The 253,727-nt window shown below is 39.1% G+C and overlaps 1 protein-coding gene across 1 annotated transcript; it reads left to right on the forward strand.

Moving 5' to 3' along the window:
* The first annotated feature begins 39,132 nt into the window (after positions 1-39,132).
* ATP11A (ATPase phospholipid transporting 11A) lies at positions 39,133-174,211 on the forward strand. Its single transcript, XM_059835712.1, has 29 exons — positions 39,133-39,171; positions 103,107-103,229; positions 114,996-115,085; positions 116,214-116,294; positions 119,854-119,961; positions 123,820-123,948; positions 124,436-124,539; positions 127,375-127,425; positions 131,470-131,534; positions 133,114-133,195; positions 135,350-135,500; positions 136,711-136,908; positions 139,751-139,924; positions 141,359-141,522; positions 141,685-141,756; positions 144,434-144,507; positions 144,760-144,863; positions 147,385-147,566; positions 148,273-148,524; positions 151,086-151,260; positions 152,451-152,553; positions 152,806-152,951; positions 153,925-153,984; positions 155,560-155,687; positions 157,482-157,617; positions 163,242-163,307; positions 163,630-163,733; positions 165,589-165,754; positions 173,017-174,211. Exons 1-29 carry the CDS (start codon positions 39,133-39,135, stop codon positions 173,272-173,274), a joined length of 3,585 nt encoding a protein of 1,194 aa, XP_059691695.1. The 3' UTR covers positions 173,275-174,211.
* The last annotated feature ends 79,516 nt before the right edge of the window (positions 174,212-253,727 follow it).

The raw sequence follows: 253,727 nt of genomic DNA on the forward strand, positions 1-253,727 counted from the left end.
GTGTGTGTGCCGTCTATGGACACATACACGCAGGCCTTTCATTATGGGAACGTTATAGATGCAAAAGATGGCTCATCACTAGCATTACTGGTAGAAACTAATCATGATGGCAAGTCAAGAACTGAAATTCATTGAGGACGTATGGGGTTTTGTTACTCGGAATATTGTAGTAGGACCATCATAGTCTTACCGCTTCCATTATAACTCTTCAAATCCTAGTGGTGCTTTCTTTAGACTCTTGAGAAGTAAAGTGCCACCCCAAATTAATAAAGCTATCAGAACTTTATCCCATGTGAATAATGGGGGTTTGTAATATGCATCCCTAATAATTCTGAAGGAAAGACTTCAGAGATGGTATGACTTTTTTTTTTTGTACTGAGCAGCAGAAGAATCTCTGTTCCATTCTCCATCTGAAGCAAACGCAGTCGTTGTCGTACAAAGAGCCAGTGACTCACTGCTGCTGACCGTCACTTGAGATTTAGATTCCATCACGGAAGGTGTTAATCCATCAAGCAGCAAATATGGTTGCTCGCGTGGGAGAAAAACACTTCGGTGATACTGTCACAAAGTGGTGTTACTTTATAGAGTCTTTAAAGTCCAAGGGACTCCAATCAATCACAAATATCCTGTTACTGCTTGTAAGTGTATATTACTAATTCTTTCTGGTCATGCTTGTTGTTTTACCTATGGCAATTGTGTCGCAGTTCTGAAATCAGAACACACGACAGAGCAGCACAATAAGAACATGCCATTAAAATGGGCTCTCTCATGTGTGCCTGCAAGCAAAAGTACAATTACTAATCTAAGCTTTTCAACTTCAGCAAAACTACATCCTACATTATGCTTCTGAAGTACTGTAATAGTCGACCATTCTGTTACATTACTGGGAATGTATTCTTTCATTTCTAGCCTCTTTTTCCTAAGAAAATAAGGCTTATGCAGTTATCCTGTGTGTCAGTGCCCCCTCATAACTGTTGGATCTCTTAAATTTTAAACAAATTTAATAGAGGGGTAGAGTTCTCAAGGATATTAACTTAATAAAAATTTTATGGAATTCAGTGGCTGAGACTACTAAGGTCCAAGTTAGTGCCCCCTTGAAAAGAAAGGTAAGGAGAACTTAGTTCTCCCTATTGCGTTTGCTGTTAGCAAACCAGCTGATTGGTACGCACACTCTGGACAGCTAGGTATATACCCCTAGCTCTGAACCAGTACCAGCTACTTCTTGCCAAGCCTGATAGATGGATGATGCGGGAACTGAAGGCGTTAGGGACAGAGAGCTCTGTAAATAATGTGGAAAGTAATCACAAGGAGGCAGGAGGGATGCAAATTGCTGGGAAATAGAGGAAACTAAGCTTCATTAGTTCTACTGCTCACGGATCTCCTTGCTTTTTTCTTAATGAAAAGAATTAATCCTGCAATCCCGTTTAGAAATGCTAATTCTGATAAGTCAGGTTGCTAGTATATGCAGGTGATTGTGGTATTACCAACTCCAGTACAGCTATGATCGTTTAAATCAGCTTAAGATGTCCCTCAGCATTTTTATGGACATAAAGAATCATATCTTAATTTATTTCATTTTTGAAAAGTGAGAAAGAAAAAATATCAACTATTTTTTCTTACTCTATAGCTATAGGCTTAGTTCACCTTGCTGTTTGGCCTTTGAGCATTGGACAATAAAAAAAAGTAATTGCCGTTCAGATTTTTCATAGTACAGAAGATCCATCAGTTAGGATAGCTAAATGCATGCTTTCAAAAATATGGCAGGGACTTACAAGGAATTCAGTTTATCCATAGAAGCTTAAAGAGACTTGCTTTCAGAGCTGCTACATAAAGAGCATAGTTCTGATAGTAAATAGCTTTATAACAGAAGAATGTACAATGAGATCCAGCAGGAGATGGAAGCAGAAACTTGCCAAAATAAGGCTAGAAAAATTTATGGTTTTAATTCAATAAGGATATTCAATCACTAGAGAGATATATTTAAGAGCATGGCACTTTCTCCATATCACAAACATTTTAAATCAGCCTTCTGTTACAGGCCTGGTGACCAGGTACAAACTGACATGGAAGCTACTGAGTTGCATGTATGTTGTGCACAAGACCAAACTGGAGGGCATCGTAGCCTCTTTTGGTCTTAAGCTTTCTAAATCTAAGCAATAATGCTAAGAAAAGATTCTTACCCTTATAATAAACCAAGGGTTAATTGCTCTGGTATTTTTTAACTCCTTTATGGTTATGTCTACAGGGCACAATACCTTAGATAGCTCTAGCTGTTGGTGGGACACACGAAAATCAGTAAAGCATCATGACACCTCCAGCATTTCACTGTGCCAGATAGACATTTTTTTGTGTCATATAACCAATGTCAAGAATTATAGTGGCTGGAGACAGTGGAGGATACTTTCTGTGCCTTACTTAGCATATGGCAGCCCTCGAGGAGCAGCAGCTGGGTTTCTTCTGGCTCCAGCACCATTTGGCTTCTGTACCTAAGCATTTATTTTCCACATAGCCAATCCTATAATGGCCTAGAGCCCTGCTATGCTGAGTATGCAGTATTAAAAGGTTATTAAAGGTGCCCACAGATCTAACTTTTGAAAGGCCATATGTTTTAGGATGAGGTGTTGTGACTTGATTTCAGACAGCTGTTTTCCCTGTGCACAAGTAGGGCTCCAATGAAGAGAGAGTTTGATCCAAACAGTTTAACCCTCCTGAGTGTGTTAGTTCTGCATTGCAGCCTACTTGTTGTAACTTTTACGATATTACTACCACCCCTCCGTTTTCAAAACTCTTCGCTTAAGCTGTTCTTCTGTTGATTGAGGAGCCTGAAGTGTGTTCCATAATGCAATATACCTACAGAAAGTCTATTGAATTGACATGTATATCAAAAAAGAAACCTGTGTTTTGAAATACAAGATGCCAGAAACTATGATTTAACCTATGTAAGAGCAAAATTAAGCACATTTTCATTTTTTATTTTGGATTTTTTTTCAGTATTTGCAGTAAAATAACAATTTTAGATTAATAATACTAGCTATTGTATTAACTGGAAGTAGTACTGATGTTTTGCTTCTCAGAACAGTTGTCTTTCTTCTGTTGGTGCCTCTGCTATCTGGTAATTTTCATTCTTATCAGTCCAGTACTTCTTAGCCATAAACAGAATTCCTTTCCAAAATGAAGATATACAGACACACACACACACATTGAAGCCCACTCAATATTAAATGTTATTGATTAGACAGCAGTGGACAGCATTATATACCTTTCTAATGAATAGTATAACTGCAGCCAGCAAACAGGCATTCCAAGCAGCTCTGAAAAACTACCTGACATTTTCTAAGTTCCTGTGCTGCCCGTAGGATCACAGTCATGTTACATATATGGAGCTAGAGTAAAAAATCACATCAAATCATCTTCTACCAGAACGTGATTTGGTGAAAATGTTTTGCAAGAACACTTCTGTTTTGTCAAAACCCCCCAAAATGCTGTCAAAGTATTTTTGAAAGTTAAAGCCACTTTGTGACAACTTTTTCATTTTAAAAAGCAGAGCAATAATTTTCGAAGGGAGCCTGGAGAATGAAGCTCTCTAATAAAACTGAGTTAATATTTCCAAATATACATTTCATTTTGTATACATCAGCTTTTCAATAGATGTTTTGACCATGACTGGCTTCAGTATTTTAGAGCAAAGGCTTTTGATCTTTCTCAGCCCTAGACAAAGGAGGCGGAGGAAACTATCAAAATAAGCCACTGAATACAAAAATGATAGGTAGCAGTTCAATCAAAAAAGATGTACTAATGTGTTTGTAAGGAGATTATTTCTATAAATGTGATAATATCACTAGGCAAAAGTAACATTAAATATAGCATAGGTCAATATCAAAGCTCTACAAAGCATTGCAATACTGTGCAAGCAGGAATGACAAGGTAATTTTTAGCTAATTTCACTATAAAGCAATAAGGTCAGAGGGGTTTTTTGTGTTTTATCAACCTTACTTTGTTTACTCATTCCCCAGGTGCATATTTCTCAGGCCAATAGCAACTCTCACATCTGTGTGCGCTGAAAGCCTCAAGGTCAGGGTTTGGGTTTTTCCTTATATCACAGTGGAGAAGAGACAGCAACCAGTTGGCAAAGAAGGAACCAGTTCTTCCCATGCTTTTGTTTTAAATGTTGAAAATATTCATAAACTGGTTAAGCAAATGTCATCTTTTGATTGTATTTGAACTAGCTGTATTTAGGCAGTTTTCTGACAGTGTGCTTTTTAAGGGGTCAGTCTGAAGATTTCGCTCTGTAATGCTTTTTAAAGTGTTTATTGATTTTTCTGCTCTCTTCTCAGTGTTTGGAGATACTAATTTTTTACCTTCCAATGAACTAGTCAAGAAAATGATGAAACTAGCTATATCTCTAGCTGTGTTAAATGTATAGGGTAAACAATTTTAAAAATAGAGGAAAACATTTTCATTTTCTTTCCTGCAGGTTTATTTGGAGTATAGCAATTAGTCACTTTGTAACAGTATGTACCATACTTTCAGACAAAAATGACTGTCAAGGTGACAATATCCCCTGCAGAATACATCTTGAGCTTCATCTTCCTACAAATATTGGAAGAAAAATTGCTATTCACTTTAGTGAAACATCATATTCATGAAGCTGATTATCCATCTCCTAAAGTCCATTTCATACCAGTCTGAGCTTTTTTCCATTACAATACTTGTTACTGACTTCATTCACAGTATTAGAAGGAGTCTGTGTATATTACTATATCTTTGTAAGGAAACACATAAACAAACTTCAATCCTTAGCCTTCGTAACAGAGTAAGTACAATTCCTAGTGTTCCTGCCTGACACATTCTAGCCTGATGATTAATATCTTGTGTATCTAAATTAGTGAATACGGTATTTTTCTCTGCTTCCTGCGTTAAACTATTGAATCATTTTGCTATGCCTGGTTAAAAACCTACCATATTCTATTAAGTTAAGGGGTACAATAAACAGGTCTAACAAATTTACTTTTAAGGCCTGAATTTACAAAGGGATGTAGGAATACGTGTCCCCATGGCTGTTAGAACACTGATGGGTTTTAGGCTTGTAAATGTCTTTGTGAACCCAAGCCATGCTCCCAGATGCTCAGATTAGAGGATGCTATAGAATTTCAAAGTAGAGCTTCTTATTACCACTGTTGAACTGGTAGCAATAGAGGGGCTATAGACAAAAAGAGCAGCACTGGAGATACAAAGATTTGCCAGTTCTTGGGTGTGTGATTTAGCAGGGGAACTGTTTGGTTCCTAACGGCAGGAGCCTTGTCCTGTGGCAGGATAGTTTTTCTGCAGGTAACTTCTTTTGTGTTATACTGTTCAAAGATTTCTTATATATCATAGCTGGTGGATTAGAAACTAATCTCAACACTTCCTCCCTCCTGAAAATCTGAGGCAGTTAAAAGCATATTCTAGGAGAGTCAGGCTCCCAGAGACAGACATAAATACACATGAGAGATACAATCAGATGGTAACTGGAGCCTTTGAGAATGAGGTTTATCAACTCTATTTCTTCAGCTTCCTCTGTGTAATTAGATCAGCTCTTAACTGAGAGCCTACGTAGACATATCCTGTGTTTCCATTTATAATAAGTCAGATAACACCTTCCACCTCAAGATTTTCAGCCCTGCATAAACAGTTCTAGTATTCTCTGAGTCAGAAGAGGGTTAGAATCCCCATTTTACACAGAATAAAATATGGAAATTTGGACAGGCATAGATGAAGCATTTTGCCCAAGATTATAAAGGAAATACCTGCCCAGCCCAGGAATATAACCCAGATCTTCTCTTTTTCTTATACTTTAACCACAAAACCATCTTTCCTTCCTACTTAGAATGCTTTCAGTGTTTTTAAATGCTGCAATTATCCTTTGACTGCTTTCTATTTAAAGATGGGGATATGTACTCAGCACGTCTCTAGAAGGCACACCGGCAGCATACATTTGTTATGAACAGATTGTTCAGGTTTCCTAAACCTGAAGAAAGAAGTCATTATTATCTTTCTAATGCCAAAAGCATTTTTAAAGTCAGAAAACTCTCTTCTCCTCAGTATAAGAAAAAATAGTGAACACTATATTCCAAACAATTTAGAAAGAATAGTTTTTCTTATGAAGATTGGAATTCACTGCATTATGATTACAGTTATCATTATTGCTTTATGAGGGAGAGAGTATAATAACAGTGGCATAATCTTTGTGTAAAAGTCTTCTGATAGTCTTGTTCAGGAATATCTTTTCTCCAAAATGTGTTGCTGGTGATTTGAAGAAATGAGATTTGCCTTCAGTTGTTTCTGATTTCTTACAGAACTGAATAGCAAGGATTATTGTCCTGCCTTATACAGACACTATGAGATAACTAAATATATGATCAAATGATCAGACAAAGCAGAGTCCAGTCCAGGATACTGTGCAGGTTGGTTTCATTTCCCAGTCGCTTCCTCTGCTGGACAGAAACACAACAGAAACCAGACAGAACTGTTTATCAAACAGTTAAGACTGAAAACATTACAATGAGTAATTCCAACACAGTCTACTTTGCTGAATGAAGAAAGAATTTCAACAACAGGCTTTAGATGAGTGAATGCTTGAAAAATCAGTATTATCTGAAAATCAGAAATTTTTCTGAATTGTCTAATATAATGTGAGGCATCTGCATTCAGTTACGGGCACCTTAGGATTCCAGGTGCCTAGTTATGTTTGCCTAAGAGAAAGGTAGTCATGTTTATTGTGGGAGGACTTCACAGCATCTGAAGCTGCTGGGGAAAAAAGAAAGTCTGCAGCTGTGTAATTATAGACTACCCTGTGTATGTGAGGCAGGAGTACTGCCACGCATTCAACCTTGGCTCAGCGTTCTCAATTTCCTTTTGCTGTTACTGTGTTAAGGCCCTATGTTATAGGGAGCTATAGCAATTCTTTAACAAAGACAATACAACACCACCACTGCATTTATCTAGCCCATACCTATTACCTGTATTCCACTGGTGTTGACTCTTTGAAAAGTTGGGTAAGAATGAGAAAATACGTGTTTCCTCATGATGATGTGTTACAGCCTTACCTGTGCTTATCCATTGACATTTGCTGCAGCACATCTATAGAGCTTACTGCCAGTGGACCAGGCAGTGCTGGTTACCTGGGAGTGCAGCATTGCCCACATCTGGGCCCCGTACATTGCCTACACTTACATGGAAAGCAGGGCTTAGGGAGGAGGCTGCTGGGTGCCAAAGGCTTGTTCCAGCATGAAGTTGGGACCTTGGAGGCTTATGCTTGTCAGAAGTGACTTTGGGTCTTATATGTCAATGTAGCTATAATTTCAGATGACAGACTCCACATGTCTTCATGCAGAGACTTATGGAAAGATGTTCTGAGAGGGCTGTTTGAAAAGATTAATGTGATGAGGGAACTATCTATGTTAATAAGTACTGGCTCAGCTAATATATTGTGTGCATCTGCTAATCATAAATTTTCTCTCATTTTAACCACCTATTACATTTTAAGGATAAATTAATGATTGTTTGGAAATGGGCAAAGTTGTCCAGAGAAAGCTAACATTTTTAGAACTAAAACTCTCATCTGGAAATGATGGAAAGAGCAAATAATCAGCAAACTCTGCATTTCTGATGTCTAAAACTGAGTTGGTCTTCTATAATGTAATGTAATAAAAACATGAGGCCATTTGACTGCATGATAAGAACAAGTTATAGACTGTTGGGAGAGATCTCTCCTGGTGAGCTCTGCAGATTATATTTCTATCTAGGCTAGCCTCAGAAGATGCAGCTGAACAACTGCAACCTGAGAACACAAGAGTACCAGAGCAGAGAGAGAAATGGGACAAATAAAACACAAACACAGAGACATGACATTTGGTAAAACAAGCACCAGGATCTGAATCTAATATCCTCCTGCTGTAGAAAACAGAACAACACTAAAATAGATCAGAGCTCATGTCTCACCGCACAGAGACCTTTTCTCTGTTTGACATGGCAACTTACTGGTAAGCTGTGTTATAAACCTGCTGCTGCTTATCAGCATGAAACAGGGAAATTGGTAATGTTAATATTAGTATTGTTATAAGGAGCATGGCATAAGAACATAAAAGCAGGTTTATTTGGAATATCCAGCTGAAGTTATCTGGCTAGCAGAAAGGAGAGCTTCAGTTAGCAGGACCATGTGCTTTTCCCCCAAACACTGGAGATCACTAGTTCTGTGTCTGCAGTAACAGAGGGAAATGATGCTTGCATCCTTGCAAAAGGTCAGGCAGGGCCAACCTTTTGGGCCTTCAAAAGATCTACATGCAAAAGATCAGAGGCCCCTGTAAAAAAGTGTTTGAAATTCATTCCCATTCAAGGAACCGACGGCAGGTGGCACTACAGAAGGCAAAGAATATTTAGTGAGTTACTAAAAAACAAATTGTGCTCTACTCAGGCAACCTGCGCCTGCACCACCGGGATCCTCTGCCAAATGCAGGGGCACTGTCTTAGTGGTACTGCCCTGCTGGTGGCCATCATCAGCTACGTTATCATTTATCTGAAGTAGCTGTTGCAGAGCAGCAGAGATGAAAAAAAAGAGCACGTACCGTCTAGTTAGGAAAGGGCCTGTATGATTTTTTTTTAAATGTACTTGGAAGAAGAGGGCTGCTCAGTTTTGCTTTGCTGTTACAGGATGCACTAACTGTTCACAGCATGTTCTTGGTTTCTGCACACTGTCTGAGACTGCTGCTGTTTGTGCATACTCTAGAGACAGTTCAGTCTTGTCCAGACACCATACTAACCTCCCTACACACACCCCAGGGCACTGGCTCTTCCCAGAACTTTTCCGCTTCTGCTCAGGCAAACACTGCAGCAGCATCTTAGCTCTGCAGGTTCGCACTTAATCATCTCAGCTGTTAAAAAAAAAAGTGTGGTGCAGCAAACGGATGCCTTTCTTTCCTTTCTACTGTTGTTCATCTAAGGGAGGAATATGTGTCATCCCCTTATGACTGGCCCGGAAGCCAAATCTCTTTCTTTTCTTCTAGCAAGTGAAGCTAGCCAGACAAAGCAGACTGAAGACCAGGACAAGTTCTGCTTACAGTGAGACTGCCTTGACGGTTGGAGAAGGGTATATTTGGCGGGGGGGGAGGGGGGGGAGGCGGGGAGGAAAGATCTTCCATCTCTACAGCTTGCTCAGGGTTCTGCATTACCCTGTCTCACCAGCCAAATTACTGCTTTTAAGGCAGAAGACTGATTTTGTGCTGATCACTAAAGAACGCAACAACACCCGGGGACAAGGGATTTATCAACATCATAGAGCAGGTCATTATACAAAATGTGTTACTCTCCACATCTCTGTAAATGAGTGCACAGATCACACTGAAGTACGTCTTCAAAGATTCAATATAGCTGTGATCTAGTCTATGTATTGTTAGTGCCCATCCACTGTATCACCACCAACAGCATGGGAGAAACAGGGAGTTGATGGTATCCCTCTTCACATGCCTTCTCTTCCAAATCTTCCCCAGCCTTCTTAGCTAAATCTCTGATTTACAAAATATCAGATTGAATGCTTCATAAATTGGTAAGAGAATAGTGAGTTTTCTTGCACCAGAAGTGTGGCTCTTTGAGATGTTTTTTCTATGTGACCCTCATTCTTGGGGTACTGACCTCCCATGTTTCTGCAGGTTTGACTTGACAGGCTGCTGCTGGACCACACATGTGCTCTGCATGCCCCTGCGTTCTCCTTCTCCCCGAAGGCATTAAATATGGAGTAGTTCCATCTGCCATTCCGTTCTTTTGCCATGTATAATTCAGAATAACAGGACTCTGTAGCAGTGGGGAAGGAGAACAGGTTGTGAAAAGAGAATGAGCACAAAAATAAAATTTGAAGGATTAAGATTTGTTCAGAATCCAATGAATTGTCAGTGCTGTTTCAGCAGGTATCTGAGATTTCAGCTCGTGGTATCAGTGCTGGTCAGGAGAGACAATAACATTAAAATTTAAATATCAAGAGGATGTTCAGTTTCAGACACTAGTAAAGAGTTTGCAGAAGACAGATCTAACTATAGAAAGTATAAAAGTGTACACCTCCTACATCTGTTTCCTTAGATGCCTGATAAAATGACATGCTGCTTAGACTGGGTTGAGTCCTTGAGTCTGTCAGTGCATCATGTCCCAGCCCTTTGGGGATCTGCAGGGGAGCTGCAGATAACCAATAATTTTTTTTTCTCCTAGATCGACAAATTCCCCAAGTACATCAGAGGACATGACACTGTCCGTCATGCCAAAGGAAATACGTCAAATCAAAAAGGCACAACGTGACATTAGGGTGAATACAACAAGGTATGCAGGACACCTGCTTCCACTGCTCTGGTGCAAGAGAGCCTGAGGTTGAGATGATGACCTTCAGGACACTACAAGATTCAACTGCTTACCCAACTCTTTTCTGCAGGTGTGAGGAAGGGTCGTTAAGATTCATTGAATATGTTTTGTTGAAGTTGGTAATTTTTTGGTGTGTGTAGCTCACCCACAGGATTAAATGGGTCTGTGAAAAGTCAAAATGTGTCATTGCTTTCAGATGATGGGTTCCATCTTGTAATTTACAGCAATTTGTTTTCACTAAAGGTAAAGATATAAATCAGAAGTGCATTTTATAATTTTTGGGCTATTATTCAAAGATTTCTTTTTGTCTTATGTCTTTTTGTACACATTTCTTAGAAACATGAATAAAATTGTGGAAAAGTCTTGATAATATATTGGAATAGAATTTGTAGGATCATACTTGAATTACTATATTTATATTTTCACTAATAATAGATGTGAGTTTGAATAAAAGCAGAGAATTCAGTTGGCTGCTGTTACTAGCACTAATCTACAAGTATTCAAAAGGAAACACAAATACCAGAAAAATCATAAAGCTTAATACAAATAAGGAAATTAATACACGAATGAAAATGCATTATTTATGATACACTATATTTTTCCTATTTTGAAAGTGTATCATCCAGTCAAGAGGCAGAGTAGGTAGCTTAGATGATTAATTGCATATACCAAAGAATGGACATCAAAATATAGAATATAAGAATAATCATATACTAAAGACTGTTTGGTAGGGAAAACCAGGCACAAATACTGAAGAAAGTCTTTGTTATTACAGCAAGATCATCAGGAGCTTCCAGAGCTCGTTGCAGGGAAGCACTAAGAAACAGTTAGCTTCATTAGCTCTACAATATAGAAAATTAACATTAATTTTGCATAGATATTTTTCACCATTATTCACTCAACCACATCATGCATTTTTGAAGGCACAAGCATATTTAACTAGGACATTTCACACAGAATTAAATGCACATGTCAATTAAACAGTCCTTAAAACATCTTACGTCTGTATAACTGAGATCAATTTTAGGTACAGCTGTCAGCTAAATAAAGGAATCAAAATTATTGACAGGGTTTACTTTGTAGTTCATGCAAGTTCATTTTCCATTGACATTGCTGTCATCTGTGCATCGTTACTGCTTCTCTTTTCCAGAATAGGCCTGTTCTGTTCCAGCATCTTTAGTTTTGTAAGATGCCATCTTAGTAGATGAGTAGTACTGAGGCTTGTAGAGCCTCAGTATTCTTTCCAGTAAACAGATTCCTCCAGCTCAATAACACTTTTCTCTTGGTTTGTTTGATGAGGCCAAGGTCAGGAAACAAAAGGATTTTGTTCTCCCGATACTGGATATTGCATTGCTAGAGTTGCTTTCAGCAGTCTATCCTGTTCTCCTATTTCAAACTTAGATGAAATAAAACCACTCCCACTGTCATTCACAGTCACATTCTCCTCACTGGTATCCTACAGTGCTTTTCCACGAAAAACGTGTTCTTCCCTGATATCAATTCCAGAGGTTCAGCAGGAGTTTTAATAATAAGTGAAGTAGAATCTATCTGGCCTGTACCAGAGGGGAAGCAAAGGCTGTGCAAAACTTCAGACCTCGTTTGGTTTTCAGTTGCTTTCTCCCTTTGTGTAGTGACACACATTTCACAAAGCAATATAGACACCTCAGCCATCTTCTCCACCTTCAGCCCATGCAATTTTAAAGGCACTTTTAGGCTCTTTACCTCCCCTTATCATGGAAATACAAGCTTTCAGGAAAGAAGTAGAACAGACACATAGGGGCGGAAACTATTTAGCTATCTTACCATAATCTGCCCACATTTAATGGTATCTGAACTCAGAGCTCCAAAGTGTGGGCACATGCTTCCGATACAGCCCAGACTATACCACAGAGAGGCCCCAGTATACACTTGCAGTATACACTTGTTATCTAACTTTCTGTGATATCTGGTTTGCCAAGTACTTTTTAAAAAAGATGCATCCGGAAACAATTATTTCCATACTATGAGTCTTACAAAGAAATTGCCTATTAGGAGAAATAGAATCAGACTTTCATCACGGTGATGCACAAAATAAAATCAATAATAGTTTTAAATAACATTTTAACTATATTTCCAATACATTTCTTAAAAGATATAGCTTAATGCCAACTGAAAAAGCAGTCAAGGGCAACAGCGCCAACTACAGCATTTGCTTAAATTTTGTAAAAATTTGTGAATAAAGAACAATCACAATACTTAGTTTCTCTTCATAAATACCATCTTCTTTTCCCATTACAGTTGGACAATGGATTACTGTGCTCTCTGCTGCAAGTAATAATTGATTATATCCTTCTATCAGCTAATTGCAAGCAAAGCCTTCCTTAAAATTCTTGCCAGGAATTCTTGCTGGGGAAGCTTCTGTAGCAGTCATGCCAGGCTTAGCTCCGTGCTAACAGAATTGTGCAAGGCAGAGTACACACTGCATGTGTTGTATGCATTGTATGCATTGAGAAACAGCTACATGCATCTCAGTAGAGATCACAGAAATGTGTAGTTGGTCTGTATCTAGACAGCACGGGCATTATCACAGTGAGCTTCAGCAGCAACACTCAATGCTTCCTGCAGGCTAAGCGGTGGTCACATCCCAAGCTGTTGATACAGCCGAGGACTCTGACAGCAAACTTCCTTTACATTCAGCGAGCCTGCTATGTATCTGGACAATCTGCCATGTATGTTTCTGCTGCAACATTCTGTTGTTCATGACGTGATCAGGACAAAACAAATTTAAATGAACAGTTACGATAATCTATTACCATTTTCAGAACTTTTAGCGAATACATGTTTTCCCATAGGCTTTTCATGACAAAAGAGATTCATAATCTTAGGTTCCCTTGCAGACAAAGACTTCCTGGCTGAAAAACCTCCCTGGCTTCCAACTGGAGAAGCCAGCAAGGAGAGGAACATTTTAGTTGCATTTTGTAACATGATGTGTCCTTGTGTTAGTCTTGAGATCTGCAAAGTAGTTGTGGAATATGTCCTTTTAGACCATCATCAGCTGCTCCATCACAAGATTTATGGTCTTTCTCCTTAATCTCTACAGTTGAAGTAGTGTTAACCTTTTATATACATCAGTATATAAAAATGGGGGATAGGTTAAAATAGTTTAATTTCTCAGAAACCTAAAGGCACAACAGCAGCCTTTTGTCTTACCCAAACCTTTCTTGCATGCATGCTATCCCATAGCATAAACATCCCAGCATTCAACATCACTAGAAATGTACTTCTTCCCATGTGAATTTTCAGACTGCTGTGCTGAATAATGTAGGTGAAATGTTATTTTAAGATCTGAAATGATCATGTTCTGAATAGCAGTTGTGTGCACGCATGAGAAAAAGCAAAAAAGCTGACTGATAACAATACCATTGCAGATAAAAGCTCAGGAATGAATTATTTTGTCAGATCATTCCTGTAAAAATAGCAATACATTTTTCTGGATATGTATTATTTTATTATTTTAATTATTTACATGTACTTGTAGGCAAGAATAAGGATAAAGAATTAAAAGACCTTTAATTAGAGGTCACTGAGAGATGAGTTTTGATGACTCAGGCACAGGATGAGCAAGTTCAATGCTAGGAAGAGGTTCTCATCTCTTTTGCATAGTTGAGAACCATCCTTATAAAGTCCTTGGCCATTTTCCGGGGAATGTACAGCTGCTGCTATAAAGACTCTAGATACACATCACACAAATCTATTTTAACTTTTTGTGGCACTAGGACTCTACTTCATTTTGTTTCACAGTCTGCATTTGATCCTGAATCAACTCCATGGACTTTAGCATAGTTTTTCCCACTTATGCAAAGGAAGGATGTGAGGCATTCTGTTTGATTAAAATTATGCTGTGACTTAGTCCTCCTGTAAGGAACACCTCTGAAGATATACATGTGTCCTGGAGTCTCCACTTCCATTCTGGCCCCATAGAAGAATTTAGGTTGCAAAAGACCTTTAAGATCATCAAGCCCAACCGTAAACCTAACACTGCCAAGTCCACCACTATAAGTGCCACATCTCCATGTCTTTTAAATACCTCCAGGCATGGTGACTCAACCACCTCCCTGGGCAGCCTGTTCCAATGTCTGACAACCCTTTCAGTGAAGAAGTTTTTCCCAATATCCAGCCTGAACCTCCCCTGGCACAACTTGAGGACATTTCCTCTTGTCCTCTTGCTTGTTACTTGGGAAAGAAGACTGAGAGTTGTAGAGAATGATAAGGTTTTCCCTGAGCCTCCTCTTCTCCAGGCTAAGCAACCCCAGCTCTCTCAGCCGCTCCTCATAAGACTTATGGTCCAGACCAGCCCTCACCAGCTTCATCGCCCTTCTCTGGACAAGCTCCAGCACCTCAATGTCCTTCTTGTAGTGAAGGGCCCAAAACTGAACACAGGATTCGAGGTGTGGCCTCAGCAGTGCCCAGTACAGGGGCATGATCACTTCCCCAGTCCTGCTGGCCACACTATTTGATATAGGCCAGGATGCCGTTGGCCTTCTTGGCCACCTGGGCACACTGCTGGCTCATATTCAGCTGGCCGTCGATCAACACCCCCAGGTCCTTTTCCTCTGGGCAGCTTTCCAGCCACTCATCCCCAAGCCTGTGGTGTTGCCTGGGGTTGTTGTGACCCAAGTGCAGGACCCGGCACTTGGCCTTGTTGAACCTCATACAATTGGCCTTGGCCCATCGATCCAGCCTGTCCAGATCCCTCTGCAGGGCCTTCTAACCCTCCAGCAGATCAACACTCCCTCCCAACTTGGTGTCATCTGCAATATTTCTCTTCTGCAGCTTGGCCCTTGCTGCTCCCTGAAGATACTGACTAGGGACCAGTCACTGGTAGAACACCACCATGGTTACTCCAAGGACAGTGAAAATGCTTGCAAAACTGATTGTGAATTATATGCATGCTTGTATACAACCTCAGAGTGGTCAGAAAGACACCCCCTTCCCCCCCAGCATTATGAAAGCACCATCACACGCTGTCAACCAGATATAACACATTGTATTTCTGGTATTCCTACAAACCGCTTAGCTGAAAAACTATAGTCATGCTTTGTGTCTTGTCAGAGCTAAGAAAAGACTGGGAGAAGTATCATTAGGCTTTAACAGTAAATGAAAAGTGTTTTGAGTAAATCAAAGCATTGTTATGGATAGACTTTAACTGTCATGATGTCGCTATGGGAGAAACATTGTTGTACAGATATTTTTTTTCACCATCATGATGAAGGCTCACAGTGCTAATGGGGTAGGCTATGACGAGAGAAGAAAGCACTTACAAGTCCTTTAGCCCATCCCAATAAATCTGCCTCTGACAGATGATGAACAGACAATCTCTAACTTAAAGAATTAATAAAATATACTGTAAAAATGCTTGTGTGTTTACAACATGCCCTGCTTGCATCTGTAAACTAACTAATGTGAAATAATGATTTAAACTGCCAACAGAAGAACCTTTCCTTAAGTCTTATTTTGAAACATATCTGAAAACACTCAGTACCAGCTAGGATATCTTAACTCCCAAGGGTGACAGGTATCTATTATGGATGGAAAAGATGAGCTGTGGCAGAACGATCTCTTAATATGGAAACTCTGATCCTCATTCCATTCATTTAGAATGAGAATTGCTCATATAAAATGAAAATGTCCTGCTCCAGCTGCTACAAGTCTGAAACTAATAGGAAAGATTTTGCATGAAATTAATTCTGAACGTCTTCCCATGACTATGATGACAGGATTTTGAAAGAACATATATCTATTTTATACATTTTGGAAGAAGACATGTTAAATCCTCTTCTGAAATATGTATTCCTTCCTGCCCTGGTCACACACAAGCCCCCCCCCCCCCCCCCCCGCCCCCATCTAGGCTGGTTAAATTACACAGAAATACTTACCTTGTTCTGAAAATACACAGAACAAAGTCTATCAGTGAGAATAACTGTATTTTATTATTAAAATCTAGAAGAAAAATGTAATGTGTCTTACACATTGCTGGATGATGATCTACCAGACATTTTAGTTTTCTGTCCTTAAATGTAAAGATATAAGTAACAATTCTTAAATTTGGAATATTTTAATATTGTAATGCATTAGGGTTAACTTACCTTAACACCAGTATAGTTACATTTTCTGAATGACCTACTTTAAAGTCACTGTAAATGTGGTGAAACAAGTTGTCAACCCAGTACAGATGACTTGTAAGACAAGGTGGAAATTCCCCAAAAGACCATGTTGTTCTTTTCCACTAAAGGAAAACTTCTGTCATGGGAACCAGTACCTACAGGAAATTTCCCCAGGTTAAATACTTTACACCCTTTTCTGAAGGAATAGCAGTACTGCAGGTAAGAACACAAGGTTCCACATGAGTCTGTGGAACCCCACAGAGATCCTGCACTTTTGTAAGAGCTATAAGCCTCCCTGTTGCTCTTCTACCGAGAAACACAGTTCAAAACTACCAGCTACCCACTATAGATACCTGCATGACTTACATACCTTTAAAAAGTTCCCAGTGTGGAAAAGGTATCAAAGGAAAAAAAATGCAGCATATGGTAATTTTCTGGACCATTCTCCACTGTGTACCAGGAACAAGGTGAAACACATTCTTTTTCTGCACTAAAACCATACTCCCATAATAAAAATTTTTTGCCAAATACCGATCAATTCAAAGATTTAATTTAGACCTTGAAAAACTAGATTTAGTCAATTATGCAATTTTTGTCCAGTTAGTCCTTCACAGTATCTTGAGATTCAAGTCTTTATATTGGATCTAATTGCCAATAGACCAGTAGCAAAGTATCCATATTTCAAAGAAGAAAATCCACAGATTCATTACACAGGATTATTTCATAGGCCTAATAGTACAACAGTTCAATATCAGCAAATTGAATACACGTCACTGAATTTATTGAAGACAAATGAAGGTGATCATAATTGTTACTATCCTAACTGTTGTGCCTAAAGGTTCTAGCAAGGAGGGGAAACCCCTTGTTGGTTCTGTTGCCATAGAAAGTCAACATTTCTTGCAAAGGGCTTCTGATCCAGCAAAGTGCTATCTGAATGTTCAATTTATATTAATTGGATTTATTCATGTACTGAACAGGGAAAATGTGTAAGAGGGGAAAAGAGAACCATATCACGTTAACAGTAAAGTAATACCAAGATTCACCTGTAATGTTAGTGGCGGCTATCACTAGTAGTATGTGTTAAATAATTCTAAGCAGATCTATGTCTTGAACGCTTAATTTAATTCCTCCTCTATTTATGATTTCCTAATAACCTTCACACAAAGGTATTGCAAGGGTCAGTTGAGATGCTTCTTTGGCATGATGTGTATAAAACACGTATGCTATTGTAACTCTAGCATTATTTGTATTCCACTTTTAATCAAGATCTCAATAACTTGTATTTAAAAGACATGTAGACGTGGCACTTAGGGACATGTTTTAGTGGTGGACTTGTTAGTGTTAACGTTTGGACTCAATGATCTTAAGGATCTTTTCCAACCTAAATGATTCTATGATTCTATGATTCTATGATTCGATGACTTGATTACAGCTTGTAGCATTCCAAGGTGGCTCAGCCTTACCTCTAGGAGTTACAAAGATTTACAGTCATTTTCTTGGATTGTGTTAGTGTTTAAGCTAACCAAGATTTGAAGAGTTTCTCAGTCCAAAGAAATAAAAGTTGCCCTGGGATGTCAGGAAGAAGCACTAACTCAGGCACAATTGTATAAGTAGAATGCCTTAAATCAGGGCAATAACTTGAAACTGTTTGATCTGTAAAACAACTTTTATGTATGTGACATACAAGTATCTAGATTGTAAGTCTGTATGACTATATGCAGCTCAGTGATATAGAACATGTATCTTTATGATTCACAGGAAAACAAGATGTATATTAGGGAAAAGGCTAAAGTGGCAAATATCAGCTAAAACATCATGTTATAGACTACATATAGCATGAATTAAAATGCAAGATAAAAAATTCTCCTTAAAATATAGTTACAGCAGAGCAAATATTTTAAAGGCTGCTCGATATAGTACTATCCTTGAATGGATATTCATATGAAATTACAAGTAAAAATGAGTATTCCATTAAAATGCATGGTCAAATAGTCACTTGTCATTGCCTTATTGTATAAAATGAATTAGCAGGCTCCATTAGTTTCACCATTTTGGCATAGCTTTCATAATTCCTAGATTTTTTTAACTGCCACAGATGTCTCTATAGAATATTATTCATGCTAGGCAGCTGCATATCAGGACAAAAACTTAAATAATTTTACTGTATTAAAGTAAAATTGTTAACATTGATTAATTTTGTTGCATTTGCCATTGTGTTGGATTTCAAGTCTTTTTAATAGATATGACCAGTTTTAAAAAATATATCCAATAAAAGAAAAATAATACTAGTTTTCTCTCATGGATGAGGAATTCAGTCTTTGTATCTTGTTAAAAACATTATTCCAAATAACCATGTTTATTTGTCCCTAAAAAAACTCACTACTCTCTGAAATGTCAATTTGTATTTGATAGTACAGGACTGACCTGACTTTAATGAAAAATTATATTTGATATTAGGTACAAAAGTAATTGCACAGTACATAATAATAGATGTGATTATTACCTACTCTATCACATATCATAGCTTTTCTAATACAATTCTTTTCAAATACAAGGAAAATAAGCTTATCCATCTGAAACATGGCTGGTTTCAGCCTGTACAATGGCCCAACTTACACATTCCTGTAGCAACAATAGAAATGCTCTCTATAAAAAAAGTTTCATGATTAATATAAGAGATAAAATGAAGATGCCTTGGTCCAGGACTCTATAGCAATACCCTGTTATGCATATTATAGAGCTCCTATCATGTGAAACTGATTTGAAATCCAATCTCCAGTGATCTAAATATCTGTTGACTTCCAAAGTAAATAGAAAAATCAGTGCTGACAGCATGAAGTTGCTTTGAAAAAATATTTAACCTGTACTTACCCTGTAGGTTTATAGCTCTTTGGGATTTAGCTTCTTCCAAGGTAATGCCAGGGCAAATATGATAGACTTGGTCTTCTAATCCCAGCCAGGCAAACAACCTAGGAAATAATAGTTTTTACATCTCCTTTTTTTGTAACTGAAGACAGGGAACTCCATGTTCCTAGTGCTAAGTGAAGACAATATTCCCTCCTGTACAAAAATCAGAAGTCAGTTAGACTTGATTGTGAGAGTAGGGATGCATTTATGTAAAGGTGCAGGAGAAAAAAAAAATAGATATGATGGGAGGTTTAAAAGCAATACTTTTCCCTCTCAATAATTAGGGCATCAATGTATCCCTAAATGTATTTACCAAAGACAAAGACTGTAAGAATGTTGACATAAAATGACCTTTAACTGACAAAGGTTAAGTTTGTTGCACAGAGGATGCTGAGACAGGTTCACATGCACAGAGAGTTATTAGCAGGGGCAATTATTTGCAGCTGATGGCACACATTAGCTTTCATGTTGAATGTCACTTTTGGGGAAGGGGAGAGTGGAGGAGAGGGAGAAAAATAGTTACCAGTGGCCAGCTGAGAATAGAAGGGATGGCAGATCCTTGGATGAGCATCCTCCCCTGGACAGCTGGTACCACTCACCATCCTGCTTTCCCTGCAGTAATGCTCCAGCTGACCTCAGGACCTGCCCCAGGCCCTGTCGGTTGTTTCTGCGTAGGATGTTGTCAGCGCTGATTAGGGCATGCATTGAGTACTGTGTGCTGATCGGTTGGTAAGCTTTGTGCCGTCAATCATGGATCCCCTCCGGTCAGCCAGCCGCTACAACCAAGGGGTGGGAGATGGGAGAGTGAAGGGGTCAGTCTTGGCCAGTGCCAATTGCTCCCCAGGAGAACCTGCCACCACCACAGCAGCGGGTTTGCTGGGGTGAGGCCGTGGAAATAACAACATGAAAACAACAGTGTGGGGGCACCAAGGGAAAAGGACAGAGGCTGTGGGGCAGCTTGGGGGCAGGAGCACACAGCTGGGAGGGAAAGGCAGGGTCCAGAAGGGCCAACAGGAGACACTTAGGAATAGAAAGGGGAAGGCACCTAAGGCACTGTGCAACACTAGGGAACACAGATCACGTAAAATAACACAAGTCACTTACAAAATCTCTCTCCACATTGCTGCACATTCTAAGGCTATGAGCATGAAACTTTTTTACACCTGCCTTACACAATATATATGAACTAAACTTCACAAACCACCTGTGTCATCCTCTACTGCACTGAATTCACACGTTCCATTCACATTCATCTTTCCACACCCCTCCCAACCTAAGCCAGAGGCGTACCCTCTTTCTGTCTACCTATGCTACAACCAGGATACAATATATTGCCTTTTTTTCCTAGATTGAGCAAACTTAGCACCTTTACTCAGAGGCATAAAGAACATCTAACACCCATCTGTCTCTTCTAATTATATTGTCCTGGAAGCATAAAAAATACAATGCAATATTGTACCCAATTTAAACTCAAGCAATATCCTTGATGCAAACACCATCCATGGTGTACACAGCAAACATATGGCAAGAGTCCTACCCTATACTCCCTCTACTCTGAGTCTTAGGTTCCTCTTAAATCAGAGACTGCATCTTTTTGTTTATGAGGTCTTAATGGATTTTTCTTCCATTATTTTTATACACTTTTTTAGTCCTTCTTGAATAATTTTTTGAATCTAAACTTTTGGTCTCTGCATCAGCCTGTGATGATGACTTTGATGGTTAAATTATACACTTTGTGAAAAGATGTTCTTTGAATGTTGTTTCAAACTTGCTGTTGGGTAATATCATCTGCTGTCACCTAGTTCTTGTGTCATGAGAAGATAAGTAAGAGATTATTGTTGTCACGCATGATTTTTTTAAATTTTTACTACCCAGTCATCTGTCATGCAAGCTGAAGTGTCCTAATCTGTTTTCACAACCTCTTCCACACCTTGGATCAACCTTGCCATCCTTCTCTCTATCTTTTCTAACACCCTTTTTGAGGTGAAGGAACCAGAAATGCATAATGTATTCAAGCCCATTTAAAATACACTTCCAGACTTGATCAGATAAGTAGGAAAAGGCAGAAACATCACTGAGAACAAATCAGTAATTCCACCTTTCTTAATCTCTTCTAAAGTTTCAGGTATATTCTAATAGTCTCCTGTTTAGACACAATATTTTTCCAGTAGAAATTAAACTGAAACTGGCAATTATTTTGTCTCTCTTCCATCTCCCTCAACCAGTATTTTCTTTTTGTGACAGATGATTGGGTCTCCTTAATAAAATGGCAGAATTCAAAATGATTCCTGGGTCAGTGAAAACAGAGGTAAAGATTTAACAGCCAGTTCAAGTTTTGTTTCTTAATCTCATGTTAGTATATTAAATTAATGTACTTCAGAAAAATAAAAAATATTCATGAGACACTTCAACATGGATGATCTAGGTGTCAAAACATTAGCCTAAGATTTGAGATGCCAGAGTTTGTTTATATTCTGCCTCAAAGACTTTCGACATAACCTTTAATAATTCATGTGGAGTCAAAATCCCAAAGGAGTTCAGGGGCTGCCTTCCATGGGATCTGGTCTGAATCACTCTGTTTATATCTATATTATCCCATAGGGCAGACCATGGGGTAATGGCCAGAATACTTCCTGACAGAGTTTCATTCCTTTATCTGCCCAGCTCAGTACTTGGCCTGTGACCACCTTGTTCAAATGATAAGGCAGCCTGAGCTCCGGCTACCTACAAACCCCACGTGTCTTTCCCACATCTGTTGTAGGGCCACTGCAACTTCCACACTAGCCACAGATTTGATGGCTGACATTTCTGTTCTCGATCAGCCACACGATGCACTGAAAAGGGCGGCTGCCGAATATTGTGATGGACTCGGCCAGGACGCAGTGATGCCAGCATATCCAACTGCACTTGGGGTTGCATTAAGGCTTGGCCTAGTTCTACTTTTTCCCCCCAGACTGCCCTACAGCTTACCTGGGGCAGGGTTCAGCTTGATCGAACATTAGGTGTCTACAGTAGAAATGTTTGCATATAAACAGGTGTCTATAGTTCAGTTAAATCAACAAGCCAATATGGTCAAGCACATGCAGAGGAGAATTTATCTTATCCTAAAGGAAAACCATTTGGTCAACTGAAAGCCTCCCTGAGTTCCTTGCCTGCACTGACTAGTGCTCCATTGACTGTAGTAGGAGTTCAGACACTTTGTTTGGGTGGAGATTCTTACAGTGCAGACACTTAAACTTAGAGCAAGTCAAATTGCACTCATAGATTTCATGCTGTGGTGTACACTTGCATTTAAATAATATGGAAAGTCTGAGCTAAAATCAAGACATAGCACAACACGTGAAATGCACCATAGATGTTTCTTCTCAGTTGCCTTTGGCAAGTGAGGAGAAAAGTACTTTCTCTGCCTCGCAGTGCTGTTCTAAGACAAAATACATGCCAGGCAATGATACAAAAAGATGAAAATATTGTGGACCATTAAAGTACCTCTTTATACATAAAAGGGACAAATATTTTAATAAGTTATAGAAATGTCTAGCTTATTTCTCAATCTTTGCATGTTAAATAAAAACTCATATAATGCAGGTTTGGGTGAACACTATTGGTTACCATTTATCGATTTTTCCATTAAAAGCCTATTCTTAGGCAGCTACCATAGAACCTAATATTACGGTGTTCTTTCTTGTCACTGCTAGGAGAGACAAAGCTAGCAGTCTAGCAAATTTCGATGCATTCTTGAAAGTATTTTTACTATAATATCCTGTGTTAGTGCTGGTTAAACACTTACTTATGTCCTTTAGCCCATGGTCTTGTAACAAGATACTGAAGAGAGCGCACTTTTTTGTCTATTGCTTTCTTGTCCAATGCCAAGTGGGAGACACCAAGGGTAAGCATCTATGGTTTTTAGATTTAATGTTTTAAGGTCTAACCCTGTTAGAAATTGAGTGCTGTTTCACTCCTGAAGCTGTTCTGCTTGGAAATCCAAAATACTAGCGTATGATTCAAAATGGTTTGCTCAAGAGAATGCTTATTAAAAGACTGAAAATCTTGTTAGTTTAGAAGAAAAAGTAAGCAAAATTCTGAGCTCCATAACAATTGAGTAGGTGGTTAAAAATTTGGATGATTTATAACACAAAAACATTTATCTTGCTTCCCTGTGTTTTTCTCTTGGTGGTCTATCAATTAAAAAAACCAGTCTTTTAGGCAACTTTCAGACTTAGTATTCTGATTCCCTAGGACATCTAGTATCAACCAAAAGAAAGAGCCTATGACCTACGATATCTGAAGACCCTCATATCCCAGTCCTTTATACTCTGGGAAGAATTTTGAAGTTGTGAGAGACCTCATCACCACATCAAAAATGTCAATCAAAGATTCTTCAGAATTTCAGTAATGCAATGTTGAATCAGAGATATCATTTGGGTGAGGAAAAAGGTGTTTAGATTTTTTTAATCACTGTGCTTTTTGCATGTTAAAACATTCTTGCCCATCTCTCTACTCAGGGTCCTCTCTGCCCTTCAATAAGCTCTGGACAAATTTCCCCTCAATAAAATCAAAGGTTTTAGGAGCCTCTTTGATCTTGCCTGCACATGGCTGAGCATAAAAGAGCAAATGTTTTGGATCCTGATTTGCATGTCAGCTATTCCGGCATGACATATCAGACAGTATCAAGCTCACTCTGCCTTTGAAGCAACAGGATTTGAATTTTTTTCATAGTTGAACTAGATATGAACTGACAGACTAAAATCTATCTGTCACAGCAGGGCAATAGTTAGGGTATAAACATACTAGACCTCCTCTTCTTCTTTGTGCTTGGAGTGTCTGGCCTGATTGGCTTTAAGAGTTCCTTCCTGCGGGGCCTTACCTGAATTAGCATGCAGCCGTGTGCCTGACTTCCTTCTGTGTTAAGCTGGAGCTTTGCTGGGAATAGCAGTTCCTAGTCCTGCTTTTTCAGGCAATCATCTACAGAATTACTCTTTCCCAAATTGTCTGTAGGAGAGGACAGAGCTCAAGAAAATGAGAGACTGGCTCTCACAAATACTAGGCTAATTACAACTCTGACCTCTCCTGATTTCCTATGGCCTTCACTGGCTACAGTCCCTGATTTTCCCTCTCTCTGGGTTCAGGCTGCTGTGTCCCATGCTCAACCCCAGCGACTTCAGCCTTTCCAACACATGTTTGGTTCCTCATGTTTGCTTTTCTCTGGAAGATAAGACAGCAGCACACATCATCTTTAGCATTTATAAGTAATGGAACATGGTAGGAAACGAAGTAGGTGAGAGAAAAGTAAATTTTAAACTAATGAAGATTTTGCACAGGTCATAGGTATCTTCCCACATGGGGATCCTTCTGGTCTACATCTTTTCTACATCTTTCAGACCCTCCCCTTGGTCAGACCCCTAAGGGTCTGGGCAACATAATCAGCTTTCTTAGCACATAAACCAATTACCTCCCTATCAATGTAGACCAACAGGGCACTGAAAGAGCATTAACCCACAACGAAGTTAGTAATTGCATTAGCAGCTCTTTTGTTTTTCTTTATTAAAACTAGGTATATTTAGTTATGGTAAAGAATACTTTTTAAAGTGTTACTTGTTTAAGCCGAAGTGCAAACAGACATACAAATCTGATGAAATTCCAGGCAAGGATTGTTATCCTGAGTTTCGTGAAGTGTTTCTGTCCTGTATGACATCAGTTGAAACCTGGTAAACATACAAAATCATGCCCAACTGAAAGAGGAATGATGTGGAAAGGTCACAAAAGTTTAAATTACAGCCAAAAAAAAAAAATTAAAGGAAAAGCCTGAATAATATGCAGAGCAGTGCAGATGCACTCATTTTGCTGGCAGTACCAGCATATTTTAAAATCAGTTTCACTAAGCTGTAGTTTGGCTGAACAAGTAAAAATTTCTGAACTGAATTCAGTGATATAGTTTTAGTCAAACATGGTTGCAGTCAAGCCATATACATGAAACACAGCCAAAATTTGTGGGTTGGGTACATCTGGACTCATGGATTCAACAAGAGACACTACAAAATAAGTTACCTTGAGGGAAATGGTCCCCTGATAATCCTTCCCTGAACCTTAGCATCTAACGTATTAGAGAATACAGAATAAGTGAAAGTTGCAGCTATATACTTAGTCTGAAATCTGTAGAAACAGTAGAAGCAAAACTGGATGCAAATATTCCCAGAACAATGGAATCACTGACAGACCAACTAAGATAAGCAGAAATAGACATGTTTTCTGAAGTTGCACAGAAAGGAAAAGGACTAACTGTCCTTTACACTTCTACATTCGCTATGTTCTTATGTAGAACAATTATTTTTTTTATTTATTTATTCTGGAAAATAATTGCTTTTATGATTGCCTTCTCAAATCTCTGAAATCTTCCCTGATCCAGAGATTTTCATAAGGGACCTCAAATAAGATGGCAGACAAAACCTCACCATAATAAAAGTGAGTTCCGAGGCTGAAAAAACATGTATACTCTTGACCCTTCTGTCTTCTTCAGCAAGACTGATCACCTCCACTATTCAGACAACAAGTTACTTTCAGCTCTTTGTATGTCTAGCTCCAATTGCTGCCAAAATCTCGTTAGCATCACATATGGAAACAAGGTAAAAGCAAGGAAATTTTATTTGTCTCTTAACTATATGCTATAACATTCGTATCCGACAGCCAATATGCTGTTTAACTGCTTATCATTACACCTGTCTCTTCTAAACAGGACTAGCATATTCATTCTGGACAAAGCATGGTAGCTTTTTCCAGTGATCTTTCTGCACCAGCAACATCATGCAGGATTAATAAAATTCTGTTTCTATTCCTAGAATATTATTAGAGAACTGACTCTCTTTTTATTGGATCTAATATACAGATGCATTTTTAATCTGCATTTGGCCTCCGCTTGTCACATAAGAATCATCACAACTTTAGCATCAGATTTTCTAGCATACAGTATCAATTTTGATGGCATCCTATAAATCACATTAGCACAAAGAACATTTTTTCCAGGGACTGTAGTGCCTACTAGGTGCTAGAGAACTGTTTTACCTTTTTAGTGTTTCCTTCCATCAGAGATTTACTTTCAGTACGTGATTCTGTAAATCTGGCCAAGTCCTTTAAAGTTCCATTGAAATTGTATTCCTGGCTCTGTAATGCTTCTCAGGGCTGTGATCTCAAACTAAGAGCATCCTAGAAAGTCAGTCCATTCCTTTTTCTTCTGCGGAGATAGATTTTTGTTTATAAACCTTTTTCACAAATAGGACGAAAATGTTCTTTGAAGCATTTCTGGAGTCTCCTTTCTTGTAACGTAACAATTCAGATGATTTTGCTAATACAAAAGATGACTTTTGTTGGACAGATTTAGGGAAGTCCCGCAGAAAAGGATCTGGGGGTGTTGATTGACAGATGGCTGAATATGAGCCAGCTGTGTGCCCAGGTGGCCAAGAAGGCTGATGGCATCCTGGCCTGTATCAGAAACAGTGTGGCCAGCAGGAGTAGGGAGGTGATCGTGCCCCTGTACTCGGCGCTGGTGAGGCCGCACCTCGAATCCTGTGTTCAGTTTTGGGCCCCTCACTACAAGAAGGACATTGAGGTGCTGGAGCGTGTCCAGAGAAGGGCGACGAAGCTTGTGAGGGCTGGTCTGGACCATAAGTCTTATGAGGAGTGGTTGAAGGAACTGGGGTTGTTTAGCCTGGAGAAGAGGAGGCTGAGGGGAGACCTCATCGCTCTCTGCATCTACCTGAAAGGGGGTTGCAGAGAGGTGGGTGTTGGTCTCTTCTCCCAAGTGACAAGTGATATAACTAGAGGAAATGGCCTCAAGTTGCGCCAGGGGAGGTTTATGCTGGATATTAGGAAAAATGTCTTTACAGAGAGAGTGGTGAAACACTGGAATAAGCTGCCCAGGGAAGTGGTGGAGTCACCATCACTGGAGGTGTTCAAGGAACGTGTGGATGAGGCATTGTGGGACATGGCTTAATGGGCATGGTGGTAGGTTTTTTTTGGTTGATGGTTGGACTTGATGATCTTATAGGTCTTTTCCAACCTTAGTGATTCTGTGATTCTGTGATACCTGCCTATCAGAAACAACACATTTCCAGAGTTCTAAATGCCATATATAAGTGAGAAGAATGCTATTATGCTGCTTTACAGCTATTTGCGCCTTACCATTAAACCCATGCTAAGTAACTGAAGTCCGTGGGGACACACTTCCCTGTTTGCAATGAAGTGCTGTGCAATTCCAGGCTGTTTTGATTTTAAGATGTAAATGTCAAGGACGCAAAAACTCAAGCATGATAAATCAGTTGCCTCATATGTGCCTGCATCAGATGTATGAACAATCCACTGAGATCTGAGAAGAAGCCTTGCCAAATTTTCTAGCTTTTAATAAAAAAGCCTTGGCAGCCTATCAGTATAGGAAGAATAACATGCAAGCTTATTGAAAAAGGAAAGGCTATTTCCTCAGAAAGCACTTTTTTTCCCTTAGTCATGGAGAAAAGTTCATTGTCTTCACCTTTTCCTGGCAAACTTAGCAGGCTACATAAAAAAGAGACGACATGTTAGGTTTTGTCAGTAGTGGCTTGAGCACCTGTAAACCATATATAGTGCAGGTTGTTATGCAGGACCATACCACCGTATCACAAAAGGAGGAAAACTGCTGGGCAAAAAGGAAACACAGTTATGCTTTTCTCAGTGAAAAAAATACTTCAGTAAAAGCAGCAATGCGTAGTATCTATTTCAAGTAATAATGATTGTGTATTTGGAATAAGAGCATCTTTAGAAGTGTAATAAAGTAGGGTGGTCTCATGCTATCTGCTCTTTGCTATTCTTTGCCCACTAATGAATATACAATAAAAATCCAGGCTTCTAAACTAGGCTTTCTAATGCATTTGTATAACATTATTGGCATATACAGCACCAAAATACCTCTTTAGGCCTTTAAACATGACTGTAGTTTTATTACTAAGTGCTATTTTCTTGCATTATTCAGTAAAGTTATTTTTACAATATTTTGTTTATGTGATGAACATAAGAATAAACCAACTCAATACTCATATTTCTAGCAGTTTCCAATTTCAGGCAGTAAAAATGCCCAACCATGCTTTCACTGTAAAATAAAATGTTTCTTAAAAAAAATCCCATCAAAGTACTTCACTGACTCTTGCTGAAGTCCAATTACCTGTTTACTTTCTGTATAAACACAGCTAAATATGCCCTGCTGATACCAGCAAATGCACAGCCGTGAGATAAAATTTTGTTTGTTTGCTTTTTAAAATTTTCTGAGTGTAACATAGTATTCCCACAGCCTTCTTTTGCTCACCAAGGATGAGACTGAATAGAAAGTACTATGACGTAACAAGTGCTTTTATTATCCAGGGTTTCGGTGCCATTAAGGGCTTGTCAACAAACTACAGAGCTGTAATGGGGCCATTGAAATTCTCCTTACGCTCTCTTAGCTTGGGCACTGGCAGCGCTCTAGTCATGAGACAACATATGTTGCTTCTTGACTAAAATTAGCTTATATGCTCCGTAACTGTAACACTTAAGGGATATGTAGTATAATGTAGTAATACAGTTTCAGCTGCCACTGTATGCCAATTCTTTTTTAGCATCAAGTTCTTCTTTATGAATAGTGTAATGCATATATATGGGCATTGCATTATTCTGTATATATGCTATATATACATATATGTAATGCATCATCCACTGGGTTATGCATTAGAAAGGTGCCATGATTTTGTATCACCATGTGTGTGTATATACAGTGACTAGTACTAAAGGGCCTCACTGTAATCAAAATGTTAAACAGCAAAAAGGAGTTTGTATGCATGTGGCTGAGTACACATTTACAAATAATTAGGTCAGGAATTAATTGATAAAATAAAGAGGTATCAAGTGCCCATCCCTCCTTTGTCCCATCTCCTCTCTTCCCCTCATCCCTCTTCTCTCTGGCTAGCACTTACCCAAGCCTTGGTCAATTTTTTTTTTTTGTAAGGCTTTGTTTCTGTCTCTACCATGACCCCCCCTTACCCTCGAAGCAGCTCCTCAGAAATCCAAGAAGCTATTCAGATTGATAATGTGTGCTGAACGTTAGGAGCAAATTTGTTTCGGTTACACCCATGCCAGCCTACTGACGTCAGTGGGGCTACGCAGTAGCAGGCAAAGATGGGAAGGGAGCCTAAGTCAAGGAAGGAATTCCTGACTCATGACCTTAAACCATGGAAGCCTTCATAAATCACTTCTGCTACTGGATTCTTCCCTTAATATCTTGCCTTTGATGAGTAGCCTGAGCAACCTCCCCTTTCCATAGCGGGGGAGGGCACAGCAGGGAAGAGTGGAACAAACTGACATTTCCCTTACTCCCTTCTGTAAGCAATATGGAAAATTAAGGCAGAAATTTAAAATTCTGCCGCATATATGATTGTTCTTTGCTCACGTACTTCTCAAGATAGAGGAGGCAAAGTGGTCACTAATTGATAGAATTAAATTTCAATAGCAGTATGAAAACATGAACAAATCTTCCCACATCCAGTTATAAATCAATACCCATTTTACGACTCGTTCTGCCAGAATGATTGGTTCTAGAAACGTCACACATGCACATACACTTCCCAGCTTAGATGCGTTGGGGCAGGCCTGTGCGATTCAGGACAGCACTCATACTTCACGTGGCTTCGAATCACAGCTGTATCTCCGTGTATAGGAAAATTCAGCTACCTTAATTTCTCTGTGGTAACACTGAAGATCATTTGTAATGATGGCCTAATTTGAGGCAGTAAACTGCCAGTAAACAATTACTTTGGGAAACGAAAGAGGCATACTCAAGAAGTAAGATAGTTTGTATTCTGTCCTTTCACCTGAGGTTGTTAAAGCATTAGTCGTGGAGGATACAAATAATCAACCTGTCACACTTCTGCCCTTCCCTTCCAGCACCAGCCAGCTTTGCAGAGGCAGTAGGTGAAGCAACAGTAGCCTTGACTGTCTTAAAATCACTCAACACTGAGACACTGCTGCAGGACTGCCCTAGTACATGTGTCTGTTTATAGAGCATCAAATACTGTTGGTGACACTTAATCATAGTATTTAGCTTACTACCAGATACATCCCTCTTAAATGGTTTCTGTTAGTATTATCCACCTCTGCTATTAGTTCACTACTATTAAGCATCAGTGCCCCTGGAATAATTCCCAGCTAAAGTTATTTTATTCTGTCCCACATTTCTGGACACTAGAAGGTCAAATCCCCTCTTTCAGCAGCCTCTGCCTGGCACCAGCAGAGACCTTTACCCACTGACGAGGTGGTAACTATCTGATGTCCCTTGCCCGGACAGCCTATTCCAGCAAACAGACGCCCCAGGCTAGAATCAATGTAAACACAAAGTCAGGAAAAGCTTTGGTTTGCCTAACCAGACCAGTTACACGGAAACATCAGCTTCCTCAGAACAAGTCACCTTAGTCTGCACAGACTTAACACCTCAGAAGAAACTGGCACTTTGCAAACTGCAGCCGCTTGATAAAATCTGTCCCTTGACAGACTTTTTGCACTGTGTAGACATTGTTGACTGGCTCTCCTTCCTGCTCGGCAGTACATCAGATGGGTTTCCTGCTTTCAGAACTGACAGCTTTAGGAAGTATCATGACAAGGCATGGATGTTGTCACCACGGCTTATTAATCCTTTTCTAATTAGCATGAAATACATACGCCCATTACATGAAATAAAGAAAGACACAGAAAAAAACAAACTTCCAATACAACAAAAGCACACATACTGTGTGGGAGCAAGCTACTTTCATAGTCATATAAATCTACCTCTGCATTCTCAGCAAGCTCCACAAATTTCCTCTCGCTTATAAAATTTGTGAAGAGACCTGAAGATCTCTGTCGCTTCCTAGATTTGCCCTTTAATACTTCTGTCCATAGAGAATACCAGTCTCTATACCAGCCTGGCTCCCCTTCCTGCTCCCCTGCACAGGATTTAAATGAGTGGAATGTTATTGGAGAACATGGAATTCAAATGTCTGTAATGATATATAATATATTTTACAACTCAACAGGCTGTACCCTGGAAAGGAAAGATAAGACAATGAAAATGCTAATATAATTTTTATTTTTGGCTTTTTATGCAACTTTTTTTTATTTTTATAAGACCTTTTGTAAAGGATGTAAAGTTTTGTGTTAGTGCCTCTCTGCCAGGAGGAAACCTTCTCCTGAGAATTATTGCCTGCTTAACTAAATAAATTTCTAGTAATATACAAATGACAAGTTTGAGCAAAGTTGCAACAACTTTGCTGCAATTACAGGCAAACTCCCACAGGAAAAAATAAAACAACAATGGCTGTCTCCAGCACACATTTCACAACAAGTGACATGATGGACTTCAATGTTGTCATGGTTGAAAGCTTCAGGGATCTCATACATTTCATTGAACCTGTCTACACGATGCTAAGTCTCACCATGTTCCCTCACAGCAAGATTCCTAGTCCACACAATGCTCACCATGCCAAGCCTCTGCAGGGCTCAAGAAGATGAGCCAGACATAGCTGCAGTGAAGGAAAACATAGTAGCATCTTAGAGAACCACTTCTCAATGAATAAGCTGTGGCCGTAGCAGCAGGTTTTAATACTTGCTACACAGATATGAAAAAGCTGTGTATAAAGCATTAATACTGAAAACATTGCCAAAAATTATTTTGACAACATTTAGTGGAATACTGGTATCTTTGCTAATCTGTGAGAAAATGCTGATGCCTTTTGGACAAGGGAAATGAAAGAGGTGCAATCTGTGTCACTGTCATCTAGGATTTACCTACAGGAAAGACAAGAATATGGACTGTGTCCACCCTACTTCCATCCCTGCTGCCTGTGGGGGGTCATCAGGAGGCCTGGAGGGGTGAAGAAACGACCTCCTCCCGGACACCCTCCTCCCAACACCACTCCACCTCTGCTGTGTCCGCTCCCAGCGCATGAGAATGCAGCATCTAAGAATAACCAGGAGGGAGGGGAATTGCAGAACAATGCAAAGGTACGCGGGCTGTTCTCTGTGTCAAGTCAGATTGCCTTAGACTGCAGTGCTGTGTCCCTTTCTTAGGAATTTGTCCTCCAGCTGGTTCTAACTTTCAAACTGGAAAATCTGATGACTGTAATCACTGCATCATTTTTATCTAAGCAAAAGGTTCATTTTTGTAGTGTTTAATATTTCTGGTACTTTATGTATTGATTTGTAACTACTCATACTTCCTAAATAAACAGTTATAAAACAAATTGAACACAGTCAGGAGAAAAAGCAGATATTCTTGAGAAACCTGAACCACAGCTTTTTTGAAGCCCAGAATGCTGATTCTGCTATATTTAGTGCCTTATTTGGTGGGAAAGAACAAACCACTAAAAGATTTCTTCCAGCGTCGATTGAATGCTACATCAGAACAAAAGTAATTTTACAGATGACATTAAAGTAGCCAGAAAGTGATATCCTTTTTATTTATTATCCTTTTGGAGGATCAGCTGCTTGCTTTTATTTATGGAAAATATTGTCAGAAAGTATTTACTAACCTGGAAGTATGTTATGATGAATACCAGTTGTACTAACGACAATCTGGTTATTGTCGTGGAATATGATAGGAATTTTCATGTGCTTTTTTAAAAAGTAACCTTCTTTTTCTTGATATTTGGGGGGAAAAAAAAGCAATTTATTGGAATTTATTTGGAATTTGACAGTTTCACAGTGTAGAACTATTACACAGTTAGACATGCTGATCAGAACAATGAAAAAGGTGAAAAAAATATATGTACAGGTGGGAACCAGACCTGTGAAGTGCTACCAAAAATAAAATGAAATAGCAAAATAATGTTCTGTTCTTTAAGATACCAAAAATAAACCACAATACTTTCCTCATCTAGATCCTGATACTGCACTCAGCTCTACAGTCACAGGAGTCTGACTGTGGGGAGTTCATTGCCGGATTGAGGCACTGAAGTGTAAAATAGAGACATACGGCAAGACTAACATTAGTGTAAAGCCAAAGCGAAGAGAACACAAAGTTCACAGAGCAGCAAGGACAGAGTATTATTCACAATACCTATAGATTCCAGCATTTTCCTTTCTTCTGTTTATTCGCTGCTCATTTGTATCTTTTTTTTTTTCTCTTTGGTTACGCATGGCTGCCACTAATGAGGTTTGTCACTATTCCAACAACAAATATCTCTGAAGGTACTTGTGTGTGGTGTTTGAATAGGAAAGGAGGTGAGCGAACAGGGAAGTAAATGGAAGATCACATTAGTAACCATAGCAGCCAACAGCATTTCATCCCAGGAGAAGCTTCCTCTGGTGAAGGCTGCGTTTCCTTTTAATGAGTTTAATACACTGTTTCACAGTGATGGGGCAAGTCTTCTAAAAGTGGTCCGTGTGAGGGGACCTTCTACTGTTTTGTGTCACCAGTAAGAGTTTCCTGAATGGTGTGCCCTTCCTGATGAAAAGGATGACTTTGCAGCAGCCAGGGACTGGATCTCTTGCAAAGATGTATTTGCTAATGACCAAGATTTCCCTGTGATTCATTAAGTTGCACATACACAGGTAATACAGATGAACAAATCTTCGTTGTAATTGCAGAGAGCTGCCTGAGCTGGCAGAAGATTGCAGCCGAATTATTTTAAATGACGTGCATTTATTTGATTGTGTTGGATACTTAGAAGCCAAACTCTGTTGGCTTCTCTGTTGTGAAGAAATGATATAACAAAGGTCACCTTTGTTAGCAAGGATGTGGGAATTATGTTTTGTCGTAATGACAGTGCATTGAGCTTTTGATTGTAACAGAATTTATGCACTATTGTCAGAGGTTAGAAACAGAGAGGTCAAAGAGTCAGAAATATGTCTCGTTTTCACATGTACTTTCTGGAAAAAACAGACCTAGACAAAGAATGTCAAGCAAGAATGAAGTGATCTTCCATCTCCAGCGCTTAATCCTCTCCTTTGGGCCACTCTACTTATGCATAAAATCATCATCACAGGGGTTTGATGGTGGCCATTGTACTTGCTTTGGCTTCACACTTCGGCTTCACCTTCAGTTTGTTAACTGTCCTGGGCAGGTAAGTCCTCAGAGTACCACAATAACCATTAATTACATTCTTCTTCAAATGACAAACACCAGGCAGTGAAATGTTTTTAACATAAACCAAAGACTTCAAAATTAGTGTTGGTATCTCCTTTCACAAACAATATTCAGAAGGATCTGAGAAAATACTATTTGCAATAGACCAAAGCACAAACATCTGTTCCACTGAGAGAATAATTTCCCTTGTTAATATAAATTAACTAGTTGAAATACATGGTGTAGAGGCAAGAAAGGGAAGAAGTTGTTCTTTTAACTAGCTTTTCAGAAATATAATAGAGGGAGAGATACAATTAAGAAGTGATATATTTGTAGAGGAAAAGCCAGGAACAGTGCAGGATAAGTGGTTTCACTCAAAGCATACACCAGTTTCTCAAGCAGATGAGCTGCATACAATTAATGGCTTTTCGATCTCCATCGTTTCCCTCTCCTCATGCTGTTTGCACATATGCTCAAGTCAACTCTTATCACTTACAGTTTTCTCAAAAAGTTTTTAGTCACTTTGGCCAGAACTACTAGAGGTACGTAGTCACTAACGCAATAGGAAGTAGGAATCTAAACAGATGTCAAACATCATAAAATCTAGAACTCTAGTGCCTCTGATGTCTACCATATTATTAAAGTATACTATCACCATTGTGCCCGTGATAACTGTGGAACTTTATTAGGGCCCGGCTCCTACACAATATGTTAAAATCCTGCCTTCCCACCTTCTGAAGCTGAGGTGGACTAAGCCACATCACTGCCTCAGGAAGATAATTCAGCATGAAGTGAGCTGCTGCCCTTGGACCAGTCTCTCAACATTTTCCGTGCAATTATGAAACAAGGGTAACTCAATGAGGGCTGCAAAGTAGCAGAAAATACAGCTGTACAGAAGAAGAGCATTCACCTTGATGTCTAAGGCTATTTAAGCAATGAGTGGGATGTTTCAAGCAGAGCTGTACTGATACGGTAAGTAAATCAGAAGGAATGGGAGATTCTGTGGTAAATAGCAAGATCTAACGCAGGCTGGGATTTCACAGAATCACAGAATCACTAAGGTTGGAAAAGACCTGTAAGATCATCAAGTCCAACCTAAAAAAAACCCAAACAAACAAACAAACAAAAAAAAAACCCCACAAAAAAACCACACACCAAAAACCAACCCACCCAACACCACACAGCACCATGCCCATCAAGCCACATCCCACAGTGCCACATCCACACGCTCCTTGAATACCTCCAGGGAGGGTGACTCTACCACCTCCCTGGGCAGCCTATTCCAATGTTTCACCTCAGTATATGCCCCGGATCCAGCTGTGCTCCTTTTCTTTCTTGTTCTCGGCAGCACAGTGGCACAGGTTCAACAGGAAGGGTGGAAAGACGCTGTTCGGCTTAGCTTGAGCAGTAGCCTGGAAATGGCAAATGCGAATTTGAGCGTGTGTGTCCCTTTCCCCTGCCCTTGACTGAAGGAGTCAGTGAGAACAGGAGTCGTGGTCCCCTTTCCACCTTAGAAGAATATAGCCAACCTTCGCATCCACCTGGGACCTACACCCACCAGTGGGCTCCGGGCTCCGGATCCGAGGAAACTGTTTCTCGCAGCCCTGTCTTGGTTACCCAAGCTGAGGAGACAGCAAGGAGCTCAGAGAGATCCCCGTGATGATCAAGCTCAGCACCGAGCTGCTGCTAATGGCTACCGGCTCCTCATGTGAACTTCCTTCCCTTCAGAAATGCTCTATGCAGTGCACTAAGCAGTGTGGGCACCTCACACAGCTTCTCTAATGGAAAAGGTGTATAGATATTGCAGGTTTTAACCTGTAGGAGTAATTATCTGCTTCTATCAAGAAATGACACTTAATTACATGGAAAATATATTGCAGTAGTTGGATGAAAGAAACTACTGAAAGTATTAAAAGAAACAAAACTTTAATAAGCCATTTTCTGCATAATTTGAAAACTTGCTTTCATTCAAAATCTGGGTAAGAAGCAATGTCATTAAAAACATCGGATTGATTAAATGGCACAGTTGGACTAAAAGTGGAATAAGTCATAAAAATAGTACAAAATGTGAATATTCCACAGATTCTTTGAAAATGGAACGGCTAAACAGAGAAGCACCCTAAAGACCAACTAAAACAATTTCCTGTTTCAGCTTTGCAATGCGTATTTTGACATTATCACTTTATGTTCATGAATTAGGTTCCTCTATGTTTTTGTAATAAACTAGTTCCCTAGAGTGATATGTACACAGAATATTATTTTAATATGTAATTGTTCATGTAAATAAACAGGTAAGAAAGTAGTTTTGTGTAAACTCATGCAGAATTGCTGATTTTGAGAAAAATTCATGTCGTTTCATATCTCTTAATTCTTTTTCCCTTTCAGTTTCAGTGATAATTTCTTGAAAGTGAAATGTAAGTACAAAATCCTGTGTTACAGAAGTGTTACGTCTGTAAATAGGAGCATGAAAATGGGAGGTGCTGCAAAATAAATTATTAGTAGTAACTGAGATGAAGAAAATTGGGTTTTAGAGCAACATCACTTTAGAGTTTGAATAGCAACATTAGCTCGACCACACTGCACTTACTGCACATTAAATTATACATCTTGCAATCTAACCAGTAATAAAAAATGCTGAACATACACAATGCATCTAAATTAAAGGTGACCTGTAAAGAATCAGTCATGTCCTTTCTCTTAGTATTTATGTGATGATCTCAAGTAGTGTAATCTCTATTTTTCCGCATATGTTAGTTGTATTAGAAATTCACTTACTCTTTAGGTTAGATGTTATGGTGTCCAGAGAACTACTGAATTGTGACAACACAAAAATCAAAGGAGCAAAAATTGCCTAGTTGTGGCCATGAGCTAGGCAATAAAGGACAGCATATGTGGTTGCTGCTAAAGGAGGGAATGGATTTTCATATGTATAAAATGCTTTTGTTTGCTTTTGTTAAAATTAACTTTTTTAGTAAAACATTGAATTTTATGAAATTAATAAGTTCCAATTAATTTTGGAGGAAGTATTTAGCTTAAAGTCTTGGTTTTATATTCAGTTTTACAGAGTAATACACAAATTATCTCAGACTACCTATGAGGTTCTTGCAAACCTGAGTGAGTCCTTTGGTATGGATGGCATGAAAACACAACAGTTGAGGAAAAGAAAGGCCTTTAAAGGTGTTCTTCCAGGTATCTTTAAAAAATTGAATAGATACCCTCCTACTTCCCTGTGTACACATTTTTGCTGACTTCTGCTTATCCCTTCACCTACGACAAGTCATTTCTACTGTTCGCAGCCTTATTAGGGCTGTAACGTTTGGGCTTCAGTCACTGAAAAGAGGTTTCTTCAACCATTTCTGCTGCGCTTTACAAGCGGGGGAAGCTGCCACCTGTTCCGCGCCCCGACACAGCGCTGCGCCTCAGCGCTGCGGCGTTGCTTAAACACCGCCCTTCCTCGGACGCCGGGACGTAAAGGAAGACGCGCAGGGCTGTACGAAGGAGATTTTGCCTTTAATACGATTTTGATCTGCCGCGTGGTACCGGTAACAGTTATTGAAACCTATTTGCGGTCTAACAAGAGGCACGTCGTACGCCGGTGAACGGCAGGCCGCCAAAGCAGAGCGAGCGTCCCCTCACCCGGGGCACCGCCGGGGCCCGCGTCCCCCGGCGGGCTCGGCGCCGGCGGGCCGCCAACACCTCCGCCCCGGAGCTCCCCTGAAGGGCGCGGCGGCCGCTCCCTCTTGCTCTCTGCCTCCCCACGTTTCCCCTTACCCTCGCGTGGGGCGCCCGCTTGGCTTGTCCCGCTCCGCCGCGACTCGCGGCAGACAGCGGGGCCGGAAACGGGAGCACCGGGGGCAGGTGGAGGCGGGGAAAAGCGGTTTTTAAATGCTTATCTCCTCTCGACAGGCTTTATGCCCCCTCCGCTTGCGCCCAGGCCAGCTACCGGCGCGGGCGACCCCCAGCCAGGGAGCCGTTAACCGCCGTTAGCGGCGGCCAGTACCAGAACACACCGCGCCCGCAGCCGCGCGCGACGGCTGTGTGTGGACAAGGAGGGGGAGGCGGTGCCGGCGCGCGCATGCCCGCCCGCCCCGGCTGACGTGCGCTGCCGGGGCCGCCCGACGAGATCAAAGCGGGAGCCGCGCGCGCCAGGCTGGGGCCGGCCCGATCCGATACCAGGCGGGTCCGTGCGCGTGAGGGGGAGCGGCGTGGGGGCGGCCCCCACCGCCCGCCAGATAAAGTCCTGGGCGGCGCGGGCGGGGCGGGCAGAGCAGTGCGGGGGGCGGGAGTCTAGGCGAGCACTTCCCGGGAGCCGACCGACTGGCAGCGTTTGGCGGCGGCTTTCCTCTCTGCCTGCCCTCCGCGAAAGTGTTGCGGCGGCGGCGGCGACGCCGGGAGACATGAGGGGCCGCGGGGCCCCCCACCGCAGCGGCGGCGGCGAGCACATAGCATAGCCGGGGACGGCGACGAGCGCCGGGCGGGGGTAACAGCGGTGTGGTGGGGCGAGCGCGGCTCCCTGCATGTGGAAAGTGAGGCGAGCCAGGGAGCCCGGCGGCACCGGCGAGCACGCGGCGGCGCGGTCCTGAGTGCCCGGGCAGCGGTGGCCGCCCGCCCGCCATGGATTGCAGCCTCCTCCGGACCCTCGTGAGCCGATACGTGAGTACTGCCGGCTGGGCCCGTCCCGGCGGGGCCCCGCCAGCCCCGGAGCCGCCTCTGAGGGGAAGCCCTCTCTGGGCCGCCCGTCAAAGTGCAGCTCGTACCCCAACGGGTGGGAGAGCCCCCGCCGCCCGGTGAGGCGGGGGGAAGCTGCGAGGCTGCAAAGACGGGGTGTTGTGCCAGTCTGTGCGGGGTAGCTGCATCGCCCTGCGGCCCCAGGCTTGCAGAAAGGGCTCGGTCAGGAGTTTGGCGGTCGCATGACTCTCACAGCGGCCAGGGGGGCCTTGGGGGCCGCTGCACGTGATTTCCTCTGTAAGCGGAGGATGCAGCGGTTGTTAACGGGTTCATTGCAGCCCTCTTCCCCCGGTAGCTGGCTGCGGGGCTGTCCTTCGCCAAACCAGAACGGGTTGACCTAAGTTCAAAGCACTGTAATTTACAGTGTGCCGAGATACGTAGTTATCGGGGCAGATAAAACCTCTAGTGGGTTTCTGTTCCTTTCTCTTCGTTATATTGTTTCAGTCAAGCTGTGTTTGGAATTGTCCGATTTAAATACACTGACGAATGGTCAGAATAGTCCTATGGTTTTCAGTGCGTGGTAAGATTCAAACGCACTAAACGTGGTGAGCTCTGGGGAAAGAGAGTTGATCTTGCTTGTTGGTCAGCATGTTTTCCCCCACCCATACCGTCTGAAAGAGCAAATGAGTAGTGCATTAGAGTCGATTCAAGTGTAGGCTGAGGTGTGTCAGTGAGTGCGAATCCGGTTTCACTAAACCCCTAACAAATTTCAGGAGAGTGGTTTTAGTAAACCTGTGGAATGCTACTAAGTGCAGGGTTGTACAGTACAAGGGTCGGGGACCACCAATACCAGGAAACTACAAATTTCTGCTTTTGGGTGTAGAAGAAATTTTAAAAAGATGGGGACTGATAATTGGGATTTCCAATACATACAGCTTTTCCTCTCACGCAGAAAGTGCTGTAAGTGAGGAAACTTTCATGCTCTGATCAAGCAAAAGTAAAAACACTTAATTTCGTGCATGTCGAGAACTATTTCCACATACTACAGGCTGAAGTCTTTCTTCAAGTACGAACGCAGAAAAAACAGCAGAGTTGAAAAACGACTGTGGATTCTTATTTTTTTTTTCCTGTTTACAATAGGGTGTTATGTGGGATGAGGAGAGAATGGAGAGGTGAGTGCTGAAAGCAGCTATGTGTATACGGATCCTTAGATAGTGGCCTCGAGGGAAGGAGGAGAATACTCAAAATAAGTTATAAGAGAAGCAGTAGTCTCTGTGGATATGCAAAGCTCAGGTGAACTGTGCTGAGCTCTGTTTGAAAGCAGGCAGGATCAGATTGGGTGTAGTGATCTGCCAGTGCTGATCTAACTGTTGGTGTCGGATTCAGTTCCAAGCTTTTTTTGTGTGTATGTTTGTGTGCTCACATCTGGAGCCTGTATAAATAGTGCATTCATGGTGCACAGAGCATACTGTGGTCTCTAAACCTCTTCTGCATAACATTGTTGCTAACCTCTCTTTCAAAGTAGGCTCAAGTATCAAATATGAAAGAAACAGGCTTGAGAGTAACTACAGTAGTTATTTTAAAAGATGAAGATGTACGTGAGAAGACAGTATGTTGAAAATAAGGCACTTGAGCTTTTAAGTTGCGGACTGTCGTCACCCTCCTGCACTGCTGATGAGAGTGGAGTCTAAAAGCTAAATGAAACATTATTATATCCCCTGTGAGGAAGTGTTCCTATTTTCTAGATCGCACTACATTCTGTATTGTATATATGCCAATAGCCTATGTCTAGATAATTGCCTAGCTGTTCTAGGCTGCCTTGTATATTTGCACCTGTTGCTGCTTGTTCTTTTGCATTCCTTCAGTTTCTTAAATTTGAATCCTTTCTTCCAAGGAAAGAGCATTTTGAAAAAAGCTGCTGTAAGTAAATGTGTTCAGCATTTCAGTAAGGCCATTAAGATCTGGCAAGCTGATGCCTGTGTGTGTTGTGTGTTTTCTTTTTGTTTTTGATCTCCATGGTTCAACTATTTTTTTTACAGCTACAGCAGTGAGAATGAAAGTTAATAGTTTGAATGCTAGGCCTGAAACTGGCCACTGTATATGAGTAGCAGATGCACATCAGCAGTATCGCTTTGTAGTTGTTCACCCAAGCTCTATACACACCAGCTATGCCTCACAAGTGTAGATGTGCTTGCCTCTTTCCAACCTGCTTTTTAATAAGGGAGACAGGGCAGTGACACTTCTGCCAGAGAGTCAGAGAGCATAGGTACATCTTGTGCTTATACCAAAGTAAGCTCAGGCTTGGGTTTAGTTAAAATCTATACAGAAACCATTCAATGATTGAGGTCCTAGAACTATGAATTTTTGTTCTGCAAGTTGTGTCCTGGACTTGTTCAGCTGCAGATCCTTCCCAGAGCAGGCTAGTCTCTGGATTATCCTGAGAACTCTGGCTCATGCAGGCTGGAGATGTTGCTGAAGTAGCTGGAAGCTCTTACCAGTGGTATGGTATGATCTTGAGATAACAGAGCTGCTATGCGTTGTACTAATGTAGACTTCCAATAGGATGGTTTCTAAGAGTTCTGCATCATTTCATTTCTTTCCCCTACTGTGTGTTGTAGGACATAAAGGCATAAATTAAATGCCAGGATTCTTGTCCTGATTCTGAAGGTCCCCCCATTCCCCTTTCCCTTACTTTGCTTCAGGACAGCAACTGCAAGAAATGCAAAATAGCATGTATCTCCAAGGCCCTATGGAAGCATAATGATGACTGGGTGCTGCCAGTTCAAGCTGAAGTCAGTTTTCTGGTTAGCATTTTCAAATATGTCTGCTGTTTTACCTGCATTGAGTGTCATCTTTATATCTTCCAAGCACTGGAACAGTTCAGTGATGTGGGATGAATAAGATATATGTTCAGCATGCTAGTCATACTGTAGTTCATACGTCTTCACCAAGAGATGATGTAGCCTCTTAGAGGGACAGAGGCAGTGATGTCTTTCTCTTAAATTTCTAATTTGACATTCTGTTGTTCTGCTTCTTTGTATCCATCCTGCAAATTTATTTTTTTTTTGTTTTCACTTAAGCTCTTATTTCCCCTTATCATTACTGCAGCCATACACAATTTATAGGACTGTTGGTAAAGAATAACTTCCTATATAAAAGGTGTTTGTTTCACTGCAGTGCAGCGGACATGAAGTTCAATGTAGTATTCTAAACACTTCATGATCCTTCAAGCTGAAATATAGCAATGTAACTTCTCTTAATTGCATCTAATGAGATTATTCTGTATATTTTACTGTTTCAAACTGTATGAGCTATAGTAGAGGCATCTTTAAGTAATGAAATAGAAACATCTTTATCTACAGCTTTTCCACTACAGGAACCACAGAATCTGAATAAGCCTTCTACTGTAAGATAAATTTTGACAACTGTATTGTTTAATAATAGCTATGTGGGGGTAGTATGAAAATTGCCTTTGGGGGTGTATGCAGTTTATCATATACTCTATTAAAATATAGCCTATTTTTCTGGATGTTGGTTTTGCTTCAGACTACATGCTTCCCTGTCTTCTCCTTGGATTGTTTGTGCATTCCCCAGAGGATGCATACTACCCTCAGGAGGGCAGCCTCACAGCCTCAGAGTACGGAATTAGTGTGTACTGTCCTGTGTCAGGCAGAGCCTGCTGTGTGCTCAGTAATGAGAGGAACTTGTTAGCTTAATATTAAGCAGTACACTATTTAGGGAAAAAACAAACACGCAATGATGATTAAAACTGTGTCAATACAAGATCAGCTTCTGTTTTGTAGCTAGATTATTTGGGACACTGTGTGGGTATCATTAAGCAATGTGTTTTGCCCATATAACTGCAGTTGCATTAGTTTTCTCTGGTAACTTATTTCTTGCTGGTCTTGGGATTTCTGAAGTTCTTCCTCTTTATAGTCAAGAGATGGCTAATAATCTTAAAACAAGTCTTGATGACATTTTACCTTTCATAAAAAGAACACTTACTTTCCTTAATAAAACATGTGCATATGTCTTTAGTATATTGGTGATGGCTGTTTATGGCTGAATGTGGATTTGGATATTCCTGAATGTTGTGCATTTGAATATATCTGGGCAATCTGGAAAAATGTTGCTTTTCGGCATACGTTTGTTTGGACACTAAATGGTTGCTAAACATCTTGTAGCCTATGGTGACAGTCTGTTCTGTATTTGTAAGACAGCTGGCCCTCATCAGTAGATGCTCCTGCCCAGGTTGATGGCTTTGACTTGTAAGTAAATGCTGATGGGTCAGAGGTCTGTATTACTGAACAGTTTTGCCTGTATTGTGTAGTATATTTAGAGATACTGCCACTTTATTGCTTCTCCTCTTTCATGTTCTCCTGTTACTTCAGGATTACAAATCTGGATGTTAAGTATTTGTTGCCTGTGTGAGTATCTCTAAATGTGTATAGCAGCAGATAAGATTTGCTTCCAGAAGGAACAGTGATTTATTACAGCTCTGGCCTCTGGGAAGCTTCTGGCCTATTAGTTCTGCAGATATTTCTGGAAAAATCCTTTTTTTTTGGAGGTTGGAATAAATGAGTTTACAGATGGATGCTTTACTTCTCACTTTTATAGAAGTGGGTCAGCTTTTAATCATAGTTTGAGAAGGTGGTTGACTAGCCTAACCAGAAAGTTATGTTAGGGGTTTTTAGCAAGTTCTCTACTAAATTTCCTGGCAGCCTGTGGCTTTTGGTCATTGTTTTACACAATTTTGTTGTTTCTATTGGCAGTATAATTCTAAAACTGTTTTCTAATTAGATTTCTTAAGTATTTTACTTGTGTATGTAGTCTCAGTAGACATAAATGAATATTGAGCTTCAGTTTTTTTCCATTTATCTAGGTTTGATATAGCAACTGTATCAACTTCGACCTCAAAGTTGGAGAAATTGTAAGCCTTGGTGCTCTGGAATTGTTTGTGTCTAAAAGGACAGTCCATTTATCAAGCATTTCAGATGACCTACTGTTTTTAATCTAAGCTCAGTTAATACGTATGAGGCTACCCTTGCATTCTGGTTCTTGCTTTTGCTTGTAGTCATTCAGCCTTCTCTGCACCCTTGCAGACTGGTACCAAACTTGTACTGTCTAGATGTTTCTTAATCTGGGTGCCTGTTAAAATAAACACTGTTTTCTTCCTAGCTGTCACTTACAATAAGTCAAAAGGCTTGTGGTTTGGTGTTTTTTTCCTTTTTAATTCCAGGGATATAATTTGACAAAATCTTAAGCTGTTTTACATGTCATGTAAATGTATTTATATACTGACTCTTTGTTGCAAACTGTCCTGATTGTACAAAAGATGTTCTCAGTAGGGGCTCTGCCTGTATTCACAGGTCAGCAATTGGTAAATTGTGTTTCTAAAGTGTTTGTGTCTATGCCTGGTATGTAATGAATTTTTGTTATCTCTTGTGGAAGTCAGTGTGTCACAATGTTTTCTTGAAACCTGAGATGCTTCTCATCTCTCATCTCTGCTTTGCTCTGGGTACCAGTTCTTTCTGGTGTGGAAGGTGTGACAGTGCATCCAACAGCATGGGAAGCTTCTGAATTCCTGTTTTTCCCAAGCATCATTGCTTTGTTATTCTCCTAACTGCCTTTTTTTTGGGTGGGGGGTGGTGTTGTGGGAAAGGAGTCTGTATGGTGTGCTGCCTGCATACTTTTCAGCCTGTCATTTAAAAAAAAGCAAATTTTGAAAACTTTACTTGCCTCAGAAGTTAATTCTGCTGAACATTGAGTGTGGCTGACAGGATTTGGCACTTCTGCAAATCTAACTAGCTCTTGCGTACTAGGAGTGACTCTTGTTGTGTTCATTCTGGTTTTGTAATGTACTATTAAGATGTTTCGGTATAATCTGAGGCTCAAATAAAACCCCAGATGCTCTCCCTTCCCCCATCAATTATTTATTGCTGAGGGGCAATAAATACGGAGAATTGCATGGGCTTTGTTTTTCCCCTCCCCCTTCCCCATCAATTAGCTAATTTACACAAGAAAAACACGATTTCCTTTTTCTTTTGAGAATAAACAAATGAAAATAGGACATTGTGTATGTAAAACAGCTCACTTACAGGAAGCCAGAGTACATGTTACAAGCTGGTTGCTATTGACTACAAAATATTGCTCATCTGCACTCATCAGATGCTCCCGGATAGTAGGAAACATTGCTTTTGGAGCATCTAAATTGTAGAAGAATTGCAGTGACTTAAAATAGATCAAGAACTTTTAACCCTGCCATTTTTAGCTTTAAAAATACTTGTCTCTTCTGAGATGAGAACTGCATAGTTGCTTTTGTCTCTTGCTAGCACGTTTTTTGATTTTTTTTTTTTTTAAATTAATATCATTCTGCTTTTATGCCTTTCCTAAAGCACCACAGAGTATCAGTACTGAAAACAGGAAGTCTTTTCAAAATAATTTTTGGGAATGGAAGAGGACAAGGTACAATGTAGCACATGTATAGCGTAACATCTCTGATCACCGTTTCTCATTCATTCTCTGCTCCTGTCACACAATAGTAATAGAAGCAAGAAAAGTGGCAAGGTGGAATGGGGTTTTCTAATGAGTTTGCTATTTAAACCTGAAACACTTAGAAAACAGTAACTGGGCTGACAAGTAAAATGTTCCACAAATATCATAGCTGACTACTGCTTGTGCTGTTGAGATGGGGGTAATAAACTTGTTTAATTTAACTAGGTTTAAGTGTGACTAGAAAACAGTTGTGTTTTTTGAGGAGCTGCAACCTGATTGACAGTGAGATGCCTCCTCCATGTCATGTGCAGGTGTGGCAGGGAGAGGCAACAATGAGAAAACTGTGCCACAGAAGAGACATGGCAGATGTTTTAGCACCTGTTATGCAACTGGATTCAACTTTACTGTTTGGTTTTTTTGAGCAAAATAGCCTGCCTCTCTTCATACAAGTCTTTTAGTCAGATTATATTTTTCCAGAATAATGCTTCTTATTCTACTGGTTCACTATTACACAGGATAATGTAGTATTTCTATTTGTATAATTGTCAAGGGACTCTTCAGTTGAAGTCCATCCTGAGCTATGAGGCAGAATGACACTGGAATGCTATTATTTTCTCTCCTATAATTGCCATGGCAACAGCTGCAGGTAGACAAGGCAAACCAAGGATTCATTTTTGGTATCATACAGACATCAGTTGTTTTTTTCTCTCCTCTCAGTAATGACTCTGAGAAGCCTGTGGCACGAACATGCTCTAAGTCATCATGAAATGTGTTTTGTTTTTTTAAATTTAATTTTGATTTTAATTTTAAGTGTTGAGTATTGTGATGCTATATTAAAAATGCATTCTTTCTAGGAAGAAACTGGCAGCCTAGCCCGGATTATTCTGGGAGACTGATGAGATGAGCCAGTGGCTGGGGAATTTGTTTGGAACATCACAGAAGACCACAGGCTGATAAAGCACCTAAATATCTTTGTGGATCTGGATATTAATTTCTCTGTGCATTCATCTTTTCTTAGGACAGGAATGAGAGTATTACCCAGCTCTTCCATAGAGCAAAGTGGTAAGGGTAGTTTAATGCTTTCAGGTAATAAAATGACTATGTCACAGGAAGAAGACTGGGTGTGGACATAAGCCTATAATGACTGTGTCTTAGGGTTGTTTTTTTGTTACTTGTATTCTACACTGCTTCTCCTTCTGCTACCCCTGATTTCCTGCTTTATTCCTCCATCTGCATACATGCATGTGCATTCACATGCAGATGTGTGCACATGTACTTCCTGAAATTGTATGCACTTCATTTGGCATTGTGAAGAATTATGCCAATATTTGCCAGGGATCCAGATGTGTATTGGTATTTAAAAAAAAAAAGCTTCATACTGGCTCTTCTGCCTGGTTACTGAGGTATACTGTGAAACTGTGTTCTGAGATGCTTGTTCTTATTTATGTTATCATGGTAGTTACTACAAGCATGAAAGCTTAAGAATTTGGAGATTTCATAGGGACGCTTTTCCATTTATTTTGCTCTTCCCTGTAGACTAATTTCCCGTGTTGAAAAAGGAGACTGGTTAATTTGTTTCCTTCATTAATCATTAAACTCATCTAGATACAGGGCAGGGTGAGGGGGGAATAGTGTTTCTTTTTCCTGGTGGCACTGACTAATCTCTTTGCTTCAGTCAAAAGAGGATTTCATCTAACCTATTTTAAATAGAGGATTAAGGACAATTAGGCTCTTCCTGTACTTTGCCACCAAGATAGAATGTTGTGAAATCCTTTGAAAAGCACATCTGCTGGTGTGCCAGTAAAGTTTTGCAAAATTAATGTTAATAATCAAAATAGTTATATGCAGAAGAAGAAACTTCATGTGTGAAGTACTTGTCTGGAAAGAATTGTGTGGATGAACTGGGGAGAGGGAAGGAATTAAACTGTTTACCCAGTAGTTTTTTGTCTCTAATGCTTCTAATTTACATTGTGAAGCAGACATGTAGATGAACTGAAATGGATTTCTTGTTATCTGAATTGCATTAGCAACTTGCAGTTCTTGCTTAGCATTTTACATAGCCCTTCACATCTTTTCAAAGTAGTATTAATGAGTTGTTTGCACAAATGATCATAATGAAATACAAACACTAGTATCCATCATCTGTGCTTGTATGACTATTTTATATGCATTGAGTGGCCTCTCTTGAGGTGTATCTCAATCATTGGTAGCATTTCATAGCTAACTTTAAACTGCTATACTTGTCAGGAGGTCATTACAAAATAAAGCCATGAAAAATACTACTGTTATTGGAACATATATAATGTGTGTAAGACAGTATCATGATTAATATGAGGGGAAAAAATGGCTGTGTGGAGAAGTTTGACTACCAAATCCATCCTGTAAATGATGGAACTGACTGACTTCTATGAAGTGTGGATAGTACACTGTGAAGCTACAACAAAGATGGCTGAATGACGTTTGCCTCTGAGAAACTGCTCCTGCGATTGTAAGTTTATTACTAGCAGTTGTAGGTAATCATAACTGATAATCATATTTTCCTTAGTTTTGTTTCCTGCAGAACGCTAGTCTAGGGAGTTCAATCTAATTTTATTTTTGGATGATAATACACATGAAGAAAAAGCTGAAGTCTATTTATTTCATCTAACTCATAAGGTGACTTAGAGTCACTACTACTGAGTAATTTCTCAGACTGGCTTAAACAGCGTTTCCTGAATGAGTGGAGTGTTTGACTCTGGGGGTCCTGAAACTGACTTCGAGGAGAATTGTGGTCTTCTGTTAAAATACATCTGGTGTCTTTGCCTATGGCTTTGGCTTGATGCTACGCCTTTGCATGCCTTCTATCTTCAGATGTTTTAATCCTGCTACATCTTAGGCTATCATTATGACTTTAGCTGTATAGATTGGCCTAGTATCAAATTTTACTGGTGGGTAACAGAAATGGCATATCAATCACTGGGTGCATTTTGGGTAGACTACAACAAATGTTGAGTAAATGTTGGGAAAGTTGATGTCCTGCTTATTCTGTGTTTTGGTTTGTTTTTTTTTTTTTGAGGGAGAAGACATCATTTAAAATTTAACTGCCATAAAAGCTCTTAAAAACCAAGCTGCCATTTAATCTTACTATAAAATGTGCCTATGTAGAAACAAGACTCTTTCATTATATGAAATATGATATGTATGAGAGAGGATACTGCAAAGGTAGGCTCAAAACAGTTTATTGACCAAGTCATAACTAAAAATAATTAACTTTTATGCTGATGTTAGCAGAAATATAATGTAAATAAGTTCAGGCTGGACATTTTGCTTTGGTCAAAAATACTCCTTACACTATAAGCAGATTTTGATTGATTGTTAGTGCTTTTCTTCAGTTTAATGCCCAGCATTTTTTCTGTAAACATGGAATGTACTGAAATGCTGTTGCTATTCATTGGTGTTTTGTGTGTGTTACAGAACAGTTGCAACTCCTTTCTAGTAAACTGTGTAGTTTCCTTTTCTTTGATTTATCAGTGGAATTACATTAACAGTAAGTGTGACCTTAAGAGTTATCTTAAATCTTTCACATTCTAGCCTCCTGACTACCAGTATGAACTTTGGAAAGCTTAACTCTAATAAAAACCTTCTGTTCATCTAGGCTTAAAAAAAACCCCAAAGTTTTCTCAAGTATTCAGACATTGTCAAGTTCGAAACCAATATATAGATATTAAAATGTCTTCTACCATCTCATTTTTATCCTTTTGTACCAGATTTTCAACCAATTCCTGACTACCTTAAACTAAAGCAGTTCTAGGGGTTTTAAACAAATCCACTCTTTCTTGTTGACTTTAAGCTCTTTGCAGGAATGTATATCCTCTGTACAACAGATATATAGCCACTTAAATATATGGCTGGTCTTTAATATCATAGTGGGGAGGATGGGGGCAGGTCGGTTAAAGCTGGGATAAGAATTTTGTTTAATGACAGTCATTGAGCACAACTACAAAATTCTTTCGCTTTCTAGTATTAGAAAAAGCCCACAAAACTAACCCACAAGTTTATCATAACTTCACCTGTGAATGCTGGAGTATTGTTAATCTCTTAAACGGTGTTAACTGACTGTTTACTATTTACAGTTGTCAGGTGACCAGATGGCCTAATTCGGTAAGAGGTGCCTGTGTATTGGCACTGGCAGGGGAGAAATGAAGGGAAAATGAAAAAAGCTCTGTCCTCAGCCCTGAACTGCGTGATCACTTTAACACAGTGCATGAATGTGTTGACTTCTTGATGTTGTAAGTTTTTGTCTGACATAAGGAGGTTAAACTTCCATACTTAATGGCTGTAATGACATGGAAGCAATAGGAAAGCTTCACATGCTTTTGTGAAGCAGTGCACAGTGAACATGGACAGGTATAAACACAGGTTTATAAAGGGCAATCTGGTTGTGGTTTTGCATCTCCTGTCTCTTTCAGCTCAGGAGGTCTCAAATTTGAAAGGCTTATGTTTTTTTTTTCTTAAAGGAAGTTTCTTAAGCCACTGACTTCCTTCCTAAGAAGTGAAAAGGTTACCTTGAGCATTTTTATTCTGTTAATGGTATCTGCTGTAACTTGTTCAAAGAGCTTTTATGTCAGCATATATATAAAATAAGTTTTTAAAAAGATATATTAAAAAAAATACCTGAGGCTAGATTTCTGCTGGGCATGTAGAACTAAAATATCAGTGTTCCTTTGCTATTTTCCTGCATATAAGAAATTATAAGGTATTTTAAACTGAAAATTATAAAGCTTTTACACATGCATTTGCTTTTCTGTATGTTAAAAATGATGATAAAAGCCAAACAAAGTTTGATTGAGTCATGGTTGTAGTTGAGTCATTAAGTGAAACAACTGCAAATACTTCCAAACCTTTAAGACTGGTAAGACTGTGGCATTGGCTTTTTTTCTTGCCTTCTCGCTCTGCCCCCAGTCAGACCACCTAATTCCACTTATAATGACTTCTTTTTGCTGTAGAATAGCAGCTTCTTGGTTATGTGGCTCTTAGCTGATCTTTGAAGAGTATTATGATGAGGGGTAAAAGTGCCACTGCACTGTTCACTGTCAAATTCATCTGTGTCTTGGAGATGCACAACGGAAAAGCAGAAGTGTGGTCTTCACAGCCCCCAGACTTGAGCATAGGGAGCTTCCCGCCTGGTGCTGCGTGGCTAGATCAGCACAGGAGTGGAAAAGCATGTTTATGGTGTTGCTGCTGGCTGCAGGCAGCTGCATCATGCGACCTTTTCCTTAAACTGATTAAAGGTGTGATATGGACTTCTCTTCAGTTTCTCTTGGTATGTAGAAAAGACCAAAGCAGAAATCTTAAGCAGACTGATGCAGCAGCATATAGCTCTTGAAATCTTGTAAGAGCTGTCGGAAGGGACTCTGGCAGTGGAGACGGGTTGGATCTTTCTTTTCCCTTCTGTTTTGGACATCCTGTTGCCTTGTTGCTAGAGATATCTGTTGTACTTCCCTCTGAGTGACAAATCATTGGGCAATGAGTATATGTGGGTGCATTCCTAAAAAGGTAACTGTTGCTCCAGGTTTGAAGCTGAAATAGGTGAAGTAGTAGCAAGTTTCACTGAGGGAACGAGTGCTGCCAAGTTCCGGGGTTCTAGATAGTGCTTCTGACTGGGATGCAGTGACATCCCAGAGTGATGACTGATGAATGAGGTCTGATTTGACAAGCTGCTGACATTCATGGAACACTGACTTGTTTTGTGGGTAGCATCTGGCATCGGAGAAAGAGTAACTGGGAGAGGGGTGGGAGTTAACACTTTTATATACATGTCAGGAAGCCTTACGATTTATGGAATGAGGAGAAGCATTTGGGGGACTACATACTGGAGGGAATGTTACTTAAAAAACAACCCAACCAACCAGGAAATAACTTCAGCCTTTCCTCCCCAAGCTAACCCTGTCATGTGCACTCTCTTGTAGCACTTGTGTGTCATGTGGCTCGACCTTCCCGAAGTTCCAAGTGCAATCAAAGGATAATGACTTGAGGGAAAATGGAACAGCCATTATGCTTGGCATTTCCTCCCATGTGTATATTAGAACATGCTTTATTGAAATAAGGATGCTAGCCAGCACAGGAATCCTTTGTTAAGATTGTGAAAGCCTATAGCACCTTTAACCCTTTCACAAACAACTGTGGGAGACTGGTAAAGGAAGGTTGCTTTGCGTTAGTGTGAAGGTCAGTGTTAAATGCTTGAAAAACAGGGTTTTCTCTGCATGAAGACAAGGTGTACATGATATGTTTCACTAAGGATATTTAGAATTAATTAATTCTGAAAATAATTACTTAAACTTGATATTTCTAAAAGAGGCAAGAAAACGTGTGTTAATGTCAGACTAGTTTGAAAATGCTTCATGCTTTTTAACTCTTTCCATAAAAAGTGACCAGATGATCTGGAGAGATCCTTTCTAACCTGCATTATTCTGATTCTAAAATAAGAACCACTGATTTCTGCTCAATGTTGATTTAAAGGAGAAAATACTCTCTTGCCTCTTTTGCAGCCATCTTGGTTTTCATCTCTGAGCAGATGGTAATAATAAGACATCCTAGTTTAAAACAGGCTCTGTGGATAAAGCTGCATAATGTCTTAAAGTGATAATCTACAGACTCCACAGGTTGTTATTCTGAGCAGTAATTATACTGCTTGGTGCATTTTTCATTCATGCTTTAAGACTGCCATAATAGATGTTCACAGCAGCTTCCCTATGTACATCTGCTCAGTAAAAACTACTGTAGGCAGAGCTGAGGCTTCAATAGCTGTGGACTTGACTAGGTTGAAGTATTTCTCCTGGGTCCTGTTGTTCCAGTTAAAGAAAAGTTATTGCAGTCCGCCTATACCTAGTTATTGTCATCGCTCCCTACTGGCTTTAATTGCTCATGTGGCTATTCTGAAACCTTTTTCCACTTAAAAAAAAAGGATTTTTCTCAAACTACTGAGTCATTTGTTATGCTTGACTGATTCATGTTCCTTAATTCAGATATGCATAATATCTGAGGAAGCCCTAACCTTTTTGAAAGAGGATGGTAGTGAGTAGCTAGGTGGGTAGGCAGCTGTGGATGGTGAACTCTTCGCCTGGAGCCTAAAGAGGCTACATGCCTCTAACTTAATTTTGGAAGCTGCTGATGTCTAAGGGACCTGAGAGACTGGAAGAGAAAAGCTACTAGACTTTAATTACTAACAAAAAGTGTGAAAATACTTGTGCCCTTGAGACTTAAGCTGGCTGGTCTCAGCTTTCATGAAAGAACATTGTGTCACCATGGAGCACTGACTGTGGGTGCATATGCTCTGAGAAGTTATTCTGGAGCTGTATTTAGGTGTTGAAACTACATGTGTGTTCAGTTTGGGGAGTGTGGGAGTGAGAGGAAGAAGACAGAAAATGGCATCAATTCTGGATGTCTGTATTAAGAGACTTATTTATTCAATGCCATTACCATAAAAAAATACTGGATCACAATAATGGGCTGTAAGCTGCTCTTGAAGGACTTCTTGCTGGGTTAAGAGCTGACAAGTGTTCTGGAAATGTTCTGAGGCCTTAAGTTGGGTAAAAGGTGCTGAAGATTATTTGACTGGAAGGAAAGTATGGAAGTAAAACCCCCTTGTACCTGACTTAGGTTTTCTTAAAATAGTTTGGGGCATGTTAATGCAATGGGTTTCTGTCTCTGTTTTAAAACAGCAAAGAGAGAAGGAAGGTGAAAGAATATTCCATAGAAGAGAGGGAGTCCTTGGCTGAAAGAAAAGCTTGAGTGCATGATATCACGTGCTTGAAGTCATGTGTTGTAATGTGTCCTGTGGTTTCTGAGCTGGTGGCTGAGGGAGAGCAAGCTATAAATACTTCTTTGTTCTCCATTTATGTGGTCAATTGAAGCTTGCTGGAACTTTTGTTTAGAACTTGACCACTAAATTGGCAAATTAGGCCAGTTTTCCTGCTTCTGATTGGAGTTAGCTCTTAAAAAAAAAAAAAGAGGCAAAGTGAGTCTATCAGCTTAAGTGGTTTAAATTGTGGGATGCACTTTTAAAAGATGCATGTTCTAAAAGAGGATCTGGAAGCTTTGACGGACTACTCCAGGAGGAAGATTTTTCTTCATCTCTTTGAAGAAGATTTCTGATGGCTTAATGATACTCCTTCCATACTGGGCTCAGCTTTTCCATCCATTTACATAAAACAGCTGAGCTGTTGCTCTTTGCTAAAATGTTTGTTTTCATTAGCAAATGTGTTAAAACATCTGATCTCACCTTCACAGTTCAGGGGTGTGCAATTTGTTTGCAGCAGCCCTTTAAAACACTGGAGACATTCCTGAAAAGAAAAGGCTTGAATTCTGAGCCTGGGCTCTAGCTATAATCAATACCAGAAAGTCTACAACCCTTGCTCTGGATGGGATCTAACAGCCTTGCATGGCTTGCTAAACCATTGTTTGTTCAGCTTTGCTTCCTGTGCAGGTGATTCAAGATGCTCTGTTCTTCTGTGCGCTATCTCAGAATAATATACTGGTCTTTAAGCCCAGACGGATCCTATTCTAGTGCCTCAGTTTCCCTTTAGTGCCACCTCTGCTAATCTTACTGTGGTTCCTGTCTCTTCTGAAAAGCCTTTCTGATAGGTCTCTTTCTGCTCAGATATTCTGGTTCATTGTTGCACAGTTATCCTTCTTGAGCCTGTATTCCTATGCCAGTAGAGTTTCTCTGCAGTTCTTTGCCCTAGCTTGTCTATCTTCTCCTATGCATCCCTTTTGAGAAGTTACAAGAAATGGCATAGTGAACTCCAAATGAGTTCTAGCTTAACATGGAAATTGCCTCCCTCCTTTCCAACAGTCTGATCTGGGTCATCTGATCCCCAGCTGAGCCAAATCAGCTGTTGCTGTGTGGTGGGCCTTACACAGGAGGCATAAATTGACCCTCACTTCCTTTGAAGATCCAACTGCCTTTGATGCTTGGAAAACTACAGCCAACAAAATGTGCTTTTGTTATCTCCCTCAAACTGAGCTGAAACATGTGATTGAAAGGATTATGACATACTAGGTTACTAAATATATTTTTGCATGACTCCCTTATACTAAAAAGAAAAACACAATGCTAGCCATCTCCAGTAATGATGGGAGTACCTTCTCTTGGTGGACATCAGTGCCAAAACTTTATTTTAGTACCTTCTCAAGTCATTAGTACAGAAAACTGCAGCTGTCTTGGCAGGCTGTGCTAGGAAGAAGTGCAGTTCCTAATTTAGTGGGTGTCTGTCTGATTGATGCATTTGAAAGTGGCAATTCAGACTGGCAGCAAAAGAGGGTTGAAAGCTGGTGCTGAGCACAGTAGTGATCAGCTTATGGTAGCTCAGCACTACTTCATTCTTTACAATGGGGAAATGCTACTGTCTTCACCCTCTGCTCTCAGGGAAATGGATTGCAGAATGGTCAGTGTTGCAGCCTGGTTGCTTATTGCTAGGAAAGGGGTTAGAAAATAAAGGCATCTTTTGAAATAGGTGCCTTGCTGTCCTGAGACTGAAGGCCTTGAAACTTTGGTCTGGCCTACTAGCTGGAAAGCAAGCTTTGTACCTGGGAGAATCACCTGAAAACATTCCCAGCCAGCATTATTTTTTGGTCTTGTCCAGGTCTGTTTTGGAAGATCTTTGTTTATCTAAATAATGATCTGATGCTTAGGCTTGGAAGTTTTTGTGAGGGTGCTGGTTGCTACTGATTCACTTCAAACAAAACAATCTGGAAGCTTGTTATCACAGGCATATGGTTTGCAGGAGATTGCGAAACTTAATATTGTCTTCTAACAGTTTTGTAAAGAGAAGTGGCTGAGGGAAGCATGTTCCTTTGGACTCTTACTGGAGACTCACTTGGAAAAATTGTTGCATTACAGTGTGTGCCGAGTCCTGCCAGAAACCAGCAATTGCGGTGGTTACTGCTGCAGTGCAAGCTGTGGCTCTGTTGATTGGGATAGGCAGTTGTGCTTTTAAATCTGGAAGTTACAATGGTATTGCTAAGTGTCATTATTGTGCTGTGTGCCTGTTGCTTTGAGATATGGTTATATGACTACTGCCAGGACAGATATGTAAAAAGCTCGGTGAAACAGTCTAAAACAATAGATTTAACATAATGTTGAAGCTTTTCTTCGCTGACAGGGGATGGGGTACTGAAGATAGTGTGTTACTTTAAGGCCTCCGTATTCTGCATTGTCCTATGGGTTGTCTTGTGGATGTTACACTCCTAATTAGATTCATTAGGTTTGCTTTTCTGAAGGTAGTAATGTTGATGGGGGATAGATATGCTTTTATTACATACATGAAGTTGACAAACACTTGTGACTGTTGTGACTATTCTAAGTTTATAACATACACTGATGGAAAGCTGTATGGGGAAACAAGTTGGTTGTCTTTTTGCTTCACTAAAAATGTTTTTACTTAATTCTTTTCAGGTAGTGACAAATGTCCATTTTATGGAAAACTACTTGATGCATGTTAACCTTAAATCATGTTGACCTTAAAGCAAAGGGTTAAGCTATCTTGTGTGGCTGCTTTTTGTCCTGGAAAGAATTAGCAGTGAAAGTTAGGCTGTCAGCTTTATTTGTGTTCCCAGCTATTGTCTGCTTGCCAGCATCTTTTAAATGTTGTAAATGTAGCTTTTGTATTTTTCTAATGCATAACATTTGTATGCAGTGTTTCTTGTGATGATGCCAGAACAGCCATATAGTAAATATTTAATATGAGTAGTAAGGATTTCTTGTTCTCAACGGGCTGAAGTCCTGATCTAAAGGAAATGAAATTGCCATTCTAAATTATTTAAGAAATGCTGCACATAACGAGATGAGTTTGTTTGGTTTATAATACACAATGGCAGGATTAATGGTCTCAGTTTAGTTAAGACATAAATGGTGTAGGTGGGTTTTAAGCATGTTAAAAATCTAAGTAATCCCACTCTTATGACTGAGGATGATAAATCTTCATCCAAGATGGTAGCTGTAGTACAAGTCGGATGTTGGAAATTCTCCTGTTCCTCCATACTTCAGCTAACTCTGTTTTAGGAGAGCTTGCTTTGTAATCTTTTTTCTGAAAAGCATAATTGTTCGCTTAAGTCTTGACCAGAACTGTCTCTTTTAATTTATTTTTTAAGATGGTAGACATGGCTATCAATGCTCATGGAAACATGAATTTCCCTTGTGATTTACTAGTATTTAAAGATGACAGTGATTCTTGGTTTAGCTACAACTTCAGCAGAAGGGGAAAGTGCGTGAAGCGATATGGCTGATGCTTTGAGTGTGCAACTGAACATGCAAAAAGTACTCTTTCCTCTTTGTTCAAATGCAAAAGGAAAGTATGCAGACTGGTTAAGACTAGGGAAGGAGCAAATAGAAATAGTGAGGTATATAAGGTAAAGGAGACCAAAGTTCTTGCAGAAGAAAGAAAAAAATGTGTGGGTACTCCTCTGTCCTGAGACATAAAGCTTGACCTGCAAGCTCTTGGATATTTAATTGGTTGAGATGCCCTGTACCTGACTCCTCTCCCTTTCTTCACTATTACTGTTCCATTTCTCTTGCTTGGAATGAAGAGTGATAAAACTGAGGAGAAATATGAAGCCTTCTGAAGAAGGTAGGAGCTTACCTACTTCTCACAGCAAGGGCCAGCCATTTGAGGAGGTAGCTGTCTGCTGAGAACGTGCTTCCTTTCAGCATTACCATTTTCACAGGTGTTTGCTGGTGTGTGTGTGTTTTTTGTTTGTTTTTTTTTCCCCTGGGGATCACAGCTCTCTTCAGGGGTAATGAATCTTTATTTCAAAACTGAGTCTGTGCTAGTGATGGGAAATATGTACTGAGAAGGCCTTTACCCAGCTCACTATAGGCTTTTAAATGTAATTCTGGTCTGGTGAGAAGCCACTGTAGTTCTTAGAGCATTAAAAAAGAGAATGAGCAAGATTGCCTGGCAAACAAATAAGGACTGTGCCTGAAAGGAATAATCCTTTTTAAGTGAAAAGCTCAAACACGCTTTCTTTCATGCCTCCACTCTGCAGTTTACTTTTGATGTTGCTATTTACTTCTATGTACTAGTATTAATTTCCTTTCTTGCTTATGCTCCAAACAAGAATATAAGTTGCATTTTGTAAGTTTGAGGGTATCTGGAGTGAAAGCACATTATTCTCTTTAAAAAGGCAGGAATGGGTTTAGCAACTTTTAACATAAATTATCCAAATTCATTTTTTTGCAAATGGGGAAAGATAAATCCAAAGTACACCCATGGAAGTTAAGCACCATAAAAATGAAGTTCCTGCTTTATATTGCATCTCAGTGGGATTGCAGTATTGTCTTCCTTTTGTTTTCCGTTAAAATAAACCCATTCTAAAGCCATTAGAATGTGTGTATATATCTGCCTGTCTGTTTTCCATTTCTGTAGAAGGGAGCTTTCAAAACAGTATTTCAAGGCACAGACATTATATTGCTCTTCAAGTAATACCACCTCTGAAAATACTGTTAGTTACTCAGTTTTATGAGCCTGTTATATTTCTATTTTGCATAAGACAAGGAGATAAAATCCTTTTAGGTTTTTTACTTTTTTAAATTTTAGAGTATAACCTGGTCTTAATAAATACACATGAATACTATGAAAAATGTTACAACAACATTAAAAAGGTTTTAATGATTTTTTTGATTGGTCATTAGGTTTGGATTAAATCTACTGTGGGTTGCTTCAGAATGTGGTGGTGGGGTGTATTTAAGTGGTGGACATTATTAGATGCAAGAAATATGATTAAATTGAACTCACCTTTTTCATGGTGATAATTCTTCAATAGAAGAGGCATAAAAGCAACTTTTGCCAGTGGTATGCAATCTTCCTGCCAACTCTTGATGTCTCTTGGGGGACTAAAATAGAGCCTGCTAGTTAACTTTCTAACAGTTGTTGTGCATGCCGTATCCTTAATGAAAGACATGATAGCAGGTGCGTGCATGTTAATATTGCTGGACCTGGAAAAAGTTACAAGACTTTCTTTTTTGTGTTTTGAAACATCCCATGGAATAGACTTGACTATTTTAAGCTGTCTCCTTTTGGCGGAATAAAGATATAACTGTCTACTGTGTGTATGTATATGTACACACAAAACTATTTTTGTGGAGACAAATTGAGTGCTGTAGATGCTGAGGAGGAAATGAAATGTGACTAAAAGAGATACATCACTGTTCTAAGTCTCCATATTTCTCCTCTGAGTAGCCCTTCCCATCTCCCTTATTTGAATGCACCAATTCTTGTGCTTCTGAAATAATTTCTCCTTCTGCCAAATAACAAAATGTGTTTGGTTGTGTGGGTTTTTTAATGCTACCCCCCATGTCTACTGCAGAAAAAGCAAATGGCTTAAGAAAATGAACAGCCAATTTCTGGCTCATGTCTGGTTGAATCCACACTTGGGTTTTTCTGCCTCTGTGTCTGAGCTTCTGAGAAACCTGTTTCTTTCCTGAGTTTCAAGCTCAATAGCCTTTATAAGCAAATGTTTGCAGTTCTCTGCTGTCCTTTCCTGTCTGCATTTTGAGACCTCCTACTAGAAGTCCTTTCAGCACGTTCTGCTATTACCTTGCTTTTTTGTAGGAAGGCTCATTATTGCATCCAGGTTGGAGGAAAATCCTGTATCTTATGTAGGAGCCTTCCTGTCCAGGGCTGTCTTCAAAGCCCATTTACCACTTGGTAAGTGAAGAGCAGAATTGATCTGACTTCAGCGTTTAAGTGGTCTGCACTCTTTGTCAAGTTTTGAGTTTTAACCTTGAGTATACTTTTGATTCTTGAAGTGCTACAATGGGGTTTCTTGTAGGGAACGGAATGTTGAAACTCACTCATAACATCGAGCCAAACATAAATTCCAGCAGTTTTATTATGTTTATAAGCAGAGTAACTTCAGAATATGCTCTTTTTTAGTGGAGCCTTTCCTTTTTTTTTGTAATGAGACTGATGTAAGAAAGGAACACTGAAATAAAGTACTGTTCTTGCTGTGTTTAACTCCTTGAAATAAGGAGAGAGGGGAAAAAAAGGGGGAAATCTACTAGCTTAGGTAGTGCTCTTGTTAAAATAACATCCTAGAGAGAGAGTGATGAAGCAGATTGTTCCAAAATGGTTAATGATCAGCAAGCTATGCTTTCAGTAGAAAGACAAGCCAGAAACAGGTTGTCCATTGAGCAAATACTTTTCTTGTAGAAGGTCTTAATATTCTTGAAATGTTTTTGGCTGATTAGTTGGAGATGTGTGCAGACTTCTGTGTTGTCCTTGGACTTTCTCTATGTTTTCAGTGGTCTAATGTGGCTATGGGTCATGCACTTTTTCAGATTCTGGTATAATAAAAACAGTTCTCATGGAAGAGTGGTAGGTAAGTGAAGAGCTGCAATTTGGTGTGGAGGAGAAGCAGGGAGAGAGTGAAACTTTAAAAGCAATATAAACCACTCGATTGTTTATCAGAGCATATCATGTTGTGGACTGGGACTTTAATTTCATGCTTCAACTATTTAAAATGTTTGAAGAATTAAACACTTGTCAGTCTTAATCAGCTTAAGCGAAAACTTTAAGCATTCTCTTGGGTTTAATTTTTGACTCAGTTCCACAGGTTGTTTGTTAGGATGCTTATTGAAAGATGCTGTTCCCTGCATGAAGAGAACTCTTCTTGATATATAGGAATCTGGAAGGTATCAGGAGTCAAGAAGTGTGAGGAACTAAGAGAAGTATGTATTGTTTTCCTGGGTTTTTTTCTGCAGAAGTCCCTGAAGGCTTCTATTGCATACAGTTTGTTTGAAAGATGCCTCCCTGATGAATACACTGTAAAGTAGGTTCTGTTCTCTTGATTAGCAATATTACTGTGTACTGCAGTGCTAACATTAGACTCATCTGCTACTACGGAGATACTGATAAAAGCCTAATCAGTAGTGGCAACTGTTCAGATAGTAATGACTCTTTCCTACAGTGCCATATTTATAACATTGATGACCTAGAGTAATGTGACTCTTGGTCTGATATTGCTGCAGTAGAGGTGGAAATAAATGGAGAAGGAAGAAGGTGTTGCCTGTGTAAAGAATTATAAAATATTTTCTAAAATAAATTTAAGGTTTCTTCCTCTCTGTATTTTCTAAATCTGGTGGTATTGCATACTACCATACCATTTATTAAAAGGTAAATTCACTCAAGTATGATTAAGTAAATTGTTTGAACTTAGAATGAAGCTTTATTCATTTTCTTGGCAGTTACTGCCCTTTATTCAGTATTGGACTCTACAAAAAGTTGTGTTTTATCTTAGAGAATAAATCCCTCACAATGTATTGTGGTGGTACATAGAGATGTTGCCCTACTTCTATGTATTAAAAAAGAAAAACCCCCTTTTTACTGCAGAGATATTTCAGGATGTGCCTCTAATGTAATCGCTACTCCTTGTGTGTTCATGTTGGAAAATGTTATGTTGTAATGCATCCTGTATGCTGCTGTTAGGCGTTGTGGATAAGTAACTTCATTCTCTCCATTACTGGCACAGCTTTCTAATGTCTTAGGGAATGGCCTTCCCTGTTCCCCAGCAGCGATACTGTCTGTGAAGCATCCTTCCTTGTAACTAGTATTATACACTATCTGAGTCTGCTTCAAGGGAAAACTGTTGCTTTCATTTCTCCAGTCATCAGGCCTGTTACTGAGAAAGTGGAGCTTGACAAGTATCTCACAGTGGCAAGTAAATATTTGTTCATTGAAATAATTGTTTTCATCTCTGAATTGATCTTGAATATTTTTTTAGCTAAGACAAGTCTAAGACACCAAAAATGAACAAAGCACACTCAGTGGGGTCTGGCATGCTGTTTAGACTTCTCAAGAACAAGTTTGTACTGGTTTAAGCCCTTGAGAGTAAAAGGCAAAAGCAAGACTGAGGTATCACATCAGGTTGTCTAAGCATCTTAAAGCTGAAAATGGCATGCAGCTGATAGTTTTACATTCCCAAGAAAACCTGGTGAACAGGATGACTAAAAGAACAAACCGTTAGACGTTTAGTTAGCAGTTACGAAGCAAGTAGTTTTGATATAAAACAAGATTATTAAATCTTCTTCAGTTTGGTGTTCTGGTTGTGTCACAGTTTGTGGACTGAATTGTAAGAAGGTAGCTATCTATATGCCTTGTTCGCAGGAGGATAAGCCATCATGTATACAGTTACTATCAGATGAATTAAAGCTTTTTAGAAACAAACAGACACCCCCACCCCAAATACAGACCAATATGTAACTCATTTAATACATTAAAGAATTCTTGTAATTTTGACCTTGGGAGATTAGTTAGGCCAGTACTGGGCATGCTTGAAGACTTACCAAGGAATTAAGTGCTAGTGAATTGCTGTCTCTGTTTCTAGACCCAGGTGAGCTGGGCAAGCTTATTTCATATACAATGTGAAAGCTGAGTTCTAGACAGGATAAGCAACTTGGCCAGTGTCCCTCAAACCTGGTGGCAATGGTGAAAACTAGAATTTGCCTAGTAAATGCTCTCAATAGACTGGGCTTTCTGATAAAACTGGTCAGCTAAAATGAAGGTTTTAATCTTTCGGCACCATCTGTTCTGCAGGGCACCAGCAGGTGATCTGTCCATTGACAGGACTGGCAGAAGTGTCCTGGTGTGCTGCAGGTCCGGTGAAGCAGTGATGGCGGTGAAAGCACTGTGGAGTTATTTGCCTTCTATCATTTTTCCTTGCCTGATTTCCGTTTAACCATTAGCCAGGCATTAGCACTGAGAAGTTTGTAGTTTGAAGACAAGTTAAGAGAAAACGTACGTCTGCCTAATGTTTTAAAATGACTCTTAACCTGTGTTCAAGCTGAGATTTCAGATCAGCTGCAAGAAACTTAGTTTTTCCTGTTTACCACTGTTGTTTACTTTAAAAGGGGCAGATGAATTACACAGCTCAAGGTTAGGACGCCTAGTTTTGAACCGCAAGGTTTGGAAAGATAAATGAGGTGATATTCAAGTTGCTTATTGCATTTGCATCAATGTATCAAAACTACTACACCATTCTAATCTCACATATTCCCGGAGCTTTCAAGTTCAAGTGTTCAAAGGTGAACAAAGTGCTAGCTTATGCAGTAAATGCTTGTCTGCTCACCCACAGAGGCGTGTGGAGAGACAATGGCAGTTTGGGGTGCCTGACTAGTACCTTGCCTGTATCTTTTGGACTGAGGGGGAAAAGAGCATTTCGGGATAGCACAGGACTTGCTATGGGATATTTAGGGGATGAACCAAAGGCAGAGAAGGGAGAGATCTAGGTCATTTGGGTAGGAACAAGTGTGGGTAGAATAGTGGGACAAGGGGATAAAAGGCTGGCTGCGTGTAAATAGAGTGCTTGTTCGTATGGTTATCTGTCCATGCCCTTCACCTGATCAGTGCAGCCTGTCCTGTCTCTTTGTTAAATTACTTTCTCTTTTCCTGGGTGTGCATGATGGGAGTCGGAGTGCAGTGACTGGAGTGGGATCACAGGTGGAAGGGCCCATGTGCCTGTGGTGCCAGCAACTGCAGACACCGCAGTGAGAGGATGTAAGTGCCAGCAACTGGAGTGTGAACTTGGGTCACAGGGGCCCCTGTGTCTGTGGTGCTGGTAGCTGCAGAGCGTGTGGCTGTGCCAGTGAGTGTGTGAGCGCTAGCAAAGATCAATCCTGGAAGACAGATGTGTCTTTGTGTCTCTAAGGGTGAGACCATGGGAGGACCTTGCTATTGGTGGGACCAGGGGAGTCCTACCAGCTGCCAGAGAGTCGGTGGGGTCTGAGGGTCTCTAGGAGCGAGACCTATGTGTGTGTTTGTCTCTAAGGGGGAGACCATGGGAGTATAGCTGCTGGGGGACCAGGGGGGTTCCAGCCAGCTCTGTGTGTGGGCACATGAGAGACAGTCTGTAACAGCAACTGGAGTGGGACTATGATCTTGGGGGCTCTTATATCCAGGTGGCAGCAGCAGGAGAGACTGTGATCCCTGGGGCTGGCTGCTGGGCTGGTTGCTGGGCAGACTGCTGGAGGGAATCCATGTTGTACATATGTATAGGTATATCCTCACTAGTGGACCTCCATCTTGCTCAGACTGGAGAGGGGAGCAGGATGAGGCTGTGGTGCTCCCTGTGTGTGTGTTCGAGCGTTCAATGTGTTGATCTCTCTGGCTGACTACGGTATACAAGTATGTATGTGTATTGTGTGTGTGCCAACAGGGACTGCAAGCTGAGCCTTGCTCCTGGTTGAACCTGGGGACTTGGAGCTGTAGCAGCCTCCCCTCTACTGAGCTGCTGGATTCAAACTCCCTGCACTAATGCAAAGAAGGGAAGTATAATGCTATACAACATCTGTTTGTTTTAAATTGTGAGGCTATTGTTGTAAACTAGGAAGTAGTGAAAAACATCACACCCAGAATTTTGCATCTTCATGGCTTTTATCATGGCTCACTAAAACTCAGCTTCCATTATGACTTGTTTTAAAGCTATGTCCAGACAAGTGTATGAATGCAGTCCTGTGAACTAAAATTGTTTTTAAATTTAACTGCAATCCTTCTGAAAGGAACACTGCATCCGCACTGAGAATTTATGTACTGAGTTTAAGTAACATCTCACTTAAAGAGATAAATTAGCATCAGCCAAATTGGCCTTTATTCTGAGGGTGCCTTTGTCCGAAAAGCCTTGTAGAAAAGTCCCTTCCAAATGTCTTTTGTAATCTTGTTTTTTTATCTCACTGTTGCAGAGAGGGGTGCCGATAACAATGACTTTGCCAAAAACCCTATAGTATTGTTATAAAAATTTGTATAGCAAGAGATAGCAAATCATATTTGCTCTTTCAAGAAACTGACTTTCATAGTGTAGCTGACTAACACTGGGCAAGGAGTGAAACCCAAAGTGCCACCATGCAAGATTATATACCTCAAATAACTGAAATTAGAGATTATTCAGATTGGTCTCATACCTAATGAATGTGTTGCTCTAAGTGCATGCTTTTCCTACATATACTTTTAACACTTGCCTGGCACTTTGTTGTCTTTGTATTTTTGTTCATATTCATGACAATGACTAGCATGTTATTAGAACAACAAAACAACAGCAGCTTATCAGAGAGCAAGAAGAGAAGATGTGCTCACAAGATGTACACCTAGGACCTTAGACATCTTCCTGATTTGTCTGTTTCCTTAAACTGTACTCAGTTCTCTGTAGTGTAATACCTATTATGCTTTGCAGTATGGTAATGCACAGAGTACAGTATTTCATTTTAACAAGTGTTGAACACTTAGTCTTAGCAGCTCAACTGTAGCTTTAGGCAGAAAAAGAAACTGCAAAATACAGTGAATGCTTATATGGAAAATAACCAAGTTTTCCCCTCTCCGAAATCAAATAGTTGATTTAAATAAGCAAATTAAAGTGATTTCAAGCTGGTTTTTTAGCTGTGTTTTTATTTGAGGGAGTGGGCATATCTTTGGGTTTATGGATTTCCTTAAGAGACCTTCCTGCTGGGTGAGCACCTGAGGTTCATTTAATTTTTTTGTTTGATTTTAATATCTACAGTAGAGGAGCCTGTGATTGATGGGGGAGCAGTCCTCCACTTCCTCTCTGTTACAGTCACCGTGCAGAGTTAGTGAGCAGTCTCTGACTTTTCTCACCTGCTAGGTAGTGATGATGTTCGGACTTCACTTTTTGCTTGTGACTGACTGTTCATGATTTCATAGGCTCAGGTGCAGGTTTTATATGTTGGGGTGTGCCGAGGTGTGTATGGCACCACCTATCCTTGCAAAGGTATTTTTTCTAAAGGAGGGGGGAGGAAAGACATTACTCTGAGGAAAGCAGAAACTGGCAGGATTGAGCAGTGTCACAAGAACAGTGAAGCTTTTCTAATTTTGAAGTTGAAGGCTCTGTCTGATGGCTTCCTAAACCTTTTAATAATCAAATATCTCTCCTAGTCACAACAGGAAGTTGAAGTAGAACAAGAATGAAAAATTATGATTAAGCAATTCAATTCTGTTTAGCAGTGTATTTATTTGTGGTGGTTTGCTACTCATGATAGTTCTTAAAACAACAATATCAAGAAGCCTCCAAACTCTTCGAAAAATTATCACGCTTAAAAAGCTAGACAAAGATTCTAATTCTCTGTTCTTTTACAAGCAGTGATATATAATGTGACAAAAAATGAGCATACTGTAATCTCATATGTCATTATTAGTGTAATAAGAAAGCTTTTCCATGCTCGACTTGCTCTCATGCTATTAATAAAAGGCTGCCACATTATATTACTTAGTTTGAGCTGTGACTTAAATTTTTCACCCTCAAGCAGGCCAAATTCAGTGATCTGATGCCCACTACATTATTTCATATACAAAGTCAGATGAAGTGACAGAGTAGCTGCAGGTTATAAGACTTTGACATTTCAAGAGGATGCAACAAAAGGCATCAAGAGACTTTGACAGCTAGTGAACTACATCAAAAATGCCTAACAGAATTGAAAGGTTGCACTGTAGTTCAATTTGTTGTGATAATAAATGGAATGTCAGTATTTCACTGTATGCTAGCATTTTTTATTGGAAGCATACCTCTAAATATGTAGAAACCATATCCCACCCACCAAGCATCTGAGTTGAAAATAGTTTGAGACTGTAAGTGAGGATGATTGTTTGCCATGTTCTTGTTCACCCTTAGGCATTTGCTAACACCTGCTGTTAGTGTAGCTAGTTATTTGTCTGCTGTTTTGTTTTAACCAAGTCTAGTTTTCTCTAGAGTGTTATGTTAAGACAAAGTAGGAATGTTTGTATTAATGCCATGCTGTTAGTAATTTCAAGACCCAGAGAAGTTCAACCAACCTTAAATAAGACAGACCAGTGTGCAAACAGGTGTCTCAGCTTGCCATTGAGAAGGGTTAAGCAATGGTGACAGAAAAGGGGAATTAAAAGAAAAATCTTGAACAGGTGCCAAAACTGAGCAAAAGGCATGCCTCAGGTAAGAAACAAGCTTTTCGGGCATCCTCAGGAACAGTCTAGTAGTATTGGAGAAGATGACTGTAGCATGCTGGTGGAGACACTAAAGTAGTTAATGAAAAACATTTGGGTGAGAAGGAGCTGTTGTAAGGCACTACTTGAGAGGCAGTATTGCTAAATGAAGGTGTGCTGAGCTGGTAGACCTCCCAGGAACTTGCAAAGGGGCTGAATGGTTTTTCAGTGAAGAACTACTGGGAAGTGTAGGAGGGGGCAGTGAATGGGCAGGTGAATGAAAAATGCAAGGATTCCTTTTTAATCCTGGGGATTGGAGAGGCACTGTATCTGTTGTCAACATCTGCTGTAATAAAATGTAAAAACAATACTAGTTTTGTTGTAATAAATTTTTATTATACCTTAAACTGACAACAGAGAACTGAAAGCTGTAGAAGAAAAGTTTTCTTTGGATAATATTTCACTGGGTGATAAAAGCCCAAGGAAAAAACTTTGTCCCTTTTTTCTTGTTGCCTCTTTCCTGAATTTTAATGTATCAGCAAATTAAGTCCTCTTAAATGGTGCACATAAAAATAGACAAGCTGATGAAGCGCAGTCTTGTGTGCTTTTATCAAAATGCTGCGTGCCTTTTAAAAAAGGTAGTAGACTGAGATACCTGTTTTAAAATGAGCATACTGATGCTGTAAGCATTTTGAGAAACTTGATGTAAGAAAGATAATGAGACTGCAGTATCTGGGTGCAAATATGTAGGAATTGCATTACGGATGAGTTCCTTTCATAGAAAGGTGCTGTATGATTAAGGAGAATGCGATAAAGTAAGATGTGTTAATTGATGTGGATTGAAATAAGCCTTAAGTAGATGAAGGGGTTTAATAGTGTAGCTATGCTGTTGACCACATAATCAGAATACTGACCATCTTGTAAAATGCCAGAAGACATGAAAGAATGTAAGAAAAAAGTTATGGTAATAGCAGGAAACTTCACAGAATCACTAAGGTTGGAAAAGACCTGTGAGATCATCAAGTCCAACCATCAACTAACACCACCGTGACCATTAAACCATGTCCTGCAATGCCTCGTCCACATGTTCCTTGAACACCTCCGGTGATGGTGACTCTACCACTTCCCTGGGCAGCCTGGTCCAGTGTCTCGCCACTCTCTCAGTAAAGAAGTTTTTCCTAATATCCAGCCTTCATTTGCTCTCAAGAGGGAGGGGTAGGAGGAGGAACAAATCTCACAACTGAATGTGATGAAGAGAAAACATTTTTTTTCAACTGTTAAGGATGTTCTTTGATCATCTGCCTCAATGTGCAAAGAGGAAATGTTAATCTTAAGCAGTGCAGGAGGTCTGGTTCAAGATGTTACTCGGCAATCATCTTGTAAACATTACCTGTTTTCTATTGTTAGTTGGCATTCTTGTATGAACAAAAACACCTCCAAATTTTTTTAATAAGACTTATCCTCACCCTTTCGCAAAAAGCTTAATCAAGCCTCATAGGCTTAGTGAGGCCAAATAACAAGCAGTGAAGAGGTGTAGCTGTGAAGGTCAGTCTTGCATATGTCATGAAGGCCAGATAAAGACAGCAAATTGGAGACTTGGAAGTAACATGTATCAAAAAAGGGTTTTAAAAGAATCTACTGGTTAAATAGAATAAAGAAAGCTGATGATAGTAATCCTTCAAAGAGCAGAACTCGTATCTAAGAAAATAGGAGGAAGAGAGTGGCAAATTTAAAATTAAAACCCTAAGATAATATCCCTGTCATTGACAGTGGGATGCTTACGAGGAAAGCTGTAGTCTGTTAAGTGACTGGCATGTCAGGGAATTTTCAAGAAAGGTGCTGCTACAGCAGACAAGCCACAGGAGTTCTTTGCAGTAGTGTTCACTGCAGAGGACTGTAGAGAAATTCCCAGAGTGAAGAGTTTCTTAAAGGCGTGGACAAGAGGAACTGTCTTATAATTACTGTGTCGAGAGTGAATCAGTAAAATGAATAGGAGGACATCATGCAGACCAAATGATACTCACTCAGACTGTAAAATACCTCAGATACGATAAAAAAATTGACACTTCCATAAGTATGCAATCCATCTCTTCCATCAGGCTGTGTTTGCTGAGTGGAAGATACAAGTGTGATACCGTAGAGGCCTAGGGGGGAAATAGAACTGGCAGTTTCAAGGAAGTAAAGTACCATAAAAATCCTGTAAACACATAAATACAGTAAAGAGATTATGGCTTTTTTAGTTAGAAGTTGTGCTTCACAAAGCAGTTAAATCCTTTGAGCGGGGAACAAGTATATGGCTGGTATAATGCACTTCGATTTGTAAAAAGCATTTGACAAGACCTCCTGCCAAAGGCTTTTAAAGCAAGTCAGCTGTTTTGGATTAAGAAGAAACACCTCTTGTTGTATTAATAACTGGACAGAAGATGAAAAAAGGGTAAGACTAAATGATCAGTTTCCACAGAGGTCTTTCCAGTGGAACCTTCAAGGATATGTGCCCTCAGCAAATTCATACGTGTTCTAGATAAAAGAACAAAGTATGCTGACATTTGGCTAGGAATACAAAATCATACAATCCAAAACTAATTGTGAGACGTTCAAGAAGAATTTAAAAATACAGAGAAACTGGACAAAAGTAGCTGCTGGGATTCAGCATTGCTAAATGCAAAATAATGAGTTGAGAGGAAAGTTTGTGGGTAAAACTTAAGCAGGAGGTCCTTCTGGAAAAGGAACCCAAAGGGTGTGCTTCCCTGCTTTTTTCCTAGCAAGTCCCACCATTTTATTGCAACGGAATTTCCATTATATGGACTACTGTATGACTATGGAAGGATACTTTGCAGAGTGGATTTTATGGAGAGGGTTACAGAAGATCTTAAGAGTCCTGATCAGTTTAAGAATTGATGCTAAATATAAGAAAATAAAGCACTGTAAAACCACTAGCTTTTCAAGGCTGTCATATAAAGCATCATTAATTCTGTTGTCTGTGAATGATTGTCTCCTGTGTAAAACTTCGAAAATTTTGGTTTCCATTACCTACATATAGGAATACGAATGTGGGCTAACCTGGGCATGTGAGCTTTGAAACCTGAAAAACAGCATTCTTAATTGATGTCTTAATTACCTACAGCCCTGATTATCTGCAGCAGGAGAAGCAGTAGTGAAAACTCTTTAAAACCAGAACACCTTTAATTTAGTCACCTTCCTTCAGGCCTGAAGTGACAACTTTGGCCACAACTTTCACCTTCACAAAGGGGAGGATTTTGTTTCCTGTTCAGAGACCTTTCTGGATCAGGTTTATGGCTAAGCACTGTTGCTTTTGTTAAGAGGAATAAAGGTGTTACAACTTCAGTTATGGAAAATTTTTCTGTGTGTCACCTTGAGTGACTCATCAAATGGACGAGCTGAGTAGTCTCCTCCCTGTTGGTTGTGGTGGTTGATGAGCACCTACCATAAATTGCTGTCAGGTATTATGGGTAACAGAAGAGAAAGCTGATCACTTAAAGTAAGCTGCCAGAAACAAATTTTCATTTTAAATTTAATGTAAGAAAGTGAGGATATAAACCCTTCCTTTCATTTCCCCAAAATGCTAGCAGAAATCCACCACAATTTTCTGGATAATTTTTTTCCCCACCTCTGCAAGCTGAGTAAAAAAAATTAGGGAACTCTTCTTGCATGGACTGGATAGATCTAGAAAACAGTTCTGTTTAAAGTTCTGGATTTTCTGTTTAATGCTGTCTGTACTTACATTTAAGTGCCATGCAACATAGAATAAATTGTAGCTTATGCATTACAAAAAGGGGACAAATAGATCACACACTTTTTTTGTATTATTCTGAACAAAAAAGGTGTAATAAATTATCTTGTCATATAAGGAATTGAGCAAATGTTACAAGGTACTAACAAAGTTCTCAAAACTCTTTTTCCATCCCAAGATGGTTCACTTCAAAGAAATATACTTTTTTTTAATACACATCAGTATCATGCAAATTCAAAGTGATGGAAAAGGGTTTTTTGTTCTGTATTGAGTTGTGTAAGTTTGTGCATTAAGCTTTTTCTTTACTCATGTATTCAGTCTTTCCTGAACAGAATGGGAAGCCCACTAACAGTACATAATTCTGTAATCTAACAAAGATACTGTGAGTTTTGAAAAGGGGTAGGTTAGTTCTCTCAAATTTCAAAACCAGCTCTGAAATTATAAATTTTTTTCTGTTTACGTTTTTTATCAACTAATCTCTATTTTGCACTTCCCCCTCTGATGTAACTTACTCCATTTCAGATGTCATTTAACTGAGCCCTTCCTCTTCCTTTGTCTGACCTGTTCTTCCTTGTCACATACATGAGTGGTTCTCTTTGTTGCCTTCTTTCCCAACCTCAGCTGGGGTCTGAAGTGGAGGTGCAAGTTTTATAATAACTTGCAATGTAGGTACTAACTGTGGGAAGGAGGATGCTTGATTTTTTGCAGATACTATGAAAAGTAGTGTGTATGCACGCTGTTGTTAGTATAAGAATAGAACTTTCTATTGATGGGCTCTTTATTTGGCTATGTTGCTTGCTGATTGCAAGTAACTGCTTCTGGTAAATAAGATGACCTGAGAACAGTAAGTATATAAACCGGTATTTCCACTGCATCTCTCTCACTGCCTTTTAACTGATTTAGGATTGAAAGAACAACATTTTGGAAACTGGCAAGCACAAGGGGAATACCTTGTAAAGCACAAGCCCAGAGTTAGTGAGTAATACAAACAAAAGAGAAGTTATCCAGTAGCTGAGGTACATAAGCGTCAAAACAATATGGACAGCGAGTGAAAACTGATAAATGCCACACTGTAAGTCACTGTGGAGAGACAGCTGGAGACAACTGCCATTAGATCCTATGGCTTGGGGTTATTTCTGCTCTTTGTTTTCACCTTTATATCTTTTTTGAGGGAGCTGTTCAGGGTTGTTTCCTGTTTGATATCAATTTAGTGCTCCTCACTTTTTGCAGGACACAAAGTTACATTTATAGTAAATGTCCTGTTTAAAAAAAAAAATCTTTCAAATCTTGTTTTTTGGTTTTAGGGCCTGCTTTTAGGAGAGGGGAGGAGCAGAGAGGGTAGCAAGGAATGAACAGAGTTATATTTTGAATTTACATAACCTTAATTGGCTGAAATGTGGAATATGTCTTATTGTCAATGCTTTCTGCAACTGATTATTTAAAGGAGATGCACTTAACTATTTAACTTAATGGAAGAGATTTCTGAACACAAGTCTTTAGTGAAATGTATGAAGGGAGATAAAATGGGGGTCACTATTTTTTTTAGGGGAAAAAAGCTCTAAACTAAGTTTGGCATAATCAGGAATAGTCTGGTTAAAACATAATGCTATATTTAGAGCCACATACTACAAACTCAGAAAGGGAAATTGATACAAATTGAAGATTTTTATTTACTGTGTTAGAAATTGTATCCTAAGAGGGCTGCTTCTGAAAGATTATATTTTTCTCCCTCAAATTAAAATCAGTGAAAAGAAATTAAACTTATAGTTGAGACTTCTGGTATGCTTGAATCTGTTACAACTGAGGATAATCTGCAATTCTATGAAATACTAGCTTTTTTCCATATGGAGTAAATTACTTGGCAATAAAACCTAATTATTCAACCTGGATTTTTTGATTTTGCATTTTTTTAATCTTGGTATTATTTCTCCATCTAACTTTGCTGAACTGGATGTCTATTTAATGTTGTAAACTTATTTTTTCACTTCAATTTTTGTTGAACTGAGACAATAGCCAGTTTTTGTGTATGGAGATAAGAATTGACCGCCCTCACCTCTTAACAACTGGTGCACTGGACTTTTTACCTTAATAGTGAAAGTCACCTAAATATTAAGAAAGCTAGATACAGCTATCTCAAGTTAAAACTTTTATAAACTCTTCTGAAGATTATTTTATTTTTACATATTTTAAGAAAATTCAGCTTTTACAAAAGCCTATGAAATGTTTCCTCTGTTAGTAATCATGACTGGAGTTTCAGAGTGGTTGGAAGAACAGTACTGGCCCAGCACTGCTCTTTAAGCTTTGGAATGTGTAGAATTTCTTCAAGGCTTTCTGTTAGAGGGGAACTTGATGATCTTACAGGTCTTTTGCAACCTTAATGATTCTGTGTGTGTGATTCTGGGTGTTTTCAGTAGAAAATAGATTAGGAACTGTGTGTGCCTCTAAGCACACATGTATATGTGGCGCTTAGGGACATGGTTTAATGGTAGACTTGCTAGCGTTAAGTTTACAGTTGGACTCGATTATCTTAAGGATCTTTTCTAACCTAAATGATTCTATGGAATTAAACTCCAGTTTAAAACACAGCCTAGTCCATATCAGGTCTAGATTTTTTAATAAAAATGAGGTTTTGCACTCTTTGTACTAGTTGTGTTTTCTGCAGAAGTGACTTACAAATGTTTCTGAGTTTAAGTTCAAATATTCATTGTTGTTTTGCTGTTACAACTTCAAATAAAAATTCTTCCTATATAAAGATGTTGTTAGTTTGTGCAAGAATTTGTGTGCAAACCAGCTGTGACAGAATTAAGACTGCAGAGGGCTGGAACAGGTTTGCCTTTAGGGACTATGACTGTTGGAAGTAATTTATTTAAAGGTAAAAATGTTGGGCTTCATTTGCAGTTTGTGTGTGCACCAGTCTTATCTCTAGGCAAAATGCCTCATGAAATCAACCCCTGATAATTCCTCGTTTGTTTGAAATGCCAAAATGTGTCTATTTAAATAACTAGAAATCCTATTATTTTTGTTTTGTTTGCCAAGTCTGACACTGTACTGAAACATGACTGCTAAAATGCTTCTGTCCTTTTTTTTGTGGTTTACCGTTTACACAGTAATTTACTTAATCCCTTTTCCTACTTAAGTATTGTTAAAGCAGCTAATGCTGTGTAATGTGGGTCACTGGCTAAAATACAACTTTATTGTCTGAAGAGAAGGAGTGATGTATGAAGAGGGGAAGATCAACATACGTTCTGAAAAGTAGGTTTTCAACAGTTTTTGATTTTTTTTTTTCATGCTTAGGGTTTTTTCTTTACCTTAAGGCATTGGATGCATTGAACAGTTGAGATTTAAACTCGAAATATCTTCCTGTAAGGACAGGGTTTGGACCATTCCCTTTTTTCAACTCAGAATGATTCTGTCAGTTTATGTAGCTGTATTATTATTGGAGAAAGTAGGCTTGCATGACTTCCTGCTTGTGCCAGCACAGTGGCAATGATCTAGAGAACTGTATGGTTCACAGAAGGATTAGTATTTTACAGTTAGAGAATATCCTCTCAAAGCTGAAATCGTCATTATTCTCCCGTTTAATGTGTGGAAAGAATGTGGGTTCATATTCTTATGAGAACTTCTAGGGCCCCTTTTTAAAATCAAGATATGGAAACATCAGTGCAAGTTGATTGCAGTATTTGTAGCAGTGCTTATAAAAGGAAAATTGTTTCCATTGTGGCAGAAATGTCACTATCTGTTTACAGCCACAAAATAAAAAGTTCTTGGAAAGTGACAGATAATTTTATAGATACTTACGGAGTATGAAGTAAATACCGTGTTTGCATATTGAGTGTCAGTGCCACTTAGCAATTTGGTAGTAGAGCACATCTTTCTTGAATGGATTTCTGTCAGGAATAGAATAGCTTCTCTATTTGTGTTGTGTGTCAATTGCCTTTTTAATGTGGCAACATATTTACCAAGAACTTTACTTCAGTGACATCTAAATGTGCCAGATTTAAATCAGAAGAAACACTGTTTCTTAAAGAACTTCTATGTGTTTTCCCTTTCATGATCCCTCCTTGCCTACAGCATTTTTTTCATTCCAGCCTCTCTCGATTCTGGTATTCAGTAGTATGGTGCTATCTCACAGATATTACTGTTGCCTGGAAGGGCTCAGGAATTGCATGGAAAATGAGAATACTGGGCCCACTGATCTTCACATGCTCAGAGCACGCTTTACCTCTTGAGATGATTCCCTTCCTCGACATTAATTATTTTGGCTCATTCTACATGTGATGTATTTTTGTTCCTATGCCCATGCTAACCTATTTTCTTTGTTCAGAATTTATTTTGTTGAAGCTTGATTTGAATGTCGCATCCATTTCTTCTTGTTTCAGAAGAGTGAAATTCTTCTCTCTGATAGCTCTTTCTGGTGAATAGTCATCTCTGAAGAACGCTTAACAGCACTAATAAAATTAGGCAGCATTTTGTAAACTTTGTCTCAACTGAGTACTAAATAAACATTTGTGGAAATTTTTAAAGATAATTTTTATGTTTATGGCCATGTCCTCACAGTAAACTTTCCGTGTGTTCTTACTCTCTTCCCAGCTCCCTTTATCATACATGCTGGTATTACACCTGGCTTTTGAGCGCTTTACATGCGTATGTTAGCGTGTGCAGTTAAGATACAGTTTAAAGCCTCATTTACACTTCAGGGCAAGTTTTCACCCAGCCACTTTGCAGAGAGGATTTGCAGTCAACCTCATGTTAGGTAATCCTTCGGTGTGAACCCACATTTCTTAGTCTTCTGGCCCTTTTGTCCACTTATTTCCTGTGACCCAAGAGTTGTCTGCCTTTCAGTGTTGAACACAGTTCAGTTCCTGCAGTATGTGGCTCACTATACCCAGGGACCCATCAAGGATGCCTAGCTGTGATGCTGTTAGTACCATACTCAGTAACTGTTAGAAGTTTAAGGAGCGCTCAAACTTTTAGCTATTGTTGCCTGCAGCTGCTAGATAACCAGGCCTGTGAATCAAATGCTGTTGGAAGACAGCTATTTATTACAAGCACACTAGTTATGCCTCTCATTTACAGCTAGGCCATTGTTATAGTGGGAGACTGAATGTGTTAATCTTGATATGACAACCTCCCAAAACTATCTATAGATCTTTTCAAGGCTGAAGTAGGTAGTTTTCCATTAGCCATAGCTTAGCAAGTTTAGACAGGTATGCCATTTTTTGCGCTGGTTTCCTTCACCAGAATAATCTGTTATACTTAAAAAAATTCGTGACTACAGCACGCACAAAATGTCTCCTCCAAGAGGCACCATCACCTTCTGAGGCAGAAGAAACTTCTGTGGATTTGTCCTTGGCCTCTCATTCCTGATCTCGGGGCAGCAGCTGTGTAGTCAAAGCAGGAGCACTTTATCTATATGGACGCCATGATACAATGTTGACTTGATCATACAGGAGCAAGAGCAGAAGTTGCTTCATCTGTCTGGTGCAGGCTATGAAAGCTCTACCAGGGAATTGGGAGGGAATGACAGATTGCCTTACAGACAGTGATGACTGTTCTCAGGGTGCTTCTAGTTCGTCACCTTTTTAGTCCTGAAAACGTTCTGTAGAAATCCTATTGCAAAACTAATGTAATTAGAATGTAAGTATAATTACAGGAAGACTTTTATGAGACTTCTGACATATGTCATCCACATACGATACTATGGGGATAATCCCAGTCTCAGGCACTGTTTCCTTGAGCAGGAATCCACTAGTACCTTATGGATAGGTTTTTCATTTAAGCAACGAAAGGCCATGTCGCTTGCACTTGTTTTTAACACCAGGCTTTGTGAAGTTGGATACTGCCACTTGTGCAGGAACTTAAAAATAATTCTGTAAAAAAAGTTAAATTTAGCTGTGGTGAGATGGTTTTGAGAATATAAGTGAGCGTACTGATCTTCAGCTTTGAGGCTACAGCCTGCTAGGCTTAGATAATTGAAATAAACAAAGTGAGCTTCTTCCATTTGTTTGAGGAGTGCATTAGTTTTCAGTTCTGGCTTATTGCCAGTTCTGTTGACTGTATAATAGGTATATCCAGTAAATACAGATGTATAGGTGTAGTCATTTGTCTAGTCATGTTTGTCAGCAAAAAGTCTTCTGGGATGGAAGAACATTTTAAGTATAGACTAGATGAGCAATTTGAGATGTTAGGTTTGGTAGAAATTCTCTAGTAAAATAGATGTGTGTCAGGTGATTTTTTCTAAGCTGTGTTCTGAAATACTCTCCATAGACTCTCATTACATAAAATGGTGACATATTATTTCTAGTGAATATGTTTCTGTAACGAAAAATAGTTTAGGAGATTAACATTTTTCTAGTGAAAAAAATACGCAGATTGGTGGTGGCTTGAAAAAATTCTCAGTGAGTACCTCTTCCCTCCCCCGCCCCCCACCCCTTCCTTAGATGCCTTTGGCTTTTAATCTTTCAGATCAAGTTTTGTATTTCAGACAGCCAGCATTTGTTTGTGAATCTTCCAGGCATTTTTGTCATCAATTTATCAAGTTCAAGCTTAAGCATTGATAGAACTTTTTTCCCCTGTTGGAAAGAGGTTTTTTATCCCTTCCCCCACACACAACCCAAACTTCGCTTCACTTGGAAGCCTTCTCTGAATTTCCAGTTGAACTTTACAGACAATTTATACACATCTGTTCATAAACCAAACCTTTACTGTTACATAGTACTGATTCCTTCTTATTCCAGCGTATTTTAGAAGACAACCACACCTTTCTTCACACTTACATTTCCTAGATTCCTAGGTTTCCTAGATTTTTCCTAGATCACAATGGGTTAGTTTCTTCTTATCAAAAAGGCTCTCTGATTATGGATACAGCCCTGCTGTGTGCCCAGTTTAGTTTCAGTTGATATTTCTTTGAATAAGGAGGATCAGAAACGTAAATGGGTTTTAGATCTCACCCATGCCTTATATAATGACATCAGTACAGTACTTTCTCTACAGGCAGCATCTCATCCTCTGGCGCTCTCCCAACTAATGAACTGCCAGTTTATAGCCACAACTCTTGCTGTTAGTCCTTAGAAGTGCTTCAGCTTGTACTCTGGTATGATTAAATTTTACTGCTTTTTTAACTGTAGTTTTCAAGGTGTTCTAGTACAATATCCCAGTCCTCCTTTGGTGCCCAACTTTATGTTGTCATCAAAATTTATCACTACTCTGTAAAACATTTCCATAGTCATTTGTGAATAATGGTGTGGATGATCCTCATTTTACCCAGGCCCTAGCTCAGTTTAGTCCACTGCTATAGATGTAGCATTTGTTTTGCTGGCCAGTCTGTGTGCTTGCCATGCTGAGTGTCCACCAGGTACATCGCAGCTTCCAGGCTTTCATTATCAGGCAGTTCTCAACAAAAAAAGTGAATTTGTTGTTCTACTCTGAATTTTATTTGGTTCACTGTAGTAAAATGCAGGACTGTGGGCTGTATTTCTCTTCTTCTGGTTCAGAAGAAAAGATGACAGACTTGATATTCTCTATTTGTGGAATAGGGAAAAAACCACACACACAAAACAGTTCATGCAGCGCTCTTAATTTTTTTTTTGGGGGGGACTGATACAGAAATAACACATTGTGCTACAGTGCAGTGTGTGTTGTCCTGCTGCTGGTCTGATCTTGGACCTAGCTCGTGGTTCTGTTACTCTTTAAATGATATCCTAAATGCTGCTTTCTTGTGTTGACTCCCTATAATCTCCAGTGGGAAGATTCTCAAGGTAAAACTGTTCTTATGGTCAGATTTTTTTGGTCTTTTGTTAGTCGCATTCAGCAAAGAACAGGATGAGCCCACTTAGTTGCAAGAACACAGTGTGAGACTGACTTGATGATGGAAGCCTTTTGTCAGTATGATGTAGAAAAATGCTTTCACAAGAGGAAGACAATAGAAAGAAACTTTTAATAACTGAAATGAGTAATATAAACAGTGGAAGACCAGAGGAGGATTTTATTAAAATGCTGGTAGTCTTTAGGGAAAAAGATCTCATGCGTGGCAGCCCTGAGAGAACAAAAACGTAGAGATGAAACTACAAGTAGTGTTTAGAGATCTTTTCATATGTCTTAAAAAAGAAACTTTTTCTGTTCAGGTTGCGTTGTATGCTTTATTTCCCTTTCCATGTATCTAGGTTATGGCAATTCAAACTAAGATTGAGCAAGTGACACATTGCATGAGAGGATGCTGCTTATTGTATTAGGTATGGGTGACTTAACAGCTTATGCTATGGCTTGATTTTTCCTTCATGAAAGAGGAACCATTTTTATTAATAAAAGCTTTTTCTTCTACAATAATCCTGAATAATTCCCACCATAGCAGCTTAGATCATGTTGCTTTGAACACAATTAGGAATGAAGTTGTACAGGAAACTTAAGACCCTGGGTTTTTTTAACTTGACACTGTGTAGCACTATATTTAATATGATGATCTGATTAAAATGTTCTCCTTTCTGATGCCTAGAGCAAGACCTGCAGTATTTGTGATTTGCTTTTGCAGATAAATAGATTGCTTTTTCTCCCTTTGCAAATGTTTCTTATGGATTTATGCATTAATATTAGTAGATATTTTGTTTGTTCCAACAAGTAAGTCTTGTTATCTGCAACAGTTAGTGCGTTGTTAACTTCTAATCTCTTATTATGTGATTAGTAACAGAGCACAGAAACTGAAGTTTGAAATTCCAAGTGCTTTGCTTTCCCAAGGACAAAAAGCTAGCATTGTCCTGTAATGAAGCATTTTAATTTTGTTTGTGTTAACATGGAGTGAAGGGGTGGAAAAATTATTTTATATTTCTAAATGGAGCAATATTTAGGAAATAGTCTATATGTAATAAAATAACACTGCATGTATTTTGAAATAGGGAGGACATGGGCTTGTGCCTTTTTAACTATAAGGCAACTGATTGAAGTGTCATGTGGACAACAAGTCTTACAAGTGAAGGATGGATTTGCATGGGATGGTGGCAAAGCCTGCCAGAGAAAGAACATTGCTTTTTCTATAGTATCATCATATATATTGAAATAATTTACTACACTGTAAAAATTTTTGGTTATGAATTAAATCTTCTCTTTTGCTGCTTTGGACTTAGTAGTAGTTTAACTGTTGAGGGAGGGAGGAATTTATTCATATACACCACAAGATTAAAACCAGAAATTCGAGATGCAAGTTGCTTTCTATCAGTACAGGTTAGACGCACTGTGAGAGTCATTTATTCTTCTACAACTTTTTTGTTTGCTTCTTCATGCCATGTTTAAATGAAGATTGTCGCAATTAAGAGGGATCCCATGTTATGGAGAGAAAAGTAATGATGGGTGGGAGGGAAGTTGATGTGGTCTTTTTTTATTCCATATAAATGAATTGAGATGTGTAATGTATCTGAAGTTCTTAAATACTTGACCTCAAGAGTAAAGTATTTTTGCTGATTGGTATGTGTCGTACGTGGAAAGAAGATTTTGGTGATAAAGAAAGTGGTTGCCAAGTCACCATTCATCCTAAAATCACTTGAATTCTGTCGCTTTAGCTTATAGACTTAGGTATGGTACAGCATGAAAATCATATCAGTTACATTGCTTGTTTTTTGGTGATATGCAGTGGAAAGCTGTCAAGGCTGGTTTGATTTGTGGAAATGGCATTACATATGTATGTTGTTCTGATGACCTCTTGTCCAGTAAGGAATGAGAATTAATACTGTGTTATTGACTGGCTTTACAGTAATTCTCAGTGAAGATTGATAACAGAATTAATTTTGTCCAGTGGTATATAGATCCCTAGTAGAAGACAGAAGTGATGCTGATAAGCATGAGGACCTTCAGAAGACTGAAGTACTTCATCTGTGCTTGAGGCTACTTGTGTTTTGGGCTTTTCTCTTTTTTTTTCTGGGTTTATGGTAACATGTCAAATACAAGGACCTTATGGAAGCATGAACTAGCACATCCTTCCATCTGTGTATGGTAGGTCTTGATACGTCATGTAGAAAAAAATTAACCCACACTTTGTCAACTTCAAATATGTTTATGTTATCTGCCTAATGTGCTTCAGAACCATCAAAACCTTAAGTACAAATAGTGATTGAGCAGACAGGATGTGCATGACAGCATAGTACTTAGTTTGGCAAAGTCTGACAACCTGCTGAATTTATAAGGTTACCTGTGTGTTTGTAAAAATCTGTGGCCAAATAACCTTTCCCCCAGACACAATCTCCTTTCCTGTTTTCCGCTGGACTTCTGTTTATGCTGAAGGTTGGATATTGAAGGTTGTCTGACTTTGGAAATTGATCCCCTTGAATTCTCCGGAGCCTGATCTAGGAACCTTTAGATCCTGCTCTGAGGTTTGCTTGCTCAGCATATATGGTACTTTTTGTGTTTTGTTTTGACTCTTAATTTCTCTTTAGTTGGCTGTTTGGTTTTATATTGCATGTAGCTAAGGAAATGTATGTAACAGGCCCAGCTGACTAAGTTATTTTTTGTTTTAAATGCCAGGCTGATAATGATTATTATAGCCAAGAACCAACACTGCATATCCAGTTTCTGTTAAAGAGTGCCTATGTCTGCTAGTGGGAGAAACACAGGAAAGTACATTTAGCCAAATGTAAGTGATGATGGAATTGGTGAGTTTTTTTCTTAGGGCAAAAAAGGTATCATGTGTTTGCCCAAGTCACAGTAATTACTAAAGCTTAGAAATAGTATTGGTGTTTAAATGATCTGAAGAAAACACCTGTAAAATCTTACCTTGGGTATTGGTGTAATTCAAAGCAAACTGAAGTACCTTTTAAGTGCTCTTTTTTTTCTGTTCCACTTCTCTGAAGGGAAGAAGCAGCAACAGAGAGCTTGCGTGTGGAAGTGCCTTTATGTTACTGTATTTGGCCTACAAGACACAGTGCTGACCTGTAATCTTGGTGTATTGGTATTGAATGTCTATCTAGGAATGTTTAAAGAGAAAGCTTAAACATTTCTAGGGGGCTTGAGCAGGGAAAGGAAAATGTCTGGAGAGGGTGTGAGTTTCAAAATGTTCAAAAATGGGCAACTGGTAGTCAATTTTTCAATTTTGGGGTTTGGACAAGTAATAAACTTTTTAAACCAGCCTTGCATAACTTTAGATTGATCGTGTTTGCATCACTGGAAGCATTTGTTGTAATTACAGCTAATTAGCAAAAGCTGTGATCTGTTCTCTTATTTCAGTACAGGAGAATGGGAAAAAATACTGAAAGCAATAGAGTTGATGTGTATTGATTCCTACTACTTGCTGTGACTTGAAGGAAAAGTGTTTAATATGGGCCTTCTCATTTATTTATTAATTCTAACGAATCACCAAGGTGATTTCTTTTCTTAGCCTAGCCTTGCTCTGTAACCTAGAGAATTTTTGAACTAAGGTGATGGGACAATCCAATAAATTTCATCATTTGTCTGAATTTAGTGTGAGCTCCCTGGAGTGGAACTTCTCAAATCAATAGGTTTTAGTGCTACTTATTTTTGAAGGAGATGGCACCAACCAGTAATGACAAGCTAGAAATAAAAGAGGAATAGCCTTTTTGGAGAGATTTCAAAAGAGTAACAGTATTCTTAGATCTTTTGATGTGTGCTCATTTCAGAGACTCTGGAACTACTTAACTAATGTTGAAGAGACCAAAACAGAAAGCTGGCTAAATATTGGGTCTATATGAAATGGGAGAGATGTAAGATTTTTGCAAGATGATCAAAGATGCTATCCATAGTTAGATGTATAGTACTTAAAGTAAAATGCAGTATCAGAAGACCTTCAAACTTTAATTTAGGGAGTTCATTAGCTTGTGGCAATTTGAGTACCAGTATAAAAGACAAAGGTAATCTAAATCGAGTTTTGAAAGGCCATGAATACAGGTTAAATGTGTTGTTTTAAAAACCCAAACCAAATTGTCCAATTGTTGGTTGATTTAACTGTGATTCTACTTAAAGGAAAAGACTTTCCAAGAGTAGTAGTTACTGATTTTTTTTTTTCCCCAGGTTTACCATGTGAAATAGTGATTAAATCAGTGCCACATTTAGTATTGGCATCACCTTTTTCAGTTGCTGAGAGGGGACTGCATTGTTTCCTGTTATCTGTTACAGTATTGATAGTTTAACTGATTCAGTGGTGTGAACTGATCCACAGTATTTAGAAAGCTTAGAACTGAGAATACTAATAGAAGTGTGAGAGACTAACAAGGTAGCAATAATGGGGCTAGATTATGTGTTTTGATTGTTCTGTGTGACTCTAAATGATGTATTCTGTTAAAACTGAGTTAGTGGAGAGCAAATTTGGTCCCATAGATGGAAGTCTTATCAGGGACTAGAAATAGTAATTTCAGCAAATTTAAGGCTGCCTTGGAAAAGATTAATGATTACTTTCCATTAGCTGATTTGTGATTTCAAACATTGTATGACTTTTGCTCAACATTACAATTACTTTAAAAAAAGTAAACATCTTTTGTTTCTGCTAAGATGTGTCTGGGTTTTTTTTCCAAATAAATACATATATTTCTGTACTAGGTGGGAGGGGATCTACAGAAAGGGAAAAATATCTATGTCTTTGGAAGCCCAGATTAGCAAAGGAGAAGACCCTTTGCAGTGTCTTTCAACAGTAGGATGTTGTTGCAACAATAGTTCCACAAAACTGCCTCCCCAATGCAAATCAATATTTTTGACAAGGAGACAAAGGTTTGCTCCTTGATTCTTGTACTTCACTAGATGGGACCTTCTCAGGTAGATGACTTTCCGATCTCCCTGCCTGTAAATCAAGTTTGAAATTCATGAATCTCACCAGTGCTGTATTTTTGTAGAAATTCTTTTTTTGCTTTCACAGCATCTTATGGAGATCTGGCTAAGAAGATTTCTTAGCTAATACTAATCTTCATCTTACAAGGTGTGGAATAAGCAGATTGTTTTGTGTGTTGCTCGACCTTTTGGCTGTGATGGCAGTGGCTACCATATGGCCATTAGCTACAGAAAGCCACTAAAGTGGCTGATGTACTGTCACAGGTAGGAATTTTAGCATGTGCCACGGTTTTGTACTGAAGATGCAGTTTTCCTGTGTCCATTTTTTTTCCCTGAAAGAGGCTTTATGAAATGAATGTGCCTGTACGCTGGCATTGGTCACATGTGTGAGGCAACGGTGATTTTCTTGGATGGCAGCATTATTCGTGTGTGCCCGGGGCTGCCAGGTGAGGATGAGATCACCTGTAGCGGGGTCGAGGCCAGGGTTTTGGCAGATTTTGGGAAGTCATAGCTTTTTGATGCTGTGCAGCAATAGCCACTGTTGTGGCCCCAGAGATCAAGAACTGTTTTACCTATTTCCTGTGTTCATTTGTAGTCTGGTTGTAGTGATGTTACATTCTGTGTGGCAGGTCAGATTTTCAGTAGCACATGCTCTCTGTCACACAAGATGGCAGCTGCATGGGTACAGCATTCCTCTAATGCTTTGCCTGCCGTTTTGGGAGCCCTACGTTAAATGTCCAGCCAAGCATTGGCTTTCTTTTTGTGCTTAAAACCAGGGCCTAACAGACAGGGCCTTCCTGAAGGCTGAGGAGCCCTGCTGCTTGGCCTGGTTGTGGCCGTCAGGTCGTCAGCCTAGGACAGCCATGGTGAGTGGCTGCTGTCTTCCCACCTGCCTGCAGCCTCTGGAGGCTGATGCTAAGGTGGGTTTACCCTGTTGCACGTCCTCCTTTGGTCAGTGCCTTAGCATGTTACTTGTTCTCCAAAGCCGTTTAACTTGTATGGGCTTTTCCCCTTTTTGGTTTTTTTTTTTTTTTTTTTTTTTTCCCTTTTTAACAGCTCCTATCATCTAGAATACAAGAGAGAGCATTGGGGAGTTTAATGTCTTTACAGATAGCAAAGCTTTTATCAGCTTGAGGATTTTTCCCAGGGACATGCATTTTTTTCTGCCCCCTATTAAGTAGGTCTAACCTCTTCCATATATACCTCTGCTTGCTGGCTCTTCACTTCTCTCACCAGTCAGTCTTCAGTTTAATTTGCTTAGCAAATCCCATTGTGAATAAATTAGGAAAAAGTATGAAGTGTAGGTATTTCCCTTTCTCTGAACTGGAGAGCTTGCAAAGCTCACCAGCGTGGGTGGCCCCTCTGTCCCCTTTCGTCTGAGGTATACCTGACATACACCAAGACTGTGTACCTTGCAAGACATGAGACAAAACTATATCTTTATCATGAGAGTATTCCTAACTATTGAATATTTTGCAAATCAAATGCTGCATTAATCTTTACAATACTTGGGAATGCCTAGACTTTCAGAGTGGAGATGTCAATAAGGAGGTTGATAATAAAGGTGAGAGATTAAAAGGGAAAAATGCTCAGTTTCATCTTGAAACCAAAATATTTATTAACAGATGGAGTTTGGTTTTGTTTTGTTTTTACCCATAAGGTTTCCAGCTAGCATCACATTTGAGGAAAATCCTTTCCCATCTGTCCAGTTTCATATCTGTGCAGATGTATAAACAAAGCATAAAAGGATTTATAAATAATACACTTACCTCAAATAAGTATGTAACATCAAAATGGAAACATTAGGAGTAAGCAGATTTCTATACAGTTAAGAATAAAACCAGTATGCTATTTCTTCCTTGTTCTGGTATCTACCTTGTAAGAAGTCTGTCTACAAGTTGGAGAGAGTGCAATAAAAAGCCAAAGATAGCATCTGAGAATTAGAAGGATTACCTTACTGATTAGATTGAGAGAAACATAGAAACTAATATGTCATGCTGTGTAACCACAGGCTGTTGAGTCAGTGTACATTCCATATAATGGATAACCTAAAGCAAGTAGCATCACAGTTATGATACTAAAAAAATTCACATGCTATCTTTAAATCCAGATCTGAGTATTTTTTTAGACATGTTCTGTGTTAATGTATTATGATGTGAGATTTAAATACCTGGGGAGTTAAAATTAATCTTCATAATATTTGTTCTTTTTTTAAGATAACATGTTTATATGCTTACTATTCATCTATTCAAAATGTTTTCAGCAGTGAAATAGTTTCAGGCTTTGATATAAAATAACTTTTGTCCTTGAAAGTACTTCAGTCTGCTAAGCCAATAAACTTTAGTTTGTTATGCCAGCTATTCAAGTTTATATTTTTTCCTTCTTCTGTTTCTGTACTCTTGATTATTTTTTTTTCTTCTATGATGTGATGGAGTAACTAATTAAAAAAAAAAAACAAACCAAAACCACACACAAAAAACCCCCCAAAACCCCCAAACCAAAACCAAAACATAAAATGTGCTTTTGTCACAGAATTGGAGATACTGATATTGCTTTCATTAACTTGAAAGTAAAACTAGTGATGGGAGAGTCTTGCAGGAAGTGTAAATTTTAATGGACACCTTACCATAAAGTACAAATTTGGACTTTCTGGACCATTTATCCAGTTTCCTGATAATCAGTTAGCAATGAATTTGGGTTTTTTAACAACTTAAGTTTCCCAAAATAATCTGTTGATCAGCTTTATTTAATCTCCTGCTTCTATCACCAACTTGCCCCTACTTCAAAGAGTAATTTAGAATATAGTTGTTGCCTGGTATTTAATCTTCTAGTATTGAAGCATGGACACCCTTAAAATGGTCAGCAGCATATAATTTAAAATGATAACAAGGGGAGGGAAAACTACTTGCTTGAGCATTAATTGGAAGGCATGGGTATCTGTTAGATGATACAAGTTCTCCAGCATGAATTGCTTCATGATACCTTGTCCCTTCCATCTTCATTGCCTAGCCCGCTTTCCTTTGTGCACACACATGAAGAGAAAACTTTCTTCTTAAGTTCATCCTATTTCAGCTCCCTAGGCAAACGCAGACGAGTTCTCTCTGAGAGTGATACGGTGGGGGTTTTTCTGCCATGCACCCAAGGAGAAAATGGAGAATGTGGTTGTAACCCCTGTGTACTTTCAATAGATCTGAAATAAGCCACTTCATCTATTGGACATAAATAATGCTGTTGTAGAGAAACGGTATTTTTATTCTTTGTTGATCTTGAGTGAAACATTAGTTATTTCACAAGTACTCAAAATTCAGATGTTTTCTAAACCAGCTAATTTTGATACTAAGTTCACAGATTTGCAGCAAAGTGACTTTTAAGAATAATTACTACTATAGAAATCTAAGCAGCTTTCAAAGAAAAATACTACTGTTTTTACAGGGCCACTAGGTCAATGTAACTTTTATGTGGGACATAGCAAGCCCTTCTTTTCACAGTATCTCCAAGTCTTTCAACTGTGACACCATGGAGTAAGTTGAAAGCGTACAGTTTATTTTGTATTCATTCCCTGTTAACAGTCCAATGTTAGCATTGTTTCTTAGAAGGACAAACCTTTGCTTTTATCTAGTGCTAAGGCTTCATTTTGTAGTCTTTTTATAGAGTATTTGAGAGGGAAGATACAGGTTCTAATACAGGTGATTTAACATGTGTGATTTACCCAGGTTTTATAGTTTTTGCTTTGTTTTCACTCAAGATGTTGACTGATATATACAAATGAAATCATAGTTGTTCTTTGACGGTTGGTATTTTAACTCTATTTCAAAGGTAGAGTAAGTCAAGAGAGGATGCTGTATGGGGGGGGGGGGGGGGGGGGGGATGTGCGCGCATGTGCCTGCAAACAAAATCCGTCCTGGACTTGTCTCCAGAAAATGTTTTTTATAGCGTATTAAGGTTATTTAGAGGTATAGGACTTTTTTGTACGGCTTAAATCCTTCCAAATGAAAAGGTGTTAATGTTAAGTGCAAATATATTTTGGCATAGCTTCTGTACTTTCCTATTACTCTTTTTGTAAATGTAGAAAATTATCCTGCAGATGAACCCATTATCTGCTTAATAGACTTCTGTCAGTACCCTTACAAAAGTATCCGGAGGTCATGTTTCCACAAGTTTGCAACTGAAGTCAGTTTTCTTCCTTCTGTAATGTTACATCCTCCCTGGTAAAAAAACCAAACACAAAACAACAACACCCCCCCCCCCCCCCCAATGTTCTTGACCATTTGAATATTGTCGGTAATACATCTCCTTAAGCGTTCTTTTTATTCAAAACAATAGCACATTTAATTCACTTGTGATAGAGCTTGCCAAGTAATACCCTTATTCTTTGTACATGCCAGAACTCATCAAACTGGTGTGAATGTGACTTAACCTACCCTTGGAAGGCAAGTCCAGTGCCATTTCCACCTCACAGTGCCCCATTGACTAGAGGCAGTGGCTCAGTTGAAGTAAAATGTTCCAGCTGCCACCGGATAGCCTCTTGCATAAGCACATAATCAGCTTACATTAAGAAACAAAGTAAGTAATTATCTCTTACAATCAGAATACTTACTCCACTTGAATTCAACTTATAATGTATAATTAACCCCTTAGGAGCCATGTGTACTGGAAAAAAATAAACAGGGTAACTGGTAGACTCATGTTCTTTCTCTGCACTAGACTTACAGTAGCTATCCACTTCCAGGGGCATGATTGTTGGATATGGTAACTGATACTGCTGCTGTGGCAAGGCCTCAGATGCAGTCATATTCTAAAAAGTAAAATAATTGTGAAATAACTTTCTGCTTTCCTTGGTTTTAGTCATAGCTGCATATTTATAACACAAAATGGTGAGTTTCTTTTTTGTTTGTACTATGCCTCCAAAGAGAATTCAAGTCAGGATCTGTGCCTGCTATTCCCATCTGCATTTACTAAATGTAGTTCTATTTTATTTCCAAGGAATTGTCCAATAGAATGCTTCCAAAAACCAAGAAAGAGTAATTCTTTCTAGAAGGCAGAAGTAAATGACTTTCCCCTTCTGAAATTACCTCTCATTTATGGATTAAATTTTTTTTGGGGGGAGGGGGGAGGAGGAAAGTATTAGGAAGTAGACAGAAGTAACTCCAGTAAGACATTGTACTACCGACCAGGGCACTGCCAAGGATTAGTTGTCTAATTTGTAGTAAGACTCCTTGGGCTGTTGAATCACTGACGGTCCCTGGCTGAGACCCTACTGTGACACATAAAAGCTTTACTTGCATAGTTTTAGTTACTTGCTGAGCAGAGTTGATAATAGGATGTTTCAAGACTTGTAACTCCCTTCCTGACAAGATCAAATGGGCCTTGAGGTAGCTCGTTATGCCTCCTGAGTATATCATTGATAACGGACTCAGGACGTTTGTGTCCAGATAAGTGCTAAAGGACTAGTTCAAACTGACCTTTTTGTAAAATTCCGAGGCCAAAGGATGGATGAGCCAATTCCGTGACCATGTATGGACAAAGGAAGCCTGAAGTTCAACTAGCAGACAGTGTGAGGAAGACTATGAACGACCACCGGAGGGTGAAAAGACCCTAACCCTAATTTTACTGCTCATGCTTGGACTATGCAAATGAATTCCGGGAACTCATCCACATAAGACCGCCCTTTTTAGAAATCTGAATATGTATGATCTTTCTGTATATGAACTGAGGTGCTTTGCTAACCCGTTGGAGCATTCATGGCGGACAAATCCCCAGTGCTGTATTAAAGAATGCCTGCTTAATAACAAACTGGTTGTTATTGAGTTATTCATCTCGGAAAAAACCGTCCCGATCGCGGGCTCGGTACTGACTTTGTTGTTTCATTATCACCTGAAGTTTTATTTTTGGCACTATGATTTTGGTATCTTGCCCTATCTTTTCTGCCTGCAGGACAGCTGATCCTGCCTGTAGGATACATGTTCTGAAGTGTGCAGCGTGTAGTCAAAACCATTTGGAAACATGCAGGCTTTACAAAACCGCTAATATGCTTGCTCCTCTGCAGGAGCCAAACATGCCTCATTCATTGTGAGTATATATTTGTGGTATGGCTGAAGTAGGATTTGTAGGATCTCCTGTTATTTTACTGCATTTTGGGGGGAACAAAAATGAGTCTAGAACAATGATTTCTGACTTGATTTGGGTTTTGCCTTTGGCTTTCAATGTTCTTAAAGGCTTAAGGTAAAAAAATTACCTGATAGAATTGCCTGTCTTGAATGCTTAGGTTTGTGTTTACCAACACAGTTGTTACTGAAATTGGCCTGGTAGTCAGTAAACTCATGTTAGCTGGCTTTAGACATAGCATAAAATTGCCTCTCCTAAAATGACTGAATTGTAGACATTTGTATGGCAGTTTATGCAAGTAATTAAACTTACCTGTGGAAGTTGTTTGGTCCAAACCTCTGCTCAGAATATAGACAGTTTTACAGTTCGATTGAACTCTGAAGTTAGATCATATTGCTCAGTAAATCTGTAATCATTTCAGAAGATCTATGAATATGGAAGTGTGAATAAAAGTACGGAATTGTTATGGTCATGTATTTTCCCAATAAGCAATATTTGGAATATATGTTACAGTATAATAAGAGTATTGGATATTCACTTTAAACTTCATTTATTTCCTGGACGCAGGGATATAAAAAAATAGCATGACAAGGTAGTTCAGAATTTCTCATTGCTTTTCCTAGCCCAATTTTGCAGCAACTGAGGATTTGCAGGTTTTGGTTTTTTTTTTTTCTTCTTCCTTGGACTGGTTCCAGGAATTCCTAGTCAAACAGGAAGAGACAAATGTGTGTGTGTGGGCACACTGTTTTCTTGGAATAGATGTGTTTTATTGAGCATAAAAGCTAAATCTTTAAAAAGAAAATCTGTCTATTGGACTGTTTTCAAAAAGATAACACTAAGAAAGGACTAAGAAAGAATCTATTAAATATTTTCTTTGCTGATGTAATAACTCCATTTCTTAAATACGTGTTTACATTTTAAATAGAACAGAATGTTGCGAAATGAAAAAACATAAAATATTTTTCCCTTTTTATGATTACCTAGCTGTTTCACTTCATAGGTTCTTTAGCGTGTCATACACAGCAGATTAAAAAAAATAATCCTGATGATTCTGGATTCAAGGTTTTTTGATACTTGTTCAGTTGAAGTAACACCTTTCAGGTATCCTCCTTCTATTTAAAGATGAATTGGGGTGTTTTTTTTTCCCTAAGATAATCTGTCATAGGGGCTATCCACAAGCCTGATACTCTCAACTTGGTTCTTGAAGGGCCTGTAGGGTCTGCAGGGTCCTCAAGTACATACATGCTCTTTCAAGTTCGCCAAATAAAGGCGTTTCCTGCTAGCATGTACTTTGTACTAGGAGTTTACTTACTGTAGGGGTTCCCAATACGTCAGGTATGGGAGACTGTCAACCTTCTGTAAGCTACTCTTGGCTAATGTTGGTTTCCTTTGTAGTCTTCTATTGAGAAAAAAAAATATGTTTCGATTTTTCCTTGTTTTTTGTTTGCTTGTTGTTGACAAAGGGAAGGGATGGCAGATAAGCCTTCAAAGTCTGAGAAACATTTCCTTAGGCAGTAGTTCACCAACTCCTAAAAGATGTGAGTTAATGCTGTGGGGTATGTTTGTCTAGGGAAAAAAGGGGGGAATTTTTTTAGATCGCTAGAGTCCTGAGAGTTTTATGGCAAAAAGAGACTATCCCATCACAAGCTGTTTTTAGGGGTTGTGTGATATATTATAACTACTCACCTTCATCCCTCCCCCCATCAAAGAAATCAGAGCAGTAAATCAAAGCCTGGAAGTAGATGCCTTCTCTTGTGTTTTTATGTATGCTTTTGCTGCTGAATAGAAACCCGCAACATAAAAAGGTTGTTTAACCTTTTCTGTATCACTGAATGGCAGATGTGTGGAGGCTGAGATTACACTTATCGTCTCATCCCAGACAAAGCTACATAGCCTCCTTTGCCTTTGTTATAAAAATCATTGCAGCTCAGAATATATTAATCTCAGTGTACAGTACAGTTCTAGACTTGGTAGAAAAATCTTTCTTTAAAAACATCTTTGCTTTCCTGCATGAAGGACACAGAACAGTGCTGATATATTGAAGTGGAATGTGGACACTTCTTCCACATATAAATAAAAGGAGGTACATGGAGCATCAAAAGCTTTCAAATGCATGTTCCCTACATTCTCTAGTTACACTGATACCAGTCTCATAGGATTATTTAGGACCTTGCTTGCTGAGGTATAGATAAATGCTGGAGTGTGTGACTTGCATTTTAAAGTGCAAAGTAGCTACAGTTTTTACTAAAATAAAATCATTTGTACATCCTCTATGTTTGATCAAGAGGTGGTCATTGACACTGTACTGAGTATACTGGAACTTGACTTCATATGTGTTGGGCATACCTTGTTGACCTTACTGTGAGTTCCCTGGCTATCATTAATGCTTTTACTAGTAATATTTTACATGTATGGAATGCCTACTCAGGATGGCCAGTCATTGTGGATCAAATTCTAGTGCCTTACAGGTCACTGAATATATGTTGGAAAAAAGAGTATTTTATTTAAGTGTTCCTCATCTTTGTGATATCAGGAGAAGTTCCCTCTGAGTTATCAATGATATTTTGGTTTAGACTTCACCCAGTCTTCACTGAACTTTTTAAGATGGTAAAAACCGAAAGTCTGTCCTTGATTTCCAGTGTCCTGTCTTGTTCTGTGATTAGTTAGGTATTGGAGTTTCTCTGAATTTAGTTACCGTATAGTTTCGTTACAGAACTTTCTTGTCACAGTTTTGACTACTAAGCATTGGCTATTTTGATTTCTGAAATTTTCTATTTAATTATTTGTATAATGGACTTTTTAGATTTTTTTTTTAATAGCAGCTGGCACTAGCTTCTAACTGACTAGTCAACTTAATTTCATTTGTTTATTTTGTATTGTGACTAATTTTTTTAAATGTTGCTTACATTTTCCTGAGACCATATATGACAAAGGAAATAGCTGTAATGTAAAAAATAATCACCTGTATGAATAGCTAACTTTTAAAATACAACTAATAGTAGCAAATACTGTTAGAGTTTACTTTTATAAATATTTGACTGGTTACTGTAGAAGTGTTTGTTCTTGAAATAAATCTTTTGATGTTTGTAAACATAAGAAGTTGTGAAATATTTATTGTACTTCGTGTTGTTCAGTTGCAAGTCCTTTAATCTGTTCTTTGAGAGTAAAAGTAAATATTTAAAAGCTCAGTACATCAAAGGAAATGTCAAATAATATTTAATCCTTGTGGAATTCACGTTCCTCAAGTGCAGTGCAAACAAAAGGGATTCAAAAATCTTGTGGTTATTGGTGTCATAAAGCTTTTTATGCATCATGAGTAGGTTTACTCATGCTCCAGACATAACGCCTAAAGGTGATGAATGTCCTTCATGCCATTTTATAAGTTTAAAACTCTTGGATTTCATCAGTAGAGATTTTATCTGAAGTCAAATTTATGATCCTGATGCCTGCTACTTTTGGAAGATTTAAAAGATCATCACTATTATGCATGGGGATCGAGTGTGATATTTCATCAGCAACACCTGTATGATAGTAGGTAAAACTGTAAAATAAAATTTGTGAGCTCTTACTTGAATTGGCACATGGCCTTTTCCCTCAAATACATCAACGTATGGTATTGCTTTGCAGTGTTGGAAGAAGCAATAATTAATACTTTATATTCCTTCAGTGTGCCAGAGCTGTACTGGAATATTATTGTATAATTGTGTAAGAGTTTGAAGTTTGTTGAAAGTAAGTTTTTCAAATAGCTCCAAGTAGATGTTTCATTAACCTTTATAACTATCTGTAGTTAGGGTCCCTTCTCCTATCAAAGTGTGTGTGTCTGTATTGGTGTTCACCAAACTGAATTTGCATAACATGGGATTTGGTGCTGGTGCGCCGTAAAAAGTAAGGAGGTGAAGGAAAATACTAGGTAGCTTCTAATGATATATAACTAATCAGTGATTCTGAACAGCCAAGTTATTTTTAAACTATAAATACAAGGTTTCTTCAAGATGAAGTATAGGTTTGCTGGGATTATGATGTGACTTCTTAAATAGCTCTCAAATCAATTACATATAAAAGAGAGTTATATAGTTTGCAGGTTACATTGCAGGGCATATGGCAAAAGATAATTACTAATAGTAGAAATTTGGCTATTAATATTGTCATTTTGGCTAATGTCAGGGCTTCCAGGCTGCTCATAAATTTACCAGTAATGCAGGGAAAGTGTGTCATTTATACCATACCTGTTCACTTCTGTGAGTAGTTCTGTAGACCAATACAGTCTGGCCTTAGTCACGGGGAATAAGTTGGGGACTGGAGTAAGTGAGCAAGACCTTCATTTGAAAAACTGTCAAAACATGACACCCCCTAATTTTGCTGAGGATTTAGGTTTTTCCGTATAGGTGTGGAAGACTAACAGGTGGTAACTACATTAGTTGTACCACTTTCTGCAGTACCCATGTGTTAGTTTTTCAAGCTCATTTTTCTTGGTGTATTTGCTTCTGATAAGGTTGCAGACTGACCTCAAGTATGTGTGGTAGCATAGCTACAGACATAACACTGGGAAGCTTATTTTTTTTAATTAGTCTTTGTGTAGCAAAAAAACCCCAAAAAGTGTTAAATAGTAAGTCACTGTTCATTAAGAAACTGTAGTTCAGTATCACCTAAGTATAAATAGATAAATATGTAAAGATATATATATATATATGAGAGATATCAATGAGTTTACAATAAATATTTTGGTGAATCTCCGGTACAAATATGTAACATAAGGACTAAAGCCCTTGATTATTATTGATGGAACAGTTCATGTAACAACGTTTGGATGTTCTTTGGCCACTGAGTCAGTGGCCTGCAAGACCAGCATTTTACAAATTGTTAGGCTTTTTAGAAGACGATATCACAAAGAAAGCCCCTCCTTTTCTCCACCAGAATCATAGTTTCACTAGCTCTGTATCCAGTTAAGAATGAAAATCCTTTTAAATTCTAACAAGAACTGACCATCAGGACAGTGGGTAGTTACTACTTGCAGTGAACTCGTGTTACAGATTTAAACATGATGACAAGGGTTAACAAGAAAGAAGGAAGATGCTTTCTTGGTGGGAAAACTGCATTGTATTTCTCTAGTGAAAGTAGGAATAGAGACGTCTCCTGCTCAGCTGTGTGTCGGTAGGCTGTAGAGTGCAATAGTTAACTTTTTTTTTGTCTGTAGCTCACCTAAACAATTTAGCAACTGGCTAACATATAGATGAGACATTTTGACAGCCCTTGTACTACGAGTAAAGAAGCATATGAAAGCCCGTATGTTTTAATTGTCTTTGTTCTGGAATGCAGGACAGAAATCTGACTCTTGCCCTTGCTTTTTTCATTTAGGTGTAGTCATAGCATGATGTTGGCCTGAGGGTCTGGCAAGACTGCCACCATATTGCAGGTGGGGTAGGTATAGTAGAAAAATAGAGATTTTTGTTTAGTGCATGCTTAAAGAAGAGCAGCACTTCTGAAAGTGAACAGAAGATAGGCAAATAAATTGAATATTAGGTTCATTGTTTGCGAAAATCTCTGTAGAATGTGTTGTCACTCTGGCCAGTTCTGATCATGTCCATGTGAAGGCTGATGGTAGAGTAATTTACTGCTCTAGATTTAAAGCATATTTTTAGAGTATGTCCCCTTTGAATAACCTGAAGCTCCTCTAATTAGGAATGACTTTTAGTTGCATCTGATCTTATCAATCTTGCCAATGCATATTGTCCCCATGTGCTTTAACTTGTGATTTTGAAAAGGTTTACAGCAGCTATTTTTGCTTGCTTTTTCTTAATCACTTAGTATCTTCATATAAAAGAAAACAAATAGTATGGTGTATCTGTGTTTTTATTACTTCTGAATGAATGAAAACAATCTGCAGTTTGCCTTGCTCCATCCTGTTTCTTTAGTATCTGTAAAAATAATATTTTTAAAAATGTCAATTAATTTTCTGACCTGAAAATTTTGATCTCTTCAGAATGTTTCTTGATGTATTATTGCTAATAGAAGTATTTCCTGGCAACTGAGAGAGTATAAAGCCCCTGCATTCTGAAGTATCTGTGCAGCTCTCTTTAAAAGTATCTCTCTTTAAAAGTCTGAGTTTGGCTGGCACTGCATGCAAATCTTAGTGGCGTTTAGTTGCCTTGCAAGAAATACAATTGCTCTTGTTGTTTTGCGGCTTTTGTAAGCACCTAAGGAAGCTGTAAATTTTCTCCACAAACCTGAATTTCAGCTGTTGGTCTGGAGCTACTTAGATATAAACTTGATTTATAATTAATTTAAGTGCTAAGGCTGCCAAATATGTCTTGCGTGACACTTTCCCTTCTAGCTTCTCTCAGCACTTCTACTTGCCGTGTAGTTTGTTTCTCATCTGCCTTTCTAATTTCAAGTGAGACAGCCTTGAAAGGATTTCCATGTAGCAGTTCTTCGTGACTGGGGCTGGGGAGACATGCAAGGAGGCACAGTCTCCTTGTCCCCCTGGCAGCAAGGGGCAAAATGTGTCAGAACCAGTACCGTGGGAGGAAGGAAAAGAAATTAAGCAAAAGATTTTTTCCAGCTGTCCAGTAATTCACATATTTTACAGATCTACCTTTTTACCATCATCCCAGTGATTCCCTGAAATTGAAGATTGCATGTGTGAAAGGAATAGGAGACACTTACCTGTATCACTTTGTTGCTGCTTTGCATAGGAATCGACAGGGAAACTAAACAAGATTCTTTCTCTTGAAAAGAAAGGACAAACATCAGGAATAGCTGTACCCAATGTGCCAGTATGTCAGCAATATTTGGAGTTTAAATTGACTTTATGAAAGATCTTAATCTAGCTTGATTAACTTGGGTTAGTTGTTATGTATTTGAAACAAAGAATTACTGTAACTCTTAAGAGGAACTGGACTTGTCATCCATGAAGTTGAATGATTCAATCACTCAAGTATAGAGTACGTGGAATTCAGTTAAAGGTGATGCTCCAAACTGGAAATTAGAAAGGAGAATTGGACTGTTTACAAAGTGTTACATTAGAATGCCCCTGTGCAAACTGATGTGACTTGATTGGAATATAGCTGTATTAGGATAGCTTCAGAAACCTTTTGTTCTAAGTACAGTGCTCAAGGAGGCATGAATTGGAAGGCTGAGATAAATTTATATTAAGTTCACATACAGGAATGTTAGGTATTTTACAGAAACTGGAATATTTGCTATTATGTCAGAATGTTTGTTCAAACCACTGTGAATTACAGAGCTTTTATAGTATTCCATTGCCATATTTCTGCATTTCCTGTTTCCAACTTCAAGCAATTTAACATAACTTTATGCAGCCTATTGCTATGAAGCCATTTCCCCTTCTGCCTGTATGCACATCTTGCAGGAGATGGAAAGAAGGATCAGAAAACCAAAATCCACCAAATAATACAGGTGTGGCTTGGTCAGGAAATTTACTTGTGGACCTAGCACCATTTTCTGTAGTTAAGATATAGCTGGCTTTGCTTCTAATCACATCCTTTACCTGAGATTCATAAAATAACCTATTTGAAGTAAAAGACTGTTTATTATCTTCTCTTTCTTCTCCCTCTGCATATACTTACATCCAATGTTGTGTGATTTGTAGGCAATTGTATTAGAGAGTTTTATTTTCAAATGCTATTTCTGATGAAAATCACCATACAAGGATGTAAAATGCATTTGCTGAAAAGAAATGCAGTGGTAAATATTCTGTAGCAACACTATAAGGCAATAGATCTCATGACAGTGACATATCTGCCATAGGAAATGTGTTAATTAGTCACAGGAGTTTCTGGGGGTGAGTTGTTCTGGTTTTATTGTGGTTGCCTCTGAAGTGCTGCATTTTGGTATTGCATTAAATTAGTGGTTTAGTGCCACATGTCCATATGGCTTATAGGTGCATTAAATAATTTACTTTCTGTTTACGGTACATAATATTGAGGTAGTTCTTTTTTGGATTATAAAAGCTGATAGGGAATTTATCTGGTAATTGTATGTTTGAATTATTTTCTGTGCCATTCTGTATTCATATGAAATATATAAAAACAATCTTAACAGCTTTTAAAGATATATTTACTCTTCATTCTGAACTTGGTTCATTCATATGGAGCGCTGATACAATGCTGTGAACAAAATGTAAATCTTAAGTGCTCTGTACAGGACTTAGTGAGTTTGCGTAACATTTAAAAATCGTACTAAGATGCCTTAAGTGCATGAGAATTTCCCCCTTTATCTCCACAAAGAAATATGTGTAAATTCATGAGATTTTTTTTTTTTTTTGCAAAGTGGACTATTTCAATTCTTAATCTCTCTTACTGGCTAGCAATTACAGGAAATGTAGATTTTTTTTTTTTAATCTCTTTAGAAGGGCTCTGCTTTTTATGATTTATAGATCTGATCTACCTTAAAAGGACAGTGGATATGACTGGATTTGGAAAGGTTAAGTAAAAATTTGCACACTGTGTTATTGTTTGCATAGGGAGATGGCTGCACATTTACCTGCAGAATAGTACTGAGTCAAGAGCAGGTACTTAGTACATTTGAGAAATGAAGACAAAGATGAGATTATATGATCTCATGGTTTGGTAAATAGTGTATGATAAATAAAGAGGATAGTTTGCTTAAGATACTAGAGAGGAAAATGAGTTCCTTTTTTTCACTTCAGTGAATTACAGCTTCCTGAGATACTGAAGTTGTTTCTTTCGACTAAATAAAAATTAGAAACTGAGGGCCTTTTTTAGTGCAGAGCTGTTGCAACGTTTCCAATTAGATATGAGCAAAATATTCTACATGCAGAAGTTTTTTCCACACTGGGCACCTTTACTTCTTCATATAGATGTTGAGTGATAATAGCTTGTCAGTATCTGTTACCCTAAAACTCCAAAGTGATTGAGCAGCTATGTGTTTGGTGTGCAGTTTTAACAATGGTGCTAATTGCTTTATTCAAATCAAATAGTAGTGTTTTATTGAAACACCAGGGTGTCGCCAAAGCCTGCCTCTACGAGAGTAAAGTATTTCTGTGTGAAAGAACTTGAGTTACAGCCTGGGCAAACAAGGCTATAGCTGATGCTGGGAATTCATTGCTGTCAAATCTGTGCTTAGAGTGTACTGTCCATTTATGACTCTCTGAAAAAGCATTTGGCAAAAAAGTAGGAGAGGCTATAGTTCAACAAAGTGTACTTACAGCCTGGCCAGGGCAGATTTTAGCTGAGTTTTCAGCCGTATTTAATGCATATTATCTTATTTTAGTAGTGTTTGTGTTTACATTATTCAGAGAGAGAATATAATTTTGAACCTAAGATTGTTGTTACTGATTATGCCCAAATTACTAGTTCAGGTGGAGAGTCAGGAAATGTCATTTAGTGTTTCTATTGATTTCCCAAACATAAATCAAATCTGTTTGCTAAAAATACTTGGAAAGACTTGGTATCTTTCAAGGTCAGTTACTTTTCCAGGAGCTACTGCTAGCATCTTCTTATCATCCTTTTGCTGTCCCCTGTTGAATACTAACCCCCTTGTCTTTTCAGATAATGTATTTTTGTTTAAATTAAATTTAAATAAAAACTAGCAGAGCAGCATGAAGGTGAATCTCAAGCTAGTTTCAGTTTGATTCTTAAATCAGGAAAATAAGCTGCATGAATATTTGAACTGATACATGCTCTAAAGTATAATCCTGTTAACTGGCTCTATTTAGTGTTACGTAAGGATGACTTAGTCTTTTGCTAGGCCTTTCTTTCTGTATTGCTGACCCTGCTTGAAAGAGTAAAAGCCAAGTAATGCTGCTTCATTGATGTGCCAATGAAACTAGGTCTCAGTACATTGAGCTTTATACTATAAATAGAAGCAGATAATGCTAAGGTTTATTTATGGTTTCTTGGACATATCCTTAATGGGCTTAAGTAATAGAACTTGGAAAAAAGTTAATACAGTTCACTGGTCTGGCAGCAGCATCAGATTGCTTTTTTCACTTACCTTGGTGTCATTCTGTAAATGATCTCTCATGTGCAATACCCTGAACATTAAAAGAATTGCTGGATGAATGTGTTTGACTTTGTAGGCTAGCACTACCAGATGTTCAGTTCGTGTGTTTTGATTTCTCTAAGTGGCATGTGTCCTGACTTACAGTGCTGTTTTCCTAAACGCATCTTTTTCTGCTTCATGCAAGTGAGTTTCCTTGTGGTTGTACTGAATAATCAGTTAATAAGAAATATAAGAGACAAATTGTCAGGCTGGGCCTGTGTAGAGGGAAGGAGAAGCCGAGGGATTTCTTCTTGATATTCAAAGATTCATGTGTTGAATTCCCATTAGCCCTTTATGCAATAGTCTCTGAACTCAGGCGCTTAACGGTATCAGGAGTAATCTTCGTGTTGCTTTTATGTCTGGAATGTCCTTCCTAATGAAAAATTAATAAACAGTGTACAATTTAATCTGCTACTCAGGAATATGTTACACTCTTCTGCATTTTTAGGAGTATTCCTTGGCACAAGTGTCAGTAAATCATTTGTGTACATTGTACATTCAAGTGCACTGACAAGGTAAAATATATTATGTTCCAATAAAATGATAAAAGACACCACGTTTTCTTCTTGGCATAGAAGGAAGGTGGAATATGGAAACATTTTCATTGCTTTACTTCCTTCCAAGATATTTTGGCTTGCTGAAAGAATCCTGCCTGGTCTTCAGAAGTGGGCTGAATAGCAGTTTGCGTTTTGGGTTGTGATGAGTCCAATCAGTGATATGGGAGGAGTTGTCTGGTTGGAAAATCAGTGTAATTTTTAAACTAACCCACATCCTAATTTCAGGTCCACACTGGAGGGGTCTGATGTGTGAGAAATGTTGTATGTGCGCTCCCACTGAGTCAGGGATAGGTACGGAGTTTAGCATAAGCTGTGACTAGGCCATTGGTGTGCCTTATGAGTGGCTGTCACTTTTACTTCCTTTATAAGTAGCTTGTCTTTGTATAATATTTGACTCTTTCAAATTACTGAATATTGAATAACATTAAAATGGCTAAGAAAAACTTTAGTTTTAACTTTATTTTTAGTTGTATGCCTAGTTTTGTAATTTCGGCTTTCAGTAGCTTCTGAACATAATGCCTTCATTTTTCTTTAATGTGCAAGAATTAGTAATGATTTAGGGTCCTTTTTAACTAGTTCTAGTATAAATGTCTGGGACAGCAGAAGTTACTTTTCTTTAAGTCTTTTATCTCCCTTTACATTTTACTTCACGACTACTCAGCTATTCCGTGATTAATAGTCTGAGTTCAATAGGTTTTCTTTCTATACTTTTGATGCCCCCCCATCCCTGAAAGTCATGCATATCACATAGATAATTGTTTTATAAGCTTCACTGCTCCAGGTTTTCATAGTATTGGGAGATTTTATGCATATATTTCAACAGTAATTTATGTTGAAAGTTTTATTCTTTGCCTATGTGTTGCACTTAAGGCAGTGGAATAATCATATAGAAATTAACCAATTACAGAATTGTTAGGGTGAATTTTTTTTTACGTTTGAGAACTAAATTTTAGTTTAGACTTACTAGCCATGTCTGTACTAGTAGAGTAAATGGGCCCAGAACTATTAGCAGCAAGACTAGCTAGAAAAGAAGATACCATGTCTATATGATTAAACTCTTTTATTGTCAAGAACTGCACAGCTACATGCAGCTGCTTCGGGGAGTGATGCTTTGGCTGTGTTAACTACCAAACTGCTCCTGGTATTGGTTTGGTGTTAGTTTGCTAAGTAGCAGTCTGACAGTTCACCCTTAGAGACAGATAATCAAGCACTGGTGCTCAGAAGCACTTTCAGGATGTATTTAATGTACTAAATAGATGTAGTTGTTGAAGATGCAGAAGAGAAGCTTCCCTCCAATATGCTCAATGGAAGTATATGTAAATGCATCATTACAACATAAAGCAGAGTTTTTGAGTTTAAATTGATTACATGTTTAAATATTTAAATTACTCCAGACTTGACCTAATGATGATGTTAAAAGAGCTGATACCTGGGCTTCTCTATGTAGGACAAAGTATTAGGAATGTATTCTGTACTTGAGAAATATTTTTCATATGGTAGATGGGAACTAGTAAGACTGTTGACTAAAGGGTGAGCATTTTGTAATCAAGTCCCTAAAAAATATTTCTAAAAAAAAATAAAAATCAAACCCCCAAGAAACAATCATTTTTATGTAAATACTTTTCTACAGTGATTTGTACATTTTTACAATGAATTGAAAGCATAGAAGTGCTAATTTTGGACAAGCTGTAGGTGTGGTGGGGTTTCATGATGCAAACATGTGAACATTTTACTTTGGCTCACCTACTTTTTTTTCTACTTGCAGACTCAGCCTTCATTAAAAAGCAAGGGATCTGAGTTGACAAGCTGAGGTCCTTTCCTGGCAATCTAAGAGTCCCTAAGCTTGTTCGTGTCTGGGAAAATCATTATTACTAGTATTTCAGAGAACACAGAGTTTCACTTTGCTGCAAATAAAATACCAAGTTATGGCTGGCTAATCATAAAAATGAGATGTACTTATCATACATATAAACATTTTAATTATCACTGATCTTTTTTTCAGTGGTAAAATGAGTAGCAACCACATAAACACTTACTAAATATATAATTTGAGAAAATCTTAAGCCATTTTTCTTTCTTCAATTATAAAACTAAAAAGTCAGAATAGTAATTTTTATGGATTCCCTTTTCACAGAATCACTAAGGTTGGAAAAGACCTATAAGATCATCAAGTCCAACCATCAACCCAACACCACCATACCCACTAAACCATGTCCACACATTCCTTGAACACCTCCAGTGATGGTGACTCCAACACTTCCCTGGGCAGCTTATTCCACTGTCTCACCACTCTCTCAGTAAAGAAATTTCTCCTAATATCCAATCTAAACCTCCCCTGGTCCAACTTGAGGCCATTTCCTCTTGTCCTGTCACTAGTCACTTGGGAGAAGAGACCAACACCCACCTCTCTACAACCTCCTTTCAGGTAGTTGTAGAGAGCAATAAGGTCTGCCCTCAGCCTCCTCTTCTCCAGACTGAACAACCCCAGTTCCCTCAGCCGCTCCTCATAAGACTTGTGCTCCAGACCCCTCACCAGCTTCATTGCCCTTCTCTGGACGCGCTCCAGCAACTCAATGTCCTCCTTGTAGTGAGGGGCCCAAAACTGAACACAGGATTCGAGGTGTGGCCTCACCAGTGCCCAGTACAGGGGGACGATCACTCCCCTGGTTCTGCTGGCCACACTATTTCTGATACAGGCCAGGATGCCGTTGGGCACGCTGCTGGCTCATATTCAGCTGGCTTGTCAATCAACACCCCCAGGTCCTTTTCCTCTGGGCAGCTTTCCAGCCACTAGTCCCTAAGCCTGTAGCATTGCCTGGGGTTGTTGTGGCCAAAATGCAGGACGTGGCACTTGGCCTTGTTGAACCTCATACAGTTGTCCTCGGCCCATTGATCCAGCCTGTCCAGATCCCTCTGCAGAGCCTTCTGACCTTCCAGCAGATCAACACTCCCTCCCAACTTGGTGTCGTCTGCAAACTTGCTGAGGGAGCACTCAATCCCCTCATCCAGATCATTGATAAATACATTAAACACGACAGGCCCCAAAACTGAGCCCTGGGGGATTCCGCTTGTGACTTTAAGGGAAAGAGCAGTGCAGTTAAGGCAGAGTTTTGACAATTGACTTAGTTTAATATGTTTTAGTGGTCTTGAGATTATACAGACAAGTATGAGGGGTCACGCACTGATGGCTGTGTATCTATTGATGATCAGACACATTATTAGTTAATTCAGTGATGTGACTCAACTTACTGTAGGAATACTGAGTGAACTGACACTATGACTGTTTTTCCCCTGTAGTGTGCTGGAGAAGAGAATTGGGTGGACAGTCGGACTATTTATGTCGGGCATCGTGAACCACCTCCAGGCACTGAAGCATACATTCCACAGAGATTTCCAGATAACCGAATAGTTTCATCAAAGGTAGTAGTATTTTCTTTCATTCATTTACATAAATCAGCTTAAGTTATTCTTTGTGTGTTTATTTATTTCCTTCAAGATTTTCTTTTTATACTTCCTGTATATTTCTCCTTTACCGTGACTGGCAAAGGTAAAATGAAGGTATCTCAAGTTTCTTCCACAAAAACTAATTGCCAAATTGCCTCTAACATGAACAGGAATAGAATGACTTCTCCAATGTTTACTGTAGTAAATAGTGAAGTCTTAGAGTGATAGTGTGCTTTTCCACAAAGGAATAAGAAAGCAATTTTCATTTGCGGCAACCCTGGAGTAAAGAAAATCTTCACAAGGAAAGACGGCATTCTTTGTAATCTAAAGCAATGCCTCAAAGTACTAGAAATAGTATGATCAATGTAAGTGCTCAACAAATGAAGCTATCTCCACAATAACAGTGCCATTCCCTTCAAAAGCTCATAGAGACAAAACACCATAGAAATAATATTCTTTGTTATACACGTACAAGTGAATCATTCTTAAACTCTGGTATTGTAATACATTTGTGCGCTTCAGAAACCTTCCAGTTGTCCCTCACTATAACTAGTAAATATTTCCATAAGCTTCAGGAGCTTTCTGTGAGCAGTTGGGTTGTTGGTATTCTCTACCTGTTTAGACTGACTGGCTTGCTTTAGCCAAATGTTTGTACTGTAATGGTGTGGAAAACTGAACATTTGCAGCCTATTGTATGGCTGATATCCCAAGAACTTCAAGTTTTTAACGTGCTTAGATTTTAGTCTTCGTGACCTTCAACCAATTATCACAGAATCACTAAGGCTGGAAAAGACCTGTAAGATCATCAAGTCCAACCATCAAGCTAACACCACCATGCCCATTAAACCGTGTCCCACAATGCCTCGTCCACATGTTCCTTGAATACCTCCAGGGAGGGTGACTCCACCACTCCCTGGGCAGCTTATTCCAGTGTCTCACCACTCTCTCAGTAAAGAAATTTTTCCTAATATCTAGTCTAAACCTCCCCTTGCGCAACTTGAGGCCATTTCCTCTTGTCCTGTTGCTTGTCACTCGGGAGAAGAGACCAACACCCACCTCTCTGCAACCTCCTTTCAGGTAATTGTAGAGAGCGATGAGGTCTTCCCTGAGCCTCCTCTTCTCCAGGCTAAACAACCCCAGTTCCTTCAACCACTCCTCCTAAGACTTGTTCTCTAGCCCCCTCACCAGCTTCATTGCCCTTCTCTGGACATGCTCCAGCACCTCGATGTCCTTCTTGTAGTGAGGGGCCCAAAACTGAACACAGTATTCGAGGTGCGGCCTCACCAATGCCGCATACAGGGGCACGAAAATTCATTATGAAATAATGAATTCAAAAGAATAGCTCCTCTACTGGGAGAACTTCTTTTTGAACAGTGGCTCAGATCCACAGACTCATTTTAAGAACTTTATTAGTATTGTGATCTCAAGGAACTGAGTGCTCACCTTCATGAATCTGAACATTTGCCATCCATTAGTATAATGGCAAAGCTGTAATAAAAGCCCCACTTTTCTCAAACTGTGTCTCATTTCTTATGTGAACCTTTGTATTTTGCTACCTTCCTTCACTACTATTTTTACTACCTTCTTTCTGTACTTCATTCAAAGACAGTATAATAACAAACAGTATAGTATCTAGGCATCTTTAGTTAGACGGAATGTTCGAAAGGTAATGCAGTAAATAATCCAGATGGAATACAGTCAAACTAGTACAGTGGGAAATCCTATGCTCTACACATAAATTTGTGTTGCCTTTTGGATTATTGAAGAGTAAATACATTTTATGCAAATCTTTATACTCCTGTGACACTTCTTGCTTTTTCATCTCGTACATCTCATCTAGGACATATGTAAATAAACCCATTGAAGTTGCTCCTGGTAGTTTTAAGTAAAAACATCCTACTCAACTCTGCAAGATGTTTGACATCTTTTCTGTGATGATGAAATTAGTGGAAGTTTCAAGTTACCATGTTTTGCAGAGTGAGATTTCTAAGTATGACTTAAACCTGGATTGAGCTGAAGATCCCTGCCAGCAATTAGTAAATATGTATGATTTCAAGTAGTTCAGGAAAGAGACTTCAGTATGTTTTTATTTGGATATAAAGCGTGTTTAGTTAAATGTTTCAAATGTTAAACTCTTTAGTTGTGAACTGTATCTGTAAACAGTTTTCCATGAAAAAAAGATTATTAGTGGAAATATTTTTTTTATATATACAGTGTTTCTCAACTTTTCTGTTTATTGACTAAACTTCTCACACATTTTATTTAAGTCATCTTTGTGAAAGTAAATACAGTGGTGATATTTCAGGAGGGAACAGAGTTCTTATAAATGCTTTATAATATTGAACAGCTCCTTAGACTGATGAAAGCTCAGTTTATATGACAGTTGTCTTTATATGAGAACTTTCTATCCTGTCTTGCCTGTACTGTCTCTTTCACATAAGTCTATTATTCACATGCTCCATCCCAAACAGCCTGGGTAGAGCGCCGTCATGACTTGACTTGTATTCATTCTGGTTCTGTAAGCTGGCTAGCTCTTAACATTTCGCTCTCTCCTTGTCACTAGCTCCCTTATGAACACTCTGGAGAGGCACCTACCACAGCTTAGGAAACACAGACGTAAGCTTCCTGAAAATTGATCAAATGTGCAAAATTAAGATGGGAAATCCAGAATTGTTAAGAGTAAAATAAAGATACATGCGCGCAAGTACACTGAGTAATGTTACCTGAACCATGAAGGGTATTTCCTTCATCTTCCATCAGTAAGACAGACAGTAACTTTCAGCTGTGCCTTCATAGGTCTTTAATGCTTATATACGAAAGTATATGATTGCTCTTCAAGGTTGAGGAACTCTGAACTTCCAAGTACAGATTTTACCACTTCAAGATAAACTGAGTTTCTAAAAAGGGCAGTTTAAAACCATGAGGAAACCTCATCAATTAGACTGTCTGTGTGCTGCTATACTGACAAATGTTCTCTCATAAAGCTCTGAAAAAAGACGGCAGCTTGAAATAACTAGGAAAGTCTAAGGTTCATATTATTTCCTTCCAAAGGTAAACTTTACTGTGCTTCACCAGAAGTTTCCTGGTGTCAGCAAGATAATTTGATTCCAGTACAGAGGGTTATTTCTTGTATATTGCAGTGTCACTGTGGAATGTGGTTAATGCTCTGTCTGCTTAATGATATATTCATGGTGGTGAAAAATGACATCTAGACAGACTTTCGCCAGACAAAAATGCTCTTTTGATTTGATGTGTTAATTCAATTATGATTTTAACAACGCGTTACAAAAAGGCTGTGCTGAAATAATAAAAGGTTAAAATCTATGTCTTTTGGGTTGTGCATGCAGTTTGCTTACATTCTAGAGGTAGTGACCTTTGTAAGGTGGATCCTTACGTTGATCTAACTTTTAGCTATTTCAGCTACCTAGGATGTTAGCCTTTAAAGTAGCTGTTGTGTGGCCTTGATTGAATTTATCATATGACAGTGATGCAGCATGGCAAAATATCAGCTGGTAGAAAATCCTACTGTTTCAAATGAGAAGAAAGAAAAAATAATTGAATTGGCGGGGAGGTTGCTTGCTTTTTTTCTTTAAAAATATTCCCATTTTGAAACTATTTGCTGATTAGTAGGTTAAACTGTGCAGCAGTACCAGTTAACAGAACTCGGTGGGAAACAACTTTTTCCCTTCTGAAACAGGGTAACAAAAAGTTATTCATATTAAAAACTTTTTAATATGAAACTTCCTTAAAGCCTAAACTTCATATTTTTGTGCCGGGAGTATCCCAATCAGTATGTTAAACAGAGTATTTGTACATGCATAGTAGTATGTGGATGTGCCTGACCAGCTAAGAATTGCCAGAGGTCCATCTGGCTCAGTATGTTGTCACCAGCAGTAGATGCCTAGGGAAGAATGCAAGAACAAGTAAGCATAGAGTGATACTTCCCTCAAATACTCTTAGTATTTGCTGATCTGTGACTTAACCATTTGTGAGCCAAAAGTGGTGATTTTGTATTTAGTAAGTCTTTAATGGATTTCTGCTCTGTGAATTTCTTCAATGCTTTTTGAGCCCATGTAAATTTTCAGAATACGTAGTTAAGGCTGTAGAAGTTAAACTGTAGAAATGTTTGCCAAAAGAAACTGTGAACCTTCATTTTGAAACTCCTACTCGCTAATTTCAGTTCATGTTCCAAGTCTTTGAATATGAGAACAATTGTTATCCCCAGTTTATCTTCTTGATTCTGTTAGTGATCTTTCACCGTAGTTTCCAGGCTGAATAATCTTAGTCTGTTCAATAATTGCTTGTGTGGATGCTAGTTCATACCTTTGCTCACATTGGTCTGTACCTTTTCCCAAGCCAGCTGTAGAGTTTTTAAGATGGAGAAATGCACAGAGCATTCACTGTGTAGGCTAACTATGGATTTATACAGTGGCATAATGATGGTTTTAGTTCTTTATTCATTTGTTAATAATGTCTAACATTCAAATTCCTGTTCCTGATGTTGATCTGGTATCTTTATAGAACTGCTATGCTTCAAGGATATCATTCATTTGTAGACAAAGTAGGGATTTGCATCTCCTGTTCTAGCTGAATCAATGAACTGAAGACTAATTGAAGGTGTACATTTGTCTCTTGAACAGAGGGGAAAGTCATAGAAAATAAAATCTTTCTGAGGCAACAATATGGAGTTCTGTAAGAACATGTTTAATTATAGCTGCTTACTGCTTTTGACAGACAACCTAAAGAATGAACAACAAGAAAGAACTAAAAATTTGAGATGCCAGGATAGGAACAGCCTGTTGAATGAGAGATCGGAGACTTCCTGGTGTGTCAGAGACAGCTGACAAACTTAGAAACCCCAGGGACACTCTGCGGGAGTACTGATTGTTTTTTTCCGTATCACCATAGAGAAAGCTGGGTTAGAGAGACTTACAAAGTCTTTTATTCTTCTTTTCAGTTTGTGGTAATCGATACGTAGTATTTTGCCTTGATGATCCTGTCTAGCTGCAAACTTTTACTGTCACAGTTTCACAAAGAGAAATTTTTACAGTTACAAAAACCACTTGTGCCTGGTTCACTAACATAACTGGAAGCAGTGGGTTCTAAGTTCCCAGAAGATGATACTGAAGAGTAGCGGGATATGATCATTAAGTGAAACGCAAGACTGAATCTACAGTGGATGCAGAACTGTTACTTGAAGAGTTTACCCTAAAGTAAAGAGTTTTCACACAAGTTAATTTATGGTATGAAATTATGAAATGCTGACTTGTATTGTAGCTTTATTTCCTGTGTAGGTTCTTAAAAGGAAGCAATAAGGGGAACTTAGATGGGAAAACAGTACTATTATTAACTCCTGCTTTGCAGTGCTGTACAATTATATTCATGGACCAGGAGTGCTCCTGGTTTTGTTTAACAAATATACTATCTTCTGTTGTCTGCATGTTTCCTTGGGAGTCCTCATCAAATACTGATCCAAACATTGATTTGTGTGAGAATGGCCTGAAACAATAATGCTGCATGTTGAGAATCCTATAAATCGCAAGGGAAACCTTAGCTACCTTTAGTGCTAATGTGATTAGTTGTGAGTCATCTCAATCACAGTGACTAATAGTTGAAGTTAAGTAATTCTGATGTGTTTCAGTGGATGTTGTTGAAATGTTCCTTTCTTCCAGCAGAAATTCATGTCCTTGTGCAATACCTCTTCCCTGAAGCACTCACTCTTAGTGTCATTATAAAAACACAAAGACTGGGGGGGGCTCTGATTCCTCGTTTTGTTGCCACATTTAGAAGAAATGTTAATACTGAAGCCTAAGGAAATATTAACATGCCTCCACTAAGATGAGCCACTTAAAACCCAGAGGAGACCTAGGCTGTCCCACACCTCTCCAAGGTGATGCTTCATAACTGGAGGGATTTGTCTGGCCTCTCTAAGGCCATGACATGGCAGCTTCAAGTTGAGGGGTTCAAACACAGCCTTAAGCAATGACATTTGAAAGTCAAAAAAGCATCCAAAGCCCACAGTGGGAACGAGCATGGTTATGTGTTTGTGAAGCTGATAAATACTTGTGTAGCATGCCATGTGGAGGCAGAGAGGATGGGTAGACGCAGATGCATATGGGACAGGGCATGTTGTGTGTGCATTCTAGTGTGGACATACTGATCTGCTCTAAAAGCAGCAGTAACATAGAGCTCCCAGCTTGTGCCCAGGTAATCCACTCTCAGCCATACTGCCTGAAGCAGAAGGTCAGATCCGATGCTGCAAGGGTTAAATAGTCAGGTTTGCCCAGCTATGCCAAAGGGGCAGGAGCTGTTAGCAATGAAGAGTAAAGGGGCTTGATCGGCAATCTTAAATGCTTCTGAATCAATTGGACTCTCTAAGGTGCCAGCTCAGGGATAGCAATACCTATGATGGGGTGGGAATGCATGAGCGTGCAGTTCTCCTTCCAGGCACGATAATACAATTTCCTTCTGTGGACAACTGCCAGTGCCTAGAGAGAGCAAAGAAGAGCTGTTAGCTCTTGATGATCCTGCACAGGATGGGATTTCCAGGGCAATGGCTCTCTGCAAACTTCCCTTGTGTTCCCAGGAGAAGCCATCTACCCTTCCCCTGACTCAGCCCAGGGTTAACAGCGACTTTCTATTCTCTGCTGGTACTGCTCCAAACAGAGCTTTTAAGTTTTTGTATCAGTATGGAGTCTGCATGCAGCAAGAGAGAAGTGGAAGAAAGGAAGGAAAGCAGGCAGGTCCAAACCCAACACCAGGGACAACAGCTGTAATTCTTCTTACTTTACATATAAGAAAGTGAAGCTTGCTGACTCTTGCACACTCTTACACCCTTTCTTCTCTTTGTAATGCTCTCTGCGACTTCTGTCTTTAGTCAGTCGTCCTTGATGTAAGTTTTTTTAAAAATAGATAATCTTCCAGATGCTGGGGGACACCTTTGTCAGAGGAGATCCTGGAGATACAGCTCCTATTTGATAAGATTGAGAGTTGCTGAACAAGGACTACTAAAGATATGCTTCATTGTCATAGAAATCCTGTCTTACCAGCAACTAATTTTAAGTAACCCTATGACAAAATCTGTATGCTTGTTTATTCAAATGTGTAGGCACCATTTGAACTGATTTCCTCAAATCAGTTTCATTTTTGCACTCTCTGAAGTGTACAGGTGGCTCTTAATCATGTGCAAAAGCCCTACATATAACAGAGCTTACCATGATCCATGTGATGTGAACCACCCTACATCATGTGGTGTGGAGAAACAAGGGTCTCTCCCTCAAGGAAGTGATAAACACTGTACAGGTGGCGTGCATGTTAATACTTTTGTTAAAATATAGTTAACTGTGTATTTCTATGTTTGTTCCAAATTTGTCCTAAACCTTGCAAAGTGCTTTTCAAAATTTCATGTGTATTACTATTCCAGTTTTATTGAGTCATATATAAGCATGGAAGTCTGAAGTTTTTTTCTTGGAGAAGTTAGAGTTGAGACTGATTTAATATATGGTAGATCATAGATTAGTTTTGCTGATCTATGTGGTTACAAGCAAGTTACTTGAGATGGACAAGCCATACTCTCAGCTCAGTTCTTACAATTTCAGCTAGTTATTAATTTCCTTTTTTCACACCTCTTACTATGGTTTTGTCTGCCAGTTCTCTGCTCTTTTAGACTTTCACAAAATGTGTTTAAAAAGTAACATTTTTAGAAATAAAATTAATCTTAATGAAGTTGTCAAACTTCTGATCAGACATTTCTCAGTTGTTCTGCTAAAGGGGGATAACTATATGTATGTAATGTATGTAATAAGTTGTTGTTTTAATAGCATAATAATATGTAATGTATCCTGTACAAAATGTTATGTGCATATATAGCCATATACACACACATACAGTCTAGTTCTTAAGCTGGCAGCTTTAAGAACATATTGTCTCTAGGTAATAGATGGATACTATAAAAATCTATGTGTTAAAAATACTGAAGTCACTATGGACATGTTCAAGTTTTGTGTATGTGTCTTGATCTGTTAAAAGAAAGACATTGAAAAACTTAAAGAAGTGACTGCAAAATTATTGTTGAGCTTTTATTTGTTCTTACCTGAATTTATTATCTTCAAGATGGATTCTGTTTTGCAGAAGGGATGAGAATCAGCATAGCAAGATGTCTGCAAACCAGGGCTGGAGCAACAGTAGATATTTTTGTCAGAAAAGTTTTAAGCATCTACAAGGAACATTGGAAAAAGTTGAGGGAAAGGAGTGAAATCGGAGCAGTAGAAAGGAGTGAAATCAGAGCAGTTTAGAAGAGAGATGGTGACTATTTAAAACAAATAAGCTGTAAGAAACCGAGGTGTTGACAGAACTCAATAATGCAATGTTGGAGTGTTTTTTTTTTTTTCTTACAGCTCTAGCTTTTGACATCAAGTGATTACTTAAGAAACTCTCCTTTTACTTAAGAAAATATCTGCCTCTTAAGATGGAAGGAGAAGCTTGAAATGTGAGCCGAAATTCTGACATACAGATATCAAATGAAAAGGTCAAAATACATTGTTTAAAGAAATTAAACCATTGCTAAGAAGACCCTATTTTATATTTTTGAATTCATGAGACTGGCTGTAATGAGGACGTGTTGGAGCTGGAAGCAACACGGCATTAGCAAAGAGAACGCAGGAATTTGTGAGATGGAACAGAGGCATGAGCGGGAATACTATGGAGGTGTGCATAAGTAGTCCAAGCACATGATTACAGAAATACACCAGCCCTGCAGGTGCTGTGATGATTATAAATGGGAAGAAAATGTACTTGAATTATGCTGTTTTGACTCTAGACAGACTGATTTTACAGTTCTTTGCACAGTGCTTCAGATGCATCTGTTCGCACAATGTGTTCATCTCTTGAATGAATACGTAACTCTAATACTTGCTGGCTGACATACTACCTCCTGTATGCAAAAAACTTGTATGTGCTTTGACCTCTAAGTCTTTTTGCAGCAATTGAAAAAGATCAGTTAAGCATTCCCCAACTTAAAATCATCAAGTGCATAACTATTTGGATAACTCACTTGAAGGAAATAACGTTATCGTGAAAAAAGGCAGTTAAATATACATAAAATGCTTTTCAGAGTTTACAAAGAGCATGACTAGAAACTACCTGAAGAAGAGAGATGGTATTAACTCTTAATCTGGGCACAGTAATCTGATGTATTTGGTGCCTTCATTTTTAATGTCTTTTCTTCGAAGATGTTTATTTTGTTCCTGCCTAACTAGGGTAGAGAAACTGCCTTGACTTGCAGTCATGAGATAAATCTTGTTCTGAGTGGCAGCCACTCTGTTGTTTCTCCTGGGAGTGATTATGGTGGTTAAACAGTAATCATACATTTGTAGATAACTGCTCTGAGCTACTGATGGCTGGGGCAGGGGGAGGTCTGTCTAGACATCTTAGTGGTCTGTCTTTCTTGCCTAAACTCCTTCAAAAATTGTTACTTCTTCTTTGAGGAAGAATGGGCAGAATAAAGATGTACTTTGTATGTCTGAAACCTAGTGTAGTAAAGTGCTAAGTCTGTCAGGTTGATTGAAAATAAAGTTTTAAGTTCTCTGTGTTAAAGAAGCATCCATTTTAAGTAACACCTCTCAGACCATAAGAGTGATCAGCTCCCAGGCTATTCAGGTTTATTCAGCTAAGAGAGTTGCTGATGAAAGATGAGGCTGCAGGAAAGACCTCTGCTTGACAGGGAAAGCAGTGAACTGAGGTTGGAATATGAGGAGGATCAGATACTAAGGGTAAAGGTGAACACTCAATCTTTTTATAGATTGTTGTTTAACTAATTTACTTGACTTCCTCAATCAGGTGTTTTAAATACCTAGTCTGACAACAATGTGCTTTCACCACACATTTAATCAAATAACCCTCTAGGAGATTTAAACCAGAAGTTATTGCTCTAAGAGATTACATTTTTATTTTATGAATGGTCATTTAGGGAACTTACATAAATCATCAAACTTTAATGGTCAAAAAAACCACTTTAACATGGAAAAAACACTTGTTCTATCAAAAGAGCTAAACAAAAAAATGTAAACAAAAATGTAAACAAAAGTTTTTCACTGAAACCTCTATGCATTTTTCTGTCTCAGCGGGCAGAGATTCATAAAGAAATAAATGCATAAGATTAGAAAACAAAGATAATTTGCCTAATTTGCCTGATAAAGTTAATGATGAAAATAAACAACTGTTATCCTAGAATAGAATCTATATTGTCACATATCACAACAGCAGCTTTGAATTATTGGGACTGTTGTGCAAGGAAAAATAATCAAGTCTAACCAGTTCTTTTCTGAAATTCCAAGGTAAGTAGCTGGGTAGTGGGCAGTGCAAACAGCATTCCTGTCTGATGAGAAGTATTTTGATTGCAAGATGAGAGCACTTGACTTTCCAGCTGTTGCATATATGCCTGCCTGAGTTTTGTCTTGCTCACAGGTCATTTAATATTGAGGTAACTGTTAAGCAGGGTAAGTGTTTATTTAGGGTATATGTAGATTTTTGGCACACAATAGAAAAAGAACGTTTCATTCCGATGTCCTACACACATCCAGGCTTTAACCCCAAACAAGTAAAAAGATGACTCTGCATAGTAGTGTTTTCATGTATGACCAAGGCATGCTTCTTGGGGATCCTTTTCATCTGCAGGTGGAATAGAGGTATTTTCTTTCTAGAGCTCTGTCTGTCTTTGCTTTTGGGGCCGAATTCAGAATATGTATGACTCATGGCATATTTTGTGTATCAGCAGGTATCAGTGTAATCTGCCAAGAGGAGACAAGGCACATTTGTAGCAGAGCAAGTAATTAGGAGAAGCTTCTTAGCCTGTCTCCTTTGAAATGAAAGTTACATTGGTGTTGTCATTTTACTATGTGTCAAATAGTAATTTGGATAGTAAGATGATACAATCTTAGTTTTTTCAAATAATTTTTCACAGAGTTTTAGCGGACATTTTTACGTGTGTTTCAATAAGCAATCCTTGCAAATTTTTTTGGACCTACAGAATGAGCTGTGTAAAAAGAGTATATTTGAAACTGCTGCAGGGCAGAGGAAGGGGCTAGATGACATGAGGTCCCTTCTGTCTCACTTATATATGATTTTTTCTTTTGAATTTTTTGCGTTTTCTGTTTGTACTTTTATATACTGTTTCTTATGTAATTTTATTAAATTTTACACAATTTGTAAGATCAGTACAGAAATATGCAGCCATATACTCTTATTCAGTGCTATAGTTTATTTTGAGGAGTATGCTTTTGTCCAAGCCACAGAGGAGAAGAGGGGCTGACAACTTTTATTTGGTCAACTTGCTATGACTGAATAGTATAACTCTGAGTGCCGCCTACCTCCTCAAGTCATGTATACAAATGGAAGTGAATTAAAAGGGGTGTTAGAAGTCACTAGGATGTTTTTAAAATGCTCTGATTTAACTGAACTGTTCTATAACTAAATCTCTGAATGAATGTTGTTGCTAGTCAAAAACAACTTCAGTCCCTAGTACCAAGATTATCACAGTAGAGAAAATCCTGAGGCAATTGATACGATTCCAAGAATACATGATTGCCAGTTTAAGATTCCATTTCAGTAAATTATTAAAATAACAGAAATACTACTACTTTTTGTTTAGTTTAATCTTGAATTGTGAATTTGTTTCATTTTTGAACATAGAATGCAAGTAATACTACTTTCACAAACACTGATAATCTGTGCATTTGCTTTTAGTACACGTTTTGGAACTTTGTACCGAAAAATTTGTTTGAGCAATTCAGAAGAATAGCTAACTTCTATTTTCTCATCATTTTCCTTGTTCAGGTAAGCTATCCCCATTGTTTAATAAATTTCTGGACACTTCCTAAAAAAACAAGGGGTTGAAAAATATTTTAAAATACACTGGTTTTGAAGACTGGGGAGGTAAATGGTTGGGCTTGGATAGCCTTTTACGTTCATGATGTGACAAAAAGGAGTTTTATTTCATTTTCAGGTTGTAAATGTGACTCTAACCTAAAGAGAAATTGACACCATCACTGGTTTGATGGCAAAATATCTCTTGATAAAATTGAAAAGAACAAGTGTAATTTTTTTTAATTTTTATTTTGTAATAAACATCCAGATCAGTAAAACCATTGTTAGAAATCATGTGGACAATAAACTTTTATTAGTTTTGCTAAATATTATGGGTTTTTATAACAGAATGATGCCTTGGCAGAAATTTTCTAACTGTGCTGTCATCAAAGCCTGTAGAGAAACCAAAATACACGTGCTTATACAATGCTTGTTTAGGGTGGTACATAAATATTTGGTTTTGTAATTATTACCTCAGATAACTAGTTTGCTGCTTTCTAGGTGTCTTCATTCTGAATCTTTTGCTATCATTTAAATGTGTTAAACAATAGTAATCTTACTAAGTTAAGTGAAAAGCTGTATTACTTTGTACAGCAGCTTGTACAGAAAGAAAAGCTATGCGGATTCCCAGAGCGGTTTTGTTATTATCTGAACTCCCTCTATGGAGTCTACCTCTTTGTATATAATTGTAGAAGCCACAGCTCAGTATTTCAGGATTTACTCCCTGCATGCATAAGAACAGCTGTATTGTATAACATGTGAAAACAGCACTATGCTAATTTCTAACACTGCTCAGTAATTTTGCCTCCAAAGCTGCAGCTTTCCAGACTGGTACTTACTTGAGCTCTTGCAAGCAAATATTTTTATTAGGCATTACCATCTGAATGTTAATGTGATCTAAATATAGTGTTGTATCTTATTATAGCATATAGTTATTTTTCAAAGTTTGTATTAAAGTACTATTCTTTTTAATTAAAAAATTTCATGGTGCTTTTTAACATGTTGCTGAAAAGATGACTTGAAACATCTTACTTGAAAAATTGACTGCTTACATTCACAAAAATGTAAACCAGAAAATCTTTGTCCCTTTTGTTGCAGTTAATTATTGATACACCTACTAGTCCAGTTACAAGTGGACTTCCACTTTTATTTGTCATCACTGTAACAGCTATCAAACAGGTGAGTAGTTTAGTAAGCAAAAGTATAACTAAAAAGAACGTTATTATTAATTTTGCATTTCAATTTTCCCTGCCCTTTTGTTTTAGACTGTTTTAGGGCAATGCCTGAAGAATGATTGCAATGAACTTGGACAGACTAATTGTATTTTTGTTTCTGTAGTTTAAGTAAATTGGTTGCTACATGATGATGTCTCACCAATTCAACACAGTCTTCTAAATTACTTTATAATTTTGATGTCTTTGTGTTCCAAGGAGTCATTTACATTCTTGTGTTTACTCAGCACACTTTCACTTTTGTTTGTTTCTAAATAACTGTCCACATCCTACTATGTTTTTCCATAATGACTGAAAATTAATAAGAACTACAAAATCTTAAAAGATAAATCTGCTCTTACCTTTGAGGTTTCCTTAGCCTTTACAATATGAACAGGTAATAAAAATTATGTTGGTTCAAGTCTTCAGTATATGTTCCACAGTTCAGAATGATAGCTGTAGTGCTTTCTATGGATTAGTATTGAACAGACTTTATAGTATTCTCTAATTTTTAATGTGAAAATTAATCCATGAAATTGAAGTGTTTTTTTGAAATTGGTTCTTGCCACATCATTGAGTATAAAAGTTCCTAATAAAAGTTCTTCTGTGGAAATAATATTGCATAATACAGGTATTGAATTATACAGGTTTGCCATTTCACTTTCTATTTAGTACTACCAAAATGAAAAGATCAAGGTAACTTTTCACCTGCTACTCTAATGCTGTAGTGCTACAGCTGACAAGAGCACTTAAATATAGATTGGATCTTATTGGAATTAGTGGAATCTCAGATTGAATGTAGAATGTTTTAATTCATATGGGGATATTGCAACCAGATCTGCATGTTATCAGAGCTTCTGATATCACAAATTTGGTCTGGGTCAGGAGTGAATCAGGAATGAGCTCATGATTGCCCTTCTGTTGATTTAGCCAGAGCTGAATTTGTTGACTTTGTGAGTTTCAGGCCAGCTGCAGGAGGACAGAGGATACCTGATCGGGCATAAACCTTGCTAGTGCAAAGTTAATTAAACAAAAATTTTACTAAATTTGAACTAGCAAGTGAGTTTATCAGCCGTACTTTGCATTCAGTGCCTACAACACTCTTCTGCATTTACTGTACCATGTCACCATAGCCACAGAGTAGTCTCTAAAAGTCTGAGCTCCTAAAGTAATAGTCGCAAATAATCGTCTTTACAGTGGTTCTGTTATGTGTTTGTCTTCTTGCCTTCAATCAAATTTAATGATAATTGCTCCTGCAGGACAGCTATCAGTGTAAGAACTCAGTGGCACAGTGAGTTCCCTTTCATGGTTCAGTCTTCACCGTATCTCTGGGTCCAGACACCAGCCATTGCTTTCCTTCATTTCAGTGAACGGGATGTGAATGTAAAAGGAAAATTTGTGCAAGCAGCTTGACGTTCATCATCTTTTTCTGGGCCACTCAAAGGAGTTAGCACTTTTGATGGGCATAAGAAAGCTCTCTCATGTCATGCTTCAGAAACAATGTTCTGTCATTTGGGGAAAAAAATTCCATGAGGTAGCTGAACATCAAGAAAGTTTCTAGGTCAGAGTGCTCTTCATTTTAGCACAAAACTTGTAGGCAGTGTATCTGTATTTCTTACGTACCTACGATGGACTGTGATGATTAAAACAATGACTAACAAAAATTGAGTGTGTGGTGGGCTGACCCTGGCCAGCAGCCAAACAGCCACCCAGCCTCTCACTCACTCCCCTCTCCTATGGGATGGAGAGAAGATAGAGGGAAGGTGAAAAGACTTGTGTGTCATGTTAGTGACACTTTGATAGGGAAAGCAACAGCTATGCACACAAGCCAAGAAAAAGAAGGAATTAGTTCACTACATCCCATCAGCAGGCAGATGTCCAGCCACTTCCTGGAAAGCCGGGCCTCTGCACATGTAACGCTTGCTTAGGCGGACAAATGCCTTCACTACAAGCAAATGCCTTCTGCCTGTTTTCCCTGAGGCTTTTCTGGCTGAGCTCAATGTCGTACAGTGTGGAATATCCTCTTGGTCAGTTTGGGTCTGCCATCCAGGCAACATCCCCTCCCAGCCTCTTGCCCACCTCCAGCCACTGGCCTTTTTTTGGTGTGTGGGGAGGTTGGAGAGAAAGCCTTGATGCTGTGCAAGCACTGTTCAGCAATAGCCAAAGCACTGGGATGTGACCAACACTGTTTCAGCCCCAAGTACTAAGTAGAGCAAATACAAATACAGGCTGCTGTGAAGTTAACTCCATCCCAGCCAGGCCCAGTACAGAGGGTAATTTTGATTGCTCCATGATAGGATAACTGATTACCTTCACAGACTTTATGCTAAATCTAGGCTTTTCCTTCATTAGTTTTCAAAGAAGCTACCAAGAGCAGTGTTTCCATTTCTTTACAGTGCTAATTATACACAATTGAGATTATTCTATAGTAGAATTCAGGTCTTGCTGGTGAGCGAAAGTTGTGATACATGCAATAGCTAGTATTTTAGGTGTGACATTCCCACTCCTAAGTTTTTAAACATTACACTTTAGAGTCTTAACTGTAGTTTGGTAGTGGTCTATCAAAGCCTGGATTATGATGTACTGTGTCTAGAACTTCAGTTCTGTCTATCTCCTTGAGTCTTTCTCCTGACAACTGGTGTAGACTTTGAGACTTGCTTGAGGAGCTATAGCAGCCCCTGGAAGTATATTATGCTAAAGTTATAAAGACTCCGTGAGTTCCCACATTATCTCTGAGAGCATCCAAGGTAGCGATACTTTTGTTCTACACTGAGTTTTCAGATGTGCTCAGGAGAGTTAGATGTAAAAACGCTATGGAATACAAGTGATATTTTCCATCTCTTAACCACTGGTGTCTTTGTCAGTCCCAATCTTTATCCCATGGCAGGACCTTTTTGAATGAAAGTTGCAGATTCCCTGTCCTTTACTTTGTCTGTTGTATAAAACACAAATTCATAGGATAATCAAGCAATTAAAATAGGTTACTCTGCAAAGTCTCTTGAAACAAAATTCTTCAGGATTGTATATATTGTATATAGGGTTAAAAAGTTTGACGTAATTGTATGACAATCAGGAAATACGACCACCTTCAGTCATGTTGTCACTTACCATCTTTGTGTGGAGTCCCAGTCTTCCAAAATATATTTTGTACGCTTATCTTCTCAGCAACCACTTCTATAAGTACTTTGCACTTACTCAAGAGTCAGTAGAGCATGAGCAAGAGGTGATCTCTTAAACACCAGAAATTGTTCTACACATTGTAAACATCCCCATTCATCAAAATGTCTTCGTTAAAATACATAATTTTGTTGACTAACCGTAACCATGAATGCTTTTTTTCATATATGTCCAACATGACTGTACTACTGACGTGTATCACTATTTCATTTGTTCTAGTGAGAGTATTTTCTTTTTTTACCTTTCTTGAGCCAGGATAATTTTTTAAATTTTTGTTGCTAACTAGACCTGTTCTGTGTCTTTATAGCCAAATGTGCATCACTGTGTCATTCCATTTCGCTGTTTTCTAGGGTTATGAAGATTGGCTTCGACATAAAGCTGATAATGCAATGAACCAATGCCCTGTTCATTTCATTCAACATGGTAAACTGGTTAGAAAGCAAAGCCGAAAATTGAGAGTAAGTAACTATGACTTAACAGATTTTAGGAGTCAGGCTTTACTTCACACTTCTTGTAAAACAAATTATACAGAAGTGTAGTGTGATGATGTTGTAGTGTTTATTACGTTTAATGGAGATTAGACCTACAATATACTAATTTTTAATTTAATGCCTCTGAATAAAGTATTTTTAGAAGCTAGATATGTTTCTGCTTTATCTTTGCTTTATTAACTCCTCTCATAGCTGTTCCTTTTGTTTTCCATTTTTTAACTTGGAATTTCACTCATGATTTGTCTTTTGTCTTTTCTCCATTTTTCTCCATTTTTGGTCCTCTGTGGTTATGCACATGAGTAACTTATTTAAGCCTGATTATGGTAGTCAATACTACTGATTTGTACTATGTATATAACACATATATGCATACATATATATGCAACACATACAGAATACTTTCTTAATTACCCATCAAATCACAGCCTTTTCATTGGCCTTCTGAAGGCTGCCACATTCCCTTCCTGGTATTTTGAAAGTTATTTTCAGAAATTAATTTCTGCTTTTTTTTTTTTGTGAGGAGATTAATTTTTCATCATTATTCTCTTTTAGAACTCAGCAAATTTGATAGACATTTGTTTGGAATGTCCTTATTTCTAGTATCTTTGTTAGGGATATCTTTTTCTGCTCTGCCTTGTTTGGGCATAAATGGCTCTACAGTGTTCACAGCCTTTCTGCAGTGAGCTTCCTTTTGAGTGTGAGAGCTTCTGCCTAGGGCTTCCCGGTAATAAAAAAAATTAAGATGTCACATGTTGAGTATTCCATGTATGTAACTAAAAAGTTCAATATTCCAAATAAAAATAATGAAGTACCACGTAACTGGAATTTGTATTCCATTAATTAATCTATTGCCTATATTTCCTCAATTTCTCCCCTATTCTTTGCCTTTCAGAGATTCTATTTTGAGCAACTAAATGATAGGAGAGCCAGGCATAGGAAATACTGGCATGGAAAGGGATATTTGTATGTATAGGTAAATGGGTAAAATTCTCTGACCTGTATTACTCAAGAAAACAGACTAGATAGTATAAAGGTAGACCCTTTTACCTAAAGCCTGTGGACATTAAAGAAAGGAAAAAGAGAATTGCTTAAAAGATGAGGTTTCTTTTTCACAGAATCACAGACTGGTTGAGGTTGGCAGGCATCTCTGGAGGTCATCTGGTCCAAACCCCCAGCTCAAGTAGGGCCACTGAGAGCTGGTTGCCCAGGACCATGTCCAGACAGGTTTTGAATATCTCCAAGGCGGGAGACTCCACAACTTCCCTGGGCAACCTGTGCCAGTTCTGGGTTACCCGCACAGTGAAAATTATATGGACCCTCCCATGATTCAGGTTGTGCCCATTGCCTCTCGTCCTGTCACTGGGCACCACTGAAAAGAGCCTGGCTCAGTCCTCTACATCTTTAGCTGACACAGTGGCAAATGTTGTCAGAACACCTTTTAAATTTTATTTAGAAGATGCTCTTTGCTAGTATTTTTAATTGTTTTGGGGTTTTTTCATATTCCTGCCTTTTTTCTTTTGCAAATTGTTTACATTATTAACTTCTGTTTTAATAGGCTGTTGTATTATAGATGGCTCCTGGCTTGCAGGGTGACTTGTATGACATGGCTTACAGATAGAATCTTTCTAGATTAATTAATAAATAACAAGGATCATTCAACACTATGATCTGTGAAAATAAAAAGTGAGAGGACTCCTTTGTCTTTGAGTTGGACCTAAAAACTCACTTTCTGATGTGTAAATGTTTTCAGTGACAACTGACAGTGGCAACTGCTCAGTGGGCATTTTTTTCTCATGCTTGTTCTTGTAGTGACACTTTACTGTCAGGAGGGGTTTGTTCTCGAAACCGGCCTCCTGACTTTCTGGCCAGATTCGATGTTCTGAAGAATTCTGATTTTTCCTTTTATGGCATCTGTAGAGGTGATTAAACTTGCAGTAATATCGCTGTGTCTTTAGGTAGCTGATAATTAAATTAATGTTGTTTTCAGTGGTAAAGAGAGCTAGTAAAATCAAGAGTTATGTGGTGTTCTTATAGTTTTTTCTCGGAATAGGTGTCTGTCACCTAACAGTTTATTCAAGATAATTCCCTAACAGTGTTTTGTCTGGTTTTGGTAAAGTTCTCACTTTGAGAGCTTTATTATAATTTATCAAGTCACAATCTTTAATTATGAAAGATTTTGTGGCAAAAAGGCAGGTTCTCTTGAAGACACATCTTGGAAGAATAAGGCAACTTAAGCAGTAGTCCGGTCCATCAGGGTCCGCTGCTCATCGGGATGAAGGCTCTGTATTGTTCAGGCTGGCTCCAGCCAAGACATTCACTGCCTCTGGTTCCAAACCTACCCCTTCACTGTCTCACTACGTATCTTCACTTTCCTGGGTCTGCAGAATAATAAGTGAGAAGTCATTTAATCAAAAGGAAATGCATGAGGAAATTAATCCCTTCCTAAATTTGAACAGCCCAAAACTTTTTATGATTGGTTAAAAGCACAGCTTTTTTCCTTAGAAATGGAGTAGCCACTTGTTATTGTGCTGTTTTAATGTGTCTCTAATTTTTGTTCAGAGACTGAAAATTAGTAAACTGTACCGCTCTAAAGTCGTGATTTTCAAAAAGATGCCATCGTTTACACAAAAGACAGCAAACTTCTTACTGAAGTTTCTGTTAATTTTCATACCTGATTGTTGCAAGTATGCTTAGCAACTTGTATTCCCCCACGCCATATGTACAATCTGCAATTTTCCATAGCAATTTTTCATTGCTATTGGTTAAAAAAAAAGGCATTTTTCATATCTACAGGAAGTTAAATCTCATTTATTGTCATCATCCTAGTTCTTCAGTACGTGTTAGTAAATCTTATCTAAGCTGTCACAGTTTTATTTTTAGATGTTACTGTTGCTGATTTTTACCAGATTATTTTGCTTAACTAGAATTAACTGACTCCTGCCAACTGCTAAGGATATTGGAATTTAGCTTTGTAAGTGTATCACGAGAACAATGATTAAGCTGAAAGTTATGATAATAAATTATGATATAAAAGTATATTGGACAGATGTTGAGCTACATGAAATATTGCAAAAATTACATATTTTGATGGGATTTTTATTGAAACTTGGATATTCTTAAAACATGTAGTATATCTTTGCCATTTGTTCTTTTTTTTAAATATACCTTTGTAAAAGATGACCTCCAAAAATGTATCAAAGGCTGTTTTTCTCAAATGAATGGTTTACACTAGTATTTTGAATTTATAGTTGGTTGGCTTCCTGGATGTAAGATATTACCTATGTTTGCATGAATTAAAATTAATTTGCTCACCTTTAAACATGGATAAAAATAGGATGGAATTCTAGTCACAAATTCTGCTGAAAATTTATCCTGTTTTCATTGGCAGACTTGGAATTCTTAGCTTTTTCAGCTATCTCTAATTATACTATTCGGAGCTAGATGGTTATGCTCAAGAGCCAACAAGAGTAGCTCACTTCTCTAGCTGTTTTTGAAGCAATGTTTTGTTGTATTTAGTCTTAAAACAAGGATAGTATCTTCCATCTCTCAAATAGCGTTGCAAAACTTAGTAATACTGTACTTGCAAAATGGTTATCCTGAGTGGAAAGGTAGTACGTAGTAGACCTTAGTCGTTCCACAAGGTGTGATTCAGTTTTTCAGAGATATTTCTGTAATTCTTTACTCTTGTGGTAAAATCCTGGTGTAAATAAAAATTGATGAATTTTCAAGACATTTGAGTGAACCTAGGTTTTGGTTTTGAAATCTGAAATTTGGGCTGCTATATAAATGATAAATGCATTTTATTTTGTTGTGTTTTTTCCATAGGTTGGAGATATTGTAATGGTAAAAGAAGATGAAACATTCCCATGTGACTTAATATTTCTATCAAGTAGTAGAGGAGATGGAACATGTTTCGTTACAACAGCTAGTTTGGATGGTGAATCCAGTCATAAAGTAATTAAATGTTCTACATTTTCTTTTTAAGGCAAAGTTGGCACTTAATTTTTTACACAGATCGTAATATGACTTCATGCTTCTATGTGTGAGCAGGTACACTAACTTGCGTAATGTACATTTCTACCAGTTGACTTAATTTCTCTTAAAGTATCATTATTTTATGGAAAGCTTTAAGATGTATTTATTTCTGATTTTTGTTTGTGTCCAGTATAGGCATGCAGATTACAGAGGTAATGCACCAACTTTTTTGTACTTAAATGCTTTCACGGTGACCTGATTTGAGAGTACGCTGCAATGTACTTGCATATAATGTAAGAAGATGCCCAATTAGGAGCGTTTAAAGGTGTATCTTACTTGAACTATGAGCTCTTATGTAAAAGTTAATAAATCTGTTTCATGCTGAACTGAAGTATATGTGCAGATCAACGTCTTGTATGTCTGTCCTTCCTTTTTTATTTTAGTTACACCTTTTTATTCATTCCAGACTTACTACGCTGTTCAAGATACAAAGGCATTTCACAGCGAACAAGAAATCGATGCACTGCATGCTACCATTGAATGTGAACAACCTCAGCCTGACCTTTATAAGTATGAAAATAATTCTTACCTATTTCATTTAAGGTACCCTATCAATAAATTGTAAGAATATCATAACGAAAAGCTACTGGCTGCATCTGGCTGGTTAGAGTGGGCCCCCAGAATAAGCTTGAAGTCAGGTTAGTCTTCCATCCGTGCTCCTTTCCTGTAGTTAGTTCGTGGGTCTGCTCTAGGGCAGTGGTCTGCAAAGGGGGTTGCACATGAAAATCCATTGGGGTGCATGATGAAAATTTTAGAACTTGAATTTCTATTTTTTTAATCTAAAAAATAAGAAAGAAATTAAGCTTTACTAATATTTTATATATGTCTTGGCACTGGTACCCTTACTCAGTCTGTGTGTCAGAGTCCCATGTCACATAAAGTTCATGAGGAGTCTCCGAGGGAAGAGAGGGTGTTCTACAATGCGGAGAGGTTGCCAGTGGCACCCTCTCTTGTTCCTTTGCTTTCAGCGTATTGCAAAGTATTGCAGTTTATGTGTGCCTGGTTAGGTGGATTTATGGATTATATTACCTAGTTTTAACTAAAGTAACCCTCACAAAATGGTCAAGTGGCTTAAAAAGATTCCTGCAAAGAAACTGCAGATTGAAGATGATACTAACAATGCAAGCACAAGTGAACAACAAGAAAATGGCAAACACTTCCACTCCTAGTATGAGCTCTTCATCATCCACATTACAAGGTAAAACCAATGCCAATCTAATCAGATCTGACAAGAAGCTGGCCAGAAAAATTTTAAATTGTCAAGACTATTTGAAATATAGATTTACATCTGCTATTGTTAATGATGAACCTCACCCTATATGCTTTGAGATATTAGCTAATGATAGTATGATGCCATCATGATTAGCAAGACATATGAAAACTAAGCATCCAGAACATGAAGAAGAACCTCTACAGATTTTTAGCAATGTTTAAAGTAATATAATACTCAATATTTTACAAAAGTACTGTACAAAATCTCACTAAACTTAATGATAAATCTTTAGAAGCCTCTTTTGAGGTTTCTTTCTTAATAGTGAAAGACAAAAAGCCACATACCATTGAGGAAACAGTTGTTCTTCCTGCTGCAGTAAAAATAGCTGAAATAATACACAGAAAACAATATGGTGGCAAACTAAAATGCACTCTTTTGTCAGCAAATTCTGTTGGAGATGCAGAGAAAACATCGCTTATTTCTGAGGTGTGGGGGTATCTCTTTTCCCTGATCTCAGTGACCAAGGAACTGGTCTAGAAATCTGCAAGAGAACAGATTCTTTAGAAAACCAATTTCATGAATGTTTCGATCCTTTTTTAAATACCTGGCTCGCAAGGTGAATGGTTGGAAGTTGAAGCTTACGCTATTATAGGTGGTGGAATTTGTTGGGACAACTGTTGACATGCAAATAATGAGAACGCTTACTGGTAGACAGCTTGTGTCTCTGCTAATTTTTACTTGGCATTCTACCTATCAACAAACTACAGTGGCAAATCTTTCTTTCCAAAGGCACATGATCATTTTACATCATGATGCATCATAACAAACTGTACTATGTCTTCAGACGTGGCTCTACTGTGGTGTATATTCTTTCAGCAGACAGATCGCCACTCCTCTGAGCCTGAGAGGTTCCCTTTCAGGGTAACAGACCCATCAGCTCCCCAGTTTCCTCTGCCATCCAGAATGCTAATGCCTGGCTTAATCCCTTTTGATTTGAGCTTACCCGCTTGGACAGTGGTATTGCAAGTACAGCATACTGGGTCTGGCTGGAATGGAGTAAATTTTCTTCATAGCAGCCCATGCGGTGTAATGTTTTTTATTTGTGACTAAACCAGTGTTAGTAACGCACGAGTGTTTTAGCTATTGCTGAAAAGTGCTTATACAGTGCTAAGGCTTTCTCTGTTTCTCACTCTGCTCCTCCAGCAAGCAGGTTGGGGGTGGGCAAGAGGCTGGGAGTGGAGACAGCCAGGACAGCTGACCTCAGCTGACTGTAGGGATATTCTGTGCCATATACTGTCATGCTCAGCAACAAAACTGGGCGGGGGGTGGGGTGGGGAAGTCTTTCCAAAGTAGCTGTTCCTTGGAGCCTGGCTGGGCATTGGTCTGCTTATGGGAGGTGGTGCCTTTGCATCACTGGGGTTTTTTTCCTTCACTTATTAAACTGTCATTATCTATCTTTTGCTCTTCCTATTCTTTCCCCTATCCTGCTGGGGAGGGAATGAGTGAGAGGCTAGTGGGTGCTTAGTTGCTAGCCAGGATCAAACCACCACATATAGATGAAAGTACTTAGAGATATTCAGAAGGAAAAGTGCTTAATTGTCTTTATGCTTTTGTTTTGAACTCAGTTGTAGGTTTTGGGTTTTGTAAAGGATAATAATTACACTGCCTTACCTCAGGTGGTTTAGGGAATAAGATTTCATGTTATTTCTTGCTAATAGGTCTACTTAGAAGATTTATTCCTAATTTTATAATCTCATATCTTTTTATATGCAGATTTTACATTGACTTACTGTTCTGTATATTTTTCTATTTACATGTTTTAAATATAACCATATGTATCTCTTATGTTTTTGTTTATGTTCTGGATAATCAAGCATGTTCAATTGGAAACTGCTCACTGTAATACTTTCTAGAAAATATTTCTCAAATAATCTATTACCACATATTTTTAAAAGTGAGAGTAATTTGCTTTGTTTTTAAATATGTATGTGTGGTGTGTATATATATCTGTATCTAGAGACAATTATACGTCCTTGTAATGTGCATTAAAAAAAATGAAATATTGGGACATATATGCAAAAGAATACACAAATTAGCAGTGCTGTTAAACTACTTGTATATTTCCCTTGCAGATTTGTTGGTCGAATAAATGTTTACCATGATAGGAATGAGCCTACTGCAAGGTAGGGAAAATCCAGAGTTTCTACTCATTCAACATTTTCAGGGTTGAATAAATATCAATAATGAGAATTACCTTTGGTTCACCAACATTGTGCTTCCTTGTCTTATTGATAGAATATTTTTCTCTTAAAAGTTTCCAGACTGTTACTTCATATATCAAAAATATTTCATCTTTTAATAAGATAGCTTTCTCTTATTTTATATTTTTATCTCTTTATTCAACTTCAGTTTTTATTTGACATGTATTTAGTTTATAAATGGTGTTGACAGGATTTTGACAGTGCTTGTACAATACTGCCATGATACTGCCCCATTGCATGGGGTCTTGGTAATGCACTGAACAATATGAATAGTATCACTTGTGTATTTCTCTCATTTTTCTTCTTAGAAATTGAAGAGTTTGAACATGCCAAATACCACGTTTAGTTTTACTAAGGGTGTTTGTACGTTTGTCTAAAATGTCCATGATGTTGTGTGTGTTCAGGAAGGCAACATCCAGGGAAATGCATTTTGTATTTGATGTAGGAGGTGGCCATCTGTTACCCTGGGTCTGGCACCTAGAAGGGTCTGCCTCCTGTGGAAGTAGGTTTCATCCTGAAGGGAGTATGGCGCTTTCCGCTCAAGGAGCGGTCTGTAGCCCAGGACATTCTTTGTCCAGCAAATAGAGAAGAAAAATGAAGCAGTACAAGAGAGGCATGAGTCGTCTTGTCTTTTCTGCCTAGGATCTTCTGTCTACCAGCAAGGAAGAGACTTATCATAGAATCGTAGCATCATTTAGGTTGGAAAAGACCTTTAAGATCATGAAGTCCAACCGTTAACCTAACACTGTCAAGTCCACCACTAAATCATGTCCTTAAGCATCTCATCGATACGTCTTTTAAATACCTCCAGGGATGGTGACTCCACCACCTCCCTGGGCAACCTGTTCCAGTGTCTGACAACCCTTTCAGTGAAGAAGTTTTTCCTAATATCCAGTCTAAACCTCCCCTGGTGTAACCTGAGGCCATTTCCTTAGGTCCTATCACTTGTTGCTTGGGAGAAGAGACCAGCACCCACCTCTCTACAACCTCCTTTCAGGTAGTTGTAGAGAGCGATAAGGTCTCCTCTTCTCCAGACTGAACAACCCCAGTTCCCTCAGCCGCTCCTCATCAGATCTGTGCTCCAGACCCCTCACCAGCTTCGTTGCCCTTCTCTGGACACGCTCCAGCAACTCAATGTCCTCCTTGTAGTGAGGGGCCCAAAACTGAACACAGCATTCGAGGTGTGGCCTCACCAGTGCTGAGTACAGGGGCACGATCACCTCCCTACTCCTGCTGGCCACACTGTTTCTGATACAAGCCAGGATGCCATTGGCCTTCTTGGCCACCTGGGCACACTGCTGGCTCATGTTTAGCTGGCTGTCAATCAACACCCCCAGGTCCTTTTCTGCGGGGGAGCTTTCCAGCCCCTCGTCCCCAAGCCTCTAGCGTTGCCTGGGGTTGTTGTGGCCAAAGTGTAGGACCCGGCACTTGGCCTTGTTGAACCACATACAGTTGGCCTGGGCCCATCGATTCAGCCTGTCCAGATCCCTCTGCAGAGCCTTCCTACCCTCGAGCAGATCAACACACCTGCCCAACTTGGTGTTGTCTGCAAACTTACTGAGGGTGCCCTTGATCCCCTCGTCCAGAGCATTGATAAAGATATTAAACAAAACTGGCCCCAATACTGAGCCCTGGGGAACACCACTTGTGACTGGCCGCCAACTGGATTTAACTCCATTCACTACAAGTCTCTGGGCTCGGCCATCCAGCCAGTTTTTTACCGAGCAAAGAGTGCGCCCCTCCAAGCCAGGAGCAGTCAGTTTCTCCAGGAGAATGTTGTGGGTAATGGTGTCAAAGGCTTTACTAAAGTTTAGGTAGACAACATCCACAGCCTTTCCCTTGTCCACTTGGCGGGTCACCTGGTCATAGAAGGAGATCAGGTTGGTCAAGCAGGACCTGCCTTTCATAAACCTGTGCTGACTGGGCCTGATCGCCTGTTTGTCCGGTACGTGCCATGTGATGGCACTCAGGATGATCTGCTCCATAATTTTCCATGGCACCGAGGTCAGGCTGACAGGCCTGTAGTTCCCCGGATCCTCCTTCTGGCCTTTCTTGAAGATGGGCGTCACATTTACTAACCTCCAGTCTGCTGGGACCTCCCTGGTTAACCAGGACTGCTGGAAGATGATGGAAAGTGGTTTGGTGAGCACTTCCACCAGATCCCTCAGTACCCTTGGGTGGATCCCACCTGGCCCCATAGACTTGTGGGTGTCTTAAGTGGTGTAGCAGGTCGCTAACCGTTTCCCCTTGGATTATGGGGGCTTCGTTCTGCTCCCCATCACTGTCTTCCAGCTCAGGGGGCTGGGTACCCCAAGAAAAATTGGTCTTAATGTTAAAAACTGAGGCAAAGAAGGCATTAAGTACCGCAGCCTTTTCCTCATCCTTTGTCACTATATTTCCCCCTGCGTCCAGTAAAGATGAAGATTCTCCTTAGCCCTCCTTTTGTTGCTAATGTATTTATAGAAACATTTTCTGTTGTCTTTTACGGCAGTCACCAGGTTAAGTTCTAGTTGGGCTTTGGCCCTTCTAATTTTCTCCCTGCAAAACCTTACAACATCCTTTCAGTCCAGGTACTTGCTGTACCTGATTTTGTTTGGGTCCTTGCCACAAAGAGGTAAAGCAATAGGAGGGAAAGGCTTCTCACTCAGGTGATATCCTAGACCCCAGCATGTGAGAAGTTACTCCATTCTGGCTAAGTGACTTCCTAATTTTTCTATTACAATCTGCTATGAAATTGTCTTTTACTTCTTTCACTTCAAAGATTCTTTTGACTAATAAAGTTGGTTGGTATTGAACTTGGGTGAGAGAGGAAGGGAAAATAAGCAGAAAACACTTTTTTAATCTCAACAGCAGTAGATTGATCTCTGTCTAACATATGAGAAGAAAATCTGTGGCATTAAGACTTGTATTCCTTGGACAAAACTATGAGAGCAATTGGTATTTTTTACTACATTATACCCCAATGTCTTATAATCCAAATCTTTCATACAACATCACTCCACTGGTTTAGATGGAACTAGTTTCAGGGTTTGCATCAGAGTTATGGCCCTGGGGTTTTTGTTTCTTTAGAGTTTCTTGATTTTGGGGGTTTCATACCACAAGAACACTTTGAATAACATTCAAAAATGCTGAACTTCCTGGGTTTTTTCCATTGCTGTATAGATAGAATCTGACAATTCTGCATGCTGTCTATAGAGTAGTTCTTGGTTTTGCACTCATATGGTGATTTGTATGAGGAGGAACTTCTTTACTTTGAGGGTAGCAGAGCACTGGAACAAGCTGCCCAGAGAGGTTGTGGAGCTTCCTTCTCTGGAGATATTCAGAACTAGCCTGGACGCATTCCTGTGCAATCTGCTCTAGGTGAACCTGCTCTGGCGGGGGGATTGAACTAGATGATCTCCAGAGGTACCTTCCAACCCTTGTCATTCTGTGATTACATATCATGCTTCAAAATAATATTTTAAACTTCATGGGGATCCTTACATTAATTCCCCTACCCCTCAATAAATTATTTTACCTATATTCATCTTCATGCCTTGAAATGTATACAGTAAGTATCAAACAATACCTTGTATGCCATTTATACTTAAAATAAAATGGAAAAATGTATTGTCCTTAATAAGTAATTCTAACATGCAGGACACTAGTTTGTATAAGCCTAAAAAAGACTTGAATGAATATTTTTAAAAAATAAGCACCTTAAAATTATTTAGGCATTTATTTAGGTACCTACATATGTGGGGTTTAGATGCATTGGTTTAAGATTTGAATTGTGAAATTATGACCTTAATTTTAGGCATATATATATTTTTAATTTTAACTTAAAAGCTTTAAATAGGCCTAGTAATTTTGTTACACAAAATAAAAATATTTCAGTAAAACTAATTTCCTGTTTTACATGATTTCCACTAAGGTCTCCTGTTTCTCTCTCTAAATGTTCATATTTTGTAATACTTATCTTTGCAGGCCATTAGGATCCGAAAATCTGCTTCTTAGAGGAGCCACTTTAAAGAATACAGAAAAAATCTTTGGTAAATATTTCTATTGATTATTGAAGTGGACCCTGAAGTAATAAGCAAACATCAAACAAGGTTACAACCCTGCAGTTACTACTGAGCATATGATCTCTATTGAATCACTTGATTTACAACTTTTTTACAAGGTTTATTTTTGCTAGTATTGCAGTAAAGTAACTATTAATGATGTACAATGACTACAGAGATTTTTGGGAGGGGGTTTTTATAGTTTAGTCTTTAAGGATTAGTGAGGATGACTCAACTTCTTCATGTAAATATATGGCTTTTGAACAAGCACTGTGAATTAATGTTGTTGTCCCAAAGCAGTTAATGAGCCTGTTGAAAAATTTTAAATCTGTTTTGCTCATTTGCCAAAACAGACAGATACCCCAACTGGGTATAAATATTGGCTGTTTAAATAAAAAATCCACTTAAACAGTTCCCAATCAAAATTAGACTCTCTGTTAGCCATTGTATTTTATGTGTATGAATTGTCTTTGTTCCACAGAAAACTCTGAATATTTTAGCAGAGATAGGAAGCACGAACAGATACATTTTTTTGAAATTCTTCAAGAAAGCCTACTGGGAGTAGCAGTTCCATTCTAACAAGCCACTCTTTGCTGGTGACAAAAGGGACAAGGATCCAAGTCATCCTCTATCATATAAAACTTATGTATTCCCAAGACAAATGATCATAGATATCCATGAACCACTTAGCCTAAAATACCAAAATCTTGCAAATTTTTCTCCAAAAAGAGTGTAAGAAGTATATATTAATTTAAACTTGCTCTCTTTGCTTTTAATTGTAAACTAAAATAGATGAACTAATATAATTAGTTGGTAGCATGTATTTCTGTAAACTTCAGAGGATGCTTTTAATATTGCTGTTAACTTGTGTATCGGGCAGAGATGTTCCTAATATGAGTGGTTGTTTCTGCTCTGACTGACACATGCAGTGTTTGCCATTACCCCAGCACAATCCATATCCTAAATTATTTTATTTTAGTAATGTTACAGGTTTTCTGGTTTAATAAGTATTTTAAATTCACTTCTTGTTTACAGCTTCTTTCACTTGTATTTAATCTTCTGAAGTTTAGTCTCTCGATCTGTGTTATCAACAGGAAATTGATAATATCAAAAGATCACTCTTTTCATGAATTATTGAATTTTTCTGAAGCAAGCAAAATCAATGGCTGCCTTTTATTCTTCTTGGATATATCCTGTAGTGTAGCCCTATCTGGATTTTCTTTCACAATGTATGACTTAGATTCTGACATTAAAGCTAAAAAAAGAACTTAAAAATGCAAGGAGATTTATTCAAAACCTAGCTTTGGTTTGGCTTTGGGACATAGTGACATGTTCGCAATTGGGAACTGTGTCTCTGGAATGGGTTGTAAGTGCTGCTTGAAATTTCCATCTGAGAACTAAGATATTAAAGCCATTTCTAGTTTTTGAGTATCATCCAAATCTTTCTTCTTTTTCTTCAGACTACAGAGAATTAAAGAAATGACAGAGTATAATAATCTAGTGAATTGTGCTTTTATGAAATTATTGTACTGTGCAATCTTTAGTAAAACAAGTTCTTTAATTTCAGGTGTTGCTATCTACACTGGCATGGAAACTAAGATGGCATTAAATTACCAGGCAAAATCACAGAAGCGATCTGCTGTAGAAAAGTAAAATTTCTCATATTTATTTTGGGGGTGGAAGGCTGCATGTTTGAATGGTGAATAAAAAGGGATTTATTTTTTATTTTTTTATTTTTGCTAAAAGTGTATGTTTCATTGATTTAAATTAAAAAAGAGGTAGAGGGAATTACAATTTACTTTTTTGTGTTTATCGTATTTTACTTATCAGTCATATAAAGCCATATAAATGAGGTTCTCAATACTGAATTATTATTATTATTAAATGTTAAAAAAAAGGCATCTTAATGTATTACTTACCTTTTTTAAGATAGGATGTGTTTTGCTGTTCCAGAAGACTTTTTTCTTTCACTGGTTAGAGTACACTTGCTGACAGTTTTCCAAGATTATGTACTTCAATATCCTAGCATTCCTTTTCATTGCAATTAAGTCTTTAATTCAGTAAAACTAACTTTTCTGATGCACTTCACTTTGGATCAACTGCAGTAACACAAAGCCTGTCTGTGGCAGGTTTTCCATAGTTGAGCTAAAATTAAAAGTTCCATACAGGCATGTATGATGGGAAAGGAAGACACTGCTATCATCAAGGAATGAGCTAACATTGGTTTCTTACTGTTTTCTAAAACAATTATTTTCTAGTTCTACTCCGCTGTCTGAAATCATCAGCTGAGTAAGGTGTCCAACCTTGTGAAAAAAAGATGTCGTTGATTAAGGCAAGAAGTACTGACCAGCTGACAGCCCTTCTCTTATGCAGTGACTGAGCGATGATGATATGTCTCTTTCTATTGTTACTGATGTATAATCCATGGCTTTTACTTCATGCCTGTCGCGTACAAGGGCAAGGCAATTTGGCAGAAAATAAACCCCCTTGCGTTCCAGCTTGTCCTCAGATGTCAGAGGGCCTGGGGGCGGCTAGGCTTAGATTCTGAGTGATGCCCAACTTTTCTGTGTTACAAGTTCGGTCGCATTCAATGTATTGAACTCTCACGATTACGGATACACTCGTAACACTGCGCACTTTCAGTCTAGTCGTGATCCATGAACTAGCACAGCCACACTTAAGGGATTTGGTGGCGTTCAATGAGAACTCTCATGGCTGCATTAGTGAATGGTGCAGTTTATTGAAGCAACAGATACACAAGTTCTTTTGGCTTGCCGGTGGTAAAATTACTGCTTGCAAAGCATGTGCAAATACCAAGAATATGAGTAATATAGCCTGGCTGCAAACTCGTTAAGTTATAAAGCAACTCTATAGAGATTTCTAAGTTTCCCGGCGAAGCTTTGGGATGGAGGTGTGTTTTCTGGTATTATAATGAGATTATAATGAGCAAAGTTCACCCAAAGGATAGTATTTTGTCAAAACATGACAGATTGTTGGCTCAGGGTGGTAAATATGCAGCTCAGGGTAGTAAATACGCAGCTTGTCAGTTCCATAGTACCTTCCAGTTCCCGTCTTATCACAGAGCCTGGCCGCGGTGTCTTCACTCTGCTCCACCCTCCGTGTAGTTTCTCTTAGAGTCAGCGCACCAAGCTCCCCTGGTGTTGCCAAAATCTAAGGTTGCCTAGGGAACTTCTGTGGGATGGATTCCTTGCATATTCGCCACACTCCACCCTGAAGATTTCTTCAATGCTGTACCTTTAATATAAATTTAATTCCTAAATTACCTCCAGCAATTATTCCACAATGCCTGTCAATAATGAAAATACAATTTTAAATGCAAAGTGTTCTAGCTCTTTCTTTTTTTAGGTCTGTCTAGAAAGAGTTAAACCATCACAGCTACATAGCAAAATGTTCTCGATAGATTTACATCTCTATAAAAGTACTTATGTGAGTGTTTTTATATTGGTTCAGAGAAATGGCATAAAAAGGTCTGCAGATACAAGCCCAATTATTCTGTTATGATTCCATCTGTGCTATTGTTTTCACTAATATACTAGGTTTAGTAATATGTCACACACATTTTGGAGACAATTTATGGCAGTTAACATTTTAAATAGAACATGGTCCTCAATAATATTTTTCTTCATTGGAAAAACGCTGTAGAGAAGTTATTTAACATCATAGTGTTGTTAGACTTGCAGCAAATGTTAGGCTGAAGCACAATTTTTAATAAACTCTGGAGTTCATATGCTAATGGAATTCTTATGTAGGGTTTTTTTTGTTTGTTTTTGTTTTTTTTTTAGATCAATGAATGTATTCCTTATTGTATACCTCTGTATTCTCATCAGTAAAGCACTAATAAATACTGTCCTGAAGTATGTCTGGCAGAGTGAACCATTTCGTGATGAGCCGTGGTATAATCAGAAAACAGAGCCAGAAAGGAAAAGAAATTTGGTATGAAAATAAATTAAAATACCAGAAAAGTTTTACTAAACTGTTAATTTATAAGAATCCTACTGAAAAGTATATACAGCTTGTTTACTTACCAATCATGAATTGTTGCTTTTTTGCTAATAATGGTGACAGTATATTTGTAGAAAGCTTGTATATTAACTTTTTGCACTTAAGGTTGTATGTGTGAATTTAACTGATGAGAAAATGTCTGGTTTAGTGTAAAAAGCCTTTTGAAAGTGTTTTGAAGTTTCCTGTCCTTTATGTGAATTACTGAAGAACTGGCCTCTCACAGAGAAATACAGGACTGAAAGGAATCCCACAACTATTGACAATCATGTAACAGACGTGTTCAAAAGAATCTGCTGCAGGAATCTCTGTAAAAATACCCCTCAAAAGCTTAGTTTCATACAGCTCTGTAACTGTCATGAGCACTAGAGACCAACAACAGTCCAGTATCCATATGGGAGCAAAGACATAGTCTAGAATAGATACCCAGATGATCCAAAGTATAGAACTGAACCCAGCACTACAGAAAGCATAATATTGTTTCACTAAATCCTCGCAGTCGGACTAGGGGAAAATGTCCTTCTTTACCCTAAATGCATGATGAGCACACGCTAGGCAGGCATGTTCTAGATTTCTCATTACCACCAGTAACACTATCTCAACCTGCTCAGCAGGTTGACTATGCTTCCAGAAAGTCTTCACCACTGAAAAAATCAAGCCAGGTTATGCGCACACATTCTACTTGTATTGAGAGAAGGAAGGGAAGCCCTGTATTTATTAATGAGATGCTGCCTGAAAGTTATTTAATTTGGTAATCCTTGAATAACTTACTGTAGTTTTATGGTATTTTTCTGGTAATTTGTGAATGTACATTTTAATGTTTTCCTTGTTATCATACAGGTGTTCACCACTCTCATTAGTTGCTCTAGAAATTTACAACAATGATGTATAACTGTACTTTACACATGTATGTCTGTAAAGAAAAATACAAATTTAAAACAAAAAAGTTTTTTCTTCATGCCAAATTAGTTGTGATGTTATAAAATCATGAAGGTATACATCCTGTGCTGAACTGTGAGCTGTGAAAGCTGTTGTTTACTGTTTGAAAGTTACTAGAAAAAAATAATTTGCAAATGTATGTAGTCATCTTTTGAGTTTTGATGGTACAGGAAAAATTAGTATTTTCATCTTGTTTCTTTGGCAGTTTCTTCAAGCTTTTACAGACTTCCTTGCATTCATGGTTCTTTTCAACTACATTATTCCTGTATCCATGTATGTCACTGTGGAAATGCAGAAATTTCTTGGTTCTTATTTCCTTACATGGGATGAGGAAATGTTTGATGAGGACACAGGTGAAGGACCACTGGTGAATACTTCTGACCTCAATGAAGAGCTGGGACAGGTAAATTTCATCAGATGGTAAATTTTTTCAACTGTTTCTACCATAATTTTTTATTTTAAAAATGTCATTTCCATTTTTTTTTTGCAGTTTAGTGTGCATTTTCTTTAGTGCTGATTAACTTTAAAAGTAAAATTTGAGTTCTTCTGATTTCAGAATCAAAAATTGTCATTTCTCAGCCAGTCAGTGGAAGTCAATTAGTATTACTGTATTAGTAAATGATAAACACTTCAAGAAGGTAGTGATTTCTCTGCATTGACTATAGAGGGAGATTATTTAAGCATCTTAACTTCCTTAAAGTAAAAGTCAGGTAAAAAAACCCCCTTGTTTTTCTGGCTAGATTGACACCAAATCTCCAGACACAAGTTTCATCCAGTAAAATGATTGACTGTCACTCTCATTTTCCAAAAGAAATTCTATGTTTAGTATTCTGTGTTAAGTAAATCATCACCTTGACACAGATACGCATGAATATTTTTCGAGAAAATATTTAGGATCTCTGTTAATTAAAATTGTTTTCATAGGTTTTCAAATAAATAAATAAGATCATATATTTTCTTATTTTTCTATAGCCAAACTACTGATTAAGCTTTTAGGGACACATATCTATTTGGATAAAAGGTGGTACCAAGTATTTTATTATTATGGGAGACAGTCAGCACTGTCTCTAGAGAAACTGATGAATTATGGGCTGGATGAGCAGACAGTGAGGTGGATTGAGAACTGGCTCAATGGCCAGGCCCAGAGGGTGGTGGTCAGCAGCGCAAAGTCTAGTGGGAGGCCAGTAACTAGCTGTGTATACCAGGGGTCAATACTGGGTCCAATTCTGATCATCAATGATATGGATGACAGGGCACAGTGTACCCAGCTGGAAAGCAGCATGGCAGAAGAGGACTTGGGGGTCCTGCTGGACTCCATGTTGAGCATGAGCCAGCAATGTGCCCTTATGGCAAAGAAGGTGAATGGTATCCTCGTCTGCATTAGGCAGAGTATTGCCAGCTGGTGGAGGGAGGTGATCCTTCTCCTCTACTTTGCACTGGTGAGGACACACCTGGAGTACTGTGTCCCGTTCTGGGCTCCCCAGTATGAGAGACATGGGCCTACTGGAGGGAATCTGGTGAAGGGACTGGAGCATCTCTTATGTGAGGACAGGCTGAGAGAGCTGGGACTGTCCAGCCTGCAGAAGGGAAGGTCCAGGGAGGATCTCATCAGTGTTTATAAATACCTGGAGGGAGGATGCAAAGAGGATGCAGCCAGGCTTTTTTCAGCAGTGTCCAGTGACAGGATGAGAGGCAATGCGTGCAACCTGAAACAGGGGGTTCTGTCTGAACATCAGGACACACTATTTTACTGTCACAGTGACTGAGTTGCCCAGGCAGACTGTGGAGTCTCCATCCTTACAGATAACCAAAACCTGTCCAGACATGGTCCTGGGCAACCAGCTCTTGGTGGCCCTGCTTGAACAGGGTGGGTGGACCAGATGACCTCCAGAGGTGCCCTCCAACCTCAACCATTCTGTGATTCTGTTATGAAAAATAACTTACTAAATTTAAAGTGTCGTCCCTAGAATGGGACCCTCATCAGTACTTAGCATTATTAGTATGAATCCAATTAACTAAATTTTGCTTCTACATTTTTGAAAGATATTATACATCGTATTTCTAATGAAGGCTTTGAATGTGAATCCTTATTCGTGGTTGTAGTAAATACTGTCATAGTGATATACACACTTTATTCCTTTTTTTCATGTAACGGGAGTTGATCCCAAACTGAATGAATAAAAGACTTCTGCTTGATAGCATTTTGTATCTTGTGTAAATGTATTATGAAACTGAATGTAGGAGTTGAGATGAAAGAAATCCATCTAAATCCTGGCCACTTTGAAAAAAGTTGAATACGGGTATTGTGTCCACAGATAACAAACCACTGGAAAATTTGGAAGCTTGCCTTTTCAGATTAATGAATATTAGAAAAGTCAGTCTAGGAGGAAAGTTCACATATTTAACAACTTCTCTTATGACTGAGCAAAAATTTGGGTTTTGTTTGATGCACTTGATAAATGTTGAAGTTTGTTAAGCAATCTGATGAATACTAAATAATTGCCTTCCTCCAGTGTTTAATTCCTATCCTTATGTAATAGTCTCAGTTTATCAAATATATTCATGCAATCTGTATACAGTACCTACATCCAATATCCAAAATTGAGCTTGTGCTAGTCTAGCTGTTCTGGTTTATAGTTCAGATTTTCATTTTTTTTTTTTAACCTTAAATGCTGGGGCTCATTGTAAAAGATCAGATTAATTAAAAATGCAATATTAAGACAAAAGGAATGTTTCCATGGCAGTAACAGTGCCCATGTGTATAACTGTATGTGACCATTAGTCCAGAGTCCTCATTTAAGCTAACATAATTGTAGTGGGGAATTCTGATACTACCCTAAGGATCATTCTGACAGTAACTGATCCAAATCCAGACACATACATTAAATAATGATCCTCGGGAAATTGAATTTGTGTGCATTTTGCTTCCATAAATACTGTCTTGCAGCAAGAAAGACATTAAAAACCAAAAAGGAACTTGAGAGAAGAGTGAAAGTAGGTTAAACACATTATTTATATGTGTTATGAGGCAAAAGATAGCTTTGCTGATACTCTTGCACGATAAAATCTTTCAGGGCCCACACTTCCATGGAAGATGACTCCCAAAAGAAATTATCTTCCTTTCTGAAAGAGCCTGCATAAGGATCTTTAAAGGAAGGTGTAACCCAGTAATAATCTCAGTTTTAAGAGACCTTGGAAAATCTCTGTTCATATTCCTGCTGTTCTTAATTTGTGCTCATTTGCAGATTGAGTATGTCTTCACAGATAAAACAGGAACATTAACTGAAAACAACATGGAATTTGTAGAGTGTTGCATTGAAGGGCATGTTTATGTACCACATGTTATCTGCAATGGCCAAATTCTCCATGATTGTACAGGCATTGATATGATTGATTCTTCTCCAGGAGGAAGTGGAAAGGTATGATGACTCTTTCTAGGTTCTTGTTTTTTAAAATGAAAGATGAAAATTGAACTGTGCTGATGAAGGGAGTATTGCAAATATAACACCCTTGAATTTCACTCATCAAAGTAGATAATGGCAGGAAATTAATCACAACATAGACATTTTCCTTTTCTAGTTTAGAGTAAGATTTAAAGGCTTAATAGGAAGTTGCCCAGTTTACGGCAGTTGTAAAACTGAATTAAATAAAACCCAAAAATATAGAACTTTCTCTGGTTAATAGCTTAAAGAAATGTAATAGCTGGTTTCTGTTTAACATTAGCTACAATAGGGAAAGCAAGGCAGGAAACTCCTCAAGGGGGAAGATGAGTACTCAATGTAAACACTTACTTAGTCATCACTGAGTGAAGATGTGGCCAGAGAATAATTTATGATCAAATTAAATTACTTCTAAATGTGACTTAATACAGCCACATCTGGAATGTGCTACACACAGGATGTATGTGCTGTGGTTTTTTTGCCATATAAAGCAAAGTTAGTTGAAAGTTGAGGAGACTTCACATGCCAACTGATGAGCAGGGTATAAATGGGCAGGATAATCATAGCCAAAGGACATTATATTTTAAAATATATCAATACAGTCTCAAATCATACTTTGGCCATACCTTCACTATGGCAAAACAAGGCCTCTTAAAATATGTTGGTGTAATTCAATAGCCTTATGGCTCTCACCCAAGGCCCTCAGAATGTGGTCCCAAGGTACACTGTGTTTTTGTCTTGGAATTACAGTGACACAGACAGTTTGTATTGAACAGCACAGAAGAATAAGATTGAGATACAAAGATACAGGTAGAACACAGCCAGGTATCCATGAAACGGAAATCTCTTTCTGGTGTCGGAAGCTGTCATTACCAAACCATCTGAAACTTTATAGAAGTTGTTGGCTCCAGCTGCCAAAACGTACCCACTCCTTTTATTTTATATAGCTCTGAGAGGCATTCAAGCTGTGTAAGAAATTGAAATCTGTGAAGCCTGTTAACACTTGTGCTTCAGGTGCTGCATCCCTCTGTCTGGACTCAGGACTCCTAAAATTGTGCCTTGACTACTATTTAATACAGGTTGCTACAGTTTAAGCAAAAGTAAAGAAAAAAACCTTTAGGCATATCTAGGCATTCAGAGGAAGCAAAAGATGGCATGCTATCTTTTTTGGGCATCAACAGCTTGACTTGCATGGCAATGCTAGGAGCACTAGCAGCTATTAAGCAGTTGTGTGTTTACCACTGGGAAAGACTTGGCTCCCTGTAAAGGGCAGGTGACCTGTGACACTGCCTTTATCTGATAATAAATAGTAGTTATCAGTGATGTTGCTAACCTTCCAAAAGAGAATTTTTCAAAGGAATGTTTGAAAACTTGTGATCACACATAATGACAACCATTCCTTTTATTTTTTAGGAGAGGGAGGACCTATTTTTCCGAGCTCTTTGTCTTTGCCACACTGTTCAGGTAAAAGATGATGACAGCGTAGATGGATTGAAGAAAAACCAGCTCTCAAGAAGATCTTGTATATATATTTCGTCATCACCTGATGAAGTTGCTTTAGTTGAGGGAATACAGAGGTATGTGTGTAATTAGGTATTATACTTTTTTAATCTAGAGATATAATCACTGAAGTTCAAAATTGTTTTCAGTGCGAAAATTGTAATAACAAACACCAAATCATCTACAGGTAACTATGTATTTGTTGTATTCATTCTCTTGATGTGTGTTTCATTTTACAGACTTGGTTACACCTATCTAAGGCTGAAGGACAATTTTATGGAGATCTTAAATCGGGAAAATAACATAGAGAAGTGAGTGGTTAAAAATATAACAAGACTGATGAGTTTTTACTGATGTGTTTAATAAATCATTCTTTCCCTATACGTTACTTTTTAATTCAGAAACGTCAAAAATTGTACGTTTCAGTAGAAAAATAAATGATCTACTAATATTTATAATTTTAATAGACCCTGTAGTTCTATATTTTCACTTAGTCTGTTAGTTTGATAGTATATGCAATATGAAATATTAATACAACAACAGCAGTGTGGTGTGGGGTTCATGACCTAATATAATAGTTCCTAATAGTTCTAGGAACTATGGGGTTTTTTTTTTGTTATATGGTAAATAATATTTTCTTAAGAGAAAATGGTATGTACCCTATTTGTTGTTCACAAGTAATCCGTATAATTTACAGGAGGGTAATATCTATAGAATAAATTTTTATTGCCGGTGCAAAGAAAATTGAAAACAGGTAATTTTTGTTGTGGTTTTCCTTTGACATATAGAATAAATCTTGTAGACCATAATATGAGCAAAATTTTCAATAACATTTAAGTAGTACAGCTGTTTAATAGGATGTACATACTTTTGAAAATCTTACTTTACATTTCCATAGATGTCTACTGGTTAAGGCTGTTGTATATTTGTGTCTCCCTGCATGTGTACTCTGCAAACTACACAGGGATTCTTGGACACAAACATAGGAACCCTGCTGTTATTCTTCCCCCTTTTAGGGGAATATGGATGATTTTTCCTGAACGTTACTTCAGACTTTTGTGGCTCAACTCATAAGAACTGGAGTCAGTATAATTTGGTGATGTATGAAAGCAGTACAATAATTAGGAATTTTCTCCAAAACTCATCACAGTTTGTAGACATAGGCCTGATCCAGCACCTTGTTATAATCTGTTGTAACTTTTAATGAAATAAACACTGTGGCCTTGCACAGGTTTGAATCACAGGCTATTGTAAGGACTTAGAACTGAATGTTCTAATTAAATAAGCATATCTATTTTATAAGCAACATATTAAGACAAGAAAGTAAATTATAAGAGTATGTAAACTGATGAATTATAAAGAAACAGTACAACAAGAGCTTGTGTTCATTTTTCCTCCTAGAAAGGAAATGAACATGGGATAAAATCAAATCATAAAAACAATGGCAAACCTAAAGCCAGTAAAAAGAAATTGTTTTTTCACTTGACTAACTTGTCACTCAACACTTGAGCAAGATTCACAAAAATAGGTAGGCACTTTTGGAAGATAGGAATAGTCAAAATTAGAAAAATATTAAATAAAGACTTCTGCATTAATACCTACACATTTCAAGTTCTAAGGCTATGCTTAGGTATTATAGGTAGGAATTTACTTACTTTATAAGCAGTATAGTGCTCTACTGCAAGGTTTCTTCTAGTCTTTTGCTTAAATCATAGAATCATAGAATCGTTTAGGTTGGAAAAGACCTTTAAGATCATAAAGTCCAACTGTAAACCTAACCCTGCCAAGTCCACCACTAAACCATGTCCCTAAGCGCCTCATCCACACATCTTTTAAATACCTCCAGGGATGGTGACTCAACCACCTCCCTGGGCAGCCTGTTCCAGTGTCTGATAACCCTTTCAGTGAAGAAGTTTTTCCTAATATCCAATCTAAACCTCCCCTGGTGTAACCTGAGGCCATTTCCTTAGGTCCTATCACTTGTTGCTTGGGAGAAGAGACCAGCACCCACCTCTCTACAACCTCCTTTCAGGTAGTTGTAGAGAGCGATAAGGTCTCCTCTTCTCCAGACTGAACAACCCCAGTTCCCTCAGCCGCTCCTCATCAGATCTGTGCTCCAGACCCCTCACCAGCTTCGTTGCCCTTCTCTGGACACGCTCCAGCAACTCAATGTCCTCCTTGTAGTGAGGGGCCCAAAACTGAACACAGCATTCGAGGTGTGGCCTCACCAGTGCCCAGTACAGGGGGACGATCACTCCCCTGCTCCTGCTGGCCACACTGTTTCTGATACAAGCCAGGATGCCATTGGCCTTCTTGGCCACCTGGGCACACTGCTGGCTCATGTTTAGCTGGCTGTCAATCAACACCCCCAGGTCCTTTTCTGCGGGGGAGCTTTCCAGCCCCTCGTCCCCAAGCCTCTAGCGTTGCCTGGGGTTGTTGTGACCCAAGTGTAGGACCTGGCACTTAGCCTTGTTGAACCTCATACACTTGGCCTCGGCCCATCGATCCAGCCCGTCCAGATCCCTCTGCAGAGCCTTCCTACCCTCAAGCAGATCAACACACCTGCCCAACTTGGTGTTGTCTGCAAACTTACTGAGGGTGCCCTTGATCCCCTCGTCCAGAGCATTGATAAAGATATTAAACAAAACTGGCCCCAATACTGAGCCCTGGGGAACACCACTTGTGACTGGTCGCCAACTGCATTTAACTCTGTTCACCACAGTATTATAAATTATATTGACTATATGTCCAAAGATGCTCACGAATGTCATGCAGACAAGTTCGGTTTCAAGTAATTACGAGCTGAGGACCTCCCCTCTTTATTATTTGTAAGCTGCTGTTTCATTCTGTACTAGTTTCATATTCCATAGTACTCAACATAATTTTCTATGTTAGTCATGTTTTATTTGATATGCTCGAAGTCATAATAACCAGTTTAAGGATCTGGAAAAGCTGAGTTGTTTAAAAAATATTCTGTTTCCATTTCAGGTTTGAATTATTAGAGGTTTTGAGTTTCGATTCTGTGAGACGGCGAATGAGTGTAATTGTTAAATCTTCAACAGGTAGGGCTGTCACATTCTGTTTCTTCTTAGATGTTTTTGTTTCACTTGAATTTATTTTGGGATTATCAAACAGTTAAGCATTAATCACAGTATGTATGCCTTTCTTTATAAAAAAGGGGACCGTGTACCAGCATGAGTGCAAAAGTTACAAAAAAGTTGCAAGGAATCTTTTTGAAGACTTAGTAATTTGTATTGGTTTTTTGAAGAAAGATAGATTTGGCCATTTTGAAATCCATATGCTGTCTCTTTCAGGTGATATATTTCTGTTTTGTAAGGGAGCAGATTCTTCCATATTTCCTAGAGTTAAAGAAGGCAAAATTGACCAAATACGATCCAGAGTTGAACGCAATGCAGTGGTAAGATTCCATTTTTTGATCTGTTCATATGATATCAGTGTCCAAAAAAAAAAAGTGTCTTCGTGCTTGACCTGGTAACAGATTTGTCTTCCCAGGCACCAAGATTATTCTATGCTAAAGTTCACACAGGTGGTATGGGTAGCAGTCTGTGTTACTCCCTTATTTGAATCTGTCCTCCATCTCATCTTCCAAATGCAGTTCACAGAATCACAGAATCACTACGGTTGGAAAAGACCTGTAAGATCATCAAGTCCAACCATCAACCCAACACCACCATGTCCATTAAACCATGTCCCATAATGCCTTGTCCACACATTCCTTGAACACCTCCAGTGATGGTGACTCCACCACTTCCCTGGGCAGCCTGTTCCAGTGTCTCACCACTCTCTCAGTAAAAAAATTTTTCCTAATATCCAGTCTGAATCTCCCCTGGTGCAACTTGAGGCCATTTCCTCTTTTCCTGTCGCTAGTCACTTGGGAGAAGAGACCAACACCCACCTCTCTGCAACCCCCTTTCAGGTAGTTGTAGAGAGCGATGAGGTCTCCCCTCAGCCTCCTCTTCTCCAGACTGAACAACCCCAGTTCCCTCAGCCCCTCCCCATAAGGCTTGTGCTCCAGACCCCTCACCAGCTTCATCGCCCTTCTCTGGACAACCTCCAGCACCTCAATGTCCTTCTTGTAGTGAGGGGCCCAAAACTGAACACAGGATTCGAGGTGTGGCCTCAGCAGTGCCCAGTACAGGAGCATGATCACCCTGCTCCTGTTGGCCACACTATTTCTGATACAGGCCAGGATGCTGTTGGCCTTCTTGGCCACCTGGGCACACTGCTGGCTCATATTCATCCATCTGACAATCAACACCCCCAGGTCCTTTTCCTCTGGGCAGCTTTCCAGCCCCTCGTCCCCAAGCCTGTAGCATTGCATGGGGTTGTGACCACCAGTTGTGAGATACTAAAGCATTAGATATGCATGACAGTGTGTTATACCGGAGGTCATCAATTGGCTTTTTAGTATGGCATTTTCACAACTGTGGTGGTTTGAGTTAACTTTTGAAGGAAAGAAAAGTGAAAAACTTCACTGAAAATCCCATCCCTGCTTTCAGTCTCCAGACTTACCAATTGGTGATTTGCTGCCTTTGATTGCTTTACAAGCTCTTAAGAGAAAATCCATTCGAGCACAGTGTGGCAACAAATGCGCTTCTTATGGGGAAACAGTGCAGTGATCATCCTTATACTTACATTTTTGCATGCTAAAAATGAACTATGAACTGCCTGATCACCTTTAAAAGAAAGTCAGAACTTGGTTTTACTTAAAAGGTGGTATTTAGAGTTTTAAAATACTGAAATCTGCCAAAATTATGTGGAACCCATTACAATGGAATATGACTGCCAGTCTTACAAATAGGCTAAAATTTGCTGGCATCCAGTATGCAAACTGAAAACAAATTATTATCCCAGATTTGCAAAAAAATACCTACAATGTTACCTGCTTTTGTTTTGAAGGGAAGCTTCACAACTCTTGCCAAAGTGTTTTGCTAAGCTTTACTATATGAAACAGCTGTCTGATAATGACAAGTGAAGGAGGCTAGTGAAACTGAAGGAAGTGTTTGCATATCATAGCCATCCAATGTCTGTCAAGAGAGAAATCCAGACCAAGAGCTATTTCTTCATCCTGGATAATTGGAAATAGGGCTGGCTCCTCCATACAGAAGCTTCTGAACGAAGATGCAGGCAGCCACCTGGCACCTGCCCTTATAAATAGCAAGAGTCAGGGAGATTTTTTTAATATCTCTCCTTTTTGCATTGGTAGTATGTAACTATTCAAAGATCTCCTGTATTGAAGTTTATGAAGATACAGTGCCAGTTAAATGGTGTTGTGAGAGGCAATATACTTGAGGTGGCAAAACTTCCTTTCTTTGTTATAGCAGCTTTTTCCCTGCGTTACACAGTCTGTATAGTCCCTTTTTTATTCATCACACGGTCCAAAAGTCTGATCTAGTCTGAAACACCCACAGCTAAAGTCTAGTTTTCATTTGACTGAAATGGCACAGCTGGATTTTCACTTTCAACACTCTGTGATATTTTGTCCCTGTCTCTGCTGCAACACAGCATCAAAATCAGACTCTGCAGAGCTGCTATTTATATTATTGTTACTTGTTCTGATTCATCCTGCCTAATTATATACATGGGGAAGGTAACCTTTACCTTGACTCTCCTTTCCCTGGTAATTTCATACATCAAGCTGGGTGGCTGAGCTGTTTCTCTTCTGGAGGACTGAGGTTTGTCTCTCAGGTTGTAACTGCTTCCATGGGAGCACAGAATCAAGCTGATCCATGTTCTAGTCTAGACTATACCATACTAGTCTATACTATACTCACTTCACTGTAAAAGTGAGTAGTGGGACTCTTCATGTTAATAGTAAAATCATTCCAATTTTTCAAATATTCCAGCATAAACACCAGCAAGAAGTCTAAGAAGCGTTTTCTAAGAGGCATTTTGTTTCTTTTGATTACATTCTTTAGGAGGGACTGCGAACATTGTGCGTTGCATACAAAAAGCTCACGGCAGAAGAATATAGCAATGCACAGAAGCTGCTTCAGAATGCAAAGTTGGCCCTCCAGGACCGGGAAAAGAAATTGGCAGAAGTGTATGAGAAGATAGAAAGAGATTTTATTTTACTTGGTGCTACAGCTGTTGAAGATCGGTTAGTACATTTCTTAATTTCTGATGTTCAGTGATGTTACCAAAGTAGTTGAAGACTCACTTGTAACTCTTTTTTTCTGGATTAGAGATTTATTTGAAAACCCCTTTATTTGAGTCAGTTCCATACCCTTAGCTTACTAAGGTTACATGTAGTAATTTTATAATTTAATAAGCTAGTAACAATATTTAAGTGTACAAAAATCAGTATATTAAAGCCATTTACATGCAGTTCATGTAATACCTTATTGAACAAATTGTAGAGAAAAGTTTTGGAGGAAAGAACTACAAAATGGTTATTGAGGAAATGAAGGAAGAATCTTTAGGTCTTAACAGACAGTTTTTGAGGTTTTTTTTTTAAAACTGGGAGGTGACTTGAATAACTCAGCAGTACTTCACTGTTTGATGTCATTAGCTGAAAGCACTGAAAATGTTTTAAGTGAAGTACTTGTCTGGGGAATGAAGCATCTTGTCTTTCAGGCTATATAAATGAAAGGTGAAAGTTCGAACACTTTGAAAGTATCAAAACTAATTATTTATAACCTACTACTCCCCTAAACAATTTTAGATTCACACCTTGGGGAAAATTCTTATATCTGATAACTTTCACTGAGTTTTTTTATTTGGTTATGGAGACCTTTCAGTAAGGACCCCTGAACTTCTCATTTCCAAGCAATCTATCAATGTATGTTGTCAATTGACTTCCACAGACTACAAGAAAAAGCTGCTGACACTATTGAAGCACTCCAGAAAGCTGGAATTAAAGTTTGGGTTCTGACAGGAGACAAAATGGAGACTGCTGCAGCTACTTGCTATGCTTGCAAACTCTTCCGGAGAAATACCCAAATACTTGAGCTAACCACAAAGAAAATTGAGGAACAGAGTTTACACGATGTGCTTTTTGACCTGAGCAAAACTGTCCTAAGACACAATGGCAGCTTAACCAGGGATACTTTCTCAGGGTAAGGAAAAAGTTTAATTTTCAAGCCAGGAATGGGCTTCTGTGCGTTTCATAAACAATTAAATGATTGACTGATTACCTTAAGAGCAGCATCATACTATGTTTCAGTTTCTGTTGTTAAAGTGTGAATTATTGTATGGCAATTAAGTATAAGTTTGTTCCACATAAGTTTAAATTTTCAGTCATGATTCTTTATCTCATTTCTGGTACTGCTTTAACTGTTAAAAGAAAAATCACAACTGACATTGTAATTAGAGATTTTTTGCCACTGGAAAAATATTCTTGGCAAAAATTATTGTAAAGAAAAATACTGTTTCTAGCTTTTAAAAAGGAAGCAGATATGATATATTCCTGTAATTAGAGTTAGTATGTGACGTGACTTTCTTGATAAGGCCGAGGCCACAGAGAGGAACACTGTATGGCCCTACTGTGTTATTTCTAGGGAAGATTGCATTTACAGACAGGTGACAGGCAACAGCATAGTACCAAATCTTCTGGTGTACATAAAAATACCTGAAGTGCCCTAAATTATAAAGAAAACATTGACTTCTGTGTATTTTGAACATCCATAGAAGGATAGGTGTCACGTATACAGAGGTGATTTCCTTGAAGCATAACATGGTATAAGATAGAAAATGGCATTAAAAAGCAAAAAAAAAAGGTATAATGTAAATTATGCCTCATACAGGTAGTAAATTAGGCTACTTACTTGAAGCTTAGTAGCTGGTACACATTACTTGCTCTTTTTTTTCCACTGTAAAAACCGAAGAACTGGATTCTAAAACATTTTTATCTTAATATGTTAAGAAAAGAAGTTACTGGTCTTTTGGACATAATGGTCCATATTTGATTTTTTTTTTCTTTTTAATATGGAACTAGTTAGGAAGTACATTTTATATGCATTTGTAATAAGTTTGAAGTAAAGGAAAAACAAGCTAACAAGCATTTGTGATACTGTTTTAGCAGAGTTTCTAAAACTCTTAGCCTTACAGCTTTAAACTCTGGGCCAGAGCATTTTTCGTAGCTCTCCTTACACTTTAAACCCCATTGGTCTAATCAAGAATATTTGTATATTCAGTTAAATAAATAGTATTACTGTATGTCATCTGTACCATATTTAGCTTAAGTCCCACAGGTCTTACAACATATGTTTAAACATGTTTGTTTAACCTTTTATGCAATGCCAGTTTTCTAGACATATTAAGACTCATCAGAACTTTTTGTCTTTGGCTCCAAAGTTAGAGAATGTTCTAAGATAGCAATAGTAGGATTCTGCCTGGATGATCAATTCTGGCTGAAAATCTTTCACTGTAATACATCAAGCGTTCAGTACGTTGCCTGAATTTAATAGTAGTAATACATTTTTGGTGGATATCATTGTATACTAATGGCGTTGCCAATTTGTGCCAATGGTAACAAAAGTGCTGAAAATATTTGTGAACTGTTATGAAATACAGTTTACAGTACTTTATATAATGTGTCAAAAATAACTTGTGTTCTAGTAGTGAAGATGGAGATGCTTAAAATGCATTAATACTAGTAAATATTGCACATATCACAAACATTAGTCCTGGCGAAACCATGTTCATTGAAAATCCACACACAGTAGTAAAACCTTGGAGCACTGAAACTAGAGCACGAGTAAACCTCAATGTACATTTGTACAACTCTCACTGCTGAGCTGGAGCCTGAGGCTGCTGTGTAAGGCAGGCAGATGCAAGGGTGCTCTGAAATAACTAGTTTGGATGCTGCAGAAAACCGCTCTTGTAGCGCGGCACTCAGTGTGGAGCATCTTCCCCCATTATTCAGCATATACTATTGTGGTAAACTGTGCTTCATGTGACCACGGCTACTCTTCTAGCAATGTCCAAATTATTACAGGTACACCTGTAATCAATTAAAATATGTAATAATATATTGTAATATTATAGATAAAATGTATAATAATTATAATATTATAATTACAGGTATACCTGTACTGGACTTAGCCACCACACTAAATGCAAAGTATACATACTGTAAATGTGGGCAATGACTTTATCTCTCCAAGCCAACAAGTCTCTTTTGGGCATTTCCTTCAAAGCATGGTTTACTTCCTTAAACGTAGACCCTTGAAAAACAAGGTTATTTTCTTCATCAGAGTATATTTCAGAGTACCTAAGGCCTTTCCCTTTAACTTTTTTCTCTATATTATGGAATGTGCCACAAAATTAACTTTCTTCCTGCAACTCAGTTTACCTCACTGCAGTTCTTGGAACCCTTTCAAACCAAACTGAAAGGTCATTAATTATACACTCATACTCACTGGTGAAGTCACTGAGGTATCAGATTTCTGTCTTTGAACTGGTGAAGCACTGAATATTTTCAACGTAATCTAGAATTTTAAAATGTAATAAATAGCAGTCCTATACAAGGAATTTCCTTTAGAAGTATATTAATTTTGCAGTACTCCATACTCATAATTTTTTCATTAATTAATTTTCACAAAAGAACTATTGCCAAATTTAAAATATGCCTGAGAATTTTACAGTGACTCTTAGTTTATATTTTATCCCTGAACAGACTTTCAACTGATATGCAAGATTATGGTTTAATTATTGATGGAGCAGCATTATCATTAATAATGAAGCCAAGACAAGATGGGAGCTCTGGTAACTACAGAGAGCTCTTTCTTGAAATTTGCAGGAACTGCAGTGCAGTGTTATGCTGTCGAATGGCACCTCTTCAAAAAGCACAGGTTTGTATTTCATTTTGTAATTGTTTGTTAGCTGTGCACATGTGTAAATATTGAAAGTTAATATTCTGTATGACTTATTACAATAACTTAAAATGTTACCATTCGCTTAAAATGTTACCGTTCACTTTTGTATCTTCTAAAAGGGAAAAAGCAAAAAAAAAAAAAAAGGGAGAGGGGAAAATTTCTACTGGCAAGCAATTTAGATAATGGTATGCTGAAATGGCACCCAGCTGTGCACCTGAATTTGATTTATGTACATATTGTGCAAATTTTATGGTTGGTATATGCTGATAAATGAACATATTTAGTGAACTGAACTAATTGCTTCCTTTTTAACCTAACAAGCTTTGAATAGTCTACTATCTGTTGATACTACAAGAACCTGCATTATTTATTACTGTAGAGTGATATTTCTTCTCTTTTTAACATAAGTGGGAAGCCAAGAAAGAAGAATCCAGACAGCAAAATGTGTGCATTATCATTTTTAAGTACTTCTTGACTGCTGTATACTAGTTTGTATCAAGTAAAAACATATCCTTCCTTTACTTAACATCTCAATATAGCTGAAGAACTTTTAAAGGAAACAAACACTGGAATATACACTTCCTTTTTCCTTTCAAACTATCGTGTCTTTTTCTCAGTACTGAGGTACAGCATATGTAGCCATTACTCATTTTAACAAATGTATTTAGCCAGCACTTTTAACTGTCTGGAATTTTGTAGAAGTTTTTAGTTGCAGGTGACTCGGTACCCAGTTTACAGAGGTGGCCATTTATAATGGCAAGATTTGAAATAAAATTTTTGGACAGTTTCCATGTCTTTAGTTTCAGGATTTCTTTGAAATTGTACGCTCAGTCTCTGTAACCCTTTTAATTTATTAATGCACTTACACAGCATTAAGCAATCTCAACAACGTTTTCCTTTCTTCTGCTCTTCCTTCCTCCTGTCCCTCTTGCTTAAAGTAGTTTGGAATTATTTGAAAAATGTTATTTTATATTTAGAACAAATACTTTTAATATGAAGAAGCTACTGTGATCGTTATGCATAGCTGTTGCAGTGGGTAATATTGTTTTTGTGTCCCTTCACAGAATTTCTTATATAACTGTGTTGGTCATTTTTAATTAATCATACACTCATGCAAAATAAGCAAACCATTACAGAGAAGAGTTTTTAACACTATTTTTTTCCAGATTGTAAAATTGATTAAGTTATCAAAGGAGCATCCTATCACATTAGCAATTGGTGATGGAGCAAATGATGTCAGTATGATTCTAGAAGCACATGTTGGTATAGGTAAGTGTGCTTTTTAGAATATTAATTCAAGTGAAATGACAAAAAAACATTTAATTCTTAAAAACAGGCAGTCAAAGAATCAGGTTATACATTTTTATAGACAACTTTTAGTGAATTTACCCCAGGAATTTTATGAGATACAGTGGTGATCTTTTAGATCAATGTCATAGTATTATTATATAATTTTTCAAATAATTGTATCTTTGAAATAGTTTTTCAGTTATTAAACAGCTTCATCACTTTTTTTTAAAGGAATCATTGGCAAAGAAGGTCGTCAAGCAGCGAGAAACAGTGACTATGCAATACCTAAATTTAAACATTTGAAAAAAATGTTGCTTGTTCATGGGCATTTTTATTATGTTAGGATATCTGAACTTGTGCAATACTTCTTTTATAAGGTAGGAGAATGCTTATTCTAATTACATAAATATCAAAAACTTACATGGTAATATCTAACTATATACAGTTTGTGCAGTCAATGGTACAAAAAAGCAGTAATTCCATGAAGAGATTTTGTTGATTGCCAAATGCAAAGTTGAAATGGGGTTATTGTTTTTATCCAGACCATGAAATGAAACAGATTACAAAATATAGTTATATAAGAACTATGGTATGTTTAAAAGTAAAATTTGCCTTGTCTTCTTTTTTTTTCTCTCTTACAAATTCCAACACAGACTGTTCTACTTATTTTCAGTACCTTCTGGGTTGTCTCTACAGTGGCTTTTTAAATCAAGTTGGAAGTAGTATTTGAGAACTTAGGATAACTTAATTTAGATTAGTTTGTAAATTCATTAGGATAGTGTAGGTGGAGATTGTTTGTAATGTGCATCCCCCTGTTTAGACAGTTTTGTTATGTCTGAATGTTGGGATCCAAAGTTCTTTCAGTAAACAATGGAAGATTATAGAAAGGAGCCTTCAGAAGATAATTCAAGGTCAAGGTTTGACTATGTGTACAGTTAGGAGAGGATGAAGTTTGGGGTTACAGCTGGAAACATCTTAAAATTATTTTGCTGGGAACCATGCTAACCAGACTATGCATGCTTGTTTATCACAGTTTGCGTCCTCCTGTGGATTATGCCTTATTTGCCTTGCCTTAACTGAGCTGTGCTCCTGGATTGCAAAATTCATTGCGCTTGAATTTTGAAATTGTAGCCTTATAAATTCACTTTCAAAATATTTGAAGTATTTTTCTTACCAGTGCTACTGTAGGATGAGAATGTTCATGTTCAGTGTATGCACGTCTTTCTACTGTTCTGGCAACCTTTACTCTTACTAGTGTTATAAAACTATGATGTACATAGCTATAGCATTGTACAGCATATAAATTAGTGCTTATGTTTCACTTAACTATTTGGTCACTTTGTCTTTCAGAATGTCTGCTTCATTTTTCCTCAGTTTTTATATCAGTTCTTCTGTGGGTTTTCACAACAGGTTAGTTGTTCTTTTTCCCTCACTACCACACTTTATCTTTGGCTTTTTTTTTTAAATGGATCCTTTAACACTGTGCCTGTTCAGCTGAGAAATTTTCTAGATTAGTTTACACATTCTAAAAAGAGCACCGCTTTTGGTTCATATAGTTTTCAGTGGCAACTGCAGTTAAGCTACAGAAATCAATTTTACGAATTATCATAAAAGCAATATTATTTTCAAAGTCAAAGAATACAGGAAACCAAAATTTATAAATGGAAATGCAAAGTGAAATGTCTGTTAGGTTTAAGCTTATTGAACATGGACAGAGGCAATCCTGAAAGATAAGTAATTGAACAAGTTGTTAATTTTCAGATCTCGGAATGAAAATGGAAGGATAAACTAGTCTTCTCTGGGGTGTGCAGATATGAATTGCAAACTTCAGACAAATAGCGGCATACAGTTAGTTAAAAAGGAAAAATAAACACGGAAAGATGGAGAAAAAGTGAACTGCTGCTCACCAGAAAAGTGTGATCATTCAGGAGAGGATCTAGTATTCTCCTTTCTAAATTTTTGTTTATTTGCTTTTCTCCTTTGCTCTCATCTAATTTGTGCAGAAAAATCTACCTTTTCTTTCTTCTGAATGAGGGAGCAAAAAACAAAGGCATGAATGACTGGACTTAGACAAAAAGAGGATTAAGTTTTCAGGATTAAATTGGACAAGAGGAGGATTTAATTGGGAGAAAATAGTCCTGTTGCTTTGAATTTGTGGAATGTTTCAAAAGAAAGCTCCAGGAGGAGTAAAAATGACAGAACTATTTTTTTGTCTGTTTTGGTTTTCATTTCAAATGACCATTGAAAACTTTGTAGGTTTTTATCAAGCATTATTAGGATTGAGATCTGAAAGGATGTGTTGATGAAAATTTAGTTGTCAAATTTCCTGTTCTTTTAAGTGCTAAAGATAATTCTGAATCAATAAGGGGGTTTTGACAGCAATTTTTACAGCATAAATGATCACCAGATAGGTTTTCGGAAATAAACAATTCTTTTTATAGGGTGATGTGGTAAGTTTGAGTGCTAGTTACAATGATGATACATACATGAAAAAGTAGTTCAGAAGTAAGAAGACATGTTGGGGTGTTTCTTTGTACAGCACATGGCAGTCACCCACAGCTGAAGAACCTCTGGAGTGCTCCCCCTTCCTCTCTGCATGTCTCCATGTTATACAGATGTGGAGGAGATAAAAGGAGGGGTGGATGTACCAGAGAGGAATTTCTGCCTCTACAGGAATCTGCTGTTGTTCAGTTTGGGTAGTTGGGAGTTGGTCTTACAGTTGAAACCATAGGAGAGGCCAATATGTGGACCAGACTATTAAATCAATCTTTTAGTTGGCCTTTTCTCCTCCAGATGAATAGGGTACAAGCACAGAGTTATGTCTTATATCAGTTAGCAGCTGTTCAAGGATATTTGCCTCGATTATAAAGGAATATAGTTTTGTTTTTTCTGAAGAAGCTGACTCATTCATTGTAAATCAAGTGTCATGCAGTGGATCATGTTTTAAAAATAAAACTAGCTGATTGAATTATTTTCCATCTACAGACTTTATACGATACTGCGTATCTAACACTGTATAATATCAGCTTCACTTCCCTTCCTATTCTCTTGTACGGTCTGATGGAACAACATGTCAGTGCAGACACACTCAAGAGAGAGCCTTCCCTATACAGGTAAAATTAATACATTATACCCCAAAGTTTGACTGTTCAGTTGTGGAATCTGTATCTGTTATAATCAAAGTCTTCAGGATTCTGTACAAGGTTGCAGTAGAACATCAGATACACTGCAACAGAAGGGTTGAAGACCATATGTACAGTCTATAAATTACAATAGATACACATATATTTTTACATGTATATTTACATACTACCATCCACACCATTCATTTGCCACATTAGTGAGTGAGAGCAAAATAGAAATTACTGTTCTGCAAATCAAAATATGATTTATTTTAGTATTCTGTATTTCCTCCAGCCATGGGCAACAGAAGTATTTTAAAAAGAGAAAACATACTGTTTCTTCTATATACCTTTTTACTCTGAAAGAAAAGAAGACTGAGTGTTAGAGTGATGTATCGTAGGATGTATTCTGTGTGGTGTCCAACATTGTCCTTTGCATATTGTTGACTCACTTCTGGGCATTGAAATTGTGACTGGTTTAGATTCTCTTAGCTATGTGAGATACAGTTCTTGCCAATTAACTGCATGTGGCCATCTAAATTAGGAACAGTGCCCAGTTTTGATTCTTGTAGCTGCAAACCCAGTACATTTTAGAGAGTGGTAACAGTAGGTAATCAAAGGGAAAACATTTTTGGAAAGAGGAAATTTTAGATGCCCAAAGGTTAAGCAATGCATTGATAATGTTTTTACCTATGAAACTGCAAAGGAATACAAGATATTACTGTTGAAACACAACCCCCCCATTTTTATTTTTTCTTCTATATTTTAAATGTTTTCGGTTTAGAAATGGTCATTCAGAGACCTTTTTGGGTTTTGGTAGGTAGCAGAGGTTATTTGATCAAAAACATTATGATCAAAATAGGTTGGGGGTTTTTTGATCAAAAATAGGTTTTGATACCGAACAGAGTCTGTTGCTAAGCTGTTTTGGGCAATAGTGCAGTTCTTCTAGGCCAGATGAGGCTACTGTTAGCCACATATGGTTTTGCACTGTATATTGCTAATCTTCAGGGAGGAATTATTTCATATGGTCATCGGACAGTTTTTGAAGTGCATATAGTGAAAGTACTGTTTGGTAGTAAATGTTTCTGTAATTCAGGGTTTTCATTTAACTGTGTTCTGATTTACTCTGATATGTTTTATGATAAATGACAAGTTGATATATACTCTTTCTGTGTGCAAGACCTAAAGTTGTAATATTTAAATTTTTCTGTAATAAGAAAATGCATGCTAGTGAACAGTTCTATTGTTGACCAATCCTTGTATTTTTTTGTGGGAAAGCATTCAAAAAATCCAATTCGACCTGAAGCTTCAACTCAACTGCAAATCCTTGTTTTGCATGTTCCATATAAAACTATTATTTTGTTTTGTTACAACATTCTGTATAAAAGTATCCCATGGGAAATAAAGCAAAGCCTCCAGAGACCTCTAGTGTTTCCATTTAAAATCTACAGTGGATCACCACATGCACAGAAATACTGGAAAAAAGATACCTTTTGTAAAAAGATTGAAAAGTAAATTGGTGCAGCACAGGAGAATTTACCTGTTGAAATAAGGAGAATTACAGGCAACAGTTAAAAGCGCTTAGTAAAAATTAAATTTAAAAAAAAAAGAGGAGGTGTTCAGGAAGGATTTGGATGTGACGTGTTAAACAGTTGTCATGTGGAAATGTGGTGGTTTTGCATGCGATCTCTCAGTTGTTTTTCCTTCAAAAACCAATGAGTGACATAATTTGTCTAAGCTTTTTGAACATGCTGGTAGTGAATGCATATATCTCGTTTTATGCAGAGATGTTGCCAAGAATGCTTTGCTGCGCTGGCGTGCATTTATTTATTGGACATTCCTAGGAGTGTTTGATGCTGTGGTATTTTTCTTTGGTGCCTATTTCTTGTTTGACAACACAATTGTGACCAGCAATGGACAGGTTAGTGTTGGATTTGATCAGTCAATCAAAGGTAATTTTTTTTAATGTCAAGTGTGCTATGAACATAGTTTTAATTGTTTTCTTCCAGATTTCCAGCACAGATGATAACTGTTTTATGAGTTATGGTGAGTTAGATGGGTTTTCTGTTTAGCAAAATCTGAACTATGCAATAGGAATTCTATTTATCAGTAAACAGAGGCATAGGACTAGTTACAACTTAGGAGGAATATGTATCGTAAATTCCAAGTATTCCTTCAGAATGTACATAGTAACTTTTCTGTTTCATGCTTAACATGCATCTGATGAATATCTGATTAACATATCAAAAGTATTTTGGTAGAATACTTATGAATGATCATAAAAGAGCTTAAATATAACAAACTTTTTAATATTTTAATTATTTTTTACATATGGCAGCTTAAAATAATCTATCTCTACTTGCTTTGCAGTCACATGAATGCAAATTTTAAGAACTTTCGCATTTTATTTATTTTACCCATTGATATTTTGGTCTATTTTATTTGTGTGCTTCTTTTTCTTTTTGCTACTTGCTTCTCTTCCTATCCTCAGCTAATGACAACCAGCACTCACATGGTAAGACTATTGTGGATTTGTCATGATATCCATTTCATCTTTCACTGTTCTTTAATTAAAGTGTTAAAGAGCAGTTAAAAATTTCCTATAATTATTTCAAAATATCACTTAAACCTATAGATAGAAATGTTCTTTATTCCTACTTTATAAGCACTTAAAGTAAAAGAACTTATATAGAGTATAAGGTAAATTAAGTTATATGAGGTGTGGTAAAGAGCCATGAACTTTAAAAAATAAGTAGGCTTTTTGCTTCCTTGCATTTTGTTGTTTTGTTCTCTGCTTTCCTGTAACCTCCATTTTGTTGCTGACTCTGCTATAAAAAAATTTATTACAGTTTATGCAGTAAAGTGCTTGAATGGCTTTAGAAAAGACCCTCAAAGTGACAGAGAATAAACTGGGCACAATTTTGTTGCCTATATGTAATGCACACATTTGCTAGAAATGCTATATTCAAATATCTTTGTGACATCTATCAGGGAAATTAACTTCTTGTGTGAGAGAGAACACTTGTTAGAGCTTTTCTAAGGACAGAATGAATTTCTATTAGACATAACTGTACACTGCAGCACTTCTTTTCCTAGTACCATTATGTTCTCTGTTAGATGTCCAAAATTCTGCATCAGCTTATATTTATAGTCCTGAAAATTAGACTTCTCATACCTGTACACATTTTGTAAACGGTTTGTATTGCAAATATTCTGACTGGGTTCCTTCTTGAAATTTTAGTCTATGTCTAGTGCAGATATTAAATCAAATTCTTCTTGATAAAGCTCTAAAGCCAGACTAGTGCCTAGTTTCCAATTTTTGAATGTATATATCTACAACTAGATACCTCTGTTAATATTTGATGATAAAAATATATTGCTTGATGAGACACTCTGATTCTTGAGTGTCAGAGTGGGTTAGAAAATTCATTATCATTGAGTATGCATGTGCTTGTGTATATATAAAACTTAAAGATTTTGAGTTGCAATTTTAGATTTAAAGGCTCGAAAATGTTAATGTTCAGGAATAGTCAGAGATACATACGTGAGTTCATACATACTTGAATGCTAGTTGGTGTTGATGCTTATTTCCAAGTATTTAAATTTTGCTCACATCTGGAAAAAGTCAATGAAATATTTGAAGATTTGAAAGGTTTACCACAACAATGTGTTATTGTGGAACAGGGAAAAGGTAAAAAGCAGGAAAGGGGATAAAAAGGGCTGAAGGTAACACTAATACCATAAATTATATAAGATGATTCAAGTTAGGTTCCAAATTGTTAAAATAGGTGCTGAAGCAAAAATTTTGAATTCTTCTTTCCTTCCAGAAATGAACTAATCATCATTGTTGCAAAACTAGTAAAAAGTGAAGAAAGTCAGTGTCCTTCTTTCACTTACATTGATGCCTGTGTCAGACGAAAATTTACATACTGTTAAGCTTGCTCACAAACATAATCCCCCCCACCCCGGATGTTTCTCAGTATTTAGAAATTTGTTTGAAACTTTTTGCATGCTGTAGAGTGATGTTACTAGAATAATGGAAAAGTCTACTTAGATTCACTTCATAAATGCCTGCCTCAGTAATTTCCTGGTAAACAAAACTAAGATGCAAAAGATTTATCTCTTATTATTTGTTATTAATTTGTGATATTGTTTTGTGTATGGTGTTCTACTTTGGATATGACAGGGTTGGTGTTGTAAAAACATATAGTCAGAGACCAACTACATAAGGAAGGTAAGAAAAGAAGGTGCTGTAGAAGTGATTGCATATTGTAAATGTCATCTTAGTTTACCCATATAATAAAACGTATTTTCTGTGTGATTTTTTTATTTTAACATTTGATGCGGAGTGGATTAAATATAATTGTTAAGCTGGGTTCAGAGATAGGTAGAAGCAACTAAGTTAAAAGGAATAACAAAATGGGGATACAAAACAGGAAGAAGGAAGAGAGGTGAGTAGGATGATGAATTGGAACATGGAAGATGCAACAAGTACAGTTGCAGGAGGAGGAGGGGAAATCTTAGATAGGCTGGGAGCAGAGCATAGAAAAATATTTGTTAATAAACTAGATGTTAACAAATAGACTTACAAAAGAATGATTCACAGTGTGAAGACATGAGTAGTATCTTGAGATAGTCAATGCTGAAAATAGATTGTGAGTTTTTGTAACTCACACCATCCCATATTGCTCTGTTTACCTTTCTCTGTGCCAAATTAGCAGCCTTATGGAGTCTGGTTTCCCTGTGCTATGAACTCATTTTCTGTGCCAAAAAGATGGATAGGTGAAGGGTTTGGTTGCAGCCTGATGCTTTCTATCTAGCTTGACAGAGACATTGTTTCAACTTTTTTATTTAGTTAGCAGCTTTTATTGGAAATATGGACACATGTTCATTACGCAGAAACTTAAACAGATACTGGGCTCTCCAAGAGATGCCAGCTATGACATGAGTGTATTGTAAAAATTCAACTGCAAGAAGAAAGTCGGTAAATGTTTGAATGTTTGCATAATTTGAATAATCTGGTTCCTGAACCAGATTCCTGTCCAGTTTTAACTGCACTGATTTTTTTCCCCACCCCACCCCCAGGCACACAAAATACTGTATCAAGGGCATGACCCTATTCAATTATTATATTAGAAATCAAAGTAAAGGCAGATCAAAATGATGAAGGTTTTCTGTACTTCATCTTGTGTTCTGTACACTTGGTCACATGTTGAGTAATTTTAAAATAATGAAATGGTTACTCAGAATAATGAATCTTTCAGCCAGTCATTTGTTTATTTTTAAAATTATTTTCTGTTCCCACTTGATCAGATTATCTCAGCCTAATTTAATACGATGGCTGGCTGTAGTGTCCATTCAGAGTTTTTCCTATGGTAGCACATTTGTGTGATCACTTGCCCATGTGGATCCCCTGGCATCTAATACTGGGTGAGCTCATACAGAATAATGTAGATAGGAAGGGACCCTGGATGTCATCCATTTCAACTCCCTGCTTTGTGCATTTGCTCAAGACTTTGTCTAGTCTTTTTCCAGTTTTGAATATCCCTGAGGATGGAGATAGAGTAACCTTCATGGTCAACTTGTTCCAATGTTTTTCTGCCTTCATGGTGAAAAAATTTCTCCTAATATCCAAGCAGAATTTTTCTTGTTGCTGAAGAGAAGTCTGTTACAGTTCTTCATCTTTGTAATTGTTCTTCAGATATTTGTGGGCAGCTACGAGGTTGTTTCTTCACCTCCCCTCCACCAGACTAAGTAAGTCCTTCAACCTCTCTTCACAGGAGAGCTACAGACTGCTAACTATCTTCGTTGCCTTCCACTTGATCCTTTCCAATTTTTTTCACACCCCTTCTGAACTGAGGGGCCCAAAACAGGGCACAGTGTTCCAGGTTCAACCTCGCTATAGCTGAGTAGAGGGGAGTGATAACCTTCGATATGTTAGCCCACGCCTCAGATCAGTACAGGTCCCTCTGGATTGAAACTCTGCCATTCATTATGTCAGCCATTCTCTATTTTTGTACCACCTGGCAATTTGCTCATGATGCTCTTTGTGTCACCATCCAGGCCACTGACAGAGATACTCAGCAATATCAGCTCCAGTATCAGTCCCTGTGCAGTTCATTGATCACCAGCAGCCAACCAGACATGAAGTCATTGATCACTAAACTCTTGAGTCCAGTGGTTAAGCCACTTTTCAACTCAAGTAGTAGTCTGTTTACCCAGCCTGGCCTTCCTTATTTTCTAAATGAAAATGTTGTCCGAGTCAAGTGTCAAACGCCTTGCTAAATTCAAAATAGATTGCATCCCCTGCTGTCCCTCTTTAACAACTCCTTAACCTGTTGCTTGCACACTATTGGCTGTTCCTTTCTTTCCCAAGCTTTGCTGGTAAATGCAAGGAGCATGCTTTGCTCTTGAAGACTAATATCCAGAGTACTGAATACTTCAGCATTTTGTTTAACACCTTCCACTAGGTTGCCTTACCAGTCCATCACTGGACTTACATTTTCCTTTTGAAACTAGGATACCTTTAAATACCCTTTTTGTTACCCTCAACACCCCTCACTAATCTTAGCTTGAGCTGAGCTTCAGCCTGTGTGATTTTGTTCCTCTGTACCCAGCTTTTATGCTACACATTTGCTGCCTGCCCATATTGTCATCTCTTGTATGCTCCTATTTTGCCTTTTTGTTCATTGAGAAACGTCCTGCTGGGCCTGGGTCTTCTGCAGGAAGACATGAAATTTCAGCAGAAGAGGGTTCATGAGTTCTCACCATTTTTCTCTTTCAAAATAATTCAGCTCTCTTGGGCACCCTTCTCTTTCATGGGTGCAATGCTCTGAATAAAACAAACATTCTTCTCCTAATTCTGTTTCTTACTTTCCCAACATTTCTCTGGATCCTGAACTTGGTCGTCTCATAGCTGCTGCAGTCCACATAATCCTCTGTGACCATATTCACCACCAGGTCTTCTCTCCATCAGCATTAATGATCATTTCTGCCCACTTGAAAAGCTGAAGTGTTTTTATTTTATGATGCATGTGGAGAGAAAATCAACCACAATTCAGAACTGTTTTATCTTAAAATGTATGTAGAACATTTGTGTACTTAGATGGCTTTGGTTATCACATTCTTTCTTGTACTGTTACTCATCTGTATAACATGCTGTTGAACCTCTGAGGACAGCAGAGGAGGGAGGCAGAGAAAAGATGATGTTCAAGAAGATCGATGAAATTACTGCAGTTTGTTTGCAAATCTCAGTGATTTGTTAACTGTGCCACACTTCATTTTTATTACGAAACATACCTGTGAACTTTAGGTTGAGTGCATTGATAGTGCTTTTTTCCTGTCTGCATGAAATCTGAGGTGTGTACACACAAGGGTGAGAAACAAAACCAATTTGCACTGGATAGATCATGTAAGAATTCAGTGTCGTTGCTTAAGTGTCAGTTCCTGATACAAAGCAATACATAGCTTTGAGAGGTTTATTCTGGACAACTCGCGAAGTAGTGGACAATATTACCTATAACTGCTATGGACCATTTTTTATAGGTGTTTGGAAACTGGACCTTTGGAACAGTGGTGTTTACTGTGCTTGTATTCACGGTTACCTTGAAGGTAAGGTATGCTGTATTTTATCCACTGAAACTTTCTTAGAGTTTGTTTTCTAATTGCTGCTTACTTATGTTGGTTTTTCTCTATCACCATACATTATCTTATTGGTTTAAATTAGTTTAAATACAGATTTAAATCAGTTTAAATGCAGATTTTACTATCTGTGCCTTCTTAACTGTGGTCAAAATTGAAAAACATTTTTTAGCTAATTTTGTGTAGAATCCTTCCCTTTTTTCAAAGGATGTAATTATATTTCATCTCCTGCTGAGTATTCTGTTGCTGCTAGATAGTAATAACACCATATAATCTTGTTTCGTTTTTTCAGCTTGCACTCGATACACACTATTGGACGTGGATAAATCACTTCATGATCTGGGGATCACTGGTATTCTACATTATCTTTTCTCTGCTCTGGGGAGGAATTATTTGGTATGAACCCTAATATAAATTGCATCAGAAATGTTATTTCAGAAACAGTTGTTATACATTTCACTTTTTTTGTCCCAAACAGAATTAAATTTAGCTTTTATGTATTGCAGAACTCCCAATAGCAGTCACATTTTAAACACATCAGTAATGGTAATTATAGAACGCTCAGCTCTTCTTTCACTGACTGGCTGCTAAAATATTCTTAGAGAAGACTATGAAGAGAAGAGTATCAGACCTTAGACTGCCACTGGTGCTCTCTCAGTAGTATCAGTCAAAAGCAGTCTAAGGGTTGGTTCAAGTAGCTGAGGCTGTCTATCTGAGGCAAAATGTCGAAGAGTAGGTCATGTCTATGCAGCTTGGGGCTAGCCACCCATCTGCTTGGCTTGTCTTGGAGGGAACTAGCTGTAGCAGTCTAAACTAGGACCAGGGAGTGGAACTAACATTGAAGTTGTGTGGATGACCAGGAGTCCTGTGTTAGAGCTCATTGTTTGCCCCCTTATTTAGCAAAGTAGATCTACTTTAGAAGTCTGAGCACCTACTTGTTCTACTGTTGGTAAGAAGCTTTTTAAGAATTAGTGTAACTCTTGTCCATAGCTGATTGAAAGTAGTGTTTGGGGTTTTTTTCTGTTAAATTCTGTGTACTTGAAGCTGAAGTTTTTGGGAAGGAGATCAAGTTGAATCAGGTTCAAGTTCTTACTGTGCCCGATTGCCATCAGGAACTTGAATTTGCATTTCTCATCTGTAGAGCACCCAGTTACAAGGTTATCTTTTCTAACCTCTTCTGCTGGAACTGTTCTACTTTGTATACATAAGTAAACATTTTGAGGCACTAAAGAGAAAGGAGAGCCTAACTGTTTGTTGCACAGTGATTAAGGTGCCATTTAATTTGGAGTAAGGATTTGTATTGCAGTGTGTCCTTTACAAATGAGTAAGCACCTGTCAACTCCTTAGATATTCAGTAGCCTCTTCTTTTTTTCAATAAGATCAGTTTCTTCAGCATCAGAATGAAAACAGTTTGTAGAAGTGACATTTTCCTTGCTAGCATTTTCCAGCCAGCTTTGCTGTGTGTTAGAGATATGACTGTTTACATGCAGCAATGTATTTTAACTTGCTTACCTTCTTAGATTGCAAAGGCTTCTATCAAATTTTGGAAACTAGCAGGAAACTGCCCTACTGGTAGGAGGGCTGTTACACTTAGTGTTGCTACAAACTGTCCATTGATCTTTGCTCTCAGTAAATGTGGCCTCTGGTTCCCATCACCGTACAGTGAAGGCATTTTAATGACCAGACAACTGCCATGGAGATACAGGGAAACATGGAAGTGAAAGCAGTGAAAGTGGGAGCAGATAAAAATGTGGTGAACAGGTTAGGGAGCATAACATGAAACCATCAATGAAGCTTAGGGGAGCTTGAGAGGTATGAAGAAAGGTGTGCTCAACAAGCCTTACTTTGAGGATACATACGAATGAGTGTGCAGTGGGAAAGAGGAGGAAAGTAATAGGTGGGACACTGAGAAGAAGGGTGGAAAATATCTGGGGCAAGATAAGGAGTGGGTGAAAGAGCATAAACAGGAGGAGAATGTAACTTAGTTCATCTTTGCAAGGGAGAGGCAGCTTGGGAGAGAGGACAGCATGGTATTTCCTACAGCATGGAAGACAAGAGTAAGGCAGTTCTCTCTTGTCAGAGAATGTTTAGACCTCCTTTTGAGAAAACTGGGATGGATGAACTCCTACAAACTGGGAAGTTGAACCTGCAGTATTTCATCACTGTCACGATTTTTATATTTTAACATCGCCAGTCTTTCTTTGGTGTATTGAAGTGTAATATAATATCCATTTAATCTTTTTCCTACTAGGCCTTTTCTCAATTATCAGAGGATGTATTATGTGTTCATGCAAATGCTGTCTAGTGGTCCTGCGTGGCTGGGTATAATTCTGCTCATAACTGTCAGCCTTCTTCCAGATGTTCTCAAGAAGGTCTTATGCAGACAGTTGTGGCCTACAGCAACAGAAAGAATCCAGGTAACAATATTTTTCATTGTGGAATTAGTTTTTTGTATCACAAGTTTCTAATAATTAGACCTCTTTCAAGCTTAGAGACAAGATTAGAACAGCGGTTCCCCCTCTGTGGTGTATATTACCGGTTGTATACCAGGCCCTTCTGACCAGTACGGTGAAAGAAGCTGCCTATTATGTACATGGTGGTATTTACCTGAACCCTGGGGCAACCCCGTGCCTCCCTACCAGCAACCACGGAGAAATCAGCTGATGAGGATGGTGGGAGACAGGTATATGGATCAACATGATTCCTGGTTTGAGGAGATAAGAAGGGTAAGGGGATTGGTATCTCCATGAGGGTAGGAGGAAGGCACTTACATCAGCCTAGACAGCAGTTGTTCCTGCTGTTGTGGAGTATTCAGAGGCACTGGCCACACCCCTGAACTCAAGTAATTATCTTTCATATCAAGTCATTCTACTGCATAAATGAAACTCTAATGTGGACATTTTAGCATTTGCTGTGCAAGCTGAGCATAGTTATCTAAAATGGAAAATGAGCTAAAATAAGCTAAGCTCAACATAAAACCAGTAGGAAGGGAGCATGTGATTTTATTGAAATCCCCTTTAAAGTAGGGATTTGCACAAGCAGTTTCAATCCTATACCAAGGGACTCTACAACTGCATGTGTGCTTATTATTGAATAAATCTAGAAATTACACACTTAAAATAAATGTGATGAATATATAGCATGTTGGTAAGGAATATGTAGTAAACTCATGCCAACATTCATATTGCATGATCTGTGCAATATAATACTTCCTTAGCAAGCTATTTTATACTGATGCTGTGCCTGTTACAAAACCACCTCTATTAAAACTTATTCATATTCTATTAATAATTATTTTCTTTTATATTTCAACTTACATTTTGCCTGTTTTGATACATTATCTCTACATAAATGCGCCTTGTTGTGCCAATGGGAAGAGTATTTTAAAATCTCTTGTCACCTTTCTTCTGAGAAGCCCAAAAGGAGAAACTATTGCATAAATAAAGACTTGCTCTCCTGAGGCTGAAAGGGAAGCCAGGTTCTATGGGATGCATGGTACTATTCTTGGGCCATCAAACCAGCCCCAGTAGAAAATTTTACCTGTATTTTTGATCTCAACGAACTTTCATATAATATATATGTTAGAAGGTGAAGGACAGTAGAGGTGTTGAACCTGAAACTTAATGTAATTGCCCTTGCCCTTTTCAGCCCATCAACTGCCACTGGTAGGTTAAAATAATGAGTTACCAGCAACTGTGTGTGTAGGGATTAGTTAGCATTTTGATGTTTATTTGAGAAGATACTTTGCATTAAGAGGACAGGAATAAAGGAACTTTACGTACAAGGAAAGTAAAATTTCCCCTTTGGCAAAGGTAAAAAAAATTCTTCTCTCATATCTTGCCATTGTTTTGTATTCCTTGAATGTACAGTTGTGAAAATGCCTCACTTAAGGAGGACAGGAAAGAATAAAGAATAGCAGAAAAGCATTCCCAGGCAGATCAGCATTCGGCATTTTTTTATTTTGATATCTTTAATAGATGTCTCTTTGACATATATGCTACTGTGGAAGAAGTTGATCTCAGTATAGGTTCTGCATGCTTAATTTAAAAGTCTAAAGAGAGAGAATGAGGATGGGTTAATGTAAACAAAAGCCCCAAACAAAGGTATTACAGCATTTCTTACAGACATTGTATGTTAGTGCTGGAAAATGAATCAGTTGTAAAGCAGACTTTGGGCTTAAGACTGGCAATATTCATTTTTTAATGTTTAGTAGAAAATCTTTGACTTTTAACCAGATATATGCTTGTGTTTCTTCTTCCCTCTCTTTGTTTCTTCCTGTCTTCCAATCCACTTTGTCTAAATAACTGCTACCTTGCTTTAAACATAAACGATGTGCACGGTTACTTCCTACCATCTTCTGGGGAAATCAGACTAAACATCAGTGCCTTTCTGTTGAGCAGTCCACCATCTTTATGCTTTCTCAGACTTCAAGCAGTCTAAGTTTCTAATGGAACAAAAGGTGACTTTTTTCTGCCTTTCTGCATGCTTGGCCATTTCATTCAAAGGACAGTAAAAAGTTTATCATCAGAAGTTATTTACTGTACTCATTATCTCCCATTTCCGATTCACGTCAACTACGTTTTGAAGAAGAATACTTTTTAGTATAGTTTTTTCCTTCTTCTGTTTATCTCAAAGATTCTATGAATCATCACAATCCATTACTATCACTATCATTTTTGTTACTGTTGTTACTGAATTTTACATAATGTTTCTGCCTCAAGAATCTAAGATTTGGATTCTTAGGTCCCCATTTTAATCACTGGTCTATCTGTAGGTGAATGCATGTCATGCTTGCATTGTACCTGAGTAAATGGAATAGTTGCCACACAAAGAAGTGATAAATCTGATTATGCTGATGTTGCTAGCATAATACAGAAAATGTGGTACTTGAAGCCATTTAAGCGATCTTTGGAATATATTGATATATCTGCTCTGCTGTGATAGAAGAAAATGCAAGTTTTTTATTAACAAGTTATTTCCAGCATGCATTTTGAAACTGAGCTTTCCTTATACTCCATTTTATGAAATTCTGTGCTCTTTCTAGAAAGAAAGACCCAGAAGTAATGACATTTAATATAATATAAAAGTAGAAGAAATGCTAGTAAATCTTGGCTTCCATACAGTCTGCAAGAAAACTATTTTTGGCCCAATACTAGGAGACTGTTGGTTTCCATTGCAGATTTTATAGCTTTATTTCTTAGCTGGTTAAGATAAAAAAATACATTTCCTTTCTCTTTCCCCCTTCAAAAATGTATCGTCAATAAAAATGACTGTAATTACATAAGTCACAGGGAAAATACACAAACTTTTTTTCGCTTTTGAGAATTCAGGCAAAAATATGCTTTTAAGTGCCTTCGGATTGGTTTGAACTGAGCTTATAACCAATTATTTTTAAACTCACTGCATTCCTATAAGCTATATTGCTTTCTTTGTAATAAAGGTCTTCTGGAACAGTTGACAAGATTAACATAGGTCCAGCAGCCACTTCCCAGGTTACTAAATTAGTTCTCCTCAGGCAATAAGATCACCTAAAGCCTTTGAAGCAATTCTTATGCTTCTGAGTTTTTCAATTACGTGAGAGTCACTCCAGTGTGTGGTGGGTGATTGTTTACCATCATTATCATTCAGAGGTTTTTAAACATTCCAGATCTAGTTCTGTTTTGTTTGGGAGAACTTTTCAGTGAGAGAGAGAGAGACACACACACACATATATATATATATAAAAAAAAGTGTGTATACACATACATATATGTACATACAAGTATATGTGTACATATGTGCATGTATATTTTTATATATATATATACACACCCGTGTGAACTGTTATCTGTCTTGGGCTAAAACACTAATTCTGCAAAAGCTTTGGAGGAATCTGTTGTCTTTTGGTAATTTCAGTCAAAATCTGCTTATGTCTCTCATACATGCAGTCCCAGTGACTCTTTGGCTCAATGAAAGAAGCTGAATTTTGTGCTTTAACTGGAAATTGTGCAGCTGTGAGTTTTCTTTCCGCCTTCACTTTTAAAAAGCAATAGGGTATTTTTTTAATATAGCTAATCTACATTAATTGATTATATTTCCTTTTTCTTTATTCTTCTTTCATTAATAGCAGAAGCTCAGCAGCTCTGTTAGGGAAAATATAAATTCACTTTAAATTATCCTCTTTTCATTTTTATAATTGTCATTTCGATTGACAGTGTTTCAGCAATCCCAAATATTTTGTAGCTGAAATACCAGGTGTTTAGATTCTGAGCTGTAAATAACTTCTGTGCTTTCATCCCTTTTTAAGAAATATTTTTCTTTTTCTCTTTGCTTCTGACTGATGTTTTTTTACTTCACTTTCACTTCAGTCACAAGATCGGCCCATCAGCCTTGTTATGAGATCTCTACCCTTTGCTGCGCTTGGGGAAACGCAAAGTGGTACTTTTGCCTGGGGAGCCCTCTCTGGGGATTCATCGTTCTTCTGCTCCTCAGTGGGCTCAGCTGCTGTTGAACAACTGCACAGGGCTCTTAGAACACTGGTCATCAGCAAACTGTTGCCTTTGTCATGTGTTGGGCTCCTCTTCTGTGGAAAACAAAGAAACGGATCTTGCTGTTGCAATATTTGAATACCATGGAAGAGGGGAGTTATCTTGGTAACTCCCCTTCCCTCTGTCCCCATGGTGTAATGACTAAGCTGTAAGTCAGCTTTCATTAGCACTGGCCCCATCACCTCTGTGTGTAACACTCCCTTCAGTGTACCAGTTGTTCTGGGGAGTAGTCAAGTGGGACGTCCACTCCTTAATTTGGAATCGAATTGGCCTCATCATATCATGGGGACCTCTCCCATTCAGTACAGGTTATTGTCGGAGGGGCAGGACACACAGCCCATGGTACTTAGTCATGGTACAGTTAAGTGCTTTTGAGAGTAATTAAGTATTTTTAACAGAGTTTGAAATGGAATTAAAAACATTCTCAGAGTGGCTCAAAGGATTAACCTCAGGATCAAGAAATAGAAAGCTTGTTTTAGACTAGATAATCTTTCCTTTTTAAATCTATCAGAAAATCCGTCACTTCTACAGGACTTTGCTACAATAGTTACTTTGTACCAAATGGTACAATTCATTCACATTTCTTTCTTGTATTCAGCAAGAGTCTCACTGTTTTTCCTCATCCTTGCAGAAGAGTATGAGACATAAAACAGCCCTAAATGCACTGGCGAGCAGCGATGGGCCACTTCTTGAAGGAAATCTTTCAGCTTCCGAGCCATAATTAGATCAAAACTAGGTAACAGTACTGTATGTGTTGCCAGTTTGGATTAATTTCTATTGGTGAACTGTGCTATTTACAAATCAACTGTTTCCTCCAGAGTTTTTGATGTACTTTATCAATATTGATACAAAATCATTGTTTTACTTGGAAAGCCTAGTTTTTGCAAGAGATGTTCCATGCCACAGGTAAGATCTTTTTGTCTCAGAAACTTACTCATGTAAGGCAAAACAGTTAATCGATATACCCATATTTAAGTCCTATAAATACGTTGTGTTATGCATAGGTGTTGTGTGACATTTCTCCTATAAGAACTGCAGTCATTATTGCAAAGTGTACTCACATTACACCGTGGTGTAGAATACATAAAGTCAGAAGTAATTCTCATACATTAGCAGTTTATCCATCATCTCTCATGCTCTTGAATACATATATAGACCAAATGCAGACGGTAAAACAGGAAGATAACCATATAAAAGGAAGTGAATTACTTGTGAATAGGACTTTGGGTCAGGAGAAGAGGGCTGTATATCTGACAGTATTTACCATAGTAACGTGTTCTGTATAGACGAGTGCATCGCTGCCTCAGATGAAGAGAGAAGCATAGTAGTCTTGCCAAATACCTGAGACAGCAGCATGAGTGGTGAGCTCCTAAATCCTCAAAACATTAGGGCAGCAGAATGAAGTCCTCTGCTTTACATCATCTCCTTGCCATACCACTAACATGTATAAGAAGGTACACTTTTTACTGAGATATATTTCCACCTGGTTGCCATATCTGCTGCAGTTCCTTCATGCTCTCCTGACCCCAAAAGCAGCACAAAAGGAACTAAGTGAAGGTGCAAAGTACCAACTTGTGAAGAGGACAAATGCAATGTAATGTGCCAGTGTGGGCTCTAGTGTTTTAAGGTAGTTGAGGAGAGCTTTTGATTTACTTGTAATGACTGCTAGACAAGTAGTAGTAGAAAACCCCAACTTTCTTGAGTAGCTTCAGGCATGGCAGATGAAAAGCACTTGCCTTGAAGCTATGTGTACAACAAAAAAAGTTTTCTTTTTAGAAATATGTATGGTAACTAAAATACTTCACTTTTTAGCTGGAAGAATAGGAAAAATAGTTATCATACAGGGTATGAGTACTTCCTCCAACACTTCCAAAACCAAGTCTGCTAATCTGTTACCTGATTACCTACATTTTCCTGTATTAATGTTGGTATTTGGTCTATGTTTGTTTAAAAGAATTCAGGCCTCACTGTTAGTGAGCAGTTTGGTATAGTTTGCTGACTTTTTCCAAGAGTAACTGTTGTAAGAGAGCTTTCTGATTGCTCTTGGTTATGCAAGAGTAGTGTTTCAAGCTTGTGATTGGCATTAAAAGTGTAATATTACATCTCAAATTTCTGTAAGCTACATCATTAACATTTATTTTGTGATTTCATCCCTTTTGCTACTGCGTTGATGTTAACAGGGAAGGAGGAAGGGGATGATTAAGAATAAAGGATTAACTAGCTTATATAGTAGCCATGGAGAGAGTGATTTATAACATTGATTTGAATAATGCTTATAATGCATTTATATCTTAAATACCGTCACATAACCTCCATATCTCTGTATCTGGAAATTATATGTGCATTTAGTGAGAAGAATGAGATAAACTCACTGGGGAAAGTGCTGTGCTAATTTTCTTTTAGTTTGTGGACATCTTCCAGGGTCTTGTCGTGCCATCATGGTGTTACTGTAGTCCTGAGTATTTCCTGAGTGGAACTGCCAATTCTGCCAGAGTGTGGAGTGATTATGTGGTACAGATAAATTTTAAGGAGCAATTAGAGTAAGATGGTATTTTGATGTGTAGTATAAATTGCCTGTATAGGGGCTACATGTAACCTAAGCAAGTCCAAAGTCAGATACTGCTTAGAAGTACAAAGCGAGTGCATTAAACCTCTGGAATTTTCCTCTATTAGCACAAACCGACTGTAAAAGAATTCCCTCTCTTTGGAAGTACAGGGCAAAGTACTTGAATCTGTTCTGTCTTAAAATGGCCCATAAGAAATCCTGACTAAAAAAGTTCAGAGATAAAAAGATGTACCAGGAGAGATTGCAAAATGAAATATAAACCTGATTTAAAACAATTCAACTTGAAAGTAGTCCTCTGTGTCCTCATCTGTTCTCTAAAGAGCCCATTATCAGGTTTAGAGGTTATATGTAAAATTATGCCTGGTTCTGTAGGTTTTAATATAAAACTAATCATGTTGAAAGTGGTTGATTGCTCAACAACATGAGGGGGTTATACCTTTACATGAAACAAATAGCCAGACTGGTGATCTAGTGAAAGGCATTATTATACCAAGGGCACAGTGGCCCTATGAAAGAACACAATTGTGGACTTTTAGCTCCAAAGTCATCCATTTACTGTGTGTTTGTTTTTTTTTCCTTTTAACAGAATGCATCAAGGCACTGTCAGGAGCACATCTCTGAATTCACACCTCTTGCCTCTCTGAAAAGCCCAAGATACAGGAGCAGTGACTGCAGCAATTCCCCAGCAAGAAGGTCTAATTCTCATTCTAAAAAAATTATGTTTACGCACTGGAGAGGCATTGATTATTCAGTACTTCCATCTGTCTTTGGCTATTCAAATAAGCATTGCCGTTCCAGTGCAGGCTACCGCTATAGTGGGTCAGGTTTGGAAACTTCTGTATGACAGAACACCAAGTCAAGCCTTTAAAAACTGTATTTTTATTTATTTCTTTTTTCAGGAAACAAACATGTCACAGAAATATATTAAACTGTACATGGCTTTTGCTGTCTGAGGTAATGTTCAGACAAACAGGATCAAGAGCTAGAAGTACGAACCCTTCCAGGCCAATAGGCCTCTTTTTTATGTTTTGAACTACTGGAGCAATGAACAATCTGCACAGTCTGGTACTGTGAGACTGGTGGCACTAAAAATTCTCTTCATCCTGTGTCAAGACTTTTGTGCATTTACTGCTTCTGTCATCTTTAGTCATTTTCTTTGTTACTTGAAGTGTATAGTTTCAGTCAGTGACCTACATTTTGAAATCAACAGTTTTAATTTTCAGCCAGAAGCAATGGCCTCAGTTATCTCCAATGAAAGTCTCCTAAAGCATATTTAACAAGTGCTGTTTCTGATTTTCTCTGTCCTTTTTCTTTCTTTGCTCTTTCTGTAGAACAAACTGGTGTTTCCTCTGTGCAAATCTGCTTTCAAGAAACACTCTCTAATGCTCACTTCCTTGTAAGTGGCCAAATCAGGGCTATGTCTGGTTTTCAGTTAGTTTTCCCCTGTAGAAAGATAGGCAAAACAATCCTTGTGTAGAGTGTGTACACACTATATGAAGTCAAGTTGGCTGTTAAATAGGTAAATATCATCAATGTTGAAATCTACTCAAAAAACAGAATGTAAGCATTTTACCTAAAAGGTCTTTGTGAATTTGTCAAAGATGCAGATTATCTGGTGTTCCCACTTCCTATCCCCTGTAAAATATGCACAGCAGAAAGTATCGTATATTAAGCTTTTTTTGACACATTTTTTTTTACTTAAAAAAAGAAAGGCTGTTTTTCCAAATAAGCGAGTTTTACTGTCTGGATTCATCCTCATAATTTTGATTTTTTGTGTGTGTGTGTGTATGATTAAATACTGACTAATTGGCTTGGGAGGTGTATTACAAAGCACACAGCTGTTACTTTTGCAAGCAAACCACGAGGTGGCACACGGCTGTGTACTAACAGTTGAACCATAGTTGCGATACAGAAACTAGTTTGACTGCAAGGATTCTGTTTGAATTACTTTAAGAATGACAGCCAACTTGCACTTCTGTTTTCTCTGCTAAATGTATGTTACCTTGCACTAATTCAACTATTAGCTGTGTCCTTGTCTTGTTTCTTTAGTCCAGTGTTTTATTTTGGGGTGCAAAAATACCTGAAGCAGTAATCTGATTTCAATCAATTTCAGCCTGGTGGTTAGAACTGGTTAATAACCATCGTCATTAAATACCTCTGGGAGGACATTAGCTAAAAATTTATTTCAATGTGAAAACAAAATATTTGAGATCAGAGCTGCAGCCTTTATTGGAAGACTTGGCCAAGACATTGTTAGTTGTCTTTCGAATGGACTAGGGTGGCAGAGAAAATTACTTCCCTTTTTGTGTTAAAAAAAACAAAACAGAGGCAAAATAGGTTAGTTGCTAATTTACTTTTTAATAAAAGAAAAATCAACTTACTAGGAAATGTTCCTCACAATATTCCGAGTGATTTTCACATTAAAGAAACAGTGAAATATTAAAATGCCCTGGGACAAGCAGAGATTGTAAAGTGAGTTGTAAAATTGTCAGCATACCAAAGAGAAGAGAATTTTAAAAAGTCTAATGGTGAGCACCACAGATGAAGGTATTTTTACCATTTAACATGTAGCACTTTTAAGTTTCAAAGAATGTCCTCATAGCAGTAACATTTTGAAATACATACATACATGTGTGGGTGTGGGTGCGTGTACATATACTTGCCATTGCAGACTTGAATGTTGGTCAGTTAGAACTGTCCCCTACATAAAACACTGGTGTATATATTTTTAAAAAGTTAATATGGGTATAAATTTTATACCAGTAGCAGTGACAAATTTCTTGTGTGTAGCTAACAAATTATTTGTAATGTATTTTTTAGAAATCTTAAAATTGCCTTTGCACTGAAATATTTTTCATACTGTAGCTATTTATAAATCTGTTTTACGCATACATTTGTTAACACACCATTTCTATTTTTTTTAAGTATATGTTTTGAAGGCTTTTTTTATACCTATTTGTTTTGGCCACTGAAATTTAGCTTAGAGTGGAGTTGTGGCTGAATGTTAAAATTCTAATGAATGTCAAATTAGAAATACAGTTCTATTGCTCTGTCAGTCTCACTCAAACTATTGATGTTTTGTTGGTATTTGTGATAGTGGCGATTAGAGTGCTGTACTTTCACCGCTATACTATTACTGCTGGCTTTTTTACTTTATAAAGCCTCCTGCTTTTTTGCTTTTCTGAGTTCCATCTTTTAGCCTTAAATAAGGAGATTTTTGCTTGATGTTCTTGAAAATGCTGCATTCTTGTTCTGCCTACTAACAAAGCAGTTCATTGCAAACATCATGTTGCCCAGCACGTAGAAGTTACTGACAGTGGTATTCAGGCTGAAACACCTATATATGTGCTTGGGAAATTTTAAACATGTCATTTTTGGAGGAGAAAGAATGCTTGATTTTAAGTGGAAGTTTCTGCTTTGATTTAGCAATACTTTAACGGTTAAAGTTGGTACTGTTTGTTTGTTAAAATAGACCGTTTAATGGAAAAAACATAAAATACCAACTCGATTTCACTTGATGTGCTTTTGCTTCAGTCCCTGTTACTATTGCCATGCAAACCTAGTCCACTGCAGCAGGTGTTAACTTGGAGTTTCATTGTAAATGGATCAGACAATGCAAAGATGAAAAAGTAGAAGTTAGGTCAAAATGAATTAGAATGTTTTATTATGGATGGGACACTGAAGAGAGACAGATTTTTATGTATTAAAAAAAAATTAAAGGGGAAATGTATACAAATCTATGTAACTTCCTAACTTGCCTTGTTTAAATTGTTGCAGCTTTAACAGCATAGTGTCTCCATAACTGCTTCTGTAAATGTCTTGAAACTGGTAAGCGCTAACAAAATGTATGTGAAGACTTAAAAAGTATTTCAAGCTTTTCAGCCACTGAAGTTCATATATTCCTGCAGTGGCTTGTGACAAAAGATCTTTTCTGTTTTACCACGTACAATAATTGTTTGTTCAGCCACGTAATGTAAAAGCTTACAGTTTACTTTCTTGCTTGCATTAGCCTATTTGTCTTGACCCAACTGGCTTTCAAATATAAAAGGAAAAAACAGCTTAATTGAGCAACTGCACTACTTTTCTTTTGGAAGCCAGTGGGATCATTGTGCTCATGCTACTGTCTCTGCTAAAAAAGCTTTAATGGAAATTTGTGAAAGTATTATGAAAGTGCACGAGTATGTGATTCTACTTTGCAGAATAATCTAAAAATCAGTTTATATAGCTTTAATTTTTTTACCTTATGAATATACACAGAATTTTAATCTGCGTTGCCTCTGACATAAATTCTATGCTATGTACACATTGCATTTTAAATGTCCTTTCATGATCTAATGTAAAGTAGAATCAGCGAAAGTTGCTGTATGGGGGCTGGGGGTAGTTATCTGTGCATTAAACATTAAAAAAAGTCTGTAGTCATCAGCACCAAATACTGACACTTATTTTTAATTGTACAATTATAGGTGCATTTATTTGAAAATAAATCAGCCTTCAAATCTAATGTTTAGATTATCCTATACCACTTCATTTATTTGATTTGAAGAGTCAGTGTGTGAATACGTTACTGTAAAGTTTCTTTTCAGTGCTATTTTTAACTTTTATTTCTGTAGATAACCAAATATAACTTGTTTATATTCAGTCACATTTTGGATCCTTATGTAGAATATATAAGCAGGAGACATGAATCTGCTTGCAATAAATATAAACGTTCAAGACTGGTTTAAGTTTGCTCATGAATAATTAAAATAATTCTAGTATGAATATGAGATGGTTTCATATTAGTCTGTAATAAAATGTAAGTAGATAACAGAAAATGGAATGAGTGTTTGAATCTGTTATTGTATATGCTTGTAGTCACATTTATTTTCAGACAGTATATGTAGCCAGCTAAAAAAGCAAGCTAACAAAAAGGGAAATTCAGAGAAGGCTGGAACATAAGCAGTGTGTGGGGTTTGTTGCAAAGCTGATAGGAATTGGTACCAGTCCAGGAGAGCTTTGTTCCTCCTGCACAGATTAGCTAAGTGCTTAAGTTCTTTAAACTGAACTCGTAAGCTGCACATGAGAAGATCTGGATTTCCTTACGGTTCTGCTGTGTCAGGGTACCCAGAGCTGTTTCTCCTTTCTTTTGCAATGTTGGCAATTTAAAGAAACTGAATTAAAGGCAAAAACAATGTGCTTTGCCATCTGAGTTGGTAGCAGTGTTCACAGATTCTGACAAAAGAGGCTGCGTGCACAGAAGTACCATCACTTTCTTTCATGTGGTGGTACAATATTATGGAACTTTCTGTAGTTTCAAAACCATTACAGACTCTACAGTACATTGATGCAGTCAGACTGAAGGTATCCTAGACAGCCTCCTCAAAGCAAGTCAGAGCATTACATTAGGTGTCTTCCTTTTCCACTCTGAGGCTATGTAGAATGCTTAGGCACCTTCTTTGTATATTGATTTTGCACTTCCCATAATAAGGATTCTGAAGTAATGGCTTTGTACTTACATGAACTTTTTATCCAAACAGTACAAATGTATGGTACCCCTCTCCCTTTTGTACATCAAGAAAGTTTGGGTTTTTACTGAATGAGCTTCTGGAGAAGGTAGTTTGAGGGGAAAAGGTAAATATGGAACATGTTTTTCCCTTTATTCATGTAATGAAGAAAAAATGCACAAATTGCAATTAGATAGAAATACTAAACTGAAACTGTTTTTGAAAAAAATAATGTGATGATGCATCTGGATTTCAGGAGGAACACAGTAGCAAGAGGAACAAATTACCTCATAAGTAGACAACTTTTTACTTTGCATGTAAAAATATGTTTACTTATTTAAAAGAAAAAAGGATAGAAACTCAGTGGTTTCCCCAACAGTATTCTGAATTGAATACCTTATATATTCCTTTAGCTCTTTAAATTATGCTCTTTCAGTAAGTTGCATTGTAGAATTAATTGAAAACTGTTTCTTTTATTCTACAATGAGACTACATTTTTTTCTGCAATGTATGCAATGCTGCTGTATAAAATCTTTCCTGAAGATTATTTTGATTTGAAGTGAGACAAGTTGGAGACAGAGTGAAGTTTCTTCGTTTTGTTTTCTGCATATTCTGATTTCCTCAGGTGATACTCTACAGGAATTTAAAAATAGTATTTGACCATTCTAATAAGGTTCTGTTGTTGTGTGTTTCTTACACATACTCACAGGTCTTTTCATTTTAGTTTCATTCAAATGCTAAAGCAAAAATCATAGCCCTTTAAAGGCTTCATTTACACTGTGAAGTGATAGGACAGGGATAAAAACAAATAGAGCTATTAACTCATTTCATGACACAGAACAGTTTATCCCCTAATGTCCCCCATATAGGTTTGGATGTGTTTATTGGAAAATTACAGTGTGCGATAAGTTCTTTTTTTAACTGGCGAGTCTGCAGTAAATTAATAGTGGTGACTCAATAAGTGTTTTGTTTCCATTTAAAGGAAACAAATAGGAGTAGTATTCAATTTTAAACCACCAAAAGGTTTGTTGTTTTCCATTATTTATTTTGGTTAAGAAATCTCATGGTGCATTAAGCTTTTAAAAATACATACGATGGGGTATCCTGCTAGGTTCAGAGGCTTTCTATTCAGATCGTATCGGGAAGAACTGTTAACATTCAGTCTCCTTATTTAATGTGGGAAAAACTGACCTGCTTCTTGTTCCTAACAAGGAAAGCAATGTTAATAGTTGTTCAAAAAGCACATCAACGCTTATCTTGAGATTTTAAACATACTTTGTAAAAATACTTCACACTGAAATGTTAACTAAATTTGAAGGCTAGATCTTGCAATCTAAGAAACACTGAGCTTTAGAAAAGAAGTAAAACAAATCCTGGTCCAAGGTTCAAGACCATCAAGTGGTATGTCGACTTCTATTTCAGAAAATACTTCCAACCAAGTAGCTAGCCTAGGAGACTATTCTTCTAGGAAATGCTGAGCAGCTTGCTTCTAAGATGATTATAAACTGCATAGCTAGAGAAAGTTGTCAATATTAATTAGGTTGAAGTCTAATTGTTTAATCCCAGCTATGAAGACATACTGTGTTCCCTTTTATTCTAATAAAATTACAGTCCAGAAAGAAAGACCTCGCCTCCTAAGGCATTTCAGGCACAAGACCACAAGACCACAAAGCTTAACACCGATGCAGCGATACAGCGCAGTAGGGGTTGGTATTCACTTGGCTTTTAAGTCCAAATTATGTCTTAGTTTAGCCCAAGAGTGGTGTTTGTGCATTACCGTGCTGGAAGGAACTGGTCCAGTTGTAAAAAAGCTGAAGATCCTTCTATTGTAGATTATACTGCAACGTGGGTCGCTTCTCTCTGCCCTCTTGGATAAGGCCCACAGCAGATGATTTGGAATCCACCTTCCTTGGAGGCCCTGGACTTCTGCATGCTTATGGGAAATGCCCAGCTGTCTGATAAACACCTAGTGAGGTCAGAGGGTTATTAGAGCAGCAGCACAGAAAGTGAACTTGCACCCATTGTAGTGCATGTCCAGAACATTTCTACCGTTAACAGGTTTGAGTCCAAGATGATCTGACTCCTAGGTAGTACTGGTCTATGTATAATATAGTAGGTGCTTACTGCAAACACTTACAGCTGTTGGAGATAATTCTGGGACTTCATTTAAAATCTACTTTTTTGGGGGAGGCGTAAGTTTATGTATTTGTTCTCAGGCTAGAAATAAGAGATTTTATTTTTCTAAGCAAGTATTCTATTCAGTTACTTTTTTTTTCCATTCTGAAAACAGCAAAACAAGGAAACAAAAATCCACAGCATTACCATTTTACACTAAAATGAGAGTAAAGCTTATCAACTTCACCCCATGCCCTGCCACATTGCTCATTGTCTTAAAATTATCGTGGTCTTCTAGTCATACCAGGAACTTCAGCAGCTAAAACGCTCTATACAACCGTAAGGTAAACCTTTGGAGAACATTTTTCTTAAAATGAGATTTTACTCCTAAAGCTGATTATTTAATTGAAATCTTTGTTATTGTACACAATTTACAGTCTCTTGCTGCCATCTGCATGTAAAAGTTGAACTCATGGTATTGCAGCAAAGAGCTTTTAATATGCAGCAATTAAAAAGCATTCTGTAAATCATAGTACCAGTGCTGGCTAAGTCTGCTGACCTAAATTTAGTAAGTCCTACTACAGCCCTTTCAAGGGTATTGAGGTTTTGTTTGGCTTTTTTTTTTTTTTTTTTTTGAGGTCTCTGAACTCCTTTCCTTGTCATAACACTAAATAAAAGGTGACTCCCAGTCTCCCTCACATTGAACATGAGCTACTCATAGAATATCCTGAAGGGACCCCGAAGGATCACAGAGTTCAACTCCTGACTCCACCCAGGGCAACCTAAAAGCTAAACCATAGATCTGAGTGTTGACTGTCAAGAAGCTTGGGGCCATGACCACTCCCCTGTGGAGCTTGTTCCAGTGCTTGACCCCCTTCTTCATGAAGAACTTTTTTCTAGTGTCCAATCTGAACTTCCCCTGATGCAACTTGAAGCTGTTCCTTTGTGTCCTATCATCAGACACCAGCGAGAAGAGATCAGCACCTCCCTCCCCCTCATGAGGTAGTTGCAGACAGCAATGGGGTCACCCCTCAGGCTCCTCTAAGGTGAACAAACCAGGTATCCTCAGATGCTCCTCATAAGTCATGTCCTCCAGTCCTCTCAACATCTTTGTTGCCCTCCTTTGGACACGTTCTAATATTTTCACACGCTTCTTACACTGTGAGGCCTAAAACTGCACCAGTGCTCGAGGGGAGGCCACACCAATGCTGCACTCATGTCCTGAATGAGGGATAATGAAGAGTTTGAGGGAATTTGGAGAACAGCAACTGCTTTCACCAGCCAGCAGGAGGAACGTAAAAAGGACTGAACATACATTTGCTTCAGTAAAAAACTGTGCGTGTGCAAAAGAAACCCAAACTGTATATAATATAGAATTGTCCATTCTAAGAGTTTGACTAGGGTTTCAAACTTTAATGCCTGCTCAACTCTTGTTTTCCCTTTAAGTAACAAAAGGGATACATATATCTCCCCTTTCTTGCCTCTTTTCTAGTACCTGACATGCTGGGGTACTTCCCTTTCTCCCGTAAGTCTGTTTTCACACTCCATGCTTCATTGTGAGAGAAGGAAAACATTCCTTCCATGTTTGAGCAAAGCATAGTCCCATACCTGGTAACAAGAGAGAGATACCTTTTCCATGCTGTCTCAGAGGGGCATTCAGCAGGCAAACCAGCAGATCTGAAGCAATATGGTCACCACCACCATGGTTATTGCCTTGGCCACTTCTAGCTGAGAAATATTTGAACGTGCACACAAACCGCACCCCACCCATGCCCCTGGCGTAGATTTCACGTGGGAGATAATCTCTCTTCTTACCTTCCTTCTGCGTACAGCTCTGTTGCTTTTTTCCAGGTCTCTTTCTAAGCAAATTAAGACTCCAAATAAGCTCATCCATCCTTTGCTCTACTAAAATTGTGCATGTTTTAGAAATTAACCCTCTCCCTGTTGAGTCCATTTATGTTAGTTGCTCAGAAAGGATACAGGGTCTCATAGGACTTTTTCAAATTTTTTTGTTTCTTAGAAAAAAGTTGTTATTTGAAGGTATTGGAGTTTATTGCAGACTACAATTTTATCCTACAATTTTGGCTTGAGTGACACATTACCTGACTACTCACATGTTTGAGGGTCTCCAGGGAGAATTTTTTTTTAAGAGTGATAGTATTTTTAAGACAAGAGAAAAGGTCCATTTTCATGTATACCCAAAGATTTTAAGGTAACATAGAAAGGGAATGGCTATTTAAATTCTAACCCCCCCCCCCCCCCCCCCCCAGGAAATTCTTATCCATATCTGAAAGATACATTTCCCTCATGCTGATCTGGTTCTGCATCAGTCATGATTATATCCTTCAGCTAACTTTGGGCAATATGCCACTATCCTGAGGCCATGAATCTTTCCATCGTGGCCTATCTGAATAATACTCATGCACTCAACTTTGGCATCTTACATTTCCAGATGTAGTTCATGAGGACCATCTGCTCTGCCAGCTCTCTGTTTCCAAACATGTATGAGTATTGAAACACAGAAAGTTGAGAGATTACCTTAATTTCACTGGCAACTAATCTGCTCATTCAAGAAGTCTCCACCCTTATCCATTGTTTAAGAGCTGCTGCTATTTGAGAACAGTAAATAATTGGTTTCTAGAAGGCACTCATGTTTTTCATAAGATTAATGTCCAACCACTCTATTAACTTTTTAACCACTTCAGTTTATGAAGATTTACATTCCCCTGACTCTTCCCACTTAACAAGTCTGATTTTTCATAATTAAGTTTATATCCAGGTATTGAGCCAAGACAGTGTGTTGGAATCCTACTCATTTAAGGAGCAAAGCGGATGTTGCGCAAAAAGCCCAGACCACTGCTGCCAGGCACTACACTATAGAACCCATGATACTCTTGTCCGTCTTATCATCATCTATGTGTGGACACTACAGATGGTAGGTTAAAATATGTTGGCTTGGGAGTTAGGAAAGTATTATAGTAGCATAAGAATAAATTTCACTGATACGCAGTAGAGTTCAGTCATCTTCTCACATGGCTTGACCTGTCAATCTGATGACTGTCCATTTTGAACATTCGCCTGCAACTCCTCTTTTACATTACTGTTTCACAGACATTTCATCTTACTGCCACGTTACACCGCTTGCCTCATCTAATAGGGTTTATGGGTTGCAAATCCATTTATTCTTTACCACCATATTGGATGTACTCAAAACTAATATTCTCTTCCTTATTAATATTTTTAAAGAAAGTCCATGTTTTTGTCCAGTCCCAAACACTTTCCTTGACTGTTAGTCTTCACCATTATGATGGTGCACTATTCAGCTGTTTCATAGTGCGCAGCACAAAACTCTGATCTGCAGTTTGTGTTTCCCGCAGAACAGACAGCAGCATGTTATGACTTTGAAATCCCTTCCTTACATACTGCAGACCAAAGCACACCATGTTTCTAGTCCCAGGAACTTTTCCACCCCCCTCTCCCTCTCTGGCTCTTCTCTGCATAAGCCGAGGCAGGAATTAAGTGGGAGCTGAGTATGTGAACAACTCAACATCAAAATATGACCCAAGAAGCCAAGCATGAGGTTCCAGTTAAGGCACTTCAGCTGTGTGTGTACAATGCAGGTGTCTAAGCTCCCATTACAGCCAGCAGAAGATTCCCTGTTGGATGCTACACTAAGAACAACAAATAGCACCAACAACATATCTTTAATCATGACACTCAGCTTGAGTCCTTTACTATGTATTGTATTTGTTTCTCAGACATTAAAAATGTATTTATTGTCTAACGGTACTGAAGATAAGCACAGTGAACTCCATTAACAATTTCAGTTATTTTTTAAACTCGTGGGAAAGCCAGGTAAAAAATCAACTAGGAGGGAAAGAAAACATACATGGCAAAGGATGTTTTGCATCCATGTCCAAGAAAAAAAAAAAAAGACAAAATATTCTCAGTGCCTTCTGTCATGACAACAATGTAGACGCAGAGACACGCAAAATTAGAAACGTGACCAGCGATGGTAGAATTTGCGGCTCTTGCACAAGCCGTGAGCAGGATGGACTTACAGCCCCATCCTCCCACATGATTTTTGTTGCTTGTGGCTGTGTCCCCAATACACAGATTAGGACTAATCTTATTTAGCTGACAAGGTCTGGACCTTGCAGCCTGAAGCTGTGGGGTTTTGTAGGACCTAAGCATCCTTAAGAGTCCCAGGTCTCTGGCCAGGGAATCTTCCTCCTTCCATTGAGATGTATTCCACACTCAGGCTTACAGGCAGATCTCCCAGTCCTCCCAACACCTTTAATGGCTGTGGGACTGCTAACGAGAGGCCTGGCCTGACTTATAACCCTGAAAGGAAGGAAGGGAGGAGAGGAAGGAGAATCACATGCTACGCACATCACATATGCTTTACAGGCACCAGAAGTTGGAAGAGTCTGATTCTGTGCCAACCACCGAGGAAAACAACAGGACAGATTTTCCATGGCCACTTCCAGCACAAATTTGGTAGAAATCTCATGTATTTGCTAAATCAACATACAGGGAGATGCTTGCCCTGTAGGAAACCGCCTTCCATCTTGTGACAGGCCTTTGAGATCGCATTGCTCATGGCGAGCCATACCCAGCTCTGCCAGGCCCTTTCTGCAGGGTAGCTATGGCAAGCATCGGCTGCGCAAATGCTGCCTGTTTCGTGCTGCTAGCACTTCCCACACAGTGTTGGTTCGATTAGAATGAAAAAGCACAGAAAAAACCCTTCTGCATTTCAGAAGAGTTTGGAGTTTTTAACCTGCCCTTTTAGAGCAATATAAATGAAGAAGTCTTCGTCCACATTAGCTATGGTTTCCCTCAGTCCCTGCTCCTTTTGCTACAGATTTCCTAGTACCTTCCGACAGGAAGTTCCCACCACAGGATTCCGCTTTATCAGCTGATTCCCTGGAGATAATGTTCTTCCTGGTTTATTCATTCCTCTTACAAGACTGGAGTGTATCTTCACTTTTGCTCCAGTGACTAGCTCAGGGAATCACAGCAATAAATGGTAGAAGACTTACAAGGAATGACTTCATCTCCAGAACCCCATCTGTCCTCACACAGGTTGTGACCATGCTTCAGAAGTCTCCCATTCCACCATCTGTTTTTCAAAGCCGAAGCCTGTACACCACTTTTTGATCAAAATGAGTTCAGGAAGGGCATCAAAGAGCAGTTGGTGTGCACATTTCTTTTTCCTTGTAGCTAATTAATTAGCTTTCTTCTTAGTTAATGCACACATTTGAATGTCTTGTCCATTTGATTCCTCTCCAAGCCAATTCCTTCTGACGCAATCCCATTCATTATGGCAATCGTCCTGTGTTTCATCAAGAACTCTGGTGAGCACAAAAAGATCACCCAGCCATAACAAGCTGAATCTTCAGCAGCGCCCTTTTGATAAAATCTAACTTGCTATAGGCTAAAAGGACTACTGTGGGCTATGCTGGTATTTCTAGCACATTCAGCTTGAGTTCTCAGCCATAGAATAACCCTGAAATCAAAGAGCCTTACTATTATTTATGGAGAGACTGCTGTTATTTTCAGTGAGTTCTTAGGGTTTGTATTAAGGTAAATATTTCATACCAGAGGAGGAGGAATTTCTGGAGATACTTTATACCATCAGAAAGTAAAGTATGATTGCACAGTGTCCCCTGAGCCTATGAGTCATGTTTGTTAATATTCACAGTGTAATAAGAAGACAGGCTAGGTTTTCTGGTAACATAGTTTGCTCACATCTTGCAAAAACATGGAATTGTGCAGCCTACCAATGGGATTCTCTAAAGTCTGGGCTGTTCCTTTTCCTACTTTATCACATTTCCGTTACACTTACCACTAACAAATCTTTCAGCCCAGTGCTTTATTACACATATCTCAATTGCTCTGATATTTTTCAGACTGCCTTTGTTTTTATCAAAATTAGTTTACATCATTCACTAATTACTGCCACAATTAGAGAATAATTGTCAGTCTATTTAAAAAAAAAATAATTTGAATTTCCTCTTCCCTGTGGACAATCATTACTATTTTATTCTCATCATGTTTCAAAAATCTTCCTAACATACCCTGGAGAACTTCTCCAAATAACAGCTTTAAGGCTTAATTTTCTGCATATTTTTTTCTCAGTAGATTATTAGGATTTTATTGACAGTTTCTGATTCTGTACAAGACGTGGCTCAGACCAGCTGCTCAATAAAGAAAGGTCTCAGATATTTGATAGACACAATTCATGTAATCTCTCCCCGAAAGCCAACCTGTTGTCATTTTTAGCCTCTCCAGACTTCTAACTGGCAGAAACATGTACAGCTCATACTAAGAGAACTTCTTCTCATAGTGCTGTAGTTAGTTCTGCTCTTGCTTGAAATTTGTGCATGTAGAATCACACCAGACAGCACAGGGGACACAATAACGATTCCCTATTTAGATACCTTTGTACACCTCTTCTTACTCCTTACAATTTAAAGTAAACCTGTGTTCTAGAGTGTTCTTCTGGATAAATTTGGCAATAGGCACTGGGCACTAGCCCGGGAAAAGTTACCACCTGAACTAAAGGCCCTTCACTGAAAATACTGTTACCTGTCTTCCCAACCTGACTCCCAAAGCACAGCTATGCCAGCAAGTCTCAAACACCTTGCTGAGTTTGTCCATTCATGGTCTGCAACATCTGTGCAATAGACAAGCAAGTCCAGCACCTCAGCATTTGTTAGATCCTTCTGGGCTTTTTCATCCCAGCTTCTGTTTGAGCTGTAAAGTTTTTAAAAAGCCCAGCAAAACCATCCCTGTATTTATTTATAGCACTTTCACACTCACAGAACGCCAGAAATATAATGTACATGCATTTGAAGGAGGTGCTCAACGGTACAATTTTTGCCAGAGCCGTAACACTTTGTTGTTTTACAACTCTTAGAAATCCCACCCTAGTCCTCCTATTTAGGACGGGTATCTCAAGATATCTCAACCTCATTCCAACCCACTTTTACCTTCAGCTGTTGTAATGTAAAAGCACACATTTGCTCTAGTGGCTTACTTACTTACTTTATTAATTTCTTCGGAACTCCTAAATGCCATCTGTTCTTGATGTTTGCTTGAAACTTAACTGCTTCCCTACCGAAATCCACCCCAGCTTCTTGGCATAGCCAGAACAAAAGAGTATTTTCCATGGAATATAGCATTCTTATCAAAGACAATTTTATATTCAAGAATATATTTTATTTAACATGAGAAGAAATAACATTCGTGAGGAAAAAAAAGAGATACTATTTGTAATGAAATAAATTTCTTCCATAAATTCTGATACTATTAGCCAACACAACTGTATCTTCTTTTGAGCAAAGATTTCTGCAGAAATCCTGCTCAATCAAAAAATGCTTGATCAAAAAATGCTCAGATCTTGTCTCTTCTCATTGCTTGAAAACAGCCAGCGCCTCAGGTTCTGGCATGACACAGAACACAGTGGGGATCGCAAAAGTCAAAAGCCTAATGTTTCTACTAGCAAATAAAGCAGGTCAGGAACTGTCCTTTGGCACAGCAACCAGCTGGCACAACATGGCTTGCATACGCACAACTAAACTCTCTTATCTCCCGAAATAGGTCAGCTGCATGCAGGCGGTCTGCTGGGGGTGGCCCCTGGCCCACACTGACCCATGAGCTGTGCTGGGAATTGCTTCAAGAGACTGCTAGTTTGCTAGGACAGAACCATGTTGGGGACACCACCACCAAGGAAAGAGTACGGAGGATGACCATGTGCTGTGGTTTAAGCCTAAACCCTAGCCCTGTTTAGTTTTCTGCTATAGGGGTAGCTATAGGGATAGAGATCAAAAAGTGCCTGCAACACAATTTAGATGTCAGTCCTGTTTTGTATGTTTTATCGATGTCTCCCTTGTGTTTCACAGGCTCCTCTTTCAAAGCTGTTTTTGACAGTGTCTCCCAATTAAGGTGTCCTCTCTGCTCTTTCACGTCATCATTAATTGGCTCTTTTCCCTGGACAACCAACCAGATCTTTTCAACCAGCGCTGAAAACGTTCTCATGAGGTACTGAAAAAAAAGTAAAAAAAATAGTGATTTATGTGAATCTGCACTTTCTCTCTGTAGAGTCCCCAGTTTTGCAGTGAAGTGTCGCAGGGCCGCTCTTACCGATGGCATACTGCAGCACAGGGCATCTCATGCAAAACAGCATGGTTGCTGCTAAGGCAACTTGATTACCTACTTGCATCTCAGATTCTGTTTGACCTGCATTTTGGGTTAAGCTGCTATAAGAAGCTGCTGGATACCGAAACGTTTCTGTAAGCCATTCCCTGATGCTACCTTGGGTCACTGGGCTTTAAGAAAGAGTGTTTCAGGTTATTAAGACGACAAAGGGTACACAGCATATCTCTGTCATCTAATGGTTTTCTAGAAATCAGATGTCTCTCACTCGACAAAGTGCAAGAAATACGTGGTAACCCCGCTTTGTCCTGAGTCCTGGAATACTCTTCCTGAAAAATTTTGCTCCTGAAACCTGCAGTTCGGTTATCATGAATGTAAACCACCACTGCTGCAGTAGGGACGCAGAGAGTAGCGTGGAAGACTGCTGACCGCCCGAGAGGAGAAGGGACTGGAAAAGTCTGTGCAGTCAGAGTTACGCACACACCTTGGGTGCTTCCCCTGAAGCACACACCTTCTCTGCAGCACCCATTTTCCACGTGTCTATGCATCCAGCACACAAAAGCACACGCTGTGCACTATTTTGCTTACAGGCAAAGTTTTTAGTGTTTGGGGATACCCAAATAAGAAAGCAAATACGTGTTGTTGGTTGGTTTGTTGTTAGTTGTGTTGTTTTGGTTTTTTTTTTATAATGGCAAAACTGTCTAATTCACCCCCAGCTGTTCAATTGTCTGATCAAGATGTAAACACAAAAAGTGCTGTTATCTTTACATGCACGCGCCGATAAAAGCAAAATAAAATGCCAGGAGCCAAACACTGAAACACCAGGAAGTGTCAGAATGAAGGCTGCAAAACTTTCAGCCAGGTCCCACCTCTGTGTCATTACTTTCAGTTGCCGTAGTTTCCCAAAAGATGAGGCAATACTCCTACAGGTTGTAACTGCTCTCCCGGAAACAACTGCTTTTCCTAGAAAAAGCCGTGTGAAGACCTAACTCCGACACTTCTTCCCACCTGGCGAACACCCGCCCTTTGTAAGCTGGGCTCATCGCTGCGAAGCGGCGGTGCCTCACCAGCCTTTTGCCGCCGGCTTGTTGAAACAGCCGCTGCACCGCTCCTCACAGGCGCGCCGGGAAAGCCCGCCCAGCCGCCCCACCACCCGCCCCGGCCCCGCACCCCTGGCCCCGGCGTATGGCGGTGTCACCTACCTGTGGGTGGCCGTGAAGGACAGGCACTAGTCAGCCCTCAGGTTAACCCCGCCCCCCCAACCGTTAACGGGCCGGCTGGGTGTGGCGCGAAGTGAGGCGTTGCCGCCGGCCCCGCCTCAGCGGGATCCCAATGGCCGCAAGGGCCTCCACGAGGGGCCCGGTGAGGCGGGAGCGGGGCCACCTGTGAGAGCTCCCGCCTCTGAGGCCCGGGTTTTCGCCCAGGCGGCGGCCAGCCGCTGGCGGCGGGGCGGGCGAGGCGTTACAGGTGCTCGAGGGAAGCGGGGCCGGCGGGCCTGGAGCAGAGAGGAGCGCTCCGCTTCGCTCCCCTTCCCCGCCCCGCCACACAAAGGGCCTCTGGCCGCCTCCCGCGGGAGCACGCACGGGGTGGCGGTGCCGGGGAGAGGAGCGGAGCCCTGACAAAAGGCAGCCCCTCTCCGCCCCCCCCAACCCGGGCTGCGGGCGGGGCCCCGCGGCACCTCCCCCGCGCTGCCAGCCATCCCGCCGGCCCCGGGGGGAGGCGCTGCCCCACTCGCCCGGGCGAGCTGCTGAGCGCCGACGGCAGCGGCCACCTGGTCCTCCGGGCAGGGCGCCGAGGTGAGTGGAGGCGGGCGCCTCGTGGCCCGCGGCCAGCACCGCACCGCCCGCCCAACCTCCGCTCGCCCCCGGGGAGCGCCAGCATCGTGCCGGGGGCAGCGCTCCCCGCGGGCAGAGGGGGTGGGGGAGCCCCCGGGCAGGGGGGCGGGCGGCCGGGCCGGGCCGCGCCAGCCGGGTGAGGGGCGTGCGTGTGGGGGCGCGCCCCGTGCTGCCGATGGCTGGGCTCTCCTCACCGGGCGCCGGCGGTGGGACTTCACTCTCGGCCAGCGGGACTCCTCGGTGGGGGTTTTGCCGGGGGGGTTGTCTCTTTCTTTCTGTCTTTGTTGCCCCTCTCAGTTTCGGTGGCGATAGGTCCGGGCTAAGGGAGGAAGCGAAACAAAGGCAAGCACGGAAACCTGCCTGAAAATGCACGAATAAATAAAAAACGTGGTGGGCGCCACGGGATGCCCTCTCTCCTCCCTGGGGTGTGTGGCTGGGGCTGCCCCGCCGCAGCGTGCCCTGCGCTGTGATGGTCTGAGCGGGGCTTGGGCTGTTCGTTTTGAGGCAGATGAATTAAGCATCCCGGAATTAGAGAAACAAAGCGGTTCCCTGGTATGGAGAAGATGTTTGAGATGCGAGGGTTTGTTGTCTGGTGTTACCTGCAATGGTTAATCACACGGACTGTAAAATAGGATGTCTCTGCCGCTTGTGGTGCTTATTTACATTTTGTATTTCACTGGGGCTGGACTATCAAAATAAATTAGCCAGCTGTGTTGTCTGTAGATTTGTTTCGGTTGGTTTTACTTCTGTTTCTCTTTGTATCTACAAAAGGAAGGTGACTTAAGTGTTTAGTGCAATCCAAAAGCCAGAAAGAAAGATTTGTTTAAAGATAGTTTTAGCTGAAAACCTTGAAAAAGAACATAAAACTTTATCTTGATAGACTTGGCAATAGATTTGCTCTTGCAAACCCTTTATTTCATTTTTAAAGCCAGTCTGATTTAGTGATTTCAGAATGACTGAGAATGTGAATAATAAAGGCTCAGAAAGCAAATAAAAAGAAACCAAATTTATTTTCTAAAAGATCTCCTATAGTTTGCCTCTCTATGACAATCTTCAAATGCTTTTTGAAGTTTATTTTAGTACACATACAGCCTTTCTGGTGTGGGGAGTGGAACAGTCAAAATAATGTTTAGTAGCAGGGTCTCTGTTTATTAAATGTACTTACCTGGTGCAAGTTTGGTTAGCATATTGAAAAATAAAGAATACCATTCTAAACAAAAGTACACATGTTGTCATCTAAGTATAAGGGGAAAGGCAAAAATTTGATTTGGACCCCAGTTCAAGAAGGTGCTAGAGCACATGCCAAATAAAGGCACAGTTGTAGGGTAGAGGATTGAGCACTCTCTTAGCGCTTGTTGATGTTGGATGTTGTTTCTTGTGTTTTGGCCCTGGCTGCTGCCACACAACCCTCTTTTCTGTCCTTATCCCTTCTATAGGGAGGTCTGGGCCGCATCCACATGATTTTTTTCTGTTGAACTTTGAAATTCTTGTTTTTCAGATGGCTTCGAGAAGTGATATGCTTCACTGGTTCAGAACTGGACTATACAAAAGTAATTACAGAAGTTGCATGGAAAGGATTTTTTTGATGACAAAGTTGTCTATAAAAGCAGTCTTGAAGGCAGCTACCTGTGTGCACTGTTGAGGCTTTGCAGGAGCTTCAAAATAGATGCCAGGTTTAATCGCCTTAAAATGTACATCTACTTGAAGCTTTTAATACAGTGCTCCTTTCAAGGTGAAAGTTGTTGTCAATTGCTAGTTCTAATAAAATTATCCTGCTGGGTGAATCTATAACAACTTCATTAGGAAGTATTCAGCATAGTTACTTAACAGAACATTAAATCCCAAACAGATCAGAAGAGAACTTACCTCTTCTTTCCTAAAGGGTCTCCTTTACCTTGCACTTTTGTTCAACAAATTCTGTAGGCAGAGGACATTGACAGTGCTCTTCATCTCACTAGACAGGCTGTGGGGAAGGTTTCTTGAGCCTTAGGAAACCTCAGCCATGCTTTTTTTCCCCGTGCGTGTTATGGTAAAAGGCTGAACACTGAAGCTACGGGTCTTGAGGTTTTTTTATGGGTTATTGCAAAATGCTTTTGATCTGTGACAAGCTGGGGTCGGGAGGGAGGAGGAAGAGAAGGGACTTGTGGAGTAGATGTTCTGTGAGCCCTTTGAAACCGGACACTTATTATATGTTTGTCAGCAAGTCGGTGGGATGAAGTGATCCAAGTGATCTCTCAGAGACCTGTGTCCTGTAAGCTAAGGAAAGCACATACTCCAGTTATATGGTCACTAAACAAAGACGCTGTCCTAGGAGCTTTCTCCAGAGAAAGGTCTTTGACATTCCAAGTTCTGATTTCAGGAGAAACTGCTAATATTCTAATGCTTTTTTCCATGATAAATAAATTAAAAATAAACAGAACATGCCATGTATTCACTGACCTTCAGAAAGTAGCATATATTTTGCTTCTTTCAACTGAATTAGCCTAGGAGTTAGGATTTGCATGCTTGGCCATGGGTACCTCTGAGTTAAACAAACAGTGTTTACATAGTGTCTTCATGTTGGTGCTGTTGTCTTGTGTTTGTCATGGCTTTGCATGTGCAAGAGTAACACATTGGTGAGATGGAAGTTTGGGTTTATCATGAGAGCAACTTGAATAAGGGGAGATTTATCAGCCCCTTAAAATAAGGGGTCAAGCACATAACCACCTCGTTCTCCACAGAATGCTGTATAGCACTATCAGCTTCTATTGTGTTTCAGGCTTAATTTAAAAAAGAAACCTAGCTTGTCATTCTCTGGGGTCTTGAGAAAAATCTCTGAAACGTGATCCAAGTGGAAACAGGTACAGACTGTGAACAGTTTTAAAGATATTTAAACTGCTCTCCATGCCGTTTTAGAGGACACCACCTTCAGGCCAGTATGATTATTTGATTTGTCATGGATGGAAGGGAAATGAGAGGGAAAGAAAACTTTGGCGTGTGGGGGCAGCATGAGGGGGCAGGAGGAGGAGAAATTTAGATACCTAATTCCAAAAGCTCAGTTTTCAGGAGTGTAGGTGGTTTGGTGGGAGGTTTAAAGACTACGGAAATTATGCTTTTGCTAATAATGATCTCTAGGCAACTAGAATTCTATGATATGGTGCTTTTCTCACATTTACATTAACACTCCTCAGACTCTGATTTTCTGTGGTTATATTCACTGAAGATAGGGAAGATCTTTCACCCACCATTAGACATGAAGTTTGTACAAAACGGTCAGGATTGGATTGATACAAATCCAATGCCATGTTAAAGTTGAGGGCCTCTCTTTTTCACTGTGGTGGATGCAAAGTAGAAATAGTGTGTGTGTAAGGTCCAGATTTCTGAAGGACTTGAGATGCAGCTCAGGTTAGGATGCTTGTAGCTGGTGGGGGAGGAGGAAGAACTACTGACTTTGTCCATACCTCATTTGATACCTGCAAGAAGCTATTCCCTTGCCCTCATGCTCTGCTCTGATGGTCTGTGGGTAGCTTGGTGTGCACTGGGCCTGTAGCTTTGAAAAGGGAAAGAGAATTTGGCTGAGTGCTTGAAGCTATTCCTGCGCCTACGTGCAGAGTGGTATAGGCAGGCGGTAGGGAAGGCTGCTCGAGTCTTGGGAGTACTCAGCTACCCTCTGTGATGTGTGTATATTTACCTTTTTATTCTTTTTGTTAGATGTCTTAAAATATGGTGCATGATTCTGGGTTAATTAACAAAAGATAAACTTTTCTTGTGTGGCTGCCCCAAAAGGAAGAAGGAAGGCAGCTGAGGGACTTTAAATAAACTTGTAAGTGTTCCTCAAAATAGTAGTGGCTCCCTATAAGATGAAAAGTTGAATAAATAAGAAAGCGTTTCTCTTATGAAGCACATTTGATTTTTTTTTTTTCCTTCCTTTGAAGAGGCCTCAGTTCAGCTCTTGCTAAATAGTGTTGCAATTTCTTTGAAATTAGTGTTTCATACATAAGTCTGTTGATGATTTTTAATGCTTTGTGGAAGGGTTTTAAATAAAAAATGAGAACATTTATACTGAAGGATTACTTAGTACTCAAGTTAAATGTTGATCACAGTAAAGCTCCAAATGAGGAAAAAATTTAGTCTTTGAATTGATTTTGGTTTAAAACATGTAAGGATATTCCACATGCCCTAGAGAGAGATGAGAATGTCTGAGGCTTTGTTGCTGCTGCTTTTTCCCCCCGTCTTTCTGAACAAAATGTGAAAGGACTGGGGGAGGGGCAAGAGTAGAAATACAATATCTCCGTAGGCAGAACTTGAGCAGTTTAATAGGCTTTACTGAAATCCTAAAATGCTTTATTGTTTTTATTACATGACTCATTCTTTGTGGCACTCTGTCGGTAATGTATACAAAAGTGGCGCTTTTCATGATGCAAACTCAGGTTCATCCACAATTGCCTTGGACTCTCTCGAGTCAATTTGAGGGGCTGATGAGCCTCAGGAGATGTGCATCTCTCTTACTCCAGTGAATGCTGAAAGCACATGGGTCAAGTAGGTTCTTAACTTTTATGGTTGGACTTGATCTTACAGGTCTTTTCCAACCATAGTGATTCTGTAACTTAGACCTCTCAGTTTAATGTCTGAATTTAGGTGAGAGGAACCTGGGCTATATAATGTATGTGTGTCTTATGTATTTTGCACTTTCCCAGTGTATTGTGCAGTGGGAAGAAGGACTGGCCAGTATTGCAAAGCATAAAAATTGCAAAGAATGCTGCAGCCCAGATACATGCATCGGAAATAAGATTCTCGTCAGAACAATATTGATGGGTTTAAATACTGTTTAGTGTATTTTAATAAAGAAACATTAATTAGTACTATATAGATGTTGGTGTCCAGTTCAGTCCGATTCTCCTGCAGAGACCTGTGAGGTACATGGATGAGATTTTACTTCATCATCTGGACTCCACTGTCTAAATGGGTGTACTGATCTTGGTGGGTTACTAAATTTAAGCCTGCCTTTTCAGGCCAGATAACATGTTAAATGGTTTTTCTTTAAGAGCATTGGAATAAAGCGTCATTGTGTATATGGAAAAGAAGGGTGCGAAATCTTAGTAGGTGCTAAATTAGGACAAGTTTTACCCACACAAATACATTTTTTTCCCCAGTGACTTAAATGGAGCAATGATAGAAGCATGGTAAAATGCTGCAGTGATTAAATACCGGGTGAGGTAATTCACAGGATAATCTGAAAATATTGGGCAAATGGTCTTAGAAGTGAGATACGTTTGAATGTTTGTGTTATGCCTGACTAGAAATAATGCCCTGCCTAAATAACCAGGGAAATAGCTGAAGAAATTGCACTGTATGGCAGCAACAGAGATCCAGTAATAGTGTACCGACTCAGAACAATGTGGACCCTAGGAGCCAGGTTTGACTGCTGTGGTGAGGTGGTTGCAGAATATGGATTTAAGTTTCTGAGATAACTGGATGCCTTACGTAATCTGGTTACATTTGAAGATAATTATTAACTACTCCCTTTGCAGTGCTGTTCTTGAATTAAAGGGGGATTTTGGGTGGGAAACTGAAGTAAATTCAGTGAAGTGTGTGTGCAGAGTGATTGAAATAGAAGGACTCTTGCTTTCAAAAACTGTTCTTTTGTGTGAATTTCATAAGCAATGGTTCAGAAAGCGTTCGCACCTTAATTAAGAAGTGGTGTGGAGTGCTACGTAATAATATTACATATTACTTCTTAATATTGCATATTAATGCATTATTGGCCCCATATGTAATTACAGTTTCAAAGCTAAGATCTCACCCATTTAGTGTGCTGTCAGACCTTGCAGGTGAAGCACATAGCGTACCGAATTGATACCAGAATAGCTGGCAACCATTTATTGTAAATGGGGGGATGGTGACCCTAGCCAGTGTTGCCTCTGGAAGTGACTGGCATCACAGGGGGAGAACAAAGCTTTTACATGGGGACTGTAAATGTGAATTACAATGTGAATTCACAGTGACCTGTTGTATCCACTGTCTTCTTGGAGACTTTCCCTCTGTCCCAACCTAGAGCACAGGCCAAGGCTGTAACTTATCTGTGCCTGTTTTCATGCAGCGGTAAGGAACTACCATGTTAATCAGATGTACTCTGCCAAGTCCCACATGTTCCTGTGTGCTTTGCTGTATCCCCATTAGAGTTATATTTTGTCAAATTTAATAACTGGTGTCAGGGAGCAGCAAGAACACAGCTGCTGCAAAAGAGGGGCTAAGGCAGGAGCTGAGGGTGGCCCCAGCACAGCCTCACTGACCAGGGTGCTGCTTGCAGGGGCTGAACACCAGAACTGGGTGCTCGTAACAGGCTCTACCAGCTGTCCCTGACCCAGTGAGCAGTGAACCAGGTTCCTCCATGGAGTCCAGTCACAAGCAAAAGGATCCAGAGCCAGGACTCAAAGAAGGGCTGCGACATAGGCCTGCCCAGGGGACAGGGCTCCAGACAGGCGTGACAATGGCATAGCTTATGCAGGGACTGAAGGCTTTGGGCTAAACTTAGGTACAGCTCATGGGCCCACGGGTAGAGGTCCTGGCTGTTTAGGGCCAGTGAAGTCTACCGGTGCCTTCAGGCCCTGACAAATGGATCCAAATTCTGCCCTTGCTTTTCCATGGCTATTCCATCAGCTTTGATGTCTGCAATCTGGTTTAAAACAAAAAAAACCAACCAACTCACAAGCAGTATTGGTTTTAGCATGCAAAACTGAGATTCAGGAGCAGTTGTTTAGACCTGTAAATGTCAAATGGAACTTTCATTCTTGGGTTTTTTTTTCTTGGTACATCAGCCTAGTTTTTATACTGGTTGAGGGCATTAGTTTATCTTTGAATGTTTTGAAATAATAAAAACTACTTGTGTCTGCAGTATCATTGCAGTGATCCAAGTGGACATATATCCATCAGGGATGCTGTGACTATTTGGAACTTTTTACATTAGCTCTTAAGACAAAAGAATAAATTGGGGCTTTGGGGGTTTTTTTCCCTTTTTTTAATATGTTTGCCTTTTTATGGTCAATCTTGGTCAAGTCAATTTTGTGAATGTCTCTGCAAGCTGCCTTGCTTCATGAAAGTATGAAAAACATGTGCAGTGATTATGTCTCAGCCTTCCCATATTTTTTTCCCCAACTTCTTTGCCCTCTGAGTCTCTGAGCCGTTAGCTTAAAAACTAAGTTCACATTACTGCTCTTAAAATCAAAATAAAGATGATGAGTGGGTCAGAAAACTAATTAATTAAAGTAGGATTAAGGTCATAAATGTGTGTCTCTAACTGCATGTTTGGATATAATTATTTCTGGTTATCTTCAGGAGTTTCCATTCCTTAAGGAAAGGCAATAAATTAAAAATTTATTCCTAAAGTAATTTGCTGATGACTGAAGCATAGCTCGCCTTGCACAGGAGCAGGGAAAAAAGTACTGGAAGTTTCTGGGGTTTTTGTCTCCTTCAGAGGAGACTTCCCTGTCTCTGCCCCAATTCCTGGGGTAAAAAGGAGTTCTAGACAGGAAAACTTTAAACTTTGCTAAATGACTTTAAGAACTAAAATCTATTGATTTAATATTTCAAGTGTAAGGGTAATGGAAGGAAACCCGTCTGCTCCCACAGAACTAAAAAAACATTGAAGTGCTATGAAATGCTTCTTTCATTAAAACTCCTGTGCATGTGCTGTTCAGGTGCCTGTGTGTGCATGCTTGTGTCCATCGTTGCACGCGGCATGTCAGGCAGTTGCAGATGCATCTTAAAAGTGCGTACTATGTACTGCATACATTATTTACAAGCAGCATGTGCTGTAGTACAGCTGTAGCTGTTTGCTGCTACCTGTGTGACAAGGAGGATGTGTGCACTGAACCCATCAGGTTTGGCAGCTATAGAAAGAGTTGAGCGATTTGCTTTTAACTCCCATTACCTGTCCTCTGGCAAATGTTGCAAAGCCTGGGAACAGGCAAAGGGAGAATTGAGGAAACTGGCAGTATGTTGGCTAAAATAAAACAAAATACTATCTTCAAACTGCTAAGAAGATGCACCTTGCAGTAATATTTGAAGAAGAATGTTTTATCTGAAAATCCTCTCTTCTGTTGAAGAAGTAATGTCATAAGTCACAGACAGTGAGTACTTAATCTTTTGTAGGTACTAAATAATGTGAGCTGGCTTTTTTGTCCATTTGTTTTTAAACAGATAACCCTTTTATATCAAGAAAGCTTTTTTTTAAATGGTGTTTACTTTCTTTAGGCCTATAAAACTGTCACCTTTAAATGTAGTGTAGAGAATCTCTACATGTATCATTGTTAATATTTGTGGTCTGGAGTGATGTTTTTACTCAAGCTTTTTACTCAAGCTAATCAGCAGCTAGAAACAGAGAGATGCTAGAAACACTTGAATGTGATGCTTGTAGGATAAATTGAGATCTTGTACCTCTTCCTTATCCAAAAAGTATTAAATTTACCTGGGGATATGTACAGCTCCCCTGCTTGGCCTTGGCATTTTCCAGATAGACTTGGAAAAGCTTGGTCAGGTCCTTTGTGCTTGGCAGTTTGGGCCATTTTTTTGTTGCCCACATGCCCTCTGGAGGAGAGCGGGAACAAACCTGTCTCTGGATGTAGTATAATTTCCTGAAGAAATGACACCTTGCTAGTGCTTCGCAGAATTCCCAAATACCGTTTAGCAGCTGTAAGTATTTGGAAAGCTCAAGCTGTTTCCTCATGTGGAAGAAATCTTTTACAGTTAATGGTGATTTAGTTGTAATTCAAAGAAGGAGGTGATTTTTGTTTATGTAAAAAAAATAAAAACACGGTGGTGTTCTGGCATTTGTATATGTAAATTGAGAAACCTGCAGGTGTTTAAGAGCATGCTTGCTCTCTTACCTGTATGTACAAATAAGCCTGGTAGTTAGCTCTAGCTAGGCTAAGGGAACCGTTGCCCCTTTCTTCTGCTCAGGAAGAGGGCAGCCCCGAGGGACCTGGGCTCAGTGTTAGAAACCAAAGCATCTCTTCTTCCTGCCATGTTTCCAGTGTCAAGGTTTCCTTCAGTTCATCTGTTTATGAAAATTTTGAACTGTAACTTCAGCCCCCCATATCATGGAAATCATAATATCTTATTCTTTTATTTTTTTTGTTGTTGTTATTATTATTACATTATTTCACTTTTTGACAGTCTCTGTTCTGGGGTGTTCTTTCACTTAGTCAAACTGAGTTTCAGGGGGTGCTTTTAAGATAAATATTGTCTTGTTCTGCAGAACAAGAGGGGATTGAGTGCACCCTCAGCAAGTTTGCAGACGACACCAAGTTGGGTGGGAGTGTTGATCTGCTCGAGGGTCGGAAGGCTCTGCAGAGGGATCTGGACAGGCTGGATCGATGGGCCCAGGCCAACTGTATGCGGTTCAACAAGGCCAAGTGCCGGGTCCTGCACTTTGGTCACAACAACCCCATGCAATGCTACAGGCTTGGGGAAGAGTGGCTGGAAAGCTGCCCAGAGGAAAAGGACCTGGAGGTGTTGACTGACAGCCGGCTGAATATGAGCCAGCAGTGTGCCCAGGTGGCCAAGAAGGCCAATGGCATCCTGGCCTATATCAGAAACAGTGTGGCCAGCAGGAGCAGGGAGGTGATTGTGCCTCTGTACTCGGCGTTGGTGAGGCCGCACCTCGAATCCTGTGTTCGGGTTTGGGCCCCTCACTACAAGAAGGACATTGAGGTGCTGGAGCGTGTCCAGAGAAGGGCAACGAAGCTGTTGAGGGGTCTGGAGCACAAGTCTTATGAGGAGCGGCTGAGGGAACTGGGGTTGTTCAGTCTGGAGAAGAGGAGGCTGAGGGGAGACCTCATCGCTCTCTGCAACTACCTGAAAGGGGGTTGCAGAGAGGTGGGTGTTGGTCTCTTCTCCCAAGTGACAAGCGACAGGACGAGAGGAAATGGCCTCAAGTTGCGCCAGGGGAGGTTTAGACTGGATATTAGGAAAAATTTCTTTACTGAGAGAGTGGTGAGACACTGGAATAAGCTGCCCAGGGAAGTGGTGGAGTCACCCTCCCTGGAGGTGTTCAAGGAATGTGTGGACGAGGCGTTGTGGGACATGGTTTAATGGGCATGGTGGTGTTTGTTGGTTGATGGTTGGACTTGATGATCTTACAGGTCTTTTCCAACCTTAGTGATTCTGTGAAATAGAGTGATATTGATGTTTTGCCTTTATACAGTTGTTATTAAGATAACATGTAATTTGATGTTTGTATATTGTTTGGTTTTTTTGTGATTAGCTCCCTGACCTATGATATAAGCATTTTGAGATACTACAGGGGACTCTTGAAGTTTTTATTTTGGGTACAATACCATGGATGGCTTTTATGAACTGCATGTGATACCATAAATGGCTATTATAAACTGCACATTTTTTAAGACTTAAAGATATGATAATGTGTATGTAGGTGTCACTCTTAACATTATTTGAGCCTGTTCTTTCAAGTAGCTAGGTCTTCTTGCAGAAAATGATTTTCTGTTTGTTTTTAATTTTCAGAAATCAACTTACAGTATTTTCATGTCTGACTACTGGTATTGGAGGTTGATCCCGTGCAAAGAAACTGGAAGCTGCAACTGTTTAGCAACAGCCAACCAGTCTAATGAAGAGAAAGAAGAAGATACAAACCATCAAGTTGTGGTGTCAGATATCATGCAGCTTGTGCGAGATAAGCAGGAGGTGCCAGAAAGCACAGCAGGTGAGAAAAATACAGTATATTTTGAAAGTTGTCCAGCTGGCTGCCAAACTGTTTTTTAAGAGCAGCACTGATGGCTTTAAGAATTTTAGCAATGGTATCTCATCACTAGCAATGAGAGTAGGGCAGGGAGCCCAAATAAAGGAATAACTGAGTATTCACTTGGAAGAGGGTGATGTCACCACAGAAACAAACATTTAGTAGCAGCCATTGAAGAGTAAAGACCTTTACTCGGGAGGACTGATGCTTGTTATAAGAAATTAAAATAATTCCATAAATTAATTGATTAGCAAAAAATAGTCATCCCGGAGAAACCTGACCTACCTTCCTACAGTTTTAAAATCATACTCTAGAGAAACTGCTGAGAAGCAAGCACAAAATACCTCTGCACCTTATCACATTGCTTTTGTTGCCATGGTCCATAAGCAGAAAACTGTAGCAAGTGCTAGTTTATAGTTACAGGGATTAAGAATACATTTTTTCCTGTACCATCTGATCTTATATTTACCCATGCAGGAGGTTGTTGCATTCATATATGAACTATGTGACCTTTGCCTTGGTACTAGTGCAGATGGACTATAATTCTATAATTTGATTAGTGGTTGTATTTGATAGCAATCGGTTATTATTAACACATCTTCATTTCATTTTGTTAAATTTTTAAAAAGCCTCCTAGGTAGCTAAAAAATATCTACACATATTCATGCAAACCTCTCTAAGCTGGGATGATCCAAAACCGGAAAGGTGAAATTCATTAAAGTGCAGTTTTGCATTTAATACACAATAACAGGGCAGGATATGACTCTTTTGTAATAAAAGAAAAAAAGTTTATTCATTCAGTCTGGATGAGCTAATGATGTTGGTGCTACTACTGAATGATTCATATTCTGCTGTAGCTTAAGAGGAAGTACTTACCAGAGTAATAATTCTGTGTACTAGTGAGATCTCAGCTAGAATACAAGATTTCTTTTGAGGGCAACAAGGAATAAATGCAAAAAAACCCTGCAGAAGTTCCAGAGGAAGATGCCAGGATTGGTCAAAGGTTTACAAAATACACCCTCCTTATTTCCACAGAAGTTGTGTCTGGACTACAAGAGAAAACATAAGGGAGAGCACACATATTCTGACTTTCTAATGGAGATCTTTGTAAGTTATTGAAGAAGGTGGACATCTGCTTGTTTTAGTTTTATTGTTGTCCATATCTAATAGAATAAGAACAAGAAAATGCGAACTTGACTTCTGCAGAGATTTAGACCTAACTGTGGGGATCGTTAACAAACTACTTAAAGAGCTTGTGCAGTCTCTAGCCTGTTCTTAATGAAATCTCCAGTGAAATAAACCACTGCTGGAGGTGAGCTAAGTATACTGGATTCTGTCTCAGTGCTTTAAGCTAGGCTAAGAGATTTCAAGAAGATTTTTTTAGTACAGTGCTTCTGTGGTGGAAGAAGAAACAAACAAGTCCTGGGAAGGCAGGCCTGGAGTATGAAGTCAGAGGAAAGGCAGTTCTGTCTTCTGTCATCTGGAGGATTTTAAATGGGAAATTGCTATTCTTCCTCTCCAGAAATTCAGGGGAGAGCTGTGTTAGGTTCAGACTAAAGTGCATGTGTAGTCACTGTTGATGTAACAGTGCATCAGCGGTTGACTGGTTGATCTACAATGGAAGCTTAGTAAGCTGCACAGATCAGAATGAAAGCAGTGAAGGCAGACAAGGAACTGAGTGTATATATATATATATGTACACTTCATAGGCATGGGACTACCTGTAAGAACCTGCATATACCTGGCTATGCTCATTTCACCTTTTGGCTGTGGCTGCTGTCCTTCTGTCACTGAAGTCCATGTGAAAGGAATATAAGGTTTAGTGAAAGAAGTTCTGGACTAAGTTTCCTGGCCTGAGATGTAGCAGATTTTTCATTAAGGATTTCATCCTTGCCTGGCTTGACAGCTGAATTGCAAGCTGTTAATCAAAACTGAAAAGCACCTGATAATACTCTTTATGCCTGGAAAAAGTGGGACGTAGTTTAAAAAAAAAAAAAATTATGTTTGTTTTCTTTTGACTTGAAGAAGAGAACTGTATAGAGTGGGAAAAGAGCTTTCCCAGAGCTAGGTATGAGAAACTCAGTTGCAGGTAATTTTCTGGTAAAGTTATTAAACTTTAAAACTAAAAACAGTATGAAAGCTCTTTCTGTGTCATAACTAATACTCTTGCTAGTATCGGGGATTGAATGAAGCGTTGTGTTTGTGGTCATTTTACTGGGTTTTGATTTTTAACAAATTATTGCTCTTAATTGATGCAATCCGCATGTTAGCATTTTCTGACTTTATCAAGGGACTGCTAAAAAGAATCTGCTCTGAAAAGAACTACAGCAGCATAACATGGTGAATATTTAAAATGGGCAGTTTGTACGTTGGGTATGTGGTGAGATGAGCAGTTGTTTTGCTCTAGTTCTAATACTTGTTCAAATACTTTTTTTCAGGAAAAGGAGCAAGTATTTTTGTGGTTGGTAAAGAAAGCCATAGTGCCTTGTTCTGTGAACCTAAGCCTTGTAGTCTTCTGGTGGGAAAAGGCAAAAAGAAATGCTGCTGCAGAAAATAAACTCCAGCAATGTTGTTAGAGCCTTTTTCCCTTCTCTATTTTCAGCTTCTGTAAGCAAATGTGAGGGTTCTTAGTCTCTCATGCAGACTAATACTATTGCAGGATGGAGAGCATTTTGCTGCTCTTCTTAGTTAAACCATATGTTGCTGAAGTTTTAATGCCTCTGTTCCCTCCCCCTCCCCAGGAACTCATCTGCTGTGCTATTGATACTATATTAATAGCAATATTTTTACTGCATTGTTTCCTAGAAGTTATAATTAAGATCAGATCTTCATTGTGTCTGTACTTTACATACTTTTGCTTGAGAACATGTTGCATCTTGGAAGGCTTAAAAGCCTAGCTTGAAAGCGATAGATGAAGCATGCAAGATTCAGCTTGAGGCAGAGCACAACTGAGATGGAAGCATGAAAATGTCTGACTAACTTGTGTGTGCTATTGCCTCATTTCAAATGCTGTGTGTAATACATCCTTCTTCCTCTTGTCTTCAGAAGAGGTTGGAAAATGGAAAGATCGTCGAAAATCTTCAAAAATATTAAAAAAAATTAAAAATCCAATATACCTACAATTTCTCAGTACCTGTTATGTTGTTCGACCTGTTTGGGGTTGAACTTCAGGAGTGCTGTGCTTGGAGGCCTGTTTACGTAACAACAACTTTTTTTTTTTTTAATAGGGCTTTTCTGGTCCCCTTCAAATGGTTGACACCTTTTCTTTGGTTGATTTTTCCTCCATTCATATTCCAAAACAGATCTAAATTTATTTTTTCACATAGGGTTTTTTAGCCTCCTACCATGATGCTAAAGCAATAGGGAAGCAAAGGAAACCTTTTGTGGTATCAAGATTTGCTAGTGTGAAGTCTCGGGAACTGTAATTGCTGACATTGTAGCAAACAGCCATGAGGGTGCTACAGTCAAAGCTCTTAGAAAAGTAAGGGGACTATCATGATGCTGCCCAGGTTTTGAGGAATCAAGTATACAGGTGACTGCTGACTGCAAAGTCTGAAGTCTCCCTGGTCCAAACTTACCTGAGAAGACTTCATGAGTAGAAAATATTTTTTTAAACATTATTAGTTATAAAATGGGTCTTTTTAACATTTTACATGATTCTTAAGATTTTTGCATGAAAAATTACAAGGCAGCTGAAAAGACAGCCGAGTGACTGTGATGTGCCAATTCTAACACTTGTAACAGTGCTGCAAAACACATCATCAGCTGTTGCACTCATAGTCACTCGAAATGCTCATCTGTTACGTTCACATGCTCTTGCAAAGAAATGTGCCTGGTATCATCTCAAAATGTTAAATTGCATTGTTTTCCGTACATAAACACCTTTTAGGCACTACTCAATGGCTTTACTGAAGCTGACAGCTTTGACTGAATTATATACCTGCTACAACATCACTGTCTAGAACAGTGTGGTTAGGTTAAGTTATCAAGAGCACTGATGGCTCATCATCTGCACCAGAGTGGGGAAAAACCCCACAACGTGCTGTCTCTTAAACACTTGTACATCCTGGTAACTCCTGTTATACTCTGAACCCAGAGTATAACTTCGGTTATGCTCATTAGCCCCTCGCTTCCACTAGTGACAACTGTATAAATACAAGATTTCAGTAGTAATGTACATGGGAAACGTTGTAGGTGTTCATTGTTATAATAGTTACACTGTTTCAAATTAAGTGACTTTTCAGAAAAACAATAGCTAATGCTGTTTGGATCAAGTCCATTCTATTCCTTGATGTCTACAAATACAACCTTTTTAATAATCTTAACTAAAAAATAAGAAACTTTAAATGATCTCTTAGAAGCTGCTTTTATTGGTACCTAAAAAAGTGCCAGGATTAATCCAGTGCATTTTTGGGGAGAAGTCCTCCATTTATGCAATATATTTGGAAAGTTCCGTGATTCTTGGAGCTTTTTTATGTTCTCTGAGAAGCTTTGTCATACTCAATATCTCACAAGAATTTTAGTTTTAATTTGCAAAGCTATGTACCTTACACCATACCTCAAGCAATAACTTGATGAAAAGCTTTTTTCAAGGGATTGCTTATAAACTAGATGAATACAGCTAGCAGGTATATGTAGAAAATGAGGCTATGAATACCATACCAAGTATTTTTGATGAGGTTGTTTGCATACTCAAAAAAAAAAACCAACCTAAAATGTCAAGTTAAGACCAAAATTTGTGAGGCAGTTGGAGATTTCTTCTGTCTTAGAATTCCACACACACCTGTGACAAGACTGCTTTTTTCATGGGAGTGGCAACAGCATACTGTCATCTGATTAACATTGGTATGTCTTCTGTGGAATGAAGATGGCATTATAGACTTCTCAGCCTATCTGTTCAGATGCTAAATAGCCCATGACCTACTTTGCCTTTAAAAACAACCCAACTAGGGCAGGAGTCCCTAAGCTATAATATACAAGCCACTTAGTGATACATGGTCCAGCACAGAGCTGGGAGCTATTGCTGTCCCTGGTGGTATCTGTCATAATGCTCAAGGAGGGGAGACTCAGGATTTATTTTCTTTTTTATGATCGTGGAACTGGTATCATCAATACTGTTGGCAGAGAAAAGTGTTTGTTTTGTTGTACACTTCTCTCTGTCTGCTTGGTGGCAGTGAATTGTCCCTAGAGGACTGGCTGGGTTTTTTGTGGGAGCTTTTGAGTATATCCATGCTGAGGTTTCTGTTTGCTACTAGTAGTTTGGTTGATGTGAAGTGCATGTCCAAGTAAGTTATAGCAGATATTATGTGTGCACAGTTAGCATTTCTCAGTGTTTGAGGCTATTTGCTTACAGTGGAAGTCAATTTTATAAATAAATGTCTTTACAGGCCTGTTCCTTTACTGGCTGCTCTAGGATTGGTATCAGTCTCAGCACGTGTTTATGACCCCGTGTTTTATGTGTTTGTTAGTTAGAAGAACTGCTTTTTATTAAAACTGAATTTCTGCTGAAGGAATTTGGCAATTTAAACACGTTTAAAGCTAATTTGAATAATTTATCAAAGCTAATTTGAATAATCTATCTAACAACACGGAAAGGAGAACCTTTGCATGGTAAACCTCATCTGTATTGTGTTGCTGCTTCAAGTAATAGAGCAATGAAATCCTAGCTTGATTAAAATCAGTAGAAGTTTTGGCAGGATTTTTGTCTTAAGACTTCTAAGCTATGCAGGTTAACCAGCCTCTTAAATGAAATTAATATTAAACATCTTACTCTAATTCCTTCTGTCCTGGGAATTAGAGCAAATATGGAATATATAAAAATAACTTCTTGTTCAGCTAGCAGCATTCAGTTCAAGAAGTTAGAGCAGAAAAGCTCCACTAACGTAAAAAGGCATTGCCAGCTAAAAATGAGCTATGGAGAGGTATTTCAGTAATGTCAGCAATAAAATTCAAGAGTGGGTGTATGTATGTGTGCATGTATATATATATGTCTGTAATTTGGTGCCACACTTGATGAGTTCAACTGCTGTTTGCTTTCCTGCCTGTGTGGGTATTTCATACAGTAGCAGAGAAAGAATGCAGCTTCAAAAAAAACCAAAAAACCCCCAGGTATTTTCAGGGAACAGTGCTGCCTGAAATTACTTGTAGCCTTTATTAACTGCTAGTCATATTTTTCTTTTTGGCCAGGCCACTAAGATAAAGTTGAAGAACCTATAGTACCATCTGCAGTTATACTGAAGGCATGAAAGCATTTTTAATTTTTCTTCAAAGTTCCCTGAACCCAATTGGGAAAGATTTTAGGGAGATGTTCCAAGTACTGTGTGCTGCAGTTGCTTATACTGATCTATCGCAACTTTTAATGGTATATTAGGTGTATAGGAAATACATTTCCTAGAGAGTCTTCTGCTTTTCAGAAAGAGTTTGGCTGGGGTTCCTTGTTAGCTGTGAGATCACATGAACCTGGGAGGTATAGCTGGAGCTCTGCCAGCCTGACTGTCTGCCTTCATTTCGCTGCCTGTTCTGTGCTTGGAGAGCTCCTTGCCCAGGGAGAGGCAAGCACCAATAATCTGTGCAAAGAAGCAAGGACTTTTTAAGACTAAGTTCGGGGGAAGCTATACCTGCTTTGTTCTGCGTGGTGTTCAGAACACTTTGACGGTAAGATGTGATGCATGTAAACTGAAATTTGGAGTTTTCTCAAATAGTGGCATTTTTATGTTGTGTAGGGAGGTATGAAATTATTCTCTAGCAACATTAAGCTAGTAAAAATTAATACAACTTTCTTGGGTTTATATATTTTAATATTATGTAGTTATAGATGTCTTTTTGTTTATAATCTACTTGAAATATATAACCACTTAATCAGAAGAGAAAGCAGTAACATTTAGTTTATTATGAAAATGAATAGCTTTTGTGATACCTCTGAATGTAATGAATCTTTCTCTTTTGATTTAAATCATGCTTCACTTTTCAGATATTCTTCGTGCAGGATGAAACATTAGATACTTGCTGAAACTAAAGTAGGAAAGCTTTGTCAATTCTGTTTAGTCCCTGACATGAGTACCTTTGTGCTTTTGGTGCCTTAGGTGGCTCCAAAGAAATTGGAAAAGTACCTAAGCAGCAGTGTAATTGAAATTCAGGAGGGGTTACATGTCTAACCTGTTTAGGCATTCTGTAAATCCCATTTTTCTGCATCTGTAGGCAGTGGATATCTTGTAAATCTGCTTGATTATAATATCTAAACAGGAAAATACAAACTGTGTTGTAGAAACTGGCTTATTCTTCTGACAGGGTAGTGAATGACCTTAGACATCTCATGCCTCCAATGTGCCCCTCGTGTAATGAAGATCAGTCGGTCGCATGGCAAGTTTAGAGTTCTTCCTTGCTTGTTGCCTCCTTTGCTTCTGTAACAGCAGACTGCTTGCTGGATTTGGCACTCGCTCCTAAGGCCGCGAAGATGGAGAAGTTGTGAATGTAAACATTAGGTCTTGCATAGGTGCGATAGAAACCATCTGAGCTACGAGGTTTCACATTCTGCCTTAATATCATTGCAAGTGTCACTTATGCATCTGTAGGATAAAAAGTGGTGGGTTAAATTGATTCACTGGCTTCCAGCTGGACCATTTGTCATGGAAATGAATTGCTTTGCCTCTGTTCTAGCCAATACCCAGACTAGACGTTGAGTTTAGTTGTTGCCTCTGGCACTGAAGAATTGCTCAGGGCTGTTTCATGCAAATGCACAGACTTGCTGGGGTTAATCAATGCATCCTCTTTGAGTGTTTAGAAAGTCAAACCATCACTGCATAGGAAGAGGGAGCATTGATAAAAGAAATATCGGAAAATAATTAAATACATTATTTAAGCTTTTTTTTCTCCAAGCCTATTTTTGCATTTTGCTATAGCTACAGCTGGTGTTTATGTCCACAAGTAAGGTGCATAGAAATCTTCCTACCACTGAAAATAGACAGCTATCTAGGAACTCCGTTTGTTCAGTATTCACAGGTACAAACTGCAGACTAGATGCATACTGATATGGCTGGGTTTCTTTGCTGTTGAAAATTGTGCTGGTTTAGAGTTGACTAGAGTTGGTTAAACAGACAGCTGTCAAAGGAAAACCTTTTCCTCCAGCTAAATATATTGTGATTGTTTTAATTGCTAGAGGCTGAAGAGAGTCTGTTTAATTTGGACATGCAATTTGAGTTACTTAGTGAGCAGTTTTATTTTCTCAGCTCAGCTTATCAGATCTGCTTAAGCCTATTTGTTGATCATAAGGTACATTAGAAAAATTGTGATTCTTTAAAATTATTTGTTGCACATAATTAGATTATTGCTTGTAGTCTTAAAATGTCATCTAAACTAATTATTGAACAGATTAATGTATTTTCCATTGACCATTACTAAACAACTTTTTATATCGAGCAGAGGGAAATAAATTTGATATTGCATCTGGGGTCTGTCAGTGTAAGCTTTCTGCTATCAAATTTGTATGACCTGTTTTGCAAAGGCTTACCTGGGGAAATGTACTTTTGCTAATTACTAAGTGTGTGGAGGAAGGGAAGGAAGGCTCCGCGGTAGCCCTGCGGCACGTGTGACTTCCATCCAAGAATCGTCTTGGGGAAGAACAGCTACACTGAAAATGATAGATTGAGTGGAAAATAAGCTGCCTGGGATTAACTGCTGCCAAGGAAACCTGTCCAAAAGGTGAAGGTTCCAGGGAAGCCACATCAATGTCGCTTCTGCTGAGGTTTCTGCGAGGTGTGGAGCAGGTCCTTGAAAAACCAGGCAGTCTTGCCAGCAGCTTGTTTCCAGTAAGATGTGTGGATACATGCATGAGGTTGTATATGTGCAGAGAACGTATTGAGGACCTCTGTAATGCTGTCAGGACTTGCCAAAAAAACCCAATTGGAACAAGGCTGGTGGGCCTAGAAGCAGAGTCAGCTCTCTTAATGCTGCCTGAAGTCCTCTTCACTAGCACTCTGTGTGCTGAGGAGAGGTTTTTCACAGGAGAAATCCTAGAATTTTCTTTTTCCACATAGGCAGGGCTCACAGTCAGAGGAGCGAGGGGAAAAAGTACTGCAAAAATGCCCCATTACACATGTTAAGGAAGCTGGTTTACTCCCCCCCCCCCCTCCCCTTATTGCTTATTTTGAGAAACACCTCTCATTTTAGAACATATACTGTATGTTCTAGAACCATATTATATATTGAAATTTGCTGTTCCATCTGTGTGCTGTAGTGTGCTTTTGTATAATTTCAGCTCTGAGCTGTATGATGTGGTATATCACATACCCTGGCATATTTCATTCCACAGAAATCGTCTGTGCCTGCCCTTTTACAAAACACATTTATATAGGAAGGCTATAAATGAGATTCCAGAAGGTATCACAATGGCATATGTGTGTGCAGCCAGGACCGCTCCCAAAGGGAGCAGCTGGGTGGTTTTCCCGTTTTACCAACTGGTGGGGCTCCAGCAGGACTGCTGGACTTGCTTTTGTTCACTGCACTGCAAAGGAAAAGGCTCATCAGCAGCATGTGGGAGCAACAGTGCCAATGTCTAGGGGACTTTGGTAGCATTTAGATGTTTAAGTCCAAGAGGGCGTCCTTCATTTTCTTCGTAATTCCTTCAGTAGCTTTTCTGGTGAGGATTGAGCTACCTGGTGTTGATGGGTCCCCTTGACTTTGCCCAGACCTGCTGCCTTCTTGAGAAGGCTGTCTGCAGTTTGGCACATGCTGCGTTCTTGAGCTGCTGCATGTGCCCAGTATACACCTTGCTGAGCTTCTCAAAAGGTAGGATGGTCAGCTTTGTGCAGGCTGGATACAGAGATGTTGGGGTTCCCAACATAGGTTGTAGCAAAGTGGTTGGAGTGCTTGCCTAGAAAAAGAGAGTGCTCTTTGGTTTCTTCTTCAGCCTAGAGTGCTGGGTGGATCCCCAGCTGACCAGCTGCCAGACTGTTCCTGGGTGAAGACATTGTCTTGAAGGAGTCAAGATTCACTAGACCAGAGGGGGTGGTAGCAAAGGGAAACTCCATTCCCTGCTGACTGAGTGAGGCCCTAACTTGTAAAATGGGAGTCTTAAGTTTTGTTCTCTGTTTCCAGTAGCATTTATACATCTAATAAATAATCACTTGATATGTGATGCATAATCAGTGCTTGGAGTAGGGATCCTGTTCTCATCTGATTGCATTTTAAAAGGAGTTGCGTAGATGTTGAAAGCCAGGCAAGTGCTGTGATTGTGAACCCTTGATGTGTGCCTTTCAGCAGGCAGATGAAACACCAGTCTCTGCAGAAAGAGGGATGGAGCTCAGATACCCCTCTGTTGTTATCTTTGATTTGCTTAGATGGAGCCTGCCAGAAATCTGGATTATCCTGTGTCCCTCTCACAAGGCCTGAATTCTTCTTGTGCTCCCCTTAGGGAATTTAGACCCCAGTAGATTCCATTATGGATGGCAAATACTGGGTGTCATTAGGCCGAAGTCCTTTGGGATTCTTGTTCTTAGCATTTAATGGGTCCACACGTGATCATCTTGTTTTCTGTGAAGTTTTGAAGAACTTCTGCTTGGTCTGATCTGGCTGGTTATTAGTGACTGCTGTTTGGTTGTTTATTTTTTTAACCTGCATAATTATTTAACAAAGAGGGAAAATAGATTTAAAGAGCAAAAAGGTATATAATAAACCTCTTCATTGCATGAACTTGAAGATAGTTTGAATACTTTTACTGGCAGAATTCCTGGCAATTGGTTCTGTTAGCCCGGTGTATGTAATATTCCTAGAAGATGTAATATAAATATGTTGTCTCCAAATGGCAATCAGAAGTCACTGTTATTCTTTTATCCATCTTTTTGTTTGGTTTGTTTTCCTTTTGGAGGGGTTGGTAGAGAGCAAATGCATATTTAAAAGTCTTGTTCCTTTCAGTTCTGGTTTCGCAGTGACTGGGATGCAAAAGTATCCAGAGATAGATGCTGTAAGTATTTTCTGCTACTGTGCCTGGCCCTTTAATCTCTTTTAAGTAATTGGATCTTGCCGTTCCATGCCCAGTAGATGTTGCTGTTGAATCAATAACACCGGAAGAGGACAAGGGGAAAAAAGCTTTCAGAGCTCAGAAGGTATGGTAAATATTCCACTATCTTATCCAGAGAAAAGAGGTCTAATTTTTTTTTTTTAAAAATGCAGTGCCCATAATGTTTTCATTTATATTTATCAGCTTGAGAATCTGCAGCATAAATGAGAAGTAAGCATTGTATGTGTAACTTTGAGTTATAGGTTTAATGTTCTGTTGAAGAACTGCAGGGGAAGTGGATTTTCTAACCTGCATCTCCATTATGTTTTTACTGAATATTTATATTTTGCACTCTCATCCTAAGAAGCATAAATCATGTCAGTCATGGTGATATCTCCATAGCACGATACGATTTTGCGAAGCTATGCCATATGGTAAGAATAGGCATTCCTGTAGCTTCTCCGAGTCAGCATTGTTCCTTGGAAGCTGGGGCCTTGCCAAGTTGTTGGAGCACCTTTTAGGATGAAAACTCGTGATACAGGGTTTGGCACGCTTTTATCGAAGGAGACAAAGCAAGGGAGGCAGGTCATTTTGGGAGAGGAGACTGAAAGAGGATAAAGAGGAAAACATTTAAAGGTGGCGTGCTTCCCTTAGCAACACCTTTTCAGTAAGATTATGTGTAGAGAAGGCTTTATTTATTTATTTTTTAAATGCAGTGTGGTCTTCTAACAGAGTTTGAGGAATAGTTTGCTATTGATCAGAAGAAATGTGGGGATAAAATATTGAGTAAACAAGTAATCTCACTTCTGAATTTTCTTTCCCTGTTATATGGGAAAATATCTGCAGCTATTGGTTTCCTTGGAAACAAATTCGCTGCAAAAGCTAAATGCACTGCACTGAGCCTGTCAATTTTACTGCGTTTGAGAAGAGTTTAACATGCACACTTGGACCTTTTTAGTACATTTGTTTCTCAAATGCTATGTCGTTTATGCTGTTCTCACATAAAACACCTGATCAGAGGAGACGTGCGACATGCTTTGGATTTCGGGCAGAACAAGAAAGGTTGGTATTTACAAGCCTAAACATGGACTCTGTGTGTGTATATATATATTTACTTACAGACAGCATCTAATTTTCTGAACATGCATTTTTAAAGTCTTGCCTTTTAAAACTCAGTATTATTGTTTGCATATTGTTGCAGTCTTAGCTGTTTTTTGGAGTTTGAGATCAGAGAGCTGCTGAAAGGAATTGCTGGTACATTTGCCTCAAAATAGGATTTTGGCAGGACATTGGTTTTATTTGTAGTTTATTTCATTAATTCAATATGGGATACATGTATGTGTTCTCACAGATTAGTATTTTTTTTCTGGCTGTGAGAGGAATATGGTTTCATATATTGTGTTAGAAGATTTTAGTGATGCTTGTGATTAGCCTCAACTGTTCAAGCCAAAACCAAATCTGTGCAACAGTGCGGTTGTGTAATTATATCAGGAAGAATTAATTTAAAACTTATTTGCATTATTGTACTTTAAGAAAGAGATGTTCTGTTAAACAAGTATTGCAGGTATGTTTCACATAGCTTCATGTGTGTACTTGGCTCAGAAGCACGTGAGGTGGAAGTCACATTTGTGACTGTCTGTTAGTAAAAGTTTCCCATATATATTGGAAAAAATCACATATAGTACTGAGAAAACTACGCTGTGCAGAAAAACACTTTTAACACATGTTGACAAAATACTGGCTGTAGCTTGTCAAATGTTATAGAGACATCTGGCAGTGATTCCATGGTGGGATTGCTTGCTAAAATAGGCTTTAAAATGTTTCATAAACTCCTTTTCCTCCCTAAAAGGAGGCAGCTGTTCACATGAAGTTATACGTAAGTTTAGTCACTAGGCCCTTTGCATTTGGGATTTTATTCATGAGTATTAAACAATCTTTGAATCTGAGACCTGACTGTGTTCCCCCATGGATAATGTTGCCTGTCATTGCTGAGGTATATCTTTTTAAAGAATTCTCTCTCTAGAAAGGACTTGAAGTGAAGTTTTCATGGACTTTCTTTTATTACTATTTGCTTTGTGTGCCCTTAAGTTACTAATACTACATTAGAATGGTCCATGTGCTCTGTGTATACAAACTGAGTCTATTTGGGGATTGGGGAAGTGGGGAGGGCAGGCAGATACTGTCTTTTCCATGAGAAACTACTCTTTAGTTTTAAGTAATCTTTTGCAAATGTAGGGGGAGAGGAAGGAAAGGGATAGAAGTAGAGTGAAAGAATTATTTGTATGTATGTCAGTTGTTATTCATGATCTATCTTCTGAACCCTATCCTACCCCTAGAAAATGAATACAAAAATATTTATTCTATTGTAAAGTAAACAGTGCAGTTCCTTGAACAGCATGCTGCCTAATCCCATGAAAGCAATAAAATTAAAGTTAAACCATCTAATAACATAACTACTACTTTTTGAGAGCTGTTTGCCTGCAAGCCATTACCACAACACTGCTAATTACTCTAAAAGATATCCCGTTCGCACATACATGTGACAGTGAAGAGAAATCTGATATTTAGAAAGACGAAGTAGAAGAACAGTTTTTACAGGTAACATTGTGTTATAGAAAGCTTTTGGATAGTTACAGAATATCTGACTTCTGTATTTGATAATGTAATTTCAAACATTATTTGCTAGGTTGTTTATTTTTATGCATTTCTTTGGTTTTACCCAGTAGAGGCTTCTAGCCAAAGTTACGTAATAATTTTTGCTTTTGTAGCAGGTGATCCTAGCAATGGCATATCCAACCGTACTAATAACCACAGATGCAAATGTGACTATTTCCTTCCTTACCCTGTTTGTTTCTCTCAAGGGTTGGTCAAGATCTTGAAGGAAGTAAACAGCTCTCAGGGGGATGCTAATGCAGATCAGTCTCTAGAGACCAAAGAGACCATTTTCCTTTTGTGTGTGTTGGTGTGATATAGCTAAAGTTTTCAAGTCAGGTTTTTCCAGTGCATGGTATCTGGCATCCTCAAGCCTCCTCTGTATGCTGCCCTTTGGAATCGCAGCTTTTAACTTTTATTTCATATTTTTAGCCTTTCTGTTCTCCCTGCTGCTCATCTGTGCTCTGCTGATGCATTGACAGTATTCATCACTGAAAATGCTCTTCCTCTTGGGTACACAGGTGGGAATGGTGAAGAGGTTCAAAATGTTCTCCTTCAGAGACCCAGGCATTGCCATGAAGTATACAGGAACATGATTGGAGAGTGGTCCATTGTACATCTGCTGTCTTGGAAAGGGGCATATGATACCATAATTCTTTCTTTCCTTGAAGTCCTTTCCAGACCTAACACCCTGACAATAATCATGCAGAAGCATAGTATGCTGTGACAAATACATGACCATGTACAATGAAATAGTGTGAGATGCTGTGTTTTTTGTCTGACACATTCATGTATTTTTCCTTTACTTTCTTGGAAATTTTTGTGTACTTCTGAATTTCTTTATTAAGTCATAATTTTTTTGAATGTTTTAAATAACACCTGACTGGAACTGAACCAAACCCACCATTGTAGATATGTCCTCTGCATCAGCACATCCAAGTTGTACAACTGTGTTTCAGTATGCATTCAGCTACTGAGCGTTTGAGGGAACTCTGTGCTGCAGTTCAATCTTGAAGTGGTAGTGTGGTGGGTTGACCTTGGCTGGACGCCAGGTGCCACCAAGCTGCTTTATCACTCCCCTCCTCAGCAGGACATGGGGCGGGGTGGGGGCAGGGATAAGGAAAAAAACCTCGTGGGTCAAGATAAAGGCAGTTTAATACAGCAAAAGCAAAGGCCATATGTGAAAGCAAAGGAAAACCAAAGATTTATTCTCTACTTCCCATCAGCAGGCGATGTCCAACCACTTCCCAGGAAGGAGGGCTTCAGTACGCATAGCGGTTGCTCTGGAAGACAAATGTCATAATAACAAATGCTCCCCTTTGTCCTCCTTTCTTTTAGCTTTTATTGCTGAGCAGACATCATATGGTATGGAACATCCATATGATATGGTCAGTTTGGGTCAGCTGTCCTGGCTATGTCCCCTCCCAAGATCTTGCCCACCCCCAGCGGGTGAGGGGGGGGATGTTGGAGACACAGCCTTGATGCTGTGTGAGCACTGCTCAGCAGTAGCCAAAACACTGGCATGTTATCAACACCCTTTTAGCTACCAATACAAAGCACAGGACTATGAGGGCTGCTATGGGGAAAATAAACTCCGTCTCAGCCAGACCCAGTACAGGTAGTTACATCCAAAGAGTTAAACGCAGATGGGTAAGTGGCAGAAGTGCGGGGCAGGATGGCACTGATGTTCTGCTGAGTCTCTAGGGAAGAGCTAGCGTCTGAAGGAGTGAGTCATTTTCAGCCTGTTGAAACTGGTCTCGTAAAGAGAACTCTGAGAGCAAAACTTTGCAGAAAGAAACCTGAAGAACTTGAGAAACAGCAAGAGTACAGAACCTGAAATTTCGTGGCAATCTCATTTCAGAATTCCAGTGTTGAAAATATTTTGATGCACCAGTTGGGGCATCCTGGAGGTTATTGGTTACCAATAACTGTGCAGCTGACCTGACAGTGTTGAATAGGGTTAGGAACAAACATGTCTCATGAGTTGGAATAAGAAATGGCGTACTGTGCTCTGGGGATGAGTCTCTCTGTAAGCCTGTCCCTCTGTGTCAAATCTTTGTGGATTTATGGAGCCAGCTCTTGGTTGTGGTTGTGGTTGACTCAACTCAGAAGCTGTTTTTTAAAGTATCCAGATGTTACAAAGCTTAAAAAAAGTTTGAAGCACATGCAACCTCTTATGTGTAATAGATGGTTTGTCAAAAGCACTTTTTTACTGCATTTTAAAGGCAAAGAAAGTGAAAATAAACATCATTGCATTAAGCTTGTCACTGACAAAAGAATCCTTGTTATGGATTGGAAATAGCTGTAAGAGTGAAGGAGGGAAAATAAGAAAAAGCAACTGCAGTACATAATCAAAATAACAAAGAAATGTATACATGCACGCTTATATTTTTCTTTCAAAAGTAGTAACTATTCAGGACTGTGGTCCTTCAAGAAAAGTAACAGCAACACTTTCAGAAGCCCATTAAAGCAAAAATTCAATCTTTCTGTTTCAAGAAAGCATGAAATGGTGGTTTGGCTTACAATGTAAAGAAGTTTAGATGACATTTTCCTTTCTCACAGCTTTACCATAATGAAGGCAGAGAAACTATTACCTGAAGAGCTGTCGTTTTCCCTCATCTATCGGTATTGTGCAGACCAGCTCCCAAGAATGATTAATTTAATTTGGCTGGTTTGGGAAGTAGCGTCTTCTGTGAAGAATATTAATGGAAAAAATGATGGGGTCTGAAAATGTTCACTATTTCATATTCTAATTAAAAAAACCCCACAAATCATTGTGAACTGGACATAGTGATTTTTGCTTGTCAAGAAATGGAAGAGTTATAATTGTCTGCAAAAGCCTTTTTTTCAAAGGGATTTTTTTCCCCTACCTGGAGTCCTCTGCCACTTTTGATGAGATCTGGTCTTTCTCTCTTGTATTAAGCGTCCATTAACACAAATAACCAGACTAAGAAAATAATGCTGTTTTATTTACTGAGGATTGTATGCAATAAAATAGATGGGGGAAATCTGCCTGTTAAGGAAATATACACAGAGAAGTTTTCAAGCTCTGTTGTGAAAGACACAAAGGCACCATTGAAGGTCCTGCGGCGAGGGCGAGTGTTCTGCAGCAAGACTGAGATGTTGTCTGGGGTTTGTGGCCTCTCTGACTCTAGACTAAATACCCTTGTGGTTGTTGGAAATTGTTTTCCTATTCCTGGCTACTTTTTGAGACTTCTTAAATGTTCCTGTTCTGCGTGAAGACAAAGCCAAGTCCTTTAACAGTGCTTGGGGTGCAGTCCAGGAGGGAGGCCAGCACCCAGGGTGGAATAGCCCGGGCGGGGGGGGCAAGTCTGCCGGAGGTGGGCAGTTTACCCAGACTGATCACAAACTGAATTTTCCTATGTCCTTAGTGCATTCCCTGTGTATTGCACGATTTCCTTTTCTGAAAAGGGAAAAGCTTTCTGTCACCCTAAAGCTCCAGTGAATGCTACATTTTAAAAGATGTACAAGTGGAAAAGGGCAGTCAAATTTTAAGATACGTCCTATTAAAAAAAGTTCGGAATTAAAGTTGACATCCTTCTACTCTGTCCTTTATCTGTGATAAAACTTGTCAGCCTGTTCCTCAGGGGTAAGCATTTCAGTTTTATTCTGTGCAATCAAATTGAATGGTCCTGGAAATACCCTACTTTTTTATTCTGAATGCTTTTTAGATTGCTGATTGTATGTGAAATTAACAATTGTAAGTGACAGTTAAATATCACATTTTGGTTACAGAGTAATTTCCTGAGAATGTTTTAAATCAGCCCTGATTCTTGAATGGTAGACCTGCTAAACTTTTATGTGTATGGCCAGTTCTTTTGAAATAGTGATTTTTACAAAGTGGGGCATGTAATAAAATTTGGACTTTTCTTAATACTCCAACTCTGAACACACACACACACACGCGCGTGCGCGCACACACACACGAGATTTTAAAGTCTATTACTTTTTAGGAGACCTCAAAAGTATTGGACTGACTTTTTTTTGGAGGGGGGGGGGGGAATTAATTTTATGACTTTTCACCCTGCATTTCCTTTGAAAAGAAAACCACCATGACAAGAGAAAACAAAAGATGTGTTTTCTGGATGGTTTTCATTTCTGCATTTAAATACAAAATACTAACTCTGGCGGAGAATGTGACTATGACATCTCTGTATCCAAACTCTACCACCTATTTAATTATCATGGTACCTTTCAATATCTGCTCTTCTAAAACAAGAGCTCCCCAATCTCCACTTTTTTCAAGTACTGTGGTTTCATGTTTTTTAGGGGTTGGAGTACAGTTTCCCTTGTGTGGCCTTTCCTTTAATTGCACATACCTGTGGAAGTGTCCCAAGGAAGAAAATAACTGTGATACTTCATTTCTTTCCATGTTATTTCTGTTTGCAGGAAGTTCTTTCCCCACTCACCTGCATGCTTCCTGTCTTTGGTCTTCCCAAATTCCTACAGAAAGCATTTCCTTCATCTGTAGAGACATCTCAGTCAACTTAAAAAGGTAGGGTCTTACTTACTGGTATTGCAGTGGCAAAAAGGCAACATTCATTCATTGCCATGCCCACTTTTAGAGGAGTGCAGCTGCTGGCACATCTGGGTAGTTTAGCTCCTCAGACTGGAGAGGAATAAAGGGCTGGAGCAGCCTTCAGCTGAGCAGGGGCAGTTGGAGGTGTTACACTAAATAAACTCTTTCAAGGCTGTTAGCTCTGCAGTGATTACTTAATCCAATGTGGCAAAAGAGGAGGATGAAGAAGAAAACTGAAGGAAGCAGTTACTGGGAAACTTGGCGCTCTTTAGAAACACAAAAGATCAGTGGAAGAGATTCAAATGACATTTCATTCATTTGCTTCATACAAGCAAAGGAGACTGGGGAAAAAGAAGACCCTGCCTGTTATGCTAGGAAGTGTTGAAACCCTTGATCTGGTCAATCATTTCAAGTTCAGTCAGGCTGAAGAGCCTAACTACAAAACTTCACAGGCATATGAGGAAAGCTTCTCTTGTGTAAAACTGAGATACAGATATGAAAGAAATGAATTACGGAAGAGTTAGTAGCTAAGCTAAACTTTAAGAACGAAACTTGATTTTTTTCTTTTTTATTTTTTTTTAAGGAGAGGCTAGATTGCAATGATAAGGGGAAAGAAAGATGTTTGGGGAAGAAGACTGAAAGTACTGGGAGCTGGACTGTAGCAAGATTGGGCTGAATTGGGGAAGAGGCCAACAAATAGAAATGAGTATGTTGCATTTCATCCATCTTCTACTACTTCTCAGCCATGGCCTTGAGCAATAATGGAAAGGAAGGGGAGCACCTATGTAGAAAGAGGGTGAAGGTGAAGCTTTTCCTCTGCTGCTGAGTACTTGGTCTGGGTACCACCTTGGCCTGGTCCCTGTGTGTGGCTAGCATACATCCCCGATGAGGCGGGACAGCAGCTGCTAGGCCTTTTTTTCTGTATGGCACTTACTTTCTCAAAGGCAAATATTATGGAGGTTGATCTGACACTGAGGACTCGATAGAGATGCAGTAAATGAATAGATCAGTGAAATGAGGCATAATTTTGGTGGAATTCCTCTATTAAATGCTCCTGCACATCTGAAGGCTTCTTTAGTCTGTGTTCCTGTATGAACCTTGCCCATACTCTGTCTTTGTATGAGTGTTTGAGTGTCAAGTTTTTAAGAAAAGACTTTTACTTTTTTTTCCTTCCTGCATGTATTTGCAGGGTAATGACTTGTACAATGCGAAGTTCTCTGTATTCCTTGAGGTTGTGAATCTAGGAACAATTTTCTCCTTGTGAAAGAGTGAGGTGTTGCCAAAAATGGAATACGGCCATCTCTGCTTATGAATCCGAGTTTCAAATCCCAGATGCTTTACATAATAAAGCCTAACTGGGCTGATTACCAAGAGAACTCAGTCATTCAGAAAAATAAAAGGGAAAAATCCCTTTGCTTCATGAAGGAAAAACTGGTGCCAAGAGGAGGCTGAAATGTTAAAAATGCATTTTCTGTTTGGATCTTTCATATCAACTGTCCTGTCTCCCGTTTCTTTCCCCTTTTATTTAAGGTTAGGAATCAGTATTGCTCTTGTGCAGTGGACGTGTGAGGAATTTTTTTTGTAGGACCTGTGAGGATCTAGATTATGAAAACCACATTCAATGGGCCTCTTCCCGCTCTGCAGGAGCCCAGCTTAGGTAAGTCTTTCTGGCTATGTCTGCAGTGTCTTAGGGCAGCGGTGGTGATGTGGATGCCTGTAGCTTCATTGGTTACACAGTCTGTGGAGTTTTGTGGCATGTGATGTTGGGGCCATCCAGAAAAGAGTGCGGCTGACTTGCCTGCCTGATGTTGACCATGTGGTATCGCTGGAAAGCAGTATGGGATGTTTGGCAGAGGATTCAGCTGCATAGGCATAACCATCCATATACTCTGCCCGTTCCCTTCACAGTAAGCGATGTGGTAGGGCCTATGCAACGCAGCAGAGAAACCTGTATGTGTTTTAATTTCTTGTAGTCCTACCTTATATTCTATAAAGAGTATTTCTTCCACTGCAGCTGCTCTTAGGCTTTTAGAGAAACTAAGCTCCTATGGGTTAAAATAGAAGCCCTTTTGTGGATTAATAATTGATTAAAAACCAAGAAATGGAGAGTTGCTTTAGGTGGTCAGTTTTCTGCGGGTGGAGGGGAGTTACTGATGGATTAAAGCAGGGATTTCTGCAGGAGCTTCAGGTATTGAAGATAATCTCAAATGAGCTGGAAATGGAAAGGAAGCATGGAAAGACAAAATTTGCAAATATGTGAAATTATTCAAAATAGTCAAATTCAATGCTGAATGCAAACAGTTGGAGGATAAATTGGTGATGCTAAGTAACTGAGCAGTAGAGCAGGTGAAATTATTTATTTGTACAGAGTGTCACATATGAGAAAAGACAACACTATTCCCTAAACTAGCTGCTACCCTCAGTAAGAGACTTGACTGATTGTGGGTAGTTCCCTGAAAACAGCAGCAGCTCAGTCAGCACTCAGTCTTGGTCCGAAAGGCAAACAGAGCATTACAAACCGCTGAAAGGGAAACTGAGAACAACAAAATCCTTATGTCACTGTGTAATCTGTGCTGTACCTACTTCCTGAGTACCATGTCCAGTTTTGTTCGCTTTGTTAGAGTAGAATTAGGCTACGCAGTGGCATGGCGAAGGCGGTCAGAGGTATGGGGTTGCTTTTGTACAAATAGGAACTAATTAGTGTAGGAAATTTTCTGTCTGGAAAAAAGGCAATTGGAGGGGACATAATATTACCTACAGTGGAGGTCTGTATAGTCGTGAATGGCTTGGGGAAGTGAATGGAGAGTGTTTCTTTCCTGTTTTTTTTCCACTGCTTCACAAAAGGCAAACTGGGGCACCCAGAAAAATTTCAGGAAGGTAGTTTAAACAAAAGCAGTTTTTCACACAGCACATCATTACATTTTGGAACTCACTGGTGACTGATGTTATGGAGATCAAAGTAAAGTTAGCAAAGAAATCTTTAGGTATATTGTTGCAAGTATCTGTTGCTCAGGCAAAACTCATTACATGATTATATGATAATGACCTATGGTTACTGCTTTGGCTCCTCGCATGAGAGGATAGTTGTGTATTACATCTGCAACATTTTCAAAATAGCTACAATTTCTTGAAAAACTAGGTAATGCTTTTTGGCTGGAGCTGTTTGAAAATAAGAGAGGTGTAATGTTGCTGTGTTTGAACAGGCTTTGTTGGAGACCACAGCCAAAACCAGAGCAAAATAGAGTACTGAAGGAATAAAATAATGTTGTTGTGGCTTTCAAACCCAATAGAAATTTAGAAAAAAATCAATACAAACCTGGAGAAATTAGGTCATATATTACATCCATGTAGCCCTGGAAGTTGATTGGTTAAATTCTGCAATAGATTTGCTCCTTGCTTCTTAGCTTTGCCGTTTCACTGAAAGAAATAGGAATACGGACCATTTGACAAAAATGTTTTTACTGCATTTTAAACATCGAAGAACTGAAAGGCTGTGTGTTCCTCAAATTTCTTTGTGAAAGTATTTTTACACAATGCTATACTTAAGTATGAATTCCTTTGTTGCAGTAGGGGCTTGCCTAGGACTACTGAAGATTTTTTGCTAGATTTTTTGATACATTAGCAGAAGTTAAAAATCAGAATTCCAGAAGCAGCTTGAATTTTTCAGTAAAAACAAAATATATATATTAAAAATAATCACATTTTACCTGAAAAATGAAAACCTCTCCTATTGTGTTTACAGACTCTCAGTGCTAGAACTGGACATCAGTCCTCTTACGCTCATATTTTAATTTAGCATGAGATGTGTGGGGCTGAAATGGCATGTTTAACTCCCTAATATGATCGTCGCAATGACCTGCAGAGGTGTGCGGCGTCAGGTACAAACTTCAAGAGAGTGAAAATTGCAGTAGCTCATCCCTGAGCTATATTGACGCTGTTATTTCTAGGACTGTTTTGATTCCCTAGGTAGCTCATGGTAAGATACTGGTTTGATTTTTGTTGCAAGAAGGCTCAGTTGGCTCCTCTTGTTAAGGGTTGATTTTAATTAGTTTAAGGTCTCTTTCTTTACTCTGACTCAAGGTTATTCATGAAACCATGGATGATCTGGTTAGATTCCGGTTTCAAACCAGCAGGGATCCTAATCCCACATTCTGTGGTTAAGTATATTGAAAATACTGCATCTCTGTTTCCTTCAGTAGAGAAACTATGCCTAAGCTTGTTTCTGTATCACTCCAGACAAAGCTGCCTGGCTTCCATGAATGAACATGATTAAACAAGTACATGATTACCAAAAATACCCACTTTTAGGTAAACTAACTTTCAGTTCAGCTAACTGAAACCTTTCGCTTTGATGCTCTGCTTGTGCCTTGCATGTTTTGAATTTGCTTGAAGGTGTAGAAAGTATATATAAAGTGGCGGTGTTGGTATAACGGAGCTTTAACTAGTATATTAGAGTTTTCCATTCATTTTGCACAATTATAAATAGATATTATGTGCATGTGATCCTGAAACTTGACTAGCTGATGTGATGAAATTAATCAGTACATTTATATCTTGCTTTTCATTTGTTGTTTCACTGAGAAAATGCCGTGGAAAGATGGACCTTATGATATATGAGAGGCTTAAGCAGTTCTCTGATTCTCCAAGGAAAATACGAAATTGTTACTGAATTGAGGCAGGACACTCAAGGAAAGCTGGGATTGAACTAGCATCTTCTATTGCAGTAGATGCCTCCTGCACTTCTTGATGCATCAGGAAATAATGTAATCTTACAAGTGAACTTTGCTGTTCTGCATGCACTAAAATGTCTTAGGCCTTTAACTTGCTGCAGTCAACAGATCCCATTGACTTCCTGAGATTTGGAGTTTCTCCCTGAGTTGTCTTTAGATGCTCTGTTCTGTCCCCAGCCTTTGTTTCAAAACAAGCCTCAGCTATCCATATGTACCTGCGGACTTGCACGCCTCTTCTAGTTCCTTTGCTCCTGGTTCACCACCTGAATGGCCAGAGCTTGAGCTGGTAATTGTCCTGGTCTTGCTGCATATCACTTGTTCCTTTGCAAAAATGCAATCTTAAATGGCAGTCGGATAAACAAAATACTTTTTGCATATAAAGTTCCTATAGATGCTGTATTTCTATGGTAATACTTTGTTATGCAAAAGCTTGACTGAAGACAATTTTTTAATTTCTATTAATATAGAAATGGAAACATATATGACTAGTCGTATATAATACATGGAGCTGCTGTAGGCCCATCATACTTGGAGTGGAAATGATGTGGCACTTTTTATAAATAAATATTTAAATATTATCTCAATTAATTTTATTGACAGAGGAAGCCCAGATAGATTGATGAGTCCTCTTAAATTATTTTAGTTCATGCCCTCCCTAAAAGTTATTGTTGAGAGTTATGAACAAGTCATCATAGGTATCCACACATTTTCCTAGGAAGGACTGCTGCTTTTTGCCTGCTGTATGTAATCTGTAGAAAAGAATCTTTATCCTAAATAACACAGGAAAACATCCCTTTTTCTTTTAGCCACAGACAACCATTAATTTTAATGGCTAAAATGTAAGAGGACATAGCTAAAACCAATAGGATGATTAGAAGACTGGGAGAATTCAGCTGACCATCAGCAAAAACATGCCAGTAATGAGATTTAGTAGGCATCAAGATAATCTTGAAAAAGGAAAGTGTTAAAAGCCTCGTAGTTTGAAACTTGTAAAACAGTCTGTATAAAAGCACTGAAAATCAATTATGAGGAGCAGTTGTACAGAGAAGCATTGTACAGCTTTCAGTCATGTAGGATTTTCATTACCCTGAAAGTTTTCCAGTGGTGGTGTACCCTCTATAGCAAATAGAAGTTTACTGGCTATTAGGCTTGCTTTTCCTAGTTACTTTCTGCATCGGTTCTCTTGTGTATACATACTCCATACACCTTTCGGGGTATGCAGATCCTCACTCTAAAAACCCTTTGCCTAAGGGAGAGGGAAATAGAGTTATGGAGGCTGCTGTGGCACAACATTTAAGCAATCAATCTCCTCCAAATAATCCAGAAGATGGCTGTGGTTATTTTGGTGTTTAAAGGAAATTTGAAGCCCTCAGCCTTCAAAAATGACTATTTCAAACCAAACGTGAAGGCATTGTGTGGGCTGGTGAGAGTGGAATAGCCTTGGCGTTGTCAGCGGGAAGGCATTTTCCTCCCCAGCTACTCACCCTGCAGCGAACTGGCAAGAAGGTCGAAAGGAGCCTAGCATTCATGTAAGCGTGAGGATGGGGCTTTCTGCGAGCTCCGGCTGCTTGCCGTTCCCTTGCCGCGCTGTCGATTCAGCACAGCCCTTCCCAGCACTCACTGCAGGGAAGCGAGAGACTGGTGATACGTCGGCTAATCAACGCTTTGCATTAATTCCTGCATTTGAGGACTCCACTGCGGGCAAACCCATACACAGAGGAGGGGAGAGAAGTTTTAAGTGGTCCTGCTGTCATTAACATTCACGGCTCTGGCTTCAAGCAGCACCCGCCTCACCCAGGCACTGCCAGGAGGGAACGTGCACTCCTGCCTCCCTTTGTGCTGAGAGGGATCCATGTGGAGTAATTAAAATGCAGGGCTGCCAAGCGCTGCTGTAGTGGTCTGGTTTGGGGTTCCCCCCCCCCCCCCCCTTCATTCTTGGAGCAGGGGGAGCATGTTTGCTGTGGATTCTTTTTGTTTTATCAGAGAATGAGATGCTGGCTGAAAATTGAAGAAATGGCCCTAGAAGAATTGATGCAAAGATTAAATGCGGTCTCCCAGTGCGCTGGTAGGAGGAGCTGCTGGTCTTAAATAATGTGTTGTGTGGATGCTGTTAGTGATTTTGTAGGATTTACAGAAAATCCTGGTAATCTGACTAGCATTCTTTATGCATGCTCGCATTAATAGGAAAGAATACGTTAAGGGCTTTTGTCACCAGGGTAAACTTCTGTTTATATTAACACTAATTAACATTTTTAGTGCTTAGATATTCATGAGGCAAATTTTAGAAGGTCCTCATGAATACCTTTGGGTAGCTGCTAGCCCAGTTAAATACTCTAAATGGGTCTTGAGTCCTTTTTTATCTCTGACTCAGCTGTAGTGAAGTGGGGGGAATTACAGATCTGTCTAGTGTAACAGGTCTAATATGAAGTGGTGAAAAGCCCGGCTAACTGTAAGGCACTGCAGCCAGTATTTTGGGTGCAGCTAAATTGCACTTTCATGACAATGAAGAGTTGAATGCATTAATCGTGGTAAATGTAGTTTTACATTTGTATGGATTAAAATTTGCAGCAGATCTACTAAAATGGTTTTAGCATTGTAGAAAGATTCTTATGATTTCTGAGAGATTTCCTTATTTTCTTGAAAATGTAAATGCTTATGTGTTCAAAACTAGAACTAATAGCAGTGTACAATAAGCTGATCTGTGATTAGATCTAGGAGTGTTTTCCTGGCCGTTGTTCATGCAGAGATGTAAAGATACTTCAGAATAAAAAGTTACCTGCACAGAGAAGAGATGTGGTTTTTGCCTCCTTTGAAACTGTTTCTTTTGCCCTTTATTCTTAGTCTATTGACAGATGTCAGAAGTCTTGCATCTTCTTGTCATCGAGGCAAACCGGTGGTTTGCTTATGCAGAATATTAAAGGTATTATTCATTGCAGTATCAAAACTTGGAATTTTTCTTCCCATTTTCCTCATCCTCTGTTTCCTATGGGTGATTTTTTTCAGCATTTTCACTTTCCATGTGTTACAAGGAGATAATTAGCAAGATGGCTGATGCTATAGTCCGATGAACAGATAGGTTACATGGCAGATGTGGAATGGACAGATTAGCTGCATCAGTTTTCCTGGATAGGGGAAGTAGGTATTTTACCTTCTTAGTAACATTTATTTTTGGGGAAAAGCAAGAGTTAATCTGATGATAACAAGCATTAAATTACAAGTAAAGGTCACCGTACATACTCTTTTCTCCTTCCATATTTTTCCTATGCACTTTTTCTCTGTTTATCTTCCTATTTACAAAACCTGTCTTTATTAAATGCTTGGATATTTGTTTTATTGCCTGCTTTGATTTTCTGAATGTTTTAGTAAGAAGAAAGCCAGCCTGATATTTGCTAGGGCATACTGTCTTTTGCAGTTTATTTTAATAATTCGTACATTGTTTTTTCCACTCTCTTAAAATTGTTGCTGTAGTTTTTCTGAGACAAGATAAATTTTAATAACATATAGTAGAATTGGTTAGGAATATGGGAGCCTTTTCTTCCTGAATTGAAGTAGAAGGAGCCTCCAGACTGGAAGCAGGCTCACTGGCTTGCCTGTGACACGGCCTGTCTCTTAGCTGTGCCGATGTAGGTATACTGTGACCTTCATGTAAGCCACCAGGGGCTCCGAGTGCTGTTTTCACACTTGCCGGCAGGCTTTGACTGTGTGCTGATACTTAGCTTGTTAAACGTGCATATTTTTCAAAAAAAGCAGCTGTTACTTCACTGCCAATTTCATTTTCATGGCGTTTAGCTGATCCCTCTCCTCCCCCTTCTCTTTCTGCCTCTCTGTAATCCCTGCGCGGGTATTTCCAAGCCAAAGACACTTCTTTGCTACTGCCAGTGGTTGTATTTATAGGTGACTGTTTCAGTTTTACTTTCTCCTTTTTTTCCTTTTTTTTTTTTTCCCTTGTTCCTTTCAGGTTGCTTATACCGTTTCAGGTTGCTTATACAGTTTCTTATACCATTCTTGAGCTATACTCTGTCCTTGGGTCAAATTACATACTGTCTGGCTTCACAGCTGTCTTTCTGTTGACTTAGAAACCTTTCGTAAGCAGAGATTTCCTTAACAGCCCAAGATCATGTGCAGAATTTTTCCAAGCCCATTTTTCAATAACTCCCTGCTCAGGAGTAATTGAAATGCAAAGGTTCCCCTGGCTGCCTCATAGTGCAGCTATGCACCTTCAAGCATCGAGGGATTTTCTCCTTTGTAGGACTTTGTAGGACAGGAAAAAGACTATTCCTTTTCCTTAGCTTGTTTTCTGAACGATACTGTAAGCAGGCTGAGATTCATCCCAGGTAGTTTTAAGCATCTAAGTCAGAAGAGGAATTCCCCTAAAATCCATGTGCACCGAAAGGAGAGAAAGGGGCACATTCAGAAAGGAAGTCCTTATTCCACCTTCTGAGGTGCACTTGTCCTTCCTGTGACAGGGGGAAGCCTGGAGTAGCTCAGCTCCTAACCTAGCATCTCCCCAATGCCTAAAGTTAGGTATGGTAAATATGAGTTGCAGCCCATAATCTTTTGCTGTTTTACCAGAACAGCCTCTCTGCCTCTGGCTGCTCTCCTGCCAGCAAGTCCCCTGTGTCAGTCTGGCACTGACACAGCCTTTCTGGGCTACTTGTCCGCCACTGCCACACCAGCACTTTCCTCAATGCTCCTTTTGCTCCCTCTGCTGTGACTAAATTCTGATTTACTCACACTCCCAGCCCCCTTGGAAAATTCCTGACTTCTCTCTCCTTACTCCCCCATGAACGTGTGATCCTCTCCCAGGATTCCTCGGGTGCCTTCCTCTGCTACATTTTACAAATCTTGACAGCTTTCTCTAGCAAAGCTTTGATTGTTTCTCATCCTGCTCACCGTCACTTTATCCTCCAACACCTTGCAGATACATTATCTTCTTCTGCTTCTGGCCATATTTAGCTATTAAGGTCATCAAGATCATGCTTTTTAGTTTAACAGTATCATCCCCTTCATATTCCTTCTCTGACTCCTGCTCCACAGTTCAAAATGAACTTGTACCCTGCCCTCTTCAAACAGCTAATAAGGGTGCTCCCGTGACATCTTCCTCTGTTTACCCCCACATATGTTCCTCAGTTCTCCCAGTCACTTCCCTTCTATCAAATGGCCTCCTGGACTTGGATGACCAGACTATTGCTTTCCCTGTTTTCATATAAATCTTTAAAACAAGGCAGAAGTGCTTTAAAGAAATTACCTATTTCTACCTAAGTTTTTTTTTTTTTTCCCCCCATGAGAATTGTGGCTTTTTGCAGGAAAACTGTGAAATGGTTATTGATATTAAAAAAAAAATTCATGTTTTGTCCATGTTTATTTTTTTGACAGATAATTGCATCATTTTTGTTCATTTGGCCATAGTTTTTACTTTTCTTCCTCCTTTTCAGTTCTGTTGCTGTGTCAAATTAGACCCTTTTCCACAAATTGCTGTTTATGGGCAAAACTTCCCCTCCCTGTGGAACAGTGGCTTAGAAGTTGATGCCCCAGGTTATAAACAGTTCTGGTCTGGGACCTCATACATTGTCCATATTACTGTCTGTTGTGGGTTTTCTGCTTAGGACTCCATTTGCTCTGACTCGTACATGAATGGTGTTAAGGCACCAGCTCTTTCTGTCAGTCACTACTTGTGTTTGCATCGTCACTGAGCTTGGAAGCCTTGCAGTGATAGTGTTGTCTAGTTCATGCAAACAGCCAATACAAATCTTGACATTCCCAGCCTTAAGCCTGTGGTAGCCCCACTGATGGGTTCTTTCCACCTTGGGAAGGTGCCACTATTACAGCTACCATCTGTTTCCTCTCCTCGAACAAAATTTTAGCACTCTGCAAAAAGAAGAAACATCTGCAAATCAAAGAAGATAAACACGTATGTAGTTCCTTAGTAAATATGTATGCAGTGCTAGTATTTTAGTACAGGTACCATCCCTTAGCCATTTCAGCTTCAGTCAGTTTTCAGTAGCTCCAGTTTTTCTTATATTCACAATTTGGGCCAAAACTTTACACTTCATTTCTTTGGCTTTGTCTTACTGACAGGCAGGCTTTTGACGTTCTGAAGGCCGGCTCATCTGTCTTGACAAATCAGGAACAGATGTAGAAGGAATGGACTCACATACACCTCCAAGTGCCCAACATCACTGGAAAGAGTTGACTTACTGCAAGGAGCAATGGGGACACCCTCAGGCACACTGGTGGGATGTTACAAAGTTGTGGGCAGCTGGAAGGACCTGTTCTGTGTGTCCTCCCAATTCCTACTCTCTTGCGAGCTTGCCTGCTCTTTCTTACCCTGGTAGCATCTGTCCCCGGTTCACTTGATTTTCCAGTTTGGGAACCCAAAAAAATCTTTCTCCATGTGGCAGAGTGCTCTGTGTGCACATATTAATTTGGCAGGCAGGCAGGTCTGAGCGTGAAGGGCATTAAATTACTATTTGGCAACTTTGTCAGCTTTCTGCGTAGCTGGTGGAGTCCCAGAGATCCAGCTGAGAGCTCTGAAATCAGCAGGTTGTTGGTGCATCCACTGTGCCCAGGTGGCATTTAATGGTAGTGGGGGATGCCTGTGTCTGGTATTAGCTTTCTGGCCCCGCATTTCAGCTCTCTGGCTCCCATGTTGAGCTTAACCATGAAAGGTGCCTCTGATTTCCCAGGCCAGAGGGTATAAAGCAGGCATGCTTTTCCTGTCACGAGGTTTAAAATTTCAAGAATAGGGGTGGGAGCTGCAGTTGAACAGACACAATTAAGCAATTAGGAGTGGATGGCTCATGTTTTCTATGAGCATGTACTGCTATGGCTCCTGTGTGCACCTACATGGCATCTGTTTCTTAGTATGTTCTGGCCTAAATACTATTGAAACAGCTGGATCTAGTGAAACTGGTGGTGGTAAGGTTGAGAGTTGGCAGCAGTCTTGTCCTTATTAAAGAGAGCTGCCTTTTTGGTAATCTGAGGAAAAGTATTTTCATCAACATTAAGGTTGATTAAATTTTAACCAAACTATTGTTGTTTAAAAATTGCATCCCAAAACATTTCATCTCAGTAGGTTTTTTCTTTTTTTATGTACAATGAAAAAAAAAAAAAGAAAATGCCCACTTGACATTATATCCATGTCCACCACTTTTTGGGACTGTCAACAGTAACAACCTCTTTTATCGTATAATCTACCCCAGCCTTTCACTGGTTTTAATTGCAGTTGCTGAACTACAGTAGGAAAATTGCAATCTGTGCAGATATCTTTCAACAGACGAACAGGAGGTTGGGGCAAAATAGGCATTAAACAGTAAATGATGGCACATTTGGAGTGGCTTTTTAGAGGATTGCAGGATGCAAGATTGTCAGTCTCCTGTTCAGTCTGTGGACTTCGGATATATATAGTTAAAGCCTGCAGAGCCAGGAAAGCCCTGCCTGGACTTATATACTTAGTAACATTAAAGAAGAAAAAAACCTGTTACTTTGATGCATTTTTATTATCATAGTGACTCAGAATACTTTCTTGGCAAGGGTGCCTGGCACAGCTGCCTGCCACGCTTACAGCTGTGGGGAGCCAAGCTGCAAGATTACCTCGTGCATATCAAGGAACAGGGAACTTCTGCGGAAAAGGAACAGCACAGCGTGGGGACAGGACTGTGATATGTAACACAGGCTGCATTGTCTTCAAGGTGTTTGCTCTAAGCTGATGTGTCGAGCAAAGCCAGGGAGCAGGAGGTGTTTGGGTCACTCACCTTTTCCTTTAATGAAGCAGATCAAGTGAGCTACAGAAGAGACTTGCAATTTTGTTGTTTCTGAGTCAACCCAGCAACTTCTTAAGGTTTTCAGTATCTGAAACAGTGCATTTCAGCTGGAAGTTTGAGCCTGCTGTTTTACAATACCTGGCAAAGCCACTTTAATTTTGTTTCATTGTTTCTTTTGTCTTGTCCTATTACATTTCAGCCAGATATGCTTTTATTTCAGACAGAAAGAGCATGATCTTGGATGCTTTTATATGGATTAATCACTTGTAGGTCTCTTGAGGTAAGCCTGCAATACCATGTTAGGTATTTTGACCTCACTTTACATTCTCCAGTTATCCCCATAGCTGCATAGCTTGAGCATGAGCCACCTGGCTCACCGCACGTAGCAATGTAGGCATTGTGGTTGAGGTAAACTGTCTGGTAGTCCAGCCTTTAACATTGCCTTTAACAGCACTGTGGGTGCAGCCAACTCAAGCCTTGTGGAACAGTGAACATAAGCATACGGTCCTGGGCATAGGTAGAGACAGGATCATCATCTTGGAGGTTGACTTACTGCACAGTCTGGGCGGTTTCAGACAACAGATCCCCTTACAGCAATCTTGGGTATTAGTTATATCCTCAGTCTGTCACTGCTGGTCTTTTTGTGGCTTTTGAGCTTTTGTACTAATGCTTTGAATTTTTTGATGACTGATAGGAAGTGCTATTCAGGTTGTGGTGTACCAGGAGCATGGATCTGACTGTTGGGTTTCCCGCATCATTCCCTGGAGCAGCGGGGAGTCAGGTACAATGAATCCTGTGCTACAATGGAGAGATGTTAAGCTTGGTCACACAAAAGGTGGAACTGACTGCAAGTTTCAGCATGAGAGTAAGCTGAAATGGAGAAGCTTGGTGATACCCATCCCAAAACGTTTCTATTTCATGTGAAGGCTGATGGTGTTTGAGCTTGGGAGGAGCTGGTGTGATGGGGCCTTAGGCAGTTGAATCCCTTTGAGGACACAGGGGAAGATGGTTTCCTGGCAAAATGTGCAGCTCAAATTGTGGCAAGCTGGTAAGGCACAGTGCAGTGTGGTGCTGCCTGGTTTTGGGGATGTAGGTGTGTAATGCTGCTCGGCAGCAGTCTGACTTCTTAAAATTGATAATCTGGGCAAATAGGTATTTGGCGAGTTGAGAACCGCACTGCTGTGCAGTAGGTAGGCTTTTGCTTTCCACCTGCCCTGTTACTTTAGGGGTACAAGTGCTGCCCCCCTTAATGTGCTCGAGGCATTTGCTAAGTGCCAGTCCTACTAAAAGTCTTTCTGTCTTCAGCACTTTGTGTAGCAGGCAGAAAATTTGCACCAAGAAGTGACTGGCCTAGTTCTTTTACAGTCTCAATTCTTGTTGAGCCAGAAATGTATCTTCCTTTTCTTTCAACTCCTGCCTTTAGCCTGATGAATTTAAAGGGAAGGTGGCTTTGCGTATGAAACAACAGGATAACTGATGTAAACAGAAAATAATGAGAATACACATAGCTGATTTTAAAAATGACTCTTCAGGCTACAGCCTTTGTTATTAAAAATATCAAACAATAAATTACAGCCTTTCTGTAAACAGTTCTGTGTCTGGCTTCTGGGCTGGGCAAAATGCTTTACTTTGGTCAGTATTTTGTCCTGGGCTGCTGGTTGTTGCTCCATGTTACCCTGTGTTACTTACCTGCTTGGTCGAGGTTACCTCATGTCACATGCCTGTGTTCTAACAGCGGCTTTGCAAACCCAGCCTTGCATCAGCTTTTGTCCCATGGAGTACACTAAACAAACCAGCTTGTTGCGTGATTCATTTGTTTCCTCTTTCTGTGTTTACCTTGCATGTGTCACTACAGGTATGATGCCTCCCAAAGCAACTGCCGTGGAAAGGCCCTGCCAAACTTTAATGTTCCCTACAGCTCTGTATCTTGCTGCCACTGAGTATCTGTAACTGAGTTGATTTTTCCCTATTTCCATTATCTTAGCATTTTCAACTTTCGAATTTACTGCAGTGAGGAATGAGAGACTCACCTGGTGAATTCCTGTGGAGACGTGAAAACTAAGAGTGGGTTTGTGCAATTCCCTGCCTGCCTCTGAGAAGTGCCTGAACTCTCAGGCAGGCACCTGCTATGTGGCAGGGCAAAACGTACCTGTCTTGTCCCCTTTTGCTGCCATACACTGTGCACTCCTCTCTCCAAACACTGGCTATTTCTTCTGCTGGGTTTTGTTTTCAGCTACCAGCCAAGTCTGTAACTTGGTTGTTATTATCCAACGGATTTAACAAAGGCAGCTTGATGCTTTCTTTACTTAGCATTTCACTTTTTTGACACATTTTACTCAGACATTCAGCATATTTGTAATGGCAAAGTACATTTATATAAAATGGTCTATTCTTGTACAAATACTTCAGAACAAAATAAAAGCTTCCACACAAACATTCAGTGAAACAAAGCAGAGGAAAAAAAGCACGTTTGTGTTTGAGGGAGGGATTTTCCCAGCTTACTTTGAGGACTATTGACAGTGGAAGAAGAGACGAGGAGAAAGATGGGATAAGGAAGGAAAACAGGTGTGTTTTGTTGTGCAGCTTGGATAAGAATAGAAAGCTGGCAGAAACGAGGTGGTATAAAAAGATTTTCTGGATGTTTTGCTCATAGATAGTAATTTAGTAGGACTTGAAGCTGAGGCCCCCATAGATACAGTGTCTGAAGCACAATAGCTTAATGTTTAATAGTTATGATGGAATATGACCTACATACACAGAATCACGAGACTGATGAAAAGTCATCATCATTACTTAATTTATGCTTGAGTAGATGCCAGGCTGTAATTATGAGACAGCTCGAGTCTGCTCAGGACCCAGACATTTGCTGTGATCCTGGCACAGCTGGTTTTGTCAAGGACAGCCACAGTCAAAAATCCCCTTTCTGGGTTCTGTGCAAAGGCTGCTGAGTCTGCAAGTGACGCATGGGTTGTACTTTGGAGTTCTGATACTAGAGATTTGAAGGTAAAGAGAGGCAAAGAGCATCTGAGCACATTGGAGAGAGCAAGAGGAAGCCATTGAAGTTGTTGATGGTGTTCGAAATAGTATCAGCAGCTCACAGAAAAAAAATGGTCATTTCCACATCAGACAAATCCCTTGTGAAGTAAGTTATGAAGTAAAAGTAAGAAAAAAATATAAAACAACACATAGCATTCCCAGCTTTCTAATTGTATACTTTCTTAATTTCCTTCTGCTGAGTCTCTTCAGCATTTCTTACCCCTAGCTCATGCTGTGCTTGCCTTTCAAGGACATTGCAGTTTGCTTCTGACTTCGGTGCCATCGTTGTTTCACAGTCAGTTCTTTTGAAAAGAGTATGCCTGAATTGCTTTGAGACTGCACAGCCTGGAGCAGGAGAGGGATGTTAATAGAAACAGCTTCTCTCTGTTGTTGTATGAAGGCAGAAGATGAATTATTTCAGTGTGGCAGGTGGAGGTGTTTTTCAAAGCAATTGTTTACATTTTTGAAGATCTAACAGGGAATTAAAAAGGTCTGGTAAAAGCTGTATGGCACAGAGGGCTGCCATACATTCTGTATCAAGAGAGTGAAGATATGCATTAAATATTATGTTGTTAATTTTGCACATATCTAAGTTAAAGTAGTACTAACACTTCCCATCCAGCCTTCAGAAAATCAGGAACAAACTTTTCTGCATCCTACCACCTGCCTTTTAAAACGTGGAAAGAGAACACTTACTCTGGGCTTTATTTGACATTATTCAAAGATGGTTCTTTTAGTGTAATGGTCTAAGACTATATTCAGTAAAGACTCTGCCTGACATTTATATGATGCTGCAGGGAACTCTTATCGGAGCTGGTGAGAACAGGCAGGATTTAAATTTTTAGCCCCTAAGGAGGGCGAGAATTTAGAGAGATCCAAGAATGGTTTGAAGGGAAAATACAGGTATTTGAGAGAGTCCTGATGTGCAGCTGCCAAGGCAGGAAGGGATCTGGGTGTAACCGTTTGGCACTCGCATTGCGGAGAAGCCCCTCCTGTTCCCCCACATTCCCTCAGGAATTCCTCTCCCATCCTTTCCCATAAAGTAGCTCCTGACCTTTTGCACATGGTCATTGCCTCAGCTGTGGTATCGCTGGTGGCTCTCTGGTGTGTGTCCTGCCTGAGAGAGAAAGCAGGAGCAGGCAGTGGTACAAGAGAGAGAAGCCTTCCTGCTCAGTCATTATCACCACTGCCCTGGCCTGGCAGCCTTGCTGGTATGACAACCAGTCTGGGAGTTTCCGAGACATGTGAGACGTGTGATGCATGGCTGGTATAGTGAGTTAGCCCTGTGACATTAAATAGGAGCAAATGCAGTACAGAGTATTCAGGTTTAAAGATGCATGTGGAAGAAAAGGAAGCAAGACAACTTGTACACCCACTCTCTACTCTCTAGGACCTTCCTCTGTGCTCCTGGCTGCAGATCAGCTGTGGGGTAGTCGTATGGGAGCTATTTTTTTTCATTAGCCTCTGTGGGGTCTCACAAGCCTTGCATACATGTCAAGAAGAGGAAGGCCCACATCTCTGCTTGGTTCCTGCCATCACTGTCCTGTGCAGGGAGCTTGGGCCACACTGGGTGCTGTGCTGGGGGTTTGCAGAGCCTCCCCGCCCCACAGATCCTGCCCTACTGCCTGTCTGGGTCTGCCTGGGCTTCCCTGGTCATCAGGGGCCCTTCGTCCCATTGAGCTTGGAGTGCTCCACAGGCAGCTGTGCTGGCTGCAATTTACTGGAGTTGCGAAGTGCTCAGGAAGAAGTTATTAAAAGTATCAGATTTCATTTTATAGCATCATTAATATTGGAGATCTCAGGCTTTGAAAATCACCATTGCATTCACAAATTACTTAGTTTGAACTATTTATGCCTTTAGAAAAGAATTTTTGGGGGCCAAAGCCTGGTTTTTAAAATGTTTTGCTAATAACACATTAGGCAATGAATTAGTAAGTTATTAAGCTATGAATGAATGAAACTGTGTTTGTTTTAAAGGCTGGTCATCTGCTTTGCTCTATTTTTGTTATTGTGTATGGCACTGCACAGCCTGCCAAGCCCTTTGCGGATGAGCTATACTGCACACGACAGCTCCCTGCCTCAAGTAACTTGTTATCTGTATTCAACACAGCAAAAAAAGGAAATGTCAGACAAGCGTGGTGCAGTTGATGAGGGAGGAACATTCCTGGCAAGAAATAAGGTCAGGCGCATCACTGCACAGTACCGTCAGTGGGCTTCAAGCAGTTTTTCTAGCTGCGCCTGCTCTTACTTGGGAGAATAAGGGGTGTGTGCTCCACAGTATCTCTTGGCAGGTCTGGTCCTCTGCTTGCGGAGGTGGGAGTCCTGCTCTGGTTCCTGCCCAGCTCAGTCACCTGAGTTTCCCTTCCTAGGGATGAGATGGGATAGGAGGGAGCAGGGCGAGGGAGGGCTTGGCACTTGCGCATCTCCTCCCCTGATAAAGTCAGGACATGGCTAGAGTGGGAGCCCCAGGGAAACAGCAATCACCCTCATGTTTTCTCATTCGGAGGTAGCCTGTGTGGTGTCTGTTTGATGATGGCTGTAGGTAAACCTGGGTATCCGGGGCTGTTACCTGCTCTTGTTCTTCACCTCAGTTGCTTCTGTCAGTAAGCAACTGAAGTTATGTTATGAATAGAAAGACAGGAAATAGCATTTTTGCTCCAATGTTTTAGTTTTCATCTTTGTAACATTTTTTTTTTGATAAATTGATTGGAAATGGCATAAAATATCACATTTCACAATGCTTAATGCAGAATTGTGGTTTTGTATAGTGTAAAGTCAACACTTGGTTAGTTTCTTAGGCTCTGACAGATGTTAGATGGTTAGCCAACAAAACTGCAGTTTCCCCAAACAAAACAAACAAAAGTTTCTAATGTCAAGCAGTAGTTTCACTGCTAGTAATAAACCACATTATTGCCACCTAATAAATTAGGGCAGTTTAAAAAAACAAAAACAAAACCCAACAAAAAGCATTTTTAATAACATTTTTAATTTTTGAAGCTTTTTGAAAACAGTTGGTCCCAAACCACTTTGCAAGCACATCTTTTGCCCCCTCAGTACGTGGATTAGAATGTTTTCCTTATTAGAGCTTTCGCCGTAATGAGAAGGCAGTTTTCTGCTAAAGCTGTCAGCAAAAAGGAAGAAAGCAAATTTCAGTGGTTTTTTTCCAAACTGGAATTGATTGTAATATGTTTTATTACTAAAAGCAGAATTTCAACCAACTGCTAAGAAATGTTCAAGGGAAAAAAATTTTTTTTTTTTTTGGCCAAAAATAATTTCATGTAGCAAAAAGTTTTCCGTTAAAATAAAAATAGCTGTAAATTTATGGTTAGCAGTATTTAGCAAAACAGTATTGTTGAAGAGAGGGGACTTCAATGTTCTTGTGACTGCAAATATAATGTGTATTTGATTTCTAGATGCCATGTTCAGGATCATGTAAGCCTGTGAAAAAGATTCTTTTCTTTTACTGCAAAGATAGTATAAAGTATGTCTGAATAACCAAATTATTATCTAAAATTGTTCTTTCTTTCATTTCTAAAAACAAGCTAGAGACATTAGACTTTGCTGGAAAAAGAAATAAATCATGATTCTTTCTGAAGGCAGTTGACAGAGACAGCGTAAGTTATAGAAAGAACCTGATTTTCTGTTTTATAAAGCTGCGTCATAGGATGCATGACTGAAAAGCAAAATATAACATACTTGAGGAAGTAATGGAGCTGCTTGCATGCAGAAATAATTGCCTAACACTGTCCAATTCAAAAGTTGTTCAGTTGGGAAGATTACCCAGTGTGAAGAATCAGCTCCATTTTGTAGTTAGAGACTATGTATTTTTTTCAGCCTCTTGTCATGTAGTTTGTACTTGCTTTATCTGGCTATCAGTTGTTGTGGCAAGAACGATTAATCATTTAAAATTTATACTTTCCTTAAAAAATAATGTCAAAATTGGATATATTTTTTCATGAGTACTAGTGTAGTATCACATTGTACTTGATTATGAATATTGGAGAATTGGAAAACGATGGCCTCATTTGGCTGTATGCAGATGAAGTTTGCTCCTTTGGAAGTATTGGCCTTACAACCTGTTTGCATTTATTGTGAAGTATTTTCCCAGACTACCTCTAGATAACATGACAGAGGTGTGGAAGGAGCTCTGTGCCAAAGCAGTAGTAAATACTCTGACTGGTTCCAACGTAGAGAAAAGATGCTTCCATAAGCACATCATTTCTCTTAGCCCTGCTTCCATTTAATTGAGGAATTCAGACACCTAGATAGAGAAAATGATTTTGTATGGCATTTTACTACAGGCAGATATTTGTGCAGGCCAATTTTAGTCTAGTAAGGGTGATCTGAGCTGCCTGCTATGGTGAGTGGAGAGGGACAGTGTCCTCTGAACACCCATCAGTGCAGAAGCCAACTCCTCTGAACTGCATCTGGAAGGGGCTGCTCTCCCTCCGTCCTGGGAGTCATCCGTGGATATTCAATCACCCTTGGCTAAAGTTAAAATGCATTTTTAAACCACATGCCATCTGGTGAAACTAAGTTGAAGAAAGAGTTGGTCCTACTTTTTTTCTCTCCCTTGCCTTTGGCTTCCCATGGTTTCTCTTGCATCAGGCGAGAGACGGGTACCTGGCAATTGTTTGAACCATTGAACTGGTTCAGTTTGTTGATTCAACAGAAAACTGCTTTTTTTGTAGAGGGGAGAGAAGTGTGCTTACTTGTCATATCTGTAGGCTGCCCTGTGGTCATTTTAGTTGATACCACGGCAGCAGTGGGAACACATGGCTGTGGCACTGGAGGAACAGGGATGGGGTAGGACTGGCCCTTCACTAGTGCTCTGCAGTTAATCCAGAGGAGAAACAGTGGAACTTCTGGTCTTTGTGACCATCTCCCGTAATTTGTATTTCCTGGGTTACTGAGTCAAGTACATTCATCTCTTTAGAAGTTCACTTGTCTTGGTTAACCTCAAATCTGAAATGGGTATTTTGTGGTAGAACATTATGGCTGTCGGTTCATTGCCTGGCAAAGCAGAAAGATGCTTCTTCGATCTGTTTGTTACAGTACTGTGGGTATTTGATTTCTGCAGAGATCTGCATGGATCCACTGCCCATTAAACCCAGTCTCTGGACTGAGACTTTTGACTTCTTGATGCATGCTTCTGTCAGGGTTCAAGTTAATTGATTTTGAGCTCACCAATTATCTTGGGGTTCATTTCAGTGGGTATAGTAGCAGGCTTTTAGTCTTCTTTGTTGCATGACTTAGAATCATGTGACATTTCTGCTCATTATCTCCCCTGCCCTTAACTGAAAGCTGCTGCACTTCAAGATGTGATATCTGTACACAGTTTGCTTTTACACAATATTTAATTTCACTGCTGTAAAAGGTAGCAATAGTTACATTTTATATGGCACCACTTATCCAAACTCTTTTGCAAAATTTTTCATGCCTCTTAAGCAAATATGTGATGCCTCAAGCAGTATTTTTCAGCAGGCTTTGAAGATGAAAACTATACTTATAAAGTATAGGGAAGTTCAGATTTCTAGTATGTATAAACCAATACTGGAATTTCTTCAAGTACCACAGTTTTAACTCATAAGGTGAGTAAACAGGATGCAGGTACAACCAATGATTGACTTAGACTCTGTGTTTCCCTTTGCATCTTGATCTTGCACTATGTCTAAAGACTGCTGCAGTCTCACTGACTGGCCTTCCCCAAGCTGGCATATTCGCATCCACCTTCTGCTGGCAGCTGCATTTATTCTGCTGGGGATCCTTCTGCCTCCTGTGCCTGGTGGTCTTTCTTCCGGTGAGAAGAGTCAGGGGCTTGCATCAGGGAAAGGAGTGAGCTCCCGGCCAGACTGAGTGTTTCTGGGGAGCTGTGGCAAGCCCTGAGGCTAGAGGTGCTTTTACCCTTTCCTCTTGCTGTTGTTACACCAGAGTTTATGAGCTTAACACATGTTATGGATAGAAAACAACCTTCTGGGAATGATGGAGCTTGTATTAGGTGCTCAGAGGGGTTCCTGCTGAACTTAATGACAAGCCGTAACAGTTGGGTAGAAGGATGCTAATACAGTGTGGATAAGAGATGTGGCTATTTCTCAGGACATAGAGGAAGTGGATCCTAAATCTTCACTGCCGTAAAAGAGTGCATCACCCAGTGCTTACAATAAAGACTACTTTCCGAGGTCCTTTGTTAGAGGGGCCCCCTTCAGAAAAGAAAAGAGATCTTGTTTGGCCAATCGTTTAATGACTATGTCTGTCTATGTGCATTTGGGAGAAGGGGCAGGGGGGCGGGTCAGATAGCCAGATGAATTTTAACAGAAGGTCTTTGTGTAAAATACATGGACATTAAGAAAGAAGTGTCTTTTAAATCAGTTTTCAAGAAAACTGTGAAGTTACAGGGCAAAAAAAAGTATAGTGGTATTTTGTTCTGTATTGTGGTTACTTTGTAGTAAATATGCAGAGGATGATACTTCAAACCTATTTCCATTTTTCAAACCTATTTCTGGTTAAATTTTATTTGAAAGAGGTTGTTCAGCTGCATGTATAAGACAGTAAATACATTTAGAAAGGCTGAATTATGAGGAATTCTGTTCGCTGTACTTGTCTTCATAATGTGTAGAGGTTATTTGGAGTTGTATAAAAATTAAGCATTTTAATATTATTTCTTAGTTCTTTATTTCTCAAGCACCAAAATAAGAAGACATAATCCTTCATTTAAGCAAACTGAATAGAACTGGTAATTGGAGGCTTGAGGATTTAGGATCTGTTCATTGTTTTACAGCACTGTCCATCCATTACAAATAAATTTATAATTTATTCTCCTAGTCTGTGATAACCTAATCAGCTGCCAGCACTTGAAAGTTCTGCACACTTGTGATTTATTCAATTCCATCCTGCTAAAACACAGAGCAGGGCTTTAATTGCCTTTTGTGAAGAATTCTGCCAATAGGGAAATGAAGCCTCATTCCTTCATTTGCAGCCAGGAAGTGCTTACTCTGGTAGCTCTGAAGTTTGTACAGACTTTAGATCTACCTTAAATACATTTGCTTTAGCTAATTTTAATGTCTAAAAAAAATTAATACAGACTTGAAGACTACTTTTCTCTCCTTTGACAAAGGAGTTTGGCTATCATGCTTATAGTTTCTGTACTTTCTAACAACTGTTAAATACATAATGCTACACCATTTATCTGCCTGCATGTGTGTACAACTTGTAAATAATTTAATGTTTTACTTTACCACTAGGCCTCTTCACATAACTTTAAAATGAGGAAGATAAAATTCTTCTACATTATTAGTTCACTGGAAAATTGAAACAACTGATATAGATTAAGCACTGAAAATGGTTCCCTTTTTCTCTGTGGGAATCAAAGCAGTGAGCACAACTGGCTAACAGTGAGGGAGCAAAATGGGCAAGATGATCATAGAATAATTTAGATTGGAAAGCACTTCTGTGGTGTTGTCTAGTCCAACCACCTGCTCAAAGCCAATCTACTTATTATGGACATGCTTAGTTGAGCCTTGAATGCCTCCAAGGGTGGAGATGTTCCAGGATGGAGACATTCCAGGAGTCTCCTGTGTCCTTGGGTACATGACAGGGCACAAGGGACCTGTTGCCTGGCTGGCTGGTGGAACTTGGTGGCAGCCTGCAGTGTTAAAATTAAATTAAAATTTTTCCCACTGGTTAAAACCTGGTTGAAACCTTTCATAGAATCATAGAATCATTTAGGTTGGAGAAGACCTTTAATATCATCAAGTCCAACCATAAACCTAACACTAAGTCCACCACTAAACCATGTCCCTAAGCACCTCATCCACACATCCTCCAGGGATAGTAACTCAACCATCTCCCTGGGCAGACTGTTCCAATGTCTGACAACCCTTTCAGTGAAGAAGTTTTTCTAATATCCAATCTAAACATCCCCTGGCGCAACTTGAGGCCATTTGCTCTTGTCCTGTCACTCGTCACTTGGGAGAAGAGACCAGCACCCACCTCTCTACAACCCCCTTTCAGGTAATTGTAGAGAGCGATGAGGTCTCCCCTCAGTCTCCTCTTCTCCAGACTGAACAACCCCAGCTCCCTCAGCCGTTCCTCAGATGACTTATGCTCCAGACCCCTCACCAGCTTTGTCGCCCTTCTCTGGACACGCTCCAGCACCTCAATGTCCTTCTTGTAGTGAGGGGCCCAAAACTGAACACAGGATTCGAGGTGTGGCCTCACCAGCGCCGAGTAGAGGGGCACGATCACCTCCCTGCTCCTGCTGGCCACACTGTTTCTGATATAGGCCAGGATGCCGTTGGCCTTCTTGGCCACCTGGGCACACTGCTGGCTCATATTCAGCCGGCTGTCAATCAACACCTCCAGGTCCTTTTCTGCCAGGCAGCTTTCCAGCCACTCCTCCCCAAGCCTGTAGCATTGCCTGGGGTTGTTGTGGCCAAAGTGCAGGACCCGGCACTTGGCCTTGTTGAACCTCATCCAATTGGCCTGGGCCCATTGATCCAGCCTGTCCAGATCCCTCTGCAGAGCCTTCCGACCCTTGAGCAGATCAACACACCCGCCCAACTTGGTGTCATCTGCAAACTCACTGAGGGTGCCCTTGATCCCCTCGTGCAGATCATTGTTAAAGATATTAAACAAAACTGGCCCCAATACTGAGCCCCGGGTAACACCACTTGTGTCCAGCTGCCAGCTGGATTTGACTCCATTCACCGCAACCCTTCGGGCCCGGCCATCCAGCCGGTTTTTTACCCAGCAAAGAGTGTGCCCATCCAAGCCATAAGCAGCCGGTTTCTCCAGGAGAATGCTGTGGGTAATGGTGTCAAAGGCTTTACTAAAGTCTAGGTAGACAACATCCACAGCCTTTCCCTCATCCACTAAGCGGGTCATCTTGTCATAGAAGGAGATTTGCAGCAAAGCATTTGGAGCAATAGCTCCAGTGCTATTGTGTCAGAGCAAAAAGTTTTGCTGCTCACTCTAAATGGATCTTTAATAGATCAAAACACAATGACTTTATGAAGGCTTCTAGGTCTTACTACTTAAAATAATCTGGTTTTGTTAATTTTCATAGTAGCCAGTTGTTTCTTTTAGTTATTTACTGTTTTTTTGTTTTGTTTTGCCATATTCATATACTATACATTGTAGTAGTTTTCACAGATTGGTTTTAAATGTTTGAAGAGAATTAAATGGTTGTACATAGGGAAATGTTATGAGATATTATAAGTATCCAGGACAGCAGCAAAGTCCAGGCATGTAGCTGCAAAGCAGAGTGCTCTACCAGTGAAGTTTGACGCAAGGATGTTTGCATGGTATAATTCACGGTTTAATAAAGAGCTATATAAATTACAGTTAAGCCTGTACTCTGCAAAGTTTCTGCACTCAGTAACAGCCTTTTCCCTAACATAACTTCGCTTTGATTTGGGTTTATTTGGATTTGAGAGCATCTGGGAAGTTCCAAAATATTTGATTATTGTTTATCTTTAACACAAACTGCAGCATCTGTGCCTTTTCTGTTTTGTTTTCCTACCTGCTTCTCACTCCTGGGGTATATCTGGGAATCCCATATGTTCTGCTGATGGGGAAGGTCAATATGTGTGATGCTATCCAGATGCGCTGGCTGTATTTAAGGATTCAAAATACAAAATATCCCATGCAGATTTGTACATTACTAATAGAGGTGCCTGGTGCTGGTGGCCTCTGCACATCACAAATCTGAGGAAAGATTGCTCCTGTGACCAGGTCTATGATTTATGTTTGACTGCACAATGAAAGGACCAGTTCCTGAGATGAGTCTGTCCTTGGGTTTGGAGTTCCACTGCTGATTGTTGAACACCCTGCTCTGTTAACTGTTGTCAGTCACCCAGGTGAAACACCGGAGATTGTTTGGAGAGCAAAGCAGTTTTTTTGTGGGGAGGATGGGATGTGTGCAGGGACTAAAATACATACAGTTTAAATGCACAGGGACAGTATATATGGCATAGTGGATGGAGCGGTGCGAGCAGGATCAGAATTATCACCTGGAAGAGATGCCAGCTTTCTGGAGCGGAAAACATCCCAACTGCTTCATCCCTGAGACCAAGTCCCCAGTATCAGTCTCTTAGTGTGAGCATTCGTGCCCCTCTTCCTGAATAGTTGCACTTTCAGTGTTATCGTCATCTTCCTCAAACAAACTGGGATTGATCGAGTCAGGTGAGGATGAAGAGTGAAGCAATGGGGCAATGTTTTTAATGGTCCCACTTTTCAGAAGCACATCCTTGACGGACAGCAGAGCATGCCTGTGTAACATTTCTTCTATATAAAGAAGGGACAAATAAAAACTTCTGGCACAGTGCTGTCCTTAACTGACAAGTGAGAAGCCTCACTTAGATTGGAAACAAAATATCTGGGAATCCAAATAACAAAATGAGACCAAAATTTGGGAGGGAGGAAGGGGCTGTTGGCTGGAATTGACCTTTGGTTGTACAACTCTACAGCTATGGGGATCCACATTTTGTACCCCTTCCAGGCTTTATTCACATGAGAGAATATGCAGGAAAATATTTTTGCTCAGGTATAAGCTATGATTTTTTTGTAATCTCTTGACTTTTTCTTTCTCAATAGCTTCTATACTAACGATGTTATTTCCCTCAGTGTTTTCACGCTGTATGACTGTGTCACGAGGAGCCATGATTTCATCACTGCCTGTTTCTACTTCATATATTTAATTCACAAAATCTTCAGTGTCTTTCAACGTATTTTGATGTAATAATTTATTTGGAGATTGTAACTCCAATGATACATTTACACATTGTGCCTTTATTGGGGTTCTAACTGTATAGCCCTAAATAGTAATCAGTAGTACTATTTTATTAAATCATGTGAAGCGCTCTGCTGAAGAATGCAAAAGAGACAAACACAGTTTTCAGTACTCATTTAGGAAATAATCATTAAACAATATGCCCAACCTGGAAATCAATAGGTATTTATAATTTCAGCAGCTTTCCGCATGCCACGTTGCATGCCAGGGTTATTGACTTCTTCAACCAGGAGCCACATCGTGTGTTCCTGTCCTGCTTGTCCTCCCTGGAACATATCCATGTATAACTTACCATGCAGCTGCACAAATGCAAATGCCCACAGCAGGGTAGCAAGAGGGGGAGGTTGCTGGGAGCGGGAATCCTCCTTTTGGCAGCAGTACAGAGTCAGGTCAAACAGAGTGCCTGTGTGATTGTGGCTGTATTCAGTGTTGGTGCTTGCTGGTAAGACGCTATAGATGGAATGAGTTTCTCAGTCTTTCTAAGAATTACAGTCATAGAAACTGCGTATCATACAGCATTTGTTTTACGTTTTTAGAAGGAAATTGTCTGTTGATTCTTAGTTGTTAAAGAGCTTTTCATTTTTAAACTTAAACGCGGACTTGTCCTAGTTCTTTGCAGTTCCAGATGGCGTAAAGACCCTTGATCTCTCTCTCACTGTATGTTTAGATCTATGTGCTTGAATGTCTTTAATTATGACTGTGTAATTAAAATATATCAATTAGAACTGACTAGCTGATAAGCAGAATGAGGCAAACTAACTCTGAACAGACTAAAACATTGACTGTCTAGTAAACTGGCCAATGTCCCACCAGTAACTCCCTTCATCCCAGTTCAATTAAGTGTGCTTGTCTGTACATGGGGAAGATCCCATTTTGCTGGAGGCCTACCGGAGTGATCACTGAAATCAGCAGTTCATGAATTCTTTGTGTTCATTAATATTATGAAAATCTCATTTCTTCTCCAAACACTTAAATGATGTATCACCCTGGTACCCCTATGGCCATTTCAGAAAGTTGCAGTAGAAAACCTACTGTGCTGCATCCTAACAGTAGTCTGAGAAAAATTGTATTAGGTTCTTACAGCCTAGGGATTTTTGCAGTATTTCTGAAAGGTCCCTAAAAGGTATTACTTATAGCTGCATACCAGCTTTGTGAAGTATTAATAGCACTGTTTCTTTTGTGCTGAGTGGATTACTGCCATATAAATCTGTAATCGGTGTAGCAGTGCATGCAGAAGAATTTCAAAGCAGCTACTCAACTGAAAACTTTTGCTTTATTAACACCCCATTCATGTAGAGACTACAGAGGGAGAATTGTGACATGCGGAAAAGAATTAAAGTCTGACAGAGAGGAGGTGAGAGCTGAGCACAGGATCCCTTGGGTCCAAAGTGCATGGCAACAGAGAACATTTTTCAGAGGAAGGAAATTACGGTAGCAGAGACCAAAGGCTCAAAGGGTGCTTCTGGCCAGTGGCAGCACGGCATGACAACATCATCTATTTATGTAGGTGCACAGCAGTCATTTCTCACTGTACACATTAGATTATTGAGAACACCATAAGCTATAGCCAGGGCCCACCCCTGCTGGGAGCTGTCTAGATGCATAGATCCAGCAGCTGTCTATACCATATTCCACATTTTGTAATTGTCAGAAGTATCGTCTTCAGGAAAAGCCCTTCTGAAAATCACCCATCTAATCATAGATTTTGCAGTGTCCTGAACCTCAGCAAAATCAGCCTTTCTGAACAATTGAGAAACATGCTCCTAAGTGGTGCAAGAGGTCGCTCTGTCTCCTGTAGAGAAATGAAAGAAGTGCAGGTTTCATTAGTGAGCTGATCACTAATCTCAAATGTGGCAGACCCAGCTGGGGAGAGCAGCAGTGTCTGGCCAGAGTGTAAATGCATAGAATCATAGAATCATAGAATCATTTAGGTTGGAAAAGATCTTTAAGGTCATCAAGCCCAACCATAAACCTGACGCTGCCAAGTCCACCAGTAAACCATGTCCCTAAGCGTCTCATCCACATGTCTTTTAAATACCTCCAGGGATGGTGACTCAACCACCTCCCTGGGCAGCCTGTTCCAGTGTCTGACAACCCTTTCAGTGAAGAAGTTTTTCCTAATATCCAATCTAAACATCCCCTGGCACAACTTGAGGCCATTTCCTCTAGTCCTATCACTTGTCACTTGGGAGAAGAGACCAGCACCCACCTCTCTGCAGCCTCCTTTCAGGTAGTTGTAGAGAGCAATAAGGTCTCCCCTGAGCCTCCTCTTCTCCAGACTGAACAACCCCAGTTCCCTCAGCCGCTCCTCATAAGACTTGTTCTCCAGACCCTTCACCAGCTTCGTTGCCCTTCTCTGGACACACTACAGCACCTCAATGTCTTTTCAATACAAACCCCTTTTCCCTGTTTAGCTGCTTGTGCCAGAAATCAACCCAATGAGGAAGTACTGTGTACCTGCTGTAGTTGCTAAAAGATATGATGTTTGAGTTAGAACTCTCTTTTGAGCATAATTAAAGTATTCCTAAATTCCAGCAAAAGTTCTTTCAACATCAAATTTTGGCTTTCTCTTCCCCAGCTGATTCTGCAGAGTTGTTTGCTGGAAGGTCAGTCGGTGTTGTTGACTGCATTTATTATTCATTTTTATATATTCATATGTGTTTATGTAGATATGTATATACACATATATATACACACATATTAGATGCAGACGATTTTTGAACACAGCTTCCACTAGCATAACTTAATGCGTAAAGGCAAGAACTTACGGTCAGCCCCTTCGTTTGATTATTATTATTGATTATAGATGTAGCTGGCAGTGATGGGGATGACCACTGGTTCCCAAGGTGTATGGGCTGGGAATGGCCAATATGCCTGAAACTGAAGTATCTTTACAGGACATTGTCAATAAAGCTATATTTGATAAACCATTTTAAGCCGCTTCTTTTCTCTGCCATTGTTTTAGCTGGTTTACGTCAGCAGCTTTACTTTGCCGTGACTCTGGTGTGCAGGCACAGCTATGCGGTGACATCAAAGGTGTCCCATCACTTTCTTTCTCCTTCTTCCGCTACAAAAATCCTCTCTCTGTGGGCCCACTGCCTGCCGTGGTCATCTCCCTCTCTTGCGTTGTGCTCATAGCAGCAGCAGCTGGCTACTGAACACAGAGCTGAGCCGGTGTGGTTGGGTGAAAGCGTGGGCCCCTATCAAGCGTAGAACCAAAATAATTCCCAGGAGCTTCCTAATCTGAACAGATTTCTGTTCTTCACATGCCTTCACTTCTGACCAAAAAGGTGGTCCTTATACCTCTGACAAATATGCTCAATCCCAACCTGTAATTGTCATTTGCTAGGTCATTTTACCTAATAAAATTTAGGTAAATGAGTGATCTGGTGATGGCAGTTGCTTCATTAGCTCCAATATCATGATAGCCTTTACCTGCAGTTTTGGATTGGCACCAGGTGCTAATCAGGTTTTTCCCATGTTCTGCCCTCCTGGTCTTCACCAGCGTAAGTGCAGTTTCCTTGACCTTTCCCAGAACATCTCTGAAGTTTTGGAATTGATTGCTAGTTGCCTTCAAAAGTTAAAGGACTTACATTAAAGGACAAACTAGAAGAGCTGTCTTGTTAGATGTTGAACCGCACTTTGCTTGTCTGGTCATAAAGAGCCGTTCTCTTCTAGCTATTTGTCTGATCCACTGATTTTCTGAGTATTTTCTATTGCTAATGGTGGAGGAACTTGTTCTTTTGGACATGAGTCAAGTTTATTGCTAACCCTCAGGAAATTCATAGATGCAGTATAAGATAACTTAAATTAGAGGGACATATGTTAGGCTTTACAAGTGTTTTGTTATCTTGACACTTAAATATTAACACTTCCAGAATATTGAAAGCCTAATTTTATATCTTGTGCATTTTTTTTGTTTCTTATTGTACGTCTAAATTATGTAATGCTCTCTATTGATTTTAGGATTTATTTTAGGTTTGGGGTTTTTTTGAGAGATTGCTTTAAAGAAAGACTGGCAGCTGTGGTTCAGCAGCATAATGTGCAAGTATAAATAGAATGCAGGCTGTCCATTTATCTCAGTCCTGATCTGCTTATATTCATCTGATGCTTATTACCACCGTGGTTTGTCTCTGAGCAGATACATCCAGTTAGGATTAAGCTTGGACAATTAACCTAATTCGCTCTTGTAACTTAATTCAAGTTTTCTGTGTAGATTTCCTGTAAAACCAAATAATTCTTTTAACTCCTAACGTAATAAATTAATATAAAAATATTGAGACTGTTTATCACTGTCTATTTTTTTGGGAGATATTGAGTTTGTTTGTAACAGCTTTTATGTTTGCCAGGATATATCTCCATTCCTATCTATTTCTGAGATTTCTCCCCACTCCAGCTTCTCCTTATATGTCATGGTATGTTATTAAATGTAATTTCAGTTCACAGATTATCTTGATTACACTATGGGAGCCCTTTCTAAACTTTCTGTTCGAGACAATGTTCTGATAGAGTAGCCTGAAAGTGAAATATAAGCACACTCATCCAATTCTAACAAGCATAAAAATAACACAGGCAAAAGATGTACCTAAACTTTATATTTATCTCGTCCACATTGAAAAAGGAAGATTCATTCTTTTCTTGTACTTCAAGAATACTAGAATATTCACAGAATAATGATTTATTTCTTGGGTTTTCAGACAGGTTTTCCCTCAGCATTTTCCCTCTGCAAGAGCCCTGTGGAATTTGTGGATGTAAAAATATCAAGTTCTGTGTCTTTAATGTCTCAGCTACCCTTTCTTTTTCATTTAAAATCAGCTGACTCTTTATTGCTTTAGCCTAGTGATTAGTCTCTGGCGTGGATTAATTTTTGTCAACTTATTTTTAATTTTAAAAATCAACACAAGCATAATACTCGCCGTAATTCAACATTTACATATGGTTATAAGAAAGGTGAGGACTAAGCTTAACAACAATCAGTGCTACCTTCTTATGGTAGATGGGTGTTCAACTCTATAAAACAGATTACATTTCAGATTAGAAGTAGCTTGAATGTTGTATTTTTAATGTGTGCAAAATGATCATTTTGTTCAATAATGTAGCATGAGTCCAATTTAGCTTTGTACTACTGTTCTCAACAAAATAAACATGTGCAGAGATCATTGATGAAGCATGCTTTAAACAGAAAAATCTAAACAACATTTCGCTTTTCTTCCCCCTCATTTCATTTCCACTGTGAATGTGCTGATGCTGAAAGATATACGTGGCACTTGCACCTTTTTGAAAAGACTATGAGATTTAGCTTGTATGTACCCTTATATTTTTTTTTTAGAAACTGTTCCAAGAAACAGTAATTTCTGAGCTCTGCATATATGTGTGTTAGAAGAAATTCCCCATATAACTTTCACAGTCTCTTATATTCTTCATGTGAGGTCTCTCTTGCAGTCAGTCCTGTAGGGTTTTATGAGGGATGTGATGGCACTTCTGATACTGAAGTTTCTCTGTAGACGCTCCTCCCTGCAGGGACTCCAGGGGAGAAGACAGAAGTGGTAGATACAGATCTCACAGGTGGCCTCCTGTGCGGTGTGTGCATGGTGGGATCTCGAAGTGCCAGGCCTGAGAGGTGACGTGAGATGCACCCTTTTCCCTGAAAATCAGGATCTACAATTAAAGAGAAATGGCAACACCAGTGGCAGTGGCCTATCAGCAGAGATGAAGATGAACTTGTTTTGGGGAGTAGAGGTAACACAGCGGTGTTGATTCTGCTACCAGAGTCTCCTGCGCTGTACAGTTAGGAGGGATACATGGTCCTATAATGTGAACATTTCAGCACTGCATTGAATGTGAGAATGTAAGGAAGGGCCTGTAAATAATTGTTAGGGTTTGGAGGAAAAAGCACACTAGGGCCTTTGAGATGTCCCATAAAGATAAAGCTCCTATACAAACAAAAAGATGAAAGGAACGACAAGAACACCCAGTAATGATGAAAGTGACGGCAGCTTAGTTTAATGATTCCCAAGAAAACTTGAAGTTATTGTACTAAAATATTGTGAGATTCCCCAGACTCAAAAGAAGAATCGTGGAGAGTAGACAGACATAGGTCTGTGTGGCTGCTTCTGTTGTCGATGTGCAACACCACGCCTGCCATCAGCAACAGACCTGGAAATGAAGAGTGAGAAAATATAAGCCCTGTTTCATTGCCACAGTTTTGTTGGTTGCATCAGGCTGTTTGTAGTCATTTAAAGATAATCGTGGAGGTGTTACCCATTGAATGTTACTGTTTATGTGACGTGAAGGAAGAGATAGGTGCAGTCTAGTTGGTTTTGCCAACTAACACTCAAAGAATGTTACCGTCTTTAGACTGCTATGTAGTCTGCTGATGCAGTACAGAGCAGAGAAGAAATCCTTCTAATAGGAGCTTTTGTTATAGTAATGCCAACGGCAAGGGAAAATATTCAGATTATTTTCCTGGAGATAGAGGCTGCTGCTGTTTGGAAAACACTGCATTACACCATCTGTTTCCTTCTGATTGCGCACCGCCATAGCCATTGTTGTGATTAATTTCTTTGCTTCTAGGCACAAATTTGAGTGCTCAAAAGAAGATTAAAAGCTTGTTTTGCGTACAGGGATGTAGCTAATGGCTAGCTTTCAGTAGGATTGTATGTACTTAACAACTTTACAACTCAAGTCATCAATCTTCTATGTGCATTTGATATATGAAGAAGGCAAGGAGAACGTCCTTTTGCTTCACTGTAATACTCCTCTGCACAAATTGTTGGTGAGGTTTCCACCGTGTGCTACTAGTGTCACCGCACACTCAAAACACCGCTGGGACAAAGAGTCACTTTTCTAGCTAGTGGCTCAGCTGCTGGAAGAAGATGTGTAGTTTCATTGGCATCCCGCTTGATTGTCAGATCAGGGCCTTCGGTAATGAGGCCGTTGTGCTCCAAAAGCCCCGAAGAAGTAGTAGCCTGCCAGGCAGGAGGAAAGCCCTGATGGTTGGCAATCTGCTGCAGGCGTCTCCTGGTCACATTCGGTGCCTCCACTTGGAAACTCAGCAGCAAGGAGCAGGTTGCAGTGTTGTCTCTGTGGATGCTATTGTTCCCCTGTATCTGACCAGAACCACTGCTTTGTGCCCCTCAGTGATGAGCAGCACAAGAAAATGTGGAATTTTGTCTAACGTGGATGCTGTGCCTTATTTCAGTTCCTCTTTTGTTTGAACCCTGTGGCACTGTGTGGCATGGTGGTTTTCCACCACTAAGCTGTTCCCTTCCTTCCTTCCTTCATTAAGCTTGGTAGGCCTTTGATCCAGGATGAGTAGCATGGCTGCAGTATGCAGTGGTCCATCTGCTTAGTATAATGAATTTGGAAAACAAGTGATATTTTCATGAAATTCATCAGTTTGTATTTATTTCAATACCTTTCTTGATCATTACATTTCAAGATTGTCACATTTGCCTCTGATTTCATGTTGAAAGTCAAACATTTTGCAGCTAAAACTGTAATGATTCTCCTCTGTTAGCAAGGTATATTCAAGCTAGTATTTTGTAATAAGTTAGTTAATATTTACTTCAGTGTGGCTTAACTAAAGGTTACCTGTTTTAATTTGCTTTCAGAGTAATGATAGTTGGTACACCATATTTCAAAACACTTACTTCTTCAGTCTGATGTGCGCAGTGGTATATATTGGGGTTGTGGTGGATCTGTGACCATACAGGACATAGTTAAACAGAATTGAGAGGAAAATGTTGACTGCCAAGTAAAGCAGCATTATCAATTTCCTCTCTCCCGCATTGAAAGAGACAGGGGGAACAGACAGTGTAGGGTTTCCTGATATGTTTTAAGAAAGCCTGGGATTCATTTCCCCTCCCTTCCTTCCTATTAGTTGTTTGTTAACTCCCAGGAAGATTCAGGTTTTTCTTGTGAGACCTCTCTGCTTGCATATTCTGGAATCGGGCTTTGCCTTTGAGGAATCAGTCCTCACTTCTGTGCAAATTCAGAGGGAGGAAGAGGAGATGGATTGATGGTGAGAGTCTGACTTAGGGAAATGAACTGAAGAGGTGTTTCTAATTGACAAGATTTTATTGACAACGGCATTTTCTTTTAATTTGCTGGCCCCTGAGGAATACAGGGTGCTTCAGACACAGAAGTAGGAAATGCAGCAAGTGTCAGCGTGAGATTTCTGCCCTCAGAGTGCTGAGTTATGAATTTACAAACAAGACCGTGAAGTTATAAGAAAGGCCTTCAACTTGCCCTTCCTCAGGAGAAACCTTGGACGTCTCTTTGCAACGACTGAACATCCCTCACATAAAGGAGAAGGGTGCGAAGACAGAGGCAATAGTACCAGCTACTTGGGATGAGCAGTGGCTTTGGATCACTGCATGCAGCTGGAGTGGACTAACAAACTGGATGTTTTGTGGGGGCTTTTATTCATTGGAAAGAGCACAGGGCTGTTAGTTTGGCTACAGT

Source organism: Gavia stellata, chromosome 1, assembly GCF_030936135.1.
Source record: "Gavia stellata isolate bGavSte3 chromosome 1, bGavSte3.hap2, whole genome shotgun sequence".
In the NCBI taxonomy this organism is placed as follows: Eukaryota; Metazoa; Chordata; class Aves; order Gaviiformes; family Gaviidae; genus Gavia; species Gavia stellata.

Coding starts and splice junctions, on each gene's coding strand:
- ATP11A (XM_059835712.1), top strand. CDS start 39,133: ATGGATTGCAGCCTCCTCCGGACCCTCGTGAGCCGATAC. Junction 116,295..119,853: donor CTGTAACAGCTATCAAACAG/GTGAGTAGTTTA, acceptor GCTGTTTTCTAG/GGTTATGAAGATTGGCTTCG. Junction 163,308..163,629: donor TATTCACGGTTACCTTGAAG/GTAAGGTATGCT, acceptor TCGTTTTTTCAG/CTTGCACTCGATACACACTA.